At 45.4% G+C, this 288,358-nt stretch overlaps 1 protein-coding gene across 5 annotated transcripts; it reads left to right on the top strand.

The window, feature by feature from the left end:
• The first annotated feature begins 46,805 nt into the window (after nt 1-46,805).
• Nucleotides 46,806-209,557, top strand: LOC146798587 (phospholipase A and acyltransferase 3-like). Of its 5 annotated transcripts, none has more exons than XM_085625893.1 (6): nt 46,806-46,993; nt 47,767-47,871; nt 139,663-139,773; nt 155,413-155,515; nt 189,558-189,826; nt 209,316-209,557. In XM_085625893.1, the coding sequence occupies exons 3-6, from the start codon at nt 139,759-139,761 to the stop codon at nt 209,415-209,417; spliced, it is 489 nt and encodes a 162-aa protein (XP_085482019.1). In that variant the 5' UTR covers nt 46,806-46,993; nt 47,767-47,871; nt 139,663-139,758; the 3' UTR covers nt 209,418-209,557. The 5 variants fall into 5 exon arrangements, with proteins under 5 accessions (XP_085482019.1, XP_085482022.1, XP_085482020.1 ...); XM_085625895.1 differs by having other exon boundaries at nt 46,887-46,993; nt 47,767-47,904; XM_085625896.1 differs by lacking the exon at nt 139,663-139,773 and having other exon boundaries at nt 46,859-46,993.
• Nucleotides 209,558-288,358: the final 78,801 nt, after the last annotated feature.

Genomic DNA, 288,358 nt, shown 5'->3' on the forward strand with positions numbered 1-288,358 from the left:
GGTGCCTTCAATCTTGTGATTTTAAGTCCAGCTGTTAAGTGCATTATTTTATAGGTAGAATGCAAAATAATTGGCTACACATTGTTGCTATACTTGCTTTGCCGGTGCAGATTCTCTATCGCTCTTTTCAAGTTCAGTTGCAGCTATACTCAAAAACTTTATTGCTTTGCATGCCAGTTGTGTTGTTGAACCTCCTAAGCATTTTATTACGGCAGATCTACAAGTCTTTATTTGTCCTCTTTTCAATATTGGCCGCAACTGTTCTTATCGTTTGAGTAATAATACTGGACAGATGCAAAGTAAGTGGAGTAACGTTTCATCTCCTTGCCCACAGAGACGACAGACCATTGAGGGCCAAGTCCGTTTCCATTTTGGGATTAGGTCTTTAGTTGGATAAACTCCCATTCTCAATAAAATCAGCTGCTGCTTCATGGGATTTGCGAAATGGTCGAACAGGTATGGTTGAGGCTTTAACGTTTTGTATGTTGGCAACACGATCCATGCGTTGGTTTTTGTAGTCCATGACGCTTTATCCATTTCCTGAGATGTCAGATTGATCTTTTTGTTGACTGTGCATTTAAACTCCTGGCAGGATAGGATTGTGTGCCAAGCTTCCTCTAACTTTAAAGCTTCGATCGATTGCCTAAGAGATGGATAAACAGAGTTGTTCAATCTAGATTGCCTTTCAACCTCCAGCCAGCAGTAGTGTGCCAAAGACTCTTTCTCTGCTGCCCGCATTCTCCAGTAGTATTTTACCAGCCCTCCATGTCTTGACGGGATCTGGTTTTTTAACCCAAATTCTAGTCTAATCCGTGCTTGAGAGATGTGGCACAGAATTTTAAATAGTTTGTTGAAGAGACTAGTTTGGGCGATGTTCAGTTTTGTTGCATCCTTTGTATTTAGGAGTTCTGAGCCGTATGCGATTGAGGGTAAAAATGTTGCCGCCATGACCTTTAATAGATGGGACGTCGAGCAGTCACTGAGTTTATTTTGCAAGGTTTTAAATGCAAATATTAGCTGTTTAGCTTTTGTTTTCCGCTGTTCTAAATGTTGCTTGTAATTAAGGTGGCGATCCAAAGTTATTCCCAAGTATTTATATGTTCCCTCCTGGTCCAGGCAATTGTTTTTAATCGTCCATTTGAATTTTGGTATGTTTTTTTGTGAGTTCGCAAAACACATGACTTTTGTTTTTTTAGATTTATGTCCAATTGATTTGAGACTATGTATACTGCTAGTTGGTTTATCAAACGTTGGAGGCCGCGGGGCGTTTGGGATAACAGCACAATGTCATCGGCATATTGCAGACTTACTATTCTCACGTCCCCCAGTTTTGGTGGGTCCCCTAGTGTCGAGCGTAAATTGTTATCTAAATCAGCTGTATATATGTTAAATAAACAGGGGGCAAGAACGCAACCCTGTTTTAGGCCATTGATAGTGGTAATTTTGTTTGTTGAGGTTCGGCCGTCTCCCATTTTTATTAGAACCCATGTTTTGGAGTAAAGGTTAATGATTGCGTTCAATAGGTTTGTCGGAACTCCCCAAGATTTCATTTTTGCCCACAGCGCTTGTCTGGGGACCTTGTCGAAAGCTGCATTGAGGTCCACAAAACATGCATACAGAACTTTGGAGTTGGAAATGGCTTGATTGGCCAATAACGTGACAGCAGATAAATTTGTTAAAGTGCCCATTCCAGCTCGAAAGCCTGTTTGTGTATTGGGGATTAATTTGATACTGTCAACCCAATCCTCCAGGTTTTTCAGCAAATTTGCGGCGTAAATTTTTGCCTCAACGTCGATGAGGGCTATTAGCCTATAATTGGAAGGATTTGAGCGGGCCCCTGATTTAAATATTGGGTGTAATATGCTTCCTCGCCAAGAGTCTGGGACTGAGTGGGATTCCAAGATATTTGCGAACAGTAATGATAGGTGATGTGACCAAAATGCTGGATCTTTTTTAAATAAGGCGTTGGGCAAGCCATTTGGTCCCGGTGCGCCGTCAGAGCTTTGTTATTTTATGATGTACAGTACTTGTTTTTGTGTAATCTGTAAATCAGGACTTGTTTGATCTAGCCCTAGTATTTCAGGTAGTTCACGCTGAGGTTTACCTTCTGGTTGTTTCACTTGGGGGTTACTATGATCGTTCGAGTTTAATTTGCAAGTGATGGAATCTAGGGCCTGGGAAATTGGTTTTGGTGTCTCAGCCATCCGATGTTCTCTAATAAAATTATCACTAGAGATACTGGTGCTGGCCCTTCTCGCCTCCAGTGTGTCATTTTTTACAGTGGTCCCAAGGGCTTTCAGAGTGTTAAACGTAGCCTCAATATGGGCTCTCCATGCATGCTCGGTTATATCGGAGTTATGATGTCGATTTTTTCCATTTAATAAAACATTGATTTGGGCCCAAAACTCTTTTGAGTTTTTTTGTCGGCTGACGTAAAGCATTTTTGTCCAATGTTGTTCATTATGTGTGCGTTTCGCTGCACGAATCTCTTTTTTTTAAGTCGCTTCTCATTTGTTTGATTGTAATCAGAGCCTGCCGGGAAGGTTGTTGACCATGAGTTCGCGTTTGTCTAAGAACTTTATTTAGTTGTCTTTTTTTTTATCCTTTGGTCGTGAGTATAGCATGCTGACCCACTGGTCCCGGACGAATTTTTGTTTCTAGCACTTTGTGAGAACTTTCTGTTCAGGCTGATAATAAGTAACTCCCAGGCCTCAATCCTTAGTGGATTTGTATCAGTGGCGGCCAATGAGGCCGAGCAGTGCTCCATAATTGCTACTACGGTGTTGTTATTCCATGTTAATCGGTTTAAATTGTGCAATTTGGTAAATTGTGTGAGACCAGTAATTGACTGGGGCTTTTCACGAATATTGATTAATGTAAAAGATTGAGGATAGTGATCGCTGTCTGCTCTTTCTATTATTTGAAAGTTCGTGATGAGTGGAAATAGGTCTGGGTCTGCTAGAGTGAAGTCGATGGTTGCTCCTGTTTTTGCCGTCACTCTAGTAAATGCTGCCGGACTGTCTTAGGGGCCTCGACCGTTTAGTGAATACAGTTATTGGTTGTTTAGTAATGCGGCACATTTCTTACCCAAAGTGTCGTGCCTAGTTGTGTTTGCATTCTTAGCCTTTATATTAGGGGGTAGGTATTTCTCTTGGACTTGCATCAGATTCATGTTGAAATTCCCAGACAATATTATGTTGGCGTGTGGGTAAATTAGTTTTAAGGATTTAATGGCTGCAACCAATAGCTGGCTATCACTCCCCTTTTGCTTGTGATCTGGGTGCATGTAAATATTCAGAATTAGCAGGGTGCAGGTAATTGAAACTGTAAGTTTGAGACATTGCATCCAGCTAGAGTCTAAATCGATGTTTTCTTCTTCCCATAACATTTCTGTTGAGATATAAATTGATAGGCCACCTTTGGCTCTTCCATATATTGACTCCTTTTTAGCTGGGATGAGATGTTCTTTATAACCTACAATTGGTGTGTGTATTATCTGCCAAGTTTCTTGCAGTAAAAGTATATCAAACTGTAGGATGAAGTTAGCGAAGTTGATATTATATATTTTAGAGGCTAGGCCGTTCACATTCCAGGAGCAGATTTTGCATGCTGCTCCTTGATGTGTGTTTGGAGATCTCCAAAGCTGAATGTCCTTTTTACTAGCTGTTTCTGAGTGTGAAATTGTAATCGTGAGTTTTCTTATAGATTGAGCATCATCCTGCGTTTGGTCCGAATTCTCAGGGCCTTTTGCTCCTTTTAGTACGCCCTCTGTTCTGCGGGGATGTTGTAGGGGGCTAGGATAACGGGGAGGTTCCACCTTTTTTAATTCTATTCCCCATGATGCAAATATCTCCTTGTGTCTCAAGGTCTGATCGATGACGGAGTAATTTATCCAAGTAGCTATTGTTATTTCGGGCCCTGTTTGGTTAGGGTTAGGTTTAGGTTTAAATTCAATTCTTTCCAAGTCCCTAGATGTGATATGTCTCAGGGCAGGAAGTGATTTGAGTAACCTTATTATAGCAGTTCGGTTCAGTATGTCGTGGGCTCCCCTTGATTTATAGTGTGGGACCAGTTCTAGCTGGCCTTGAGCGGTAAACAGTTGTGTGGTTATGTAGTCATTCGGGGTCCCTTTTGATGCTTCTGTTGGATCTAAATGATGTGTTTCGTCGTGGTGGGTGTGTTTGACTTGATCTTGTTGTGTACTTTCAATGAGCTCTCTCGACCTCTGGGTCTGTGGGTTAATTTTGAATTTGTTATTAACCGTTCCCACCTGTATAGATCCTTTCCCACTTGATGCTACATCCGATCTACTTGTCTTTATCTTTGAATCCTGTGATGTTTGGATTGTGTCTATTTTTACAGTTTCTTTACCTATAACAATATTTTGTTCCTTCTTGATCAAGGGTTTAAATATGTCATATAGTTTGCTTATTGATGAGTTTTCCTTTTTTTGGACATCGTGGTTTGTTGAAGTGGCAGCCTCGTTTATTGCCGGGTTGTAATGGTCCAGTGTGCTAACTATGTCGCTGATGCTTTCATCATCTTTGTCTTGTCTTATCTGAATGGATATCAGCGATGCGTGTGGAATGGCTTTGTTTAATTTACTTTTCCTTGCTTTCCTCAGGCGTTTCCGTTCCCGCTTGGTAAGGGATGTTTTCAAGCTTATTTGTTCCTTAGTTTCTACAACTTCCTTTGATAAGTTGCTTAAGTTAAGAGTTGATGGTGAACTTGCTAAGTGTGGCTGTTCTTCTAGTTGTTCAGGCTGTAAAGCGATGAGTAAATTACTGCATTCACCTTCTTGATTATTTGTTTCTTCTTTTTTTGATAATTTATTATTTATATTGGGTATGTCCCCACTAATTCTGTCTATTTCCTGGGGATCTCTTTCTACTGGTGTTGTGAAGTTGGGTTGTGTTCCCCTTACTGCCCCCAGTAGCTCTGTCATTATATTTGGGACAGTTGCAAGCTTATCAATTATTTGATGACAGTGGCACGTGTGGTATGTGATGTTCTCTGCATGTTGTACCTTTGTTATCATGGCATTTAGATCATGCAGTTTTTGTTCTATCCCCTGAACATATAATGCTAAGATGTTTAATAGCTCGACTTGAGTGTCCAGCTTATTGGCATAATAAGTCATAGCTGATCCGGTCGTTTTCATAATGCCTAATAACTGATTCCAAAATGGTCCTATTGGTGTCCCTTCTTGATGTTCCGTTCGGTGTTGTCCGCCTTGGTTGTTAGTGCTTTGGTGTTGCGCAGGTGAATTTTGTGTTTCTGGGTGGTTAACTAGGTTGAATTATTCGGCCTCATAGGAGTCATAGGGCAGTGGCTTCTTTTCCTTTTGTTGAGATAGTGCCTACTCCGACTGAAGCGCGATTTGAATTTGGTTAATTGGTGGTTTCAGGTTGATGGAGGGTTGATCTTGCCCATGCACTGTTTGTCCCACGGACTGGTCAGAAGGTTCAGGGTCTGCCGATAAATGTGGTGATGTGATGGGGCTTTCGATGCTGTTCTGCCAGAGTGCCAAGTAATCCTCCGGGCTCATCACTTCAGGGCACTGCTGGGCGTTTTATGGTTGCTGATGGCAGTGTCCTTTGTTTCAAGATGGACTCCTGGATTAATCCTGTATCGTTGTGGACTTCTACCTGAGGGTTGATGAGGTCCTTGATGGACGGTGAGTATGCTCCGACAGTCCTGTGTGGGACTGGCACAGCTTAGGTCTTCTAGTAAGGTAAAATTGAGGTCCGTATACTCTTTGCCTTCCTTGTTTGCTGTTTTACTGATGCTTTCTTTGTGTGTCTCGTTGCCTGAAATGTCTGGACTGCGCCCCTTGGTCTTCTTAGCATCTGTTCCTTCCATGAGTGCTTTATGAGCCTTTTGCTTCCCCAGGGATAATCTCCGACATACTATTAAGAAGTCTGTTATAAGAGCCCGCTTCTTAGTTTTATTACTTGGTTTGGAGGGGGAGCAGGTGGGAATAATAGGGGTGCGGTTGTTTCCTTGGGTGTTATCGGTTTTGTTCTCCCTGTCTTTTTCTTGATTCTGATGGTTGAATGGTCTGGTCTGGTTTTTACTGTCACAACCAGAGCACCAAAAGGAGCTGCAGAGGAATAAAGGAGTAGGAAAGGTGGAACAAGATCGAGGCCAAGCGAGGCACACAGCAGGGGCTCACAGAGCGCACACAGCAAACTTGCTGGTAGTACCACAAACTGGTAGTGCTAAACACGCCACCTCTGCCTCACTCTCGCTGCGGCCACCTTGCCACTTACCGCAGATTTCCACACGGTTCTATTCTGTCCTCACCAACTGTGCTGCCGCTGTCGCTGTTTCGACCACTGCCGCCGCTATTCTCTGCCTGCCCACCGCAAAACCGCCGAAACCGCAGAGTCCCAGAGCCGCGTCTAGAAACGCTAGGAACGCTGAGGCGTGGTGCTCGCAACCCGCGGCCGCGGCTCTCCACAACAACAGGACCGCGGACTGCGGAGCAGGTGGGACGGCTCTTCCGAGCGTGATGGGGGGGTGATGGCGCTGTTTTCTTAAAGCCGGCTTCTTTTCACCCGCCCCGGCTGTATCGTGTCACGATCGCGCAAGCTAAGGGCTGGGAGCTGGGGCTCACTGCCGTGCTCACTGCCGTGCAGTGTCCGAGTCTTGCGCATGCGTCTTCCTACCATTCAATACCAGTGTCCCTCTGTCTGAAATAGCATATCCATCTCCGCTCCTCTCTAACACAGGGTACAATAGTGCCGCCAAAACAAAAACAGCTTCAATACTCAAGGGAGCCTGGGCCAAATCTCCTATGAGGAATCCTGTAAGAGATGGCTGCTACAGCCATGGCCAGCATCCCCCATGACAATTACCCATGCATCAAGCACCAGAGCTAATCACCAGAATAGGTTATTGGACCGGGGTCCCCAATGACAAATCAAGCAAGACCAAGTCTCAACTAGGAGGAGCAATGAAACCATCAGTCTTTGCTCATGGAACGTAAATGGGCAAAAAGGCATAACAGCGGATTCTGATTTCATTCACTAACTCAGTACCCATGATATAATCCTACTCCAGGAAACATGGACAACTGAACCGTCTCAAATGCAAGGCTATATTTGCTTTCACATGCCAGCAATCAGGACTTCACAATGTGGCCACCTATCAGGTGGTTTGGCAACCTACGCATCAATCACTATTTCGAAAGCAATAAAACAAGTCCTGGTTCCCCTGTCAAATGTCAGTGCGATCATGATGAATCTCAACTCCAAAAGGAAAAGGAAGGAGGCGCTAATTTTCAACATATACCTCAATCTGAGAAAGAAATCTAAAGAAGCAAAGCTCCTGGTGGACTGTTTATTGTCGCACATCACAAAATTCGAAACCCCGAATATAGTTCTTTCAGGGGATTTCAATCTCCACCTCTTAGGTTCCTCTGAGGATGGAGAGATCTTGGTCTAGTCCGCGGCATGGAGCATCCCAGAACAAAACTACAAACCTCATTGCAGAGTGAGCACTACTGCAAAGCGGCTTCTGTATGACCTGGAGAATATTAACTTCAGGGCCCTCAATGGCAGATTCTCTGATGATTTGCCAGCTGCTGCCTCCTTCTATTCTAAAAAGGCAGCCTCAACTCTGGAATATACTTGTTTTTCCCTTCCATTCTTTCAAAGTGTGGTCACTTTCCGGCTGGGGACAAGATGGACAGTGACCACCGCCCCCAGGAAATCAATCTCCGGGCAGCATCACTAATTTTCGAGCCCCTGCTAGGGGGACCTCTCTCCAACTTCACAATTAATCTCAGTAGAATCAAATCCTCCCTAGTAAACACCGGAGAGGTACTTCAGGTTCTAAAAGATTTTTTACTGAAAGCAAAAGAGAATATAAAATGCCCAATTGTAAATTGGGAACAATTCACAGCCTGTTTATCAAACACTTTTCTCAACGTTAGCCAAATACCGGCCTCAAAATGATCCTGTGGAAACCGGCGGGTTCTCTGGAGCCCAGAACAAGCAACTAAAGAAAATAAAAAACAATCTAAACAAATGCTTAGACTTCTGAGGGTTAAACAGGAAGATCTTGACCTCAAAACATCGCTACAACAATATAGGAAAAACCTTAAGAATCTGAAAAGGGAACTAAGAAGATCCGGGGAAGAGGCGCTATGGGCGAAACTATTACATGATTGCAAAACTCATACCAACGCTCGTTTCTGGCGCACAGTAAATAAAGTAATGCGCCCCCGCACAGCGGTCAAACCTCATATATCACAGAAGAGGCATGGTCAGAGTTCCTAACATCTCACTTTAACCATCGGAATGAGACGAGATGGCGCAAGGTAAATGGGCTTTAAAGGTGAATGTAGCCTCTGAATTTAAGGACAAAACTAAAATGGACACGCTATGTAAGGGCATGGAAGAACAAACTGACATCACAACAATTAATCGCCAGATCGCAAAAGGCAGTAGAGAAGGAGCACCAGGACCCAACGGGATCCACCCGCTCTTTTTAAGCAGGATGCTGACTATTAAGCAGGGGTCTTGGCTCCTTTATTCCAGTAAGTTAGATATTTGGAATCTCTACCGGCCTCTTGGAAGGGCTCCATTATTGTCCCTATCTATAAAAGTGGTGAGAAATCTGCTCCCAGAAACTACCGTCTAGTTGCCTTAATTGACAACAAAGCTAAATACTACACGAGCACCATACTAGAGGATCATGAGTAATGGGCAGCGAACAAGGAGTTATACCACTCAACCGAACCGGCTTCGCTAAAAACACAGGAACTTTAACCAATATCTTAACATTGTCATTACTTATGGACAAAGCAGCAGCACTTCATCTGTATTTTGTTGACTATAAGGCCGCCTTTGATAATATTGTGAGAGCCAAAATTTGGGAAAAACTGGTAAACTGAAAGATTCCGCAAGCACTGCTGGGCACAATAATATCCCTACACACAGACACTTGGGCACAGGTCAAACTGGACGACAGCACAAGCCTGTCTAGGCGAATTCCAACAACCAAAGGACTCAAACAGGGCTGTATGCTTGCGCCGACTCTGTTTAACCTTTATGTGGCCGACCTGACGCAGACCTTGGACCAATGCAATGCACATGCTTCAAGGTTAGAAGGTAAGGCTCTAACTAGCATCCTGTAAGCTGATGATGTAGTATTAATCAATCACACACATGTGGGTATGCAACATCTTTTAAACGCTCTCCAAAAATATTCCAATGAAAACTCACTGGAAGAAAATCTGGATAAAACGAAAACAATGTCCATTAAAAGACGAGGGGAAAAACCCCACCACTAGCACTTAGGGAATAACAAGCTACAAAACACAACAAATTACAAATATCTAGGGGGAATATTTGACAATAGCGGCCAGTTTAAAAGCCAGCTAGAGTCAATCAGAAGGAAAGGTGCGGCCCTGGTGATGACGCTGAGGCAAATAAAAACTCTGCTCATGGGGCCGAGGCTCTCTCCACTTCTTCAGATTGCGCAAGCCAAAATCCTGCCCACGATTACATACGGCAGTGAAGCGTTAAAAGGAAGAGACGCACACACCCTCAACAGCACCTTAACCAGGGCGCTTATAGAATCATGTTCAATATCCCTTTCTACGCATCCGCCGCCCAGATTCGTCTTGAATCTTGCCTCATCAAACAACAGTTAGCAACACAGGGGTCGTACATAACTTGCTGGCACAAGATCAAGAACGCCACCGTAAACAGTCTAAGCCATCTACTGTGGCAGGAGCTTCAACATAAAACAGCGGCTCCGGCAAGCAAACACTTATATCAGTGCCTAAAGAACACTGGCCTCAGTCAGGTCTGGGAAATTCCGACCACACATGCGGTCTTGAAGAAATTGTGGGGAACACGATATGGAGTATGTCGTTTGTAAACAGCAAAGTTACCTTCGTGCAGAGAAAACACCCTTGGATGACAATAAACGGCTATGTATCAATAAGGCCAAAACCATATTTCAGTGCAGGGTACTCCAGGGCCATCAAGGAGAATTTCCTGAAACATCTATTGGGAAAATTGCCAGCTGCTCAGCATTTACCACCATGGTTGTGGGGTCAAAAGTCTCCAAATTGCAGCTTGTGTAGTAACAGTGTCGAGGACATGGCTCACTTGATATGAACCTGCCCCAGCCTAAGAAGAGAAAGATTGTGTCTGCTGAAGTTTCATTTGAATCTGCGAGGGATCCGAAGCAAGGAGGCAAGCTGTGATAACCTGCTTTAACTCAGACGATCCACAGATGAATTATAAGCTAGTAAAATTCTTAGCACGGATAGACGAGAAGCTGGGAAACGGTGGTTACACCACTTGCAAATGTTAGAACTTGTGATCAGTGGGAAAATCGCATACGATTAACGAACTGTTACAAACCTTTGTGCAAACCGGCTGAAGAACAAATCAAGCAAAGGCGCAAGAGGGTCACACCCAAGGACTCATGAACTTTGCCTAAACTGGGCCTGGCAATTTGCACAATAATTTTTTTAATCATCAAATGTTTTTTTATCTGGTTTTAATTCCTTGTCTTAGTCACACACAAGCATCATTTTTACGCTCTTTTTTTAATTGTAAATTTTGTATCCGTTTTAATTAACTATATACAATAAACTTACTAACATGTCATGATTGACTGTATCTACACTGCAAAACTCTCTCAAGTCCTTATTAAATGTAGATATGTTAAATGTACTTGTTTTCGCTGTTTTTGTAAACAAAAGTTTGGAATGATAATTCCCACAGATTTATATAATTAGGTGCAGCCATCACATGTGTGCTCAGTTCCTTGGTGCAAGTACACCTATCTGCAGCGCACAGAGATTTCATACTTAAACAGAGGAAAAATGTTAGAGGGAACATTGCCCCGAAGTATCATTTATTGTTTCACAGTCTCTACATATTTTCATTTCCCAATTGCTCCATTTGCCCTGCATTTCTTCTCTGCCTCCTTTGGCCACAGTTCCTGTATCTGTATTGAATCAGTTCCGGTGCTACGGCGGGAGGTTCACATGGTAAGCTTCTGCCAGGGTCCCCCTTCCGATGCCATCCTGCAGGCGATAAGGGCCTGTGGAGCACCGATGAGCTCTGATGGAACCCCTCTGGACCCCTCAGTGCTGAGTGCAGTGTCCAGAGCAACAAACAGTGCTAATTTTGGCACTCAGCGGCTGATGGCCACGGAGACGCAGGCGGCCCTCCGGATGGCAGTGGAGGGCTGTGACTAGCGGCTGAGCGAGACCCATCGGCACCAGAGGCCTGCTGCCCAGAGAGGCCCAGAGCCTGAGACAAGCGGCATAGTGCCAATATCGGCAACTGTTGTCACATAACACATAGTAAGTACATAAATAAACCACACGACACTTTTGTAAGTGGAGAAATATTGCTGCAGGTTTATTAGCATAACCAATATGCAAACATGGTGGGTTATCTTACGGGCGATCCGATCCCAGGGCAGGCCAACCCCTATGCAGCCTGCCCATCTGATAAGCCTAAATTACACCGTGGCAGTCGCCGATTGGTGCATACCAAATCTTGGGAGGGGCCACCCCTCCCATCCGTGGACCACCAGTCCACGTGCTTACTCACGCCCCCCCGAAAGAGGTGGGCGGAGCGTATGCTGGCAGCCCCCGGTTGCTCAGACCCACAACCGCCCATAGGACTAACGGGGCGCCGTAGTTCTTCCAGGGGACAACTCTAGACATCCCTGGGTATCCAGGCTTAGCACCACGCTGTGCTGCTGCATGAAGTACCCCTTGGTATCTGCAGACTCTGGATCGCCCTGTAAATCCTCCTGCAACACAAAGTAACATGTTAGAAAGCCTAACCCCCCCCTTGTACCTCCACTGCTGGGTAAGCGGAGGGGCGGGCAAGGCGAGACGAGAGGGACAAGAGGGCGAGGAAGGGGCGGGGACAGCCTAAATACCCCCTCCGCCGGAAGTAACCATTTGCCTGACGTCTTCCCTGACTGAGCCCAGGGACTAGACCGGGTGCCCCCAGTGCCTTCATGCGGCACTAAGGCGGCCGCCCTGGTAGGGGGGCTGCTGCGCAACCCCCCCGGGCAGCCTTGCATAGTGCCAATATCGGCAACTGTTGTCACATAACACATTGTAAGTACATAAATAAACCACACGACACTTTTGTAAGTGGAGAAATATTGCTGCAGGTTTATTAGCATAACCAATATGCAAACATGGTGGGTTATCTTACGGGCGATCCGATCCCAGGGCAGGCCAACCCCTATGCAGCCTGCCTGTCTGATAAGCCTAAATTACACCATGGCAGTCGCCGATTGGTGCATACCAAATCTTGGGAGGGGCCACCCCTCCCATCCGTGGACCACCAGTCCACGTGCTTACTCACGCCCCCCCCCCCCGAAAGAGGGGGGCAGAGTGTATGCTGGCAGCCCCCGGTTGCTCAGACCCACAACCGCCCGTAGGACTAACGGGGCGCAGTAGTTCTTCCAGGGGACAACTCTAGACATCCCTGGATATCCTGGCTTAGCACCACGCTGTGCTGCTGCATGAAGTACCCCTTGGTATCTGCAAACTCTGGATCGCCCTGTAACTCCTCCACAGCCTTGGGAGTGGCCACCGTCACTACCAGGGCCCCCCACCAAGGTAGACCTATTTACTTACAACCTGCTGCAGCCAAAGCTTCCCCTAGGTCCAGTAGGAAAAGATCCATGCCTAAACTAGAGAGGTGCACCCCATCTCCCTCCAGGCACCCTGTGGACTTGGCGTGTATAAGACCATGCCTGATGAAGCCAAAACCTCTTTGCTCTGCAAAACTGTGCATGGCTCGATTAACTTTCCTCCTAGACACCTCAATAGCTTCCCCTGAACGTGCTCCCCTCCAAACAGTACGTGGTGTCATCTCTGACCACCACAGTTCGCATGACCCCATTATGGACCGGCGGCCAGCATGCACCATCAGGACAGGTGCCCCCATCCTTTCTAAACTCCCCGTGGATTTTTGACTGAAATGACCTGAAACCTATAACTAGGCATTGGTCCAATGTTACCTTTGCATGGCTGAAGAACAATACCTTTGACAAGACACTCCTGCCAGGCAGTGTCAATGCGGGAGGAGGTAAGAGATGACAAGCCCGCCTTACTTCCTCTTTCACTCAGTTGTCTGAGTCTGGCACTAGTAGGAGTATGTCCATAGCATTCCGTTAGTCACCACCCAATGTGAAGCCTTGCCCTCCCAAAATTCTGCTAGTATACCAGGGAGAGACAGGACAGAGTGACCTCAGAGGAGAACCAACGTGTAAAATTCTTCTCTAATTTGCATACTGGGAGAGCCAATTGTTCTCCTGCTATTTTGTAACCCAAAAGTGTTACCCAGGGGTTTCCCTTAATCATATGGACCATATCGCCCTCGTTGGATGACCACTTCCACAACCTGGTACTAAGTGAATCTACCAGGATCTGCACCTGAACCAGAGGTCGGACCCAAGCCCCTCTAAGTTCTGCCGCTCGACCTGCCTGTTAACATGAATCCCAGGGCAAACCACAGGCATCTAACTCATGCTTGCCATGCCTGAGCTAAAACACCTCTGGGAGGCAAAACACCGGCTAACCACCTAAATGCATTCTGAATGTTCGCTGACAACTGCCAAGGGAAACGCGCATAACTGAAGCAACTGGTGCTATGCCATCAAATCTCAATTCCCCCTACTCTGACTGCAAAATGTGCTCTTGTGGTTGACCGGATTAGTGCTCCCTCCCATCCCTATGATTGTGGAGCCGCTGCAGCAGATGCTAATGATGGGATAACGAGCACCGCAAAACAGACATGGAGTGATCCTGAGAAAGAAAAGGTTGGACCACAACCACCACCATACCCCGCCTGTAATCAGTAAGGTTTACTTTGCCATCTGCAGTAGTGCAGCCACAATTTGCCGCCATCCAACCTGTGCAGTATCCTGTTCTGGGCAGCCCCCACATTCTTCCACTGGGCATCTCTGCCTGATGTAAGTGACCTAGGTAAAATGTCTCCCTGCCAGGCAGCCTGCCAATGAAAAATACATCACCTACACCGTGAGTACCCTACCTGCCTTTGCGATTTCGCTCAAATCTTGCCTGTCCTTCCTACCTTCCCAGATGATCCAGCAAACTTTGCTGTACTCAGTCGATTGGCCTGACCAAACATCAAACCCACCAGTTTGGGCCACATAACCTGCCCCCCAGACTCTGCTGCAACAACCAATGAGCAGGACATGACAGAAGGTAAGGGGCTCCCGGTAGTACTTAAAAGTTTCCTACTGCCCAACCAGCTGTGCCCCTCGGAAGCTGACCAACAGTGGTGGGACCACTCCTGTCTATTCTAGTACTAGTCGTCCCTGTTAACCTGTCACTGCCTGATGTGTGCCTAGGTACATTGTCCCCTTGCATGGTGGCCTGCCAGCGAGACAAATATCCAATACACGACGAGTACCACTCCCTGCCTTCGCTAGAATCCTGCCTGGCATTCCTGCATGCCCAGATATACCAAGCGATGACGGCTCTCCTCATTCAATTGACCCGACCACAGGAGCTTGTAGACACCCCCTGCATAAAACCAAGGTGACAAACAGGGAGATAACAGTCAGGCTAACCCCAATCTGCCGAAGAAGGACCCACCACACGGCTATGCCCCAATAACAACCATCCCGCAGCAAACCGACACTATGGATGACAACAGGAGTCTCACACTCAACGCCCGCAGAAAACACCGCAAGTAACGGCTCGTCTACTATCGAATAAGTAACAACGGACATCCTTTCTGCATCTGACGCGAATGCCGTTTCAGAAGCGAACTGGGACCCCAAGGCCTCTAGCATCGGTGCAGACCTTGGCCCTTATGGTGTGTGTGATCTTTGCCCACTTTAGTGTGAGCCAGGCCCCACGATGCATACTTTCTTCAAGACGAAAGCACACGTAAACCTCCCTAGCTGCACCGTGCCGCTGGGTCATCCTACCCTATGAAACCCTTCTAAACGACCCGGGAACATTGACTCACCCACAACACCCAAGCTTAAATCTTTTGCTTAGCCTAGGTGCTGCAGGCGATGAGTACACCGTCCCCCTGTTCCCGGACACAGCGGTGAAGAGACCCCGGAGAACCTGGCTAGTAAGAAAGACACCAACAAAGCAGAGGAAGCCCTGCACAAGCTGCAAGTATCGATTAAGAGTTAAAACTGGTCTGCCGGGCTCTCCAGCTAGCTCAGGCAATGACTATGGCATGCAGCCCGGCCACCAGCACACCGTACATTTGCTAGGTGTCCCGCTTGATGAAAGGCCTGACTGATCGCCATCCATGGCGTTAATCTTACACGCATTGAGAATTACATCTCAGTTATACAAATGTAAATGTGTGTGAACAAAAAGGTGTAGAACGTTAAACATGAGCGCCAGATGCATGCCATACTGAGCACATGTCGCTGCATCCCTATATTAACTACAATTAGCACCACCTACCACACGGCCAACTATTGACTAACCAGCTGAGACCAGCAAAAGCGCATAAAGCACAGGGTCACAGTGCACGTGCCCGACTTGGAAAGCAGCAGCCATAATGTAGCCGGACAGGCGATGTGCACCTAGCGCTGGTGATGCCGCCGACCACCTTCTAGCCGGCTGCCGCTAAGAGCCCCTTCCTTGCCTGGGGGACCCTGAAGCACCGCTTACTTACACCACAAAGATCCAGGCGGGCTGTGCGTTACTGCACACCGGAAAGAACGTACACTGCGGCTTCGTTGCCGGGTTGAAACTGTTACCAGCCCCTCCCCCTGGAGTCCATAATTAAAGCAGGATAACCGTAGCAGGCTGGAGATGAGCAAAGACAAGGAGTCTGGGCGACGCGACAGCAACGTATTCGTGCATGTTCGATTCTGTCACGCGGACACGGGCACCAAGCTCATAACGACAGATACAACCAATTAAACGAAGAGCCCACCTCTTCGCTGACACTAATTTTTGTCAAAATTCCCCTAAGGCGGGTGCTGACCCAAGCAGATTAAACCTCCCGCCTCACCTGTGAGGACCGCACAGCCAATCCACTCCCACTGTGCTGACCAGAGTACGCGGATGACAATCTCAGCAAGGCACCCTGACCATTTATGTACGCACATCCCATCACATTAATCTGGGATTGGCCGTAAATGACAGAACAACACCAACACCAATATTCTAGTTGGATTCCCCGCCGACTGTGACGAAAAACGCACGCGGCTTGCCAATGGACAAAGCACGCTTCAAGAAATTCCAAAACCGTGAAGCATAACCGGCTGCAGGGGAGGAACGTTATGCCCCCGCTGCTCATGCACAATATCTGTGAAGGGAACACAACAATAAGTACCATGTTCCAAGCGGGTAGGTAACTGCACAGCCAGTCTAATACCGCTGTGCTGCCCAGAGGACACGGTTGACGATCTCAGCACTGGCACCCTGCCCAATATGGAACACACACCCCATCGCATTAATTTGGGATTGGCAACCAAAAGACAGGCATAACCTCAACACCCTAAAATATAATCAAATTAATCGCAGACTGAGAAGAGAAATGCATACGGCTTCCCGAGGGACCAGGCACCCTTAGTCATTTCAACCGCAACAAAAACATCCCCAGGGTGCATGGTAGGAGCATATCGTTCTAGGGGAATCGGGAACGCCAGAATGATGACCAGTGTTCCCCCAGTGGGTAACTGTGCCAAAAGCACCCAGGCCTCCCCTGGACAAAGCTGATCCTCTTACCGGGAAACTTGCCTTGCTTTGCAGTCCGAGACACCTTGTGTGTGAATGCACGCCGTGCCACACATGAACACGCCCCGTTCAATGCAGAAAGTAGGTGCTATGTGGCAGCAAATAAACCAACTCAAAATTGCGCATGCATGCCTAACTCACCCTTCCGACAAGAAACTAGGCAACCCATGAATGCGCAGGAGTAGGTGGTATCCACATCACCTAGGTTGGGCGGCCCTGGCATCTAGAACACCACCCGATTTCAACTAGTCCGCTGGCCCTGACATGCGTTACCCTGGCCACAATAACCCGGGAGACCCGATATGCGCCTACATGTCTGGCTGCAGGCTGCTGAACATCGTGTCTGGCCAAAAACGCTCTTACAATGAGATTGATGAACACCAATACGGCTGCAGTTCAAACCAGAGCCAGCCGAATTCAAAAGGAAATCCTGGTCCCTTATTTCTAGCCAGACGTATTCTACACTGTTTAATACTTCTTAACCAAATCTCCCTACCTCTCCAATCGCAAGTAATCATAACAACAAGAGAGCACGTTCACCCGTAGGTAACTTGGCGCAAATAATAGATGGTTCTTGTTACCCAACTCGATGGAACTCATTTGTCGCCTCAGGAGGATGAAAGGCTGAGCAATAAGGTAACTTGGCACTAAATAACAGATTGTTCCTGTTGCCCAACTCAATGGTACTCATTTATCGACCTCAGATGGATGCAAGTCTGAGCCATTAGGTAACTTGGCACTAAGTAACAGATGCCACTTGTTACCCAACTCCAAGGTACTCATTTTATCGACCTCATATGGATGAAAGGCTGAGCAATTGGGTGACTTGGCACTAAATAGCAGATGGTTCTAGTAACCCAACTCAGTGGTACTCAATTAATCAACCTCAGCTGGATGAAAGGCTGAGCAATTGAAACTGTGACCCAGAGGTCGGACACCGGTCCCTGTAGGGGGGGTATTAGTTCACTGAGCCACCGGACCCGGTCCTATTACCACACTAAAGACCACTTTCTAGAAGAAACAGATATTGCTTCATACAGTACTATGTTGAATATCCTATATGAATAATAGAATTTTTAAATGCTGGAACATTAATTTTCCCTCTGTCACTCAAGAATATTTCAACTAGAACTAGTGAAAGTCCTTCAGCCTTATGAGTTTCGGACTCCTGCGAAAATACATTCGGTGACTACGGCAGTCTGCGCATGTTTTTCTTTTCCCTTTACTGTAGCCTGTCTCGAGTCAGCCGCGCTCGATATGGGGCGCAATCCTACCATGGATTCAACCCAGCTCTATTGACTGGGGGTGAGTGTCTGACGGTTTCAGCACTCCGTCCATCATCTCCCTGCGTTTGCCCAAAGCCTTATCTTCGCCATTACCAGACACATCCTGCTTTTCAGCTGATCCTGTCTGCTGGGACAATCTTCCGAACCATTTCTCCTTCTCTCTGACCAAAGCACGACACAGCAGACCTGCACCGGAGATCCTGCACTCCGAACAATACCAGGTGAGGCAGGCTGAGTGGGCCGCGCCCGCCGGGGCAGCGCACCAGACCCCTCGATAGAGAAGCCGAGCGAGGAACAGAGTGCCCGGCGACTGGCGCACTGTAGCGGAGCTGGGCAACCAGCGTGAAAAGGAGCCTCGCTGCCATGGAGCTTACCGTTCTACATGTGCATTTTAAAAACCCTTGGGGGGAGGCATTCCTCAGGCCAGGCAGAAGCATTTATTTTTTGTGTGCATCTTTTAAATAGCGCGGCTCGACCCGACGGCACTGGAGCACTGAACACGAGCACCGTAATTACATACACATTCAGGTACGGGGAGATGACGTGATTAGCCCAGAAGCCCAGAAAGTGGACGCGACCTCGAGGCTCGAACCCTGGTTGCCTGCACCAAGGTCGGCAACGCAGCTGACGGACCCCATCTCCTCCCCAGGTTGCAATCAAGTGATTTGGCCAGAATCACACCATGCTGTGCCGAAGCCGAGACTAGAACGATGTGCTCCTGCGCCACAGTCCGCAGCTCTACCCATAAGGCCACCTCGTCTCTATAAAAGCGCAAACTCGACCCGAAGGAGATGGGCGCTTTCCAAGCAACCAAGCCCTGCTTCTCTGCAGGAGATGCGCGTTGAATTGCTTTGCGACAAGTTACCCTCCCAAAGGAGGCTCCTGGAAATACGGGCAGGCAGCTCCCAGTTTCTGGCCGCCCCCCTTTGCCGCCGTCTCAGTCCAGCCTGGGAGCTGTTCACCGAGTCAGGGCTCAGCAAGATTGCATGAACTCAGGCACAACCCTGTCTAAAGGAGTGTGCGGTGTCGCAGGCAGCCAAGCCAACAAGCCACTCACCCGACAAAATCAACAGCTCATAGCCGTATCTACATACACATACAAGCACGGGGAGATAGTGAATGGCACTGCCGATGCCCAACCGAAAGCACCAAGGCACCCGTTATCTCACATGTATTAAAAACTGATGTCCAATAACTCCCAGACCCCCTTCCCTCCCTGGTACAAAGACCTCAGTCCACGCAGCGCCAAACGAGCCGTCCATATGACCAAGGTCACACACGGCACTCGCGTGTGGAAAGGTGCATCATGGATTTACTGTGCCGACCATTACTAGAGAAGTGTGCACGCGGGGTGCAAGGGAGGGGATGAACAAGCTCTCCTCTAGACCGGAACAGAAACAATCGAAATGAACCTGTAGCCTTGAACGTAAGAGTCTCAGGCCTTAACCATTAGGCCACGGTGACTCTTCAAAAGCGCGAACTCGACCCGAAGGTACCAGAGCGCCTACCATGGCACTGATCTACATTACACATTCAGGCACGGGGAGACTAAGTAGATGGCACTGCCGATGCCCGACCGACAAAAACACACGCGCGCCTCTCCCCCCGCCGCATGGCCAACCTCCCTGCCGGTGAACTCGGCCTGGCATTGTGCCCGCAACCCCCCCCGCCCATGGCACTCCGACCACAGGGCCCCGTCACCTGGTGCTGCCCAGGGACAGGGCCGGGGCGGGGAGAGGAGGCAGGCAAGCTCACCGCTAGCGACGAGGCTCTGAGGCTGCTGGGCGCGCGGACGACCGAGCTTCCAAGGTGAGACGAGAGGGACAAGATGGCGAGGAAGGGGCGGGGACAGCCTAAATACCCCTGCCCCCTCCGCCGGAAGTAACCATTTGCCTGACGTCTTCCCTGGCTGAGCCCAGGGACTAGACCGGGTGCCCCCAGTGCCTTCATGCGGCACTAAGGCGGCCGCCCTGTTAGGGGGGCTGCTGCGCAACCCCCCCGGGCAGCCTTGCAGAAGTGATGGAGTAGCGAGAGTGCCCCCAAGGGGGGCCTTGAGGACAGACCCTGTGGCGTGTAGATTGGGACCCTGTGGCGCTGTGGGTGTTTGAGGCAGTCAGGACACCTGACTTCGTGGCATGGATCCGCCTGCCCTAAGCATCCTCCCCCTTCCCACAGCTAGAGCCCAGCACAAGCTTAAAATCAGCCCCGGGATCCTGCATGCCGCCTCCTCCCACCACCGCCCAGCCTTCTACCCCTACGGCTATCACCCGCTTGGCGATTACTGAAGACCCAAGATCTCCACCCGTGAGTGCAACAGGACCCTGAAGGCCTGGCTGAACGACTGCGGGAATATCATGCTCTGTAAATATGTCATCTATAATTGTCCAACCCTAATCGCTTCTTAAAATGTAATCTTGAGTGAAATTGTAACTTGTACATGTTTAACTCTAACCACTATTATCTGTAGTACATGTTTGTACATGCTACCATTCTTATTTTGAGTTTAGAGTTTATTTGTTTGTATCTTTTATGTTATTCATGTACTCTGAAGTCCTTATGTAATGTAACTGGTTCAATTGTAAAGCGCTCCAACACCTTCGGGTAAAGTTGGCGCTATATAAAAATGCATAACTAAATAAATAATTATCTCTTCACTTCCACAGCTCTCTACAGACCAGCAAATTTTAACTTTTTTTTGTTGCAGTTTTATATAGCCTAAACACGATCGGAAGTGATTGTAACTGGTGCTCATGCAAAGCGCTCCAATAGGACCAATACCTTCGGGTCGAGTTTGTGCTGCATAAAACTGAAAAAAATGGAGCGCTTTACATGAGGGCTAGTCAGGGCACAAGTCCTATCAAAAGCAGTGGGGGGACTGACCAAGATAGACACTATGCAAGTGAAAGCATGATGCATGCCATCACAGCATGTCACGACGTAGCGCTATAAAAGGAATAAAATAGTGGTATTTAAATTATTTGTGTAACTACTGGGACAGACCACCCCATCTGAGTCTTCCAGTGTCTGCACTTATATACAGGGACAGAACAAAGTCAAAAGCATGCATCTCTTAAGTATCTGTGAAGAGATGGGAAGCTGTGTGCCTTAGTTTCCCTCTGTGGCATTTACATCTGTGTGAGGTTCCAGGCCTCCTCCAGTCAAGATATTCAAACAAAAGGAGGCCTGATGGCCCCTTAACTGCGGCCTGGCTGGAGGAAAAAAAAAACAAGCATTGGCATAGCCCATAGGTCTCGCCTTTGGAACCTTATAAGTATTTAGTTATGCAGCACACTATCCCTGGTTCAACAACATCAACTTGCATGTCTAAACACTTCTACGGTCCCAAAGGCTGGACCTATTGGCTATGCCAATGCTTGTTGAAAGTGGTATGGGGTACTATTGTATGACCTGCTTGCTATTGTGGATGCTGTTAAAGGATGAGAAGAGAAAATAAAGGTAATTAGAGGGGTGGAAGTGATAAACCCATGGGAGAAAGAGACGTCTTTGTAGACTGGTTCCACATACTTAGTACTTGAACCACGTAGTGGAGGCACTGGTAACCTGGTACTTTATGGATGTTGCCTGTTGTGTCTCTGTGTTTTTATTAGGAGAATGAACAGGATCCGGATCCACGTGCTGCCCCCAAACCGGGCTCGACCGTCCACAGCAGCAAGACTTCAGGAGCCCCTGGCCTGTGCCTTTGTCCACCGCTCCTGCACCACCTCCCCCCCCCCCCCCACCCCTCTGGAAGGCTTCGACTTCTGTCCCAAGCATATCCTTGAAGACCGTAACACGCCCTTTAAGCAGTGCAGTTACATCTGGTCGAAGAATGTGCGCCGATGCCCATACGCTGCGCCCAAGACGTGAGTCCTGGGCTCACTGTGTCACTGGAATCAAGCTATCCTGGCTGAAGAGGGGTGAAACCCCGAAACCGGACCTAGGATGTTTGTTTCCGGTCCAGGGAGGACCTGGCTTGGCAGTTCGGGCTGGACTGTTCCCATGAGGCACAGGGTCATGACTGATTTGCATACAGCCAGGTCTAAACTGGGGTGGCATGGTGAGCAAAAGAATGATGGATTTAACCCAGATCTCTTGACTGGGGGAGAATGTTTTGATTTGTTCTGCATTCCGTCCATCAATTGTGTGTCTTTTGCTTTCTCACTGTTGGAAGGTGGGTTATTGGTAGGGACAAATGTAGGTCTGCCACTGGCAATAAGGCCACTAACACATGATAGGACCCAGCATAGGTCTTAGAAAATTATTCCTATGCTCAACCCTTGGTAACGTGGCTGCGAGCAGACAGGCTTAAAACTTCTAAGACAGGTATGTAAAGCATTCAAAAACACCATTTCAGTAAATAATTAAGACACAACACAAAATAAAAATCCAACACCAATTTATAAAAATATGTAATATTTTTATCTTTTAAATGACACCAAAACGAAAAAAATCCACTGTAGGGAACCAGAGATATGAATTTTTAAAGATTAGTCACTTTCTAGTGCTTAGAAACCAACAGTGCCCCTTTTAGTCATTTCGTTTTCTCTGACAGGGACACACCTTTAGAAACGGTTCTGGAGAATGTCTCACCACTGTGCAGCCTTCTCCAGCAGGCTAAGTCCAGTTAGAACTCCTTCCTGAAGTTCTGCTTGCGGGTCCCAAAGTATCCAACACACAGTCCAAGGTTCTGGAATCTCCAAGAGGGTCCTTGAAAGTGTGAAACTTAAATTCCGCAATCCACTTGAACAAAACCTTTTCAAATCCACCGGTTCTCCAGGCTGGGGATTCTTTGTGGGGATGTCCAGGTGAGCTCTGTTAACCTGTAGCTTGCAGGGAGTCTACTTCTTAGTCCTTTTGTAGCAAGGTAATCCACAGGGCTGCAGATTTCAGATGGCGCAGTTTTCAGAGGTCAGGCCTTAGAAGTCTTTGCACAGCAGAACTTCGCAGCAGGACACGTCTTGTTTCAGTAACTTTCAAGCAGCAGATCTGGAGGGCTCTGCCCCTCTCAGATACTTATTCAAAATGCTCTGGGTCAAGCCACAGGTAACTTCTGACCAATGAAAGCAGGGTAACTCCTCATAGTTATGACCACATCCGGTGGAGTGTGGCATTATGTTGTCCCAGAGTACATCATTCTTCCAAATCCATAATGGCTGAATTTCCAGCAAGGAGGTAAGAGCTGGCTAAACACACCCCCTGGGATGTCTTATTTCCATGGACTCTCCCCCTACCATCTGCACATACCTTCCTTAAGCCTAGCCCTCACTCTGGGTCAAGAGTGTCAAAGTGAAACTGAAACCCAGGCCTCCCCACTGCCTTTGAAGAGCATAGTTTACGACTTCACCTCCTGGCCTGGCATACCTATAGACCAGCACACTGCCCTCCCAGCAGAGTGGTTCTTTATCACCTCTTCAAAGCAGCCTGGCTAATCCACTTAACTCTGACCAATCAGGGCAGACCACTGGAAGGCTGAATTTGGACTACAAACAAGAAAGTCTTATAACTTCTTGTATGTACACGTTAGGAGAAATTCAACAATATAATATTGTTGGATTTACTACTACCATTCTGGGAAGTCTTTGAATGGTCCGGCTAGTCCTCTCCTATCAATATTTATTAATCATTAACTTCCTACCATGTTAACCTATGGGCCATGGGGTTTGCAATGGGGAAAATGACTTGGGCCAGTCTTCTAGCACCAGGGCTTATGAAAACATATCTTATAAGTATTGCCCTAATTTCTACAGGACCCCCACCCTCTGTGCAACTAGGGGAGACTTTAGGGGTTCTGAATCTGTAGAAATATTGCAGATTCTCCTTTTACTGTGTTTCTAGTATCAAAATCGAATTTGGCCAGCAATTTACTATTTCAAAGCAGTCCTGGCACCCAGTGCTGCTTTTAAACTGACCTCAGGCTTCAGCACTGCACACATGCTAGTGCAGAAAAAGCTGCTGGCCTCTAAACTGCCATACCCCAGGGTACTGGGGACTTCTAGGTAGTTTCAATCCCCTGCCCTATTATATATTGGGTGTTTTAACTGTATTCTAATGTGTTCCTTTCAGCTTGGCACTGGCTCTGGGCCTGGTTAGGCAGAGCCCAGGGTCAGTCAGAGTGAGTTACCACCAGTTCCAGTCAGCAAAAAGTTGGGGGGTGCCCAGGGCACAGGATGACTTTGCAACACTCACCCTAAGTGCGCCAGGTATTCTCAGACGTGAGTTCTGGGCTCACTGTGCCACTGGAATCAAGCTATCCTGGCTGAAGAGGGGTGAAACCCCGAAACCGGTCCTAGGATGCTTGTTTCTGGGCCAGGGAGGACCTGGCTTGGCAGTTCGGGCTGGACTGTTCCCATGAGGCACAGGGTCAAGACTGATTTGCATACAGCCAGGTCTAAACTGGGGTGGCATGGTGAGCAAAAGAATGATGGATTTAACCCAGATCTCTTGACTGGGGGAGAATGTTTTGATTTGTTCTGGATTCCGTCCATCAATTGTGTGTCTTTTGCTTTCTCGCCCTAAGTGCGCCAGGTATTCTCAGACGTGAGTCCTGGGCTCACTGTGCCACTGGAATCAAGCTATCCTGCCTGAAGATGTGTGAAACCCCGAAACCGGTCCTAGAATATTTGTTTCCGGTCCAGGGAGGACCTGGCTTGGCAGTTCGGGCTGGACTGTTCCCATGAGGCACACGGTCAAGACTGATTTGCATACAGCCAGGTCTAAACTGGGGTGGCATGGTGAGCAAAAGAATGATGGATTTAACCCATATCTCTTGACTGGGGGTGAATGTTTTGATTTGTTCTGCATTCCGTCCATCAATTGTGTGTCTTTTGCATACGCTGCGCCCAAGCCTGAGAAAAAGGATGGGTGTGTTTATGCATTGTGTAAGAAAGCTGGTGGGGAGCCTCGGCAGAGGGGGTACCAACAGACTGCTCATTTTACCACTGTTTCTGATGCCCCGCCGTCCGTTTGATAATTAAAAGTCATAGATAAAGACATTGTTTGCAAGCAGCGGACAGAGGGTTGCACCAGAGTGCTTACTATAGTCATGTTTGCTTTTTTGAGAACTCAGAATCTTCACACACATTGAGTTGAACTGTGACATTCCTTTAACTTCATCATTTTTCTCTCTGAACCAGAACATCTGGTGTATTGGTTGTAATTAACTATCCACATTGGGGCAGTGGGTTTTGGATAAGGAATCTAAATCTGACGTCTGCAGTGCCTGTGAATGGACATGTCATGCTTGGCTTTAAGTTAGCCCTGGTATCATCAAAGACAGTTGGGTGGCCAGAGTTTGCCACAAGCTGCTCCCGTTTTCTATGCGAGCGCAATTCTGATTGGTTGTTAGATGTCGGTAAACATTCGAATCGGTCGAAACCAGGAAGTGTCGGCCGCCATTTTGTCTCTCGCAGTCTGAGGGGGTGAAAAACAAAGGTGGAGAACGTGAAATGGGGGCAGGGTGGACAGTTCCTGACCCCCTAGCCTTTGTCAGGGGGTCCCAGAAGGACCCCCAAGGGCCAAAAAAAGATTTTTTTTTTTTCTTCAAAAAATCGCGGAGTGCGCACACCCTGCGCGCACGGCAGAAACAGAAAATAATCCGCGAAGTTCGCGCAACGTGCGCGCACGGTGCGCGCAAGCTAAAAATTACATTAAAAAAAATACATACATAAATTAGCATTTAAAAAACCTTTGAAATTCACTGAAAAAACCATAGGTTTCAGGCACGTTATAGTTAGGAATTAGCATTTAAAAAACCTTGCAAATTCACTTAAAAAACCATAGGTTTCACACGTTATAGTTAGCTGGACATTTCACTCATAAAAAACCATTGAAATTCCCCCGTTATAGTTAGTGCAGGCAACTGTAACTCACGCGACCGCAATCCTCTGCTGATGACGTCAGATATTACATCACTGATGACATATGTGTCTTTCTGAAAAATAAATTATAGGAATATATGTATAGCTAAAGATTAATGGAAGAAGACATGGGTAAATAGGTGTCTAAATACAGCATTTTTATATTGTGAAGAAAGAGGGTCCTACAAAGCAGTGGGTCTCAAAATTTACAAAGGTAAACTTCCATCCCTCTTAGAACAGAAGAAAAGGCAGCACTGTATTAGCAACACAATGGTTTGTGGGCGACCACCTGACCAGGTGTTAATGTATGTAAATCAATGCCTTTTTTTCCATTCGTTTCCAAGGCAGGAAACGGTGGTCAAAGTCAAAAGCTGAGGCCTTAACTGTGTGAATGAAAGGAACACTTCGCCCTTCCCTCACCACATGGTTTTGTCAGCAACTTCAAAACTTGTAAAAGGCACTGCAGAGACCTGAGTGTACTGTAAATTGTAAAGCCTGCAGTGTAGTACTGATTAACGTTCTAGTGTGCTTACAACAAAGGGGCAATGCCTATTATCACTGCAAAACCAATGAAGTAAAATGGTGTCAAACCTCGTGCTCTGGCGTCCTTTGTACTGTAATTTTCCCAACACTCCATACACCTGGACGTCGCATTGAAAAAAAAAGTAACATAAAAATAGAATAAACGGCAAAAAGATTTTTTTTTAAAAGCAAGTCTTTTGTCACAGAAACAGTAGGTGATAGAACCCATCTGAAATCTGCAGACTACGGACGTGTTTAATCAGCAACATAGCTGCCAAGGTTTCAGATTGCTATGTGTGACATTTCCATAATTTGAGTGTAATTATGAGTGACATTTCAACGACTGAGAGACACTTTCTCGTGAGCAAAATCAAGTAATGATGACGAGGGAAATAATATAAATGTCAGAAATGTACACCCATTGTAACAACGAGAAACTCTAAGAAGATCTTGAAACTGCTGCAAAGCACCAGAAATGGAAGGGCACTCACTGGGGACAGGCTGCATGCCTGCAGTTCTTAGTAACAGAGGGTAGGCAGGCACTGCAGCTGCTCAGAAGACGAAACATTGATCTGATCATTCATGACCTGCGCTAGCCTAAATAGACAAAGTTGATAGCATAGCAGGAGCAACTAGGAGATTATACCGTCACTCAGGCAATTTTTGTGAGTCTGGCGAGCTAGAGCTGTGGCAACAGGCAGGCCCGGTTCTGGCGGGTGGGCCGGGTGGGCCAGGAAGACCCAAACATGAGCCTGGCCCACCCAAACATGAGCCTTGGCCCTCGCAGTGAATCTGCCGCCCATGTACAACAACAATTAAAAAAAAAAACAGATAACTGGTAATTTATGATCCTGCTGCAGAGCACCCATTTGTCTGTTGGTAGTTTTTAGATGCTGGTAAACTGAATTTTATGGGATTAGCTCAGTGGGTTACTGCCTTTGTCACAGAGATCCTTGTGTTACTTGCAGTTCAGAAGTTACTATCCTAACATAGGACAGTGACCTATGAACTGTCATCAAAGAGCTGCATACAAAATTCGCTTTTTTGTGTTGTGATATAGTTAGAACTTCTCCTTTCATTATTCTAATGTTGCTAAAAAAGAGTTTCTTTGGGCAGTTATACATTTTTATCAGTAAAGCCAACCCCGAACCACTGGAGTACTCTTTAAATCCTGAGTTTGTGCTTCTCCAGACCAAACCCTCGTAAAATATATTGCCCACTAGTATGGATGACATGTGATTTCTACACCTTGTAATCCTCATTGGCTATTGTGACATTCCCCGTAGATTGATTTATTGTCTCTGTATAACGTGTGTGACACCCTACACTGATATGAGTAGTGCTATACAACAAATGAAATGGATATGAGAGAGGGGCAACAGAGAGATGAGGGGCACTGGTGGAGGGTGGCAGTGAGGGAATCCGAGGAGGAGGTCACAGGGTGGGGGTGGAGCTACGCAGAGATGAGGGCACTAGTAGAGGATGGTAGTGAGGGATTCAGAGGAGGAGGTCACGGGATGGGGGAACTACAGAGAGATAAGGGGCACTAGTGGAGGGTGGCAGTGAGGGAAGATGAGGAGGAGGTCACAGGGTGGGGGAACTACTGAAAGAAGAGGGGTACTAGTGGAGGGTGGCAGTGAGGGAATCTGAGGAAGAGGTCACGGGGTGGGGGAGTAACTACAGAGGGATGAGGGGCCCTGTTGGAGGGTGGCAGGGAGGGAATCCGAGGAGGAGGTCACAGGGTGGGCGGAACTACAGAGAGATGAGGGGCACTAGTGGGGGATGGCAGTGAGGGAAGTCGAGGAGGAGGTCATGGGGTCGGGGGAACTACAGAGAGATTGGGGCACTAATGGAGGGTGGCAGTGAGGGAATTCAAGAAGGAGGTCATGGGGTGGGGGGTAACTACAGAGAGATGAGGGGTACTAGTGGAGGGTGGCAGTGAGGGAAGCCGAGGAGGATGTCATGGGGCAGGGGGAAACTACAGAGAGATGAGAGCACTAGTGGAGGGTGCCAGTGAGGGAATCCGAGCAGGAGGTCATGGGGTGGGGGTACTACAGAGAGATGAGGGGCACTGGTGGAGGGTGGCAGTGAGGGAATCTGAGGAGGAGGTCATAGCGTGGGGGGAACTACAGAGAGATGAGGGACACTAGTGGAGGGAGGTAGTGAGGGAATCTGATGAGGGGGTCATGGGGTGGGGGAACTACAGAGAGATGAGGGGCTCTAGTGGAGGGAGGTAGTGAGGGAATCCGATGAGGGGGTCATGGGGTGGGGGGGGAACTACAGAGAGATGAGGGGCACTGGTGGGAGGTGGCAGTGAGGGAATCCAAGGAGGAGGTCATGGGGTGGGGGGAACTACGGAGAGATGAGGGGCGCTAGTGGAGGGTGGCAGTGAGGAAATCTGAGGAGGAGGACATGAGGGGGAAGGGCTACGGAGAGATGAAGGGCAATGTTGGAGGGTGGTAGTTAAGTTATCTACAGAGAAAGAGGTAATTGGTGGGGCGCCAAAAAACACTTCCACACCAGCACTAAAGCCGGCCCTGTCATGGCCTCTCTGTTTTCGTTTATTTAATTAACAGTCAGGTGATTAGGACAACTGTGGAGCATACTTTAAAGTGCGTTCTAATTACATTCACTGCTAGATTCAATGTTTTAAGTTTGAAGGTGATTTTACTATTGTTTTCTACTGGGAATAATGAAAGTGGAATGGAATGGTGGCTGATATGGGGCTGGGGCCCAAGGTCAGCTGTGAGATAAGGTGCAGTGGAGAGGGGGGGATAGAAAAGTGGATAATCAAGCCTGTAAGGGAGCGCGCTGCAGAATCGGGGGTCAGGTGGAGGTAGTAATGAAGAGGGTTTCTCCCTGAAGGCTCGCACAGAGGGGGCCCGAGTAGTGTCACTTGCCTGATACTCCCACCTTAGAAACCTCCTCTTCCCATCAAAGGGACATTACATGGATAAAAACACTTTTTGAGAGTGATAACATTTAGAAAGAGACTTGGAAAAGAGTGCGTTTTACTGGGCCTTGTAAGACTTAGGAGAGATAAAAGAGGGCCCAGAAGCAGGCCTGGCTAGATATATAAGTGATAAATCGGGCCAGCAGTGGCCCACCCGAATGCACCCTTGGCCCACCCAAATAAAAATTCCTAGAGCCGCGCCTGCTTTACAGCCTGGCTGCCGGTCTCCATGGCAGCATAAACTTCATGAGACAGTGTAGGAACTACTTAAATGAATGCAGGATTTAACAGAAAATATATACTTCCTTAAACAATAACACAGGTAGCCATTGGACAGAAAGTATCCACCTGGCTTAAAAGGCAACAACTGACACTACTCTTGGGATATACAACGAAAACATAAAAAAATACCAGATAGCCTCAGATATATAAGGGTTAGCAGTATACTTTAGGGAAAATGTTTGTATACTTCAAATTAGGCAGTATTCTTACGTGGAATGTGTTGAAAGTCATGCCCCATTTCACCAGATTTATGCAGAAACTACAGTGTCTTTGGTGCTCCCGAAAACATGTTTTACACCTTGAATACTTTACCGTGGCAAAGACACTAGTACGTCAACCACAGTTTGAAACTATGGTCCTCAAAGCAGCATGTAGTGCCCTGAAGTGAGCCAACTGAGCTATGTGTCAGGGCTTATTCTGAAGCCCACAAGTGCAGCACTGCTACACAAACCTTCTCACTGTACTGCGGCGCTGTGGCAGGGGCACTGTTTCAGCCTGTTACTTGGTGGTGCTGCTACAAATAAAAAGACCATGAGGTGACAGTTCACTCTCGCTAATTCATAGTGATGTGCAAGTAAGAATTCTTCTCTTACAGCCACGAGAGAAGTGTTTCTCATCAAATTACACTGACAGGCAGGGCCTGAGAGTGCATCTGCGGGTCAGATGCACATTTTGCTGGTGTTTAAACCTAATCTCGCATGACACCCGCAAATTGTAATTGGACAGGTGTGCATTGTTTAAAATGTTGATTTGTTGCTAAACTGAAGTGATTATTTTGTTGTCTTTTACGCTGGGTTTTTCAGTAGGGAAAGACACAGCTGATCTACATTGTCTCCTTCCTTTTAGCAGTGAGGTGGTGTCCTGTACTGCCTATCTATGCTCTTGCACTGATGTTATGTTATGTTAAAATGAATTTTTAGAGCGCACGTACACCGGGGAGGTTTCATGGCGCTGTTTTGGTTGAAATCCAGATCATAAAAAGGGTTTAGAAAGCCTGTTGGATGAGCCAAGTCTTTAAAAGACTCCTGAAACCAAGAAGATTGGTACAGGAGCGAATATCAAGGGGAAGAGAATTCCAAAATATAGGGGCCAAGGTAGAGAACCTGGCACCACCAGTGCGCTTTAATCTAAAATGAGGAATGAGTAATACATTTTTATGGGCTGAGCGAACATTTTGTGTAGGAGCATATTTGTTAATCATGTTGTCAACAAATTTAGGGCTCTTTCCATAGAGTGATTTAAAAATAAGACATCCCTAATGCGCAGCGCTGAACAACCGGAAGCCAATGTAATTGCTTCAGAAGGGGAGAGATATGATGATGCCTAGGGTGATGGGCAGTCAGACGAGTGGCCTGATTTTGAACAATCTGTAAACGTCTGGAAAGGTAAAGGGGATTACCAAAATAAAATGAGTTTGCATAATCCACATGGGACATGACCAAAGCGAGAATCACCTGAATCCGGGCATCATGAGTAAGGTATCTGCAAATCTTTTTTATTCTGCGGAGTTGAAAAAACAAAACTGAGATCACTGAGCTAATTTGAGCCTTCAGAGTAAGATCCTGACTGATGATCACCCCTAAGCTTCTTGCCGAGCTAAAAGGAACAGGGGGCTGGCCCAACTCTGTAGGCCAAAAATGGTGTCCCCTTGGATTTTTACGAGTGCCACCTGTTAAAACAAGCTCCGTCTTGTCCGGATTAAGTTTTAAGTGGTTCTTGGTCATCCATTGACTGATGAACAGCATGGTCGATTGAAAAGCATGAACCGACTCTGAGGAGCTATTGGTGGAAAAAATAAGCTGAAAATCGTCTGCATAGTTGAAAGTGCAGACTTTACGCTCCTTCAGAGTTCGGACAAGAGGGAGAAGATAGAGGTTGAACAGCAAGGGAGAAAGAGAAGAGCCCTGAGGGACTCCACAGGAGATTTTGACTCTAGGAGCGGTAAACTGAGCTGTGCAAACTGCCTGGGAGCGATTTTCCAAAAAGGAACTAATCCAGCTAAGGGCAGGGCCCTCAATGCCTGCATCCCTCACACGGTCGACCAAAAGAGAATGGTCGACCATGTCAAAAGCAGCGGAGAGATCAAGCAGGACGAGAGCCTGCGAAGAGCCACTATCAACCTCGCCCCATAGGGTGTCTAAAACTGTGAGAATAACCGCCTCGGTGGAATGCGCTGGACGAAAGCCAGCTTGATGGGAATCCAAAAATTCGGATTCCTCCAAAAATTCAGTAAGACACCCTGTAACATAAGTTTCCAGAATCTTAGCTAGATAGGGAAGAAGGGAGATAGGGCGGTAATTAGTCAGGATAGATGGATCTGATCCCACCTTTTTTAAAAGGGGGACAACAATTGCCTCTTTAAAAGTAGCGGCGACAGTTCCTTGAGACAAAGACTCATTTAAGAGGTTAAGAGCAGGACTAGGGAGAATGGTGAAGATTTCCTTCAAGATATTGGGAGGGCAACAATCATTAGGAGAGCCCGATTTGACTTTAGAAAGAAGGTTAATAAAAGTATGCTCACTTATAGAAGGAAAGTGCTTGAAAGAACTATGATTTAAAATGGAATGAGAACTAAAATCCAAATTTTGGCAAACTGGGATACTGGACTTAATTTTGTTAATTTTATCAATAAAGAAGAAGTTCAAAGCGTTACAAAATGCTTGTGAAGGAGATGATTTGTGAAGTATTCTATCGGGATTGGACAGCTCATTGACAATATGAAAGATCTCCTTCGAACGGTTATTTGCCGATAGGATTTTAGATGAGAAATGCACCACTTTAGCAGTTGAAACGGATTTCTTATAGAAATTCAGAGAGTTCAGATAAGACACTTTATCTTCAGGTTTGTAGTTACTTCGCCATTTCCTTTCCAGTTGTCTTAGAGCTAATTTTTGTTGTTTCAGTTCAATTGAAAACCATTTATGAGCCTCGTGGCGGCGAGGGACAAGGATGCTCCTGAGAGGAGCAAACTTGTTGCTAGCGGCTAGCAACCAGCTTGTTAACTGTATATCCGCCTGGTCAATTAAACGATTGCCCGGGGGAGACGAGTTGGCAAGTGAGTCAATGAATAAAGATTTCTCAATCTTATTCCAACTCCGGCGAAGGCTACCAGTACGACTGGGGATTTTATTTGCAAAATTATCTTGAATAGAAAATGTAAGCATGGGATGGTCAGACCATGTGCAGGGTAAAACTGAAACAGAAGACATGGTAATATTAGTGGTCCAAACCTGGTCAAGAATATGTCCCTTAGTGTGTGTGGCCGTGGATACCTGTTGAGTAAGATTTAAACCTAGAAGTAACTCGGTCAGTTCAACCGAATGAGGGCCACCAAGGATATCATTGGCCCAATAATTGAAGTCCCCAATCAGCAAAACCTTCCCATAGTTAGTCACCAGGTGAGCTATCTGTTCACCCAAAGAATGGGGAAAGAGAGGCATCCTAAAGGGAGGTCTATAGAGCAGAACACATACCAAGGGAGCAGCATCTGGTTCAAAATCGAATTTGATCACCAGATTGTCCACCGACAGTAGATTTAGCGACGTCAAGACTGTATAGTTAAAGTTGTGGCGTATTATAGCCGCTACTCCTCCGCCCACTTTCCCCTGGGGGCAATTGGCCTGGATGATGTGATAATCGGAGGGTAATGCCGCAAGGATATCAGGAGATGACTCCTGGGATAACCAGGTTTCAGTGAGCAGGAGAAGAGCAGCAGAAAAATATCTGTCTGATGTTTGACCAATGAGCGAGTGTTCAAGTATGCAACAGAGAGCTTACGTGTCTTATGTCCAGAGCTATGTTGGATCAAAGATGGGCCAGTGACATGCACACTACCGATTTCGGGGAAGGTAGTTCTAACTGCCAATATTCCGAGTTCTTTTACACAAGAGTATACAAGGGGATTAAGATTGAATTTAATAGACGCTGCATGAAATGCCATCAACTCACTGACGGTATAATCAATTTCCTGAGCATGATGGCAGGTCCCAGGTCCTGGATGGACGCGGATGGGCACACCACCTTATCCCTGTAGCACCAGCTTCCCTCAGCATACAGTTCTATAGTAGATGTGTCCTTCATATGCACAGGATGTTCAGATCTGTGCCGGATTTTCAGGACAATCACATCAGATAAGTGCACATTCAATGGATCAAATGGAGCTTATTCACGTAGCCAGCATTTATCCTGAAAGTGGTGAGCCTTCAGTCCTTCTTCACCTTTGATGGACAACTGTGTTGGGAACGCACTGTCTTGTAATATCATCTATACTGTTCTGATCTAGTGAAGAGTCACTGATACATACAGACAGGCAAACTGCCTACCATGCTGTACGCCTAAAGTACAGAGAAGTGTAGGGAAAAGCTGCTGCCTTAGAGGAATGGCCTGAGCAGCTGCACTGTGCCACTCTAGGGTGGCAAACGTGTCCAGAACATTGATTGTAATTCTGATGGCAGCTGCGTGATACCACAGCCAGCACTGATGGCGGTAAGCGTCCGCATATTGTGCACAGGTAGGCTCGGAAACGTGAACCATGCGAACACTGCATGGTGTTTTAAAAATGGGATTTTGTCACAATTTTTCCTCATGCACAATCGGAACCATGGACTGAGCGGATATGAGAGATAAATACGTGGCACGTCACACCGAGTTTGAATGCGTGTGTGAATGTGTGCAAAGGCGCCAAGCCGGGCAGGCCAGAGAAGGGGAAGGGTAAAGAGAAGGGTAGAGTATTTAGGTTTCAAGTAAATAAAAAATAAATAAAAACCTGGAATTTTTCTCTTTTTAAAATAGAAAACGAAAGTAACAAATAAATACAAAATAAAAATGCATGTAATGCTAGAACTGTCTAAACTATTCTTAAATTGTTTTGAAAGCAAATCAAGGATGTGATGTGACAGCCTAAGCTACAATAGGGATCTTTTGGGGTTGCAGTCCCAGCGGCCTTGAGAAGCTACTTCCCCCACCAACCCGTACTATGAGTATTTCTCAATCGGGAGAGAGAACACTACTAACTTCCACTGCCAAACGAGAGCAATTAAAACATTTAAAGAGGAGGAGCCTAGCGCGCAACCAAGATGGCCGCGTAGGTGCGAGGCTCCCGAGGACCTCCGTGACCTCCTACATAAATCCTGAAAATATCCTGTCCTAGATGAGGGGACTGTGTTGGTGAGCCCGAGCTGAGGTGTCACCCGTTTTCCGCTTCCAAATTGGACCTCGGACACCGGCGGGAGCACCGATTGAGGTTTGCGGCCTTCTCCACGCCGGCCCCCCGGATTGGAGTTGCGGGGCGACCCGGAGACAAAGTGATCAACAGCGGCGGGCAGGGCTGGGTGACTCGCGTACCCCGCACTTTCACTTTCGCTTTTGCACCCTCCTTGCTGCGTAGGCGAGGTTGGGTTGCGGGGCGTTGTGCGGTGGTGTGGCCTCGTTGGGGTGCCCTGCTGGCCCGCCGGCTGTGATCCGTCCTGCGGACCTGTGGTTGCCCCCCCCGGAGCCCGTGAACTGGTTTGTCGGCCCTTTCCGAGGTGATTGGCACGACTTGGGGACTGAAACCATGTCCACAAAACAAGATGGCGACCGGGCAAAGGTGAAATCGACCCGCCGTGGCGCAGCCCAACAGTCCAACAACATGGACCGCTACACCCTCCAGAAGGGATCTCCCGAGGTGCCGCGTAGGTCCCCTGAGGGCCCGACTGATTCTCCTGCTCTGCCCGCGGATCTGACCCTGCGAGATGTCATGGGCGCTATCGCCGAGATGAAGGCCTCGGTGGACCAGCGCTTTGACACACTGGCGCAGAAGATTGACTCGGTCCACGTGGATGTTGGCCTGGTGAGGGCCGATTTATCCAAGACCAATGACCGGGTCGATTCTTTGGCCCACACCACCTCGGGCCTCACAGCGGACGTGGCGGCCCTCCAAAAGGAGGTGCGCCGGCTTGGCCAGGCGAGCGCCCTGATGGATCGTCGACTGGAGGATTCCGAGGGTCGGGCCCGGAGGAACAATGTCCGCATTGTAGGGGTGCCGGAGGGACGTGAGGAGGCGGCGGCGGACCTGTTTGTGGAGGACCTGATTCTCACCCATCTCCAGCCCCGGGGGCTGAGTAAATTCTTTGCGGTGGAACGTGCCCACAGGGTTCCTGGAGGAAGACCTAAGGCCGGAGCCCCTCCGAGGCCTCTCATTGCCCGGATTTTCAACTTTCGGGACAGAGACGCTATCCTGCAGACTTCTAGGCAACAAGGACCGGTCAGACTTGACAATATGGACGTAAACTTCTATCCTGATTTCACCCCAGCGGTCCAGAAGCAGAGACTGAGCTTTATCGGAGTCAAACGTCGTCTACGGGACCTGAACCTCAAGTATGCGATGCTTTTTCCAGCTAAGTTGCGGGTGGAGGTGGATGGCCGCACGCACTTTTTTGATCGTCCCGAAGCGGCCGGGGACTGGTTGGACTCCTTGCCCGGGGACCGGGGCCGGGGGGGTGGGGGGGGCGCGGTTGGAGGGGAGGGCTCGCCGGATCAGGACTGAGGGACTAATAGCAGGCCTCGCTCTGGACAACATTATCGTCACTTTTGACTGTTCGTCAAGTTCCCCTCCTGTGGAGGTGGTACGGGGTCTCTTGGGGGCTTTCCCTCCTCCTCTGGGGGACTAGTTAGTTTAATCATTCATGGGGCGACAGGCACACTGCACTTTGGGGGGGCTGTTTGGGCTCATGCAGGGGTGCAGGGAGGGGGGAGTTCTGTTGGGATGGGTGGGTTGGGGTGGGGTGTTGTTCGTTTTTACCGCAAGGCAAACCCTTTATTGTATTGGTGTTTTTAAGGTGCTCTCGGGGGGACGAATGATGGCTTCTGTAGGTGATGGGGGGTAGGGACCTGACTTTATTGTCCTGGAACGTTAATGGACTGGGGGATAGGATCAAGCGAGGTGTGGTCCTGCAGTATTTGAAACGACTTTCGCCAGATGTGGTCTTCCTGCAGGAGACACACCTTATTGGTAATTCCTTTTGTGCCATGAATCGGCGTGGCTATCGCTTGGTGGCCCACTCGGGCTTCACGTCGGGCTCACGGGGGGTGGGCATCATGGTGAAGAACTCGCTCCCGTTGGAAATAGACGAGGTGCGCCATGATGAGAGGGGACGCTACACTGTCTTAGTGGGGAGAATGGAGGGCAAAGTAGTTGTCTTTGTATCAGTATACGTCCCACCGGGGTTACAGTCTACCACTTTTGCAGACCTAGGGCGCCTCCTCCTTGACCTTCCGGGGGGGCTTCTGGTGGTTGGGGGGGACTTCAATGCGGTGGTTTCTGGGACCGTGGATCGTCACCCCCCTAGGGACCTCCCCCGGGCGCAGGCGTGGCTGTCCGGCTTCTTAGATACACTGGGATTGGTGGACTGCTGGCGATTAAAACATCCCACGCAGCTGCAGTACACTTTCCACTCGGGTGCCCATGGTAGCCTCTCACGGCTTGATTATGTCCTTGTCCCTGCGGCCTATGTTGGGAGGGTAGGAGAGGTGCGCCATTTGGCGCGGGGTATTTCAGATCATTCCCCGCTCCTGTTGCACGTTGATGTCTTCCCGAGGGGGGAGGGCAGGGTGGCTCCAATCAGTGCCTGGTACCTGCGCGACCCCACCATTCGCGCTGATTTGATTAAATCCTTGCAGCGGTATTTCGATGAGAATGTGGGGTCCGTCCCTTCGGCTATCTCCCTGTGGGAAGCCTTCAATACAGTTCTTAGAGGGGAAGCCCTCTCCTTTATCTCCCATGCCCGGAGGCGCGAGCAGGAGGAGGTGACCCGGGTGGAGGCCGAAATCGCTGAATTGGAGGGTGCTCTAGAGGGTGGGGTGACGGATGCTGCACTACATGTCCTACAACTTAAGCAGGCGGCCTACAGGGCCCTCGTCACGGAGGTGGCCAGGGGCCTCTGTAGAGAGCAACAGGGGCGACTGTGTGATGTGGGTGATAAGGCTGGTAAACTGCTTGCATGGTTGGATAAAAAGGAGAGAGTGAGTCATGTGGTCCCGCTGATTGAGAGGATGGATGGTGTGCGTGTCACCGAGCCGGAAGACATTGTCTCTTGTTTCGCGGATTATTTCCGCGAGGTGTATTCCCCGGTTTCTCCTTGCTCGGAGGAGGATTCCCATGCCCTGCTTAGGGATATCGCGCTGCCGTCCCTTTCGGTGGAGGACAGGGTGTCGTTAGATGCCGCTCCTACCTCCGACGAAATTGCCCTCGCCATACGCTCGGTCGCATCCGGCAAGGCCATGGGCCCGAACGGCATTCCTATCGAGTTGTATAAGCTGCGACCGGATGTACTGGCACCCCACCTCCGCGCGATGTTCCTGGCGGCCCACTCGCTGGGCTCCCTCCCGCCGGACCAGCGTCTGGCTACAATCGTGGTGATTCACAAGGAAGGGAGACCCCGAGACCGGGTTACATCCTATCGGCCTATCTCGCTCTTGAATGCGGAGCCCAAAATCCTCGCCAAGGTGCTAGCCAACCGGCTGGTCGGCGTGGTGGGCGATCTGGTCCACCAAGACCAGTCCGGCTTTATTCCCCATCGCAACACGGCCCTCAATCTGCGGCGCTTGCACGGGGTGCTCGCGCGTGTCCCGTTTGTGCGGGAGCCGGCCATATTGGCGTCCTTAGACGCCACCATGGCGTTTGACACGCTCGAGTGGCCATACATCTGGGCGATGCTGGCGAAGTTTGGATTTGGCCCGGGGTTCATCAGCTGGGTCAAATTGTTGTATTCGGGCCCATTGGCGCAGGTGGTGGTGAATGGAAGAGTATCGGTCCCATTCGAGCTGGGACGGGGCACGCGACAGGGCTGCCCCTTGTCGCCGCTCCTGTTCGCGCTGGCCTTGGAACCCCTGGCGGAGTGGCTGCGGTGGCACCCTTCCATCCGTGGTCTCCGTTGGACCCCCGAGTATGAGGACCGCGTGTCCCTATACGCCGACGATATCCTTTTGTACCTAGCCTCCCCGCGTAAATCACTGATTGTCCTGGTTGATGTTTTGCGCTCATTCGGCCGCAACTCAGGCCTTGTCACCAACTGGGCTAAATCATGTGTGTATGTGCTTTCCGGGGAGGCTCCCGTCCTCCCGCGGGGCTGCCCGATCCAGATTGCCTCTCAGGGGTTTCGGTACCTGGGTGTTTATATTACTCTGGACCCGGAGGCCCGCTACGAGCGGAATTTGCTTCCCCCCCTCCAGCGCTTGAAGGAGGACGTTGCGCGCTGGCGACGCCTGCCGCTTTCGCCGCTCGGCCGGGCGGCATTGTTTAAGATGGTGTCGTTGCCACGCTTCCTGTACGCTCTCCAGAACACTATGGATTTAGTCCCGGCGCGCTATTTTCGTGAGGTGGAGAGTCTACAGCGCTGCCTGTTCTGGGACGGGAGGCCGCGTATTGCCCTGGCGAAGTTGACGCTCCCATGGTATGACGGGGGGATTGCCCTCCCGGATATTAAACGGTATTACTGGGCCTCCCAGCTAGCTGCAATTAATCATGGCCTTTACGGGCCCGCCTTAAACCCGGCATTTGAAATGGACAAGATGCTCCTGCCTGGTGGCGACTATAATCGAGCGCTCTACTCTGGCGCGCCCGACCCCCGCCTGACGGGACCTACGCGTGTCATGGTGCGAGTATGGCACGCGGCTAATGCAGCTATGGGGTGGAAGGACCGTTTGACCCGGGCATCACCGTTGTACGCGTCTGAGCGGTTGGGCTCCCTGTGGACCTCGAAGGGCTTCGAGAAGTGGGACACGATAGGCATCAGTAAAGTGGGGGATCTCTGGACGAGGGGGGGCTTTAAAACATTCGAGACGCTGCAGACGGAGTTTCAGCTGCAGGGCAGTGAATACTTTCGGTACTTGCAGGTCCGTCACGCACTGGGCTCCGTCTTCTCAGACGTCGCCTCCATCCCGGAGTCTTCCCCCCTGGAGGATAGAGTGCTGGATTGCCACGTTCCGGACAGCACGATCTCCCTTATTTACAAAAAATTGATTAATGACCGCTCGGGCTTGCTGACTGGCCTCCGCGAGGCTTGGGTTGCCGATGGGCTGGAGTTGGACGACGAGGACTGGATTTCCGCGGTGGCCTCTCCGAAGGAGGTGGCCATACCGGCTCGCCTTCGCTTCGTCCAGCTTAAGGTACTCCACCGGGTTTACATGACGGGGCCAAGGCTTCTGCGTATGGGCTATGCTGAGGATGGGTTGTGTAAGCGTGGGTGTGGTGCTTTGGCGACTTTTTTGCATATTTTGTGGGAATGCCCGAAGGTGGAGCGATTCTGGCGTGGTGTGCATGAGGTCCTGCGAGTGGTTACGCATGTCGCGCTGCTGCCTGAAGCGAGGAGATGCCTGCTGAATGTGTGGGAACCAACTGACTACTCGGTTCCGCAGACGCGATGGGTGACTCTGGGATATATGATAGCTAAGCGTGACATTGCTCAATTGTGGGGATCCCAGAGGCCCCCGGCGGTGCCGGCCTGGAAAGAACACATGGATTGGTGCATGTTCCGAGAAAAGGTGGTGTATGTGGCGAGGGGTAAGCCTGGGGCATGGGTGAAAGTATGGGGCCCCTGGAACGCCTACTGCGGGGGTATCTGCGCGCCACCACTGCTGCCTGCTGCCTCACCAGCCCCGTCCCCTTAGTTGACTCCTTTCCCTAGCCCCGGGCACAGAGTTCCCCCAGTCCTCGATCCGTTCCCCTTCCCCTCTTTAGACTCCTGTGGATGGCGGGGGTCCCCCATTCGGGGAGCACGTGCTGTTACTTTCGATTGCGGGTTGCCTTGCGGGTGTGGTTTTTTTTTTTTTTCGTGTTGTTTGAATAAAATGAAACCGTATTGTGGGGTCAGAGCGATGTGGCCCACGACGTTGATACCTCCTGATTTTGCTTCTCTGCAACGCCAAGTGTTTTTTGAACGTATGTCATATGCTCCTGCCATTCTAGCGGCCGGCCGGAAGGTTGTAGGCCCATACTTGTATATTCTTGAGATTGCAATAAACGGTTTCAAAAAAAAAAAAAAAAAAAAAATAAAACATTTAAAATTCGGATTATTGCCTGTAAGAGGAATGGAAAACCAAAACGAGTTGTTGAAGCTAAATGTATGCCTCGGGCCGGGGTGTTAACGCCTCGGTTTGTGACTTGAACTATATATTTTTTTTAGCACTGAGTGGTCTGGGCGACGCTTACCTTTTTGAGCCTTTCGGGGCCTGGCTGTATTTGAATGTAGACAGGGCACAAGTCCTATACAGTGGCGTAACGAAAGTTTAAGGGGCCCCCCTGCAATGTACACAGAGGGGCCCCCACTCCACATTTTATCTGGAGGCCTCAGACCGTAGTTCTGTTCTGAGGGGGCCCCCTGCAGCTGGGGGCCCCCCGCACCGCGGGGGATGTGGGGCCTGTGTTACGCCCCTGGTCCTATAAAAAGAAGTGGGGGGACTGACCAAGTTAGACACTATGCAAGTGAAATCATGATGCATGCCATCACAGCACGTCACGACGTAGCGCTATAAAAGAAATAAAATAGTGCTATTTACATTATTTGTGTAACTACTGGGACAGACCACCCCATCTGAGTCTTCCAGTGTCTGCACTTATATACAGGGACAGAACAAAGGCAAAAGCATGCATCTCTTACGTATCTGTGAAGAGATGGGAAGCTGTGTGCCTTAGTTTCCCTCTGTGGCATTTACATTTGTGTGAGGTTCCAGGCCTCCTCCAGTCAAGATATTCAAACAAAAGGAGGCCTGATGGACCCTTAACTGTGGCCTGGCTGGAGGAAAAAAAAAAAACTGCAAAAAAACGACCGCTCGCTGCCTGCACACTGCTGCTGGAAATGGAAAGCAGACAACGTGCAGGCGCTGCTGAATGTGTCCCACCAGGTGTCTTACACCAGGACAAGTTCAGCATAGTTCTGTGGGGTCAAACTTCTTGGCAGGGGTGTCGGCGTCCACCCTGTGAAAAGAGTGGGTGGACGCTGTGTACCTGCGAGAACCCCCGACTCGTGCCCTAGGACTAGTTACATTGCACAAAGACTCATACCTTTCAAACTGCCTCTTTCCTTCACAGTTTACGCTAATGGCGAAAGTGTACCAAAGTTAAAGTGGGCCATGGATCCTTGTTGAGGTCTGGGTGATACATATACACTTCAGTAGTGCTAATCAGGTCTGGTCCTAGGATTTTCAGGGCCCTGGGAAAAAGGGAATGTGTGAGGCCCCTGAAATTTACATAAGTCGCACCTGATCTCGGGGAAGCTGCTTTGTGCAGACTCCAACTGGGCCGCAGCTCCTCCTCTCAGCCACCCCAAGCACCTCTTGTGCAGCCCATTTCGGACTGAAGGTGTGAGAATTGCTTGGGGGCTGAGTTAAACCTGTGTGGGCTAAAGTGCTGACAATGGGTGCACTGAGGAGTCTCTGAATGCCCAACCCAAGAGGTGTCCCCCTCCTCTAGGCCTTCCCACACTATCCCTTGGAGGCCCCAGGAGGGGGTGGAGGGGGCTCCCATGAGCCCATTGTAAAGAGACGCATCTCCTTCTCTTTGATCGGCAGGGGTAGACGAGGACTGGTGGGTGTAGTGTCCTAGCATGGACACGTTCTAGTGTTCACATGTGTGTATTACTCTTTACACCCACCCACCACCTACGTCACTGGGTCAGGTGACTAGGATAATAAAAGGGCCGAGCGCACGTGGTCGTGGCCAGTTAACCCACTACCCAACTAAGTGTGTCAGCGTCCGTTATTGCCACTGAGCATGAGGGCCTAGGGCCCAACATAACATTGGCGACGAGAGTGGTACTACACCCCGTGTGTGCAGCCTTCGTTCGGCGAGAAGGAGGGGGAGAGAGAGCGAGCTGCCCGCAGTGAGGGCACACTCCCCCCCTTGGAGAAGGCGCGACGCGCCGAGAAGCCGGCGGGGCGAGGCAGCGCCCGCAGCGTGTCCAGTGGCGACTGGGAGCCCACCCGCATCCGCTGTGAGGCTGTGACCCTGCCTGAGGAAGTCGGGTGCCTACCCCGACGACACTGCCGCTGTGGTACCCGGTGAAGGGAAGTGCCCCGGAACAGCGCGCACCGATTGAAGCCCACCCGCATCGGCCGCAACCAGGCAAGTGGCGGCGACCACGCGGAGCCCACCCGCGTGGAGGACGGTGAGGAGCAGCGCGGTAAACAAAGAGTGTAGCCAAGCGGGTGCCCACCCCGCAGCAGCGGAGCCCACCCGCGACAAGGACGGGCCGTGCCCGTTGTACCCGCACCCACGAAGTACTGAGAGCTGGTGCGGTGTGAGGTAACGCAGCGGAGCCCACCCGCAGCTGGACGCGGCCGAGCGGCACCTGCACCCCCCTCCCGCGCAGCCCGTGTGGTGAGGAGACCGGCTGCGGGAAGGGGGCGGACCTAAAGTAATAGTAAAAGCGGAGCCCACCCGCAGCACAACACACCAGGTTCTACGCTCTTTCCCCCCGCTTGCCTGCGCAGCAGGAGAAGTGAGAGCGGGTGGGAGGGGAGCGGCGAGACCGTGCCGGAGGTGAGGTCCGTCACCCCCCCAGCAGCCCGTGAAGGGCAGAGTGCCTCGAGAAGGCGAATAGGACAGGAATAAATGTGGCACTCACCGGCGGGAGACATCGGGTGGCGTCTGGCCGTTTCTGCGTGTCCGGGGAAGCAGCGGTGAACACCGAGGACGCTGCTGGAGCGGCAGCGGCAAGCCCCCCCCCCCGCGATGGGCCCATAAAGAGTGAAGGTCCGTTGCAGGGGGCGGGAAGGGTTCGAAATCAAAGGTGGCACCGGCAATGTTGTGAGTGCTCCAGCCCCGCAGCCAGCGACGCGAGTAAGTCTGCTGCGAGGGGCGGGGCACGTAAGGAGACTGCAGGTGACGAGATAAAGGGGCATGGAACGGCGCACTTGAAGGGAAATAAAGTAAACAAGCGCGATGGCAATGACTGCCACCATGCCCATAGAGTGATGCCTCATCCTCCAGCCAGCTCACTGGAAATGCCTGTGCCCGCCTGCCTCCACATAAACTAAAGTAAAAAAAAAAAAGACTTACCTGCTGGCCTGCACTCCACTGCTCTGCTGGTAGCGCCAGCCCTTCTGTGCTCGACCGGAGCCTGCAACAAGGAAGACAACTCAGCAAAAAGTTCTGGCAGCCAAGAAGGGTGCTGCTGCATGGAGGAAAGCAACACTGCCATCTAGTGGCCACTGGTGGTACTGCAGCAACAGAGAAACAAACAAGCCTGCAGCAAGCCAAGGAAGTCCAGCAGCCACAGGAGACCGACGGATCGCAGCGCAAGGAGGAAGAGGCAGCAAGGCACGTACCGCAAGGTCCGACGGGTGCGCGATGGTGAGCGCACGGGAACGTGACGGAGGCGCACAGGAATGCGCCAGAAGCGCAGGAACGCGACAGAAGCGCAAGGAGGAAGAGACAGTGTGCCAGAGGGATGCAGCGCCATCCCGCAGCGACAAGGAGGAAGAAAAGGAAATGGTGTCAAGCCACATCCACCCCAGCAAGGACTGCGCTGTCGCCGAATCAAGTGGAGCGAACCCTCGAGCGAACTAAAGGACTCAGCGCAGTTGTACCCCGGACGCGGAAGGTACACTGCAGCGCCTACTGGAGAGGAACCCACTGAAGAGGATGGGCGCAGCAAGTATCCAACACTGGCGGGCAAGGATGTCGAGCCACACCCAGTGGCGCCAAGAAGCCACCACATCAAGAGATCATGGTACAAGGAGCAACGCTACACTGAAGATGTACCACGACGGTACGAAGAGTAGCACGCACCAGCGCCTGACAAGGCAGCGGACACAGGTAGTCACACGATGTGATGCACCTCGTGAAGCCGACCAGCCAAATGGTCGCACCACAAAGGCCAAGCCGACCTGCCAAACGGTCGCACCACAAAGGTCAAGCCGACCAGCCAAATGGTCGCACCACAAAGGCCAAGCCGACCTGCCAAACGGTCGCACCACAAAGGTCAAGCCGACCAGCCAAACGGTCGCACCACAAAGGTCAAGCCGACCAGCCAAATGGTCGCACCACAGAAGCCGACTCGCCAGGAGTCGCACAAGGAGGTGACCGACGCACGGGTCAGTGAAGCTACAAAGCAAGAGGTCTGACGACAAGACCGAAGATATCCTGCCAGTGATCGGCAGCGCGGACCGTCAAGTGGTCCAAGAAGCTCAAGAAGAACCAAAGTAACTGGTGAAAAGGAGAAGAACGAAGCGGACCAAGAGTATGGCCCCACGAACTTCAACCAAAGTAACTGGTGAAAAGGAGAAGATGAAGAGAAGGTCACGACCCTAACTCGGAATGCTGAGGAAGATGGAGAGAGTGTTCTCGGACGAGGACAAGACCAGGGGGACACGTGCAGAGTGCGCGCGCTGCATGGAGAAGCCTGGCCAGACCAAGAGGAGAACAGAAATGGTCCAGAGTAGGTCGTGAAGAGAAGAGAAGAAGATATTGGAGTGGCACGTTTGCCACTACAAGAAGAGAAGGAAGATGACATCGGAGTGGCACGTCTGCCACTAAAAGAAAAGGGGAAAGAAAGAGATCTGAGTGGCACGGTTGCCACTGCAACAAAAGAAGAAGTCAGAGTGACATGACACCCTCACGGAGAAAGAAATAGAGGAAAGAGAGAAGAGTGTGGCAAGACTACTCACACCTCAAAGACAAGGAAGGTGACAAGCGTCAGAACACAGTGCGCAAGTCCTGAAGAACACCCGTGGCACGGAGAAAAGACCATCTGTTTGACGATGCTTTCAGCACACCCGGAATCTGCAGAGGCGAGCAGGCTGGACCATTCGGAACACCCACCTTTGGGGTTACACGGACACTGGTCAATGCCAGCCGTGGTGACTCAGGGGCAAAGGCCTCAGGGATGCCAGTGAGAGAGAGTATCCCCGCGACGAGAGATGGTCGTCAGCCGCCCTTCAGCAAAGGTCCCAGGAGGATGACGACATCGCGCGCTAAAGACAGGAGCCAACAGCTACCCTCCAGGTCTGACTGCGGAATCTGAGGTGAGACCTGTCGTCTCCTCCGCACCCGCACTCATCGGCATGGGAGTAACACGATACAGGACACTTAACCCAGGCCAGATCTGATGAAGAGGGCCTCAAGGATATCCCGTGGCAGGGGAACACCTGTGAGAGGGGCACCCTGGTGAGAGGGGTGTCTTGCGAATGACCCGTCTTTCTGCAAAACAGAACACACGCCACAGATAAAGAAAAGGACTGGACTAAAAGATGAACGGCAACATCTAGCGGTGAACCACAAGAACTCAACTGCGTTTGTCGCCAAGAAAGTAAAGCGAAGAAAAGACTGTGAGAACAACTTCAAGGCAGAGCCGTCAAACAGACTGGATCCATCGAGCGCCCAGGCTGGTGCCACAGTGAACTGGTAATCGTCCGCGACAGGAAGAACATCGTCCGCGACAGGAAGAACATCGTCTGTGACTCCAAGCAGCTGAAGCGTGAGCGATTCTGCAGAAGTGTGGTCACTGTATTACAACTGTGTATATCTTTCTTTCTCCCCTAGGTTGAACATTGACTCTGGGTTTTTGTTATTAAAAATTGGGAGGAATGTAGTGTCCTAGCATGGACACGTTCTAGTGTTCACATGTGTGTATTACTCTTTACACCCACCCACCACCTACGTCACTGGGTCAGGTGACTAGGATAATAAAAGGGCCGAGCGCACGTGCTCGTGGCCAGTTAACCCACTACCCAACTAAGTGTGTCAGCGTCCGTTATTGCCACCGAGCATGAGGGCCTAGGGCCCAACATAACAGGTGGGGTGTTGCTATTGTTTTATTTATGTTATTTTATTTTATTTTAATTTAGCCGTTTTTATATAGCGCGGACTTTACCCGAAGGTGTCAGAGCGCTTCACAATAGGAACAGTAATGATACATGAGGAGAAAATTACAAGTGAGCATGTTACAAAAGCAAACGTTACGTTACATGAGGCAATAGTGCGGGGCCCCATCCTGGTAGGCAGAGTGAGAGGCCCTGGGTTGCCCACACTGCCCATGCCCAGCGCCGGCCCTGGTGCTAATGATAGATCGGCCTGCTTTTAGGTCTGCTCATCCGCGTGACCTCTCTCCCTACGCTCCAGATGACTGGCTGTGCCAGCTGCCACTCTCTCTGTCCGCCCTCGCTCGCCTGATCCCGCCGGGATCAAGCGCTTGCATCAGTGACGCTGACTTCTGCTCTGTAGCCTGCCGCTGCCAGTTCGGGAGGGGCCAGTCCTCAGTGGTGTTTGTTTTCCTTACGTTTGACGGCGACGTGGCATCCTCAGAGAGCAGACGCCCTCCCTCCAGAGCTTCACCTTGAAGATAGCGCATAGAGTGTAGATTTTCAGGTTGGTGTCGAATTAACTAACCTAACAGCAGTCAGAGGGGCCACTTCCTTGCTCGAACCAAGGGGGCCCATGGCATCTCTGCTACTCTACTGGCCAAAAGCGCCCCTAACACTTACCCATGCACCAGCGAGGCTGGCGCACAAGTGCAAGTCTCTACAAAGAGTTTGTTGGCATCTTTCCGAAAGACAGCCTTTTTTAATAGGGCCCAGTATTCTGCAATGTCAAAACATATCTGTGCCTTTAAATTGTATAAAAATTTCTGCTAGTCCAGCTATAGACACCCTCGTCATCGTCGCTCCCATAAAAAATACTTTTCTTCGTTCTTCAGTTGAAAATTATAATATACACCAAAATGAAAAGAGGGGAGGTGTTCTGGGAGGAAGAGATAGGAGTCCAGAGGGTACCGGTGCACCCCTTACATGCAGTACTGCAGCAATGGCTCCATGGGCCCTCATGCAAAAAAAGAGAATAACCCCCGACCCATAGCCACAGTTTAGTAGGAAAATACAGCCACATTAGGGGCTGCCTCTGGGCCCGGTGCCACTACACCTGCTGCGCTATTGATAGCTACGCCCCGTCACACGAGCTGTGTAATGCGCTATAAAAAGCTACATAAGCAATGCGCCCTGCTGACTCGGATATTGAGCGATCGACACAAAGCATAATTGGGAGAGTAAACAAACTTTTCAAGCCTGTAGAGTGCGTGCAGAACAACGGGTGTTTGTTTAAAAGAGGAAGAGCTGACTCTGACTTGAACTCTGCTCGGTTGACAGGAGGAAAACCACAAGGAGGAAAGTGAAACCCGAGATACGCCGCGTGAAGAAGAGTTACGCAGTTCAGGGCACGTCAACGGAGTCGGGTCGATGCCTCGTTTACAAGTATGTGGATCTGGCGTTCGTCACGTCGTTTAGGTGGGGGCGGCGAGCTTATATTGCACATTTCATTAAACGAACCATTGCCAGGAACCAGGGCACAAGTCCTAAAAATAAGAAGTGGGGGCTAACCAAGTTTAGGTAGTAGGCAAGTGACATCACGGGGCTTGACATCACAGTGCGTAACATTGCATGTGGCATCACAGGAAATGACATCACAATCCATGACCTCACAGGAAGTGACCTCACAAGAAGTGACATCAGATCATAACACCTCAGGCATGTGTTTAGCAGTTCTATCATGCGTACATTTGAGCGCATTACAAGATTTAACAAGTGAGGTTTGCATCAGGGTTGTGCCAAAAAGGTGGGTCAACTCCAACACAAAATCTGTGCATCAACTTATACATTTTTTTAAATTCTGCCACAAACAATTTGACAGCAAGGAGAAATGTGGCTGTAAATCTGTTATGCTTAACTGGTTGCAAAGTCTGCATTTTAAAATACCTTATGAGGTTAAGACACCTTCTGCAGAGATGGGTGTACCCAGTAAATCTCACGGAATAATAATAATGGTAAGATAACTCTGGAGGTTCATGCATTTGTATGCTATGAAGGAGATGTGACTCCTACAACTTGTAACCATCACTGTCTTATGTACCACATCCTGTATTTGATTTACACACATGATTTATTGTCAATGTATATTGTTTGCGTGTGATGTAAAGCGCTCTGACATTGGGATGAGTAGCACTATAAAAGAAATAAACCAAAACAGTGATATTTAAATTGTTATTTCTCTAAATAGTGGGACATGCCAACACTTCTGACATTCTTACAGTGCATGCAAATCACTTATAAGCAGGGTCTGAACAAAGTCAAAAGCATGCCTCTCGTAAGTACCTGTGAACTGTTAAACTGTGTGCCTTTGTTTGCCCTCCATTGCATTTACTTGTGAGGCTCCAGATTGCTCCCAGCAAGGATACTCGAACAAAAGGAGGCCTTTATTTTAGGCCAGCTGGTATTTAAAATAAGAAAGCCGCCTCTCCACCTGCATGCTGCTGCTTGGAATGAAAGTTGACAACGTGCAGGTGCTGCTGAAAGGGAATTCAGCTTACTTTAGTGGGGCTCAACGTCTTGGCAGGGTGGACAGTGTCAAGCGCGTAAAAATAGTGTGTGGACGTCACTTACCCATGTGTACCCCCGACTTGTGCCTTGACAGGAACTGAATAAAACTCTACTTACCTTTTCCCCTCGGCGACCCAGGGTCAAATTGGCCTAAAAGACCAATCTGGCAGTGCCCGAAGGGCTGATCTGACTGTTCAGTGTGACAGACTTTTTTTTGTTTGTGTGACTATTTATAGTCTGCTGGGCTGGTTTTTTACTGTTGATTTCTCTAATATTAAAAGAGTCATCGCCTCCAGCAAGGACAAATGCATGCAGTGTCCCATACCTTGCAAAAAACTTATACATTGAGGGCCCGATTAACAAAGGGCCTTGGCACTCATGGCGACGGCCCAGTAGTCATGGCAGGGACCCCACACTCGTGGTGGACCTCCGCAATCAGAAACTGCAGTGCAGAGTCCCAACACGAGTGCTGGGCCCGTGACACGAGTGCCGACCCCCACCACGACTGCGGCGCCTCCTCCATCAGTGTGGAGGTCCTTTGTGAATCTGACCCAGTGTCTTTACAAGTTTAAAATTGCCTCATTTTCCAATGTGGACCTTTTTAGGTCGCGCTGAGCCCAGCGCATGCGTTGGCTCAGAGAGACATTTTGTATGTGAGTTTTCAAAGTGCTGCTGGCTGGCCTAGCGCTTGCGCTCATGCGACCGTGCACGCACTAACCGCTAGCCTTCAGCAGCACTTTGAAAACTCGTGCGTCATCGCGATCACTTTCGCTTTCAGAGCGATCGCGATGACGCACGCTTTCAATGCTTGTTTTCTTTGCGCGCGCGCGCACACAACTCCCGCTTCTTCCCCTCCCTCACCACATATCACGTCTCGCGGCCGCTCGCGCGCGGTCAACGCTTGTTTCATATGTCTTTATTTTCAGCAGTACAATGGCGACGTGTTTTACAGAGCACCTACAGCATTTTGTTCATTTAGTGGTGAAAATATTTATTCATAATCAGAACCTACATAGAGCACTTTGCAAACTGACTTGCTCCTAGGTGCTGATAATAATGGGTGGTAATTTGCAAGTCAATGGCACTAATTTGATAATCTTTGAATGCTGTGCTGAGTTGGACGCACCAGTATTCGAACCTGTGACTTTCGCGGTTCGTACATACATATAAAATGGAGTCCTCACTCAAAGCAGCAAAAGGCATGCTTTTGCGCCTGCCCCACAAACTTCTCTCATAAAAACACATGTACATCAGTTGGCGTATTAAAAGCAGCACATTCGCCTTGCAGTCTTCCATCGTAGGCAGTATGCCGCGAACTATTACTCAAAGACAAGACACAATAGATGTCAGTAATCGTAACTGTCAGGTCGAATGGCCATTGCTAACAGATATGACCTCGCAAGGGCATTCTTTAGTGAGCCTTTGAGGATTATAGATGTTATTCTTCATAGTCAATCTTCGTTCCTCTGCAGCTCCAGCGCCTTCTGCGAAAAAAACAATTCGGCAGGAGACACTGTGACCTGATTTACATAAGGTCATTAATTTAATACTTGAAAAGCGATGGCATGTCATTGCTTGAGTAAAATGTTATTAATGCCACAGAGTTCTTTGAAAAAGTAATTACCTATGCCATTCCACTAATTTCCACAATTGGAGTCTGTTCCGAAGGAATCACCACTTCCATACCGTGAAGTTTAACAACGGACTTCTCTGACGAAAACACTTCCTGACGGTAGGCCTGCCCTAGGGAACATCTTGCAACTCACCACTGCTAGCAATGAAAGTATAAAAATAGTGAGGGATGGAACGCTTGAATGATTGCAGTGTAAGTATAAACAAGCATGTGCAATGCAATAGGTCTCGCGTTACGGAAAGTTTGACCTATTGGCGTTGCAAATTTTCTACATGGCACCACTGTTTTGCATTAAACTGAATTAATTCTATTATCCCTTGCTACCTATACAATGCAAAAAGAAGGGAATTTTATATCTCATGTACGGATTATAGGTAATCGCCTATCACTTTTTTGTGTTAAAGACCTGAAAAGAAATGTGCCATATGTATATGCCATTCGTTGTGTTATTTCAAATGAAGTTGACTGACCTTAGATGTGTAAATTACACGAGACAGGTGATCACTGTACAGGGTACAATGTATGTTAATGAAGTAGCTGCATGAAGGGAAAAAGAGTGTTTTATAGAAATTGTGTTGTAATATTTCTCCTTACTAGAAGGGAATCATTTCCCCTTCCATTGCATAGGATGTAATTATAATCATTTTATCATTATTAGATTCTCAGTTATGGCCTTATACAGTATATTAATTGGAGAATGCGAAATCAATTTTTAATTAAGTAGGAAGTTTAGCTTTCAAAGTTATGAAAACAAGCTGTGCTGTTCCATCTTGTCTGATTTAAAGTACAACAACTATCAATCAGATCATGTTTTGTGTAAGTGACAACTTGCGTGCAGGCCTTCCTCCTCATTTCCTTTTAGTCCATATTTAGAGGGGTCAAAGGTAAGTCTGATAAAGATATTACATAGATATACATAGATCATGCTTTATCTCCACAGACCTACTGCAGCCTTCTGAGAGATATCGTAATTGCAGAACAGAATCTGGTCGAAACTGCTCTCCTCTGCAATTAGAGGCAAATTAAGAACTTTGAGAGTGGAAACAAACACAGCTGCTCCGTGGAGTATTCTGAACAAATGGAATTAACAATAGGATGATTTTTCTGGCATTGCACTTTGCAGGCGTGAGTTTTTTTCACTCAATTCACCTCAAAGTTTCAAGTACAAAGAGTTTCCTATAAATATTTTTATGGGGTTGAGGGGGGGGGTCTTTGTATGACTATGACCGCCATTTAATAAATAATTATCGCTGTGTGCACTTACTGCGATGTTTACTTAGCAGACACAACCCCTCAAATTTCCAACATCTGCCCGCGATGAATAATACAAATAAGGCTCGGCTGAGAAAAGTTTAAATCCACTAGCAGCTCTCAGCAGTTTGAACTGGTTGCAGTGCTGATGTGAGAGACATGCAGTGTGGGCGCGCATGTAGCCTTTTCAAAATAAGCATCACACAGCCAACAACACACTGTTTACCTGGACGTTTCCGGTGGTGAAGTCTGTGATGTGTGCTACTGATCAGGGTATAGACGGAGGACCATGCCTACTACTGTCCTGCTATGTTCTACTCATGCTTTTTTGGGGCGGGGGGGAGCAGGTGGTGGAAGCTTGACCGGGCTCACCCTGCATTTGCTGGTAAGAGGGAGACAATTTACTCTAGGAGCGCAACATATCAAGCAGAACATTCTCACCTAGCATTAGTGACATGGAGGACTCCGAGAACAACACTTTAGCGGTCTGCCATGGTAATCGAAACAAGCATTGGCAAAGCCAATAGGTGTCGCCTTTCGGACCTTATAAGTGCTTAGCCATGCAACAGTTGATGTTGTTGCACCAAGGATATTGTGCTGCATAACTAAATACTTATAAGGTCCCAAAAGCGAGACCTATTGGCTTTGCCAATGCTTGTTTCTTTAGCTATCTGTTAGCTAATTTAGGTCATTTTTCATTTGATGTCAGGGCCTATTTACTGTCCTTGTCTGGCCTTGTGGAGACCTATTGAACAGCTTCTGGTTCTCAAGGAGAAGAGTATTAAAATCTAACAAACATGTTTTCTTGAAAAAAACAAAGTAAAAAGACAATATTTCGAGGGCGTGGCCAGGCAAGTACCAAGAAGGCATGTCTTTCTTGAGCTCTGCCTGTTGAGCTGCCGCAGCACCATTCCATTCCTGCATAGCAGGTGAGGGTGCAATGCACCAGAGAGCAGAACCCGCATATAGTACGGCTGCGAAAATCAGCCGACTGTCCGTAACAGGATGGCGGTATCTGACAAACTCACACTGCAGACAGAACCTGAGCCGCCATCCAAGATGGCGCCCGTGCTACAAGCCTGATCACGCCGCAAGAAACTTTGGGCTGGGCCGCCTAGACTCTTATAGAGACTCGGCCCCTACAGCACTATGACCCGGGCACCAGGAGACAAAGGTGGTGCTTTGCGGGGTTCCTCTTGGCCTGAGAAAAGTTTCGGATCGGGCAGTCTGGGGTTATGAGGGAACCGAACTCCAGTGCATCTTATCGGCTGTCGCCACAAGAAATAAGTAGGCTTACGGGGCGCTCTGCTGCATCAGAGACAGGGCGAGGCTGGAGTTCAGCCAACCGGACTGGCCGCCGCACACCTGGGGGCCAGACCCCACTCTGCAGATGAGGTGCCCCTCTCCTTCCGACCTGGATATCCTCAGGAGCCTTACTTTCTCGTTGTCCCAGAGTCTTCCTGGGGCCTGAACCACAGCTCCCTGCTGCACCACAGCCTCTTTGATGGGCGAAATTCACTGATACCAGGGTGCACAGCTTCAAGCGTCAGCATAAGCGGATAGGGTAACACCTTCAGTCAGTTCACCCGATGCAAAGGCAACTCTAGACTCCTTGCCACACTCCGGCTGATAGGTGGCTGGCAGTTGTTGGGGTTTTCTGGGCCTGCCATCTTGCGATCATGGCCAGTCCCACTTCCAAGCACAAGTCTTTTAGAACCTCTTCTATGCAAAACAAAGTGCAGACTCAGAAGCCAGAGAGGGGGCAGACCTAGGAGACTGAGACAGAGGCCCTGTGAATGGCGTTCTGACCTCCCAAGATGGCAACTTGCAGGCACCAGCGACCAAGGTGGACATCCAGACTTTAAGGTCGAAAACCACATGGACATGATAGAAAACTGCATAGTAACCACTGCCCATGACCAGGAGAACTTATCGCTGAAGCTCTCCATGGTGGAGGCCCACCATTAAGAATTGACATATTAGATGGAGGACTTATAATATGGATCCAGGAGAAACATCTGTGTAAGGTACATCCCAAAGGAAATAGAAGCCGCAGACTTGGAGGATTACATACAGTCCCTCTTCCTGCAGATACTTCCAACTCCTCCCCCAACTCCAATCTGAGTGGATTGCACACACAGGGTACTCTCTGCATTTCAACAGAGGAATAGCCTAAACCCTGACGTACTCACAAGGATCCACTTCTTTAAAGATAAAGAGGCAATCTCACGGGCAGCGCGCAAACAGGAATGAATTGTCTTTTGAGACACCAGTTTGATGTATTTTCAAGATGTGTCACTGGTCCCTTAGCCCATCGCAAGGGCTTTGCCTAATTCACCACTCAATTCCATTGTGAAAACATTTCATACAGATGGTGTTCCCCTCACGCCTGGTTTTCTTCTACAATGGCAGTCAGCATGGAGTGCAGCTGGTGGCCCATGCCATAGAGATCTTGGGCCTGAGAGACACAACGGAGACCGCGGTTGAGGGATGAACCGGAGGCGAGGGACCCGGGAGGGTCATGGCAGAAGCTTAACACCAACAGGGCACGCAGAGAACTGGAGCAGAAGTGACAATTGCGTAAAAGGGAGGAACAAGCAGCTATGTCCTCTGAGGATTGAATGCACTCTCCTAGGACATTTGTTGGAGTGCACTTTGCGTCCGGGACTTGAATGGGTCTCCCGCACGTGACGAAGGCCCAAATTCCACGTTTTCATAGACGTGTCAACCTATAAACTGATTCACTCTGATGGTTGTGGAACTCTCCCTCTTGACACCAAGTTTTACCCAAAGGCTTTTATAAGTGGGGTAGGGTGTCGGCCATTGTGGTCAGGAGCCGGCCTGAGCTGGCCCTAGCAGAAGTTCTGAGCCTCATAAAACTGTAAGGATCCTATCAGTGACTGTAAGAGGTCAATTTTGTTTCCTAGTTATGTGAGAATGTTTATTTATATTTTGTTCAAGTTTCTTTACAATCGTTGCTTCAACACATGCTGTAATCAGCCAGTCAGATACACGCTCATCCCATACAGCCCACTCACAGGTTGGTAATATGTCGGGAGGGAGTGGGACAGCAATGTAAACCTGACTTTGGCCAATGCCCGACTCCTCAGTGGACACACTACAAACATTTATGTCCGCTATATCAATAGTCACATTACATATCCAGGAGCTCAACTCTCCAATTAAATGGAGAGCGTTGGTAAAATGGTTGAAAATCAAGGCGATAGATATAGCACGCCTCCCAAGAAATTCATTTGGTCAACAGCAATATTCCCAGGTTGCGCTTTTTTAGTTTCCTTCTCAATTTCATGCCACCAGCACCACAAAAACCAATGATACTCCTAAGGAGAGGACTGGCCTTCATCCTAGATACCAGACACCCAAACAAAGAGGGGAGATGGATGGGTATTCAGGGCAGGCCAGAGAGGCTACCAAATTTTCTCTCTATGTCTCAAATGAGGGAAAATAACTTTTCTATGCCGATATCCCACCTAAGTTGGCACGTTCAGCTAGCAGTCATATTGTAGTGGGTGGTGACCTTAAGTGCATCAACACTGACTTAGGTCCAGATGTACGTAGCTTTTGTTCGGCCGCAAATGGCCCGATTTGCATTAGATTCGGGCCATTTGCTACCGAAAAAAAGATTTTCCCTATGTACTAAACCCTATTTTGTGAATTGCAAAATGGGTTAATGATTCGGTATTACAAAGTGGCGTGTTAAGGGCGTTTCTTCCTAATAGCGACTCACAGTGGTATGTGTGATTGTTTTGCGACCAGAAAGCGGTCGCAAAACATTTACATTTTACTGCCAACTCTGAGTTCGAGGTAACTCATTTGTAAATGGCAAGGGGTCCCAAAGCGATAACAGACCTGGTTGTCTGCTGACCCCATCAAGCCACCATCCCTGTGATTTTAGAGATTCTCAATCGGTCAGAAATTGCTATCTACCTCATGAATATTAATGAGGTAGGTCAATTTGTGACCTTCTGGGATTCGCAAACAGTGTAAAACACACTGTAATACATAGCTGTTTGCTATTTCCTAATAGCGAATTGCAAAAAATTGCTATTAGGTAATCACAAATGGATACCTATGTACATCTGGTCCTTAGATAGGTCCTCTGCCCATCTGCTGAGCCCAGGCCCCACCCCATCCCTCCTCCCCAATCTGGAAGACCTGGACCAGGAGGCTATGTGGCTGAAGCAGCATCAAAGTGACACGGACTACATCTTCTAATCCAGCATCCACAGGTAATACACCCAAATTGGTTACTTTCTCACCACCAGAGATTTGAAGCCACATAATCTACACAGATGTTTATCTTCAAGTTTCTCTCTGACCACGCATTGGTTTGGCTCTTCCTGGATGCGCCTACCCCCACACTCAGCCTCGAAGCCCATGGACCAGGAGTGAAATAGCATTGAGGGATCTGATAGTAAAAGACTTCATAAAAGATGCCTTGACCACTTGCGTCTAAGAAAATTATAATGGTGAGGTATGCTGCAGCACCCTAAGAGATGCTGCAAAGGCTGTCATCAGAGGAGAACTCATATGTTATACCACAGCTCCAGAGAGGATGAGGAAGCAGAAAAAGCAGGAGGCAGTTATGTGCTCTAGAAACACAACACAAACGGGACAACTCCCTCCGCACTCATAGGGCCTTGCACAAAACTAGACGGGAGCTGGAACAATTGCTGATGAGCAAAGCAGCCAAGAAATTACTTTACATAAAGCAAACTTACTAGGATAGGGAGATAAGGTGGACAGGTTCCTTTGCTATAAACGTAGGCAGGCTCAAACCCAAAACCACATCCATAAAATCCTGAAGACACACAGCATCTTTCAGACTAATACCAAAATCAGCCTGAAATGCTTTAGCATGTATTATCAGTCTCTCTATACAGCTGACCAACTATCCCCTGATGCACAGGAAGCCTATTTAGTGGACTTTCATGCCGCACTGATTGAGGCGGATTGTCCTGCTTGAGGAAGGAATCACAGTGGAGGAGGTCCAAGCAGCCATTATCTCTATGTCCCAGTCATTTATTTGTGAGGTGAACTCGCCTCATTGACAGGAACAAAACCAAGAAGTAGGAATGGACTTGAGTATATCCCACCCATATTAGGTGGCATAAGATGTGGCCAATCCAAATCCTCTTCTTGATTTTGTCCCTATCTTGAGGACCGAGACAGGGCAGGGAGGAGAGACGGGTCTCTCCTATGGCCCTCTGGAGCGATAGACGAGGCTTTGGTGCAGCGCCTCTATCTGACATGGGAGTAGCAGGGGAGTATAGCGGAGGAGGACACTCCACCCAGACTCCTCTAATGGTGGATGCCCTGACTTTTCTCCTGGTTGTGGAGAGTGAGGAGAGCAGTGGGGTTCAGATACAGCTCTCACCTGTGGCTTCATCTCCGTTACACCTGTGTTGTTCCGGTCATACTCTATGAGTGCAACCAATGAGTTGCCTGTTTATATTACTTTCTCCTCTCCACTGGTCGCCGCATGTATGAGGGGAGTGTTGTTGACTGACTAGGCATAAACTTTGTATTTTTGTGAGCAGTGCTTGCTCAAGCTTTCGGTATTTCACTGCTCCATTCTCTCTGCTTGAAGGAGTACTGGAAGCAGCTAAGGTGTCATTTGACTCGGGTGTTGGATAGATGGATACATATTAAATTTGCACAATTAATTAAACTCATTGCAATTAGGAATCCTCAAACAGGCTAAGAATACACAATTAAATAAAATGTTAAAGATATAAAAACGATTATAAGAGACATTGAAAGATCACAAGTAATAGGCGGCCCTTTTCTCGTCAATCTTAAAGACTCCCCTTTATCCACCTTCGGCCGTTATTCACAATCCAGATAAGGGGCGGATTGGTTGACAGGATTACCCAACCCTGGCAAGTCAATTATTATAGGAGTGAACGATTCAGCATGAAGGAGGTTCCCTGGCCTGGGGGACCCGAGCAGTGTGGCTGAAGATTGCATGCATATCAGGAAGTTCACAGCTAACTGGGCTGAATCTCCTCTCAAGCAGGCTTCTATGGTCTCTTGATAGGTCCTGAGATTTAAAATGCACCATAACAGCTGAAGCCAGAACTTTTTTAATGGGAGAATTTGTCACGGATGCAAAGTACGTGTCAATGACTCCTCTTCCTTTGCACAAAGGTGACATTGACTGTCAGAGTCATCCAAGTCCCTCCATCCATACCAGTAGGATTTCAAAAGGATTAATTTAAAGCACAAGTTCAGAGGCAAGGAGAGATAGAACAAAATGGTTCCTGGCTCTTACAACGTTGAGGCCATCCCTCCGTGTGCCAATTTCCTCTCTGTCTGTATATCATTTTCTGATGATATTAGCTTTGCTTGTTTGATCAATAGTTTGGCAGACAAGGGTGTCAGCAAGCTGCTTGACCAGATATCACTTGCCTACAATGCCTCTAGGGCGCAGGTTAAATACTTGTGCCAATTTGTTGCTGGATTACTTATCACTTCCCAAATAATATTCTTGAACGTGTGATTCTTCGCCTTCTTCACTTTAGGCTAAAAACTTCGCTTTGAGTGTCCAGTGTTGTGAAACTAGCTCAAACTCTTGCAAATTTGAGCATGTGATGTGCAATTTGGGAGAGAAAAGACTCTTCAATACTAGGAAGACTGAGCCTTAGCCAACCAATTGCCCATTTTGTCTTTGAATGCCATAGCCCCGTAAGCAATGGTGGGGAGGAATTTGCACCCCATTACCTTCAAGAGAGGGGATAGATCAATGATTTTTTAAACATGCAAAAAGCCCATTATGGGAAATTTGCTATCCGCTGTTGGGCATTAATGTGTGGTGTTGAATGGCCTCTGTGGTCCACCATACCCCCAGATACTTATCAGCATCCACAACTTCATTGGCCTTACCCTCAATGGACCATGAGCCCCTTTTTTCAGTTTGCATGAGATTTTCATTAATTTTGTTTTCATTACATGTATTTTCGAGTTATTGTGCCTGAAGTAGCTGGCACGCGAATCAAAGACCCTCTGAAGGCCAACTGGCGTATGGTCTAAAAGGACCATATTGTATGTATAATGAAACAGTTAAACTTTAAAGGCCAGTCATTTTTTAAGGAAAGGCCGTCGCCAGGCAACCTGATAAGTCAGCTAGGTACAGATTGAATATTAACAGCACCAGTATGCATCCTTGCTTCAGGCCTTTATCTGTCCAGATTTTTTACGTGGTGGTCCATCTGGTGCTGACTCATATATTAACCCATGTATCGGTGTATAGGGCAAGTTTTAAGGAATGTCCCAGATATTCAGTTTGGACTAGAGTTTCGATCTAGATACACTGTTGAATGCTGTTCAAAGTCGATAAACCCTTCATAGAGAGACTTGCCTTTTGCTGCCTGGGTAGTTTCACTCCAGTGAGAAATACAGATAAGGTTATCTTCAATGTGCAGCCCTTTTGAAAGCCGGTCTGAGTCAGGCAGATTAACTTTTTTTCCTCCACCCAGGCTTGTAGCTCCCTGTTTAAAATGCTGGTGAAGCACTTCCACTCCGTAACGAGAAGTGAATGCCGCAATCAAGAGGTAGTTCCCAGGGCATGATTGAGAGACTTTCTTGTGAACAGAGACCAAGAGTGAACCCCTCCGTGATTCCCGTATGGATGCCCGCAGTAGGTATCCCTGGAATAAGGGAGCCATTACTGAGGCCCAATGAGCCGGGGTGCACTTATATACTGCAGGGGGCATGCCACTTGGAGCAGGGACGCCACCCGCTTGCATCAAGTTGATGGCAGTTATTACTTGGGCCAGACTTATTGATACCATATCTGAAGGGGCCGGGCTTAATAATGCCGATTGCCCATTGTGTGCCATTTCAGGTGCCTTAAGATTGTTACAGTCAGCCAGATGGTCTGCAAACAGGCCTTTGAAGTGAGATTCTCATTCCACTGGGGCGCTATTGGCAACAGATACCTGGTTATTAGAGCATTTATTGATCCACAGCCAGAATTTCCTTTGGTCCTTGGAATTTATAATCTCATGCAATTCATTCCATCTATGGGCCTGCTCTTCATTCCGTTGGACGAAGAGAGCTTTCCTGTATTCTAATCGTATCGTAGCCATTCATTTGCCCACTTGTAACAGCTACGTCTTTTCAAGACTTTATTTACTCTACTTTTAAGGACCACTAATTGGTGTTTGTTATTTTCTGCCGTTTTTGCGTGACCAATAACTTCGCCTTTTCAAAACCTTCCTAAATGTAAGCTTCCAAGATGTTTCCTTAGGTGGTCATCCTTGAAACCCCAGCTATTTGGATTGGTGGTTTCACAGTTTGCTCACTGAGTCTTGTCCAGGAATTGGTCTACAATTACCCCTTGCTCATCAACATTTGTCGCAGACCACTTTATTTTGTTAACAGGCTCAAGGTTTTCTTGATTCCCTAAAAGTATTGTTCTAGGGTGAATAGGGCATGGGACTAGTGCTTCATATGTAAGGATTGCGTGATCGGTGGCCAGGGTTGAAGTGACTTTAGACTTGCTTATTAATTTAAAGTGAGCCAAAACACCCAAATATAATCAAGAGTGGCCATCCTAAAGTAGGACCTGGGCTTATAGGCCTCAGGTGAGTCTGTCATGAATCTACTATTTAATATTGTCAGGCCGAGCAGGTTTAAGAAGTAGGTGAGGCCATCTTCTCATGTCTTTGGAACTGCCTTTCAATCCGCGGTATGGCCCATGTTTGGTCGTCAAGGTCCACAAATGTGCTATTCGACTCTATGCACATAAGTTTAGCATTGAAGTCTCGCATCATGACTCACATGTCATCTGGATACAAAGCTGCTTTATGTTTCATAATTGGGAACAGTGAGGCCAGTGTTACCTCCCTTTTTGTTTCTGCGAGTATGAGAGTATGAGAGTGAACCAAGGCCTTGTTTTCCTGGACTTAGCCAAGGAAAACCTGAGAAAGATGTAGTCATCATCACCTGTGTGAAGCACCATGGCAGCTGCTGCAAGTTCATTTTTACATAAATTGATACACAGAGATGTCGTTGCAGGGGATTCGTAGACTATGAAGTCAGACCAAGGAGCCAAGAGAAGTGCCCATGTTTCCTGCAGGTCAATGATGTTGTATTTTTTCAGCTCGTTGATTGCTTCAGTATCAATTAAACCTCTTATGTTCCATGAACTAATTTTCAAGTGAGACCTTTTTGCATGGTTGATGTTTTCAGGTGGCTTCTCATTAGGACATTTTGGAGCCAGGCCCAGTACGTGGGTTTTAACTGCCGTGTAACACAGTGGCGGCCATTCCCTTTGTTTGCTGTTATTATGTGCCATCCCCTTTGTTTGCTTCCATTATAAATTCCCCATCTGCAATTGTTGTAGGGCGAATTCCCTCTCTGACACCCCTTAAAACAGAGGTGGTGGTGTGGCTTGACTTGTTGATGTTTTCCATCCCTTGGCCTGATGCTTTGCTGGTGACGAAATTCTTCTCTATGAGGAAGGCGGGCCGTTTCGGCACTGTGGGGACCATTACTTTTATTGCCCATTTTTCCAGCAGCATGCTATTCCTCCTCAGTACATTTACTGGCCTTATTTATGTGTTAAGAACTGGATTTGGAGGGTCTATTACAATGACTTCCACATCATCTTTGGTGGGTTCTTTGTGACAGCTGTCAGGAATCCTGTTTGATTCAGTTATAAGTGGGTCAACTCTATGCTTAAGGTGTTGGTTGTCTTGCTGGAGCCAATGCAGAAGGGTCAAGCTTCTGCTTTTTTTAAACTCTTGTTCAGTTTTTTTAGTCTCTTCCTATTTTTCATTGACTTACGGGCACCCATGGTGGTCCGTGCATTGGAATCATTACCAGGGTGGTTGGAGCCCTTAGTAGAACATTTGTTCTCTTGCTGAGAGCCCTGCTGGTGCTCTTGCTGGGCATCACAAATAGCGTTAAAATCACAGGGGACACTGTTCCATATGGAGGGTGCAAGGTGTCACCCTGTCAAAAAAGGGAAATATGGAGAGTAGGAAAGATAGAGGAGGATGAAAAAGAGAGAGGCATAGAGGTTCATCTCCAGTATCAAGGATCCAATCCCGAAGGGGAGGGCCAAATCTTGCCTCTTAGTTGCCCTCACACACCCCGAAGGATGTCATGCTTCATCATCGGGCTCTTGCTCCTCGTCGGGCCGGCGCTGCAATGCCCGACGGGCCCCCGAAGGGTCAATTTAACGGAGGTCTTTTAAGAGAAAAGCTGTTTGGTGCATGCGGGTGTGTGGGGTGGATCTGGTGAAATAGGTGGTGAGGTGCGTGCAGGAATAAATAAATAAAATTACCTAAGGGTATCCACTAGTAAACTTTTTAATATTGTGGCGCCCCTGGTAGGTTCAAAAACCCAGAGGTTGGTGAGTTACTATGAGGCCCAATGTGCCCGTGTAACTAAACAAAAGGTCAACATGTTTCATGCCTTGGGAGTCTGAATGATCAGTGGCGTTTCTTCAGGACCTAACTACTGTGGTGAGTGTGCACGTCAGAAAAGAGGGGTTCCAGACTAGAGATGGTAACCCGAATGGGTGAGAGGTAGCTTGGGGGTGACCGCAGGGTTAATGGCCCTATTGTGTGGCCTGAAGTCTCGATATGTAGATGTGTCCAAGCGAAGACGGTACCTAGAGGGGATGAAAAAATAAATGGAGACAAAAGAGAAAAGGGAAAAGAGAAATGATGGCTCATGCGTCAGGCGCCTTCTAGGAAAAGTATGAAACAAGCCTTTCAACATACTGTTAGTACACGTCCAAGACAGCATAACCAGACCAGTAGACAAACAGACATTAAGAAAATAAGAAAAAAACTGAGGAAAAAGGACTAAGTCACAGTCAGAGCCAAGTGGTGAAGGCGGGGGGATCCGGTGGCGCCGCGTCACGGTGAGAAGTCCCAGATCATGAGCATGGCTCCCCAGGTACACCACTCGCCCACCTGTGGCGGCAGTTGTGGATGGTGATTTGCACATCTAATTTATCAGCAAGCAGCAGAGCTGCATTGACCATGGTGCTTAGTGTTTTATTGATGCTTATTAGTGCTTCAGTTTGTGGAATAATAGTGGGGCACCCGTCCCCCTGACCTGGGTTTAGGCCTGAAAGGAATATGAGACTGTGAGCTCCCTGGAACGATCTTCCCTGCAGCTGGTCGCACTCAAGATGGTGGCTTTCACACTCAAGATGGTGGCTTTATGGGCCTGGCCCGGGTTGGCTTCAAGGAGCGGGCTCTGCACTGCGGTGGATCAGGGCGGGGGGGCCCAGGGGTCCAGCATGAACAAAACAGATCCCATCACTCATCACCCCCACCCCTACCTCCTCCCACCCTCACTCTTTCTTCCTCCCTTATTCCTTTCCTCTCTACCCTGAATTTAATCCTGAGTGAACTTAATATTTGTTTATATAGAACTCTAACCACTAGTTATGTTATGTTATGTTATGTTACTGTTTGTTTTGTAGAGCGCTCAGCTGCTCCAAAGAGCGTCCCGGCGCTAAAGATCATCACACCAAATACCAGCAGCAAACAAACAGCCATAACAGAAAACATAACCAGAGTTAACCATAACAGCATTACAAAGCAAACAGATAGGTTTTAAGTCCTTTCCTAAAAACCGAGAGATTGGTGCACACCCGCAACGTCAAGGGCAATGTGTTCCAGAGGCGGGGTGCAAGGTAACTAAAGGAGCGACCTCCACAGCGAGCACGCTTCACTGTTGGAACGATAGCCTTGGCCTGGGCAGCAGATCTCAGAGGTCTAGATGGAAGATAGAAATTGACCCTTCTCTGCAGATATTCAGCGCCGAAATTGTGAAGCGCCCTAAAAGCTGTAGTTAGGGTCTTGAAGAAGATACGCTTACGAATCGGCAACCAATGCAGAGAGACAAGGAGATTGCTGGCCCTAGATCTTCTAGTTAAACCGAAGATTGCCCTGGCTGCAGAATTTTGAACTATCTGCAGACGAGTCAGCAGATACTCAGGAAGACCTAAGTAAAGGATGTTGGCGTAGTCTAGGCGCGAGCCAATTAATGCTTGCACCGTAATTTTCTTATGCTCCAAAGATAAATAGGGCAGAAACTTGCGCAACATCCTTAAGATGGCAAAGCACTTCCCAGTCAAGCCAGCAACCTGAGTTTTAAAGGAAAGAGTGTTATCGACCATTATACCCAGGTTCTTCGCTGTGACCGAATCGCTGGCAGGGGGAGACATGGCCGAAGGCCACCATAGCTTCCAACGTGGGTCTGCAGGACAGCCAAAGAACAATATCTCGGATTTGTCGGAGTTGCATTTGAGGCCATTTTTCCCAAACCAGTCAAACACAAACTCCAAACACTTCCGAATGGCTGCTCCATCGAAGTCACAGCCCCTGTCACAAGTGAACAGGAGCTGTGTGTCATCCGCATAGGATATGATCTGGGCCCCTAGCTCCTCCACCCGTGCCGCAAGAGGTGTAAGGAAGATATTAAAGAGGGAAGGACTCAGTATGGAGCCCTGCGGGACCCCTACCTTAAGCTGCGGCATCCGGGCGGAGAAAGGGGGAGCCCAGATCGTTTGTGTCCGATCGGCCAAAAAAGACTGAAACCATGCGAACACCGTACCCCGCAGCCCAATCTCCCAGAGTCTAATTAGGAGGAGGTCGTGGGGGACGGTATCGAAGGCCGCCGACAAATCAAGCATGATAAGCAAGGCCTTTCCACCCCTATCGAGGGTCTCCTTCACAATCTCAGTAACCTCAAGAAGAGCGGTCTCAGTGCTCAGGTTAGATCTAAATCCAGACTGTGACTGATGTAAAAGGGAGTTGCCCTCTACAAAGTTGGTAAGGGTGGTATGAACACACTTTTCAGTGATCTTGGCCAGGGCAGGAAGCAGCGAGATTGGCCTATAATTAGAATGCAGTTTAGCATCTGCATTTGGTTTTTTAATAAGGGGAAGAACTAAGGCCTGTTTCCAGGAGGAGGGGACTTTGCCCGACTTCAAAGATGCATTAATGAGAGGGTTGATGATCGGATTAAGGGCAGGTGCCAGGGTCGCAAGACACTTGGCGGGACAAGGGTCCTGAGGAGAGCCAGATTTCAGGCTAGACAAAAGGTCAAGCGAGGCCTGAGGCTCTAAAGAGGGAAAACAGTGCAGGGTAGGGCCCACAGAATCCATATGCATAGCTGGTGGGCATAACCAGGGGTTGGAAAGGCCATCGACCTCTGAACCTGTGCTCAAGATGATCTGGGTTCCTTGCAACTCTGACTGGATAGTGCGTATTTTATTAGTGAAAAATACTGCAAGCTCCATGATCCAAGGTTCCGAGAAAGCAGATGCAGAAGTGCAGCAGGAGGGAGAGGTGAATTCTTTAACAATCTTAAAGATCTCTTTGCAGGAGCTATCTGCTTCCTCGATCCTTCTGGCCAAAAAGGATTTTTTCTCTGCAACGAGCTCCCTGTGATATTCTTTCACTGCTGCTCTGTAAGACTGCTTAGCCAATGTATCATAGTGCCTCCTCCAAATTCTCTCCAGCCTCTTGCAGTGCCTTCTCTTGGCCGCCAAGGCAGCAGAGAACCACGGGGCTGATGCTCGTGCCAGTTCAGATCTAACCTGGCAAGATGGTGCCAAGGCTTCCAAACGTGCAGTGAGCCAATTCTGAAAGCACACCACATCATCCTCCAGACTGCCCGTAAGAACACAAGGATGGGTATCTAAAGCCTGGGTGATCATGGCCGGGGTGACTTTGTGGAAGGCTCTAGAACTACGAGCAGCGAGCCGCTTTGTACCTACTAACATTCCTATGTGATTTTAGAGTTTTCTGTTTGTATCTCTTCCTTGAGTGACTTTACAACTTGTACATTTGCAATTTGTTCTCTGTTTTGTATCTCATATGTAACTCATGTAATCCAAAGTGCTTATGTAACCAACTGGTTCTTCCCAGGCCCCTGCCCCCCCTTCCCTCTCCTGGGGACTTGTTTCTTTATTGGACTTTTACAACTCTAACTTCTGTAACCATGTGCCCTTTACCAAAGCACTCCTTCTCCCCTTGTTGAGGAGGGATCCAGCATTTATACCCTGGAGTCTCAGAGACCCCTCTGAGAGAGTCCACAGCGTAAAGTGAGCCACACAAAACGGAGGTAAGGGAATGACACCATTTCAACTGGGATCACAGCACACCGGATGTTGGACACTTTCACCCTCCCCCATCCCTTTCCCTCTTTCATTCTTGTCTACCTCCCCTGCTCCTATCCCCTCTTCCCTGAATCTCTCACCTTACCTGCTTTTTCCCTTACGTATATGTTTTTAACGCTTGTAACTACACTCCAGCAACTTGTAACTATGCTCTGAAACTGTGTAACTATGTAACTTGTAACTATGCTCTGAAACAATGCTCGTCCTCATGTAAAGCGCTCTGATACCTCCGGGTCTAGCCAGCGCTATATAAAACTTTTCAAATAAAAATAAAATAAAAATAAATATTGAAGCAGGGCCCCAGGAGGCCTGAGGTGAAGGGTCCACATGTTTGCTCTTTCTGTAATGATTCCCCTTTATTCAAAAACACAAATTTACTGGAATTTTCCTTTTTTTTTTACGCATTTTTTTTTTTTTTTTTTTGCAGAGTTTTATATAGCGCGAACTAGACCCGAATCCAATCAGGTATCAGAGCGCTTTACATAGCACAAGTTACGTTACATGAGGACACAAATTCATTTTTTGTTAGGCACGGGGAGATTAAGTGATTTGCCCAGAATCACAGGATGTTCAGCGTCATTGCCGAGACTCGAACCCAGTTCCCCCAGGTCCGAGGTCGAGCGCCCTAGCCGTTAGGCCAACTCCTCTCCCCCATTTGTGTTTTTGAATAATGGGGAAGCATTACCGAAAGAGCAAACACGTGGACCCTTCCCATCCTGCTCTGGCTCTGCATCCAGATCAAGATATCCTCCTAGGAAGAGATCTAGGAAATCTTGGGGTTCTCATGACGATGTTTCCTTTGAGGAAAGGGTCAAGAAGGTCTTGCTTTAAACTTTGTGGGAGCTTAAAGAAGTACCAGACAAGGTGGAGAAGAGGAGATTAGGTTCCTCATCCTCTTGTTATCAAGGAGAAGATGAAAAGGATACTTCTCTTCCATCAGAGCTTAAAGGCAAATATATAGACAAGAATATGCTACCTGAGATACTGTCTAGAGTCTGTTTGAATATGGGCTTTCCGCCTTTGGAGTTGATCATTACTTTGACTGAACCAGTTTTGAGACTTTTTATTACCTCTAAATTGCCTTCATTGCCTATTCATCAACATGTGGCTAATGTGTTTTTTAAAGAATGATAAGACCCTGACAGAATTGTTCTTGTTTATACCAAAACTCTACAATTTAGAAGATGTTGATAAGAAATATATGGAATCTGTGTCAGAGGATTCTTTGGTTGCCAGCCTAGTGGGTCATACTTCAATGACTGCAAATATGATTAAAGATTCAGTTGATGAGAAAATTGATTTGGCCCTGACGATATCTTATTCATGGGGGGCCGCGCTGGACTTCATTCCATCTTTCCTGCTGCTAGGAGAAAACTTTCCTGACTCTCAGTAACGGTGGTCACTCAGCTTGGCATCCAGGTCATCGGTATTGGTTGGAGGGTTGGTCTGCCGGGGACTACGGCCGCTGGGTACTACATGTTCCATAATCGCTCCAAGAACCTGCAGCTGCTGGAGATTAGCGCTATGCAAAGCGTGTTGTTGTCCCTTGGTGCAGGGGCCACGCTGAACTTCATTCCATCTTTCCTTTTGCTGGGGAGCTTTGTGCAGCAAACTTTCCTGTCTACCAGTAAGAGGGGGTCACTTCAGCTTGGCATCCAGGTCATCGAGGTTGGTTGGAGGAGTGAGCCACCGGGGACCACGGTTGCTGGGGACTACTCGTCCCATAATCCCTTCCTGGACCTGTAGCAGCTGGAGATTAGTGCTATATAAAGTGCAGCGCTGTCCCGCTGTGTGGGACGCACCCTGGCAAAGCTCGGGCCAAGGTCTGGCCTGACCTCCGCCTGTCAGAAGCAGGAAGAGGCAGGGCAGGGCCACCCCCTTGGCTCTGCTTTTGGACATTGTCAGGGACATTTATGCAAAAGGTACTTTTTAGGTCGAGCTTGGGCAATGCATGTGCTGCTCTACGAGGTATGCTGTCTTCAGGTAGGGACTTAAAGCTGCCCCCATATTTTCCATGGGCTTGTGTCACTATCCACTGTAAACTGTGGCTGTTCATTGGTCAATAAGCTTAGTAGTCCCTCCTTAGTACCCTTTTGTCTCATTTTGTAACCTCCCATGGCGACACTCCCTGTTACATGTGTTGTTACTTGGTAGGCTTTAATTACAGCGTCCGAGCACTATTTTCTCAAATACCTTTGTCCTACCTGCTGTGGCAGGCAGGGCACCCTCTCTCCTAAAGCTTTAAAAAAAATTATAGCACGGACGCCGAACGCATTTGCAATGTAATAGGTCTCACATTCGCGAGAGTTTAAGCTATTGGCATTGTAAATGACAATTCCTTTTATTTATCTGTTTTAAAAACAACACATAAATAAAAGGCATTGTCATTTACAAAGCCAATAGCTCAAACTCTCGTAAATGTGAGACCTATTGCATGGCAAATGCTTGTTATAATATTCCCCCCTACTTTGTTTAAAGGATTTCATCTGATAATTTGCTCCTCGACTATGTGCCCATTCATACTTCATAAAGCCCTCCTGGTTGCTGGATGCTGCTGGGTGGGGGCCTACGATCCTTGTGTGGAACTGTGTTATCACATCCTTTGTACTGTTCATGAAAGCTTGTTTTTTTTTGTCTGTGGAAATGTTGTTCCTTCCCACCTGGTGTTTTGAAGGCTTTTGCTTTATGTATAACAGTTTCTGTTTTATCAGCCTGAGGTCCTGTGTGTGGGCAACTCTCAATCTTTTAAGGGTGGTGGAGCCTAGAATACCACGCTTTGTTATAAGCAGGCAATCAGGCAGATCTGGATGTAGGGTGGGGCTTTGCTGGGAGGGAATTTTACTCCATGATTTTTAGTCCTGTAATTAGATCTTATAGTTCATCCCCTGGCACTCACGAATCAGTAGTGTTAGATGCCCAATATAACCTACCACGCTTCAGTTCATAAGGGTGAGCCTCCTATTTTAAATTATACCATTGATATCCTTTACTGCCACTCACTAACTTACTGGCCCCCTGCTGGATACATCACTTCAATAAGTCCTTTTTGCTGAGAGCCTAGTGGCCTTAGCCACCTTTTTTGTGACAGATGGGAAAGAGGAAAGCTCTGAAACTTTGCCTGCTGCTACTCCCCCTGCAAAGCGTACCTCGATAGACAAGATCCTCCATAGGGCCTTGGGAGTCATCCGTACGGAGATAGAGCTTACCGAACGCCGCCTGTCCTTACAGTCTGGGGAATCCCCAGGACAGGGCCGATTATCAGTTCCTTTATCACAGAACATCATAGAACCATTGCCCTGTCCCTAGTGACCATGTTGCAGATTCTGCATCCGTAAACAGGGTCATCCACTAAGGCAGCTGCTAAAGTTGCGGGGAGAGCTCAGCGACTAGACAGCCAGCAAAGCATTCAAGTCAGGCCTTTAGTGGCATCCACCCTAGTCCCTTGTACTCTACTAAGGCTCTGTTCAGTACACCCCATCAGGATCTTATGGGAGCAGGCTCCACTCCTAAGCCCGAATGGGTAGAGCAGTTCTTTGAGAATTGCATGCATAAAGTCAGAAATCATTCAGAGTGAATTTTCCCCTTTCTGTGCCTGTTTGGTAGCCATTGAGAGTAAGTTGGTCTTATTAAGACAGGCCAAGGTGCCATCTGTAACAGTAAATTCTCTGAAAGCGGTAACTCTATGGTAGCCATGGCTCCAATGGTTCAGGAGTGCAATAGTGTTAATAGATCTGGGCCTTCCAAAGGCATGTTATCCCTTGAGCCAAGACCAGTAGACAATCTTCCTTACCAGGCATATGATCAGTCTGGCACTGACCGCTTCCCCTAGCCTCTTCCTATGCAATCAGGTAAATCGCCTTATAGCAAAGTAGGGAACAAAACAGGGAGAAGTCCCTCTTGTCAGGTACTGGTTCTACTGGTCCCAAGGGGAGTTCAAACTTATCAACAGTAAATCTTCCCTCAGATTCCTGCCCAATGCATAGCAATCTTAACTAAAGTCCCACTATTGCGTGTAGGCCAGATTGAATCATATTATATGATGACCCTTTAATAAAACTGAACTCGCTCACGCAGCATAGAGACTTTCCCTTGCCACAGGCCAATAACATATTATTCATGCAAAGAGTTGCTTGGATTGGGTCTAGTAGGGTGGATCGGGAGGGAGACTGTGTTATTGTCAATTTTAGATTTTCCTCCCTGGCCCAAAAAGTGTTTTTTGGGTATAAAGACAACAATGCATTAGCAAGGAGTCTTATTGAGCCAATGCCTCTGGGCTACTTTTGCAGGCCAGCTGCTTGGTGGGGTCCTCTATCACACCGTTAGTTACAGTGATGTGGCGAAACCTCAGCCACCGCACGTCCAATAGAGACAACTTTTATAGTGAAATCCCCTCAATGTCAACCTCCAACCACTACGAATCCCTAGCAAATATAGATTGACATATTATCAACACTGTCAACATTACTGAGGGGGATATTATGAGTACTTCTTTTTTTGACTCCCAAGGGGGCATATCAGCTCAAAGAGCTATCAATAAGCATCTGATGCCATTGCAAATAGATGAAACAGTCGTGTCCCCCTGCCCTGACTCTCCAATCTTCACTGAGGAAGCGACTAGGGCAGTCTCAAAAGTAGTCCCCCAATTCAGTCTTATTTCTTGGAATGTAGCGAGTGTGGTGCTTCAAACAGCCTGCCCATAGTAGTGAAAATTTTTTGAACAATATGATCTCTGTCTCTTTTAAGAGACTTGGTCCCGCCTGTAGCGCAGCGGGGCCATGGGGAATTAGGCCGCTGCTGCGCTTAAATAAAGGTATGACACCAGTGCTTTTACTTTTGTGGCCGGAAAACCCCGAGCGGTCTTCCGCCGTTTATTTATCCCCTCGGGACGAGCCCGCCCTGAGGGGTGTAGGCATTTGTGAAAAGTGGTTACATTTTAGAGGAGAGCCCGGGTGGCTCTCTACATCCCTTCTTTCTTTTAGTAACAGACCGTAGGGTTACACCAGTTCATGGAGACGTATATACAAAGTCTTTCAGTCTTTGACTTGGCGCAGGGTTCGGCCTGAGACCATACTTCTTGCTCCGGGAGCTGGAACTGACCACTGCGCTGGACGAAACATCCGGGGACGACTCAAGCGCTTCACCAGAACAGGCTGACCCAGCCACGGGGACGCTGCCTTCGCTCACACTTCTGGATTCCCACGGTGACGGACTCAATGTACCTGGCGAGGCAGGTGGGGAGAGACTTGGGGTTCTTTCCGGATGATTGAGTTCTTCGTGGCCAGACTCTTTCTTGCCCGTCTTCTTGAAGCTAGACACATTTCTCATGACAGAGTGCTGTCCTCTCCGAGCAGTGACCATGGTCCATTGAATGCCCACGACGGTCCACACCACCGGCTCGTAGGGCGTTCGGAACTTCCAACCGGGTGTCGGTCTTTGATCACCCTCGGTCTCCCACTTTTAGCTGGGGCTCTTGTGCCCGACTGGCCTCGCTGGCCTTGCGGTTCGTCATCTCCCTTCTGGCCTGAACCGCTTTGTTGTCTCGCTCCAAGGGCCCCCACATCGGGTCTGACGGGATGCTGTCTCGTGGGGGCCGCTTGAACAGCAGATGAGACGGGGCACACTTGGTGGTGCTGTGAGACGTCTGGCGATAGGCGCCAAGGATTTGGTCCAGAGCTGTCTCGGCGTCTTCACTTTGGTCTACGGCGATGCGCAGCGCTCGGTTCAGTGTTCGCATCAGACGTTCCACCTCCCCATTGGCTTGAGGCCATAGCGGGGTGATCTTCCGATGATGAATCGTCTTGCTCTCAAGGTACTCCTGGAATTCCCGGCCCTGGAACGGCGGGCCGTTGTCTGACTTGACTTCCTCGGGCAACCCCATCATTGCGAATGTCTTGTCAAGAACTCGCTTCACGTGAGTGAACGCGGTGGATGCTACCATATCCACAATAGGGAATTTCGAAAACGAGTCAACCATGACCAGCATGTGACGTCCATCGGGGAAGCTCCCGAAGTCCAGGCTGACTTTTGCCCAGGGGGTCTCAATAGGCTCTTCAGTAATCACCGGCCCCGGATCTCCTCCTGTGATTGTGCAGGCATGGCACTGTCTCACCATCTCTTCCACCATGGAGTCCATTGCGGGGAACCAGACCTTGTTTCGCAGCCTTGCCTTCGTCTTGGCCATCCCCTGGTGGCCGACATGTGCCAGTGTGAGAATCCGCTTCTGTAGCCTTTCTGGAATTACGATCAGGTGTCCTCTCAGAACAACTCCCTGATCCCCCACACTGAGTTTATGGCGTACTTGCCAGAGCTGTTGTCGGGCGTGGCTGATCTCCGTTCGAAGAGGGCGGGCTCCATCCATAAAGTGTGCCCATCCGTTAGTGTCCAGTGCGGCCTTCACCCGTGACAGTGTCTCATCTTCTTTCGTAGCACAGCCGATCTCCTCGAGTGTCATGGCTGTGGGTCACGCACCCTGCGACACCATCTTCACGAATGCCTAAGCGTTGCATGTGTCCGTTGACGGGTCTGGAGGTGACGTGCACTCTGGGTGGCGGCATAAGTAATCAGCTGGGTTGTGGACCCCGGGACGGAGCACGATCTTGAAGTTGTAAGACTGCAGCGGTACTGCCCATCACTCGATTCTCGGGGGCGCCAGTCTGGATGAGCCTGCGAAGAGCGAGAGTAAAGGCTTATAGTCGGTCACTACCTGGAATTCTTGGCCGCAGAGGTAGAGGTGAAAGTGTTGACACGCCCACTTGATGGCCAGGGCCTCCCTCTCAATTTGGGCGTACCTTGTCTCTGTGTCGGTAAGGGCCTTGCTGGCGGAGGCTACTGGCCTCCAGACCTCAGGGCCGTGTTCCTGAAGGAGGACCGCTCCCAGACCCACTGGGCTGGCATCAACGATCAGTTCAGTGCGCCGCCCCGGATGGAAGTAGGCCATTACTGTCTTGTCGAGCAGTCCTCCCTTTATGTCATTGAATGCCTTGTGGGCGATCCCAGTCCACTCCCACTTGTGATCATAGCGTGTGAGGGCCAGGAGCGGCTCCGACATGGCAGCAAGGTTTGGAATGAAGTGCCCACAATAGGTGGCCATGCCGAGAAAACTCCTTACTTTTGTGGGGTTCTTCGGAGTGCTGGCTGTTCGGATGGCTGCAGCCTTCTTGGGATCTACTAGCAGTCCCTCTCGGGTAAAGGTATATCCAAAGAAATCGAAGGATTCTTGGTAGAACGAGCACTTGGACTTGTGAAGGGTCAATCCGCAGTCTTCTAGTCTCTTCAGGGTGGCACGGAGAGGATTGTGATGATCCTCTAACATGTCTGAGAATACCAAGATATCATAACTGAGGTTAATCACACCCTGCAGCTCTGACAGTGTCTCTCTGATGGTATTTTGGAAGACTGGCTGCCGACGACACCCCGAAGCTGAGCCTCTTGTACCTTCGGAGTCCAATGTGCGTCGAGAAGGTGGTAATATACCTGCTTTCAGGTGCAAGTTCCAGCTGATGATACCCGGCGTTCAAGTCCAGATTGGAGAACCATTTGGCCCTGTTTAGGTCAGCCACTATATCATCCATGGTGGCGTTCTCTTTTAACGGCCGTGTTTGGTAGCCTCATGTCCACACAGAGCCGGATGGCTCTGAGCTGCTTGGGTTTGGGAGCCACGACCAGCGAGGACACCCAGGGGGTGGGGCCAGAGACCTTCTCTATCACGTCGAGATCTTCAAGTTTTCTCAGCTCTTCTTCCACCAGCGGGCGAAGATTGAACGGCACTCTCCGGTGCCTGAGGGTGACTGGTCTCACAGAGGGGTCAATATGGAGTTTGCCCTTGAGTTTTCCTAGTCCTGTGAATAGAGCCGGGAACTCCTTCAGAATGGCTTTGGCGTGCGAATCATGGACCTGGTTGGCAAAAAAGACGAGTCCCAGGTCTTCCGCTGTGTGGCAGCTGAGCAGGGTCCGTTTTCTTCCCTCGGTTATGTGGAATTTGGCATCGGTGGTGTATTTTCCACTGGGGACCGTGGCCTGGATGACTCCTCGGAGAGGAAGTGGATCAGTCCCTCCGTAGGTGTAGATCCGGGCCCTAGAGGGTGCAAGTGGGGGCCGTGGTGACAGCTGGTCGTATTGCTCAGAGTCCATCACGTTGATAGAGGCGCCGGTGTCGATGAGGGCCTGAACAGCCGTGCCCCCCACTGAGACGGAGCACATTGGAGGTGGTCTTCGGCGATGGTCCGTCCTGCTGACGTATGACACCACAAACACCTCATCGTCATCGTCTTCAAACACAGGGTATCGTTCCTGCTTCTGAGCCTCCGATGTCGACAGCGGATCATCAAGGGAGATCTGGCGAACACGTTGCGACATACCCCTTGGCTTCGATCGAGTCTGTCTGAACCGTCTGCCGCGGCACACTTTGGCATAGTGATTGAGCCTCCCGCAGCGGGAGCATGTCTTCCCCTTCGCCCCACAGACGGCTGTTGCCGAGTGGACTTCCCCACAGTATCCACACTGCCCTCCTGGTGGCGGTCTTGGAGCTTGACGAGCTGTGTTGGGGCGCCTTTGGATTGCCTCGACCCTCTCTTCTTTGATTGGGGGGTGTCTGGTTCCATGTGAGGTGGCAACTGGCGTGTGTAAGGCAGCCTCCATTTCCTCAGCTCGGACGTCCGACAACTTGTGGGAGCGGGCCAGGACAAGGATCTCATCCAGCGAGATCCCAGGTTGACGAAGGATCAGTTTCCGCAGGAGTTTGGAGCGGCATCCCAGGATGATTTGGTCCCGTATCTCCTCCCGGTGATCCGTGAAGGTGCACGTGCTGGCCAGCTGGCGCAGCCGTGAGTAAAACATATCGACGGACTCTGAGTCCATCTGCGACGCCCTCCGAAACTTGAACTTCTTGAAGTCGGTGTTGAGTTGGGGTCAAAGTGCCTGTTGAGCGTGGCGACCGCCACCTCATAGTCGTCGTCGTTGCCAGTGTTGGGGAGCATTTCGAAGAGGTCATAGATTACCAAGCCTCCGTAGTAGATGAGAAGCGATTGTTTCACGGTGCCATCGGTCTCCCTTGTCCCTTTGAAGTAGTGGTTGAGCCGTCCAACCCACGCTTTCCATCGTGGCGCAGCCTTGGCAGGGTCTGAGGCTTCACTGAATGGTGGCAGAGGTGCCACTGCCGTGTGGCTATGTCCAGCGGGCGGTGCATTGGCACCCCTGTCTGGATTGCTTCCCCCTGCCTGTTGGCTGGCAGTGCCAGACGTGGGTGGGTTGCTCATGGTGACCGTGCGTCAGCACACTGGTGTGAGGGTGTGATTTTGGCACCGAGGATCTGTGGGTGGGCGTGCGCACCAGTGCTTGGCCTTGCGCGACGGACTGTCTTTTGGCCCTGATGGCGCAGAAGCAGCGGTTTTGCTCTTGGGCGCTGACTGTGGCGATGATATCTCCTCAGCGCGCATGCAGGGGATCAAACCGGGTGCCAACACCTTTGTGCGTGCTGGTGAGCCTTGCTGGGATCCCAGTATGTCCTCCTTTCTATTTCCTTTGCCAATGTTTTTTTTTTTCTTCTTTTTGTGTGTGATGAAGGCCGTGGAGTCCTGCCCTCTCTCACACCCTTGTCCCTCGTCTTCTTGGCGGGTGCAGGCAGCAAGCTGGGCAGCCTCAGATTTGGGGCCTTGCTGCAGGAAGGTGTTGGGGCCTAGCACTCGGCCCAGACGCAGACAGACGTTGGTGGGGGCTGAAGGCAGGCAGGAAAGGCCATGCGCTGGTGTAGTCAGTGCAGGGAGCAGGAGTGGCTGATCACGCCACCGCGGGGCACACAGCGGGTAGAACCTCGTGCGGCGGGCACTCACCCCAGGTAACGGCCACAGCACGCGCCGCCGGCTGAACGTGCTCCCGCTGGACAGGGAGACACGTGGGCGGGCATGAGCACAGCGGTACTCCTCTCACAGGCAGGCAGCTTTTCACAGGCAGACGGAGCAGGAGGATGCGGGTGGGCTCCGCGAGCTCCCAGCAGGTTGCCAATTGAGTGGCAAGACACGCGTGGGGTGCGACCGGCCTCGTCGCCAATGTAGCGCAGCTGGGCCACGGGGAACTAGGCCGCTGCTGCGCTTAAATAAAGGTATGACACCAGTGCTTTTACTTTTGTGGCCGGAAAACCCCGAGCGGTCTTCCGCCGTTTATTTATCCCCTCTGGACGAGCTCGCCCCAAGGGGGTAGGCCTGCGTGAAAAGTGGTTACATTTTAGAGGAGAGCCCAGGTGGCTTTCTACACCGCCAACCAATACATCACACAGGATATGTTAATTTAATAAACGCAGGTTTGCGTAAGGCCCCTCTGGGGGCCTTACGACCTGGGTTAAAAGTTAAAAATGTAATCACTATGCCGGGTCTAACTGGAGAGGTCAAGGTAGAGTCACCCGACATTTTATGACTAAGCTTGGCTGTTACTCCCGATGTAACTAATTATATATATAAAACATTTATAGTAGACCTATTGGTAATAAGATGGAATCCACCGTTATAGATTGTTTGAGTGAACACCAAGCCGCACTCCCAGCCACTGCAAGAAAAATAGTGGGGGGGGGTTGATTTTAACTACCAATTTGAACCTTGTGCATTGATAACCAAGCACTTATTGCAGAGGAGGATGCAGTCTGGTTAATCCCAGAATTAGAGATCTCCCTTATTAACAAATGGTCTCACCTAGCTGTCCAACTTTATGCCCTCACAGGGGCTACGTGCCTGCAATGGTAGATCCTGCTCTGATAAGACAGGCAAACATACATACTATAGGCCAAACCATACCAGTCTAATTGACCACATAATGCTGGACTTCAAAATATGCCCATGTCTGATCAATATGATTGTTCTTCCCAGTTCTGATACAAAATGCCCTGATTCTTAAGTTGAGACTGCCCACTAGAGAAGCATTTTTCACCCCAGGTGAGCCGTTTGAGCTAAGACTGAGACTTATAAGTAACAGGTGAAGAATCGAATGGAGTAGAATGAAACATTCCCAAGAGTTTATCTGCAAGATCTATAGACTGGTCGTCAATGGCCTGGAGGGACTGGTTTCCCTGGATATGTTTGGGGACGTATGCAAAGCCATGGGGGTGATCTTAGAGGCACAAAATAAGATGTTCCATCATTTGAAGAACCTCTTCTTCACTGAAACCAGGCGTACAGCGGAGAGGAAGTGCCCCTCTCTTGGTATAATAAGTCATGTAGAGACACCAAGACTAAGTTAATTTTAGTGGTTAAGAAGCAAGATATGCCCTTGGTACAGACCTCCAGGCAGTCCTACAAAAAGCGATATCCGATGCCAAAAGAGAGTGGGAACGGGGAACCTGGGAGGGTCTCATAGATGCTGCCAGATCTTAGGATCATCGCTCCTTGTGGAAACTGGTATCGTCAGTCAGTAGGGTAGGAGTCTGCGCGATAGAAAAAAACATTGTAGCCCGTGACTGGGTTATAAGGTTTTCCAATTTATATACGCAGAAGGACGATAATCAGGCCCCCCAAGGCAACAAACTGGTCTCTAAGGTGTTTAGCCAGTCTTACGGAGCTGTAGGGGCGGTGGCTTTAAGTCTAAAGGCAGTATCCCCGAGGTCTGTAGTGTTACCAGAATAGTAACACTTTAATTGCAGGAAATATGCCAGGCCATGAGGGGAATTGTTTCAAACAAAACCCCTGGGTTAGATAAAATCCCTGGCGACCTGTTCTTGAGTGAGATAGACATGTGGAGCACATACTTCTCAATAATATTTACGGCCCTCATGAAAGGGGCAGCAATTCCGCTTTTAAAAAGTGGATCATGCGAATTGCACGCAAATTACAGACCTATATGTCTGATTGATCTCACAAACGTTGTTTTTTAGAGTAATCTTGGGTAGCTTCAAGGACTGGGTTTTGGCCAAGGAAATTTTGCCCCTTTTTCAATCCGGATTCAGAGAGTGCACCAGCACCATCAACCAAGTGTTCCGTTTACAGGTGGTCTACTGGAAGACAGTCATCCTGGCTGGGGGTCGACTTTATGTTGTTTTTGTAGACCTGCTTTAAGCCTTTGATTTGGTACCCAGAACGGCGCTTTGGCGGGTGCTTACTAAGTTAGGGGTGCCCTACTACCTGATTGACTTCATAGTGAGACTACACCTCAGAAATTATGCACAGGTAAGGTGTGGTAATGCAGGCAACCTGACTGAACCCTTTCCTGTTACTAGAGGAGTTAGGCAGGGGTTCGTACTTGCATTATATATCAATGGACTAGTTAATTTCTTAGAACAACATGACAATGATGCACCTAGATTAGCAAACATAATGGTTCCGGCCCTCATGCTTACAGATGACACTCTTCTTCTCTCAAAATCCCCCAATGGGACATAAAAAATTGCTGGAAGGATTTGAGAGCTTCTGTTAGATGAGTGGCCTAGAGATTAATGTGAGCAAAACAAAGTATATTGTCCTGAATCCAGGGCACACAACTAGGGCCAACACACCGCTATCAGGGTTGCAAGCTCACATCACACAGCGTAGGCTAAAGATGGAACAATTTACAGGTGGAATTATTAAGATGTCACTAGGTTCTTAGTTCCACTCTATACAACTCACTCTGCAGATTTACAGACATCAGACCCTAGAGGTGGCTCTGTATGGTGCAGAACTGTGTGGCCATTTGGGTGTGGCTACGCTAACTGTGGTAGAAAACAGGTTTATGCGACAGCTGGTTGGTGTTCCCATAAGTACTCCGTTGCTTCCCCTTAAGTCGGACTTTGGGTTAAGAACTCTATCTGATAGTGTGGGACTGCGCCCCTTTGCACAGCTGGAGGAGGATTGGGGCGATTCCAGAACTTGAATCCTACCGGCAAGGATCAAAGGAAATTCTCTCCTATGCTGGCTGTAGTAGCATGCCATGGATAAAATATGTGAAGGCCATCTTACAGTAGATTGGGTTAACTGGCTTAGAGAGCACACTTGGTGTTTCTATGTCCCACATCAAAATAGCCTATTGGAATTATTGGGACTCTCTCGTAAATGCACAGGCGAGCGATGGTTCTTTAGCTGATGCCTTTCTTTTGGTCAAGGACTTCTATATGAAGGAGGATTTCCTGGATGAGATAGAGCCACCCTAGCTAGGTGGCTATATTTGCGCTTCCGCTTTGGAACCCTGCCTCTCCATGCTTTCACTGCCAAGTGGTCTCATGCTTTGAGGGGTCCCAATAAGCGGAGCCCGGCATGAGGTGCTACCAACAAAACCACTAAGCATGTCCTGTTTTTTTGACCCGCCTATAAGCTTAGCAGGAGGTGTTAGAAAAATTCCACTGTGTCAGAATTTTGGCACCAGGGAACATAAAGAGGCCTCAGGATACTGAGATTTGATACTAGCACAATGTCAGTTTATGCATTTACTCAGTACGTTATGGGAATGTGGAGAACAACGCAAAAAGTGTATGTCGCCCCTGTCAGTGTGGTTCGTGGTGACCCAACCAGTGACTGATGTTATCCCTCATAGAGTATAACTGATTAAAGCTGTGTTACATCTATTTATCTGTTTTATAGCTCTACCCAGTAAGTCATACAAATTAAGTTCTCCTGCCCCCATCCAGGACAATTTATGTCTGTGGATTGTACTTTGCTCATTGCCTACTGAACGCTGGAGGAAATAGCTAATGAATGGTCATGTCTATTGAGTGGTTGATTAGTTTATAAATATATCGTTTATATGTTTTAATTTTTTTAATCTTATGATTTTTATTGTTTTATGTGCTTTTATGGCCTAGTGACGAAATAATGATTTTTTGAACTCGAACTTATTTAGGATAGTTTGGCAATGCGTGCAGGAATTTATGTTGCATACACAGCTCTATGTTGACTGATTTTAAGGAACTTTTTAGAGCTACTCAGGGGTGAAATTTTTTTCTAGTTTGACTGAGAACCATGAGAAACAAACCAATTTTTTGTTAGACATATCATTTGAAGGGAACATATGATGTTACATCGTCCGCGTTACCACGCATGGCATTACATTTCTACGACTTGCGCTAAATGGCGCGCTGGACTTAGGAATAGTATAAATTACTATTCCTACTCCAGTTAGCGCAACAGGAGGGAATGTGTTGGATTTAAAATCCAACACATTCCCTGGTGTTGCACGCCATCTAGCGCAAGTCGTTGAAACAACTTGCAATGTAATGCCATGCGTGGTAACAACACGGACGATGTAACGTCCGCATTGTAACCTACCCGCGTGGTATTACCAGCGCTGTAAACGCTGTTTCCCATTTGAAGGGGTGAGGGCAACATCATTATCAGAGGGTGCTACTGTAGCTGCATGTGGGAATGTTTTCTCAGAGACTGGCATACTGATTATGCTCGAAAGAATGCAGCACTTCATATGCCTTTTGAAGGTGATAAGCTCTTTGTACCTGAGTTGGATGAGAAGCTGCTCAGAGTGTTCAAGGAGAAGAAGCACTCATCTTCATTTCGGCAATCTTAGTCATCGTCTCTTATTCTAAATCTTTCAAATCCTTTTGCCTTCCTTCAAGGCGTCAATATGTTTAAGGTCAAAGAGCACAGAAAGGTAAACCTTTCAGACATCAGAATGATGGGAAAGGCAAATTTCCATAAGAAACCTCCAAGCAGATGTACTGCCTATGCAAGAAATGGCCTAGATTGGCCAGATCGAGGACAGATTTCTCCGTTCATATTCGAGAACATTGAGACAAAGAGAAATTGAGGGCTCTGAGATTATTCATTAAAATGCTTCTTCGGAAGAATGCTGTGACGAAAATGGGCCCACTCCAGAATTTTCCTGTTTCAAAAGTAACAGGAGGGTTTTACCTGGTAATTGACCTCAAGGAGGTGAACAAATAGATATGACACATAGTTTTCAAAATGGAAATGCTGCAGAAGATTATTTCTTTGATCTGTCCTATGACATTACTGTAGACATGATAGATGCATATTCTCACATTCCTATGGCTCTGGAACATCAGAAGTTTCTGAGATTCAGTGTTTTTGGTACCCACTATCAGTTCCAGGTACTGCCCTTTGCCATCAAATGTGCCCCAAGGATCTTCACAAACAATATGGCTTCTCTGGATTCTACCTTTCACCTGCAAGATCTAAAATATTTTCGTATCTAGATGACTGGCTCCTGGTGGCGTTCTCAAAGTAGGAAGCTGTGGAGGGTTTGGAACTGAAGGAGAATGCCTATGCACTCATGGTCTTCTCAAATATGTGAAATGTCAGTTGGTTCCATCCCAAGAAAGGACCTTTATTAGCGCTCTCTTCAAAACTCAGGAGAGCATGGTCTATCTCCCCGAAGACAGAGCTGTGAGGTTGAGACAGATTTTGACACAGCTGTTATCAAGAGTGAAAGGGCACATGGCATTGTATGTTTTCCTGGTGTCTTGGGCTAGGTTGCATATGAGACCATTGTTATCCTTTCTCATCAAGTTTTGGAATACTGCAGCCATGAAATAGAAGACAGAAGTTTTAGTGACATCTCAGATTTTGTCTCAACTTCAATAGTGGTTAAAAGACGCATCACTTCTCAGGGGGATTCCACTGAATCCAAGTCCTCGTCTTGTTCTAACAACAGATGTCCTTCTATTGGGGTGGTATGCTACTCAGGAGGAACTCTCTGCACAAGATCTGTGATCATGGACTCAGAAGAGGGAATCACCCAACTGGAGGGCGCTATTAGCAATCCGGGAAGATCTGTGGTTTTTCAAACATCATCTACTAAATCATCATGTGTTGGTGAGGTTAGACACCTGTGTAGCGATGACCTACATCCACAGAAAGGGGAGTGAAAGTCTCTTCACTGAATCTGATTGCTGCGAACATAGGGTATTTGGCAAACAATTTCTACTATCTCTGGCAGCCACGTACAACAAAGGAGACTATACAGGAGAATACTCGCTCAGCAGAAAGTATGTGACATTAAGATATCTGTCTCAAAAATGCAATATTCCAGGAGATAGCTCACAGGTTCGGGGATCCTTACATGGACCAGTTTGAATCCCTAAAAAACACAAAGCTGAGAAGATTTTGTTAATTCTCAGAAACCAGCAACAGGAGCATAGGGGGTTGGATGTGTTGCCCATTCTGTGGCCTCAGAAGCTCCTTTACGCCTTTCTCCTTTTCCTCTAATCCCTAAATTATTGTTAAGAATTCATAGGGTGGGAGCAGAAGTAATAGTTCTGGTATCTTTCTGGGCCATGAGATCTTGGTTCCCTCTACATCTATCAATCTCTCTTCTGCCTCACTGGAGAATACCTTTTTCCTCCTCTTTTCATATCTCCGGAGTCTCTCCCTCTGATTGATCTATCTCCTTCAGCCTGGAATTTGAAAGGGTAGGGTCGAGGAAGGAAGTCTTCCTGAGCACTTGGAGTTGGTCATTCAGCAATCTTAGTGTCCCTCCCCTCTTTCATGTTATTTAAGGCATTGGAAGAATTTTCAAAAAAGGTGTGATATTAAATACCACCCTTCCTCTGCTTGTGAAATTGGAATGGTTTTACAATTCCTCCTTGATGGTTTTTATAAAGGTCTTTCAGTGGCTACATTAAGAGCTTCATTGGCTATTATTCGGGCCTTTCATAGTCCGCATGGGGTTGTAAAGTGGTCTTTTTGGATGGTTATCCCCTACTTTTTACTGCTAGATGCTGTGGTAATTGATCTGAAAGTGTCCCTTAAACTATGAATGTGAATTGGTTCAACCAATTGCAAGTACTTTTACACCCCCGTAAGGTCCGAGTATATGGTACCAGTGGTACCCAGGACAGGGATATAAAAGGAGTACCAGAGCTGCGGCACTTATTGTGCCAACCTGAGTGACCCGAATAAAACCAAAGTTTGCAGATCTGCCATGTCAGCCCTGCACGAGTAGCTTGCCTGCTCGAGTTCAACCCTGCACACACCATGTGTGACAGGGTCTCATCACTGCATTTAATATATGTCAGTCACCCATTAGGCAGGCCTCCTATAGCCCAGGAGGCTGGGTGCATTATTTTATATGTGGAAGTATATGGGCAAGCATATATTGTCCTGTAGTAGCATTCTAAACTTAATTCTACTGTAAGTGACCAGCAGTCCATCAGATAACATGGGCTGGCATATGGGCACTATCGCTAGATCATAAGGGACACTGTTCCTGGTGTAGGGTGTGGTTTGGACTCACTGAAGGAGGATGGGACCATCATCATAAAACCGGCGGACAAAGGGGGCGCCACTGTCCTCTTGGACATTGACGACTATGAAGCAGAGTGTGCTAGACAACTGAATAACACCAGATACTACAGGAGAATGAGTGATGACCCAACGGAACGAATATTGAAACAGATCCGTATCATGGTGAATGAAGCCAACACAGAGGGCTGGATCTCCTCACAAGAAGCTGCCTTTTTGGTGAATGACAACCCAAAGATGCCATACTTCTACGTCCTCCCGAAGATACACAAAGGGGTCCTCCCTCCCCCTGGACGACCTATTGTCTCCGGGATCAACTCTCTCCTGGAACCCCTCAGCCAGTTCACTGACCACTTTCTGAGCCCTTTGGTACAGGCCACCACAGCGTACCTTAAGGACACACGGGATGTACTCAACCTCATAGAAATGATCAATGGGGAGAACATCAAACCCATTGACCTTCTGCTCACCTTGGACGTGGAGGCACTGTACACGAACATTCCCCAGGATGCCACCATTGAGGTGGTAGGACAGCTCCTCAAGGACACAGATCTACAATCAGACACCCCAGTGGACTTTATTATGGACCTCATCACCATAATCCTCAGGAACAACTTATTCATGTACAAAACATCAATCTTTCACCAGGTACAGGGCACCAGCATGGGCAGCACCTTTGCGCCGAGCCTGGCAGGGCTGTACATGTCATCATTTGAGACCAGGAATATCTTCTCCGACGACAACCCATACAAAGACAACCTCATAACATGGAAAAGGTATATAGACAATGTGCTGATCCTATGGAAAGGACCCAGGACCACATGTGACAGCTTTCTAGAATGGATCAATGAACTTGACCAACACCTCCGGTTCACCTGCACCATAAGTTAGTCCACTATTTCGTTCTTGGACCTCAAAATCATCCTTGAAGAGGGCACACTCAAGACTACTCTGCACAAGAAAAACACTGACTGCAACAGTCTGCTGGACTTCCGGAGCCACCACCCTAAGGCCTTACGTGAGAACCTTCCATATGGCCAGTTCTTGAGGATACGACGAAACTGCACCACCACCAGGGACTATGAGGCGGAGGCTGACTATCTGGAACAGAACCTTCTGGATAGACACTACCCAGCCAAGGTGGTAAAGAAGGCGAGGAAGCGTGCCAAAAATAATAACAGGCAAGCCCTCCTAGAAGCCAGAGAGAAAGACTCTAACAAATCCCTCACGTGCGTGACCACCTTTACACCCCTGTCCAACAAAGTGAAGAACATCATCAGACGTAACTGGAAAACCCTGAATAGCGATACACTGGAATTGGCACAACCACATTTTGCGTTCAAAAGGATGTCCAACCTTAGGGATACCCTGGTCCACACACGCCCTCTGAATAAGAGGAGGAACACTCAGGACACCACACCCTGGAACTTGCCGCCAGTTTCGGGACACCACCCATGCGGTAATTGTCATGCCTGCCCAACCACCACACAGACAAAAACTCTAACTTTGGGCCATTTCACATGGGAACAATGGGGCCATACCAACTGCAACACCAAGAATTGTATATACCTTATCACATGCCCATGTGGGCTGAGATATGTTGGCATGACATCACGTCCAGTGAGGACTCGCATTAGCGAGCACAAGAGCACCATACGACGTGGAAGGGCAGCAACTAAACTGACTAACCACTATCTCGAGCACAATCACAAATGTGATGAGATGACTTGGACTGTCCTTGAAACGAAACCCGGCTGGGACACACAGGCCCTCCTACGTCAGGAACAGCGCTGGGTGTTCCGCCTCCAAACACAGATCCATGGACTGAACGACGAAATACCTTGGGTGGAACTCTAGACTGTGGCAAAACACTGATAACACCACGACATGGTAAAAACGACGTGGTTATTTCCATTGACATCCAGAGAAATACACACACACACCATCCTCCTACAGGGTGTCACCCTACAGCATCCACCATGGGTGCTCCACCGGTTGGGGTACATGGTGCACCATCTACCATGGGTACCTGGGCTGCATTTGTATACATAGTGATTGACCATTGTCTTTACCTTTCAGAGTGGATTACATGAACGTCTTCACCATTGTGGAGAGGTGTGGCTCACTGGTTAGAGGAAGCAGACCCAGAAGCAGAGGACGGCCCGAGACCATGGTTCAATCCCCGACGCGGCAGGGTCGTGGACCAGGGCCAGCGGACTCGATAATTCTCGCTTCGGTGCCTACTCTAACCAGGGATCACACTCGGCGACTCTGGGCATTGGCTTGCCTCATCTCCACAACGGCCCCCCACATTCGCCAGGGATGCCTGGTTTCACCTTGGAGATACCCTGGAGGGACCATCTCACAGGGATAGCCAGGACGGGTTCCCCAGCGGTCTACAGCGCCAGGACGCCTCAGGGCAGCAGTGCGCTTTACAAGACACATACATTTACATACATTTACATTGTGCACATTTTTTTCCCTCTAGAGTTATTGTCAGTCTGCAGGTTATCACCTAGTACTGAACTCTACTGCCCCTTATAGAGTGCCACTAATGTGTGCAAACCACAATGACAGCAGCAGCCGCATAGCGTGTTTCACCTATCCCTGTGCACGACTGTTTAATCTTTTCCATTAGATCACATGCGAGTAAAGAGTTAATATCAAATGCCCCCTCTTCCCCCGGGGCACCACGGGCTGCCATTATCCCAGACACTGGCCGACCCTCTTCCCCCGGGGGCCTCACGGACTGCCATTATCCCTCACACTGGTCAATCCACCGCGCATGCGCCGAGCAGTTCAGAGACACTCTCTCTGGCACATGCGCAGATAACTCTCACGCATGACTAGGCACAACACTTGTTGAGAACCGGAAACAGGAGACACCTCCGACCCTGATTCCAGCCTCCTATTTAGAGCAGACGGAGGCCCCCAGTCTCCTCTACACTCAGGCAGCCGCTGGCGAGGGTAGGTGCACAGGACCAGGCACCCGTCATAACCGTGAGTAAACCTACAACCTGTTGGTTGGGATAGGTGCACCGCCTGTTGCACACCTAAAACCTTGCTTATTACGACCCCCGCATTTCCAGGGCCAGCCTGTACTTTAATATTGCCTGCATTGTTTTTTACCCCAATCTTCAGTCCAAATGATACAGGCATAACCAGCGTCGCTTAGCTGTGGGACACATCTCCTGTGTAGTGAGAGGGTAAGCAGTAACACGCCCCAATCTACGAGCGGAGCTTTTTAAATTTTTTAACTTTAAATATGTTCTGGTGAACGTCTAGCCAGTTGACCACCTGGGCAGTAAGGGGTGTATACTGGACTTGGTGGCGCAGCCGCCGGTCAGGCTTTGACTGCACCGCATTGTGGCATCAACAGTGACCATTCTGCTGAGGCAGGGGGCACGCAAGGCGCCATGCGCCCTCGATCACTCTGCGCCCCTTACTGCAAAGGTGATTAGGCAAATTGACAACATTTACAGGTGCACAGGCGGTGGATCAGGGTTGCTACTGTCATTTCTTTACCACGCCATACTATGACAGTACGTGACCTGATCGCCCGCCATTTGAGCACTTGTTTTTGCCTGCCACGCTGTAACTATTGTTATGTACGTGTTTATGTTCAAATATATTTTGGTCTGGTCATGCTGTCGGGTCCGCCCTCCAGTGTTCTTTTCTGCAGCATCACTGGGCCAACAGGCACCTGATGCAAGAGTTTCCTTTTCTCTTCCCTTTGTTTCATCCCCTTTTTAGGTACCGCTTGGACACATCTACTTACAGAGATTGTGGACCCCTCTAGGTATAACTTCCTAGGGGCCACCCCGAGTTACCTCACACAGCTACGGGGTTACCACTATGGAACCCCTTTTCTTTCTGACGTGCACTTTCAATTTCCTTTTTAGGTCCTGAAGAAACGCTACCTATTCACTAGGACATACATAGCGTGTTTCACCTATCCCTGTGCACGACTGTTTAATCTTTTCCATTAGATCACATGCGAGTAAAGAGTTAATATCAAATGCCCCCTCTTCCCCCGGGGCACCACGGGCTGCCATTATCCCAGACACTGGCCGACCCTCTTCCCCCGGGGGCCTCACGGACTGCCATTATCCCTCACACTGGTCAATCCACCGCGCATGCGCCGAGCAGTTCAGAGACACTCTCTCTGGCACATGCGCAGATAACTCTCACGCATGACTAGGCACAACACTTGTTGAGAACCGGAAACAGGAGACACCTCCGACCCTGATTCCAGCCTCCTATTTAGAGCAGACGGAGGCCCCCAGTCTCCTCTACACTCAGGCAGCCGCTGGCGAGGGTAGGTGCACAGGACCAGGCACCCGTCATAACCGTGAGTAAACCTACAACCTGTTGGTTGGGATAGGTGCACCGCCTGTTGCACACCTAAAACCTTGCTTATTACGACCCCCGCATTTCCAGGGCCAGCCTGTACTTTAATATTGCCTGCATTGTTTTTTACCCCAATCTTCAGTCCAAATGATACAGGCATAACCAGCGTCGCTTAGCTGTGGGACACATCTCCTGTGTAGTGAGAGGGTAAGCAGTAACACGCCCCAATCTACGAGCGGAGCTTTTTAAATTTTTTAACTTTAAATATGTTCTGGTGAACGTCTAGCCAGTTGACCACCTGGGCAGTAAGGGGTGTATACTGGACTTGGTGGCGCAGCCGCCGGTCAGGCTTTGACTGCACCGCATTGTGGCATCAACAGTGACCATTCTGCTGAGGCAGGGGGCACGCAAGGCGCCATGCGCCCTCGATCACTCTGCGCCCCTTACTGCAAAGGTGATTAGGCAAATTGACAACATTTACAGGTGCACAGGCGGTGGATCAGGGTTGCTACTGTCATTTCTTTACCACGCCATACTATGACAGTACGTGACCTGATCGCCCGCCATTTGAGCACTTGTTTTTGCCTGCCACGCTGTAACTATTGTTATGTACGTGTTTATGTTCAAATATATTTTGGTCTGGTCATGCTGTCGGGTCCGCCCTCCAGTGTTCTTTTCTGCAGCATCACTGGGCCAACAGGCACCTGATGCAAGAGTTTCCTTTTCTCTTCCCTTTGTTTCATCCCCTTTTTAGGTACCGCTTGGACACATCTACTTACAGAGATTGTGGACCCCTCTAGGTATAACTTCCTAGGGGCCACCCCGAGTTACCTCACACAGCTACGGGGTTACCACTATGGAACCCCTTTTCTTTCTGACGTGCACTTTCAATTTCCTTTTTAGGTCCTGAAGAAACGCTACCTATTCACTAGGACATACATAGCGTGAAACATGTCGACCTTGTGTTTAGTTACACTGGCACATTATGCCTTATTGTGACTCACTAACCCTTTGGTTTTTTAACATACCAGGGGTACCACACAAATAAATAACCCACTAGTGGAAACCCCTAGGTAATTTTATCTACCTCTGCACGCACCTCACCACCACTTCTCACTGGATCCCTTCCCCCCACACACCCACACTCACCAAACGGCATTTCTCTTTATAAGATCTCCTTAAAAGAGACCCTTCGGGGGCCCGTCGGGCATTGCAGCGCCAGCCCGACGAGGAGCAACAAAAAGCCCAATGATGAAGCATGACATCCTTTGGGGTGTGTGAGGGCAACTAAGAGGCAAGACTTGGCCCTCCCCTTCGGGATTGGATCCTTGATACTGGGGATGAACCTCTGCCTCTCTCCCTTTTTCACCCCCTTTTTTCTACCTCTCCCCTATTCCATTCTTTACCTCCTCTTTCAGATTGGGTGACATACCGCATCCTACAGCAGGAACAGTGTCCCTTATGATCTAGCTAACATTTGAGGAGCACGGACACTGGACCACAACGAGCTCCCGGTCCCCCCTTACTTTTGTTTGACTCAATATGGGCACTACCTACATCTTTTGTGTTCTGGTGTCAAACACCTTACTTTTTAACACCCAACATGATGGTGGTGTTTTGGTTTAACTAGCATGTACCTAGGTGGCACTTTAGACAGTGGCCACCAGGCTAACCCAGTGTTATTGTGCCCTGGTGGGCTTATTTGAAGATTTGCAGCCAAGACAGGAATCTGACCTCATGCTGGGGAGTGTGTGCCACTCCCAGAGGCCAGAGACAAAAGACCTGTGTGAGCAGGAAGTGACACCTCTGCCCACAAAGGATGACTAGCGATTAGACCGGCGCTGTAGTGAGCATCATAGGCTTCACATCGTGGGGTCCCTCAGGGATCATCTCTTAGTCCAACTCTTTTTAACGTTTATGTCAGGGTGCTGGCCCCTGTCATAAATGCATTTGGATTTGGCCTTACCTCCTATGCGGATGATACGCAAATTGTGGTATCTCTGACACCTGGGAAAGAGGCTGGTATTGAAGGACGCTTTCGGGAGTGTATGTTAGCAGTGGGCAGCTGGATGGCTAAGAATTGCCTCAAGCTTAACTCGGATAAAACCGAGGTGATATTGTTTGGTAACACCATTAACTTCTGGACACCCAACTGGTGGCCGGACTCGATGGGCACTCTCCCTGTTCCCACTAGAAAGGTAAAAAACCTGAGCATAATACTTGATGAAAGACTCACTTTAGAGCCTCAAGTGAATGCTGTGGTATCGAAAAGTATGTACGTTGTCAGAATGCTGAGGAAAGTGCTGCCTTCTTTTATTTGGGAAAGCAGACAAACTGTGGTTACGGCCCTTGTAATGGCAAGACTGGACTACTGCAACGGGCTCTATTTAAATGTTCAACAAAGATCTCTGAATAAATTGCAGATGTTACAGAACGCTGCAGTTAGACTGCTTTCAGGAACATCGAGATTTTCCTCGGTTACCAATGATTATTAAAAATTACATTGGCTTCCAGTCAAAAGCCGAGTACGTTTTAAGGCTCTTTGCATGGTTTTTAAGGCCCTCCATGGCATAGGTCCAGACTACCAAAAGTACAGACTTCAATGGTATATTCCTGAAAGAACACTGTGGTCAAAAGGAGCCAAGCTGGTTTTGGTGCTGCGCATAAACAAAGCCCGATGGGGTGGCAAAAGCTACATTTATGGTGCAGCAAAAGCCTGGAACGACTTGCCATTCCATTTAAGAAATACGATGGATCTCTTGTCCTTTCGGAAAGGACTAAAAACGTGGCTTTCCTCACAATGAGCAGGTCTTTTATTTTTCGTCTTTTCCGTCAGCAGTCTCAGAGGATCTAGATAGCGCCAGGACACCTCCGGGTATTTGTTGCGCTTTACAAATGTCATTATCATTCACTGGCACCACTGGATAAAGGAACTTGTCATCTACTCAAGGACAAAGCCACTCCCTGCTGCAGGCACTGTTTTTCGAGGGCAGGTGGGACATTAGCTATTTAGGAGACGTCCACCTCCATTAGGCTGACCACAACTCTAGGGTGTAACTAACTGTAACTTTCCCTAAAACCTATGTTTTTTTTCAGTGAATATATATATATATATATATATATATATATTCACTGAAAAAACCATAGGTTTTAGGGGCGTTATAGTTGGCTGGACTTTTCACTCGTACAAAACCATTGAAAGTCCCCCGTTATAGTTAGTTCAGCTAACTATAACTCGTGCGCCCGCAATGCACTGCTGATGACGTCACATATTACATCACTCATGACATGGTCAGTGACATCACTCATGACATCACTGATGACATCTCAAATGACATCACTGATGACATCATCCAGTGAATGTGTGTTTTTCTGAAAATTACATATGTTTTATATATGTATATCTCAAGGTCGATGGAAGAATAAATGGGTATATAAGTGTCTAAATGGATGATTTGCTTTTGAAAAATTGATTGTATAACTGACTGATTAAGTGTATCTTAGTGAATACATGGCTTAGTGAGTAATGTTTAAATATGTAAATATCTGTATCAGTCTCTCACTTTGTGTATAAGTGGCTGCATGGGTTGGTGAGTAGCTACATGAGTGTCTATATAGGTTATTAGTTGGTTTTTTGAGTATCAGTATGAGTGTCTGAGTGTCTGTATGGTTCGGTGGGGGGTATTACGTAGTGCATAGGTGCATGAATGAGTGACTCACTGTTTGTGTTGAAGACAGCATGTGTGCAGGACTGTATGGGTGGATGAGTATGTGCATGGGTGTGTTAGTGAGTGAATGAATGTCTCAATAGTGTCTTTATGAGTAACTACATATGTTTTAAACTAGTATATGGGACTATTGGTGTATATAAGTGAGTATATGTGAGACTGAGAGATTGAAAGAGTTCCTGTATGAATAAGTAGATGTTTCTATAAGTGATTGTTTAAAAGACTAAGTATGTGTAAGTTTCTGTAGAAGTAAGTGTGGTGGTGTGTGTATAACTGTATATGCAAGTAAATGGATGTTTGATTCTTTATTAGCATGAGTGACTATGTGTGTGAGTAACTCTATGGATGAGTGGCATTGTGTAACAGGATGTATAGGTGTATGAGTACATATGATGAGTGAGTACATGTATGAGTGACTGTATAGGACTGTTGGTGAATGCGTGGATGTGGATCTTAGAATTACTGAATAGGTTGTTGTAACTGATATTGGTATGTCCATTGTTTTGAAAATTTTAGTTTCTATTTTTTAATGTGTGTATCAAAGGTTATATTAGGGGGAGAGGAGGTCTGCCACTCTATCACAAGGATGATGTCATCAGTGATGTCATTTGAGATGTCATCAGTGATGTCATGAGTGATGTCACTGACCATGTCATGAGTGATGTAATATGCGACGTCATCAGCAGTGCATTGCGGGCGCGCAAGTTATAGTTAGCTGAACTAACTATAACGGGGGAATTTCAATGGTTTTGTACGAGTGAAAAGTCCAGCTAACTATAACGCCCCTGAAACCTATGGTTTTTTCAGTGAATTTCTAAGGTTTTTTAAATGCTAATTCCTAACTATAACGTGCCTGAAACCTATGGTTTTTTCAGTGAATTTCAAAGGTTTTTTAAATGCTAATTTCTAACTATGCCTACAGAGATAGGACATGTGAAGAAAGAAGAATGCCCCTGCACCCTCCTTCTTGCCCATCATAGCCATTGTGCTGCCACCAACCCTCCCGCTTGCCATGCATGGTCTTCTGTGCTGCCATGGCCCCTCCCACCTTCCCTGTGTGGTCAGCTAGCTGCCCCTGACCCCCTCCCACCTTCCCTCCATGGTCTGTGTGTATGCCACCATAGTCTCATTGTTGCTCTCCATGGTGTGTCTTGTTTCTAGTGCCCATCCTGCCTGACCTCCATGGTCATCTTGCTGCTCCTGCCCTGCCCCCTTGCCCCCAGCCCTCTGTTTCCATGTGCATTCCCTCCCTCCTGGCTTGTCTGTTCCATTTTAATGCCCCTGATCCGTCCCTCCTGCCCTTTATGGTCTGTTATGCTGCAGCTTTCTCTCCTGTCTGTCCATTGTGGTCAGCTAGCTACCATTGCCTCTTTCCCCTCTGTTCTCTCTTGTCCATGTGCATGATCCTGTCCCCTCCCTATTGCTTTCTATGGATTGTTGTGCTGCACTCCCGTCCTGCATGCGCTGTGTGGTGTATTGTGCTGCTGCAAACCCTGATGCCTGCCCTGTAGGGTCAGTTTGGTGCACCTCTCCATGTCCCTCCTGTCCTCTGTTATCCGAGTCCATGTCCCTACCCCAATTCCTCCTGCCTACCATGATCCAATGTACCATACTTTCGAACATGTTGAACTTGGTAAGAGGGAGATTTTGAAAAAAAACTGGGGTATTGATTTTCCCCTTTGAGTTACATTGAAAAAGAGGAGATTGTAGACAGGAGACAGATCAAATAAAGCCCATTTGAGCTTAAAAACATTGGACGTTTCCTGGCTGAAACGGGTCTGTTGGCATGTATGGTTGTACTACCACTGCCTCTTCCTTCTGGCCACAATGGTCTATTATATTGCCACAGCCTCTCTTGCCAGTCCCGTATTGTTGGTTTGTTGCCCCTGCCCCCCTTTCCACTGCCCTCCATAGTCTGTTGTGCTGCCACTGCCCTTCCTGCCTGCCAAGTGTGGTCAAATTGTTGCCTCTGCACTCTCCTACCTGCCTTCAATTTTCAGAGTCTGTGCCCCTGGCCTCTGCCTCTCAACAGTATCCCAATGAACAACTAGATTGCCAACATTCTATATTTATTACAAAAGTGTGGAACGCCTGACGTCATCTTGATGTAATCAAAACTGTAATACCTAGAGTATTTCCTTTAGAAATTACATATATGAGAGGGTCTTATTTGCATCAAAATTATGGTTAGTGCTCTAAAAAACTAAAATGAGGACATATTTTCTGAGTTTTCAAATAGCGACAAAGAACTTTTACATTATTTGTAATCTTTATGTTTTTTTATCCAGTTGACCACTTGATTAAATGTTGCACCTAGGGGAGAGGATGTGGTGTTACTTCCTCCCCTCTTTCCATTTGCCTTCCGCTCTTGGTACCCACCTCTCTTCTTTCATTGATTTCCTTCCATGGACAGCATTAAGTCTTTTGGTTTTTCAGACGAGGATTTTGCTCGCCTTCTAGGACAGACCTCAGAAGGGGATCGACCCTTCACTCTCCCTAGAGGCCCCAATGAAGAATGGACCAAACTCTTCAACTTAAAGAAAAAAAGCAAGCGCACAGAATCGCATGCTAAGTTCATGCTCGAATATCTAAAGGCCGGCGCGATCCCGATCGGCCTAAGAGTCAGAAACATCCCGGGCCTTTTTGTCGAAATCAGACAGTTCCTGGAAAAGTGGTCTCTTATCTCCAACCGATGTTCCAGGGACTGGATGATTTTGATAATAGAAACGGCAAGAGAGGTTATTGATCTACTGAATAAAGAGATCTGCGAATTGGAGGAGAAACTCAAACTATCACATAGCGTAGAAGAAGGCAAAAAGAAATTAGAAGAAATCCAACTTGAACTTGATTCTTTTACCGAATACTTACTCAAGAGAAAAACTGAAAAACTGAGAAAGGATATTAGGAATTTCTCGCAGGAGCGCGTTTATCCATTCTTAACTGAGAATTTCTATTCCAATAACACAGACTACTCTGCTAATAATACATATTCCTCCTGGGGCCATAAGAGGGTTATCACTTTTTCTGATACAACTGATTCTGACAGCGAAGGCCCATTGTTCAGTAACCCACAATCCAGACAGGCAACGGACAGACCAACATCAGATAACCGTTTTTTAGGCAACCGCCGGGGCAACTTCCGCCCCAGATTTCAGAACCGTTTTCAAAACCCACATCAGAACTCCCCACACAGAGGACAATACCAAGACTCATCTCTGAACTCACAATACAGGAATCAATACCAGGAACAAGCTCCTCCTCAAAGATACATTCAGACTCGCCAACGCCAGTATTGGAGGACATAAACAGAATCCCTGTCTTCAACCTTTCATCTCTACCCATGGGCTGCTCTACTGTGTCTCTGCTCTCTAAGGGCCTTTCTTTCGTACCATCAGTTGGCATCAATAAATTTGAACTCCTTAGAGATTTGCACACTTTCTTCCGCAAAGTCAGATTGAAAAAATACTTTGCAGATAGGAACCTGACTTTGGATACTGTCAACCATTCAGGACTTAAACCACCTTCCTCCTTCACGCCAGGACTTGATATGGTCGGCATGGAGGTTAGTCTTTTTGAGAAAGCTGTCCTGAACAAAGTACAGAAGGCGATCAAATTTGTCCCTACCCCTACATTTAATATCACTAGGGAAGAGAATATTGCCCTTAAATCCCTCAGAACCAATAAGGACCTTATTGTCAAACCCTGCGATAAGGGAGGGGGCATTGTAATTTTTGACAGCAGAAACTATAAAGACAAAATGTTGGATCTCCTAGGATCTCAGAGACATTACTGTAGAATTATGTCCAACCCAGAACCTAGGGTGAAACGCAGGATCTTACATGAAGTTGAACTAGCAGTCGAGAGAGACGAAATATGTACGCAAGAGGCACAATTTCTCACTCCCACACATACTCGTATCCCTATTATCTATGGAATCCCCAAGACACACAAAGACCAGACAAATCCCCCACTGAGACCCATAGTTTCTACTATTGGCTCGGCCACCGAACCACTATCAAAATACATCGATAAATTCCTACAACCCATGGTGGAATCTTTGAACTCGTATGTCAAGGACACAGGACATTTCATCTCAAAGCTAGAAGGTCTTCAGTATAACCCCCAACAGGAAATTTTGGTTACACTGGATGTAGAATCCCTATACTCGAACATCCCCCAGGCAGAGGCCTGTAGATTTGTGACCAACATTATCCAGGCAGACCCCACCTTACATAACGGCAGATTCCTTGCCCGGTGTCTGAGCATAGTACTAGAGGAAAATTTCTTCGAGTACGATGGAGACTTTTATCAACAGGTTAAGGGAGTCAGCATGGGGGCGGCCTGTGCCCCAAGCGTCGCCTGCCTGTACATGGGACACTTTGAGCAATGCAATATTTATAATGCAGTTGCCCCCTTCTTTGAGAATGTGCGTCTATGGTCCCGGTAGATTGACGATATTTTCTTCATTTGGACCGGTGACCAAATGTCCCTTGATGAGTACATCGAATGGATTAATGCGGCAGACGTTAATCTTAGATTTACGGCACACACTAGCACCTCTAAACTAGAATTTCTCGATGTTTGGGTTGAACATCGGCAATCCAAACTCAGTTTCTCTCTATACACGAAACCTACCGCCAGGAACACACTCCTCCATTTCGATAGTTTTCACCCAAGAAGCCAGAAGGACGGAATACCTTTTAGTCAGTTCCTACGCTTGCGTAGAAATTGCACTTCCATCAATGACTACCTTTCTTATGCGGAAACTATGAAAGATAAATTTATCCAAAGAGGATACCCCCGCAGAATGGTGAAGAACGCCCTCAAGAGAGCGCGATACTATAATCGCGACTCTATGTTTCAACCCAGAGCGCAAAACCAACCAGACAAGTTAGTCTGTGTCACCAAACACTCTGCGATGAACAACAAAATCAGGCAAATTGTCAACTCGCAATGGCATTTACTTAACTTGGACTCGGAAACTACCAATATCCCTAAACCTCTTTTTGCATTTCGCAGAAACAAAAACTTGCGAAACTGGATTGTCAAAGCGAAACTACCTGAACCTAAGGGCTGTACACAAAAGTCTATTGAGGGATCGATCCCCATTAAAGGCAACCATAAATGCGGTACCTGCCATGCATGTCCCCATGCCTTAGTAGGCGATTACATCTGCATAAACGAGTATACGGTCAACATGAAGGACATGACCAATTGTAGGACCTTCAACTGCATCTATGCCATCCAATGCCCCTGCTCTCTCACCTATGTAGGCGAAACTGCTAGAGAAATAAGGATACGAATAGGTGAGCACAAATCCAACATCAGACGATCCAAACACGGAGCCCCCTTAGTAGACCATTGGGTTCAAAATGGCCATTCTGAAGCCGACTTACGCTGGACTATTCTGGAAAAGATCCGCACACAAAGAGGAACAGACAGCAATAATGTGCGCAAGAAACGGGAAGTTTTTTGGATATTTGTTCTTAAATCTAAGGACAAGGGCCTAAACGAATTCCTGCCTTGGGAAAATGCAATTGTTTAGGTTTCTTTTCAGATTGTCCCATTATGAGAAACTTCATTAAGGTGTCATGTGAAGTGCAGCCTTATCCATCATAGTGCTGTCATTACGATCTCCTTTATTATGTGGCCTTGTCTAACAGACTCAATTGTCATTACTTTGTTTTTGACCCTTGCAGTCACTGATGTCTATCAATATAATTCCCTCATTCCATAGGCATTTTTGTTCTAGAATCGCTAATTTCTGTCTACACGATCCTACTCACTCCTGCAGGCACATATCCTGAACGTCTATTGCATGCATAATCACCCCTGCTTTGTAATATCATCTGCTCGCTCGTCTCGTTTCTGTCTACTTGGTCCTTTTCATTCTGCAACCGTTCAAACTGAAGCAACTTTATCCTCCCACGGCTACGTAAGCTTTTAAAAAAATTGTTTTTCATCTAATCGCTGATCCTGGACACACCCTTTTTCTTTATCGGCGAAGACGCGTTTTGTTTTTTCGCTCCGCGTCAAATTCGTGACGCGCAAGCCTATCGGCCTATTTAAACGGCCCTCGAACATCACGTGTCCCTCCGGGCCCGATTCGTTTCACCTGAGGACTCTCGCTTTGTTTGGAGCACCGCGTTGACTCGCACCGCATCAGGTACTCGGATTAGACGCCTCTGTTCTGCTTTCTTCGTTTACCGCTTTATCTTACTACCTGGAATTTCCTTTTCCTTGTTCTTACCCATTTACGCGTTTGTATTCTTCCAGTCTTGATTTAATCTGATCTCAAGCAATAATTCCGAAGATTTCGTTTAGAAGCTCTTAACTCATCCCTTCAAGCCTCGCCATTTAAGGTAATGTTCATCCCTTTTCAGCCGTTTGTTTTTCTCTTAGCCTACAGGAATTAAGTCGTGTTATTCAGTCGGTTATTTTTATGCCTTTGTCATCTATTCCTGTAGAATCGGCCATCTAATTATCCCGCACCCGGAGTTCTCTTAGCAAGAGATCTGTAACCGACCCTGAGAGCGTGTATTTTCCCTTCAGGTGCGTTCGTCTACTGGCACTTTGCATACATATGCATACCTATTCTGCCCAATGTATTTCTTTGTATTGTTTAACCTCTTCACGTTGATTCATATATATCTATGTGTGTCTTACAAATTTATACGTTCTGCACTCTGCTTTTGCGTTTATCCATTTTTATTTATTTTTAACATGTACTTGCCCTCATAAACATGTCTGCGCGCACGAGCCTAACCTATGCTTCACGCATTCAGTACTATACTTCCCACTGTATTAATAGAAACTTAAGCAAAGCCAAGCGGCTCGTCGTTTCCGACACGATTCTACATCATATTACTTACCTATTTCCCTTCATAAAGGCACAAACACTCTACTTAATGCGCAGGAGAGCTTTTAATCTCTGTCCAAATTATCGTTTGCGAATACACTTATGCCTCTACGATCTATGCAATCATTTTGAGCGGTATTTCCCTCATGACCAGCTCATTTTCTGTATGTTTGCTTTTCCCAGTAGAACTATTTCAAGCTATTGGCTTGAGTGACTGCCTCTAACCTGTGTTATTCGCTCCACGTGACTTCACAGGTGAGCGCCCTCTTTTTCCTCCCCGTTGTTCCTTTTTTCTCCTTCCCCTCCCTTCCCCCCCCTCCCCTCCTCCTTCCTTGCCCTCCCCACCCCTCCTCCCCTCCCGCCCCCCTGTCTTTATCATCTGGGGGGATAAACTAGATAAAAAAGATAAAAAAGAATTCTCACTGTATGCATATATTCTACTATGATCCTCTTGACACATATTTTTCTTTCCCTTTCCCTTTTAACCTTCGGTAATTTCCTGGAATCCCTAGTGTATCCGCATTTTAACCGAATTTTATAAATAATTATATATTTCTATCACAAACTCACTGTTGCCCACTCTTGTTACTTATGATGCGAGTATGACATTTTCTTGACTTAGATAAATGATGTCTTCTAGATTTGCTATTTTAATGTATTATCATTACTGTCTTTGATAGGTCCCAGCCCTAAACCATACTATGACTCTTGGTTTCTGCTCGCCCTGAGGAAGGTGGCACCTATAGTTCGGTGCATTCACCGAAACGCGCGTCGGCGCATACATGAGGCCCACCTAAACCCTGTTTTGCCTTAAATTGTGAACATTTGTTAGCCAACATAATGTTGAACATTCATTGAATTATGTTAACACTTTGAATTTTTTGCAAGGTTTATCCTCTACATGTGATTGTGCGAATTCAGCATTTATGTCTTAGAATGAATCTGGTCTGAGTGTGTTTGTTAGTGTGTGTTTGAATTTGTCTGGGACCCCGAAAAGCATGCTCTCTGATATTTGAAAATTCTTTATGCACTGAATTTATTTCTCCGTAAATCAATTTAATTTGATAATAAAATTACTAAAATTTACTTTTGTTTATTGTTTTGAATCATACTGCCCTAGTCCAAGTGTGGGTATATTAAAGAAGACGATACATTGTACGTGCTGAAATCTATAGGTAGAGATATTTGTGTTTGAATTTATTGTGTTACTTCCAGAGGTGCAGACTTTGCAACTGGGGAACCAGGTTGGAGTTTCTGCTTCAGCTCAACATTCTGTGATTCTGGTCAAATCACTTAATCTCCCCATGTCTACAACCAAAATGAATTTGATCTTGTGTGATGTAACCAATGCTCATGTAAAGCACTCCAATACCTGACAAGTCTGCACTATATAAATCTGAAATACACAAAAAATACGTGTTTTGCACACTTCTGTCCTTGGGCTACATGTGGGCTACATCTGGGTGATATTTGTGCTGCATTTGGGCTCTTTTGTCTCTGGTGGCCATCTTGGGAGATTTATTTGTTATGAAGTTTCCTAATTTCCTCATTTACTGCAGTCTCCTCAGTAGGAAATGCTTTCAGTTTTTTACTTTGATTCCATCAAGAAGGTATTCAGATATGTCACACATTTGCCATAAATTCTGAATGTTAGCACTCTAGTTGCTCATTAGATCACTGTAGTAAAGCTATTGCTCACCACGGAAGTCTGCTGCTGGTATTAAAAGTGCATGTTTCAGTCTGCATGTCAGAATTTGTTTATGAAATAGAAGAGGATTTGAGAAGTCAAAATGTGCCCTAATTTTTCTTTCTGCAGAACTAATCATAATTTCTATGGCAAAATGAACCCCCTCATTTTGTTCCTTTGTAAATTAAATGTTTTAAGTGTTACCACTTTATTCCAATCAAGATGGCTTCAGGTGTGCCATACTTTTGTCATAAGTAAGACTGTTAGCGCTCTAGTTGTTCGTTAGAACACTCTGGGACATTCTGTCATTAGGCTATACTTGGGCTACATCTGAGTGATATTTGGACTACATTTGGGCTCTTTTGTCTCTGGTGGCCATTTTGGGAGATTTATTTGTTATGAAGTTTCCTAATTTCCTCATTTACTGCAGTCTCCTCAGTAGGAAATACTTTCAGTTTTTTACTTTGGTTCCATCAAGAAGGCATTCAGATGTGTCACACATTTGCCATAAATTCTGAATGTTAGCACTCTAGTTGCTTATTAGATCACTGTAGTAAAGCTACTGCTCACCAGGGAAGTCTGCTGCTGGTATTGAAAGTGCATGTGTCAGTCTGCATGTCAGAATTTTTTAATGAAATAGAAGAGGATTTGAGAAGTCACTCAAAATGTGCCCTAATTTTTCTTTCTGCAGCACTAATCATACTTTTTATGGAAAAATGAACCCCCTCATTTTGTTCCTTTTTAAATTAAATGCTTTAAGAGTTACCACTTTATTCCAATCAAGGTGGCTTCAGGTGTGCCATACGTTTATCATAAGTAGGAGTGTTAGTGCTCTAGTTGTTCTTTGGAACACTCTGGGAAGCTGCAGTAGAACACAAAGGAATCAACTGACAGTCTGTGCCCTTGTTGGATGTACATGTTTTACTGAGAATGTCAGACTTCATTCTCACATGACTAAGAAAGATAATGTGAATTTACAGAAAATATGCTCTCAGTTTAGCTTAAAGATCACCTTCCAAACCTCTGTGGGAAAAAGCATGTGAAAATAGTTTTCTCTCATGATTCATGATATCCCAGCAGATGGCTTTTTCACATGGTAAAATCACCTTAGAACATACCACAATTCCTAAAATGAGTATGGTACCATCAACAAATGATTTATAATGTAACTGAAGTCTTAAAACCTTCTATTAACTGCAATGCTTTTTAATGAGGTGCTATCATGTATATTGGTCCCAAGATGGCTGCCAACACTTCTTGGATGAAGTGCTGACAGCCAATCAGATCTCACGATGAGATGTGTGGTTAGGCTCCGCCCAGATATATATGTGATTTTACTTTTGATTTTCTCAGGAACTACTGAACCGATTTACACCATTTAAGCAAAAGGCACGAGTCTGAACTGAGGACTACCTCTTTGCCAAATTTGGTGTAATTCCGTTCAGCACTTCGGGCTGTAGCTGCGCCAACAGGTCCTATGGGAAAATGCATGGGGAAAACGCGTTTTGGGACCCCCCTTTTTCTCAGCCCCGCTTGACGAATCACCGTGAAATTTTCAGGATAGGAGCGGACCGGAGCTGGCCAAAAGTTTGGTAAATTTCGCGAAGATTCATCAATCGACGCCAGCGTTATTCCAAATAGAATGTTGCGGATTTCCTATGGAAAATAGGTCCTAACTATAACTACCTACTGGCGATTGCCAGTAGGTAATATATATATATATATATTATCTACTGGCAGTCGCCAGTAGATAGTTATAGTTAGGACCGTGTTTCCATAGGAAATCTGAAAATTCTATTTTGAATAACTTTGGCGCCAGTTGATGAATCCTCGCGGAATTTTCAAAACTAATGGGGCGCTCCGTTCAGCTCCTACCCTGAAAGTCTCGGGGTGATTCGTCAAGCGGGGGCCGAGAAAAAAGGGGGGTCCCAAAACGTGTTTTCCCCTTGCATTTTCCCATAGGACCTTTAGTCGAAGGTACAGCCCGAACAGCTGAACAGAATTACTTGAAATTTGGCAGAGAGGTAGTCCTCAGGTCAGGGAAGTGCCTTTTGCAGGTCTGGTGTCAAACTGTTCAGTAGTTCCTGAGAAAATTGAATTTAAAAGCATATAAATATCTATAAGCGCGTACCGTGCGCGCACCGTAAGCGTACGGTGCGTGCACCCAAACGTGCACGAGCAAAATTCTGATTGGTTGTTACATGTCTGTAAACATTCGAATCGGTCGAAATCAGGAAGTGTCGGCCGCCATTTTGTCTGCCACACTGAAAAGGAAAGGTGGAGAACGTGAACAGTGGGCAGGGTAGGGAGTTCCTGACCTCCTAGCGTTTGTCAGGGGGTCACAGTGGGACCCTGAAGGGCCCAAAAAAAGATTTTAATTTTTTTAAAAAATTTGCGAGGTGCGCTCACGGCAAAAAAAGTTTTTAAAAAAAGATTAAAAACTAAGATTAAGTGTTTGGATGTTGGTTGGCTTTAAAAAGAGCCATTGTGTTTATTGAGTGTTTTTTTGTACCTGCAAATAAGTACCGATTCAGATTCTAAAGTTCAAGAGTTCTGTTCCCTTCATCATTGAAATGTACACCGTCTCCTCTATAAATGCCTTGCATGTTGTAACGCAAGTTGTTGTGGTATATAGAACCCATACCATAGTCTCTGAGGAAAGCAGAAACAGACTTATTGACGTGCTTTCTTGCTTTGTCAATCTGCGGACAATGTTGGTTGGACCAGTTCCACTTTTGCCTTTGGCATATATTAGAATATACAAAGGCAGTTTGTGGAAAAAGTGACATCAATTGCACAAAGGTGTCCTTAATAAGCATTTCCAGACCTACCCCAGTTAAAGTGCCTAGGTCATTTCCACCACAGTGCACAATAATAAGGTTAGGCTGTGGGAGATGTAGAAAGGTTTTCACCAAAGGCATTAATTGATGCCACTTTAACCCTCTCTGACCAATCCATTTAATGTCTACATTTGGCAAAGCAAGATCTTTCACAATACCTCTTTTTCTGCAAACTTTTCACTCCAGAAGACATAGCTGTGACCTATAATCCACACTGTGAACATCTTCCAAGGAGATCTGGATGCACTCAGAAGGTGTCTTTCAGTAGAATGGCAATATGAAAAGAAAGATAGTTGTAAAATGGAGACTTACATACTTTTTTTTAAAATAAAAAGAAATCATTGGCTGTTTCAGACCATTCAACAGTAAAAACTAGGCTGTATGTTTAAATTATTAAAAGCATGTTTTGTATTGGTTCAGAAATATGTGTTCCCACATAACATTAGTTTGGATTTGCTGTTAGGTTTGAAAAGTCAAGCACTCTTGCTATTTGGATTTGAAACATTGTGTGCTGAACTTCTGACCTCTCTGCTCACACCAGTGTTCCATGACCTGTTGCTATGGTAGCAGGCAGAAGTCATGTTGGGGGAAGGGATCATTTGGAAAGGGTTGAAATATGCAACCAATAGAAATGTGTGATTCCATTTGAAAAAATGTGGAAAACACTGTGATTTGAAGTTAACATGTATATGTGTGAAAAAAGAGAGGGAAACATTGCCATTTACTGGTTCTGCTGAGAGGTGTACAGTTCAGAGATTCTGGCTCTGATAATCTGCTGTGTGAGTGGCACATTTCTTTCTCAACTAACTACTTTTAAAAGGTGAGTTATGAATTTGAGAGAGGATGTATGTGGTGTATTTGGATATAAATAATAGAAATGTGATTCTTCTTTTAAAGTTGTGTTTTACATTTTATGTTAAGGAAGATATTTAACTGCCTTGAACATGTCAGATATTATGGAGTATGTCTTCACCATAAGTTAAGGTGTACTGGTATCACCCAGAAATACTGTTTTGTGCCTAGAATCACACCATGAGTCTGTGTGCGCACAGGAATTCTTATCAGAGATTTAATCCATGTTGCTCTTGCTCTGTTAGACTTGCACTCGCAGGAAAGGGGCAGCTTGTTTTCAAGAACTGTGATGGTTAGCATTTAGCAGAAATCACTTTCTCACAAATGAGAGGCAAATGCTAACACATTTGAAATTAGCATGGTACATTTTCCTTCTACTTTTAAAATTGTGTTTTACATTTTATGTTAAGGAAGATATTTCAGTGCCTTGAACTTGAAAGATATTATGGAGTATGTCTTCACCATAAGTTAAGGTGTACTGGTATCACCCAGGAATACTGTTTAGTGCCTAGAATCACACCATGAGTCTGTCTGCACACAGGAATTCTTCTCAGAGATTTAATTTGTGTTGCTCTTGCTCTGTTAGCCTTGCACTCGCAGGAAAGGGGCAGCTTGTTTTCTTGAACTGTGATGGTTAGCATTTAGCAGAAATCACTTTCTCACAAATGAGAGGCAAATTCTAACACATTTGAAATTAGCATGGTACATTTTCCTTCCACTTTTAAAATTGTGTTTTACATTTTATGTTAAGGAAGATATTTAAGTGCCTTGAACTTGAAAGATATTATGGAGTATGTCTTCACCATACGTTAAGGTGTACTGGTATCACCCAGGGATTCTGTTTTGTGCCTAGAATCACACCATGAGTCTGTGTGCACACAGGAATTCTTCTCAGAGATTTAATCCATGTTGCTCTTGCTCTGTTAGACTTGCACTCGCAGGAAAGGGGCAGCTTGTTTTCAAGAACTGTGATGGTTAGCATTCAGCAGAAATCACTTTCTCACAAATGAGAGGCAAATGCTAACACATTTGAAATTAGCATGGTACATTTTCCTACCACTTTAAAAGTTGTGTTTTACATTTTATGTTAAGGAAGATATTTAACTGCCTTGAACATGTCAGATATTATGGAGTATGTCTTCACCATAAGTTAAGGTGTACCGGTATCACCCAGGGATACTGTTTTGTGTCTAGAATCACACCATGAGTCTGTCTGCACACAGGAATTCTTCCCAGAGATTTAATCCGTGTTGCTCTTGCTCTGTTAGCCTTGCACTCGCAGGAAAGGGGCAGCTTGTTTTCAAGAACTGTGATGGTTAGCATTCAGCAGAAATCACTTTCTCACAAATGAGAGGCAAATGCAAACACATTTGAAAATAGCATGGTACATTTTCCTTCCACTCCCGCAATGGGTGAGGTAGTTTTTACATGTTCAAAAGTCCAATTAACCTTTACCACACATGTAGTCTTATATACATGTCTGCAGTCTTCATGCAGTTGTGCAAGCGGACATGCAGATCTGTGTTTCACCTGACAATACACGGTCTCCAGAAGCACTCTCTTAGCACACAGACAGGTGCTTCTCCTGCACTCTCATGCTTACTATTCAGCTCTGTGTGGTATTTCAGATAGCAGTGTGTAATGCTAACACATTCAACGTCACCAAGGCTCATTTCCTTTGCTCTACTCTAATCACTCACCCTGTAACACATGCTGATGGTCTCAAGTAGCTGTTAGGACATGTACTCTTTTCTGCCTCTCTAAAATATAAGGAAAATGTGTCAGGCTGCCATAGTAATTATCACTTACTCTTCCACAGTAGTAAATGTGCTTTGAAATTGCCAAACCAAAATCGTTTTTTTGCGTAGAATCACACCATGAGTCTGTGTGCACACAGGAATTGATGTTAGAGATTTAATACGTGTTGCTCTTGTTCTGTCAGACTTGCAGTTGTAGGAAAGGGACAGGTCATATGATAGGATTTGAAAAGCTCAAAAAAAAAATCGTAATGTATTAAAATTACATAAAGGTATTTTTTTTTTTTTAGTTTCTTTCAGGTGTTGCTGAACAACAGTGAAATTAATTAAAGATGCCTATAAAGTCAAGAAAGAGAAAAGAACAGCAACAACATCTATATTTGAAGAAAACTGGACCAAAAAAATAGTTGAAGAACCTCATGTTGGAAAAAAGAAAAAGTCTTCTGGTAAGCAGACTAAGGATTTTTTTTAAAATATCTTCAAACAAAGAAAAAATGTTAAGAATATATCCACTGCAAATAGTGTTTCAAGTACAAAACAACAACAGAGTCGACCGAAAATCCGAAAAGCCAATGTTGAATCAGAAGTAAGAAAGAGTGATTTAACACGAAAAATAGATTTTAAAAACATTCGTAGAAAAATGTTTCAGAGAAGAGTGATGTTAAATTTGCTAAAGGATGTGAAAAAATATAAGAAGAAAACCAAATTTTATAAAAAAAAGAAATATATTGAAACAATTGTTGCTAAGGCTTTGGAAATAAAACGAAAACTATTCATTTTAATTTTGAACAGGATGCGTAGATTAGAAAAATTAGTCAAAGCAATGAAGTCACAAAGCAAAAGGAAAAGAGTAGTGAAAAAAAATAACTTTTGTAAAGTGTTCTTAGGAGAATGGAAGCATAGTTCAAGTACTGAGCCATTTTTTAATGAAGAGAGTTATCTTCAAAATAATAGTTTGTTGCATGCAGTTGACACCAATGGTCGAGCTTATGAAGTTAAAGATGGTTGTGTAATGGAAAAGGAGAAAATGGTTCCAAGAAATGAGGAAGAAGTGTTAGCTGATGAGGTTATGGGGAGACGTCCTAAAGCCCCAATGTACACTTGGAATTGTAGTAGTATTTGCACTGTGCGACAGGAATCTATTGATAAATTATGTGACTTCCTAAGAGAATATAGTAAAAAGAGTGTTAAACAGAAGATTAAGGTGCTTCAAAGACTAGACCCATGCAGAGTGAGAGAGAATACTGGTTTGCAAGGACATTCTCTTGCTTGTCTATCTAGGAAAGTTTGCCAAAGTGTTTTTCACCATTTTAGGATGCTGGCTGTTCATCATACTGAAATGAGAAAGTTTGTGAGAACATTGTATTTTGCTAAAAGTTCAGCACTAAAGTTAAATGAGTTGAATAGTGCTCTGTTCCGTGGATCTGTATCAGATGTAGTGAAGGTTACTGATGATATTCAGTTTTGTTACTTTGGTCCAGTGCAAGAAAGTGCAGGAAATGACACAGTTATTGAGGAAAATGTGGAAGAGAATGTAGAACTCACTGTTAGTAAAAATTTTGAAGATGAAATGACAAAATTTGCTATCATCTCTAATGAAAGACCAAATATTACTTGTATTTGTTGCCGGAGAAGCCATTACAAAATTCAAACAAGGAATGTTGATCTCTATAAAAAAAGTGAAAATGAAGATAATTATAAGTGGAAGGATTTTGCAACATATATATTTCTGGAAAATAGTTTTGATTTGGGTGAAGATCAGCGTATTTGTAAATCCTGTTATAACAAGTTAGAAGAAAATAGAATGCCAGCCAGAGCTGTACATAACAATTTAGAATTGGTTGATATTCCTGCAGAACTTTCTGATTTAAATACGTATGAGTCTATACTCATTCAATGTGTCCATCCGTTTCAGACCATAGTGCGTATGGAGCCAAAAACAGGTAAATTACCTCCTTCGGATTTACAAAGAGGTTTAAAAGGAAGAGTTGTCTATTTGCCATTGGATTTGAAAAAAAATATGGAATTGATGCAGATAGATTGGAAACTGAACCATTAGTTATTTTGGTTAATTGAGTACCAACAAAGAATAAGAAAATTTGGCAGGAGCTCGTAGATGTACGAAAAGTACAAAGAGCAAATTTATATTTGAAAAGAAATAATAAATGGTATGAAACAATTTATATGGATGAAGATGAAGAAGTTTTACTAGCAGACTCAGGAATACCAGCTGGGCAAATTGAAAAAGTGGATAAGTCAAAAGAAGAAGAAATTTATGAACATTTCAGCATACATCCTCTTCATTCTAAAGAAGTTATGGGAGGAGAGCTTGGAAGCTCGTTGTTTTCCCCAGCTGTTTCCTACAGGAAAAAAGGTGGACGATATGATGAACGTCCAGTACAGATTCCTGCTTCTGAGTATCGGACTACAAGGTTATATGCAGAAGATCCAAGATTTCGTCAAAGTATTCCATATTTGTTCCATCTTTTATTTGAAAGTGACTTGTCTGCACTATCTTATGCAGTAAATCACATTTTAAAAACTGGAGTACATCTACATAATGTGTCTGCAAAGGATTTTATGAACAAAGTGCAACAGCGAGATGATCATTTGGAATCTCAATTGATAAATTTGATGGCTTGTCAGCGAGGAACTAATAAATATTGGTACCGACGCCATGGAGAATTGAAATGTATGTTACGGAATTTAGGAACTCCTACATGGTTCCTTACCCTAAGCTGTGCTGAGTACGCTTGGGATGATTTACTGGATTTTCTTCGAGAGGCAAATTCAAATATTGAAAACATCCAATACAAGACAGCAGGAGAATTGTGCTCATTGGATCCGGTTAATGTTTGCAGATATTTCAATCATAGATTTGAGGCTATGATGTCCTTCATCTGCAATAAAAAAATCCACCTCTTGGAGAAGTTGTGGATTTCTTTTGGAGAAAAGAGTACCAAGCAAGAGGTGCTCCTCATATTCATATGCTGTTGTGGATTAAGGATGCCCCAAAATTTGGAACAGATTCTGATGATGCAGTTTTATCTTTCATTGAAGAAAATGCAACATGTGCTATACCTAAAAGCACAGAAGAAAAAAACTTAAAAGAGCAAGTTTTACGTTTCCAAAGACATCGGTGTGGAAAATACTGTCGACGAAAGTACAAGAGTAAAGATAAATTCTATACAAAATGTCGATTTGGATTTCCACGACCTGCTCTTTCAAAAGGAAGAGTAAATAGTTTTATGTCAGCTGTGCGACATACTATTACAAGAAAATCGCCTAAGAATACCTACAACCTAAGAAGAAAAGAAGAGTCAAAATATATAAATGACTACAGCCCAGTCATTTTATCCATGTGGAATGCTAACATGGATATACAGTATGTAGCTGACAATTCTATTGCTGTTGCTTGGTATGTCACATCTTACATCACTAAAACTGAGAAAACAGAATTGAAAGAAATGTGGGAAGAGATTTCTCACGAGAAGACTGTCAGTAAAATGCTATACAGTTTCAGTTTAAAGATGTTATCGCATCGAGAAATTGGATCCTACGAATGCTCAGATAGGTTATCATCTGCAAGTCTGTACTCCAAATCCAGAAGAATAATTTGGGTAAGTTTAGGCCTTGCAGGAATGAGAAATCGGGTACTGAAATCTGTTCGAGAAATTGAATATTTAGCAGAGTACGAACCTGAAAGTACAGACATTTTAAGAACAAACATGTTGGACACATATTACCCACAAAGAAGTCATCATCTTGAGAACATGTGTCTATATGAAGTGCTGCAGAACTACATTTATAAACGGAATACCACAGAAGACATCAACAATGTTTAACATGTTATAGTTTTTGGGGATTTTCTGCACCTTACTCCAGTTAAAGGGCAACCAGTATTTCAAACCCTTACACATGAAGACACGAAAAAGTCATTAGGAAGTATAGGTAATGTGAATATTTGGACATACTTTGAGTATAAAGAACTCATTACCAATATGCGGCAAGCCAATGATGAGGATTATGCAAGTATTCTCAAAGATATCAGAATTGGACTACTCACAGAACATGGCAGAAAAGCTTTACAGAGTTGATTGCTATGTAATGTGTTTCCAACAGAACAAATAGTTCCAGAGAAAATATACAAGAACATTGCTGGAAAAAATACTGTAATCTGCTTAATGCCAACACTACATGAATGCTCTATATTCAATCAAGAACTTTTGAAATTGGAAAATGAAGATATTGTCAAACTGGAAGCTGTGGATAAAATACAACATGAAGGAATAACTATTATATTGACAAACAAATTGACAAGTAAATTGGATTCTCTAGAGAAAAACATCTCGAAAACAGCCGGTTTAGAAAAGAATATTTATGTATGTATGAACTGTCGAGTAATTTTAAGACATAATTTGGATGTAGAGAAAGGTTTAGTGAACGGAGCTATGGGTAAAGTTGTGGGTTTTGTTAATTACCAGAAAAAAGTTGGAATTGAATTTTTAAAAATAAAATTTGATCAGATTGAAGAGGTTAAAGACATTTGTCGTTGTTCAGTTCGTTTCTTGCTTGTGAAAGACTTATATGTACGTAGGAAGCAGTTTCCGTTTTCTCTAGCATATGCAGTAACTATTCACAAATCTCAAGGATTAACTGTAGATAGTGCATTTGTAAACATTGGATCTACTGTGTTTAAAGAAGGTATGGCATATGTTGCTTTGTCACGCGTGAAAAAAATATCTGGTTTATTCATGATAGACCTTGATGACTCAAAAGTTAGTGCTGATGCAAACTGTGTAAAGGAGTATAATAGATTAAGAAGAAGCTATGCTCCTCATTTAGGTCAGTATCCTGTGTTTGAAAAACGTGTTGTTTGTCGGAAAAGGAGATTTGAGAATATCTGTAATGAGGATGTACAGAAGAGAAAACAAAAAGAGAGTGATGTGACTGCAAGCAAAAAGAAAAAGGACAGTGTTGAAGAGGTTGTTGGTTGTCATTTTGAAAATAGCTCTGGTGTCAACTGCTACACAAATGTAGTGCTCAATGTTGTATTTTATCTTCAAATTTTGCAAGAGCAGATAATACTAAATCATGAAAAAAGATTCTGTTCTCTGCTGAGTCTCCTTTATGAGGAGCTGAGTAATGATAAAACTAAAATAGAAAGTGCTTCTGATGTTAGAAATCTTTTAGATGAATGTTCTGGATGTACACAGTTTACACAAGATGTCCAGCAAGATGCACAGGAATTCTTGATGTATATGCTTATGGTACTGGAAGATGAAGGGGTAGAAATAGAAAATATATTAGGTGTCTCATATAAATGGGAACATTGTTGTGAAAACTGTATGAACACATGCAGCAGTAATGTTGATTCTGAAAGGTTCATATATTTAACATTACCAGAGAGTAAAACAGTGACTTTTAGTAAATTAGTTAAAGATGCAAATCACAACATGGAATGTTCTCAATGTAAATCAGACATGTTATCAACATTATTTTTACATAAATATGGACAGTATGTAATTATAATGATGCAACGTTGTAGAGCAGATGGAACTAAAATGGAAACTTTACTAAAGAAGTTTGTAGGAAATCAATTATCAATATCAGGTAAAACTTTTGTTGCAGTTGCAATTATTTTTCATGATGGACCTTCTATAACTTCTTGTCATTACACAGTTTATCTTAAATGTGAAAAAGGATGGACACTGTGTAATGATTCTCAATTGATTTTCAAGCAACGTTTGCCTTATGATTTACCAAATTGTTACTTAATTTTTCTAAAACCAAAATTTTAGATACAAATTCCAGCATCTGAAGAAACCATTATTTCAATTTGATAGGATTAACATTGGATATTTCACTTACAAAGGATTTTAAAATTACCATTTGGCCTCAAGGAAAGGTAAAGGTAACAATTGTGGACTTGTTTGACAGATATTATTTTGGTGTACGTGCTTAAGCAGCAAGATTTACAGACGTTATTTATTGCAAATAGTTATTGTTCTTAGAAGGTATTTTTAATATATTTGTGACATTTCAGGTCTGTTTTAGTGAGAAGAGATTCAGGGCTTTTTTTAAACAATCTTTCAGATTGTTTTTTTTTTGCCCGCTGTTAAATGATGAAAACAATTGATATCACTATTTTCAGTGAAATTCAATACATTCTGAAAACAGCAAAAAAAGGGCAAAAAATTGCTTTGTTAAATGTGAAAAAACATGTACTGCTTAAGAAAATGTATTGTTGAATATTAATACTTTTTTCCTTTTTTTCAGATCTTGAAAGAAAATGTAGGAAATGTAATCCGTTTTACTTGCAATTAAAAAAACCCATTTAAAAATGTGTTAAAATTTAAAACAAAGGTGGAGAACATGGAAAAGGGGCATGGTACAGACTTCCTGACCCCTAGTCTTTGTCAGGGAGTCCCTGAAGGATCACAAAGGGTGAAAAAAACGATGATTTAAAAAGAAAAAATCATAGGTTGCGCGCACCGTGCGCGCACCCTAAAAAAAAAAACGACAAATAGATTTAAAAAACAAGTTTTTGTGTTTAGATTTTAGGTGGCTCTAAAAAGAGCCCTTGTGTTAATGTAGGGACAGAGGAAGAGAAAAACGAAAAAATGAAAAAAACTATGGCCTGGTGCATAAGTGCTGCTCTAATTTTCTCTCAGTGAGATCAATACTGGTCTCACCCAGAGAAATGAGAGCATGACAGTCCATGCACCGTGTATACAGCCTCCGAAAAGAAGGGCGTATATCCAGAGGTGTAGAAGTAGGAGAAGGCACCACCGCAAAAGAAGTGCTCGGCTGAGCTGCCAATGGTGTGCTCGGCTGAGCTGTTGCGGATGTGCTCGGCTGAGCTGCTGGTGGGTTTTCACTAACTGCTCGAGCAAAAGTCGCAGGATGCACTTTTTCAACGTGCCTTAACATTGTGTGAATACTAAAAGAGTATTTCTTATTAGCATTTCCACGTGATAAGGTCCGGTGACAAAGAATGCAGGTGACTTTTAGTGCATTCACCTTCTTTTGGCCTTCTGGAAAAGTGAAAAACTGCCATATGAAGGAGTCTTTCTGCTTCCTCTGACTCTGTCTCACAAGAGTATCCTGTTCACTCTCAGAAGATGGCTGCAGCTCTGCCATTGTATCTCAAAAACAGATTAGCTCCTTCTCCTAGTGAATCAGAAGTAATAATGAGGGGAGTGGGTGTGGTGTTGGAAGAATCTGGAACTGAAACTACTTTGAACCAATGAAAAGTGTTGTTTCTTGATCACATGACTTGCCATGAGGGGAGTGGGTGTGCTGTTGGAAGAATCCAAAACTGAAACTAGTATGAACCAATGAAAAGTGTTGTTTTTTAATCACATGACTTGAGGTGCAAGCACGCATGCGCGAACGAGTACGCGCGCATTTGCGTAGTATTATGCGCGTACGAAGCACGCGCGCATGCGCGTATGTATTACGCGCGTACGTAGCGCGCATACAAAGCACGCGCGCATGCACGAACGTACTACGCATGCATGCGCGTACGAATTACGCGTGTACGTTGCGCGCGTACAAAGCAAGCGCGCATGCGCAAACATACTACGCGCGCATCCGCGAACTCAGCGCGCGTAGTACGCGCGCATCCGCGAACGTACCGCGCAGAGCACGCACACCGTACGCATGCGTACGTGAAGAACGTACGCATGCGCACATGGAGTACGTACGCATGCGTACTTGGTGCACGCACCGAGCGCGCACTATGACGTACGCATGCGTACGTAGATAACGTACGCATGCGTACACGAAAAACGGACGCATGCGTACTGGGTGCGCGCACCGAGCGCGCACGGTAAAAAAACCCTATAAAAGAAAATGAATGAATTAAAATGTATATAATTAACTATGCTGTTCAACTTTATCCAAATAAAAAAAAAAAAAGCTGAGCCATTCCAAATTAAAGGATACAGATAATCTATAAATATATACATAGGTAACTTGTTGTAAAAGAAATATATAAAAAATATAATAAAAATTCAAAAATTAGCATTTAAAAAACCTTTGAAATTCACTGAAAAAAACATAGGTTTCACACACGTTATAGTTAGGAATTAGCATTTAAAAAACCTTTCAAATTCACTGAAAAAAACATAGATTTCACACACGTTATAGTTAGGAATTAGCATTTAAAAAACCTTGCAAATTCACTGAAAAAACCATAGGTTTCACACATGTTATAGTTAGCTGGACATTTCACTCGTACAAAACCAATGAAATTCCCCCGTTATAGTTAGTTCAGCTAACTATAACTCGCGCGCCCGCAATCCACTGCTGATGACGTCACATATTACATCACTCATGACATGGTCAGTGACACCATTCATGACATCACTGATGACATCTCAAATGACATCACTGATGACATCACTGATGACGTCATCCATGTGATAAGTTACCACATCTTCTCACACCCTAATATAACCTTTGATACACCGACTCAAAATTTAAGAGTTCCATTCTCAAAACCATACATACTGCAATACCAATAACTACATACCCACTTATTAACTCTTAGGTCTACATACACCTCCACTCATTCACCTGTACAGTCACTCATACTTACAGTCACTCCACACAAAACTATCATATGCATTTATACACCTATATAGACACTCACACACTACCAATCATCCATAGAGGTACTCTCACACCTACTCAGTCATGCAAAAAATCACACTCCCATTTACTCACCTATGCGGTTATACACACTCAAGTTCACTTACTCATAAAAATAGTATCACATTCTTACGCTCTTATAGAATCATTGATACAAGCACACACTCATCCATAGAGTCACTCTCATAATCACACACTCTCACATCTACCCACTTATATACTCTTACACGCATATATACTGCCTTTCACATATGTAGTTAGTCACAAATGTACCACTGAGATATACATTCAATCCCTAACACACCCATACATACACTCACTCAACCATACAGTCCATCACAGATGCACTCTTAAAACCATGCACCCATAGAATCACCCACTCACACATCTATGCATAGAGTCACACACACCGTACCCACACAAACACTCAGGAACCCATACAGATACTGAGACAAGCAATCAATAACTCAAATAGACACTTATATAGGTATTCACAAAACCATGCCGCCACTTATACACTAACATACAGACACATACAAACATTTACACAGTTTAGTCACTAGTCTGCAGTAAGATACATTTAATGACTCACTTATAGAGTCAGTTACGCACCAAAGAAAATCATCCATTTACACACTTTTACACCCACTCATTCTTCAACAGGCCTTTCCCTATATATATTAAACATATTAAAATTGTTCAGAAACATATACTCAATGGATGATGTCATCAGTGAAGTTATTTGAGATGTCATCAGTGATGTCATGAGTGATGTCACTGACCATGTCATGAGTGATGTAATATGTGACATCATCAGCAGTGGATTGCGGGCGCGTGAGTTATAGTTAGCTGAACTAACTATAACGGGGGAATTTCAATGGTTTTGTACGAGTGAAATGTCCAGCTAACTATAACATGTGTGAAACCTATGGTTTTATTAGTGAATTTGCAAGGTTTTTTAAATGCTAATTCCTAACTATAACGTGTGTGAAACCTATGGTTTTTTCAGTGAATTTGCAAGGTTTTTTAAATGCTAATTCCTAACTATAACGTGTGTGAAACCTATGGTTTTTTCAGTGAATATATATATATATATATATATACTTTCTTCCAATTGTTGTCAGAATTCCATATCATGAAAATTGGCATGAACCAGACCCCAGGCATCGAAATGATGTTGAAGGAAGTAAAAACACATTTTCACAGATAAAAAGCTTTGCTCCTTGTTTGAAGAGTAAGATCATTGTACCCACAAGACCACAAGTCCTAAAAATTGCGAATGTTCTAGTAAGTTAGCAGAAACAGTTTATAGTGATAGCATTTATGATGACATTACAGGAAGTGGCCAGTCACCTCTGATATCCCTCATGTAAAAAGGAAGGAGTTTGTATTATCGTAAAACTGAGATAACTCTTGCTACACATGTACACATGTAAAATGTATGCATATAAAATATTCATATCTAAACTAAGCATGCAATATATTTGTCTTTGAGTATACGCAGTAAATGTTTAGGACAATAACCTGGTCTACCTTTAAAGCATAATTTAGTTACTATACTTAAAAATCGGGCATGGTGCATGAAATATGTGATCACGTGATATGTTTTAGCAGCACTCTGAAGTGGCCGCCTAACTGCATTTTCACTTTACTAACAGTAAATCAATATAATCACCCAGAAATGTGGAAAAAATGGTATATCCTACTTGTTATAATTCACTTTCCACATATCAATACGTAATTGAGATTAGAAATGGCTCAATGTATGAACATTTTCATATAGGAATGAGATGATGCATTTACATATTCTTACTGATTTTGCATGGTAAATACAAATAGTAGGTGTTTTTGAAAGAGTTAGTTCCTTGTTATTACTGATTTTGTTTCCTGCATTCGCACCTCGTTCAGGATGTAAGAGTTAAAGACATCCAAAGTTCATTCAGAAGTTGGTCATTCTCACAAATGAAAAAGATACTGCGAGGGGGTGGAGAGTTATATCAAATTTATTTCATGCGAAGTTAAAAAAAAAAAGATGCATGTAGAAGTATACGAAAATGAAAATCGGCGTATTACTAATTTATAGCAGACAACATTTTAAGTTTCTTAAAAATACACTGAGCTAGTTTACACTGCACCATCCAATTTCTTTCCCATTAAGCGCAGAAATTTCGCAAGAGGTATATTCAAGCTGCCATTGTTCGCTTTTAAAGATTTGATCAAGCTTGCTTAATAGGGTAGGGCAGATGCAAACCACATGAGTAATAGTCTCGTCAGCTAGATTACAGAGCTTACAGTGTTATTGGACCTTGACTTAGACCATGTTGGAATAAATGATCTAAGGTGTCTTCTTCAGAAGATGTTGATATGAAGCACATTCTCATCCCTGGCTATCGATTGTTTTGTTATTCCAAATTTTAATTGAATTTAAGCCTGGGAGGCATTTTAAGGCAACCAAAATATCTGTCTGTATGCCTTTGGCTGCTCTTTCATGAAGAGCTTCACAGCTATAGGAGATACTAGGGAGCAATTTGGTACTAATTATTTTTAACATGGGCATCACTGTCAGGCCCCCCCATATGTTCTTGCAGGGCGCAAGGAAGGCTGTGTACAAGGTTGCAGCTTTTGCTTTGATAAGCTCTTTACGAGGCTGGAAAATGCCATGATTATCTATGAGGATTCTCAAATAATTATATTTGCTTACATTCTCAACTTGATGACCATTTATGTGCCAAGAAAAATCTTTCTGGATTTTTTTCTGCCCAAAATGATTATTATTTTTTTTTTTTTAATTTATCGCCAATTTGTTTATTGAGGCATAGTCGCTAAATGTAGTAATTAATCTCTGCAAACTGATCCTAGCTTTACTGATCAGCAGGACATCGTCTGCATGCAAAAGGCATGAGATTTTTTCCTTCCAAGTTTAGATGCATGTGCGTTGACTTTGTCTAATATTGCCAGTAGGTCCACTAAGTACATAATAGTTGTGGTAGAAGTGCACAACCCTGCTTTAGGTCAATTGTGATGAAGATTTTATGGGACACAGTTCCCTGGGCAGCCTGGTGTTGGAGTGGTGGGCCCCCAGAGTTGCGGACAAGGAGCAGATGGCAGGGGCTCACCTCTCAAGGATGCAGATGGGTTACACCTGCGTGGTTCTCCTTTGGGGCGGGGGCGGGTGCAGGCCGGAAAGCCCCTTAGTGCTGGATAGATAGATAAACATGCGAGAAGCTCATGGACTTGACTTCTGTATATAAAATTGATTCTGCCATTTTGCTGCTATTCTTATGCGGAGAAGATCATACGTGTAAATATGATTTTTGAAACTTGTGTTTCTAATGTTGACTCATGTTTGAATCTTTAGATCATGCTAGAAAGATCTATTGTCATGTTTAATTGGGATGGTTTTAATAAACATGGCCTCTTTCACCCACAATGCTTGATAGTAAGTCATTGATTCATGGGGTTGACGGGAGTGGGGCCGGGAACAACCGTAGGGGTCCGGGTCCTATTGACCACAGATAATTTTTTGGGAGGTGATCGAACGCAGCTCTAAAGTCCACAAAACCTCAAGTATAGTAACGAATGAGTTGAGGTTAGGTTTATCCGTAATTAGTAAAAGGGCCAATAGGATGGACATAGTTCCTATCCATTACCAAAACAGTGGTTGATTCATGGGGTTAACTTTTGATCGGTTGCCCAGATGTTCAAGTACTGAATTAGGAGGCCTGCAAAGTATTTAGCCTCATTATCTAAGAGGGAGACGAGTTGATAGTTGGCAGGTTTCGACATGTCACCCCCGTATCTGGTTCTACTTCCCTTTGCAAGATATATTTGAAGTTTAGAGCCAGTTTATTTGCCCAGAACCCTAGCTTTGATTTAAATAGGGCTTCAGGAAGACCATTATGTCCAGGCGCTCTGTCTAGTCAGCTTTTTGAGGTAATATTTTTTCAGTGGTATGTAGTTGTAAACCATTGGAGTGGTGTTGTGCAATTTCATTAAATCCTTCACTGGTTCTCGTGATTTTGTCCCAAGATTGATCACACTGAACAGGTAGACTATGGGGTAAGCTTTCTTCTCTCTTCTGCCCATCATTAATCATGGTGGTACTATCACAGTACCGCTTGTGTAAAAAGCAGGCCGACGTTGATTCGTGATATTAACATCAGACTGCCTGATTCCAATTGATTTACTGTTAATTCTTTAGAATTCCTGTCTTGGCTAGCGTGCACTAATCTGGACCAGAATTGGTCATGATATTTTTTCTTATCAACCCATATTGCTTTTTTATATGTTTGTCTTAGCTCCTTTACTTTCTTTACTTGGAGTAAATAACCCAGGTTCTTCTTCAGTTTTCTCAGTTTGCGATATACTTCTTTTTTGCTCATAATAAAAGTGCTTGTGAACCAGTTTATCCTGTTTCTTGGCGGGCCTACAGTGTGGGCTTTGTTTTTTTTTCACTGAGTTTTATAAAGCACAAACTTGACTCGAAGGTATCAGGTATCAGAGCGGTTTACACGAGCACCAGTTGCGCTACATGAGGACACATTCATTTTTGTTATGCACAGGGAGATTAAGTGATTTGCCCAGAGTCACAGGATGTTGCGCGTCCTTGCCGAGACTCGAACCCGGTTCCCCAGATTTGTCGTCGACCGCTCTAGCCGTTAGGCCAACTCCTCTTGTTGGAAGCTGTTTGTCTTGTTGGGAGTTTACCGATGAATTGCTCCCTTGACTGTGTGGGACTGTTGTTGTATTGGATCCCATCTTCGGGTGAATGTGTACATTGAGCCTCAATGTCTTGTGGCAGTGCCTCATTCCATTTCTTCTGGCTCTCAGAGTGAGATGGGCCAATAGAATGTTTTCATTTTTGGGGTGAGGGGCTAGAAGCTGCCTGTATTATGCCATACATTGCATGCAAATGCAAACAAAGGCACTGACGGGTATTAAAGTGCCACCACCAACACCGCCCAGTTACTGTCGGCCTCAGGCAGAGGGGAATATACTTTCCCTTTTAAAAAAACGTGGGTCCACCCCATACATTCACATCCACCAAACAGTTTGTGCCCTGATCCCCACATCCATGTTCACCATGGTTAATGCTACCTAGGATCTATTATAAAAAGGTTTAAAAATCTTAACTTTACCTTCGCAATTTGGATTGTGTACTGTGTATTTGTGCTTATGTAGTACATGTAGGGAATACATACTGTCCTCTTTGAGGATACGATTATTGCAGCACAACCTGGAGGTTCTCAATCAGGCTGCCTTTATCCTTTTGAGTATGACACACGGTACATAGCTGACACTGAGAAGGGTGGGACAATGCACATCAACCTCCTGCTTGTTCTGTGCCCTGCAGCAGCACCTGACTAAAACCAGTCAGGCTGCCGGGAAACCCAAGCTCCAGATCTTCTCAGCAAATCCGTTTAAGACGTATGGGCTGTGACATCCCTGATGGTCTGCAATTTATAATCCACATCCCTTTGGCCATTTGTTACTTCCTGTCCTTTCAGTGCATCAAGATGTGCCTTTTGCTCACTGGTGCAATTATGCAATTTGAAAGAAGACTATCTTCTGGTAGGACCTTGGCTTCTAGCCTGTATCATCTGTATTTGACAAGTACTGAGCCTTTGAAGGCAATACCTTATATTCATCTTGACTTCAGACTGAGACTCAAGAACCAGGTGAGTGAAGAACAATATATTAGGATCAATCTACCTCTTGTTGCCCCATGAATGGGAAGAAGCCTAGAACTTGATTGCAATCCTCCTGCTCTGCCCTTCCAGGAAGGAAGTTAGCCGAATTGACTTTGAGGACAAGCCCCTCCTGACTCAATTGAGGATCATTCAACAGAACCTGTCATTTCTGAACCTAAATGGGACTATAGAAATTGCTTCTTTCACCATAGGCCAAACGTGTGTGCTCCGTTTGCGAGTTCTGATCCCTCTGAGCTTGGAACCAGTTATTGGAACCATCTATGTAAGACTAACAGTGCCTGTGTTAACATTATTTGAAATGTGAGTGACTACTAAATACTAAAGAAGAAGGTGTCCTGTTCCCAATAGGTGCCCCCAAATAAATGCCCCCAGACCTCAAGAAAATCATGTTTTCCAACTATTTCTAGCCTAAAGATTTCTGAAATTGTGACTTCCTTGGGTGCTCATTGTGGTGGTCTTATGAGGTTTTTTGAGACCAGTGTGGCAAGCTAATTTTGTGGGGCCATATGGACCCATACCTGATCCCTTATCTGTGCCATTTACGACTCCTGTTAGCACTAAAGCTTTGCGGTCGTGTATATCTGACACCCCAAACACTAGAGATGCTGTGCAGTTTCTGTTAGTAAACTAGTTTGGGTTAGGAACCCAGTTCATAGACTCAGCACCACAAAGGTATTTTGAATAGCCATACAGGATGGGTTTATCTATCCTATCACAGATGCCTGGGGGCAGAGTGGACAAGAACTCATTGCAAATTTGGATGAGCAGGCGTCACCCACATTATGTGGCATGCTTCATCATTGGCCACCTCATCCCACCCTGGTAAGATGGTACTACCATGGCAGACTCAACCTCTTTTATGAGGGAGATTTTAAGATAAGCTAATGCCTGAATAATACAGGGATCCAGATAGAGTCTAAATACCTTAAGGTATACAACAGAAGTTCCCTTTATTAGCTGGTACCTTAGGTATGATGATTAAAAATATAAAATACATTTTATGTGGATGCTCAAGGGTGCAATGACCCTATCATCCTTTAATGTGTCAACACATTTCTGCCATCCTGTGTGCCATGCATTGTAATTGCATTATATATCCCCAATGAGGCGTTGAAGCACGTTTCAGCGGGTAGCATGCTACTCCAGGACCCAAACAGGATTAGTGGGGAATTAATATAGGGAAATATTAAATTAATTTGAGCAGTGGACATAATCTGTGAGTTGGATTGAAAAGGATAGTGGAGGGATAGAAGAGGGAAGGGTGTAGAAAGTGTTTTTTTTGGAGCTCATAGCAGTAGGAGTAGGTTGGGGATGAGTAAAGGGGAGGTGGAGGGGAAGAGTCAGAGGGAAAGGTTTAGAAAGGCTTGTTTGGGAGATCTGAATAGTAAAAGAGGTATGAGATGATACAAGGAGGGGAAGAGTCTAGAAAGGGTATTTTGGGGATCATAGTAGTAGAATTGGGTTTGGGATGTCATAGAGTGGAGTCAGAGGATATATTGAGAGAGGTATAGGGTGAGATATAGGGTAGTGCATTGGAGATGCTTAATTAAAGTAATAAATATAAAGATACATAAGTACATGGAAGGGTTATATGAATAACGAAGGTAATATATGTAGATTTAACTTGTATTTAATAAACTCAGACTTTCAAGTGTTGCTGCACATAAGTTAATTTATTTGGTTTTAGATGGTCCAGGGCATTCTTCAGGGCTATATAGGGATCCCTACTTCTTGATATGTGCATACAAGTCACATCAGGTGAGACAGAAATGTCCTATCTTCACAATGCTATGCGCCAACCCTCAGGGTTGTAATTCACTTCATAGTCTGGTACAAGGTGACGACTCCTGTAGTCACAGAGTCATCAAGGAGGTGCACCAAATCCTACACCTATATTATCCCCATCGGCCAGCCGAACTTCACATGGGCACTGTAGTCCTAGCTCAGGTACACTGATTTACGTTCCTTTAACCCTGAGCAGCAGAGAAAGTATGATATAGGGCAGATGCATCATGGCCCTTGATGGTACTTTGTAGTATACAGACGCATTTCTGTAATGACAAGCAAGAGAGAACCAGGTAGTGTTAACAACAAAATCAAACCTGAGAAAATCCAAAGTCTGTGAGGCATTGCAGCCTTTAACCATAGGATAACATTGACTGGAGACCTCCATGTTTACACAATTATAGCTCTAAATATCATTTAGAGACAGATGTACTAATATACCGGGCGCAAAAAGTGATTGCAAATTATACGTTGACTTTTTGTGACTAGAATCTTATTTTGCAAACTAACCTATGTACGATTAGTGTGATTCGCAACATCACCATTCAAATGGGGTTGCAGAATGATCTGCTTATTGAATATTAATTAGACAGGTCCCAATGTGTGACCCCTGTGATTGGCTACAAACACAGGCATGGTAGCCCGCAAGGAACACCAGACCAACATCCCTGTGTTTGCATTTCAAAATGTAATTTTTGTTTAACCAGCCCATGTTCCTTAAAGGAAGTAGTGCTGTTTGATAAAATCTAAGATTTCTATTTGGAAAAATACTACAGAAAACAGGCAGTGGTCCCTGCCTCTGGCTACTCCCACTGAGGCTGTGATTTGTAAAGAGGATGGGGCCCCAATAGGGTACCACCTACTTTGAGCTGTCCTTAACTCTACAAGCCTACTCAGGTTGTCTGTGAGTGCTTAGGAAATTAAATCATAATAATAACAGATTAATAAAGTCTATATAAATAAAGAAGCAAAATGTAAAATTGCAAATTTAAAAATGTTCTGTAAATTTAAAGGACTTTGGAATCAAAGGCTAAATATTAAGTTAGTATCCTTAAATTGATTCATGGGAGCAGTGCGAGTGCATCAAACGGAATATAATATGGATGAAGAGTGGCCTCAATTGAATTTACAAAAGCCCCATCCTTCCTATTAAAATTACAAATTCGTTTTTTTTATTTGTTTGTAAATCAAATTAAATATTTGGAAATTGCTTATTTCTATTTTCTGTATTTCTTTGTGGTGCAAATCATCAAAAATGCTTAGGCTGGGGCTTCCGGCATCTAGTAATGACTCAGTGTGGGATCCCCATATTCCAATAATGATTCAGTAGGGGTCCCTATGTTCCAGTAATGATTAAGTGAGGGTCTACAGAAGTCAACAGGTTAAGAACCACTGTACCAGAGTAAGCTCGTCCAGGTTACTCTCGAGAATCAGGAAAATTAACAGAGTCTTTAATCTCCAACTGGAGTGTATTGGTACTCGAGGTGTTGGGATCTCAGTAGTAGATGACAATATAAGCCATAGCTACTGCCCAGTACACCCTTCCTAGTTCAGCATCAAGAGTTAAATTTCTTACTGTGTGACGTGTTAAGAGAGAGCATGAATCGGCTATTCCTCTAGAAGGTTATATCACTTGCTGATGAGGTGGGCCTTGAAGTAGTGAATCTTTAGCATCTGTCTTGGCTGCAAGTGTCAGTGTGAGATCTTTAAAAAGAGCCCCTATGTTTCCAGGTCCATCTATGAGTAGCTCAGTGTAGGAAAGTGCCTCTTCTTGCCTGGTTGCCCCCCACTTTTTGCCTAATGTTGATGTACTTTGACTGAGTGTGCCCTGGGTTTCTGCCATCCAGATACCCAGGGCCTATGTTCTTTCCCTAATCTGTATTGTTGCAAAGCCCAATTGGCAAGGGACTGGCCACATGTAAGTCCCTTGTAAAACGTACCTTAGGCAACAAGGGTACTGTGACCAGGGAAGACCTCTAATGGCTGCATCCCTTATTGTGCCAACCTTAGAGGCCCTGTACCTTTATGTACATACACTGCCATTGCAGGCTGCGAGTTTTGGTGCAGAACAAAATGAAGAGTTGACATGGCACACATCTCTGTGTGCCATGCCTACAACCCACTGCCCTGGCATAGGTAGTCCACCCCTCTAGCTGGGTGCACTATACCAGTGGTGAGGGTACAGGTACATGGGCCCTGTACCCCTACAGTGTCTAAGTCAATTATTAGACATTGTAAGAGGAAGAATGCCGTGAAGAGTATATGGTATGGGAGTTTTGTCATTATAAACTACACAGCCCCATAATAGCTTTACTTAAAACTGGGAAGTTTGGTATCAAACTTCTCAGCACATTAACCCCACACTGATGCCAGTGTAACATTTAATGAAAAATGCACTCTGAGGGCATCTTAGAGATGCCCCCTGAAAAATGACTTAACTCTAGTGTCTTGGCTGATGGGCTGCTCAGCAGCTGCCACCACCAGACATGTTTCTGGACCCCTGAGTCGAGAGCCTGCCGCTCTCTGGGGATCCTGAAACAAAGCACATCCTGGGATGAGGTGCCAAGCCTCCTCCCCCAGGATGGGGAGGGTCCACGAAGGGGAAGCTTCAAAGGCTTGCTGCCTTTGTGAGCTACCCCAGCCATTTGCTTCTCCCAGTAACTGGCTCCACCGGTTCTGAACCCTACTTTAGGTGGGAAAATTAGCGGGAAAACCATCTTGGGAGGAGAGGTGTGCCCACCTTTGCCAACCCCACCCATCAGGTGGGGGAGTCGAGGTAAAGTACAACTCTTAGTCCGTGCCATCTTGCAGATGGGGGACTCAGCCAACCAGAGTGAGGCTTATGCCACCCTCCCACTGGAGGGTGGCATAATAGGAGGTGCACCCACCCCAAGGGAGGGACCTACTGGTCCCGACCTGTACCTACCTGTAACACCACAAAATTTTCTATTTAGGGGCAACCCTGAACCTTGCCTCCTCGGACAAGAAGAAACAAGAAGAAGAAGGACCGAAGAGCCGTGCTGAAGAAGAACAGCAGGACACCAACTGACTTGGTCCCAGTCCTACCGGCTTGTCCCGACCTTGATCTGCTAGAGCAAAATCCCGGTGTGTCCTACAGCCAACAGCCCCCAAGAACCCGGAGGACCTGCCTTGCCTTCCCATACCAGACATTGTTTCCCGTGAGCACCCAATTTGCTCACCCACAGACTCTGGCCAAATCCACGAGTCTGCACCACTCTGCACCCGACGCCCACAGCCCGAGTTTGAGTGGCCCAACACCACGAGGAGGTCTCCCCGGCGATCCTGACCTGGGATCTGGTGATCCCTGACCTACCTCAAGTCTCCAACCGATGCCTGCAGCCCCTGACCGCGACCGGAGCCGTGAAGAGAAACCAGACACCAAAAGACACCCCTTCACCCGACGTCCCATGACCTTGGGTGGTCCAACCGACGGTGTCCCAGCATCCCCAGGCATCCCAACTTACTTCTCCAACCAGTGGTGGCCTCCAAAAGATCTTCGTCCCTGAGCCTGCAGTGTTTGTTGCATCCAGAGAATCCCCATTGAAACCTACAGGGCACCCGATGCCAAAATAGCACCCTGCAACCGGCTGCCCGAGTGCCTCTGTGGGTGCACCTTGTGTGCTAAATTGGATTCCCCTTTGCCTTGAACCTAACACCAGGAGCTTTGCTCCCACAATCTTGTGACCTGCTCGTAAGCAGCCACCAACCGGAGGCCCCCTATCCTCCATTGGATAACATTGGGAGTCAGCACTCTACACCCGGTCGCCCTAGTGCGGCTGAGGGTGCTTTGAGAGTGCATCCTTGTACCTGGGGGAACCCTGGTTCTAACCCAAGGATACCAACTCCAAAACCTAAGTAGTCACAGATAAACCGATAACAATGTTTTCTCCTATAGGACTCCATTGACTGCTTTTCTGTGAAAAATCCTCTAAGTGTGTAGTTGGTTGGTATGAAACTGCAAATGTACAAAAACTGATTTACTTACCTTTTCTCTAGGACAAGTCCCAGTGTGATATCTAGGCATATCACACTGAGTAGAAAAAGTAGCTTAAAAAGTAATCTAAAAAGTAATTGAAAAGTCATGCCAGTTCTTTTACAAACTGACTAATCTGTAACCAATCCAAATGCATCCATCTGCATTCAAACTGTATTTAACTGCATCATTCTTGTAAGGTGTTATTATACTTACCTGCACCAGGCCTGGCATGGTTCTAGAAAATAAAATGCTACTAAATAATATTTTTATACAAACAAATTGGTCTGAGTTCAGTCATTGAGTGTGTGACATAATTTCTTGCCTTAGTGTGTACAATAAATGCTCAACACTATCCTCTGATAAAGCCTTACTGCTTGCCAACACTACCACAAATAGAAAGTAAGGTATTATCTACTTTTACCTCTGCCTACCTTTAGGGTTCCACTGGATTCTGTGCACACTATACCTTACTTTGGTATACTATATACAGAGGCAGCTTAAAAAACTCATCCATTCAAGGGTTTCCTTTGCAATCTATGATGCTTAGGCATGATTTTATTATGGGATAAACAAGACTACTAGTCCCGGAAGGTAAGAACAAAAACCTGGACTGGATAAGCTACCAATGGTATCTTGTAAGCTCTGTTTTGGTGCATTGAAGAGCCATGCAGCAGCTTGTAGGACACTCTTCAGATGGGACAGTGTGGAAATCGTGACCAAAGGAATATTGGCTGGCTGTGGATGTTTTATTATGGGATAAACAAGATTACAAATCCCTGAATGTTGAAGCAAAAACCTGAACTGGATAACCTACTAAACCATGGTCCCGGCGAACTTGCGAACTCTGTTTCAATGCTTTGAAGAACCATGCACTCTTCAGAGAGGCCAGTGTGGGGACAGAGGCCAGAGCAGTAATGGATGAATTTGAAAGTTGAGTCAGATCTTGCTACGCAAACATGCTTTTTTGTTTTTTACAGGAATCGGAATTGTGTGAAAATTAATGTTGCAGGATCTCTTTTGTGTTTTAGTAGCACTGGTGTACCATTGCCATCCTTCCAAGATAATTTTAATCCCATATCCTTAATGTGAAACTGCTTTTCGGTCTGGGGAGACTTGGATCTCATAGAATTCACCCCAAGAACATTGCCAGACAACTTCATGTCACTAAGGACACACAACTATAACCGTGGGCTTGTATTTGACAACAAAATGCATTCTGATAGCTTTCATTTTGATTTCAGTGAATGACATCAGTTAGGCTAAATTACCACATGACAGTGGTTTATAAAAGGGTATCGAATGCCTGGCTCATTCTAAAACCCTAGCAAGTTTCTCAGTTCATTTGGTAACAGCTGCGCCTGTCCAGTTTTTAGGTCGAGCGTCAGTGCACTTGCGCTGTATGCAAGACCTGCTGTAATCACTCTACAGAGTGTAATTACAGCTGCTACTTGCCGTTTTTTCATAGCTCCACTCATTTTGTTTCCTGGCTCCTTATTGCCCTCCAGATACATCCCTTCCAATAGTAAGCCAAGAGCACCGGCCAATTACAGTTTCCTTACATTGTAAGTCTTTATGTAGTTATTTATGGACTGCTGTTTTTTTTTTAACAAGCGCCCCATTCCGTGCTTTCACTTTAATGGTGGCCCTGCTGATGGAGCGGGTTCCCAGCTCAGGTTACACACACATACCACATACTCACCTGGGCCCATAACATTCATACAGATAAGCTAGTAAAAACCCGCTGCCATAAATTTTGAGATTTACCTGTAATTTGATATTCACCTTTTCCGAATCTTACCAACTCGATTTCCTTGTTAATAATTTTCTTTGCTCAATGAATCAGGTTTCTGAGTTAGTTTAAGGTAGAAATGACATTAACGTTTCCTTTGAAATAACCACAAACTCAAAAAGTTTTAAAATATTTCTCTAATCAATAATTTTCTGAGTCAAAATCAATTCCAGTGAACACCTTCTTCCTTCAAGAAGATTTTAAAACTCAAATGAAACTAAGTCACAATAAAAGATCAATGATGACAGTCCCTGTAAAGGGAGTGAAAAGAGAGCAGGTACAAAGACAGGTTTCACAGAATTATATTTACCTAAGGTGATAGATGAACCCAACTCCTTGAAGATGGGCCAGATGGAGTCCACCGGGACAGGTGGCAGACTGAGGATCAGGGCAGGTTCAGATCTGGGAAGGTGACCTCTTCTAAGTGCAACGCCAGCGTCACACCCCTCTCTGGCACTACTCTCAACTTTCGAAACTTTCACAAACCTTTCAACCTGCCTATACCATTCCACTGGTTTTTCTCTCAATTTTGGGAAACCATTTGTGAATGATAAAATATCCTGTCTTGTCCACGGGACATGTACATAACCCCCTCCTGGAACTTCTCTCATTGGGTACAACCTTTCTGCCTTCTCTGTTTCTTTCATTAAATATTCAGATGTTGCTCGATTTTTCTGTGCTTCCTCCTTTTTCTTTGTCCACCGAACTTTCCATCTGTCTAAATCTCCCCATTTCTGCAATATTATCATTCTTTATCCTGCAATTTTCTTCCTGACATGTTCATGTTCTCCAAATCTTTATCAGAAAATTCAGCTCTATAAGGTTTTTGCAGTACTTTGGATCGACCTATCTCTATTCCCATTTCAAAGGCTAAATTTACCAATTTCTCATGAAATATTTTTGTATTTCGGGTTATGCTTCTGCAAATGAACAGCAAGCAATTCTTCCTCACTATAGGTGTTTAACCTATCCAGTCCTACATTTCCAGCTATCATTTCTTCTAATTCAACTCTTAATTTGAAAGTATCTAATAATTTCGGTGGTTGGTTTGGTTTCTCTATTTCTTGTGCCCTTCTTTCTATTTCTTCTGGGGTTACTATTGTGGCACTTTTTGATCCTGTGGATGTCTCTATTTGTACCTCTTTTGAGCAACCTGGTGTGACTCTTCTGGGTGTGTCATTTATTTGCCCTCTTATTGGCAAGTCCATTAATGAAATTACAGACTCGCAGTCACTAGCTTGGTCGTCAACTATTATCTTTTCTTTTTTTGGCTCAATAATGGATGTGGTCATGACAGGTGTTTTAGAACAATTTAATGTATCCCCGTACAATGGGACAACAGGACCTTTAGTCACTGGTATAGTTAGTGCTTCAGGATGCGTGTTTAACTGAGTAATGTTCTGCATTAATTCACTTCTTCAGGGGTTCTCTGAACAAACGCTTGCTCTTTTGCGCTGTTATTTGCCGATTTTGCACAAACTCTTAGCTGCTCTCTTTTTAACTTTACACTCTGTTATTTTAATGTACGCCGCTTTTTAACTGATTGTTGAAACCATTGTGTGTTGTTATACTGTGGGGAATTGATTCTTTTACGAGGGGTGCTTTCCTCACTTCCTGCTTTGCCGGTCAGCCACTGAGATACACCTTTTTTAGGCAGTGCGCTCTCTAGTTTTCCCTGGCTGCCGGCCCATAAATATGCACGCTACGCGGATGCGCTCAGCGGGCGCGCCGTTGGCGCGCCAAAGGCACGCCTAGGGCAAGCCCGTCTGCACCCGTCAGCGTCCCAGAGGGGGCCAGAGCCAGTTACCCTGCCTGTTGGCCTACCGGCAACCTGGAAAGGGTGTACTATTCTAGGAAAGCATTATGGGCTCTTCGCTTACCAGCATGTCACTCTCATTCTCAGTTTGACTTGTGGTCTACCCAGGGCAATATCGGTGCTGTATGTGACTTCAGTTTACGTTTAGACTCTCTTCTATCTTTGCAATCCCCTGCTTCTTTGGCTTGGCCCTCCAGACCGCAGTCTATCTTAGCGTCTCTGATTAATCTGCGCTCCTTAAAAAAGCACCATTCTGATGTGTTCGAGCTCCTCTCTGACAGACCAGTTGACTTACTGTTTATTACAGAAACGTGGCTGGATTACACATCTGACCCGTTTGTTGCTCTGGCCACCCCTAAGGGCTTTAAAATCGCCAGGGCAGATCGCCTGGGGGAGGGGGGTGGAGTGGCGATCATGTATAGGGACAATTGGGACCTTATTAGGGGACACATTCATGCCTGGAATGACTGCGAAGCTCTGGATTTCAGCATCAGGTTTTCCCCCCACTCTTTGCTGGGAGGCTCTCTGATCTATCGTTCCCCCGGGCCCTGCTAGGTCCTTTTTGCGATCATGGGGTGATGCAGTGACCTCCAGGGCTCTTCGATTTCCACAATATTTGGTATTGGGGGATTTGAATATTCACCTCCATCCATCTTGCCCAACTATCTCAATTGGTCACCCGTCCTATACATCAAGGAGGACATATTTTTGACCCTATTTGTTCCAATTTCGCTATCTCGGCTGAAGATCCTCTGCCAGTTGCTTGGTCAGACCCCTCTCTCACCTACTTTTCCTGGGAGCTAGTCTCAGCCTGCCCTTCGGGTCCCTGCTACCGGAAACCAGCCTTCAAAAAAATCGAACCTTCCAAATTTGCCACAGGTTTGGTGGCTTCTAGACCCGCACTTACCCCGGATCTTGATGGGAGTCTTGCGAGCTTCACTAATTGGCTATCCAATTACATGAACATGCTTGCCCCACCGACTTCGTCCAGGATCTCCAGGGAATCGCCTTCTAAACCCTGGTTTACCCCGGACCTGTCCGTGCATAAGCAGGAGTGTAAAAAACTTGAACATGCCTGGCGCCTCAGTGAGTACTGTCCCCTGGTTAAGACCACTCTCAGGGGCAGGCAAAAAATCTACTACACTGCAATAACACAGGCTAAGAAGCAGTACTTTACAGCCCATATTCAGCAGGCACATAACAACTCCAAGAAGATTTCCTCTATAGCTCAGAGTTTTACGTCCCCTGCAGCACAAGAGTGCTCTCTTCCAGCCACAGAGGGCTGGTGTAACACTCTATCCAATTTCTTCATGGATAAAATCTGCGCGATTCAGGCGGCCTTCACGTTCTGTCCCGGTTCTCCTTCTGTCCCTGTGCCTACTGCCATTTTGCCTGGTATCCCCAGGCACGCTCTGTGAGCCTTTTCTCCTGTGGATCTGTTTATCTCTCTTAAAATCCTGAAGGGCTTGAAACCGGGTTCCCGCGCGGACCCCTGTGCGGTGAGATTGCTTGCCGCAGTCGCGGAGATTATTAACCACAAAGTTAATTTAATCATAAACGCCTCCCTTCATGAGGTTCGGGTACCGGAGGCCTGGAAACAGGCAAAAATCCTTGTCCCTTTTGAAGAAGCCCACTCTTGATCCCCTGACCCCAGGGAACTATCGCCCTATTTCCCTCCTGCCCAGTTTAGCTAAAGTCTGTGAGACGGTGGTGACCAGACAACTTACGGAGTTTGTTGAAGGGTTCTGATGTTCTGCACCAAGCTCAGTCTGGGGTTCGCTCCTCCTACAGCACCGAGACAGCGCTGGTGGAGATTTCCGAAGCCATTTGCAAGTGTTTAGATGCCGGTGGGAGCGCAGCATTGGTAATGCTCGACCTGTCGGCAGCATTCAATACGGTCCCGCACTCCCTGCTGCTCGCCCGACTCAATGAGATAGGTGTCTCTGGCGCTGCCTGGGACTGGCTGAGGTCCTTCCTTGAAGGGCGGGTTCAACAGGTTTGGCCGCCACTGGCCGCTTCAACTCCGCAGCCGGTCACCACTGGTGTCCCACAGGGGTCTTCCCTTAGCCCCCTTCTTTTTAGTATATACGTTACTCCTCTGGTCTATTTAGCCGAGGACTTGGGGGCTAAGGTGATAGCCTACGTTGACGACACCCAGCTTCTCTTTACCTGGGAAATGGATGAGGACTCTGTATCCTTTGTTCGGCACTGCTTGTCTTCGGTTTTTGAGTGGCTTGCGGTGGCCAACTCAAACGTAACAAAGACAAGTCAGAGATCCTACTCTATGGAAATTTCCCTCCAGGCTTCAGAGACACGATCTGGCCTCCTGGGTTCCCTCTACCAGCCTCTAATTTAAAATCCGCTAAAAACCTAGGAGTGTGGTTCGAGGATAACCTCTCCTTTTCTGCTCAGGTGAAAAAGCTCTCAGGCAGCTGCTTTGGCCTTCTTAAAACACTAAATAGTTTTTTACCTCTCCTCCCTAGGCCTGCCAAAGAGACACTAATCCGTGCCTTGATCCTTTCTCAATTGGACTATGCTAATGCGTTGTACATAGGCATTCCTAAGATACTCTCTGGATAGACTCCAGATCATACAGAATGCGGCCGCTAGGCTGCTCCTGCGAATTGCTAAGAGGAGCAGCGTGCGTGAACATCTCCGCGTACTCCACTGGCTTCCCGTAGCGGATCGGCTCGAATTTAAATCCCTGGTCATGGCTTATCGAGGCCTCTACGGTCGTGGTCCCACCTATTTACAGAAGCGGTTCTCCTTTTATGTCCCGTTGAGACGACTGCGCTCTTCAGCTCTCCTTCTAGCTAGGGTGCCCCGCTTCATCCACCACAAGCTGGGCTGCTGCTCCCTGGCTGTTAAGGCTGCCCAGGCATGGAATGCCCTTCCGTTTCCATTTTGCAATACTCAAGACCCCTTAGCCTTCAAAAAACTTTTTAAAAATCACCTGTTCCCGTAAATGTCAGTGGTATAGTTCAGTGACCTCTTTGATCCGCGCTGAGACACTCTTCGGAGTAGCTGTTGCGCGTTATAAGAGTACTTAACATAAGATAACATAACATATTTATCGTTTCCCTTTCTTTTTCCTGAAGAACCCTTTCCATTGTTCTCTCATGTACTATTTGTGGCACCAAGGGTGTGTCTAGAATCGGAGCACTCGGGGTAGTTCTATTAGGTCTTTCTTGATAAGGCGGAGGATTTTTCATTAAAATATCTTCTAAATAATCATCTTCTGAGTCTCTGCAACCTGTCAATGTTAAATGCTTTTTCTTTTCTGAGCACTTTCCTCCTGTCTGTTACTCAGCCATCAATACAGGATATAACCCTTTGGTTAACATGGCCTGCGTCCACTGTTTCATCTGCTTATCTCGGGTTTCACGTGGAAATTTTGGATAAAATCTGCACAAATTCCTGTCACTCCTTGGTCTATCTTGCTCAAATGCCTCAGTCTCCTATTCTTCTAGTGCTTCATACTGAGTTAATCTGGGTCTTGGTTCTAATTCATTCATTCTAGTGCGTATATTATGTAAAATTCTTCCATTAAATGTTCCGTACTCTGGGAAAGCCAGTATTCCATCATCTTTTTTATATTCTATCCAATTTTCTAACCATACGCAAATATGATAACCACTTTCTACCATCATGTAGGATGCAGGAGTTTTCGGAGGAGGGATGAGAATTCCTTCTCTAGTTTTAATGGGTTTATCCTTTTTAAAATAATTCTTAATTTTCTGCATAAATGACATTTTTCTTTTCTCTCCATACATTTTGTGCGATCTTTCTTTTATGTACTGTTCGTGGGCAAAGCCTAAATATCTTCTGTCTGGGCGAGTCCCTATTAATGTTGGATCGTACATACAATATCCACTATCTACTATTATTCTTGGGATTTCTATGTTTACAACTAATCAAATATTTGCTTTTCCTTAAACACTTCTCCAATGCTAGGGCGTCTTCTAGGCTTGCAAACAATCAGGGTTTGTTTTTCACTGTGCGTTTAGCCAATACTAACGCGGCTCTCAGTGACGTCAGTATCACTCCTCACTACTGACCCCTCCTGTACAATATTTTGCGTCAGTCACACGCCCGCTGTTCCAACCAATCCAAGCATAGCTCTTTGTGACGTCAGTGCAGCATTCGCAACTGACCCCTCCTTTACAAGGTAATGCGAAAACTTATTTTCTCACAATTTTATGTACAATTTTCATTAATCAACAACAAAGAAACATTCACTACCTTTGTCTGATCCTCTAAATTCAAAGAACAGTCAACTTCTTTTTATTGCGAGTAAAACTTTCCGCTTACTCTTCACACACTACGAGTAAAACCCTTTCTGCTTACTCTTCACACAAGCATCAGAGAACCTGCTACTCTTTCAGTATTACCCTTTCTAGGTGATATAAGATCAAAGTTTCACAAGTGAAGTCTTTTGCTATCAATTACTCTAACTTTCATACAGAAAAAAATAATCCCTAAATCAGTGCTTCTAGTCCTGCATAATTTTCAGCACTTTCCTGATCCGGGACAAGTAACCTCACTGCAGTGTGGCTTCCAATCGCCAACCGCTATTCAATATTCCCGGGAATTTCCAGACAACATAGAACAAAATACAAACGAATAACGGGTGTTAATGCATAAATCAATAATACAATCCACAATATTCTCTACCTAACTAACTAGAACCTAACCATGCCTTTGCTACCAAGAAAATCTGATGGAGCGGGTTACCAGCTCGGGTTACACACACACATACCAAATACTCACCTGGGTCCATAACATTCATACAGATAAGCTAGTAAAAACCCACTGCCATCAATTTTGAGATTTACCTGTAATTTTATATTCACCTTTTCCGAACCTTACCAACTCGATCTCCTTGTTAATAATTTTCTTTGCTCAATGAATCAGGTTGCTGAGTTAGCTTAAGGTAGAAGTGACATTAACTTTTCCTTCAAAATAACCACAAACTCAAAAAGTTTTAAAATCTTCATCTAATCAATAATTTTGTGAGTCAAAATCAATTACAGTCAACACCTTCTTCCTTCACGAAGAATTTAAAACTCAAATAAAACTCAAAGTCACAATAAAAGATCAATGATGACAGTGCCTGTAAAGGGAGGGAAAAGAGAGCAGGTACAAAGACAGTTTTCACAGAATTATATTTACCTAAGGTGATAGATGAAGCCAACTCCTTGAAGATGGGCCAGATGGAGTCCACCGGGACAGGTGGCAGACTGAGTATCAGGGCAGGTTCAGATCTGGGAAGGTGACCTCTTCTAAGTGCAACGCCAGCGTCACACCCCTCTCTGGCACTACTCTCCTTGAATTTCTCTTCCGCAATTCCCCTTCTTAATGATTGGATTATCGATCAGTATCTCGGTCTCTCGAGCAGGGTCTCTGGCATCTGTAGGGTCTGAGACAGCGTCTCGGACAGCGTTAGTAGCAGCATACGCGTCGGGTCTGTGACGAGTCGGAATTACAGGTCTGACACTGGTCTCTAGCTAACTTACCTCAAATATACTATTCTGTGTTCGTGTACCACACCCAAAAGTTTCAATATTCGTGTTTTCCCCTATTCTGATTGGACAGGGCAAGGAGGTGAGTTCATCACACCATACTAAAAGTAATATTTTTCTTAGGACCATTTTTCTATGTTTCCGCCCCTTAATTCACTTTCCCAAAGCTTTATTCCCACCCGCATTTCACGTTATGATCAATACATTTTGAAACATTATTCAAGTTCCTTCCTTTGTCTGGGTCAATAGGTTGAATTCTCAGGCGTCTCTGTCCAGTGTGGCCTTGGGTGTGTTTCAAATTGTGCCATCATGGTTTCCGGCAAGTTTCTGTGCGCCTGCACGCTGGTTAGGTGGGTAGGGATTTCAGTCACCCTCCGCGGCCCAAATATGAACTAATAATAAAGTCAGAAAAAGACACTTTAGAATCCGCAAATAAATTATTTCACTGTATACCACTTATCTCTTCTCTATCCCCATTTACTTATTTTAATCTTTTGCATTTGTTTTTAGTAGAACGTATAATGTTTAGTTTAAGCAACAGCATGTGCATTATCATGTGAGTTTCAAGTGGCCATATTAAAAGCTGATGTGAAGCTGCAAAGTTTCCCCCCAAGCATAGAAGGCGTCATACAACGTAGATGCAGTAGACGCATGCACAATGAAGTTCCCGCGTTTTTGGCGGCTATTTTAAGACACTCAGGTTACTTGTTAGTAATGCACATAGAAAAGCTTCCCCTAGATACAGTATGTCGTGTATAATGCAATATTAGTATTTACAAAACATATTGGTTACGTGATTACATGTTATTTGAGAGGATTGCATACAAGCAAGTTTCTTTAATACCAAACCTTGCTCCATCAACGCCCCTTTCTTTAGACTGGGATCTTCTAAACAAAGGTGCGTGGCCGCTAGTAAAGTGAAATCGCAGAATGGGGCGCTTTTACAAAAAAGCATTTGTTTTTCAACTTAAGAAACAAATGCTTTTTTTCTCAAAAGCACCCCATTCCACGCTTTCACTTTAATGGCAGTTGTGCCCCTTTCTTTAAACAAGGGGCGCTTTTTTCATTTTCGTTTCTTTTTGCAAGTCCTGGTTAAACACTTCTTGATAAGTATTTCTCGTTTATTGCCCTTAGCCAAGATGAACTGCATATGTAAAATGTTCAAGGTTTCTTTTTCTTATCACCAATGTGCGAGTCGACAGCCAAGATAAAAGGGTTTCATTTGAAACCTCTTGTGCGAGGCTTGGAGTTCCTTCAGCTGCAGCTAATGGAGGTTTTGATGTCTGTAAAATTTCCAATACTCGGAGATAAGCAATGTCTTGTGTGTTTTTTGCCCGCGCGTGCTATCTTTATTGACATTTGTCCTCCCTACCAAAAGCTTTTACTAATCAACCTTGAAAGGTCTGCTATGAATGGTTTCTTGCCATGGGTATTAAATCAAATTTACTTGTGTCGGATTCCTATTAAATATTCATTTCTTTTTGTCACTGCACTTCTAAATACAAAACTTTATTAAACGGGGGCAAGCGGCTTTTGGTAAAAGTAGCCATTGCCCTATTAACTTCGCAAGAAAGAGGAAGATGGGGTGTTGGTAATTCTTTATTTTTCTTCTAATGTACACGTAAAAAGCCAGTTTCTGTTCTGCTCTCGACCTACGAACGGTCTGTGGTACGAAAGCACCGCTCTTTCAGAATGAAATAGTTACTCGCCACTACTTCAGATCCTCTTCTAGGAGGATCCCTGTTGTCTGTTGACAGGCTCTAGGATACATGTCTGCATATACCCATTCACCAGAGGTTGTCTTTCTGCGGTTAGACATGTTGCACAGCAAAGTGTAGGTGCACTCCTAATGAATATTATTTTTTGGCACTAAACAAGAGATTCTGCATGAAGCACCCACTTAACAGACACACACACGGGCATATCAGCAAGGAACGGCGATGAATAACGTTATCAACAACGCGTTACTCCAGGGCGATAACAATTCCAGAGATGGCAGGGGAAATCGCCGTTTTGCAGGGAACATCGCTGGTTTTCCAGCGATGTTACCTGCAAAAGGGCGATAACCTTGCTGATAGGACCCTGTGGTCGTAGCAGCATAATCCACCCCCTATGTTAGGGATGGGTAAGTCAGGATTTTAGCAGACGTTAGTTTTTGGAGAAAACAACAGTTTTCACCAAAAACTAACGTCTGCTAAAATGCTGGAGCAGCCTTGTAAATATCGCGATGTGCACATCAGCGATATTTGCAAGGCTGTACTGCCCATTGACGCCCACTTTGCATCTCATTAGAGATGCAAAGGGAGGCGTCGGGAAAAAGGGTGCTAACATGCGATTATGCATGTTAGCACCCTCTTGTAAATGGGGCAATAGTTTTATCTCCGCTTTTTGGGCTTTTAAATCTAAAAAAGTGGAGATAAAGCCGTTGTTAATATGCCCCTGAGTTCTTTGCGCTTAAGCTTTTCTTCTAATCTTGGGAAAGGTACTTTATTTTTTCAAAAGGACGAGGTGAATTCGCTCTCACTTCTGAGTTTTTTTCAGTGGATCACTGTGCCACATGTCAAGCCCCATTATCTTACTTACTTGAGGATCTCTAGATCTCAAAAGTGTTTCCAGGTACAAAGGATAGTGGCAACATACACAGAAATGATACCTTGGAACAAGCTGCAGTAGGTCCCGCATTTGCAAGAGTTTCAGCTATTGGCATTGTAAATAACAATGCCTTTTATTTATGTGTTTTGAAAACCTGCAAGCGGTGCCTTAACACTCAGGGGCTTATTTACAAGCCCCTTGCGCCACTTTTGCGTCACTTTTCCCATGTTAAAAATTACGCAAAAGTGGCGCAAGGGACTTGTAAATAAGCCCCTCACTTTGTACTTATAGTTGTTGCTTACCAGAAACAAGGCTGGCAGTAATTGTGTCTCTTTTACTGCCAACCTTGCTTCTCGTAAGTAAGGACTATAAGTACAAAGTGCATGTTTATGCACCGCTTGCCAGCTTTAAAACACATAAATAAAAGGCATTGTAATTTAAATTGCCTATAGCTTAAACTCTCGCAAGTGGGAGACCTATTGCATTGCAAATGCTTGTTTTCTATGCACTCTGCCACCATTAGTCTTGTTTAGGGCTTTAGGCCATTATAAAAAAATAGGACAACGAGTTCCAGAAGGCAATGAAAAAGTGGTGGCGGAGCAGTTAGCCCCACTTGGACCTGGGATGCTATAAGTTATCTAATTTTCAAAGCACGCTTTGCCTTGCCTCTCCTGTGCGGCCTCATAACGTGCCCTGTTACAGCATGTTCCTTTTCGGGGCTTACCCACTCATCTTAACAGGCTCTCTGCCCCAGGGGCAGGGCACAAGTTGAATGTACACGCAGGTACACGGCGTCCACTCACTCTTTTCACAGGTTGGACACTGTCCCCCCTGCCAAGAAGTTGGGCCCACAGTAATATGCTGAACTTGTCCCAGTGTCATTTTCAGACATCTGGACACGTTCGGCAGTGCCTGTACGTTGTCTGCTTTCCAGTGCAGGCAGCGAGGGAGCTCTTTTTTCACCTCCAGCTGGGCTGAAGGTAAGGGGCCTTCATGCCTCCTTTTGTTTGAATATCCTGACTGGAGGCGGCCTGGAACCTCACACTTAAATGTAAATGCAGTGGAGGGGAAACAAAGGCACACAGCTTGTTATCTCTTCACAGGTACTTAAGAGAGGCAGCTTTTGCCTTTGTTCAGTCCCTGTACATAAGAGATGCATGCACAGTAAGAATGTTAGGTGTGTTGGTCTGTCCCAGTATTTACACAAAGAACAGTTTCAATTGCACTACTTTATTTCTTTTATAGTTCTATTCAACCCAATGCAGGGGTTCAGAGCTCTTTACATAACATACACATTATACATTGACAATAAATCATGTATATGTGTAAATCAATGTACAAGATGAGTTTCATGAGACAGGGTTACAAGGTGTAGGAGCCACATGTCCTTCATACCTCACTGTGCTATATTAGAAGGATTACAATTTAGGAACTGCAGGAAACAAAATGATCTCTGTGTTGAAAGCAGTAATACACTTTACTATCTTCATAAAATAAAACTCTCTTGTCTGCGCGTTACATGATGTGTTTGCAGGAGACACATTAACCTTGTACTGCTTTGATTCAAATTTGGGACTTCACAATACACAGATCTCTCCAACAAATGTGTTCCCCTCCAGAGTTATCTCACCATTATTTATACTCCCTGAGATTTACTGGGCACCTTTACAGCAGATGCCTTAACCCAATAAAATATTTTTAAATGCAGACTCTTCAGACCAGCTCTACGGTCATGCTTCTCCTTGTTGCCAATTTCTTTGTGACAGGGTTTAAAAAAATAAATGTATTAGTTGAAGCCCAGATTTTGCGTCAGGATTGCGCTACTTTTTTGGCACAACACCGACGCCTAATGTAATTTGTTAAATCTCATAATGCGCTAAAATGTACTCATGATATACCCGATAAACATATGTGTGAGGGCTTAATATCTGATGTCCCTCCTTGTGATGTCACTTCCTGTGAGGTCCTTTCCTGTACCGTGGCCCCGGGGCCGAGAGATGTTAGGAGCCCACTGCATCCATAGTCTTTCCTCTTTTATTATCCAAAATGGATGGCAGGCCCTTTTGCCTTGCACCAAGGTCCATGATACCCAGGGCATAAGACCTGCGTCCTGACATCATTACGTTGTGATGGCACGCGTCATGATTTCACTTGCATACTGCCTCATCTGGTTAGTCCCCCCACTTCTTTTTTTAGAACTTGTGCCCTGCCCAGGGGCGTAACTACTGTTGGGGCAGCAGGTTCAGTTGCACTGGGCCCTGAGCCCTACTGTGGGTCCTCCTGTTGAACCCTGATCATTGTAATAATTTACTCTCCCAACAGTAGTCAAATGGGTCATGTTCCTTGCTTGCACCAGGGTCCATGGCATCCTGGCTACGCTGCTGCCCTGCCGTAGCCCTATATAAACGCACTCCTCGACTTTGGTTTACTCGGGAGCACTGGGTGTCACCAAGTGGGAGGAACAGAAGAGGTTAACGCTGACTCGCTCTCTCTCTTCGCAGGAAACGAAGATAAAAGTGAAACCTGAATGACATATGTATATATAAGGAGCGGAGCAGAATCTACAAAGTCTGTTACACGTCGACAGAGCCAGGGAGATGCCGCCGTGCCAAGTGAGTTGAGCTGTCTTTACTGATTCGGGGGGTTATTTATATGGCAGGTATCATACGTGAACTGTATCGCCTTGAGAGCAGGGCTGGCCTCACAGATCAGTGTGTTTGGCCTAATTTACGGTTTTGCTGGGCCGTTTTTTTCTTCATCTTCTAATTCAGTAGTGAGTGTGTGTGTGTGTGTGGGGGGGGGGGGGGGTTGGGTGTCAGTGTAAATTTGGTGCTCAGACCTATTGTCTCTTCCAGTCCGACCCTGCCCAAAGGGCATAGAGTTAGGGGCTGAGGAAGCAGGTTATGTTTGCAAAAACATATCAAGTGCTATTTTCTGAAAGTGAGCTGCCCCCTGACGTTTGTAGGAAGGAGCTGACGAGGGAGTGTGGAGTGATATCCCAAGGCTTTCCTATTAAGGTGTGTTTAGGGAGGGACACAAGTAGTGAGCGCCAATTAGTGGTGCATTAAGGGATGCTTTGGTGTGCATTTGTGGACAGATTTACGTACGTAGAAGGAATACCTTGTTTTCTTGTTCTTGAAAATACCATAGCTATCTTGAGTTTTCATATCGGTTAGATTATATACCTTGTTGGATTTGAGGACATATTTGTCTGGGCAGGTCAGACAGAAACCGTCATTACACCATCATGAGAGCGGAAGATGAATCTTCACTTGCCTGAGACCAGGGGGAGCTTCCTTGGGCCCTCACTACCAGTTTTGATGTGGCCGCTATCTGTAGAAGCAGCCGCTGACTTCTACAGATAGCGGGCACATCAAAACTAAGACATTGGTCGGGGAGGGGGGGGGGGCTGCAGCCGATCTGTTTACTTCACCAGGAGGCAACTGAAAGTGTCGAGTGAAAGTTTGGGAGAAAAGGAGGAATTTATCTTGGGCACCGGATTCGAGTTAACTATGCCGGTCTTCATTCGTGAGTCCTTGTAAAGGCACAAGTCCAAAAAAAGAAGTGGGAGACTGACCTAGTTTGACAGTATGCAAGTGACATCATGGCGCGCGACATCACAGCGCATGACATCACTGCGCACGACATCACACATGGCATCACAGGAATTGACATCATAGAGCGTGGCATCACAAGCCACAACTTTATAGAAAGTGACATCACAAGAAGTGACATCAGATCTAAAGCCCTCACATATATGTTTAGCAGGTGTATCATGTGTAAGTTTGAGCGCATTGTGAGGATAATAGCACAGTGAGCTATTGAAGATGATATGTGACTTCTACATCTTGCCCTCAGTTTTATGTAACACATCCTATACATTCATGTACAAACTTATATAATTTATTGTACATGCAATATGCACGTGTTGATGTAAAGTGCTCTGATACCCTGCATTGGAATGAGTAGGGCTATAAAAGAAAAAAAAAGTGGTACTTACATTATTTCAATGCCTCCTCTATATAAATGCAATTTGCTTTGTGTAAATACTGGGAAAGACCAACATATCTGATGTTCTTACAGTGCATGCATATCTCCTGAATAGGGACTGACCAAAGTCAAAAGCTGCCTCTTTTAAGTATGTGTGAAGTGCTAACAAGGTGTGAGCCTTTGTTTCCCCTCTGCTTCATTTGCATCAGGTGTGAGGCTCCTGACTGCTCCCAGCCAGGAGACTCCCAACAAAAGGAGGCCTGGTGATCCCACAAATTTGGCCTTTGTTATGGGCCCAGCAGGACGTGCAGGCGCTGCTTAAAGTGTCCCGGTGTTTTTAAATTACATCAGGACGAGTTCAGCACATTATTCAGAGGGGCCCAAATTCTTGGCAGGGTGGAAGGCGTACACCCTGTGAAAAAAGTGGGTGGACACCGTGCACCCACGTGTACCCCCGACTCGTGCCCTGAAACTACCTGATTTTTCACCCTTTTAGAGTTCGGGGTGCCCCGATATTGCTCACTACAAGGTGATGGGCCCATTGGCTCGGGCCTGGTGCTTCACCAGAATCTTGAAGCAGTTTTGTTTGTATCATTGTTTTCTATTTTGTATGCCTCAAAAGTGTTTCTTTTTCTCGTTAATCCTAGGAGGCATGAGCTGGGTGTGGTGTGTGAAACATGCCTCACTTCGATAATAGAAAATATGACGCCTCTGTCTGCAACAGGTTGCCTAGGTGCTGACTGTGTGTGTTTTTAACACTACATACCTTGGTGATTGCTCCCTGTTGCAAATGAACAGCGCTCTGTTGTCCCTGTGGCTAGGTATATACTATAAAAATGCATTCAATAAATAAATGCAAAAAAATTAAATTGCCAGCAACCATCTGACCCAGTGATGGGCAATGCTAAGGTTGGTATGTCTTGGGCAGAGGTGGACAGGAGGCAGTGGCAGAGGATGTCATAGCTGCCAAAATTTCAGATTGCTATGTGTGACATTTTCATAGTTACAGAGTAAATATCAGTGACATTTCAACAACTATGAGTGACACTTTTTTGCGAGCAAAATCAAGCAATGAAGATGATGGAAACATATAAATATCAGAAATTTCACCTGTTTGAGCAACGAGAAACTCTAAGAAGAGCTTAAAACTGCTGCAAAGCACCAGTAATAAAAGGGCGCTAACCGTTAACAGACTGCGTGACTGCAGTTCTCAGTAACAGAGGGCAGGCAGGCACTACAGCCGCTCAGAAGATAATCTCATTTATCTGTTCATTCATGACCACGCCTTACCCTAGAAATAAACTTTTATAGCTTAGTAAGTGCAGCTAGGAGATTATACCGCCATTCAGTCTCAGGCATAATCGGTTGCTAATGCAATAAGGTAAAAAAATAATACTGGGAAGTCCAGCGCAAACCCCAGAGGTGTTCTGCTGTAAACACGCGGTAGTGCAAATACATACAAATTGCACTAGCACGAAGGTGTAAAACAAGGTCCTAAAAACAGTTGGACATTATATTATACTTGTTTTGCACATATATATATATTTTTTTGCAGAGTTGTATATAGCGTGAACTTGACCCGAATCCAATCAGGTATCAGAGCACTTTACATAGCACCACTTACGTTACATGAGGACACACATATTTGAAGAAAGTATGCTTTGATTTATGACACGTTGTCGTCACCTAAGTTCTGAGCCCTCTCAAAACAATGGGAAACTATATATGATTTTCTATAAACAGGAAACTTTGGTCAAATATAGCCACCAAGCTTTCAGAATGCTAATATGTGACATTTTTATGATTTCAGTGTACTTATAAGTGAAATTAAACTGCCAAATGTGTGACACTTTTTCGCAGGTAAAACAAAGCAATGCCACCCTATCAAAGAGATGAAATAAAAAATTGCATACTTTTGAGCAATAAAAAGCTATAAAAGAATATTGATATCGTTGGAAAACCCCCTAAAATGTATTGTCCCTAACCTACTTGACATAAAAGAGTAAGGGCCATATGTAGGAAGCCTAATACCGGTCGGTAACGGCCGATTTTCGGTAAATATACCGTTACCGACCGGTATTTAGGCTTTTGCTATGTAGGGGGATCATTTCAGGATTCGGTAATTTACAGAATCGGTAAAATTACCGAATCAGTAATTTTACCGATTCGGTAAATACCGAATCCTGAAATGAGATGTAGGGGGAGTGTGTCGTGGGTGTGGGGATTCGTTATTTACCACCAACTAAAAGTTGGTGGTAAATGACGAATAGGTGTGAAAAAGCATTTTTGTGCACTGTGAAGTGTGCAATGTGGCAGACATACATGCCCTTAGGGCATGTATGTCCGCCACATGTGCACACATGGACGAATCAGGGGTGCAACAGGGTGTCAATGTGACACCCTGCCACCCATGATGATGCCTCCCCCATTACCGAATCGGTATTTACCGATTCGGTAATGGCAACTGGCTTCCCATTCATTCCTATGGGCCTCCAGGCCCATAGGAATGGATGGGAAGCCAGTTGCCATTACCGAATCGGTAAATACCGATTCTAAAATACCAACACTTACCGATTCGGTATTTTTTTACCTACATTACATTTTCCGATTCATAAATACCGAATCGGTAAAATTCGGTATTTAAGAATCGGTAAATGTATTTTACCTACATATGGCCCTAAATCTATTTGACATTCTGTGTCAGCCTGTCATATACTGTGTTTAATGCGGTTTTAAAATTATGGCTTTCACTATCACTGTGCTTTCGGTCACAGGCTGGCACCTCGTAGTCCTATAAATGCACAAGCCAGATAACACTCCCTGTGCCAACAAGGATACAGTTTCATTTTTCTCCCAGTTACACAATCACATATGCAGTGATTACCTTATCCAATCCGGTTTCTCTAATGTAAAACTTTCTTTCACGCTTGACGTGTCTCTAAAAGTAAAAAACGCTCCCACTAACTTGCACAATCCCCTCACATCCTACATGATTTTACACTTGTTTTGAACACTGCAGCTGAGCTGCTTGAAGTAATATGGACAAATTATGACATTCATCACTGTCTCTGAAGGGTCAGTGCAAAATTGCCAGGCCTTGTAACTTGGCTGTGTAAACACCTCTTATCACAACTTAGAAATCCAACTCCTTTCTGCTTTGTATATAGTACCACATTAGTTTGATATCAATCTCTCCAAACAGCACAGTGACAGACATCACCGAACCCACTAATTAAAAGTGTGGACACCAGACTCCGACAGTAGGCCACTCTATTACAAAATGGACACTATAACTGAACAGCAGGCCATATCGGCCAGGGCTCGAGTCGGGGTACCACGCGGGTGGACGGCGTCCCCCCACTTATTTTACCGGGAGCTCGATAACTGGAGCAAATGGAGCCACACATTCACTCTTTGGCCTCTCCGGGGCAAGATCGGAGCTCAATCAGAACGCTGCTCACGCGCTGGCTTCTCTGATGCAATCGCATCTAAGGGGTGAGCGAGGGGAGGCAATGAGTCTGATGGTGCAAGCCACCTTTCATGACGTCACTTCCTTCTTTCTTTAGGACTTGTGCCCTGATATCGGCACTGCAGTTCAAAATATTCCTCCATGAGTCCCGTTTATTCTCTGCACAAGGCACTTTCTGCCTCCTGGCAGCAAAAGAAAGGCTGTGGAGAGATTGAGGGAAGTCAAGATGCCAAGCCTGCAATGCGATCACAGTCACAGTGTGTCTAATATCAATTCCATTGTCCCTGGCATCTGTGTGAATGAGAGTCCATGCCACATCTTCAGATGTCTGCTGAAACAGCAAGGTCATGAATCTGTGTTGAAACGTTATTTTCTTGCACACAAAAAAACCTCACGGTTGCACAAGGGGCTGAACTAGGACCATGATCAGAACTTTGAGTTAAGCCTGGTTCACATTCAAAGTTATAAGGGCATGGATGGCAAAGCTTGCAGGGCACTGAGCTCAAAACAGTCTCCAAGATGTAAATCTACCCCAAAGGGGCAAAAGGACAAAGTGCGGGCACCTTTTGATTAAATGTGTGCACAGATTTCTTTGAAGAGCTGGCCATTATTCGAAGGAGTGTGTAAATCGTGGATTAAGTACGCACAGCAGACACTTTTCATATCCAGTCTCCATTCTGTTATTGGCTTGGCCTGGTGGTACCCCACCTCTCCACCAGACCATGAGGGGCACAGTGGACTTGTGCACGGACGAAGTGCGGAACATGGTTCGAAGTAAATAATAATTACAATTCAAAGACTGCTCATGACTGAAGTTTTATGCGTCATTTTTTTTTTTTTGCTGCAGTTTTATTTAGCGGAAACTTGACCCGAAGGTATTGGAGTGCTTTACATGAGCACCAGTTACAACAAGGACACACACATCCCGGAACGGTGCTCACGTCTGAAGCAACACAAGCAAATTGTGACTGGCAGCGCGTGTTGCCGAACACTGTCATGAAGCTTTCAGCAGAAACTGCTGTGTCAGCAGTCAGAGATGAGCTAAAGAGAGGTCGCCTCTGACTGTTGACACAGCCGTTAGTCCCATTATTGGCAACACACCCAACCCACACCACAACAGAGTATGCATGCATAAATAAATACACAAAACAACTTTTGTTTGGGAAAAATATTGCTGCAGGTTTATTCCATACAAAAGTATGCAATATGGTGGGTTATCTTACGGGTGATCCAAGGGCAGGCAGCTGTACCTGCCCGCCTGATGAGCCAAGCACTGTGGAGAATCCAATCAGCGCTACCCTTATGGGGGTGATCCCCTTACTGGATCACTTGACACATTAGTCCCTTATTACTCACACCCCTTTCAGGGCGCAGCGTAGCAAGGCAAGCCCCCGGTTGTTCAGGCCAACAACCGCCCGAAGGGCTAATGGGGCGTCGACGTAATTGTTTCAGGACTCTTCCCTGAGGCTCCTGGGATTTGGCTCTGGCACCCCTATTGTACTCTTGCAGAGGTACCTTTCTGTACCGATATGCTTCCAGATCGCCCTGTAACTCCGCCAAAGCTCTGGAGGCGGTCACTGTCGCCTAGAAAGCCCCCCCACCAACACAGCTAATTTCTCACCTGCAACCTGCAATTTCCCGGGCTTCATTCATGTCCAGTAGAAACAGATTCAAGCCCACCTGTGCTAAGTGCACCCCAACTTTGTCGAAATAACCTTTGGTGTTTGCCCGGCTTAGCCCATGCCTGATGAAGCCAAAGCTCCTTGCTCTGCGAGCTAGCGCATGGAGTGGGTTATCCTTCTCTGGGAAATAAACCCTGGCAAACAGGACCATTCGCATTGCGCACACAATTGCAGTCAAAGCAACCTTTTTTTTTTTTGTCCGGCACAAAGAGGACACAAAGTTGACCGGGGGAAAATTTAAACTTTAATGGGAAGGTTGGAGCTTTTCGAAATTCAATTGAAGCTATCCATCATCTGTTTCATGCACTTGCAATGCTCCCTCTAATCAATCGGAGGATACCAAGTTACAATTTTAGTCTCCAATTTCAAATTTCTTTACATTTACAAAACGTTTTAAAAATTTAACTTTTATGTTTTGCTCCTAAATTTATGTGCCCTTTAATGATCTGTTAATGTTAATATTTTCAAAGCTGTCGTGGACCCCCTGACTAGGCGTTGCGGAACCCTAGGTTTTCCCAGACCACAGGTTAAGGACCACTGATCTAAGCGGCGTATGAAGCTGTCAGTGGTGCTCATGAACTTAAAAGATAGCTGTGTCTGAAAAGTATAAGTGACACAGAGAGCTCTGGTATTGTCTTGATTTGGTCTCATGATGGTGTATTTGCAAATCAATCATCGTGTCGCACTGAGGGAAGCTGTGCATATCACAATAGCTTCCAGAGAGAAGAAGGGGTTATGTTCCTTGTTCTTTCACTCAATAATGCCTGTAATAGAAAGCAAAGCAAACACAAGGAGATGATAGACAGAGCGCTGAAACTTTTCAGATACTCACCCCCAGTCATAGATCTGGGTTGAATCCATCATCGTTCTTTAGCTCACTTTCCACCCCAGTTCAGACCCAGCCATAGGCAAATCAGTCTTAACCTTGAGCCTCATGGGAATAGTCCAGATCAAACTGCCAAGCCTGGTCTTACCTGGACCGGAAACAAACGGCCTGGCACCGGTTTCGGGGTAACACTCCTCATCAGCCAGGCTAGCTTGAATCCAGTGGCAAAGTGAGCAAGGGACCCACGTCTGGGCATACCCTGCCAACTTAGGGTGAACAAAGCAAACACAAGGCGATGATAGACGGTGCGCTAAAACTTTTCAGACCCTCACCCCTAGTCACAGATCTGGGTTGAATCCATCATCATTCTTTAGCTCACTTTGCCACCCCAGTTCAGACCCAGCCATATGCAAATCAGTCTTGACCTTGTGCCTCATGGGAACAGTCCAGATCGAACTGTCAAGCTAGGTCTTTCCTGAACCGGAAACAAGCATCCTGGGACCAGTTTAGGGGTAACACTGCTCATCAGCCAGGCTAGCTTGAATCCAGTGGCAAAGAGAGCAAGGAACCCACGTATGGGCATACCCTGCTAATGTAGGGTGAACAAAGCAAACACATGGAGATGATAGACAGAGCTCTGAAACTATTCAGACACTCGCCCCTAGTCACAGATCTGGTTTGAATCCATCATCGTTCTTTAGCTCACTTCACCACCCCAGTTCAGACCCAGCCATATGCAATTCAGTCTTGGCCCTGTGCCTCATGGGAACAGTCCAGATCAAACTGCCAAGCCAGGTCTTCCCTGCACCAGAAACAAGCATCCTGGGACCGGTTTCGGGGTAACACCCCTCATCAGCCAGGCTAGCTTGAATCCAGTGGCAAAGTGAGCAAAGGACCCACGTCTGGGTATACCCTGCCGACTCTGACACAAACAAAGAAGGATACAAAGGTTTTCTATTCCAGCCCTCTGGTGTATGTCATGTCTTATTTGACGCAGCTGACCCCCATGGTCCTGGAATAATCCAAGCCAAATTTTAGCAGTATAGTGCTTGACTTATCTATGTTTAAAATTGCAGTATCACCTAACCCTAAATATCAGTCCAAATGTTAACTTTTGCTCTGGTGGATAAAGTTGCACCTCATTCTGTAGGAGCCATCAATGGCCAAATGTACTCTTAGTGATGCAGTTTACCAGTTTATTGATACAAGTCTTTTATGCTGTGGTTCCCACTGAGAACAATCTTTGACTGTTAGCCCATCATCAGTTCAATTATCATGTATTCATTTTGACTTTGGGACCAGTTTCACTGTCTAACTGGTCCCCTGAATCACAGAAGAAAACTCTTTTGTTGAACACACTTTGCACTCGCCATGTAATTCTGCTTGTGGTGCAAACTTGAGGTTGTCACATGAATGATTACTGACCCACTCTGCAATATACTTTTGGATGTGTTTTAGTAGTCACTGGGTGGTGAGTGGGACCATTGTCCTTGCCTGCACTACGGCCAATCACACCCTTGCTACACCACTGGAGTCAGAGTCACTGGACTATCACTGGAAGCTCTACAACATGACTGTGTTATGAGAGAAAGCACTGTAGTGTGAATGGGCTATCTATGGAAGCGCTAGGCGTGTCCAGTTGCCAATGGAACTACTTCTAGGTCACTGGACTGTCAATTAAAACAATTCAGTGCTACACGACTATCAGAAGCACAGCATAATTGCAAGGTTCTCATGCTGTGTTGTGGAGTTGTTCTGATCTGTGAGGTACCAGTTAACCAGGAGGATTGAATGATGATCTTCGTTTCCTTGAGTAGAATAGCCGAGGCCTACTGTTTCCACAACAGACCCACAGCAGCATTAGATGGCCCTCACCATTTATTCCCAGTTACATAATTGTTGACTTTCCCAAATCCCGTCCCATTTATATCTCTATACTATTCAGCCTCCTTGCATATAGAATAGGCTAATCTACTCTCCACCTTGTTGAGGACTGGCTCTTGCAGTCCATGGGCAAAGAAACTCGCTACGACCTTGATTCTCTGCCCTCATTCGCACTTATCGAGGGAGTGCAGAGCTGTGTGCAGTATCTGAATTACCTATGTAGTGCAGATTTTTGTTGACATTGCTGACGCTGTTGCAATGGCACGTGGCGTTGGACGGGGTGCTGTGACCCTTGGGCAGCATGCATTCTCTATATACCCTCAGTTTTGGTACAGAAGATTACATTGAGGTGCAGTGTGTATTGACTCAGAATAAACCTGGCCACAGATTGTATGAACACTAAGACTGGTCTTGGCCTAGCTTTATAGGATCAGACAAAGGGTTGTATGGGCAAGAAGAAGCCCACCTTCTATTCTTTATGGCACAAGGTTCAGCATTCACAGGTGCTGGAGTGGGGATCCCTCGTACCCTGTCGATCTAGCCATACTGTTGCATTCCTGCCAGGAGATTCCAAAGCCCCAATTGCAAAGTATGGGCTTTACATAGGAAAGGAAATCTGGTAGATGTTTCCGATGCCTCCTAAAGTGTAATACTGATTTGGATAGTAGTGTTAGGAGTCAGACAAACCTGTCAGATCTCTCGCCTACAGGTGATTTCTGTAGAGCTCTACCTGAACTTCAAAATCATTGCAATTATTAATTACTCCTCAAATAATAATTATCTTAAATTGAAAATGGTATATACTCCTTATTTCATCAAATATCCTTACCTAAGCAGTCTAAAACAGTGGTTCTTAACCTTTTGGCTTTTATTGACCCCTATTGCATCACTACTGAAATTTGGGGACCAAAGCCTAAGCTACTTCTATGATGTGCACCTCTAAACATTAAACAAACTCCAGAAACAAGTCTACATCAAACAAATAGACTAAATAATAACTATTTTATTTCATTCACAAACAAAAATTGTAATTTCAATGGGAAGTTTGGAGCTTTTCAGCGTTTGGTTTTACTTCTAACAGATGAAGCTACACTCTAGCATATCACTTTGTCTTTTTTGCTCCCGTTGCATGCTGTCTTTTTGTCAGTGCATTCCATTGCTTAAATTTAGGTCATCGGTTGTCCACACTAGATTTTGTTTACTCCACATGTGCTGCTTCAACGATCAAGCTAAGAATATCAACTAATTTTTTAGCCACCAATTTTAAATTCCTTCACATTTATGGAGCATTTTATTTAATTAATTTTTTTAACAGTGTTGAAACGGCTGAGTATGCATTGTCGACCCCAGGTTAAGAAATGGTGGTCTAACATTCCACCAAACTACCAATAGCTGATCGCAGCAATTTATCTGTAAAGTTATATGCCGAGTAATGAACAGTCCACGGTATATCTTCTGGAATTAAGCCGAAAGGTAGAGAATTGACTGTAGCAAGCTTCAAGGAACCTGTCCATCTGCATTGCCCCAGATCAAACACGGATTTATTTAAAACATGGTGGTCTCGATAGTGAGAAAGGTCTCCATGCTCAGGCCTCATACTCATTACACAGGATGATTTTACCAGTGCCTCCACTTGAGTTTCAGGAAGCAAACGGAAGCTGCTGCTTGTTGTATCTTCTGTGGTTCTGTATCAGATGAACCACAGAGAATGAAAAAATCTCTTCTACGGCCTGTTATTAAGATCACCTCAAAAATATAGAAATTTATCACATTTAATACTGCAGTTCTGCATGTCTAGCAATCTCACCTTGGTGCAGCCTGGATTTTTAGCAAGCTGGCTTTAGTGCAACACAAAACAGGATTATGTTGGCATACGGCAATGTTTGTGTTTTCTATGCAACATTACTAAAACATATAAAAGGTATGATAATACATAAGTCCTTTCTTTTTAAACCCTTTCTTGACCTGGCCATGCCACAGTGTGTGGGGTTGAAAGCCCTGTATCACTTCCTATCCTGCCTCGGGGATGGGGACCACACCCCGCCCACTTACGCCTAATGTAGCAGCGGGTTTCTCGATTATGTATTCTAGTGAGTGCCACATTGTGATTGCCTACAATCCATCTGAAAGATTGCAGGCAATCACTTACGATATTTCTCCAAACTTTACCCCTTTGTAGCAAGTGGGCATTGAGGAAGCTCAGGGTTTAAAAAAACTGGCAATGTATGCAAACATTAACAGGTATATACATAAGCTGGTCATCCTTAGTTTGCATTTTCCCTTTGTCAATAACTCAAAAAGGGCTGAATGAAAATACACAAATAGGTGATGGGAGGAATACTTGCAATAAGTGTAACCACTGGCAATCGCTCACAGTAGTATTCCAACGCATCGTACTTTAGCCCACCATGCCATCTCAGTTTGGACACAGCCATATACAAATCAGTCCAGCCCAAACTGCCAGGCCAGGCCTTCCATGAACCGGAACACAAGCAACCCAAGACTGGCTGTACCCTAATTGGGGCTCAACAGTTGGGTGTAGCTTGGCTTCAGTGCCAGTACATACCCTTGCCACTTCGGGCAGTACATAAAACACACAAAAGGTGATGGAAGGAATGGTTGCAATAAATATAACCACTAGCAATCACTTGGTGGGTGCTTTCAAACCCATTGTGCTTTTGCTCATCATGCTCCCTCAGTTTGGGCCCAGCCATATGCAAATCCGTCTTGACCCTCAGCTAAAGGGAACAATCCAGCCCGATCTTCCTGACTTTCTCCTCCCTCAACCAGAACACAAGCAACCCAACACCGGTTTCGCCCTGATGGGGGCTCGTCAATCTAGTGTAGCGTGCTTCTAGTGGCACAGTGCCCAAGGGACCCATATCTGGGCATACCCTTGGCACTTACGGCAGTACATCTGTTAGCGCTTTTTTATGTGCTAATTTCAGGACCATAAATTGATATCGGATGGATGGAGTTCCACACCTGAACCTGGTCAACAAATCAATACATTCAATATTTTGCAAAGCACATTAGTCTCCACAAAAAGGACAGAGAATAATATAGGTTCAAACCATGAACATTTATTGAAAGTTAATAGTTTACAGAAGGCAAAAATCAGGTTAGCATCTGTTAATAATTAAAATACATATGCTACAATTAATATACAGCTCAAATGAAATAAAAGTCATATAATCAGAGGATTAACCACCATGGGGTCGCCTCAAAGGAAAGGACAAAGGAAGTCAGTCCTCTCTCATGCGAGAGTGCTCTAAATACTCCTGTTTTGCTCTGCTCCTTAATAATTGTGCCTCTGACCTACTCAATTCATCTCCAGCATATATAAAAAAGGAACACGCACTAACATTTCACCCCCTTATGTGTAGTTTGCATATGACTGTCCAATTAGGTTACAGCACAATGATACAATCACATACTTGTTAAGTTATCAAGGATTTCTCTGCGTCCTTCAAACTACACTGTCTGTAATAGATTAAGATGCATGGATTAGACTGCACACTTCTTCTTGAATGAGCTATTGATTAAAACATTCCATGATTATCACAAAGAGAAGAAAACATTTCTTTACCCAGGAAAGACAGAAAAAGAACATTGTGTTAAATAATTATAACTCCTGCTCGGCTAGAAATAAAATGTTTGTGAGTAGCAAAGCTAAGATGGCCACCAATGATAGTCATTTTAAAATTCAGGCCTACATTAACTGCAATTAATATAAACAGGATTTAAACATAAGTTATTTCTACAAATAGCGTAGGCGTGTCTACTCGTTAATGTCGTGCTAACACAAATATTTTATATGTGAAAAACAATTCCAACATTAAACACTCAAAAGGTGATGAGATGAATTCTGCAATAAGTCTAATCTCTGGCAATTGCTTCGGCTAGCATTCCAATCTATCGTTTTCTTGCCCACCAGCCACATCAGAATCAATCCACTGATACTCTGATACTCAAATCAGTCATGACCCTGCTCGCAAAGGAACAGTTCGTCTTGATTTGCCAAACCAGGTCCTCCCTGAACTAGAACACAAGCAACCCAGGCTACAGACCTGGAGGTTAGAGAGGAGTCACTGGATCCCGGACCTGCTCATTCTTGTGCAGGTAGTAAGTGGGCAATGCTTTGTGATTCATCACAGACTCTAGAGGAAATGTTTAGGGTTTTGTCTGCACTTTAAATTGAAAGCCAACAAAATAATCAGATCGGGCCTGCCCTAAATGTTGGCCAACATCCTTCTCGAAACATGGCTGTGTGCCAGGTGGGATGGATTGCACACGTGCTCGCATTTCCCCAAGCTGACTAATACGTTATTGTGCTACTGCCCCACTGTAGGTGTAGCACACATTTGGATACCACCAAGCCATAAAGAGCTGCCCCTGACCTTGGTAGTGAGAGAGTTTCAGGAACGTTACCACAACAGTATGACTGTGAGCAACAAGGATTTGTATGTAAAGTTTGGAGGGCCTATGTGGTTCCCAGGGTCGGATTGGTAACACGGGCACTCAGGACATGCCCAAGGGGCCGGTGTCCAGTTCCAGCTGTGGGCTGCTTTTTTGAGCAGTCTGGGGGCCGATTTGGGTGGTTTCTGCATTGTTCTAATACAGCCAGCGGTCCAGTGGGTGCCTGAGTGGCCTTTCTGGAGGCAGATGGGCGTCCATTACCTCCCTTTTATCAAAGGGCAGAGGTGTCACTCTCTTTCTCTTGCTGGGCTGGCCAAATACTGAGCGGGGGCAGGGGGCCTGAGCAGAAGGGGCCTCACTTGTTTTCAGGTGTATTTCACCAGTGTAAACTAATCAGTGCATTTCTTTTTTTAGCCCCCCCCCTCCCCCCCCCCCTTAGCAGTGTTTTGCAAAAGGCAATATGCAAATGTGTGTCACTTTTCTTAGCGTTCCCGGGCTAAATTTTAATCCCAATCCTACCCTGGTGGTTCCCGTTTGTATCAGTTTGTTTGTCCAGCTATTTCGGATGACCGTGTAATGTTTATAAGTTCAGAAGACTTATGCTCTTTTGGAAAAGGAGCAGAGGATGTGTCATCATTTACCAAAATATGTCACTCATCCAATGCTGTAAAAGTTATCTTTGATGGAGCAAGTTTGCTATGTATTTAAAGTCTCCTGAGCCACAACAAGGACTTGGAGGCCCATTGTATATCCTTGAGTGTGAAGATATCATTTCCTTGAACACTGGACCAGGAATGTAAGCAGCTTCTTTACAGGTTAATGACAAACCAATTCAAATTTCATGGGGCGGGGGCGATAGATGGCAAAAATATATTAAAACAAGAGTTAAAATACAGGGAAGAATGTACAAATTTACTCTAAATACTCTAAATTTGAAAAAGCACACAGAACCAACTTGGATTCTGGTTGAATGCCAGACGTGGGGTCATTCTGCGCAATAGTGTTTTTTACTATTTCTTTTTATGTCATCCCAAAACTCCACATACTAGTTAAAATAGAAAAATCATATTTTAAGACCCAAAATAACTTTGCACCTCTTGATAACTCTGGAGGAAGCTTCAAATGACTGAGCAAATGTGATGAAACTTTCTTTGCTATTTTTCATGCAAATTCTTCTATCGGCAGAAAAACGTATTAGCAAAGATCATTTCCTAATGATTTACATATGTGAAAATCGCTGCCTTTTTAAAATAAATATCAGTCTGACAGTTAAGAATATTTAAACAAGCATTTGCAATGCAATCGGTCTCGCCTTTGGGACCTTATATGTATTTAGCTATGCAGCACATTAGTCTGGATGCTGAAACATCTACTGTTCTTTAACATGGAGGGAAAGTAAGCACCAAACTGCGTGACAAGCCAGGTATGGGAACACATGGAGAGAAATATTGCCTTTCAGCGGGAAATGGTATAGTTCAAAGCTCTGTATTTAATATGAAATCCAGGGCCTTTGTTAGCCATATCGCTGAAAATACAAGATTTGAAACAAATATTTACTGTCTACGGGTGCTCGTGGAAGACAATATCTATGGACTGTAATCTAGAGAATGCTAAAGTGACTCTGGTATTTTACTGACCTCTTCTGGTTGTTTTCTATCAAGAAAGTTAAATAGAGGCAGTTGCCAATTTAAAAAAAAAGAAAGTCCCTCAGCAGAAAGCAATTCTGGTATTTTACTGACCTCTGCTGGTCGATTTCTATCAAGACAGTTAAATGGAGGCAGTTGAACAGAAAAGAAAGTCCCTAAGCTGAAGCAGACAAGTACTACACTGATCTCCAGAGCCCACAATGTACATACACATATAAGTATATAATAAGTATATACATGAGGTCTCGAATGCTCGACCTAAAAAAATCTATTTCACGGGAACGCTACATGTTTTATTTTGAAGATATTAACCACATCTTTTGCTTGCTTTTCAGGAAGACCCCAAGCCTGGAGACCTTATTGAGATTTTCCGAATTGGCTACCAACACTGGGCCGTCTATGTGGGTGATGGTTATGTGGTGCACCTGGCACCTCCAAGTAAGACCTAGTCTAATCTGTGCTCTTTTTAACATGGTTCGCCGTAGGTTCCCAAGCAACACAGACAAACGCAGGCCCAGCAATCAGGGCCTAATCACTTGTTATCATTGTGCAAATGCAGTAATTAGCATTTCTCAAAATGGTGCGCCCGCTGTGAAGATAGCTCCTGTTATCCCACATAGACTGACACCTGAAAGTTGATATGCTACGAGAACACTCGGCAACTTTTACTGCAGGGTCCACAGTTCACGACAGCCTGGGGTCAAACAAACCACCTACTATAAGTTATGAACAACTGAGTTCCTGGAGTCACCCACACCTGCACATATGCATGCAAGCAATCACCTATGCACTTACACATACATGCACAAGTTTTAAAGAGTATGAGCAGTGTTTTAAAAAAAAATTTACAATGTAACTTTTTTAGCATTTTGTACTACGGATACAACCCAGCAAAACCTTACAGCATATTTTAGTCTTTATAAAATACATGTTAATTAATAACATCAAAGAAGATTTAACAATATTTGATATGTCAAGACATTGGTTTTTACCCATGACCACTGGAATTATGTAGTAGCAGAGGATTAATTTATGTGGCAGAGTGTAAAGAAGTCCAATGGAGCACGTAGAGAATTTGAAGAGTATTTATTTCAGAGTACATGTAATGTACCCTCAGCCCAAGCAGCAGTAAATCTCCAACTGCCCAGGATGCAGCCTTCAAGAAGCTAGAGAATTCTGTTGCCAAGCTAGGACACATGGAATGCAGGGACGCAGCCCAGCAACACAGGTAAGAAGAAATAGAGGCAGGACACAGGGTAAGAGAAAAAGATGTAGAAAATATAAGTAAAACCACAACACATCTCCCTCCCCAAAATACAATAAAGTTGCATTAAAATGTTAGAAACACAGAGATACAATACAGCAACGTAACTGTTCTAAAACATTTTATAATCCTTGTGCCAGGATGGTCTGAACCTCAAACTCCGCTGATTGCCCCAATCAGGCACGACAGGAACATTACTACAACTTGCAGTCCCAGAGTTGTCACAAGGTCCAGAATATCTAGACTCACTGGAAGGAACACAACCTAGTTCACACCCATGGGTATTAGAACCAGGTTCCCATTTGACTAACCGAGACATACTCCACACTTCACCAGAATCCAAAACAACAACATTCTTCCTGACTTCCTTAATAATGAAGGGTCCCATAAACCGTGAGCAACCTTTTCTTAAGAGACCAGGTTTCTTGATCAATACTTCATCTCCAACACTCCAGTGTTTGCGCAAGGAATAATTCCTCAAATCAAACCTGTTTTTGTATTTATCTTGGTGAAGTCTCCGTTTCAAAACAACTTGTTCATCCATTCGCACGTCATTGACATCCAAATTTAGCCAAGCAGGACTCAACTTGTCATGTGGTTTCCTATCTCTCAAAATTGAAAAGAAGAAACCGATGTCAAACAATTGGGAGTATTACGGTGAGCCCACCATGTTTCCCTTAGCATTTTTTTGAGTGAAGACCTGCTTTGTGTAGCCCTTTGACCACAAGACTTGACCAACTTGTTCATACTTTCAGCTAAGCCATTGGCCTGTGGTGAATATAAGGCTGTCTTAAAATGAGTGATGGATAATTCTTTAAGAAATCTGTTCATCTCATGTGAGACAAACTGAAAACCATTATCAGTAATGTGGTGTTTAGGTATTCCTTCCCTTGAGAACTCTTCACAGAGAAACTCAATAACAGTTCTAGTGTTCACAATAGGGACACATTTTGTTACAACCCATTTGGAGGTGTAATCTACTAGCAACAACACATAACGTTCATCATAAGTAGGGCTCCCGGTTTTATGGTATTTATTTGTTTGCCATTTCCGTCTGTATTTATCCATATTTAATTTTGGCTGATTTTATCTGTATTTATCCATATTTATTTTGGGTTTTGGGGAAAGAGTAAGCTCAAATTAGTATATTTCCACATTTATTTAACCGATAAATATGCACTTATGCTTGAATGTCTGCCAGGTTTCAGTGTTGTGAACACCCACAGAAGCTAAATCAGTGCACATATATGAAAATATGCAAATGTAGTATCTTCCTTGTGCATGTCTACTGCTGTGAAAGCCTCTTTACTAAAATCCCTTTTTATTAACCTCCTTATCTATCAATCCACACATCCATTGGCCTTCCCATCATGTCAGACAGTATATAGAATTACTCAAAAAGCAACCCAATTTCCGTTTTTATACACATTTAAAAATAAATACAGACAAGAAAATAAATGTTTTCTGTCTGTATTTATCTGTAAAAATCAGTAAAAACGGAAAACAGGGAGCCTTAATCATAAGCAAAAGATTCAAAAGGTCCAGCAATATCCAAACCTAACTTGGACCAAGGTTCAGAGGGAATTTCAACTGGTGAAAGCGGCGCAGTACAACATTTCTTACTCTTATCACTGTTAGCACATTCCCAACAATCTTTGACAACATCCTCAATCTGTCTATCCATCGTTGGCCACCAGTACCACTCACAAACTCTGACCTTTGTCAAATTCCTTCCTAGATGTCCCTCCTGGGCCAGATTAATGAGCTTGCACCTAAGATCACGAGGAGGTATCACTCGATTACCCCTCAGCAATTTCTCATCGAAAACACATAAGTTATTCTTAACATTAATAAAACATTTCAGATGTTCAGGAACATCTTTATCTGCTGGCCACCCTTCAACTGAATTTCTTGACCATTTCCAAATCACTGTCACTATGAGAGGCTATAGACCATTCATCTGAGTCAACAGCAGACTCGTGTACCCATCCTACCAGAGAATTTTCCACCTCCACACCAGATTGATCCAAAGGTAACCTTGAAAGACAATCCGCAATGACATTCATTGATCCAGGAACGTACTCTACAACAAAATTAAATTCTGACAACCCTTCCATCCAACGTTTGATTCTAGGGGAAATATTTTCAACATCTCTGCATGTGAAAATTTGACATAAAGGACGATGATCAGTCCTAACAACTACAGGCAAACCCCAAAGGTAAAACTTGAAGTGATGAATAGCCCAGAAAACCACCAACGCCTCTTGCTCAATCACCGAGTAGCGTTCCTCAGCACCCCTGAGTGAGCGAGAGGCGAATGCAACAATCCTGGACTCACCATCCACAACTTGTGATAAAACTGCTCCCAACCCAAGCATACTAGCATCAGTGGACAAGATTGTTTTCTTGCAAGCATCAAAATGCCCCAACGTGGGCATGTGACTGATTACATTTTTAATAGAGTTGAAAGCAGAAGAACATTCATTAGATCATGCAAATTGAACACCCTTTTTGAGTAGCAACCTAAGAGGAGAAGAAACACAAGCAAAATTAGGAATGAATTTTGAGCAGAATTCTGCTAATCCTAAAAATGATCGAACTTGGTCTTTGTTAACAGGTACAGGGGCCTTCACAATACTTTTCGCTATGTCAAGTTTAGGACTGATTCCTTCAGCAGAAATTGTATGTCCTAAATATTTCACAGATGAACACGAAATTTGCACTTTTCTTTTTTGATAACAAGACCAGCATCTTATAGCCGTTGTAAAAACTTCCACAACACATTGTCATGATCCTGTTGGTCCTTCCCATAAACCAGGATGTCATCCTGAAAAATTAGAACTTTGGGTAAACCTTCTAAAACCTTATTCATGACCCTCTGGAAGCAAGCTGCAGCGGATGCTAGACCAAAGGGCATTCAAATGAATCTGAAAGCCCCTAGAGGTGTTATGAATGATGTCAGATGCTTGGAATCCGGATGTAGAAGAACCTGATGGTAGGCAGATGACAAATCTATCACACTGAAGCACCTAGCGTCTTTAATTAGAGCAAGAGTTTGAGAAATATTTGGTAAAGGTTGCCTGTCAACCCAAATATGCCTGTTAAGACCACGCAAGTCTACACACATGCAAATCCCTTTACCACCATCTTTGGGTGCCAAAACTATGGGAGCCAACCACTCAGAGCATTCGATCTCTTCAATGACACCTGCAGATAATAGTCTCTTGAGTTCTTGATCCAAAGGTTCCATCAACAAGTGTGGAACTTTCCTAACTTTGCTGACAATTAATTGAGCACTATGCTTCAAAACAATTTTGTGTTCAAAGTTTTTCAGTAAACCCAGCTGATCACTAAATACCTTGGGAAATTGTGAGCATACATCATCAGATAGCAAACTAGGGGATACAAGTAACACTTTTTCTGGTGAATTGGGATCTAATTTAATCCCCATGTCCCTCTGGTGCCTCCACCCAAGAAGATCATCTCCTCTTTTCGCTGCATACACTTTCCCAAGGGTCTCTCTGTCCTTGAACTGATTTTTTTTATTACAAATCCTAAAACATCAATTTTGACCCCACCATAGCCTACTGGGTTGATGTCCGGAGGGAAAAGCTCAACTTTCTCAAGACCAAAAACAGCATTCCAATTAGCATCACCCACCATAGTGTAGGGTGACCCTGAGTCAGCCAAAACAGAAAATCGTTCACCACCAATGAACACTTCACACTCAGGCATATCAAGTGTATCACCATCGACAACACCATCCTCTCTTATACGGCAAATAAACTTTTTCTCTTGTTCGGCATGTAGTACGGTTTGGTTCCTACCACTACGACACGCACGTGCATAATGGCCCCTTTTTCCACACTTATCACAGACAACAGACCTTGCAAAACAATTGGAACTGTTTGGTAAATGGCTCTCACTCCCACATCTAAAACATTTGAAACTATTCCTGTTGTTTCTGAACCCAGAATGTTCAGTATTAGGAGATCTTTATTTTGATAGAGATTGTTCTGAATTAAGAGGTTTCTTATCTCTCTCATATTGACTTCCTTTTGGATGCCCCTTTGAAATCATCTTTCTTAAATTCATCTCTTTTAATTTCATGAATAGCTCTATCATCTACAGCAACATCACAAGTTTTCTCTACTTTCATCTCACGTACCCACATGTTAGTGTTCTCCATGCTTTCTACAATAGATAGTGTATCCTTGAGGTCAGGATTTTTAGCAAGAAGTTTTGTTGAACTTTTGGGTCATTCGTGCATCTAACGATTTGATCTCTAATAAGGGAATCTGTAAGTTGCTCAAACTCACAGGCACGAGCTAATGTTTTTAAGGTAGCTACATAGCTGCTAATTGTTTCTTGCTTGCCCTGAATCCTAGAGAAGAACTTGTGGCGTTCTAGTACAACATTAATTTTTGAACCAAAATGTTTTTCAAGCATCATAACAGACATATCATAGACATTTTCAGCATCACCCTTACCACGCCCTAAGACAATTTAATCTAAACCTTCATAGACATGTCTTCCTTCAACTCCTAAATTATGCATAAGTGTGGCTTGTTTTCTTACCACTGAAACTTTCTCCCCTCCAATAGCTAATAAATATGAATGAAATAGAGGCTTCCACCTTTTCCAAGGTAAGATGGGATCACCAACATCAGAGAGAAATTGTGGTGGTTGAGACATGCTGGAGAAGGTCATTATGAAGAAAATACCATTAAAAAAAAAGTGAGCAGATGTAAAACAAAATGGTTGCAAAGGAAATATACAATAATTGAACTATGTCATATAATTCAATGAAAATTATTTGTAAAAGTACTAGGAATCATAATGAATCTATTGAAGTAGATATTATGTGTGAGAAAATGGAGTGAAAAATGCACACATCACTCATATACTGCATAAAGGATTGTTCTGAAGCTATAATCAACTGAGAAATTAAAATTATGCACAAAAGTGGAATAATTGTCAATGACCGAAAATTACTCCTCCTTTTTTTTAAATTGACTGCGCAGCCGGGCGCATCGGCCAAGTACCTAGAAACATGTTACAACGGCAAATCAGCACTAAAATTAAGACTCTTCACTGACTGTATCAATAACACGTAGTTTCCAGAAATTAATCTATTGTTAAATCATAAGTGTGCATATCACTGACACGCTGCCCAGGAAAAATTGTTATTATCAGGTACAAATGACTGAAGGTAGAAAGAGTGTGCACATCACTGATGCACAACGTAAGAATTTCAAAATGCAAAATTACACATGTGCGTGGAATCAGTAAACAGATAATCCGACGTGGTTGGCAAGGACGTGGTTGGCAAGATTGCAGAATTAAAGATGGCGGCACGTTGTCCACGTCAGTCCGGATGGCTCACAGCACGCAAATGCAATACAGCGTGATCTGCGTCACACGCATAGATGCAATGCGGTAGATGGAAAATCCGAACAGGAACGTCTTCAATGCACAGACTCCCACGAAGATTCAAATTCTACTGATGGAAGATAAGGAGAGACGGGGGGCAAGTGCGATTCAAATAATGCCAATGCCACTGTCAAAGTCAGTTATGATTCACGATGAAAAACAAGGCGGCCGTGAGTAAAACACAAGAAAATAACGTCACAAACCAGATACATTTCCAGCAAAAGACTTGAAAGTAGTCTTAATTGATCCTCACGACCAGTGAAGAGTCCAAGTCAATTCAATTAAATATAGATCTTGTTAATCCAAGATAGCCTAGGCAGTCTTCAAAGTAAGAAATATTAGGAATATGGAGATAACTTGAAAAAAAAATAGTCGCTCACAATAAAATAGTGCCTGAGACTTGTTCCATCAATTTAAAGTCAAACAATGCTGCAGTGGGTTCGCAGGGGAGGCTGGTGGTCATCAAATCCTGTCCCCTCACAGGTACAACTCGTCGCCAGTGTAAAGAAGTCCAATGGAGCACGTAGAGAATTTGAAGAGTATTTATTTCAGAGTACATGTAATGTACCACCAGCCCAAGCAGCAGTAAATCTCCAACTGCCCAGGTTGCAGCCTTCAAGAAGCTAGAGCATTCTGTTGCTAAGCTAGGACACATGGAATGCAGAGACGCAGCCCAGTAACACAGGTAAGAAGAAATAGAGGCAGGACACAGGGTAAGAGAAAAAGGTGTAGAAAATATTAAGTAAAACCACAACACAGAGTCAACTAAATTATACAGAAAAAAAGGCAACATATGCAGCATGATGCAGCTAATATTTTGATAGTATTATTTAATTATTTTGTAATTTTTTCACATAGCAAAACTGTCTGGGCAAAGACTTCACCTCAATAGTACCAATTTTAGCAAATAAATACAGAAATAAGCAACTGAACGATGACCAGTTAACCTTTGCGAAGGGCTTTCCACTGAGTGCGAACACATGTCACCACGTTTTAGTAACTTCTGATCTGTTTGAGCTAGAAACTATTATTTTTTTTAATCTGTAGATTATACAGCAGATGATGGATTATGTGGCAAATAAGTCCATCCATAATTATGCAATAAAAGCAGCAGCCGTAGAATCCCCTAATTACAGTGGCCCAGGTTTCACCCTTTGGGGGATGTGGCCTCATTATTAAGGTCGTATTGTTCCATCCATCTGCCCCAGATATGTTTGTGTTTTTTGCAGACATCCTTGCAGCTCCAAAACCTCCGTATCCAAAATTTTGAAACAATCGAGCCCCGCTCAGTGGCCTAGTTATCACTGGTGGAGCAGGTGTACTGGCATTGGGGCCCAGAGTCCTGACGGACCCATTGGCCCCTGATTATTTTTGTATTTTATCATTCCAACAGCAGCCATTTCCTTCCTTGCCTGAGGTCCCAGGACACACAGCTATGCTACTGACCCGCTCTCCAATAAGTCCTACTCGGAGATACCTTTGCTTTCCACGATTGTGTCCCGTCTCTTTTTGTAATCACCAAACCCAAACTAGTAAAAACTTTTATGAACCAGTTCATATGTAACTCATCCAGGGTATTTACCAGTGCTGTAGGCGGGGAGAGAACATTGTTGCATTGTGTTATTTTGAGTAAGTATTTGTCACCTAAACATTTGAGCAGTTCTAATGCTTCCTAATACTATTACAGTCATTTAAAAACCTTGTGCCCTTGTTTTAAATGTTTATGTTACGCTGTGTTAACATAGGAAATTATACTGACTCAACAATTTCATTGCAGTATTATATGAGCTAGAAACTTCCTATAACGTACTTTAAAACAAGCATATCCTTTTTCACCAAATATAGTTTATCCTGGAGTCCACCAGTAGGTGTCACAGAAAATACCCTAGAAACCTCATGAGTCAGGGGATATCTTAAAAACAGATGTAACAAAGTTCCATGCTCCTTCATTTTACAGATTTTACATTGTCAACTTATGAGGGGTATGGCAGAGAATGGTTCGTTTTCATGGATCACAATTTTACATCATTCTATCATGGTAAGGTAAATCCTTACCCATTGCTTATTTGAAACTTAACCTAAATCAAAAAGAGGGAGTGAGAAGAATTCAAGCTGATTTATCTTCTCTCCAATTACATGCAACTAATCAACTGAGAGGGGACCCACTAACAGGGGTTCATCTGTCTCTCTTACCCCGGCCTGTAGGGGAAACGTAAGGACCTGATTCACTAAGGACTTCCGCACTCGTGGCGGAGGCCCCACAGTCGTGGGAGAGTCTCCTCACTCGGGGAGGGTTTCGCCACAATGAGAAATATCATTCTGGAGATTCCGCCCTGAGTGCAGAGACTCCCCTACGACTAAGGGCCTCCGCACGTGTGCGAAAGTCCATAGGGAATCAGGCCCTGAGTGTTTTTAAGAGGAATACTAAGGTACCAAGCAATAGAATCACGATGAAGCAGATGAGTAGAGGAGACAAACACTAGTCAGGTGATCTATGAGGTTATAGAATGGATGATGTTAAAAAATGGTTATATCATTCAATGGTACATTATTAATATGTATGCTGGGTAATTAAAACGGAAGGGGGGGATTGGCCAGGGCTGTAGTGTCAAGATCAAAGCATAGGGAGTCCAATAAAGTACAAAGGCATATAGTGGAGATCAGCACTAGAGTTGATAAGAGTCAGACCCTGGTTAGTGGGGTGTAATACCCCGTGGTTAGATTCAAAGTGCTATATATTAGAATGGTATCAACAGTGCTTGGTTAAAGACATGTTTCGTGGAGAGTCTGTGGAAATTGACAAAATGTGAGCTCCAATAAAATGAGGCACAGAAAGAGATAGATAAAATCAAGATCCTCAAATGCGGAAACTAGTCTGAGCACAACCCCTCAGAAACTAGGAGCACCCTGACCCCTACCAGCAGTGTGAGAAATGTTGAGGTGATCATGCGCATTAACCCGTCTTATACCGCATGTAAACAAGGTTACTAAACCACACTCATTCTCCATGATAACCCTGGTCACGTCTTCACATAACTTGGTTGCTCCCTCAGGGTCGAGGCCACCACAATCTTTGTTCTCTTACACTTAGATTACATCAATAAAGTCTGCCTGAGCATCTCAGTTTCCGTCCTGTGCAGACTACACCATAAGATAAAAAAAAAGGGGGGAGGTAGAGGGATATGCTAGGTCCACCCTCCTGTTCAAGTTATAGACATACAAAAAATCCAAAATCTCGGATAGAGAACCTAGCAGTAGAGGTAGATTTTCGCTCAGTGTGAGGTAGAAAATCCGGCACAAAAGGAAAAATGTCCTTTCTTGAGTCCCCTCACTCACCGGGGTTTCCCCACAGTGATGTTGTAATTAGAACAGCAATGTGATTAAGCATTTACTGAAGACATTAATGCTTTCCCTTTAGATCATGTTTTCTCCGTTATGTTGACCGAAGTTTGGACTCCATTTTGTATTGTCATGCTGCCACGTGTTCGCCACGAGGAGAGTCCGACCTTTGTGTTAGTTGCTCTTGTAATCTGCCTAGTAACAGTTTATAAATAGCTCTCTCTTGTCTGTTTGGCGCATGCCCAGACTTGACCACATCTGTTATAATTAGCCTTGCTTGACCATGTGTTTCGCGGACTCAAGAAGTGTGTTGGCTCCGCCTATGTATTGATTCAGTATCGAGAATGACCATAAATGGTAATGTTCTTCGGCCTCATGTTGTATCCACCCACTTATGAGCCCCTCTGGTGTGTATAAAAGGGGACTGTGTACGCAAGTTCTTTGTGCTACTCTATGCAATGCTGAAGGGTATTGTATGGATTGTAGGACCACCCTTAAGGGTTAATAAACCTTGTTTTTGTACTTTGCAGTTTCCGTGCCAACTTCCTTATAGATTCCGTTACAGGAGAGCGAACCCTTGTGCCTTGCGGGCCTAGCTGGGGCCTGTACACATCAATTGGCGCCCGTCACGTGGGGCTCATCGGCGACTCGGATGCTCGAAGGACTGGTCACGACGAAGGTGAGGAGTTTGGCCGGGGACGTGATCACTGCCAGCGGCGTTTTAGCCCTGGCATCCCGAGGTTTTTCTTCCTTCCCTTCCGAGCTGACCGTCTGGGTGGCGCCGGTCATCGACTGAGACCTCTTCTGTCGGTCCTGCCGTGAGAGCCGTTTGGGCGATTGTGGAGCTTGGCAGTTGGAATCTGGACTCTTGATTGGTAAGAACCGTTGTACGGTACTTGCTCCGAGTTTTTGAAGCCTGGGTTGGCTATTTGAGTTTGATTGATGATGACTAGTCATATTTTGGATTTGTCTTTGTGAATATATATGCGTTGCAACACATATAGGCAGGTAATGTGGAGAGATTTCTCCAGAGTTGTGTAACTTTGAACGGCGCAACGATTAAGTGCCATTTTTTATAATATTGTATATTTTGCATTATTTCTGAGCATGCCTGCTTTCAGCGCACTCCGTAAGTGGTGCTGCTGTTTCGGAAACCGGTTGAACCTCGAGGAATCTGCTCCGGCTCCCCCAGAGGGGACGCCTAATAGGGATATGTATGTGAAGCATGGTCTTTCTTCCATAATGTACAGCACAGTGTGGAGGAAATACACAAAGAAGGATCCTGAGTTGCGATGGCCTTTGTATGGATCGTTTGATATACGTAAGATTGAGTATGTGGAACAGTGCATGTGTAAACGACGTGCTCGTCAGGATATGTTTGAGTGTGTGCGATTATTGGTGAAGGAAGTGCGTGAGCGAGAGAAGCGTGAGAAAGCGCTGTATGATAAAGACCAACGAAAGAATGATCATGTGCGAGCACAGGAAGCGAAGCGTCGGGAGGACAAAGAGCAGGCGGACAGACAAGAGAAAGAGCGTAGGCTCCAAGTTTCGGGTCAATATGTTGTTCGCCAGCCACTTTATCCTGTCCTTAATAATCCTGATGATGATTTTTATTTGCTAGATCGCTCTCCGCCCCCTTATGTTGGCGCATCTGCTCCGCGGCCGCAAGATTCTGGCCCGGCCTCGGGTAAGGTAGACACACGGTCCATGTTATCGGCCGAGCATATGGCTGAGCTTCGGAAACTTTCCCTCCGTGCACTTAAGGGCAAGATGTCTAAGGAGGAGTTGTTCCATACTTGGGGGTCGTGGCAAGATAGAGAGAGGGTGTATTTTCTGTCTCATTTCGCGGATGAAGTAATTACTGCTTTCCGAAAATATTCTAGTGTTCTTGAGCCTGACGAAGTGTCTTCGGATGCCGGAGCACTACGTAATGGTGTTTTTCCTCCCCCTAAGGCTCCTGAGGCGGCTCGGCGATTGTTTGCTTTGCGGGACGAGGTGCTGGCCCTTAGAGAGAAAGCACGCCAACAAACGGAGGAGGAGAAGCAGTCGGATTCGTTTGCAGCAGGGGGCCACTCATCCACCTCCCAGTCAGATAAGGATGACGTAGTGCATGCTAAACCAAAGCGAGAGGCAGCGCCTTTGTATGTTCCTCCTAAAGGAGCAGGGACTAGCTCGGACGTTACCTCCGCCGATGCTAGGGGATATTTCGTGTATAATTGGGTTTACACTCCGTGGCATAGGGCTGATGTTATGGCATTGAAGAATGCGCTGCCCGACCCTCGCAAGAATCCAGCGGCCTTCTATGAAGAAGTTGAGGGGGCCTTGAATTCTTGCGTTATGACTTTAGCAGACATAGACCTGTTCTTTGGCCTTATTCTACCACCGGATATGTGGCGATCTGTACGAAAGGTAGATGATATAGTTGCCTTTAAGGCCCGGTGGTCTGAGCTTGAGGATGAAGACAGGGAGAGGAAGCCCGCGCAGAAACCGCCGCAGAGTATTTTAGATCTCCCTGCTGCTATTGTGACTAAGCTGAAGACGATTATCCCCCCCAAAAAGATTGACTGGAATATGTTAGCCGCATGTAAACAGAAAGTTGACGAGTCAGTTGCAGATTTCTTCACGCGCTTTGAGGAAACGTTTCATGATTTTAGTGGCCAGTCGCTTACTGACGACACTGGCCGCCACCTTTTCGCGGACAAATATGTGGCTAATCTGTTACCGGCCGTTTAAAAGCGAGCGAGAGTTCCTGGTCCTCCGCGACGCCGACGGCCCTTCTGACTATCGCTCAGTATTATGAGCGTCAGGAGCACGAGGCGAAGGGCCAGGAGGAAAAGAAATCGAAAGATCTTAAGACTAAGGTAATGTTGGCACAAGTTTATGGCCCGCCCCGACGGGGTAATAATAGAGGAAGGGGAGGATCTTATGGTCCCCCTTCGGGCCGATCTGATTTGAATAGGAACCAGTGTGCGTATTGTAAGCAATTGGGCCATTGGGCCAGGGATTGCCCAGTGTTGTGTGCCTCGCGACAGGGGCATACTCCGGGTGGCCCGAGAGGTAGAGGGGGTTCCTCGAGCTTTAAAGGAAATTCTACCGATCATGTTCGTTTCGATACTGCTGGGCAGCACCGAGATAGCTCAAATGTTTTCGATCGCCAGCACCAGTATCACGTATCGGAGATCGATCGGTCGGGATATCATGATTCGCAGCATGCATAGGAATGCGTTGGATGGGGGTCTGAATCAGTTGAGGTGCCGGTCGATCAGACGGGTCCTTATGTATCGGCTGAGGTTTTAGGTTCTACTGATCAGTTCCTAGTAGATACAGGAGCGACACGTAGTGCATTGTCTAGGTACTTGGTTCCGGGGGCTCCCCCATCCGGCTCAGTGGTTACATCGGTAGGGTTTGACGGTACACTCTCCCGCAGCCCTCTTTCACAGCCCCTTATATTTAAGGTTGATTCTTTTTCTGCGCCCTGTCCGTTTCTGCTTGCTCCGTATACGCCGGATAACATTATGGGCCTTGATATGTTAAAGCACTTTAGGGCTACGATCCGCTGCTCCCCTGAGGGTGTGAGGGTGATCTTAAATGACAACTACCCCCGGTCAGAGCGGATGTGTACGATATCAGAGGATGCGTTGTTGGCCACCCTCCCTCGAGCTTTATGGGCGACTTCGGACACAGATGTGGGACAAATGGTGATTCCTCCGGTCCACATTAGTGTCCAGGAGGGGGCGGTGTTGCCGCGCCTCCCGCAGTATCGTATTTCCCAGGAGGGCGAGGAGGCTCTCATACAGATTGTGCAAGATTTGATCGCAGTGGGAGTAGTGGAAGAAGTTCCCTATAATATCTGTAACAGTCCGATTCTCCCTATTCTGAAAAAGGACACGGATGCAAAGGTCTATCGGTTCATAATTGATTTGAGGGAGGTAAACAAGATCGTGATACCTCAGTACCCGGTGGTTTCCGATATCACGACGTTGCTTACCTTGGTCCCGCCTATGGCGACCACGTTCTCAGTGATTGATTTGAAAAATGCCTTCTTTTCCATTCCCATTCACCCTGATAGCCGATATCTTTTTGGGTTTACATTAAATAATAGATCTTATCGTTTCTGTAGGATTCCCCAGGGCTATACAGAAAGCCCTAGCATTTACAGTCAGGCTTTGAAACGACAGTTGGATTCCTTTGTTTTACTCGAGGGGGTCACCCTCATTCAATATGTCGATGACATCTTGTTGGCGGCTGACACCCTGGAGCTGTGTGAGAAAAGCACGCTATCCTTACTTTCCTTTTTAGCCTCCCACAATCATAAGGTATCTCGGAAGAAATTGCAATTCTGTAGACCAAAGGTGACTTATTTGGGTCACCTTTTGTCTAAGGAGGGACGGGCACTCACACCGGATCGTATCCAAGTAATTTTGGATACACCGAGACCGTCCACACAGAAGGATGTCCGTGCATTTTTGGGCCTCGTTTCTTTTTGTAGACAGTGGATATTGGGGTTTTCACACATAGCTAAGCCATTGTTAGCCCTTTTGACAAAGGATACACCTATCCCAATCCCTTGGTCAGATGAGTGTGATGCTGCTTTTCAGCAACTGCGACAGGCCCTTTGTTCAGCACCAGTGTTAGGGACCCCTGATTATGCAAAACCCTTTTCGTTGTATGTGCATGAGAAAAATGGATGTGCATTGTCAGTTTTAGTACAGATGCACGGCGACAAGCAGCGCCCTTGTGCATATTTCTCGGCTGTACTTGATCCTGTCGCCCGAGCATTGCCTGGTTGTTTTCGCTCGGTTGCGGCGACAGCTGTGTCAATACGCCAAAGCGAGGGAATTGTGTTATCTCACAAGCTGTTGGTATTAGTCCCCCATGCTGTTGATGCCCTGCTTAATCAAACAAAGACGCAGCATTTGACCAGTGCCCGTTTGACGGGATATGAGTTGACGCTTTTGGCTCCTCATATTACGTTGAAAAGGTGCGTAACACTAAACCCGGCAACATTGTTGCCATACCCCGAAACTCAGCCTGAGGCGCGGAAAGCGCATGATTGTATTCTTGTGACTGAGGAACAAACAAAGGGTCGTATTGATCTCCAGGATACGCCCTTTCCAGATGTAGATGGAGAACTGTGGGTGGATGGATCCTGTCTGAAGCTACCAGATGGTACGACTTCAGCAGCATATGCAATTACCACATTACAAACGATAGTGGAGACAGCACGCATACCACAGAAATCAGCTCAAGCAGCGGAACTGATAGCATTAACACGAGCATGTGAGCTCAGTACAGGACTATGTGTGAATGTTTATACAGATAGCCGCTATGCCTTCGGAGTAGCGCATGACTTCGGCCTACTCTGGAAGGAGAGAGGGTTTTTAACGTCACATGGGGCGCAGATAATGCATGGAGAGTTAGTTCACAATCTTTTAACCGCATTGACATACCCAAAGAAAATTGCCATTGTTAAGTGTAGCGCCCATAGGAAAATAGTTGATAAAGTTGGAGAAGGGAATGCGTTAGCAGATCGAGTAGCACGGGAGACTGCGATGCAGCCCGGTGCTACTGCCATGTATGTAGTAAAGTCACAGGTGGAAAGATGGCGTGATGCGAAGGAGGAAGTGCGAGAAATACAAAGGACCGCTTCTGATAAAGAGCGGGAGCAATGGGCTAGCGAGGGAGAGTTGGATGACGAGGGTTGCTGGAGAAATAAGCAAATGGATAGATGGAAATTACCCACGGCCTTTGTACAACCTATGGTTCAGATGGCACATGGGCTAGCACATGTTGGAGCTTCCGCAATAGTGAAATTGCTTACTCAAGTTTGGGAGCATCCAGAGATTGCTAGCACGGCAAAGAGGGTGGTGCAGACTTGTATGATCTGTCTGAAGTATAACCCAGGAAAGGGTACTCGAACTCCAGCAGGAGGATTTGCGACACCTACTGCACCCTTTGAGGTTCTGCAGATGGATTACATCCAGCTCGAGCGCTGTAATAATTTGAAGTATGTTCTAGTAGTGGTCTGCGCTTTCAGCAAATGGGTTGAAGCGTACCCTACGAAAGACAATACTGCAATGACTACTGCGAAGCTGCTGCTGAAGGAGTTTTTCCCCCGATATGGCGTTTGTAGACTTCTGTGGAGTGATAATGGCCCTCACTTTGTAGCGGATGTTATAAAGTATGTCTTGAAGGGTCTAGGCATCACTCAGAAGTTCCACGCCGTGTTTCACCCTCAGTCTGCAGGCCTAGTCGAGAAGTATAATGGTACACTGAAGCTTAAAATAGCCGAAATTCAAGCTTCAACGTCTTTGACTTGGCCAGACGCCCTGCCACTGGCGTTATTGTCAATTAGATCAGTACCGCACTCTCGAACTGGCCTCACGCCGTATGAAGTGGTATTCGGACGCCCAATGAATATTTGGGGTCCACCAAGGCCTAAGGCTGTGTATGATGTACCGTGTGTAATGATGAGTGATTATCTGGCACAGTTAACGGATAACTTGGTTTCTATTCACCAACAGGTCCGAGAGGCGCTCCCTGATCGGTCTACCGGTGAAGGACATGGTCTCCGGCCTGGTGACCATGTGATGGTGAAAGTCTTTGACAGAACGAACAGCTTGGAACCGAGATGGGTGGGCCCTGAGCAAGTCCTCCTTGCAACGAGGACGGCTGTGCGAGTCTCGAACAGGAAGAATTGGATCCATTCCTTGCATTGTCGAAAGGTACCGCCCGGATTGGTGGAGTCTGCCGTGCTGGCCGATCAACGAGAAATCCTGGCAGCAGAGACAGGCCGTGCTGCAGAGCCAAGTGACACTGAGGAGCTCTTTCCGGACCACGCGACTTCTGGAGGAAGGCGATATCATCTTCGACCACGGAAGTGAGTTTTCCAGTACCGGGACACACTGTCAGAACGGCCCTTGGGTTAGTGAAACGGAGAGCCGATGAGGCAAGGGGGGGGGATCAGCCCTGCATTAGTGTAGCGACACCCGTCTTGGCCCGCTGGTGAAGAAATCAACCGCTGCCCAAGGGGAAGAGTTCTGACAGACTTTTTAGTTTCAGGAAGATATCAGGGTATTGTTTCCTTTGACATGGAGAAGAAGAAAATCCTTTGTGCGTTGGGGTTCATGCTAACAGTAGCTATTGTTGGGATAACAACATGGTTTGTAGAGGAGGTAACTCCTGCTCGGAAAACACTTGTGTTGACGACTCCGGTGCCTGCGGAGCACTACTTCTATACATTGCCGTATCAAGAGTTGAAGCATCGACAGTCTTATTTGAATAACACTTTCATTCAGATGCTGCATCATACCCACGTTGCTACAAACGCTACGAACTGTTGGATATGTGGGATGATGCCGGCCCATCAGAAGAAAGGAGGTACGCCATTCATACCACTTCCTTTTTCTCATAATGGCTCTTGTAGAGCATGGTACACCTTACTGTTTGCCACTCGGAAACCGACAGTGGGACGATTGCTTTTTAGACTTAATAAAGAATGCCATCAAGACAAGAATGGGTATCCACAAGCGAATGGGACAATTTGGGAGTGGGAAGAGTACCGACCAGACAATGAATCCATTCCCTACATCTTCACGAACACCAGAGACACTGTGGGGAAGGGCAAATTCGTGATCCAAGTGGCACAGGCTCAAGCGGACCTGTGTGTCCAGAGTGTGGGTTTTATCCCTGTTGGTGTCAGTGATTGCCTAACTGTCTTGAACATTGATGGGTTGAACAACAGTACCTTCCTAGCGTCCCATAATACCTATTTTGTGTGTGGAAATAAAGGTTATTACCGTTTGCCGGCTGGGTGGTCTGGGGTATGTTATGTATCCTTCCTATTACCTCCTGTATTCCTAGCACCAGCATCTTACCATAAGGACTTGAAATTGTTGAATAATGTGACTGTAAATAGGTATAAACGTACTTTATCGATTGATGATGTGGATCAAACTGATACCAGCTTGCAGCAGTATATTGATTTTAACTTAGGACTGTTTTTCTTTGTTGGAGCCGCTTTGAATAGTAGGAAGATCCGAAGATTAACAAGAGTGGTAGAAGCTGTGACAAATCAGACTGCTGCTGCTCTTGGGAATCTTACGGAAGAGTTACAAATAACTAGGATTGTTGCATTGCAGAATCGTATGGTACTAGATGTAATGCTAGCTGATCGAGGTGGAGCCTGTAAAATTATTGGAAGCAGTTGCTGTGTGTTCATCCCTGATCATACGCCATCCGTTTACAACGCCATTAACAAGTTGCATAAAATAGCAGCTGAAATCCACACAGAAAACGGCACTTGGTCCTTTTCTGGATGGTTTTGGGCATTGGTTACTGCCTGGGGATGGAAGGTCTTAACTGGTCTCTGTATTATTATAGCAATTCTGTTCTTTTTCTGTATGTGTGTTCAATGTGGACCATTGTTCTGTTCTGTATGCATTTCATTCTGCATTCCGGATAAGAAAGCTATTGCCGATATTGCTCATCAGAAGCGTCTAGCTAAAGAGGTTAAAGGAATGATGATAATTGACATATATGATGATTTTTGGAAGCCGGATGTCTTCAGTAAATGCTGAAAGGGTCGTCTGTTGTAATTAGAACAGCAATGTGATTAAGCATTTACTGAAGACATTAATGCTTTCCCTTTAGATCATGTTTTCTCCGTTATGTTGACCGAAGTTTGGACTCCATTTTGTATTGTCATGCTGCCACGTGTTCGCCACGAGGAGAGTCCGACCTTTGTGTTAGTTGCTCTTGTAATCTGCCTAGTAACAGTTTATAAATAGCTCTCTCTTGTCTGTTTGGCGCATGCCCAGACTTGACCACATCTGTTATAATTAGCCTTGCTTGACCATGTGTTTCGCGGACTCAAGAAGTGTGTTGGCTCCGCCTATGTATTGATTCAGTATCGAGAATGACCATAAATGGTAATGTTCTTCGGCCTCATGTTGTATCCACCCACTTATGAGCCCCTCTGGTGTGTATAAAAGGGGACTGTGTACGCAAGTTCTTTGTGCTACTCTATGCAATGCTGAAGGGTATTGTATGGATTGTAGGACCACCCTTAAGGGTTAATAAACCTTGTTTTTGTACTTTGCAGTTTCCGTGCCAACTTCCTTATAGATTCCGTTACAGGAGAGCGAACCCTTGTGCCTTGCGGGCCTAGCTGGGGCCTGTACACATCAGTGACATGCTTCATCATTGGGGCCATCTCAACCCGCTGTGGGTTGAGGCATGCTATGACTTGCGAAATACGTAGGAGCACTGTTGTGAGGAACTATGTGTGGTGCAGTGGTGTATGTGGAGCGGAGTGACTTTAAAAATATCTAACTAGTGGGCGAATTAACTTTATTCTTGCTCCTAGTTGATATGTTAAAACGGGGCGTTGGTCTCTAGGGTGCCTGGTTTCCATCAGTCAGGGCTCTTTTTCAGGACAACACAGGGTCCAGCCCTGTGTGTACCACTCCAGAGTGCTGTGAAAAAGTGACTCAAAATGCTAACTATTAAGCATAAGGTAAACAATACATACGACACTAGTAAATCATGTAGTATTTTTTAAAAGGCAGAGCTTTGCCTCATGGTCATGGGAGGGGGCGTGAGAGGGTTCCAACTGGAATTAATAATTTCTCCTCTCCGTCTGTGTACCTGGATGGTTCCCTCGAGACTACACCATATTCAGAATGGCACAACTGGGCAATTTCTACACATTGTAGCCACGATCAGCTCAAGCTACTCACTGGTTACCTGAGTTCATATGTGCATCTTCAGCCCCCTCTGTATCACTCATTGAGCCATCCATGTTGCAGGGCTGATCTTTCTCCACCGCAAACTCTGTACCTTCCAACGAAGAAAGACCCTTAGACAGGCACAACTTCTAACCATTCCTTGGAATGTTAGGTTTTTGGTCTGTGAGACCTCATTGTGGTGTAGATGGCCAAACTCTGGAACTGCAATCACAAGAGGAACTCCACAGAGTGTGGAGGGGGGAACGGGAGGCGCGGGGTTCTAGGAGCTAGCAGCCTCCATTACTGAATAATAACCACAGAAAGCTGCTCCTAGAGTAGTGTGACCCTACTACAGTTGTAGAACTGTTGTGAGTTGGGACATCTCACAAAAAATGACGGACTGGCCTCACACACCACCTGGTGTCATGCTTCATCATCGGCCAGTCCTCGCCCTCCAAAACCTTCGTTTGATGGAGGGCGGGCATACACCTGGAGACAGGGATGCACTTCTAAACTAAAGAGTGGGGGCCCGTGGGGTGGAACGTGAGGTTAAAAATCATTATAGTTACCAGAAAAATGTTTTAATGTGACCAATAACTATATGATGGTAAAAACAAAAGGACGGTGGGTGGGGTATTTAGTGTCCCCTAGCCGTCTTGTGCAAGGTCGACATGTTTCTGCCTAGTTGGCCCGAGCGGGTCCAGGGCATTCATCAGGACCTAGAGTTACAAACTGGGGCTCCGTTCTTACCAACAAGTAGCAAGAAAGTACCACTGCGCGGGTGTGGCGGGGGCCACACTCCACTTCCTAATTGGCTTCCAGCTGTCAAGCCCTAGTTGAAACAACTACTTGCCACATGGGGGGAAGGGAGGAGACACTCCTGTTCAATTGTCTCAGGCAAAGTGTCCTGTGTTCAGCCTATGGTGTTACTCTTCGTCCTCCCGAATTCTCCCTTCCCCCCACTGCAATCAAAAGCAGAGGGCCTCCTAAAAAAGTATGCCCTTAAGAGAGTTCTCTCATCTCATGTCCTCTCTATGTTTTCTCTGGAAGTTGAAAACTCATCACAGTCTACTGCACAAACCTGAACCCTTCTGCATATTCCAACACCAGAACTCATTCTTGGCCATTTTGTTTGGAGCCATTCATACCAGGAATACAGAAAATACCTTTAAATAGAGTAGAAGGTATTCCAAAACTAGGAGTGCTGAAATGTTGCTTAAGATAAGATGTACACACTAAGTACTATGGCCAAGAGCATGTAATGTTCAGTCAACAATAGGCTTAGGAAAAACCAACCATTCTGAGAGCACCTACAGTCAAGATCCTTCACCTGAGATGTAGTGATATGTTAACAGTTGTAGCTAGCCTTAAGGCCTTCTAACTGATGTACAAGGTGAAGGATCTTGACTGTAGGTGCTCTCAGAATGGTTGTTTTTTCCTAAGCATATTATTGACTCTTTCTTCCCCTCTCCCTTTGTCCTCTACACTGTCTCTATCTGTGTTTTTTCCCTCACTTCCATTTGTCTATTTCATCACCTAGAGCTCAGTTCCTTTACTTTTTCTCTCCTGGCATCCTTTTTCTATGCTACTTTTCTTTATTTGTTTCGACTTTCTCTTTATTTACATATGTGCTTCGTTTACTTTCTCTGTTGCTCTCATTCAGATGATTTCTTTTTCTGTCTTGTGTTCTTTCTTGCTCGTTTTCTTTCTTCCCTCCTTTCTTGCCATCACACCTGTCCCATCTCTTTCTCACTACCTTTTATTTCACTTCACTTTCTTCATCCCATCTTTACTATCCTCTCTTTCCCTTACTTCTATTTCCCCCTTCTTTGTTTTTGTTTCCCTCTTCCCTTCTCTTTCTGTTCCTTTTCTTTCACAACTTTCTCATTTACACCCCCTTCCTCTATCAATTTCTCTTTACCTTTTTCTTTCCTTCGCCCTTCTTTCCCACCATAGTCCATTTCTTTGCTTACTTCCTTGTGCATTTCTTCCTCCCTACCTCCTTTATTTACACATGTTCTCCCTCCAGTTTATCTTTCACCCCTTCCCTCCTCCATCTTATCCCAACCCCACTTCTTACCTTGTCCCTCTCATCTCCTTTTTGCTCTCCCCTTCTGTCGTGTCCTCGCTTTCTTCTTTACGTCTAGCTCTCCCCCTCTCACCGTCTCGCTTTGCTTTCCCTCTCTTCAGCAGTTTTAATTTTCCAGGTTTGGGTTGTAATATCCCACGCAGCGCCAATTTCCCATCACTAATGTAAGGCGCATTTGCATATCTAACCATTGCAGTCACTATCCTATCAGCTGCTCTTGAACTTCTGATTCAAGGCACCATTGTTCCGGGTGCCCTTGACAGTGTAGAGGACAAAGGGAGAGGGGAAGAAGGAGTCAACAATAGGCTTAGGAAAAACAAACCATTCTGAGAGCACCTACAGTCAAGATCCTTCACCTTGTACATCAGTTAGAAGGCCTTAAGTGTAGCTACAACTGTCAACATATCACTACATGTTTGGGAACACTTAGTCTCAGGTAAAGGATCTCTCAGAATGGTTGGTTTTTCCTAAGCCTATTGTTGACTGAACATTACGTGCTCTTGGCCATAGTACTTAGTGTGTACATCTTATCTTAAGCAACAGTTCAGCACTCCTTGTTTTGGAATACCTTCTACTCTATTTAAAGGTATTTTCTGTGTTCCTGGTATGAATGGCTCCAAACTAAATGGCCAAGAATGAGTTCTGGTGTTGGAATATGCAGAAGGGTTTAGGGTTTTTCAAACTTTTCTTGGGGGGGGGGACCCCCCGAACTCCCCTTAGGTTGTTCGGGCTCGCTCGCTACGTTCGCTCACTGCGGTGCAGTATGCCAACCATTTTACGCCCACCTCTTTCAAATGTCACCAGCTGCCTCTGGGAGTTTTAAAATAAAAATCCTACCTGACAAGGTCCGCGCCGCCTCGGGTCCGTTCTGGCACCTACAGGAACAGCCGCATCACTTCTGGCAAGTGGCAAACCCCTCTCAGCCAACCTTGGCGCTTCTGGCAGTGCCAGGACTGACTGAGGGCACGGTTACTCTCCGCCCACCTGCCCATTAGGATAGCGATGTTTGAGCCTTTGCTCAACCCTCGCTCTCCTAATGGGCATGCGCCAGCCACAGCAGACACCAGTGCGCATGACTGGGCACGGGCGAAACATTTGCTGACCTTCTCCACTCATGCTCACTTGTGCTGCTGCCCCTGGTTCGACATCATGTCAGTCAACATGACACCGGACCGCCCACCCCCTTCAGACTCTGAAGGGGGTGGGCGGTCCGACGTCATGCTGACTGACATGATTGTCAGTTCTCCATCGGCGCCTCTGAACTTAAGTAAACTGAGAGTTTACTTAAGTTCCGAGACACCGAGGGAGCATCTGTGGGCAACGCCCCAATGCCCCAATGGACCCACCACCCCTGTTATCCAGTCACAAAGATTACATCACACACATACAGTTTACCAACCAAAACACATCAGCCAAGGTATATTTGCTCACAACCTGTCAGCCGGACTATCTTCTGACTCACGAATATGCATACATGCAGCATCACCTCTGCAGAGATACAAATGAAGCACCCATATGGATATCATGCATGAGACCCAACGCTGCCTACATGGGTTAGATTAAAAACATAAACTCTCTCAAACATTATTACGAGAAAGAGATTTGATGGCCCAAAAGGTACTGGACAGTGCTCCACCTCTTGTATGAAAAGGCTACATCAATAATACAGTAGAATACAATACAAATCATGCCCCACAAACACAAAAAACTCTAATTGCATCACCTACAAACACACACACATTGACCCGTAACCACATTCACCCATTGATGGTGAATGAGTAGAGTGACAGGATGTGATGGATTGAGTGAGGTGAGGATAGTCAGTAAGATCAGTGGTTGAGGTGATTGAGGTGAGTGTCTGTGGTGGCACATAGACAAACACACACACACAGAAAAACACACATATATGCAAACACTTTTCAAGTAAAAGTGAGAGCACAATTGAGTGGGGGCATGTGTGAGCCCATTTTTGTTTCTTATCCTTTCCCCAAACATGCTTTGGTAAAAGCATCACTATGTTTTCAAAATAATTTTCTTGACAGATTGCATATCCTTGCTGACTCTCATCAATTCCTGCAGCCACAGATCTTCACGCATACCCAGAAAAAAGAAGGTAATATCTTGGCATATGATGCAATACCAAGAATATGATGGTAGTATTCGGGCATATGAAGGCAGTGCCTGGGCATATGTTAGGTAGATTTGGGCATGCAATATTTAAAGTAACTAGGTATATGATGACATTGTCGGGTCATATGAATTCAGGCATAGGATGGCAGTATCTGGTTATGTATGACTGCACTTTGAAGTATAGATTACGATGTTGGGCGAACTTATGCCTGGTAAACACCGACGCGGAAATGGGACCTACCGACCTCCAATCGGCAGCCCCAACCACCTGATTACAATGCGTCCAAACACTGTTCGGTCAAATACTCCCATTCCTCTATTGGAGCGCATGTTACGGCTGTAAACCGGCAGCAACACAAGCTCCAATAGTGGAATGGGATCCGGTATTCATCCCTTGACCACGGTGCAGGGATGAACAGGGGGGCACCATAGGTGTCCCCTCGACCCCCAACTGAAGGTCGCAGAGGCAAGAGGGCCCTGCTAGGGGCCCCCATACTCACTCTCCGACAGGCTTTTCATGTTGGAAAGTTTGCCGGAGACAGAGTATCGTAATCCCAAGAGCGGAAAGGGCATCCGTTGGAATTACAGGCCAGACTCCGACTGGATGACAGCCTCCTTGAGCCCATTGGAAGCCAGTCGGAATGACCGGACGGTTTAATTTCCGACCGCCAGCATTGTAATTTGGCGGTCGGAAATTGAACCGAGATGCGGCCAGGAAAATCTCTGATCAACGGTCAGAGCCTTTCCAGGCCGCATCATAATAAGGCCCTCAATGTTGTATTTTACATATATATACAGCATCTGAACATATCACGACTGTACCTGGGCATACAATGGTGGCTTGGACATATGAAAGCCTTGTCTGGGTCTATGATAGTTGCAATATGTTTTTTCACTCCACACATAACCTGTGTTCCTGTCTGCTCTCCCACTTCCCACTTCCATACGCCACCTCCACTCATACATTTGCATATGTACATTAAGACAGAAACAAGCACAAATACTCTTGGTTATGCTCTAGCTCTATCACAAGTGAGTGTTGTGAATGTGGGTGTGATGTGACAAATATTAGTTCTCCTGATTAACTGAGATACTCCAGATTTGTCAGACAAACATGTGATATTTCTCAACATATTTTACTTTCTCATGTTAAAAATATCACTTGCCCTTCTACAAAACAATGGTCAGGTGCAGTTCACCCCCTTTCTTCTTTGAAACTGAAATCTCCTTCTACAGTGTCCCTAAATGCTGGTATATTTTCAGAAATCACTCACTTATTCACTTAACAATATTAAGAGGGAATGGAATGGCAAGCATTGTACTTTGAAAATGGAAGCTAATGTGGCATTAACATACCTCGCATGCCAAGAACTAGCACAACACAAGTAAACAGGACATCACCAGACTAGAAGTGAAGAAGTGAAAAAATGGAAAAAAACAGGGCAGGGACTCACGGTGTTCATCTAGAATGTGGAACAACATCCCTCTGCACGTCAGACTCGACCTATAGCTAATTCTAATCATTAAAAAATACTGAAAGCTTAGCTTTTCAATGAACATATCAACCACCTTGAGTAGGTAATTCTCTGCTAACTTCACCAAGCCTTTCCCACTCATAAGAGATTCAGCTCTTTGGATTTAGAATGTTTGTACATTGTGTTGTATTTTCTCTTTTCAGTGTTGTACAGCTATCTGGTCTCTCTAACAAGGTTCACCCTCTATAATGACCAATACATGCATACATTACATAACTCTCTCGTTAGTGAGTGCGCTTACATTACTCACCCACTCAGATTTTCCACATTTTGGTCAGATAATTGCAAAATTGTGATTGTCTTACCAAAATGAGTGCTTGTGGTGTTCTCATTACCCTATCATCCCCAAGTGCTATCGCCCAGGACCTTCTAACCACAGCAAGAAGGAAGGCAGTACCTAGCAATATGATGGCAGAATGTGGTCATAAAGTGATTGACCTTAGGCATATGATGGCAGCACCTTGGAAGACAAAGGCATTACCTGATCATGTTATGGAACCAGTTACTCATAGTATCTAACATATGAAGACTATGTTTGGGAGTATCAAGGCTGTCTTTGGCATGTGAGGATTTCCTTAAGTAAAATTATAGTACTATAAAATCATACTCTGACAGCAGCTGAACCTTTAACGCTTTAAAATGGGCCGAAGGTAGCCGTTCCTAGGTATAAAATATCAATATAGTTTAAATGGTGCTTGCACACCACAATTTCTATCTTATAATAATCTCAAAGTGAAAATAATCTGAAAACTCTGTCAATCAAGTCTTTTGTTCCAAACTTCATTGCTGTGAACAGTTATGAAATGCTTTTAAAGTGTAAGTGAGGTGTTTTAATTGTGCTAGTTTGTCTATGGGTAGCCAATGTAGCTCCTTGAGGCGAGGTGAATTGTGCCTGCAAAGTTGAGCGTGATTATGGCTGACTAGTTCTGAATGGTCTGCAGCCTCCTGGTGAGTTGTTTGTTTATCCTGCGTAGAAGATATTCTCATAGTCCAGCTTGCTGGTGATGAGGGCATGGTTGATGGTTTTCTGGGTGTTGGTTGGAAGCATTTTCGGTGTGCGGAAGCATGAAGCAGTCACAGCGTTGACTTTAGTGGTCATGTCGAGTTTGCAGTCAATGATGATCTTGAGGTTCTTGGGGTGGGTGGTGGGTATCGGTCCTAGCTCTGTTGGCCACCAGGTGAAGGTGAGGAGCTGTTACCGAAGAACACGACTTTGGCCTTGTTAGTGTTCAGCACAGGCAGTTGAACTTCATCCAGTCGGTAATTTTGGTCATGCATGCCATGAATTTGTGTACTGGGTGTCTTGTCTATGGGGAGAGGATAAGCTGTGTGTGTTGTCAGCAAAGGAAAGCACTTTGATTTGTGAGAGTAGATGATGCTGTCCAGAGGGATCATGTAACATTTGAAGAGAACCGGAGTCAGGGAGGAACCTTGGGCGACTTCGCAGATGAGATCATGTGCGTCTGAGGTGAAGGGTGCTAGGCTGACTGTCTGGGCCATGCCAGTCAGGGAGAAGCAGATCCAGCAGAGCACGTTACATTGTATTCCAATGTTGTGCAGGTGATGGATGAGGATGGGTTGGGAGACTGTGTCAAATGCCGCGGAGAGATCCAGTAGGATGGGGCCACTGTGTCTTCTCTGTCCAGATCATATGGATGTTGTATGTGGGGTTGATGAAGGCAGTTTTGGTGCTGTGGTTGGGTCAATATCTGGACTGGGTGTTATTCTGTGAGACGTTTGTTGATGATTTTTTCTAATACCTTGGTCTGGTGTGGAAGCAGGGAGATAGTCTGTATTTAGTGAGAGTAGAGGGGTCTGCTGAGGGTTTCTTCAGCAAGGAGAGGACTGTTGCTTGTTTCCAGGTGTCTGGTAAGGTTTCAGAAGAGATGGAGGTGTTCAGGATGTGTGTGAGCATGGCGCTAAAGGGTAGAAGTCCTCTGGAGTAGGCTTGGTGAGACAAGCGTCTGGTGGCAGCGGACATGGTGATTATTTCGTCTTGGGTGATGTCGGGCCATAAAGCAAGGGTTGGCTCTTTGTATGATGTTGGCAGATGATTAGCGAGGTCTATCAGGTCCAGTTGTGGGTTAAAGTTGCGATTTGGTGATTTTGTTGCTGAAGAATAGTGAGATGTTGTTGCAGAGGTACTGTGAGGGGTGATTGAGTTGGATGTGGCTGCTATTGAGGTGAAAACTTTCACAACTGTGAAAATATCCTTGCTTCTGTTGATACTGGCATCGATGTGGTCCACCAAGGTGGTGCGTTTAGTTGTCCAGATCAATTGGTGGTAGTGGCTATAGGGAGACTTGAATGCTGCTGTGTCTTCATTGTCTTTGCTTAGATTCCATCTTCACTCAACTTGTTTTCATTGGCAGTTCATCAGCCTCAGTTCCTCTTTGTACCATCTGGCTTGAAGTCTGGATCTTGTGTCAGTGGGCTTGGTGGTGGTGTGGGGGGTGTGGGGGGAGGGGAGACAGGGTGTTGTGCAGGAGCTGATCCAATTATTGAAATTCTTGATGACTCTGTGGTGGCAGTTGTTGTGTTCAGGTCGGTGGGTGTTGAGAGCGGTGTTAGAGTCCTTGTCCGGAATGATGTTCCACTTGTGATTACTGTACTGTGTGTTGGAACAGGATGGGAATGCTGAACTTGACGAGGGTATGGTTGGTCCAAGTGACCAGTGTGGGCCCTTCAACTTAGATGAAGGAGGTGATAATGGGTTCCAGACAGTGTCTGGTGGCTTGGGCAGGTCCTTTTACTCGTTGGGGGGAGGCCTGGGTTTCCAAGGTCATTGAGGAGTGTTTTCCAGTTGGGGTCAGGGATGCCTTCCAGGTGCGTTTAAGTCTCTGTGGTGGATAGAATTGCTTGCGTTAAGGACGAGTGGCATAAAAACATTTGCATTGGTGTTGGATAAGTTGGTGTGTGGTCCTGGTGGTCTGAAGATGAGAGTGCTGCTCGGGGGGAAGATGGCAGTGATGTGCAGCTTGAACAACAGGCGTTCCATGTTAGTGGATGGCATGTCTGGGGTCATAGTGTAGCTGATGGCATTCTTGTGGCTGATGGCAATTTTGCCTCTATGCTTGTGCAGTCTGGTTTGCCTGTCGATCTTGTAGCCGGGGGGATGGCTTTGGTGATGTTTTGTGCCGCTCTGGGATTCAGCCAGATTTTTGTGAGAACAGCAGATCCAGGGCATTCTGAATCAGCAGTTTCCAGATCTCTGGGGCATGTTTTGTGAGTGAGTGGGGGTTAAAGAGCATGCATGAGAATATGCAGTGTTGTGTGGCAGGTGGTGGGAATGTGTGAGTGGGAGAAAGTGGGGTTTTGGTTGCTGTGGATGTGGGAACTGTAGTTACGATGCACAAGTGTGTACACAAGATCTTATAGTATGCACAGCAGAACACTCCCTTGGTGTTGTGCGGTGCGGCAGCAGCTTAGAAAGTGTAAGCTAAATTTGAGAGGGCAGAAGGTTGCGGTGGGGTAGCGGTGGGTGGGAGTAGGACCAGGGTTCTGGCATTAGGCACCGACTGGTCATGGACGGATGAAGATGGTTTGCCTTTGGCTTACCAGTGGTGCACCCTCTGCGAGCGTTCGCTGTGCATCTACACTGAAGCCTTCATTACTCGGTCCTAGGAGGAGGGAGAAGCACAGGAGGAGGTGGGCGAAACTCTGAGAGGAGCGGGAAGGGAGAGAACAGGAAGCGGGGCAGCAGGAAAACGGTAAGGAGTGCTTGGGGAGTAGAAAAGAGGAAGTGACAAATGGAAATGTCATACACCTAGGGCACAAACAAAGGGCAATGACAAGAGAAAAAGCACAAAACAAAGAAAAAATGCTATAACAAAGGGCAGTGACAAAGCAAAAAGGCACAAACAAAGAACAATAGCAAAAGAGAAAATAGACAAAAGAAAGAGAAGAGGCACTAACAGAGGGTAATGAGAACGACAAATGGCACAAACAAAGGTCAGTGAGAAAGAGAAAAGGAACAAAGAAAGGACAGTGACAAAGAGAAATGGCATAACACAGAGCAAGATGACAAGTGAGTGGATTAAGAATACAGATGAGGAATGACAAAAAACAAAGGCTGGAGCTAACGTGAGGTGCAGCGAAAGAGAGACAGAAAGCAACCAGGAGAACAGCGAGGTGGGAGCTTTGATGAGCTTGAGCAGGGTCCAAAAGGGCCTTGTATGAATGGAGGTCCGGGCATAGGTAAGTTCTAGGGGAGCTAAGAATGGTACCTGCTTAATGCATATACTATATAGGTGTATCACAGTGACTTCTTTCAACATGAGCACAGAACATCCATTGACTGTAGTAGTACTGTGTTTTATGTTGTGCAGTTTTGAAGATTCCTATTCCATTAACCGATCACTGTCAATGTGGGTCTTAATACCTTAATTAGTGAAGTACATAAATGATTAAGTTGCCTGGCCATCGCACAACACATCATCGTAGAATAAAAAGCTGGCAAAGGTACAATTCATCTATCCCGTCAAAAATTCAAACAAAATAAAACACAGATGTAAAAGAACATAACATTCCAGAGAATTGGAACTAAGAGAAGCTTGTGTTCTAAATTGTAAAGGCAACTCCATTGCATTTTCGCACTGTCCTACCTACCTCCGGTGTGAGCAACTCCTGCTATAATTCTTACTTTGTCAATGCATTTTATGTGCCATCTTTGACTAACTGCCAAACTGTTTTAGAGCATTACCTTTAACGCCTTTCTCTTACAAGGCATCTCTAAATTTGGAAAATCCCTTTTAGGTTGAAGATTACTAGACAATGCATGTGCTGTCTGTTGCAAGACATGTCTAAATTTGGAAAATCCCTTTTAGGTTGAAGATTACTAGACAATGCATGTGCTGTCTGTTGCAAGACATATTATGGCTCTTCAAGAACCTACCTATTGTTTATCATTGGTTGGCTTTCCTTGTCTCTCTCATTTGACTGCTTCTTATTCGTGTCTCAGCTTATCAGATTGTGTACTTACATCTGTTTTGATGGGTTGCCTTTTTGCTTCAACTGCTTGCTTTTCAAGAACTTCTTTGTTATTTTGTGTTAAGCACTCCATGAGAGTGTTTGTATGTTTGAGCTGCCCTCTTTGTGCATTTCTCTCCCCCTGCCCTCTGTGTTCCTCTGTTGCATAACTACTGTTCACCACCTCCTCCAAGTTGCGCTCACACGTGTGCTTCTCCACATTGCTTCCTGCACCCGTGCCCTCCTTCTCTCTCTCCCAATGCTGCTTCCACCACTCGCGCCCTCTGTGTTGCTTTTCCCAAACCCCATGTTGCTGCTGACCCTCCTCCTTCCCCCATGTTTCTTCCATGAACAGTGTTGCTTCCTTCCGCTCCCTATTGCTACTGTTCGCCCACACTTTGGGGCGTTTCGTTTTCTTTTTTATAACCGATCCAACTCTAATCGGTAACTAGAAAGAAAAGCACGTTCATGCCTACAAAATGATGTGGAGGCCCAAGTCAAAGGCTTTTAAAAAACACACTTTAGCCATGCTGCACATCATTGTACCATTGCACATCATTGTATCATTGCTACAAGTAATTGGCAAAGCCAACAGGTCTCAAAGGCAAGACCCACTGCTTTGTTAATGTTTGATTAAAAATCCAGAGGATTACATATACCCAATACCCCCCCCCCAAAAAAAAAAATATTATTTCCCACCTCTCCTTGTTTACTGAAGTGAGAGAGACAGTATAGGCAATGCAGCCTCTTGTAGAGCCCAGAAACACAAAACTTCCAAGACATTTAAAACATCTTTCTTCTGCTAAGCAACAAGAATATGAAACTTGGGGCCTCATGTACTTAACAGTTTAAGCATTTACAAACCCTCTGATAAAGTAAATTAGAGGATATGCAAATGCTAAAACCTTTTTAAAAACGTGTAAGTGTATTTAACTATTTGGAAAAGGTTTTCTGAATTGTTAAATGGGTTTAAGAAACCATTAAAAATCGGTATTTAGAAGGGGCTTGCTAATGGTTTCCCTTCCAAATACTGATTCTTCATGGTATGTATTAATGTTTTGTGACCACAAGGAGGTAGTAACCTACTTGCAAATGGGAAGGGGTCCCCAAGGGATGCCCACCCCCCTTTGTAAATCTTAAAAATAGCATAGAAGGCAGTGGCATTTGGGACCACTGCTCACTTATTAAACTAGTTTGTAAAACATTGAATTTTCCTTTTAAAAACATCAATCAATCAAGGCATTTATAGAGCGCGCTACTCACCCGGAGGGTCTCAAGGCGCTTGGGGGGGGGGGGGTGAGGTGCCGCTACTGCTCGAACAGCCAGGTCTTGAGTTTCTTCCTGAAGGAGAGGTGATCTTGGGTCAGGCGAAGGTCGGTCGGGAGGGTGTTCCAGGTCTTGGCGGCCAGGTAGGAGAAGGACCTTCCTCCTGTTGTCGCTCTTCGGATGCGGGGGACGGCGGCGAAGGCGTGGTTGGTCGATCGAAGGTGGCGTTTGGGAGCGTAGAAGTTGAGGCGGTTGTTGAGGTAGCTCGGGCCTTGGTCGTGTAGGGCTTTGTGTGCGTGGGTGAGGAGACGGAAGGTGATTCTCTTGTTGACGGGGAGCCAGTGCAGGTCTCTCAGATGTCCGGAGATGTGGTTGCGTCGGGGGATGTCGAGGATGAGTCTGGCTGAGGCGTTCTGGATCCGCTGGAGTCTCTTCTGGAGCTTGGCGGTGGTTCCGGCGTAGAGGGCGTTGCCGTAGTCCAGTCGGCTGGTGACGAGGGCCTGGGTGACCGTCTTCCTAGTCTCGGTGGGGATCCACCGGAAGATCTTCCGTAGCATGCGCAGGATGTTAAAGCAGGACGCGGAGACGGCGTTGACTTGTCTGGTCATGGAGAGGGAGGAGTCCAGGATGAAGCCCAGGTTGCGTGCGTGGTCTGTCGGTTTGGGTGCGGTGCCCAGGGCGGGGGGCCACCATGAGTCGTCCCAGGCGGAGGGCGAGGAGCCCAGGATGAGGACTTCCGTCTTGTCTGAGTTCAGTTTCAGGCGGCTGGTCGTCATCCACTCGGCTACGTCTTTCATCCCTTCGTGGAGGTTGGTTCTGGCGGCGGCTGGGTCGTTGGTCAGAGAGAGGATCAGCTGGGTGTCGTCGGCGTAGGAGATGATGTTGAGGTTGTGTTGGCGTGCGATGGCCGCAAGGGGGCTCATGTAGACGTTGAAGAGGGTGGGGCTGAGCGAGGAGCCCTGGGGAACGCCGCAGATGACTTCCGTGGCTGCAGATCTGAACGGTGGTAGGCGAACTCTCTGTGTCCTTCCAGCGAGGAAGGAGATGATCCATTCCAGTGCCTGTTCCCCATTTAGGAAAATGGGCTGCCTTAAAAAAAATTGCTTTATTGAAACGCAGTCAGAGACATTGCGGTCTGCTGGTCCCATCAGGTCACCATTCCTGTGATTGCAGCCAATCGTAGTGAGTAGCCATTGGCGACCTACCTCATTAATATTTATAAGGTAGGCCAAATTCTGACCCACTATGATTCTGTGTGTTGTGAACTGACCTATTGATACACAGGTCAGTTTGAAAAATACAAATAATTTTGGTAAAAGACGTGTGCAAATTGCAACCACTTTGCATGAATAAATTTTTAGGACATGAAGCCCTAACTGCCTTAATAACTCACACTCAAACGTTTCAGACAGACTTTAAAATCAAACTCACATATTTATAACATACTGAGCAAAACAAAGCTCTTAATCTTCTCTTACTCGTAGACCAGGCTGTTACTATACGTATGTTCTCAGCTGCTTGTAAAGTACTTCTCCCTAATGCAGCTCGGTATACAAATACCTTCAATTAACACATTAATAAATAACTAAACATGTTGAACCCTGGATAAAGTTTGGTACAAATATCCAAAAGTAAAGGAACCAGGTTTCTGCTATCATTGGTGCAGATTAGTCGAACTGCTCACATATCATTATTAATACAAATTAAATCTTCATATCCTATAGACACTGGAATTTAACTACAGATGAGCTATTATTCTCTCATTGTATAGTACATAGGTTGAAGTGTAATCAGCTATTTATTACTATTGTTGAGTGCCGAGCGGGACTGTGGTTAATTCAGAATAGGAAATTCTGTGATCAGCCCGTCATTGCGAATCTTGCTTAGGCTTCGCCTACAATAAATTTAGACCAGATGCATGTTTGACATAAAAAAGGGGATTGAGATACAAATAAAATTCTTATATCTACCACTAAGCATAAATAATGTTGAAAAACCAATTGCTTTTCTAAAATTGCTGTTGCCTTTAAAGCTATTGTATCAAAGCATACTGCTTAAGAACTCTTAATTTGTAGTGTTAGTTTGCAGACAATGGAAAATCCTTCAGTTTGGGGGGGAAAATCTAAACCCACAGGAGAAATCTTCTACTAAATTGCTCCTACCATGGGGCCAAGGTAAACTCCACAGGATGTATCATTTTAATGATGAAGTGAAGGACATTTTGTGATAGACAAGTTCTAAACTAAGCCCGTAGACTGTTTTAAGAGGTTATTCACTAGTTTACTAAACCCTGACTGAAATAACCTGCTAAACTCAAAAGAACATGCTAAACTCCAAGATCATTTCAAACTCAACAAGAAAGACTTTGAGGCATTCCGAGATCACAGTTGTCCTTAAAATCATACTGGCTCAAGAGTTGGAACTGTATGGGGTAAAACGTGAGATGTCATACTAGCAAGTAGCCACACATCCTGTGCTCTGAAACACAACCTGCTCTCTGAAGCAGCTAAGGGGTATTATGCAGTACACCATGACAACACTGGTAACACTGACTAGACAGGACAGCCTTGGAAGCCCTCTTTGATTTACAACTACAAATGTAAGAGACAGTGAAGGAGAGTGGATGTGGAACATCTAGGTTCCCAAACCAAGTCATTTGATAGTGAGGTTTGGCCCTCTTTGCACAATAAACATACCTACCTTTTATTCCCCGTTGTTCTATCTGCAGGTGAATATGCTGGGGCTGGCGCCTCAAGCGTCCTGTCAGTCTTTGCCGAAGCAGGCGTGGTGAAGAAGGAACTTCTGAAGGACGTGGTAGTGGGCTGCGTGTACCAAGTTCACAACAAGTATGACAGAGAGTATTTACCCCAGCCCCGCTCAAAAATTGTACGAATGGCCGAAGAATGGGTCGGGAAGACGATTACCTACTCCCTGTTCAGGAACAACTGTGAACATTTTGTTACAGAACTGAGATATGGAGTCAAGAAGAGCAAACAGGTCAGTAATGTCATTCTGTGATGAAAGCAATTTTTACGCTTTCATCCTCTATAAATGAAGCACACTCTGTACTATGTTTAGTCAGTGATCTCACATTCATAAGGACACATTTCCAAATAGAGGTACTCATCTCCCTCTCTATCTTTGCATAAGTTGTAGAAAGATCTATAGTATGAAATAAAAGCTCTGGAATTTCAATCCCACACCTTGGACAAACCTTAAAATGCTCCAAGAACTGGAAATCAGGACTAATACAAAGACAGGAGTGGGCCCTAATATTAATGTTGAGATTTTTTAAAAGCCCACTATCATAGTGCAATTTAGGGGGTTACCTGAACCTCCCTCCGCAGGGGGGCAGGCGCTGAGCGCGGAACGATTGTGGACGGGCGCAGACGGGCTTGCCTTTGGCGCGCCGCCGGCACGTCCGCTGCACGCTCGCCCCATACTGTGTTTAAATATCCTCATGCCCAGAAAGTCTAGCCCGCTAATTGTCTAAAATGGCGGACCCGCGCTCCCACCGCAGGAAGGCCAGTGCCAGAACTCGAGATTGCGGGGAACAGATGGTAAAGTGCAGGTAGGGCCAAAGACTTCTTAAAAATCAATTGAAAGCGTTCTTTTAAAAATTTCATACATCAAGGTGCAAACATCGCAATTCTAGCACTCCCGGCAAAGCCTCAGGCGAAATCACAGCGTACAAATTACTTTCATCACAGAATCATCGACTGATAAAGCATCAGGTCCGGACTTAGTAAAGGCCACGCCTCCTAACTATGTATGCTCTACTTTGAATAGGCTTACTGGAAGAGGAGGCGGATTAGCGGTGATCTACCATTCCTCTCTTGTCTCTACATTTAGCCAGGGAGTGGTGGAAGGCTGCAAGGCTTTGGACTTCTCCTTTCGCCTATCTCCTCATTACATCTTTCAAAGCTCTCTCATCTATAGACCACCTGGCCCTAGAGGTTGTTTTTGCGATCAGGCGGGTCGACTTGTGGAAAGTGGTATCACCGCTAGTTCTTATACTGTTTTAGGCGACTTCAACTTCCATTTGGAAGCCGATTCAGGTACGGACACAGTTAAATTGTTAGATTTAATGAAGGGCAACAACTTAGAGCAACTTGTGACTGGTGCGACCCATCAGGCAAGACATACAGTTGATGGTATTTTCTCTAACAATCCACAATTGCAAGTCACGACTATCCTTCCATTACTTTGGTCTGATCACAAGGTGGTTTATTTAACCTTACTATCCCCGAGCGCCATCCTCAGAAGCCAATAAATACAAAACTGGTGAAAAGAGCGTGGAACAAAGTAACAGCCGAGGATTTCTCTGAAGTCCTCAATAAGACCTTAATTATGCCTCCTGCCAATCTTGAAGAGGCAACACGATCCTACTCCAGCTGGCTAGAAGCAGCAGGACATAAATTAGCTCCCAGTAAAATGTGCCACTTTACAACACGGGTACCCTCCTCCCCTTGGTATTCTCGGGAACTAAGGGATCAAAAATTGACTTGTAAACATTTGGAGAGAAATTGGAGAAAGAAATATAAGGAAGGTGATAAGGAGGAATACAAACGTGGACTTGCTAAGTATAAGCAGTTGATTCATAATGCAAAGCTAATATTCTTCTCCATTAAGATCAACAATGCTAAAAATTCAGCAAGGGAATTATTTAACACAGTCACCAGTCTGGCCAACCCAGTGGTTATTACAACCACGCCGAGTCAGGAACTTTGTGAAAAACTGGCTAAATTCTTCTATGGGAAAGTTAATGCCATCTTCTCCACTTTCTCTAATGCTAAATCTAAGACGACGTTGGGCTATACGGATGACCTAAATTCAGAAAAGAAAGCTCATCTGGATACATTTGCCCAGCTCACAGTTACTGACACTTTTAATCTTCTTATGATAGTTAAATCGGGCTCCCCTTCTGACCCTTGTCCGATATCTATAGTAAAGTTAGCGGCAGAACCAATCTCCCGAGTTTTGACCCCTATTTTTAACACTATGTATTTAGAAGGATACTTCCCGCTAGAATGGAAAAAAACATCTATCCTGCCTCTTTTAAAAAACCCGAAACTAGATGTAAAAGACCCCAACAATTTCAGGCCTATATCTAGACTCCCGTTACCTGCAAAAATTGTTGAGAGGAATTTAAACATGCAACTTAGTTATGTTCTGGAGTGGACCCAGGCATTGGACCCAACCCAGCATGGATTCAGAGGGGGCCATAGCACTGAATCGGCTCTCTTGAAATCTACTGAAGAGATTCTGACTATTTTAGACAAAGGGGGCAAGGCTGCTTTGATCATGTTAGATCTCTCGGCAGCATTTGATACGGTCCATCACGATTTGTTGATGGACCGGCTGCGGGAGATCGGAGTTCAGGGCTCCGCATGGAGACTTCTGAAATCTTTTCTCTCAAACCGGAGTTAGTCAGTGTCTTTGGGGGAATTCTCGTCCAAGCCTTTTTCGCTACCTCACTGAGCCCGACACTATTTAATGTGTATGTGTCCTCTTTGGCACCCCTTATTCAGTCATTTGGGTTTAGCTTGACCTCTTACATGGATGACACACAAATCATGGTCTAACTACAAACAGAGGATAGGCGGAGCACGGCGATTCGATTTAAGGACTGCATAAATGCCGTAGGGATTTGGATGGCCCAAAACTGCCTTAAATTGAACTCCAGTAAGACGGAGGGGGTATGTTTTGGCAACGATCCGAATTTTTGGACCCCTGAATGGTGGCCAGAAACCTTGGGTCCTCTCCACGCATCTAATAAGAAGGTGAAAAACCTAGTAGTGTGGGTGGACCAGAACCTTAGTTTTAGAGACCAAGTGAATTCAGTGTCTTCTGCTACGTCCTTTGCTCTTAGGTCTTGTAAGAAAATTCTGCCGCTCTTACCTATAGAGTGTCGCCAAACAGTCGTCACAGCACTTACCATGTTGAGGCTGGATTACTGCAATGGCCTTTATTTTAATATCCAGGAAGGAATAATGAATACATTGCAACTCCTGCAAAATGCTGCTGCTAGACTGGAGTCAGGTATTCCTAAATACGCATCAATCTCTAATGAGATATGGAGGCTTCATTGGCTGCCAGTTAGGAAGCGTACCCAGTTTAAAGCTTTGTGTCTGGTTCACAAGGCGATTCATGGAACAGGGTCGGCCTTCCTAAGAGAGCGGCTGTATTGGTACACTCCAACTAGACTAGTGCGCTCATCTGATGCCAAGCAGGTCTATGTGCCTTTTGTAAAAAAAGCCTCCTAGGGTGGAAGAAGCTTTGTAGTGAACACAGCCAAAGCTTGGAATGATCTTCCATTACACCTCAGAGGGATGACCAGCATATTAGCTTTTCGTAAAGAGTTAAAAACCTGGCTGTTTACAGATTAATCTGACTTCGGCTTTGAGCCTTGGGTAGATCTCACATAGCGCCAGGACACCTATGGGTAACAGTAGCGCTTAACAAATGTCATAAATAAATAAGTAATACCCTCATCTGGGTCCAGTTATAGAAGTGGCATGGTCTATATACCTCTGCCTAATCCGTAATCCCCGAGTATTAAAAGAATTATGAGATTTTAGGGAATAACCTGCAGAATTTTGTGCTTACCATACCAAAATCTGCATGTTTCAGTAAATAAACTCATACTTGTGAGATGTGATTTAAAAGTAGTTACATTTATTCAACAACAAGAGCACCCATATACGGTCGGCCTGGGACCATGGGAATCATGTAATTATAAACAACAAGGGTCCCTAGGAGCAGGTAAGATAGGGAAGGGGATAAATAAGGACCCGATCAGTGCTTATTTTCATAGACTTGTCCAGCCGGACAGTGGTCATAGGTTTTTACTGATATAGTAATTAAGCGGCAGTATACAGAACAAATTCTCAAAGTTGGACACAAGCCTGTGACCCGTACATTTAAATAGGGAAAAAACATACATAACAAAAAAGGTTCAGGCAAAGAGTTGTTTGTTACAATTGGGCAAGAAATCGCGGATGAACTTTAACAAACAATACAAAAAACAACCTTATGTATAGAACATATTATCATTAGAGACATATAGGGTGTGTACTGGTGTCGACGGCGTTTCGATCCTATTAACGCAGTATAAGGATCATCATCAGGACAACATAAATAATGCCTGTACAATAAACCTGAGTAACTTAGTTGAAAAGGGGAAGAAGAGAGGAGGAGAAGAAAAATGGGGAAACGTGATAAATATACATGATAAATTGCAATAGGAATTTACTATACAAAATTATTTACAAGAAAGTCAAAGGTATTTACAAGAAAGTAGAGACAACAAATCTGACTAAGCATACTGTAATTCTCCTGTGTCAAGGAACAGAGTTAACTTCATAGTGGAGCAAAGGTGAAGGTGAGTGAAAACCATAATGAAGGAATAATTGCGGCTACGACAAATCGGAGGGTGCCGGCGAAGAAATGGCGCTGATTCCATTGTGAAGATCATGAGAGTGAACAAGGTGGGTAAGATTACCTTAGATAAGGGACCTTAGTGAATGTCCGAACAATGCGAGAGAATAGCAAGGCACGTGATAGTGAGCTATGAAGACCGCAGCGACGGGGGTAGCATGCAACGGGAGGCAGTATCGGAATACGGGGGTGGACATACCGGGATAGGGCAAGAAGATGGTGCGGTGAACTTGATCCAAGTCACAGAGAGGTGAGGAGCTGAGGCATCACGGGCGGTTGGAATACATCGCGTGGTGAACAGGGTATTGCGTGGCAAGGCACTGCGGGAGGAAAAGGAGCTAATTAACGGGGGGAAAAATTTTTAGGGGTGAGGGAGCCCGGAGGTTTTAGGCAGACGGAGTTACTCACCGGGAATTTAGATAATTACTCCAGCTCGTAGTGAGGCAATTGACATGAGAGCGGATCCAGAGAGTCCTGGGGCTCACGGTAAACCGCGGCAATGCGCTGCAGGAGGGAACATGGGGGTTAGCGAGGGAAAGCAAGGGAGGGAATTACGTAAGGGAGAGGGGCGCGATAAACTCACCGTGCAAGAGTGAATGTCGAGGTCCGGCAGTGCGTGAAGCAAGTTCCGATAATACGGCTGCTGTCGTTGGGGTGGAACGTGCATGTGATAATTACAAGGAGAGTTGCTGATTGGGTAGCCTCAGCAGGGGAGTGAGAAGAGAAAAGGGACCAAGGACAAGAGGACGGTTGCCATCTTGGAGTGGGTGAATGTGTGACAGAAGGGTGTAATTACAAATATTTGGAGTTTAGAGAATTAAACCACAAACCATGAGACAAGTAGCTTTGGATTATTAATTAAAACTTTTAAGCAAGAGTTTTCAGGGCACTTAGTAGAGACGTGTAAACAGTTCAGATATTTATGGACCAATCCTCATGTCTGTTCAATCCAGAATTAGATGCAGAATCCTGACAGCGCCATTGGTTGAGCATTTCCAGGAGAAAAAACACTCCGAAGATGAAATTCGATGGACCATCATCTCTGCTGTCAAATTGCCCCCACGAGGAGGGGATATGATAAAGACACTTAACAGAGAAGAATTAAAATGGATTTTGAAGACTGACAGTTTCAATTCTGGATTGAACAGACATGAGGATTGGTCCATAAATATCCAAAACTCCAAATATTTGTAATTACACCCTTCTGTCAGTTCTACTGTACTTCCTGGAAGTTTTTAAGGATTTACCCACACGCAGCATGCACCACAGCCATACTGAGAGCACCAAGCACCCTAATCTCTCACACTCACACAGTCCTCCACCACCCACACAACACTCTGCACTTGCATGCATGCTCCTCAACACCCGCTCACTCACCAAACATGCCACAGAGATCTGTGACCTGCTGCACGACAACGTCCCAGACCTACTTTTCCTTATGAAAGCCAGGCAAAACCCCCCAATGACACCTGACATCTCCACAGCCATCCTTCCTGACTGCAAGATCGCCAGACAAGACAGATTCACAAGCCCAGAAGTGGATTCACCATCATCCACAAGAACGCCATCAGCTACACCACCTCCACGGGCATGTCATCCTCCAACATAGAAAACCTCCCGTTCTAGCTCCACTTGGCAGCACTCTTATCTACAGCAGGCTGGGACTAACTTCACCAATATCATCATAAACTTCTAAGGTCTATTTTTTTGGCAGTATGTTCCTTAAGGGTGATGTTGGTGTCCATGGGGAATCCAAGTATCTTGGAACTTGGTGAAAGTTGAGATTTGAAGCCATCACGTTTCATGTCATTAAGCCATCATCCAGAGCTTGATTTCCAAGGCATTGTTAAACTCAATCCAACCAACACTGAATTCCTGTTATTTGCAGAGAACAAAAAACAAGAAGCATTACAAATTTGGCTCAGTGACATGAAAACTGATGGCTTCAAATCCCAAATTTCACCAAGATACTTCCAAGATACAATCCGAGATACTTGGATTTCCCCATGGACACCAACATCACCCTCAAGGAACATACTGCCAGAGGAGACTTTCAAGAAGAATTGTTGATCGCTAGCATATTGGTGAATCTTGATGTTGTTATCTATTAGTAGAGCATCAGGGGACCCCATATAGAGGTTGAAGATGAAAGGAGACCGTATGGAACTCCGAGGGACTGGGTGATAGGAATATTTTTGGACTTGGAGGTACACAGGGGAACAAACTGGTGTTGGGTGGAAAGGTAGGAGGAGAATCAGTGAAAGATACTGCTGGTGAATGCCATTTGAGACTCGCGGTCACGTTTGAGGGTGGACTGCTCCTCAAAAGCATACCATAAATCTTGGACCATTATTGTGAAGCTCTTACGATCTTCTCTGAATCAAAAATAATCCAAACATTAGCTCCACTGCCCTTTTCAATGAATCAGCAATGATAAACTGTCCATGGGAGACACACAAAAAAAACCAAATCGGGATGGCACCAAACTAATTACCTGTGCTGAGAGCATTCCATCCATTATTTTTCTGTATTTTTCATTGTGTCCTTAGAAGTACAACGGTTTTGCCCAGGCGTGGGCTCAATGCTCACTGCACCACTGGAACCAAGCTCCAACCAACTGAACAGGCCCTACTAGGCTGAAACCTGTCTTGGGTTTCTTGTGTTCTGGTTGAAAGAGCACCTGACTTGGCAGTTTGGGCTGGACTGTCCTTGTTGGAGCAAGATGAAGGATAATTTACATATGGCTGGGTCTATTCAGAATAGGCATGTGGGCAAAAAAAGATGGATTGGGGTGCAGCCCGAGTAATTACCATTGGCTGAGATTAATTCAAGCATTCCATCCATCACTTTTTTTGTATTTTCTTTGAGTTTTAAAGTGACATGGACTTCTCTGTGCCAGGGATATTGCGCCTCCTGATGTTGGACTGATATTTTTCTTCATCTGTTGGTGGAAGGGCTGATTCCACTGAAGGAGATATATTCATATGATCACAGTTTTTCATGTGTTGAGTCAGCACTTTCCCTTTCCACTCACACTTTAGTTTTCATGAAACCTAGACCTTCAGGCAAGGTTTCAGCAGCCCTAATCTGAGTGAATTGAACACCCTGGTAATAAACTATGTTTTAGATCCGCGGTACTCATAGTTGCAGGTAAATAGAGAGAGAGAGTGAGAGAGAGAGAGAGAGAGAGAGACTGACTGAGAGACTGAGATACTGACTGACTGGCTGAGAGAGAGACTGATAGAGAGAGAGAGAGACTGACTGACTGACTGAGAGAGAGACTGACTGACTATGAGAGAGAGAGAGAGAGGCTGACTGAGAGAGAGACTGACAGAGAGAGAGAGAGACTGACTTCCTGACTGAGGGAGAGAGAGACTGACTGAGAGACTGACTGACTGACTGACTGACTGACTGAGAGAGCAACTGACTGAGAGAGACTGAGAGAGAGACTGACTTAGAATGAGACTGAGAGAGAGACTGACTGACTGACAGAGAGAGACTAACTGAGAGAGAGACTGACTGACTGGGAGAGACTGACTGACTGAGAAAGACTGACAGAGAGAGACTGGCTGACAGAGAGAGACTGACTGACTGAGAGAGAGAGACTGACTGACTGAGAGAGAGACTGACTGACAGAGAGAGAGAGACTGACTGACTGAGAGAGAGACTGACTGACAGAGAGAGAGAGACTGACTGACAGAGACAGACTGACTGACTGACTGACTTAGACTGACTGAGAGAGAGAGACTGACAGAGAGAGAGACTGGCTTACTGACAGAGAGAGAGAGATTGACAGAGAGAGAGAGGCTGACTGACAGAGACAGACTGACTGACTGAGACTAACTGAGAGAGAGACGCTGACTGACAGAGAGAGACTGACTGACAGAGAGAGAGAGACTGACTGACAGAGAGAGAGACGGACTGACTGACAGTGAGAGAGTGACTGACTTAGAGAGAGAGAGACTGACTGACTGATAGAGACTAAGAGAGAGAGACTAAGAGGGAGAGAGAGACTGACAGAGAGAGAGAGAGACTGACTGAGAGAGACTGACTGGGAGAGACTGACTGAGAGAGACTGACTGAGAGAGACTGACTAAGAGAGAGACTGACTAAGAGAGAGACTGACTGAGAGACTGATTGAGAGGGAGACTGACTGAGAGAGATGGACTGTCTGAGAGAGAGAGATTGACTGACAGACTGGCTAACTGAGAGAGAGACTGACTTAGAGAGAGAGAGACTGACTGACAGAGAGAGAGTCTGACTGAGAGAGACACTGACTGACTGAGACTGACTAGAAGAGACACTGACTGAGAGAGACACTGACTACTGAGAGAGACAGACTGGCTGACTGTCTGACTTAGACTGACTAAGAGAGAGAGAGACTGACAGAGAGAGAGACTGGCTTACAGACAGAGAGAGAGAGTGATTGACAGAGAGAGAGACTGACTGACAGAGACAGACTGACTGACTGAGACTAACTGAGAGAGAGACACTGACAGAGAGCGACTGACTGACAGAGAGAGAGTGACTGACTTAGAGAGAGAGACTGACTGACTGAGAGAGGCTAAGAGAGAGAGACTAAGAGAGAGAGACTAACAGAGAGAGAGAGAGACTGACTGAGAGAGACTAACTGAGAGAGATACTGACTGAGAGAGATACTGACTGAGAGAGAGACTGACTGAGAGAGAGAGACTGACTGAGAGACTGATTGAGAAACAGACTGACTGAGAGAGATGGACTGTCTGAGAGAGAGAGATTGACTGACATTCTGGCTAACTGAGAGAGAGACTGACTGACTGAGACTGACTAGGATAGACACTGACTGAGAGAGACACTGACTACTGAGAGAGACAGACTGACTGACAGAGAGAGAGAGACTGACTGACAGAGAGAGACTGACTTAGGGAGAGAGAGAGACCGACTGACTGAGAGAGAGAGACTGACTGAGAGATAGGCTGACTAACAGAGAGAGAGACCGACTGACAGAGAGAAAGACTGACTGACTGAGAGAGACTTAGAGAGAGAGACTGACAGAGAGAGAGAGAGACTGACTGAGAGAGAGAGACTGACTGCGAGACAGAGAGACTGACTGAGAGAGAGACTGACTGAGAGAGAGACTGACTGAGAGAGAGACTGTCTGAGAGAGAGAGACTGACTGACTGAGAGAGAGAGAGACTGACTGAGAGAGAGAGAGGCTGACTGACTGACTGAGAGAGAGAGAGACTGACTGAGAGAGAGACTGACTGAGAGAGAGACTGACTGACAGAGAGAGAGACCGACTGACAGAGAGAGAGAGACTGACTGACTGAGAGAGAGAGACTGACTGTTCGTCAGACTTTTAACACATTTACAGGAACCGCTGTGACGGTGGTTCCTTCCGTTGACTGGAGATATCTGCAGGACAGCTAACATCTCTAAATGCCTAAGTCAGACACACCATGAAGGTGGCGAAGTATTTTAGTTTGTTGCCCTCATGGATGTAGTATCCCTTGCGAAGGACACACGACAAGGACACGGGCTGTGTAGTTAGAGCTCTTTATTCACAGCTCTTGAATACTTCCTTCCTCTTGCCCACTCTACTCCTAACTGACTCCCCTACATCTAACTCCTCCATTTCTGTTTTCCTCCTCCCAGGTTCCCGTCCCTAGGTCCTAGCGTCTGTGGCTCTCCATCTGCCACGATACTACACCTCCCCTCTCCGTACACAATTTGAACAAACATCAAACAACAATGAAACAAGTCAATCAGAAGAAGAAGAGAGAGAGGAAAAAGAAAAGAACATAGTTACAGTTCTTTAATTAGACGAGTAGGCCTCCAATGGGTACGCTATGGCCGTCCAGCAACATCTTGAGCGGGTTTTTCACTTTTGGCCAAGAGAAATGGAGACACATACTCACTTCCTGTCACCTGAGTGTCCTCTTTTGGTGTGCTTTCTGGTACTTCTAATGTTTCTCTTGTGACAGACTTACATCTCTGAAAATGCGTGACATTTCTTGTTATCCTCTTGTCTTCTGAAGCAGCTTTGATCATAGTCCCTTTTTGTTTCATTACCAGCAGAGGATGAACGCGATATCGACTGTCTGATTTCCTTTGTTGTTCTTGTCGGACAAGCACCCAGTCCCCTTCTTTGATGGTTGATGGTTTGGCTCGCCGACGACTGTCCGCATACTCTTTCATCTTGACTTTTCTCGCTCTGTCTAGTGCTGCTAGCTCCTCGTGCTCTGGATCTTGCCTCCTACCACAGGTGGATTCTTCCCAAGTCGGTATTCTCGTTCAATCTGTGTGTCCCAGCATTAGGGTTGCTGAACATCTGTCTAGTGCTGTGAGGTGTGGTTCGATACGCTCAACACCTCGTTCAGTGCTGTTAAAATGTCTCGCTTGGAAAGTTCCACTTGCTGTATGGCCTTTTTCAGAGCAGCCATGTATCTTTCGACCAAACCATTCGCCTGTGGCCACAGGGGAGTGATCTTCCGATGTCAAAAACTGAGATGGTTTCCGAACGCTGTGAATTCCTGTCTGTTAAACGGAGGGCCATTGTCCGTCTTCACTACTTTGGGAATTCCCCAGGCTGGCTAGATCTCATCCAGCACTGGTATGGTGGTGGCTGCTCTGGTTGATGATATGAGTTGAGCAATGGGGAAGCAAGAGTACTCATCCATTATAATGATAATGTACTTACCAGATTGTATGGGACCAAAGAAGTCTACTGCAACATGTTGCCACACATCCTCCGGTAGTTCCGACATTTGTAGAGGTGCAAGTGGTTCCTCTCTACTGACCAACTGACACTGAGAGCAGTCTTTCAAGGTGAGTTCGACCATCTGATCAAGAGAAGGGAACAAGACCTGTTCCATCAGTGCACACTTCGTGGCTACAATGCCTCGGTGTCGTTCGTGTGCTAAATTGACAATGCCTTGACGCAATAGTTTTGGAATGATGATCCTTTTGTCTCTTAACAAGAGGCCGTCTTTGGTGATAGATAGTTCCTCTTTTACATGTCGGAAAGAAGCTAGCTCATGACCATCAGCTTGAGTCTTATGCCCGAGTTCCTCCAACTATTTGTCTGAATGCGATGTTTCACATCCTGTAACGTGGCTTCAATGATGGCTTCTAGAGGGACTGCAGGCGGTGTTGCTTGAGCCACAACAAAGTGTATGTATTCCTCCGCCAACGACGGATTCGAGCTTGATGGCTTCATGGGATGTCACGACATGTAATCTGCTGGATTGGCTGCTTTGCCGGGTTTGTGGATGATAGTGTATGTATATTCTTGAAGACGAATTCCCCAATGTTCAATTCTTGGTGGCATTTTAGCTCAGGGATTTCCAAATATAGTTATTAGGGCTTGGTGGTCCGTGATGAGTGTGAAGTGTTTTCCATAGATGAAGATGTGAAAGTGCTCACAGGCCCAGACTACTGCAAGGCTTTCTTTCTCCGTCTGGGAATAAGCTCGTTCGGAGTCCGTCAGGCTGCTGCTGGCATACGCCACTATGTGGCGTTGGTCACTTTCTTTGTCATACTGAGCCAGTATGGCTCCCAGTCCCACTGGACTTGCATCCACCGTGATCTCCGTCTTCCGATGAGGATTAAAGTATGCCAAGTTTTTTGCTGCTTCAACGGATGCTTTAATTGCATGTAATGCTTGATCACAGCTGGTGGTCCATTCAAATGGCTGGCCTTGTTTAGTCAGTTTCCTTAGGGGATAGCTGATGGTGGCGTAGTCCTTGATATACCATGCACAGTAGCTGGCCATTCCTAAGAATGACCGCACATCTCCAGCGTCTCGCGAGCGAGGGGCGTCGTTCAGTGCTGCAATTTTTTCAGGATCTGGTCTCATTCCTGTGCCCGAGAAGATGTGGCCATAGAATTTCAAGGTGGATTTGTGAAATTCACATTTGTCTTTGTTAAGGGTTAAATGCGTGACATACTCGATCCAGTGCTTTATTGTGCTCCTGTACAGTTGCTCCGAACACGAGGATATTGTCACTATAATTAAGAGTGTTGGGAATGTGATGTATCACTCTTCTAATTGCTTCCTGAAAGATCTCAGCTGCCGAAGACACCCCAAAACTGAGTCGTTTGTACCTGAATAGACTTTGATGGATCGAAAATGTGGTAATGTATCGTGACCATTCGTGTAATTCAAGCTGGTGATAGCCCTTGTTGAGGTCTAGTTTAGAAAATATCTGTGCCCCATTCAAAGTCGCGATCATATCACTGATATGAGGTCCTGGGTGTCTTTCCCCTTCAATGGCAGTATTGGGCGCTCTCATGTCAACACAGAGGCAGACTTTCCCTTCTGAACCTTTCTTTGGTACGATAACTACTGGAAATACCCAGGGAGTGGGATCAGAGGTTTGTTCAATGAAGTCTGCCTGCAGAAGATCCTGCAGCTCTTCTTCCCCTGACTGTTGACGATGAAATGTTATTCTCCTGTGGTGCTGAGCTATAGGCGTCACCCGTTCATTGATATGCAGACGAACTTGAAAATTGGTAATTTTCCCAAGTCCAGTAAACCATTTCAGAAACTTGTGAACTATGCCAGGTCATTCATCCACCAGTTGAAGCCATTCCGCTGTGGGCAAACTAAGAAGACAGTCAGCTTCAGGTCCCTCAGTGATGTGAATGCGAGCTGGAATGGTTCTATCTTTGTAAGTGAGAGAGGTCTGAAATTGTCTTAGGCATGGAAGGGGTTCCTTCGACATCCATGTGTATACCCGCACCACAACTTTGTGCAGGAGCGGTCGTGGATCCATTTTGTTGTATTCAGCAACTGAGATATAATTGAGAGATGCCCCACTGTCCAGTACAAATTTGGCTAGGTGCTCACCCATTTGGAGGTGCAGTCTTGGATATTTCTTGAGCCTGTCCGGATCTGCGATCATGCAGACATATTCCTCACTGTCTTGCTATATCGGTGTGAGGGACCTTGATTCCCGAAATTTTGATCGTTGCGATCTATGGGAGACATGAGAATAGAGACTTGAACGTGACGAGCTGGAGAACGTATCTCTGCGATCTCGTACTGCTTTGGCGTGGTGATGAGAGCTGTATTGTTTGGAGTTCCTGTGAGTGTCTCTGCAAGTTGTTCTGCATACCATTTCAAAATGGTCTTCTTTGCCACATCGCTGACACTTCTGGCCTAATGCAGGGCAAGTCTCTGTGTGAGGGAAGTCTTGACCGCAGCGATAACATTTGAGCTGTCGCTTCTGTCCCTTGTCAGTCCGGTCCGGGCTGAGACGATGACTTGGCCTGTGAGAATATCCCTTAAGCTTGGATGGTCTTCAAGCTGCAGAGGAGTGACACTCTGTGCGACCAGATTGAATTCAGAGGGCTTGTTCCCGTTTTTCTCCGTCTCCAGCTTCCATTCATTTTGCATGTTCCTCCGCCTGGTCATTGGCTCTCGTCATTTCTTCCATACCATCCAAGTAATAACTCTTCTTTAGAAGGCGTCTGTGTAAGGACTCAGATTGACACTCTTCAATTATGGGGAGGCGGAGAGCATCTTCAGTCGTGAAGGATTCAAACGCACAATAGCGTGCTAGCCGTTTAAGGCGCGATATGAATTCTCCCATTAATTCATCCTTTGCTTGGGAGGCTAGATTCAGAGTATACCGTTCAAAGTCATGTTTAGTTTGTGAATACATTTTCTGTTGAGCACTTCATGCACATCTGGATATGATGATGGAACATCAGCTGGCAACTCCTTGATTATTAAACCAACTTCTTTCCCCACGAGATTGCGCAGTGCAATGAGTTTTTGACCAGGATCCGACACTTGCGATCCTCTCATGATGTCCTCAAAGTCTTCCAGCCATTCCTGTCAGCGAAGACTCATACATCTGCCAGGTACGAGAGGCAACACTTCCGGGGGGCGCAGAAAAGGAACTCCCAGCATGGCAAGCGTGGGACCTGCCACCTGTGACGAGGAGGTGGGTGATTGCGCCATGGCTCCCCTGTTCTGTGGTGCGGTGCGTTGGCTGGTAGTTGTCGAGAGAAACATGGTTGGGTCCGGCCACACGAGGATGAGTGATGGACGTAGACGTCCTCAGAGAAAGGAAGAAGATTAACCTCCCCCCAGGGATACAAGTTTGCGGCAGTAGGCAATGCAATCAACTAGAGAAAGCGGAACACGGTGACGCAGTAAGGGAGGTGAGCATCCGAGCACCAGATAATGCGACAGCGCAAGCTGTAATAACGTCCTCAACTGAAAAGGCAGTAATGCAGAACAGGGCCCAAAGCAGGGGTGTTGGACTTGGCCCTTTTTGCAGGGTCATCCCTAAACTTTTTGCCTTTCTCCTAGCCTTTTTTCCGACATGGTGTTGGTGGTTCTAGGACTCTGGGCACTTTAGCAATGCTGTCCAGTTTAAATTGCTTGTGCTCTCTATGTTAAATATGATAAGGATTGGTCTACACCTGTTTTGGCCTATTTTTACCTGTCAGTCCCTTGTAAAGTGGTATGTCATATACCCAGGGCTGGTAAATGAAATGCTACTGGTGGGCTTGCAGCGCTGATTGCGCCACCCACCAAAGTAGCCTTTCAAACCTATCTCAGGCCTCTGCCATTGCAGGGCCTGTGCGTGCAGTGTTACTGCCGCTGTGACATGGCACCTAAAGTGTGTGCCATGTCCGTGACCCCCCCTTTTACTACATGTCAGGCACCCCTAAGGTAGGCCCTAGCTAGCCCTATGGGCAGGGTGCATTGTAGGTAAAAGATAGGACATGTACTTTAAGTGTGTGGGATGTCCTGGTAGTGGCAGCCATTTTGGTTTCTCACTACTGTGGGGCTGCCCTCCCATAGGAATGCATTGGGGATTCCCTGATAAGTGTTTCAGTGGTAATTCCTGATATGAGAGGCGCAGAGTGGTCAAGTTTGGTATGTTTGGAATAGTGATAATAAATGCTACGCAATGATGTGCGCAGATTTATTATAACTATTTTAGAAATGATACTTTTAGAAGTTGGCATTTCTGTGTGCTATGTGTCTGCCTGCCTGATGTGAATTGAATGAATGAATGAATGAATGAATGAATGAATGAATGAATGAGTATTTATTGCTGGTTACTTAAAACCATACCATAAAATTTTAACATAAAACAGAAAATATCAGCTCATAAAAGAAGACAATAGTTAAAAGTCCATGGGAATCAGGCAGACTTGTAGTTGACTGAGGCTCCAAGTAGTGGAGTCGTCAGCAGGGTTCGAGTCTGTTGGATGAATTTGCCAAACGAGGCCATATCTTTTACTGTGTTCAATGTGTACAATTTATGAATCGCCTCCTTGGCTGTGCGGGTACCCAGTTGTAATAAAATTGGCCGTATATAGAAACTGCGGGCTGTGCGCAAGGCGGGGCAGCAAAATAGGAGGTGAGCCAGTGACTCATGTTTGTACTCGCAGAGCCGGCAGCCCTTGCTCGTCAATGTTCTCAGTTTAGTGTTATATATTTATTGAAGTGGCAGAGGGTGTAGTCTGATGCTAAGATCCTGAGTAAAGCTGCTCTGCCCACGGCCTGCGTAAGGTGAGGTTTAGAGTTGAACCCTTTTTGTGGCAAGGTTTGACTTTCGTGCAGGCCTTTTTTATCCAATAGATCCAGATCTAAGGCGCGAGAGTGAATGCGAACTTGTTTTTTGAGTGTGCACTTGATGGCGGAGTACTTAATGATCTTGGGGTTCCAGGAATCCAGGGCGAGTTTAAGCTGGTCTGCTCCGGCTGCGAGTGCGGTTGACCATGGGTTCCCAGGTACACAGAAAATGTGCCTGATGTGAATTGCATGTCTGGCTTGTGAGTGACAGGGGCTGGTGAGGTGTGTGTGGCTCCAGGAGGGGCAGGGTGAGTCAGCGGTAGGCTGAATGGGACATCTGCATTTGGAGTGGTGGGAGGAGAAATCCTTGGTCCCTGCCCCAGTGAATGCTGGCTCAGCCCCCCTGTGGTGCGTCTGATGATGAGCCCCCACCTAACAATAGGGAAGAGGAGCCTGGTAAACAGAGTGCTCCAGAACCAGTTGGGACTGGTTTCCCCAAGCCCTGTGCTTTGTAGACAAAGGGTAAAAGTGGTATAAAGATAGGGGCTGTGGCCCCATGAAAAATGCTATTCCTGTGCTTGTTCTGACGCTGGGGGTTGCTGCTGCTGGGCTCCAGGAGGAACCGCCACGAGGGACTGCCACCCTGCTGGAGGGCCCTGTGTGCTGGCCTGCCTGAGCCCAGCCTTGTGCCCCCAGGACTTTGCTGACTGGAGCGTCTGGCTTCAAGCGCCTCGTGAGAGCTATACTTTGATTGTCCAAGTGGAGAGGGTTGAGGCTTCGCAGCGAGAAGCTTCATCTCATTTAGGGGAAATCCCGACGTGGGGTTTCCCCTGCATTATCGCCCAACGGAGCGGGAGCCCACCTCTGCTTCTTGCAGATTTTCATAGCGGGTGCCCACCCTGCGTTTTCTGCCGCTTTTGATGGTGGCTGGCGGGTGGCCATCCCGCTTCTGTGCCGGAAAAAAACCGAGCGGGAGCCAACCCCATATCAGTGCCTTTAGAGCGGGTGCCCACACCGCTGTGGTGTTCTATGCAGGTGGGAGCCCACCCCGCACTGCACCGTAAGGAGAAATCACCGCCGCGACCTGGGACAGGCGACCCGGAAGCCATGCGCCTGCTGCCTGGCAGTGGGCGGGGCCAATCACGGAAGCAGAGCTCGCTGGAAGCCTGGAGAAGCCGGGCGGCGTGGAGGAGGGAGCCTACCCCGCCTCCCAGGGCGTCTCGGTGAAGACGGAGAGTATGGCGGGTCAACGGGGCTCCCGTGAGCGTGAGGTAGCCCCACATGCAGCAACGGTGTGGCCACAGATGAGACCCGAGGAGGCACAGAGTCCTGCCAGAGCTGAGGAGGGGAGTTGCCAGCGCGAGTGGGAGGAAACCTGCAGAGCCCGGTGAGTGGGGCTTTAACCTGCACATAAAGAGGAGGCACAAGAAGTGCCCATGAGGGGGGGAATTATCGGGGCATACTGTCGGTGCCCGCCCTCCAGTGAGATGAGCTCAGTGAGCAGGGCCCCAACTCCCGCATCGTCGGTGCCTCCCCCCCTGCCAGAAGAGGCACCAGAAGAGTTCCGGTCTCAGGGGCTGAGTGTGGGGCACTGTTTTTGGGCTCCAGTGCGCATTTCCACGCCACAGCTGCACCGTCGTAGTGGGCAGCTGCAACATTGCCCATAATTTATTCTTAGGGCTCCAGTGGGGGTCCAGAGGCACAGTGGTGCCTGTGTTTGCATTGCTGAGCCCAGCTGCCCTGCGAGCGCGCAGGCAGCTGCAACGTTTGGGCACATTTGCGTTTTAGAGTCCCAGTGAGGGACAGAGGGCACAGTGAGTGCCAGTGGCCATCTTTTTGGCTGCACAGCTGCACCACAATTAGCAGCAGCTGCAACGTTTAGGCCAGTGCATTGCACACTTTTCATTATTGCTGCATTAGCAGCTGAGCCCTGACTTTGCTGGACATAGGACATTGGAGCCCTAGAAAAGGCTGGTTGGCCTGGGGGGTCATGTTAGGGTGTGATTGGGGTATACTGGGTTTATGCTGGTGATGCTTATCCCCTAATGTGATTTATACGCCCTGATTTACGCCTAATGTGATTTCTGCTTATGAGGTGATTGCATAATGGATTTATGGTTATGGGATTGGTTATGGTTATGAGGCCTATTGCGTAATGCTTAGGAGGTGTGAGGCAATAATGCTGAGGTCACTATTTTACCGGTGGTCACTGGTTGTGTTTTACAATTGCTACTTGTGATTTCTAAAGGTTCTGACAGTGGCCTGATTGGCCCTGTCATGTATATAATCCCCTGTGAATATTGCCTAGTGCCAGTTGGCACAGTGTAAATGTGTGATTATGTTTCTAATGTGTTTATGATAATACAAAGGCTTTTTTTATATAACTTTGTGTGGAGTTTCTTTTGTGGTGTGCCTAGTTTGTTGCTGCTGTGTGTGTGTTGCGCAAACGCTTTACACTGTGGCTCTGAGATAAGCCTGATTGCTCGTGCCAAGCTACCAAGGGGGTGAGCAGGGGTTATCTTCAGTCTGTAACTCCCTTGCCCTGACTAGAGTGGTGGTTTCTGCCTGGCTTTGGCGTAAGCCTTAGCCAACCAGAAATCCCTTTCTAACAAGTGGTATCACTGCCTGAGTCCAAAATGGCCGCTCACAGAGTCTGGCAGCTGATTGGTAAGCCTGCCTGACTTTAAGATGGCCGCTGGGCAGGGCTGACCATGCCGAGAATCAGGTTCAGAGCAGGGCATGCAACCGGGAGGCAAAGGTGCAACAGCCACAGGAAGGTGAAGGCTTGGATTGAGGCCAGACCAGAACCCAGCTGGCAGACAGCAGGCAAGCGGGACGAACACACGCTCAGGAGTCCACCTGAGCGTGTGTTCGTCCTGCTTGCCTGCTGTCTGCCAGCTGGGTTCTGGACTGGCCTCAATACAAGCCTTCACCTTCCTGTGGCTGTTGCACCTTTGCCTCCCGGCTCTTTATTAACAGCTCTTGAATACTTCCTGCCTCTTGCCCACTCTACTCCTAACTGACTCCCCTCCATCTAACTCCTCCCTTTCCGTTTTCCTCATCCCAGGTTCCAGTCCCCAGGTCCTAGCGTGCATGACTCTCCATCTGCCACGATACTACACCGGAGTACAAACCATGCTCCACACTCTAAATCAGGCTCTTAGACTTAAAGGATACATCTAATGTCTAGCTGTGGGGGCATCTTTCTTCCTCAAATTATGAGTGTGCGGAGTACTGGAGCATTCATGTTAGAGTTGGCTCTGTGAGCTGCAAGGTGAGGGCCTTGCGTGGTGTCAGGCTGAGGTGACCTGTGCTAGGAAACATTGAGAGCCTGATTTTGCAGCCAGAATGGACTCCATGATTGTAGCAACGTGGGGTCAAAAGCTTAGTGTCAAGGGGAATGGATACAGAGATGTGATGACAGCAAGGGAAACTAAATGAATCCAGTGGTCGCTTATTTTATGCCTGGGTTAGAACATGGCTGTGATGTGTTTTCAAGTCGCTGAAAATACTTTTTCTTTTCAGGTGGAAGATGCAGTTACTATTGGTGGCTTGGCCGTGGCTGGCCTCGCAGTCGTGGGATTGGCAGCCTTCGTGGGGCATAGAAACAGACGCCAGAACCAGTAGCAAATCCTTCTCGAAGCTGAACATCTGAAGAGAAAATGACGTTGTCTGCATGCACCCTGTCAACACTCCTAAATACTTTCTTCCGCTGGCAGGACGTTGTTCCCACCTGGTCCACCCTTAAATAAATGTGCACAACTTCACACCTACAGTGTCTTTACAGTCTGTGGCCCCATATCGGTGGAAGATTCACTGGCAATCGTGTTATGTTCAGACTCCCTGCCCATTCATCTGTTTACCCCTTTCTACTGTGGCTGGGAGTTCAGGTTCCATTCACGTTCAGTTCTTATCCTCTTTCTCTCAGAGAGGAGCTGAACGTGGGCTAAAAATCACCACATGGTGTGTCAGTTAGCTAATATAATGATTACGTTTTTTACAAGTTATTGTATGGTACCACTATTTGTACAGCATTAATCATCTACTGAAATGACGCCTCTTCACTGTTGTGGACTGCCCTGGTTTGCACAATAGCAGTCAATTTGAATTTTCTGCAGCTTGCATCTCCGTACACATCTGGGCTGTGTGATTGTGCGCGTGCTTTGACGCTTCCATGCGGCTTCGGGGTCAGCCAGAAGCAAAAGGTGCTACTCAGTTGGTGCGTGCGAATATGAATGTATAAAACATGCTCTCAATATTAAGGTAGTGAGGTGTAGAAAGCTTGTTTTAATAGTGGCGCAGTGCCTTTTGTCCTGTGGTGGTTGTGTGCATACAGCAGGGCATAGCGATGAGCATACTCTAACTTACAGAGCCCCCACATACCACGAGCACCTGTTTCGAATTCAAATTAAACAAGCATTGGCATAGCCAATAGGTCTCGCCTTTGAGACCTTATAAGTATTTAGTTATGCAGCACAATATCATTGGTACAACAGCATCAACTGTTGCATGGGTAAACACTTATAAGGTCCCAAAGGCGAGACCTATTGGCTATGCCAATGCTGTTTTTTTTCTTTAGTTACCGATCTGAGTTGGGTATGTAACTAAAATGAAAAAAAACAGACTTAAGCGTTCTGGTTTTTGAAAGCGTTTGGTGGATGCAACATTGGGGTGTGGGTGAGGGAACCTATGTGGAGCACGTGAGGAGAATCAAACTGACGAAAGAACAATGTGAAGAATGTGAGGAGAGAGCATGTGGAGGGGAAAGGCCATTGGGGAGATGGGAGAAGCACACAGGCGGGCAGGAGGAACACAGTATGGTGGAGAGGGAGAAGAACAGAAAGGAGACAGTGGAAAAACACACTCACTCTTATAGAGTGTTTAAACAAAAAGAAAGTAGCGCCTGAAAAACCGAGCAGTGGAAGGACATAGTAATGAGTCCATGCACCAGGGGCAGGGCAAACACAAGAAAAAGGAAAGCACCATAGCTAACAAATAAGAAGCAAGCAAATGAGTGAGAGGGAAGCCAGCCAGTAGTATGCCGTGGGCAGACTCTAAGCCAGCTATGATAAAAGTGTCTTGCAACAACTAGCACATGCACTCTCTTAGTTAAGACCTAAAGGCAATCAAAATTCTGAAAATGTGGTATATCAATTCTATGTGACAAATTTGCTTTACACTAGTCAAAACTTATCCTGATGCAGTTCGTTCCTAGATAACTTTGCAGAGAGGCTGAAGTTACAATTAAAGCTGTGTAGGTACATTACTGACAAATGACAGCCTCGTAGTAGGAAGAGTGGGAAAGGTAGTGCAGGGCAACGATTAGGATGCTCTAGACAGGATGAACAGATGCATAGTCGTATAATGGGTAAATGTGTACATACTCCCATTCCAAAATAGATGGGAAATAGTGATGCACAAGACAGATTCTGCAGAAAAGAATGGGTTGTAGTGTGAGAGGTAGCTTGGTGTACTTCTGTTACCAAAAAAAGTTAAAAGCGTCAGTTAAAAACAATTTAAAAGCTTCGTTAATGTCTTCTAAAATTTATCTTTGTCTATGTGGCCATCGTGATTATTGCATTCATTATTTTATTTTCAACATTTCAAATTCCCCCATTCTTAGATTTCAAAATTATGACCCAGGACTATGTACACGTGGAGTGAGTTGGGGGAATCCTTTCCTTCCGTCTGGGTTTGTGAGAAAAAAAATCCTCTTTTGAGGGGGAAGGTATAAAGTTAAATTCAGACCAGCTGCAGCTTTCATGTAACTGCCGGATTGGCTGTGCGGGCAATTGGCAAAAGCCTAAGGGCTCATTTTCCAGTCCATGGCTGAGGTTTTTTCCGCATCCACACTTGTATATCGTCAATGTGTGTATTTTATTTTTCTTCAAGGGTGCGTCTCTGGCCTGGGTTTCTCCATATCGAAGAGACAGCCAATGCAGACTCATATGCAGAGCGGGCCCAATGGGCTACTCAGTGCCAGGCAGATAATGACAATGTGCCACTCAGTATGGCTCTGCTGTAGGCGGCCATGCTCACCTTTGCTGCATTCTCCAGCATGGACCAGATTGACATTTCTGCCTCCAATGTGGTGGCCCACCTTTTTGGTAGGTCAGACCCTTTAATGCCCAAAGCAGTTGGTAGAATTGTGTGAAAACGTGATTAAAGCTAGATCCCTCAGACACAATGACGTTTCTGTTCCTATTTCTCGTGTTAACATCACCACCACCATCCGGTATAGCAGGGCAGAAGGATCAGTGACTGGCGAGAGAGATGATCTGTAGCCCTTTTTGCAGTTCATAATGCAATGACAGGTGCTAAGTCCTCTTGTCAGTTTTATTTTGCGCCAGTAAGGTCTCCGGCTGGACCTGTGACAGTCCAGAGGTACGTCATCATCTCCCACCAGTGGAGTATCGCAGTCCACAAAGTCTGCTCATAGTTGAACAGAAATCAGAAGCTTCTATTTTCATAACCTGTGATGTCACGGAAGCAGTTTTCCTCACAGAAGTTAACAAAATGTATGTAGAATAACTGAAACCAGCACACATGGCTGAAGCCTGCTTTTATTGAATGCTCTGAAGACCGAATATTGCATGCCTCCTGAATGCACAATATGTGTTTTGTATTTCTGGCCTGCAACCATATCCCAAACCTACAAAGCTCTCCTCCCAGAATCCAAAGCTGTGGCTTGCAGAGTGCTGATGCAGTGCTTTGCCGCTGGCCATTTAGAGTAATTTAACTGATTTAAAAATGGAGAAAGCTTAATATGGCAGGGTGTCACTTCAGATTTCAGGTTCATGGCCATATGGATATGATATTTCCCATTGCTAGTACTGTGCTGCATATTTGTGCATTCTCATGGCTTATTCCCACAACATCTTGCGAAATTAGTGCTGCCTGTTCATACATTTTTCACATTAACACTATATCATAGCATATCAGCGGAACCGCGGGATGGATGCACATTGAGCTAGTAGCAGTACAAGGGCACCATTAAGGCTCCTTGATTTCTCCACCCGTTCTCAAGGTTCATGAGGCGAAACCTCACATACACATAAAACATACATGTATGCTATTAGGTATCGTATATTTATGCATGACTAGTTGCATCTCCACTTATGTCTATAGTATTTTCATAAGTACACGCTTTCCATATAGGAGGGATCTTAGCCCTGTCCTGATGAAGATGCTTCTGCATCGAAACATGTTGACGTATTAGGAGTAACCACACATTGAGTAGGGAATCTCCGCACCACCTTTTTACTAGTACCAGCCCCCCCCTTGACATATTAACCTCTTCTATGCCCATGACGAGATAGTCTCGTCATGGAACGCGGTTGCGCTGTGCCCATGACGAGACTATCTCGTCATGAACCCCGCCCGCTAATGTAACGCCCGGCACAGGGCGGGGAAAGGGCGGGGCACTCAAGGGGTTAAAGTTTCTTTGTCTTAAGGGGCCAGGTCCTTTTTAATCTCACATTAACACTTACCCCAGACCCTCCCTTTGCATTACACATAGCACTTTATCGTCAGTGCTCCCGCGTAGTCGCAGGTCGTAGCACGCCCCGTCCCGCAGCGGGGCGGGAAGACCCCTATGATGAAGCATGACACCATGGGTCATTCTTGGTGTGTGAGGGGTATTTAAACAACTCAGTGTGTGTTCAACCATTGTGGGACACGCACACTCATCTACCCCAGTTTTTTTAACCCAGGTTTTTTGTTTTCCTCCATGAGGTGGATCTCTATGTTTGTTAACTAATTCTGAGTGGAGGACATATCCACCTCCAGTGCCCGTGTAGGGCTCTTTTCCTCTACACTCCCTAATCTTGTTATTATTAGTAGTTTTGTATTTCTGGCCTGCAACCATATCTCAAACCTACAAAGCTCTCCTCCCAGAATCCAAAGCTGTGGCTTGCAGAGTGCTGATGCAGTGCTTTGCCGCTGGCCATTTAGAGTAATTTAACTGATTTAAAAATGGAGAAAGCTTAATATGGCAGGGTGTCACTTCAGATTTCAGGTTCATGGCCATATGGATATGATATTTCCCATTGCTAGTACTGTGCTGCATATTTGTGCATTCTCATGGCTTATTCCCACAACATCTTGCGAAATTAGTACTGCCTGTTCATACATTTTTCTTTTTTTACATTAACACTGTATAAAAAGCCCACGTTTTCGCTAATAGCGGGGAGAATTGCTCTACTGGGTTACATTCCGAAGATTTAGGTGCCCATTGATTGAGCAAAAGTGGTGGCTGGCTCATGGAATGCAGTGCACTAAAAGGTTTTTGATGCTCTGTACATTCTCATGCAGTGGCACAAAATAAGAGGAATTCTGTTAAATTGTTATTAGATGTCAGTTCTTTTCTTTGCATTCTCTTTTTTATGCGTAGGTTACTAAATTGTCTTGTTTCTTGACTTATCAGAAACCAGGTTGGTGTGGGCGCCTAGAAGAAACCTGCTAGTTTGCAGCGTTATTGCTTCTCATCCACTAGCTTGTGGCTGGCGCATCCACTCCTGGTATCTGTTTGATCTCATGGTCACAGATCTGGTCCCTTCAGCCTCTTATCCTTCAGTGGTCGATAAAACGAGTGTCATTGAATTGGTTCACACTTAACATCTGTTATAATGCTCCACAATGCCATGTGTGGTGAACATAGGTTCTGTGTGTCTGAATAATGAATCTTCCTGCGTAATAGTGCACGGGTGAGTCAGGGGAGCCACCATGCATCACCCTCATCGCATATGTTTTTTCCTCTCACAGACTATCCGGAAGCCAAACGAGATCTTTGGAGAGGGCCAATATGTTAGACTTGATCCAGCCTTAATGCCTTACAGCTGATAGACTCGACCAACGGATATTGCAGTTAGGAAGCTCAGTCAGTAGGGTTATATTCCATCTGTAGAAATCTGTGTTAAGTTAGGAGACCACCTATTAAACATATTTAGCCTAAATGAGGAATGCGGGGTTGTGTAATGGTACCCGTTTGCAGTCCTACAATTGCAAGGCAGGTAAAAAAGCGCCACTTGAAAAAAAAAAAACCAGGGCCACGCTCTGCCTTCTAAGTGGGTGCTGACTAAATAATACATCTTTCTGAAGGTGCTTGTTTTTTGTGAACTGATTTTGTGAGCTGGGTGCCTGGAGGCCAGACTACCTTAATGACGGAGCTATTTAAACAAGCACGGCAGACTGCTGGCAGCAGGGGGAGGCGCGCGCGCACCTCGCGCGGCAGCAGGGGGGAGGAGGGGGGCTGCGCAATTCCCTTGCGAGAGCGATATTTGCTACCATATGGCGGCGCTCACTCCTGCAAGGAAATCGCCACACGTGCACGCGTTGCCATTGAAGGCAATGGAACGTGTGCACGTTTTAGCCTGAAAAAGGCACTCAATGGCTACAGGTCTCTTTCCTATGCAGCACATGCGCACTGCGTAGGCGAGACCTAAAAAACTCCAGGGATTGTGCAAACATGGCAACTCCAGCATCTGATGCCATCTAGTGGTATAGCTATGTTAGCTACCTCATCATTAATAAACAGGACAGCCTTGCTACAAAATCTATAAATACATTTTGCCGCATGAGCACAGGCCTTGAAAAAGTTTGTCCTGAGGAACAATAAACTAATTGCTCCATTCCTCCACCCCCGCACTTTTCTCCTTCGCATGTCACTGCTTGGTGAGACATGTCTGTTTTCGGGCAGGAAATGTGCAACGTTGGTGGAAATGGGAGGGTAGGGTACTGTCAGTGTTCTATTAAACTGCCACATTGTCAGTGGGGTGATCTTTGGTTCTGGGATGGCTGCTTAGGAAGCAAGATGAATTACATGTTTCGGTAGCATCTGCAGTAGTCTGGTGCACAGAACCGTCTGTACAATGGAAGGGTAGGCTGGTTGAATTTACTGCTGTTACAGAACAACATCTTGCCATCTAATTCACTCTTGATGCTTGGCTAGTTGCATGAGAGTGTGGTGTGGACTTGTCTACGACATTGTTGGTTGAGACATGATAATGATTAGTTTAAGTGCATTAAAGCTTAGCCGGTTGGTAAATTAAAACCATTGTTATTCAAGTGACAGTGGAAGTTTTCTCCTCAAGTTCTTAACACAGCAAAGACCCTACACCAAAGCAAATGGCTAAATGTAGGCAATCCTTTCAAATGGGACCAGTGTTGCAAGTGGACAAATGTGCTCTTAAATGTCATCAGGGGTTGATGGGATTGATGTAGACAGGTTTAATGGATAACGGTGCCAGGCAGATATTAGACTGCAAGTGTGGCCTATACTTAAATAACTCCTCATATCGGGGGCGTGACAAGCGGCTGAAGGAAATGGTCGCTTGCTAAGGCGGCTCCGCAGCCCTCATCAGACAGTCCGATAATTTATCAGTTTATCGACTGGGAGACTTCCCCAAAACACCGGGGAACTCTCCCCAAGCCAATCTGACTCGGAGGCGCTACTCTGGAAAAACAACTGCTTGCCCTGGAGCTGTTGAGAAAGTCCGACTCGGAGCCTCCCGGACGACCCAAAATGGTGGCCGGAGACTAGCAGTATAGACGGCCCAGATCGTGAACCGCAGAGAACGACCGCATTGCCCTGAGTGTCGAAAGGGGCCCTGCAAGCACCCGCTACAACCCCTGAAGATCTTCTTTAATAGGCGCATGGCAAGAACACACCGGAAAGAAAAGAAGACGCGCAGAGCGGACGGGAATGAACGCGGCGGAAGACTGCCGAACACCACTCCCGCATCGAGGAACCAGCCTAATTGAGGTCCCTGGCTCTGGGGCCTTCCTGGGAGATTGCTGGAATGCATCGGACTCTGCCGAACCCTCCAGAGATCCGAGGTGAGAGGGTGCTGGTTTAGAGCAGCAGCAGGAAAGAAAACGTGCAACACTATCCCCGCTGATCTAGCAGAGCGGAGAGCAGACGGGGTAACTGAGGGAAAATCGAGGCCCCGGACGTGTGGCCTACCTTCAAAGAGACTATTTGGGCAGCCGCTCCCCATGCTCTGACTCCCGGAGGGGCCATTAAAGTTACGTCCTCACCCACAACCGCAGCTGACGCAGGACCTGCTTCATCCCTGGTGTCCCAGACCGCACAGTGCGTAGCACCGGACCCGGGTGGGGTACGAGCGGCCCAGCAACTGCGCAGCTTAGACGACATACCCTACCATTATCACACACGTATTTGAGCGCCATATATTTTACTCCACTGCGGAGGCTGTGAGAGACGTCGGACCCATGGACACACCGAAGGGCGCTGCTCACTGGGCTGATCCCGGATATCCTGTGGCCTTCTGGGGGTCTCTGGGTGGACGGCTGCTCCCACTGTCGTAAAACAAGTCCAGGCCATGACCGGCCCTTTGGGGGCCTTGGTACTAGTGAAGTTAGAGTTCCAAACTACACTGGCTGTAGATGGATGTCAGACACTGACCGCTTTTGCCCGACAATACAAAGGCCTCCATTGTCTCCTGGCCCTAAGGATCCACCTGGAACACCGACAGGCCGGCGAAGAGTAGTCCTTCCTCCACGCAGGCGGCGGCAATTACAGGTGCGTTCTCCCAAGCGGCCTTTTTCCCCGATACCTTGCTCATGGCTAACAATAAAGGTCTTAAATCGCAAGCCCAAAAGCAACTGGCAAAGTTTCCCTGGACAAAGCAGGGAGAGGACACCGAGATGGCATCGGGCGGTGACTCCAAAACCTCGCAACCTCGCCCCCCGGCTAACACTCCCACCCTGGAGGACGTTATGGAGTCCATAGCGGGGGTACGGACATCCTTTGAAACACGCATAGACTCAGTTAATATCGAAGTAACCCTCCTACAAGCAGATTTGAAGAAAATGGACTCTAGAGTTAGGGAAGTTGAAACTACCATGACAGCCCTTATATCCGACACCGCAGACAGGCCTTATATCCGACACCGCTACCCTTCAAGACCAGGTTGCTCATCTGCAAAACCAGCAGAAAAGAATGGATGAGCTCCTTGACGATTATGAAGGGCGGGCTAGAAGAAACAACATCCGTATTCTTGGACTGCCCGAACGAATGGAGGGGTCAGCGGTGGACCTCTTTGTGGAGGACCTAATGCTCAACAAACTCCAACCTAAACGTCTCTCAAGCTACTTTTCCATAGAGCGGGCCCACAGGGTTCCCGGGGGGTGCCCTAAACCCGGAGCTCCTCCGAGACCCATGGTTGCACGGGTCTTTAATTTTCGAGATAGAGATGTTATCTTACAGACTGCAAGGGCCGGACCTCCAATGAAAATTGACAATGCAAACATCACATTCTTCCCAGACTTCACTGTCAAAGTTCAAGCACAACGACGCAGCGTTACAGCTGTTAAAAGAGCCCTCCGTGATAAAAACATCAAATACTCCATGCTGTTTCCGGCCAAACTACGGGTGGAGTCCGAAGGTAAAACCTGGTATTTCCTGTCCGCGGAGGAGGCATGGGACTGGATAGAGGGATGGCGCCGAGCAGGGAATCATTCAAATGGGAGAAACAATGGCGACCTTGGCAATAGCCAGCGGGCTCTTCCCGCAACGAGAGAGAGACAATCGGAGGAGGATTCTGATGACACACATTGACCCAAGTCATATACTCCAACTGTTTTATTCCATGTTTACTAGTCGGATCTACAATTACCAGGTCAGGGACTTCCAGCTCCCTTGCATTGACTCCCTATACAAGAGCGGATTACATATTTGATATGGGACTGACGGAACCGAGCATAAGCCTTACTGTCTTGGAATATCAGGGAACATTATCAGAGAATTGGACAGCATTGAATATCGCTTAAATACACAATAATAATACTATGTTGAATGCCGAGGGATGGAGGTGGTTAGCCAGGCACCTCGCACATAGGAGGGTGGGTGATAGGCACTCTGCCTAGTTGGGGAGTTGATAGTTCAGATTCCACTGGCAGGGGGGCTGGGAGGGGGACTCAGGTAAGGGGTGGGAGGGTTGGTAGGGGTTTCGATTCTTTTGTTTTCTTTGCACAGCATACACCAATAAATGGGGAATCACCAATTCATAAAGCCAGACAACAGTGTTTATTGGCAGACTGTGGAGATGGAACAGAGGGGCTCCCGTTAACATCGTGGTCACATACCACTCTTTATCATCTAACCCAATGCCAAAGCCGCCGCTGTTGGCACGGGGCTTTACACACGCTTTCTCTAACTACTAAACATGGCGGATTCTAAAGATATAAAACTATCCATATTGACGTGGAATGTCACTGGGCTAGGCAGCAAAATAAAGAGGGGGGTAGTCCTGCAATACCTTAAACAACACTCGCCAGATCTGATATTACTGCAGGAAACTCATTTGGTGGGTAACAGTTGTAAGGCTCTCCACAGATGGGGATAAAGGCTTATGGCCCATGCCGGATTTACGTCAGGCTCTAGAGGTACGGGTATCCAAAGATGCAAAAACCTAGCCCTCACACCTATCCGCGTTTGGGCTGACCCCCAGGGATGATTCGCTGTCCTGGAGGCGACCTGGGAAGGAAAGCACTTGAATATAATCTCAGCCTATCTCCCGTTAGCTCTGGGCAAGACGACACTACAAGATCTAGGCAAACTATTCATTGATCACCCCCCGGGCACTCTCATTCTAGGCGGAGACTTTAACATGACTATGAATGATACGCTCGACAGACACCCCCAAAGACCATCTTCCAGATGTAGCACTTCCTTGGCAGACTTTGCCCAAGCATTGGGACTCACTGATATGTGGCAAACGTTACATCCAGATAAAACTCATTTCACACACTACTCTAATGCACACAATAGTATGTCCCGCACAGACTATTTTTTTTTACTTTCCTCCCAGACATAGGGCATTTCCAACAACCCCAGGGGCTCACAAGAGGTATATCCGACCACTCTCCCCTCAGGGTCGAGCTCATCTTTTACCGATGCTTTGCCCGAGGCCCCATAATCATCAATCCTTGGCTACTCACCAGCCCAGATATTAACGAAGACCTTGCTGAACACGCAGATCATTATTTCACTGAAAACATAGGTTCTGTAGACTCAGCAAACACTATATGGGAAGCCTATAAGGCAGTAATCAAAGGTCGTGCCCTAGCTTTAAAAATTGGATACCTCCGGAACCACAGCGAACAGCTGACTCGGTTGGTGGGTGACCTGCTCCTTCTTGAGACGGAGCACAACCCCTCCCCCCCTGAAGCCAGAGCCCACAAACTCTGAAATAAACAATTGGAATACAAAGCGTTAGCAAGAGAAAAAGCCCAAGCCAGACTTCTTCAAACATGCCATAGAGTCTGTGAACTGGGGGAAAGGGCCGGCAAAATGCTGGCATGGCTAGAAAAACGGGATCAGGAGGAGCGATGGGTTCCTGAAATCCTACTGGAAGATGGAAGGCGGGTAACAGACCCCCAGGATGTAGCGGAGACATTTGCAGACCACCTGGAGGCAGTCTATACCTCCAGGACCATGTCCTCCTCCGAAGACTCTTGTCAGCTTCTGGAGGAAATGATTCTACCAACACTATCAGATACTGACAGGGAAACCCTGGACTCCGCAATTACTGCAGACAAAATTTGCAAGGCTATCTTTGCGATTAACTCTGGAAAAGCGATGGGGTCCAACGGGATCCCAATTGAATTCCTCAAGGGGATGGCTCTCAGGGTAGCCCCACACCTTAAAAATATGTATAAGGAGAGCCGGGAGAGGGGCATTCTTCCCTTAGACCAACAACTGGCCTCTATAGTCGTCATTCGCAAACCGGGTAAACCAGAAGCGAATTGTGGCTCCTATAGACCCATCTCTTTGATTAGTTCAGAGGCCAAGGTGTTGGCCAAACTTCTGGCATCCCGGCTCATAGCTGTACTCCCATCTCTGGTCCATGAAGACCAATCAGGATTTATACCAGGTCGAAATACCGCCCTTAATATTCGACGTGCCCACAATGTCCTGGGTAGGCAGCCCTATCTGCGTGAAGATGCGGTTATACTGTCCTTAGACGCCACTATGGCGTTCGACTTGATAGAGTGGCCCTACCTTTTTGAGGTCTAGGCGCGGTTGGGCTTCGGCCCACGTTTCCAAAAACGGGTGGCATTGCCATACAAGGACCTGTTGGGTCAGGTCAGGGTGAGCAATCACACTTCACGCACATCTGCCTTGTGGAGAGGCACCAGACAAGGTTGTCCTCTGACCCCCTTACTATTTGCATTGAACCTCGAACCGTTAGCCCACTGGATAAGATGGGACGTCTCTATAAGGGGACTAAAGTGGAGCGAGGATACAGAGGACAAAATATCACTTCATGCGGATGACATCCTCATATACCTTGCATCCCCCCGGGCCTCCATCAACAGTTTATTTAACGTCATCACCAACTTTGCCAAATACGCGGGATACACTATTAACTGGTCCAAATCAGTATTATATGTGCTACACGGCCCCCCGCCTCGCCTACCTCATGAATACAGGATTGAACAGACCCCCTGCAGGTTTCAAATATTTGGACATCTTTATCACACCTGGCCCCAAATTGTTCTATGAACATAATCTTCTAGGCCTCCTGAAGCGACTACAGGACGATGTGAGGCATTGGAGGTCGCTGCCCCTGTCCCTCCTAGGCAGGGCAGCTCTATTTAAAAGGCTAGCACTGCCCCGATTTCTATATGTGCTTCAAAACTGCCCATTCCCTATAGCTGACAATTACTTCACAACCATAGAAGGGGAACTCCGGACCTTACTATGGGACGGGAAATCACCACGTATTGCCTTCCAGTGGCTCACCAAGGGGTGGTATGACGGAGGAATTGCCCTTCAGGATTTGCGCCTCTATTATTGGGCCTCTCAATTGGTAGCCATTAACCACTGGATCTAGGGATCCCCTACGAACCCAGCCTTCCACTTAGAAAAATACCAAACTGGTCGAGAGGGATATATGGGTGCCCTTTACAGTAAAGCTGGAAAAAGCAGATACCTGTGGCCTATGTCACACACAGTGGCCATTTGGCTCAAAGCCAATTAATGCCTGGGTTGGGCGGATAGGTTCACGAAAACTACGCCGCTGTGGTCATCGCAGAGACTGGGTTCACTTTGCTTCCACACGGGATTTGATAGGTGGGACACTGTCGGAATCACTAACTTAGGAGACTTGGTCACCAAAGGGAAAAATCTCACATTCAAAGAATTACAAACCAAACATGCTCTCGCACAAGGAGATATTTTTCGATATCTACAAATCCAACACGCCATTCTTGCCAACGTCCCTGACCTCCCTTCCTTGCCAGGCGCCTCCCCCTTTGAGGATCGCTTACTTACTGAACCGCTTTTGACTAAAGCCATCTCCTGCACCTACCGTAAACTCTGCAATAACTTACCAGACACTTTTCAAACTCTTCAAGACCGCTGGCAGGCAGGCATAGGGGTATTGGAAGATGAGGACTGGCAGCCTGCACTAATGTCCCCCAGGGAGACGGCTATAAACCACCGCTTCCGCCTCATACAACTAAAAATACTCCATCAGTCCTACTTTTCAGGCGTCCTCCTGGTCAAAATAGGTAGCCGGAGTGATGCGTTGTGCCTTAGGGGATGTGGCCAAGAGGGTACCTTTTATCACATCCTGTGGGACTGTCCCCATGTACGCCATTTTTGAGGCAGAACAACCAAAAAGATGAAAGACACACCTGGCAAACACCTCCAACTATCACCAAAATTGGGATTCTGAATATATGGAAGCCCAAGGACTTCACAGAAGTTGAGCAGCACTGGATAGCACTGGGATACGTATTGGTGAAACGAGCAATGGCGATGCTCTGGGGTTCCAACAGATTGCCACTGACGACTACAAAGAGGTTGCCCTAAGAAATGGGACAAAAAATGGGGAGGTTGGAATGCCTTTAGAGGTGAAATTTGTACTTTTCCCACAGAAGATATGACAATGAGAAGGACTAGACTTGGAGACCTCTTAAATCCCTAATGTCTGTAGTAACAAATGCTGAAACACTATACTGTATAAATGGCGTACCCCACTGTGATAATGTAATGATGATACTGTGCTTTATTTCTAATTAAAAAAAGTTATAATAAAATAAAATAACTCCTCATATCAGCTCTGCCAGATACTTACACAGAGCTGATATGTGTATAATAGTACCACTTTTTGCCTTCACCCCTCTTGTTATCTGAACCTGTTTTTGTTTGCTTTTAGGACTCGGTGCACTTTACCACTGCTAACCAGTGCTAAAGTGCTTGTGCTCTCCTCAAAACAAGGTCTAATTGGCCTGCACCAACCTGGCACATTTAATTTACGTGTAAGTCACTAGTAAAGGGGTACTACATGTACCAGGAGGCGCATAAAGGGAGTCCAGGGCTCCCGCAGCGTGGGACCTCACTTACCTACTGTTTCTGTGCCGTGGGGGGAGCAAGACTACACCTCCCAGCCTGCATAGTGGCCCGTGCCCCCAACGATGCACCACACGCACCAGGAGGCTGTCCCCCCTCTAACATCTAGAACTTTGGAGGCCCCTCACCTTTGGTGAGTCTTTCTACTCCCCTTTGCGCTATCATTTCTATTGGCCAGCCTTTGCCCCTGTCGCTTTCACTGGTTGATCATAGGCCTGGGACTATCTTTTACTCTTCTCTTGCCCTCAGAAGCAGGAAGTGGAGTTACATTTGTAGCAGTCTTTGCCAGGCCCATGGAGGTGCTGGGTCGAGTCGCTCTTTGACATTTTGTTTTCCCTACACCTTCCCTAAACTAGAGCTATTTTCAGGCTGAGCATTAGGTATCTGACATTATGTTGTGGCTGGACTTTTCATGTCATCGTTTCCCCTTTACTGACAGCGATTCAAAGATAACTAGAGACTTTGACATTAACGCTTGTACCTAAGCATTTATTTTGTTCTTTCTGAGCTGCTTAAATTGTAGCAACTTGATCCATTTGTGAGGCTTTGTAGCTTACTGCTGACTGTCATCCTTTTTGCTGATAAATTTGCTAACTTTATTTCTCCTGTAACTGCTTACACAAAGAGCGCTCGTCATGGGGCAGGTCGGATGGGTCCCGTTCTAAGCCGACCAGAAGCAAGCTGACTCGCAAGGCTGCACCTAAGAACTGCATCCTTGATCGCATTGATGATCTAATAGTAGTGATCCAGCGCAAACTAGGGGGGCAAATTTACATATACCCTCAGACGCGTCATCACATTAACTCACTCATACACGCATTCATTGGTGGGGCCCATAACACCAACTCTCATACGTTCCCTCACGAGTGTGCACACAGGAGGGATGATGCGCTGGACATGTGGGGGAGTACCTTATTACCTATAGGAAAGAGAAATTATATTACAAAATATACATTTGCATCACCACCTATAGGATCCTAACCTTAACATCAAGACACTCCACCACTTGGTCGACGGACCAATTAGTTGGACTGGTTGATGGTGATTTAGAACCAGCTAAAACACATTTAAGCTTCAGAAGACTGTAATCTTCTATTTGAAAAATCACAAACTCGAAAATTTCTGTTAATCAAATATTTTGTTTATCTAAATCTTGTTTGCAATTATAAAATTAGCATTTTGGTCAATCAAGTTGAAATTTAGTCAAACAGCACAAATCACATGACATTTTATATTTACCTATTCTTGCTATCGGGGCTTTTCTAATTCAATTGGCTCTGCATAGACCGAATTTCTCTGCTCAACGCAAAAATCACAAAAGCGACATAAATCATGCAATATCCTATTACCACACGTACTATTATTAATAGGCGTCCCACAGTTAGTTATTAGAGTTATTCTGCCATGCAAATAGCAATGAGTGCCGCGTGTAATTGGTGTTTATTAAAAGTGCAAATGGTTGATTAATATAACACTGCAAACAGTTAATTCAAATTATAATATAAGTTGGTTAAGTGATTAGTATTTTCATGCAAAATAGAGGCGGTATACAAAATGTTGCTTTACCTGCTCCATCAGTAGAATGTCAGGGTATTTGAACTTCTGATAACAGTAAGGCCCCTATTGAAAATTCTCCTCTCTCTGCTGAGCCTCCTCCCTCCCCCTGTCCCAAATCCAATCCCATAAAGCATATTCCCACAATGTTCACCAAACATAATACGCGGAGTAATAAATCTCTGCTCCCATGTTCCGCTGTCACCATACATTCAACTGAAAGCATTGGTAACATGGAGGCAGGCACACTACCACTTCCCGCCACAGTTGAAGCAAAGTTTGTAGTAGGCACTGACACCGACTCTATTACTAAAATTGTGTTGTCTAATAGGTTTTTACCGCTCCAAGATCTGACAAGCACTCAGCAGGGGGCAGTGCAGGAACTGGAGGCAGATTCTATCTCGTCACGGGCTGATAATGAGCCCTTAGAGAAAGATCAAAATAGACTAATGTTAGGGTGCTCTCCTGGGGAGCCTACCTCACTGTGTGCGGACACAGATAGGATAATTTTGGAGCTGAGGGCGGAAGTATGCTCCTTAAAATCACTTCTTCTAGCACTCAACGACCAAGTTAGTCTTATGTTAAATAGAGGCTCTCCAGAAGAGCACCGCCCGGAACCAACTAAGAGGCAAATACAGGAACCACCCCTTCCTTTGACTAACATGGTCCCTCTAATGTCTATTCCCACCATCCCCCTATTACTTTGACCAATACGAGCAGACCCTTTGAGATGCAAAGTGGTGTCCGTACGCAAAGAGGCTATGATTGCCAAATAAGTAAGAGGATTGATCAGACCCAAAGCTTTGTAAGGTCCATTTATTTGACAAATGTGCCCAAAATTGTTTCACAGATGATGCATAAGGGCAAAGATTCTTTGACAAATAAAGCCATTCATTGGACTCGTAAGGTGAGGGGTTGCAGATTGGTCATTAGGGAGGACATCCTATGGTCTAAGAGGCTATCACACTACACCGCTCCAACTGACACCATAGCAATATCCTATTACCACACGTACTATTATTAATAGGCGTACCACAGTTAGTTATTAGGGTTATTCTGACATGCAAATAGCAATGAGTCCCGCGTGTAATTGGTGTTTACTAAAAGTGCAAATGGTTGATTAATGTAACACTGCAAACAGTTAATTCAAATTATAATATAAGTCGGTTAAGTGATTAGTATTTTCATGCAAAATAGAGGAGGTATACAAAATGTTGCTTTACCTGCTCCATCAATCCCCCCTTTGGTGATTTTTAATATCCCCACAAATTCCATTAAATTTTGATGAAATTTGCAATAGAAATGAATTCAGTTCTCTTTAAGTTTTGTTATATCACATAATTGTTTCCCCTGTCTCTTCCTTGTTTTCTTATACACATTCTCTTTCCATTCTTCTAATTCTACCTCTTCCATTTCTCTTTCTTTTCTTTCTTTCTCTCTTTTCTTTGCAGCTTCTCTTTTTATATGATTTTGTAATTTTTTTCTTTTGCTACATAAACATCCTAGTCTCAGAATTAATACTAAAATTATCACACGTTACTGGAATTAAAATCTTACCAATAAATGTACTACCTAATTTTAGTAAAAAGTCCTTAATTGTAGAAAACCCTTTTCCAATCTTTTACCAAACACCTTCAATCTCCAGTGGAACAATCTCCTTGTGCAAATCAGTTATATTTTGTATGTATGTCTTCAAATCCTGACTTTCGTCAGGAATATAAGTACAGCAATGTTGAACCTTCAGCATTCCACAGACTCCACCCTCTTTGGCCAAAATTATATCAAGGGCAAGTCGATTTTGCATCACCATGGCTCGCATGGCAACCATTTCTGTGTTTACCAATAAAAATCCTCCAGCAGTGCTTGTTGACAAGCGATCCACTACTGTTGATCATTTTCTAATTTTATGTGCATTCAGAGATATTCCAACTGTTGGTATCAATGCTCCAAAATATCCCCTTCAATTTCTGCCCAAGATTCTCTTCTTCTACGTGTTAGTTGTCTTCCTATCTCATGTGCACCATCTTTTCCTCTTCCCACATGAAATATCTTTGGGAAAACCAGGCCTAGGTAACATGTGCCATACCAATGGTCAGGTAATCGATAATAAGCTTTGTTTATGCAGATAAAATATAATCCAAGGAATACCAGATCATTTCCTCCTTTAAATCTCCATCCACCCATGATTCTATAAGTATCATGGCAGTCACTTGCACCTATGAAGTAGTTATCATACACAGTTTTATTTCTTCTAATACACAATTTCCCTCTCTGTGGCCAATCTAAAGCCATAGCTGGACTAGTTTTTCCTTTCAAATGTTTTTCTCTTTCAACGTTCCAGACTGTCTTTTCTTATTTTCTCTCAGGTATCTTCTTTTTAATTTTTATTCTCCTTTCTTCTACCATATCTAGAAAAGTCTCTTCTTCCTTCTTCAAACTACAAGTGAGATTATTTCTAAATACTGATTCTAAAGTTAATTATCTGGTTTCTAGGAAAAATTCACCTAATACTTTTCCAGGTTTTACTCAATTTAGTTCAGGAACTACAGGTACTTGTGAAAAAATGTTATCTACATCAGAAAAATAATATTCTAGTTTCCCCGTTTTATAAAACAAACTTGCTAATACACTACATGTTATTCCATATGTTACTGGAAGGTGATGGTACGTCACTCCCTCAGACACTGATGCAAGTAACTGCATGCATACATAGCAGTATCTCACATCCATTGTTTTTACGTATTAATATAATAATTTTGCGAAAACATTGTTAGAAAAATCTGTTATGGACCTATCTTTATGTAAATAAGTTCTATCTATTCCTCTAGTTGGATTAATATCATGAATCTTCTCTACACCAGTTTTATTTTCAATATGATCTTCTATTGTCTCAAATGTTACTTTAAACAATACCATTAAAGCTAACGCACTCCACAGAAGCATTAGTAATCCTGTACAACAGCAACACACCTTGCACCATCTTCGAAGGAACACACATGTAGATTTTCTACTTTCTGTGTTTGCCATTTCGGAAAATGATCAGTGTCTTTTGACTTGGCCTCGTCCACTTCACAGCTAGTTTTGTCTAACCCAAGGCTCTAAGCACCTACCTGGTTCTTTTCGGTTATGTCTTTTTATTCGGTAATTTTTCAAAAATTTTTCTTCTGGAGCACTTTTGTCTCCTCAATTTGGCATTTGATCGTCTTTCACTTTAATCTCACAATCTTGATTCAGAATTTCCTGAACATCCGTCTCTTCTCCGATGTTGGACAAGATAACTCTCAGGATTTCCGATTCTTCGTCTTCCTCAACCCCTTCTGGTATGATCACCCCTAGATCTCCTTGGCTGTCTGCTTCCTCTGGTACTTCAGGAACTGCCACATATGACCATTCTGGTGACTGATACTTCTGGTTAGGCTTTCTAGTCCGTTTGCTTTCCTCTGATGGTGTCTCTTCAACGTCTTTTGATTTCTCTTGGCTAGACACCTCATTCACTTGTTCAGCTCTGGATGATTTTACTCGTGTTAATCTGTATCTCAATCTCTTAATCTTGTTTGGCCAAACTTCTTCCTTTGCTGGCCTTTTCAACTTACTTCCTTTTTCACTTCTTTCCATTCTCCATGCTCTTTTTCTTCGAACTCGACCTTCTGGTACTTCGTCATCACTGTCCTCAGATTCAGTTCCACCTTGACTCTTACTTTCGGTAGTCTTTCTTTCCACCACTTCCTTTTTCTTATCTACTTCTGTCCTTCCTCGTGTTTCTTCCACACAATCTTTCTGCTGACTAACTGTCCCTTCTTCTACCTGGATGTATGGTTTCCCTACACCTCCTCGGGGATCTTCCGCAACAATCTTTCCCTCTCTCTCTGTATCTGGTACCTCACCATCTACCTCTGTGATTTCAGGTGGAATTTCTCTTGTTCTTTCATGCAGAGCTTCTTTATCAAGAATTTCTTTGACAGTCTCTTCACTGTTTTTGTTTATACTCTTATGTACTTGTACTGGTTCGGTGTCTGACTCTGAGCTAGTGTCAGAAATGTGTAATCTCCTTCTTAATGGTAGATTCTCTGATGCTATAACTGGACTTGGTTCTGACTCCCCCCTCTCAGGAGTTGGTCTTGCTCTCGTTTCTTCTGTATCTGACTCAGAACTGGTTTCAGATTCTTCAAAGTATTCTTCTTCTCTGTTATCCACTGGATTTGGAATTCGCAAGGTATGGATAGCATGAATCCAGTTCTTCACTCCTGCACATTTCACAGCTGTCGTCGTGGTCAGGATCACCTGACGTGGTTTACCCCACCTTGGGACCAGACAATTTCTTCTTCTGTGCACTTTTATTCTTACCCAGTCACCTGGGCTTAGATCATGAGCTGGCTTCTTTTCAAGAGTGGTTGCATCCGATCCAACCTGATGAAACACAGAATGAACGGAATCAGCCAACCCCTTGCAATAATCCAACACCAAGTCATCAGATATAGGCAATAGCTTGTTGACAGGAATGAAAACATGTCTCATTGCCCTCCCCATCACTATCTCATGGGGACTCAAGCCTGTATTCCTATCAAGAATGAATCTAATAGTCATGAGTACTAGAGGCAAGACATCAGGCCATTTCAAACCTGTGGCTAAACACATTTTTCCCAAACTGTTTTTAATGGTTCCATTTACTTGTTCCACCACACCAGAAGCCTCTGGGCGATAAGCACAATGCAGTTTCTGTTGTACATTGAATGTTTCGCAAATTAGTTTCATGATTTCATTATGAAAATGCTTTCCTCTATCTGATTCAATTGTGACTGGAAAGCCAAATCTGGAAATGAACTCTCTCTACTGCTACTGTAATTCTATCACTTCTTCTAGTTGGGTATGCTTCCACCCATCGAGAAAACAAACAAACTACCACTAGAACATACCTCAACCTATTGCAGGGGGGCATTTCAATGAAGTAAATCTGCATTCTTGTGAAAGGCCCTCCTTCTCGTCCTATCGTTCCTAGACTTACCACTGTTTTTCTTCCGGAATTGTATTGCTAACATATAAGGCATCTTTGACAAAGGCTCTCAGCTATAAGTCTAAATTTTGCATTATACCATGTCTGTTTGAAAAGTTGGATCATAGCATCTCTTCCTACATGTGCTTGACCATGATACATCCGTACCATGGTAGAAACCATGCTATCAGGCATGACTGGTCTTCTATCCCGATAAACCCACACATGATCTGTCTCCCATGGTGCACATCCTGCTTTTACCCACTGTCTCCTTTCCACATCTCCTGCTTCTTCTTGTAACTGCCTCACTTCTTCCCATGTATTCACAGTGTTAGTAAACAGAAAGGGACATGAATTCATCTCTTTCTCCCTTCCTCTATTCACTGAATTCTTGTTTCGTGCACAATACTGTGCCATGTCATTAGCAAACTCATTACACGCTGAAATGTAATCAGCAGACTTCGAGTGTGCAGCACATTTTACTACTGCTAATTGCTTAGGCAGCTGTATCGCCTCAAGCAACTTCCCAACCACTTCAGCATTCCTTATTGGAGTTCCACTCAATGTCAAAAACCCTCTTTGGGACCAAATTTGCCCCAAGTCATGCACCACACCAAAGCCATACTGACTATCGGTAATCACAGTCACTCTCAGATTCTTTCCCAACTTGCATGCTCTTGTCATTGCAAAAAGCTCAGCAACCTGGGCCGATTTCACTCCTTTCAGACAAGATGCTTCCAGTACAGCTGCTACAGTACATACTGCGTACGCTGCACTCAAAATTCCCTCGTCCGTTCTCAGGCATGATCCATCCACAAACATCACATAGTCACTTTCTGTCAAAGGTACATCTTTTATATCAGGGCGTGGCTTGGTACAAAAATCAAGCACTTCCAAACAGTCATGATCCACATCATCCCTGACTTCCACATTCTCAGCATCAGGTAACAGTGTTGAAGGGTTCACATTCAGACATCTCACAAGGCTCGCATTTGTTGCACCTAATATGACTTTCTCATATTTAGTTAGACGACTATGTGTCATAAACTGAGTGCGGCTCCTAGTTAAATGGATCGCCACATCATGAGGCACAAACACTCTCACAGGATATCCCATCACAATTCCTTCACTCTGTTCCAGACTCTTACAAGTTGCTGTTTCTGTATTAGTACAGAAAGGGCACGTCCATTTCTTTCGCTGCAATAGAGTTCAAATTCTTTTTCATAGTCAGGCATGCCAAGAGCTGGTGCTTCACACAAACCATCTCTCAATTGTTTAAAAGCCTTCAACTCTTCTTTGTTTAATTCAATAGGATCTTTTACATCACTCTTTGTCAATCGTACAAGAGGTTTTGCAATCAATGAGAAATTACTAATCCACTGACGGCAATATCCAACCATTCCAAGAAACATTCTCACCTCTCTCTGAGTCCTTGGGGCTCTCATTCCTTTTATTATCCTGATTCTATCTGCAGTCACTTTTCTTAGCCCTTTTTCAATTTTATGGCCTAAATATTGTACTTCCTTTTGACAAAATTGTAATTTTGATGGGGATACTTTAAGTCCTCCATCTGCCAAATGGTTCAGCAATGCAACAGTATCCACTACACAAGATTCTCTAGTCCTCGATGCCACCAATAGGTCATCGATATACTGGACTTGTACCGAGCTTTCGGGCTTTTTTAAATCTTCTAGGGATTTCTTCAATATCTGATTAAATATAGATGGACTTTCTGTATATCCCTTTTGGATTCGGCACCCTGCCAAAGTACGTTCGCCAAACCGGAACGCAAAAACCTGTTGGCTGTCAGGGTGCAAAGGAATGGAAAAGAAAGCATGACACAAATCAATCACTGTGTACCATTCTGCATCATGAGGAATCTGATATAAAATCACGGAAGGATTTGGGACAATGGGACATCATGATACAACAATTTTATTCACTTTCCTTAGGTCTTGTACTATCCTAAAAGTTCCGTTAGGCTTTTTCAGACCCATAATTGGCGAGTTACATGGACTGCTCATTATTTCCCTCAAAATACCTTGTTCAATCATTCTGTCCTGCAATTATCTCGGGTGTCAATTTGTATTGTGGGATATTTGGGTAACTTACTCCTTCTTTTACAGAAATCTTTACGGGATCTACATTTTTCATTAATCCCACGTCTTCTCCCGTGAAATCCCATACCTCCGTTTTCACTGTTTTCTTCAATTCTTGAGGCAATTCCTCGGGGTCAAATACAGCAAATGCCTCAGTAATTTCAGGTTCCATATTAGATATAGTCATTTTGTACAGCTACATCCTCATCAGGAGTCTCAAAAGCTATACCATCAGGAGTACAAAAAATTGTGTAGTTCATTTTGCACAGCAAGTCCCTCCCTAACAAATTTACAGGGCTTGAAATCGCACACGACAAAACGGTGCATTTCGGAACATTTCCCTATTTTGACCTTAACTGGTTCAGTAAGATACGTTTTTAGCTGTCTATTGGATACTCCAGCAACTTGGATTGTCTCATCCGAGAGAGGAAGATTTATGACATCAGTTTATCTAACAGTTGAACGAGTAGCACCAGTATCTATTAGGAAAGTAATGTTCTCATCATTTATCTTTCCATCCACAAAAGGGCCTGTCTGGTCTACCTCTAGAGTTGCGCCAAGTACGCACTCTTCTTCCTCTCCTCGGCACCATCAATAACTTTCTTCTGACTCACTCTCATCGCGTTGTAGCCAATACTGTGAAACAGCACTAGCGCGCGGCAGCTTAGTTACCTGTTCCTCGTTGTAGAATCCTGTCTCATTACTGTATTTCTGAGGATTTACGCTCTGTGGAAAAGGCAGTTGTGGCACCTGACACTGTTGGGCAACAATAATTTAATCACACACAACAGAGACATAATATAACAGAAAAAAGGCAAGTATAGCAGTCTAGGATGCTTGAAAGTGGGAAAATCAATAGATTTTATAATACTGCCCTCACACACCCGAGAGTGTCATGCTTCATCATTGGGCCGCATCATACACCAAGGCGCAGACCAACACCTCTGGTGGAGCGCAATTTTTTAGAATGAATGATGAAAGTCGGTGGTGAGGGTAAAGTATAAAGACAGAACAGTCAGAGTAAACACAAAAATTGTGCTTCTAAGAGAAAAAGACAACAGATAGTCTCTCAAAGTGAAGGGACCAAAAGAAAAGCAGAAAGAAATCTAAAACTGTCTAGGAGTTGACCCTCACACTTTTATTCTTGTCAACCTCTGGCAGGGTTAAAATAAAGGAAATGGGGTATCCAGGGCAGGTAACGACCCTATAATCCCCCTGCTGACTGTTGGGCAACAACTTGCTGCTGTCGCTGCGGTTGACAACTCACCTCATTCTGCACCTGTGGATTCAATGATGCATTATCGCCATTAGCACTTGGGGGAAATTTACACTCGGTCTTCCAATGCCCTATCCTTCCGCAATTATGACATGGCCATTTCTTTTTAGCTTCTTCTATATTAATCTGTCCTTTTCCTTTCCCAATATTGGGTTTTTGTTTCATATTCATGCCATTTGCCTGTTTAATCATTTCACTTACTTCAGGACACAACCCATACACAAATCGATATACAAAATGACTCAAATCTTTCTCTCTCAAATTTTCATCACCACTGTTTTGTTTAAAAGCCAATAATAATCTTTCATAATAGGCATGTACAGATTATTTTACTTCTTGGTGAGTCCTATCAATTTTTACCCAATCAGCTTCTTTTGGAGGCACTTTATTTTTCAGGAAGGTAACTACCTGTTTGTATTTTCTCATTACTTCTGGATCAGAAGCACATGTTTTTGGATCCCTAGGGTATTCTTGAGTAGGCCAACCTATTGTAATTTTACATTCTGCCCATAGATCTGCTGGCAAAATTAAATCAAATAGACTGTTCAAATCAATCCATAGTACTTTTGATAATTTTACAAACCTGTCTACCTGCCTGTACCACTCGACTGGCTTCTCGCGCAAGTGAGGAAAGTTGTTGGTGAATGATAAAATGTCCTGTCTAGTCCAGGGGACATGCACATAGCCTCTTCCTGGAATCTCCCTCATAGGACACTCAGTTACCACCTTTTCTTTTTCTCTTACTGGGAAAGCTGCAAACGTTTTGTTTGTTGCATCGTCCCGTTTTCGAAACCACCTACTTTTCCATTTATCTACGTCGCCCCATTTTCTCTGAAAAACAATTAGCTCTTTAATTTGAGTTATTCTTCCTGCTGTATTCAAATTCTCAATGTCCTTTTCAGCAAAGTCTACTCTGTATGGTTTTTGTAATGATTTTATTTTTTCAAAATCGATACCCTTTTCACATGCTACTTCTTCCAATTTTTCATGTACATTTCTTGCTCTCCATGTTATACTTTTGCATAGAAACGTTAGTTCTTCATCCTGATATGCTTTTAATTTTTCTGTGGGAATAGTCCTTACTATTAATTCTTCTAGGACTATTTTTAATTTTGCCACATCTAGAGGTCGAGGTTCAGCATCTTTTTGCTGTAAGCTCCTTAACCATTCACTTAGTTCTTCTGAAGTAGGACCTACGGGATTTGGTTAATTTCTTGTTTGTTCTAAACTCTTTGGTGTCTCTGGTACTGATTCTGTCGTCATTATTGCTTTATTCGCTAGGCTCTGATTCACTGTCAAATTTTTAGGAGTACTTAATCCAGAAGTTCCTGCCACTTGTCCCCACGGATTTTCTCTTGAATCCCTCTTTTCCATTTCGATTTGTTTATTACTATTCTAAGGGATCGTTAGACAGTGTTCACTATCCTGCTGCTTATCAAAAATAGGCATTACGGGTCCTATTGTTACAGGAACAGTTACAGCTTCCATATTTTTGGTCAATACCCTAGTCTTTTCAGTTAACTCCAAAGTAGTTATGGCTAATTCAGCTGAGTTTTCATTTGTCTTTTTACCAGGTTGTGTATTTTTTATTTTCTGATTCTCTAAAGGGATTATTTCTCCCTACCTCAGGTGGCATTGACTCAAATTTTATATTTTGTGGTGTCTCTTTTATTGGGGCACTTGGTGTCAATAATGTGGAATTTGGTTGATACGGGGGAGGATTTTTATAAAACATGTCCTCAAGTACATCATCCTCCGACTCATGCACACCATACTTGTAACCTTCTGATCCTGTATTATTTTTCTTCTCTATACATTTTCTACTACTAGTCTCTTCAGTATTTCTCGTAGGTATCATCCCATCAGCCATATTTGCACTTCGCCATCTCCTCATTCTGTCATAATGATTCTCTTGTCCACACGGTCTACCAAACATGTATTTATACCTTCTGCCACTCCGCTGTTGTTCTCTTTCATACATCGCATCTTCCCATTCAGTCAATGCTTCAAACTGAGTAGGTCTCGGTTCTAATCTCATCATTCTTTCTCTTAAATTCCTTAATACCGCTAAATTGAATGAACCATGTTCTGGAAATGCTAAAACTCCATCGTCTTTTGTATACTTTGCCCAATTGTCTAGCCAAATACATGTATGATACCCATATTTCGCAACCATGAAGGATGCGGGTGATTTCGGTGGAGGAAGCAACTGTCCCTCTCTAGTCACAATCGGTTTATCAATTTTGAATAAGTTCTTAATTTTTCAAAACCAGGATATTTTCTCCTTTTCCGGTGGATCGTAATACATCATTTTCTCTTCTTTGTATCGGTAGATTTCTTCTACGACTATTCTGTTGTCTTATCCAATCGTAGCGCGACTCATACTAACGCACCAAATCCGGGGCGTCTATGTCACTTTTGCAATTCTCCAATCCCAGCGCAACTAACACCAACGCACCAATCCGGAGCGTCTTCGTCACCCTGTTACTTCTCCACTCCGAGCGCGGCGTACACTAACGCACCAATCCTGTGCGTCTACGTCACTCTACAGCTGGCCAATCCCAGCGCGGTCTTTCTGACGTCAGCTGTTCTCGCTACTCCTGCTTCTGCTAACCCCTCCTTTACAAAATTTATCGGCAAAATTTCTCTTACGCTCTCTTTTACTCAAAATCTGTTAGTAACGACATAAAAACACCACCATTGTCCGTTTCGCTAACAAAGAGATAGTTTTTGACCTTTTTCACAAGAATTCCGTATTTCTCGAGAACAGAGCTTACCTCTGCCCTACCACGGAATTATTTCACTTGCTGATAAAGTAGCACTTCCCTCTACCTTACCCTTCTAATAAGCATTAGCTAACCGTTTCTCTGGAGATAAAACACCTGTTGGAGACTACACTGCTCCTGAGAATTAAGACCAGAGTTTCACAAATAAGCTGAATGCTATTTCACTTACACACATTCATACGGAAAATGTAGTCCATTTACACAAGAATCCTGTATTTCTAGAGAGCAGCGCTTACCTCTACCCTTCCACAGAATAATTTCATTCGTTGATAAAGTAGCACTTCCCTCTACTTTACCCTTCTTACAAGCTTAGGGAACACTTATTACCTTTCCAGTGATAAGCGTAATCGGAGCTCACAATGGACTCCTGTTATTTAAGACCAAAATTTCACAGGTGGCCTTCGCTACCCATACATCTCTTTCACATAGAAATGTCCCTAACGATAACACACGACGATGTTACCAAATCGAACCCAGACAATGCGTCGTGCAACTCCAATCGTCACACGTTTTCCCTGTGTACCTACAGGTCAACAAACAATTCACCATGTGACTTCACTTTCTACAGGCCATCCGACTTCCTACATCCCAGAAGTCTTCAAAACAACATAGAACGCAACATGACTCAACATAGAATGTTAGTACATAAATCAATACTCATCCAAACATCCACAATCAATAATCAACAATCAAAATCCATAAGCAGTAATCACCAAACCAATGCAATAAAACCATAACTCTGCTACCAGAAAAACGGACCCAGCGCGAACTAGGGGGGTAAATTTACATATATCCTCCCTGCGTCGCAGACGCGTCGTCACATTAACTCACTCATACATGCATTCATTGGTGGGGCCCATAACACCAACACTCATACGTTCTCTACAAACCAAAAGGAAACGGCTCAACTTCACTGGACCCACAAGGGTTCAGGTCGCACCTCTCTCAACACTTTTCTTGCCGACCCTCCTACATTTTAAATCAAAATGAAAAAGCTGTTTAGCTAGCGTGGTATGCAACTCCACTACCCCCGCCGTTTCCAGGGGGTGATCAACTAGACCCAAAACTTAAACCTACTGCAGGTCGCACCACTCCTTTCAGTCTACAAACTCAGTAATTGAAAAATGTCCATCCAATACTGTATATTGTTCCAATAAGTTCCTCTTTATTCTTCTTTGAATTTTCACAATTCTTAGGCAGCCAACGCGTTTCGTTCTTTTACAAAGAACTTCGTCAGGGCTGTAAAAATTATTTACTATATTATTCTTTTAGGAACATTATCCTTACCTAAGTCAAGGCTTTGCTGGTCCCATTGTGCTCTCACCGTAATCCTATTAAAGGCTATTGTGCCTGTAATAGAGTAACACTCAATATGTAACTCGCTGCATTGTATCGTCATATATATAGCATATTCCAAACAGTTTCATGTGTACCCCTAGGGCCACTGCAAGTATTATCCTATTGAGAATATCTAATAATAAAAGATCGCAATAGATTCGAACATATCGTACTGCCTGCTTCCTTGACATGTGGCATGCTGGATTCGACTCGGCGTCAAATGTTAGCCCATATCCATGCTGACCGATCACTCAATTAGCAAGCCAAATACGACCCTGGCAATGATCCAACGGGCCTTATACAGCATCTGTAAAGGCCCTATAGTACATGCACATCAAGTTCTACTATAAACCGAAAACAGCCCAGCCAATAATCCCACATGCATTATATAGCAGCTAAAAAGACCTTACAATACAAGCGCGTCATGTTCTATTGTACTCGAAATAAGCTGTACATGGAACAACATACAAATATACACGCTAAATTACTACTCCCAATATGACCCCACTAGTAGGCCTAGATGGATTAAATTTCTTTTATATCTGGATCTTATCGACAATTATCGCAAAATTCGAGAGGCCGGTTTTCCAATGTCAACGAAGCCTCTACGTTTTATAGCTAGACAAACCAATTCTCAAACAAAATAGGGGCCATGTCTACAAAATATACAACTTCACCCCCAAAATTTCCCGACCTTCATCGATTGTGCTGTACTATTTAACTCTAGGCAAATATAACCGTGCTTACCCGCAACCCGATATGTTGAGACGGCCAGTAAAGTTTACGCCCAGGTGCCACCGAGAGAGCTGCGCAGGCGTCTTCCCGTCTTTTATTCTTTCATCGACGTCAGTCACATGACCTTGCGTCTTTGTGAGTTTGCTAGGGATAATCTCCAAATCGCTAATTGCGTGAGTTAACGTAACTAACTCATTTTGAATAATAGTTCTTTATACACACATCGATTTTCTTTAATTACGAACGATTGCTGCAGACAAGCTTTTAATTCTATATTTACGCACCCGTTTAAGCAACACAATAATATCGTTTTGTCCACTAAGATCCATAACGTTTAATTATATTATATCTGTATTTTACAGAAATTACCAAAACACTTTTCAAATTAAGACTATCAGTTGTCCACGTTGTCCATGATAACCTAATTACTGTGAAGTACAATTCAAAACCCGCATATAAAGACCAAAATTAGTGACCAAGACCCTATATGTATCTCCAAATAAAAGGGATATACCCTACCAAAATTAATAGCTGTAAGCATTAAAAATAGCTATCCTTTGATATTATGAATTATAATGCCATAGTATTTAAGTAGAATGTAGACAGCCGTCCACACGTCTCCTTAAAGTAACTTATACAATCACAAGATGGATATATATGTTAACCCCATCCTTGGTGAGATTACATTCAAACTCGACTATTTTATGTTCCTGCGTACCAGGAGAGAAAGATGTTATAAAAACACAAATTATGAGCTTATATCCACAAAATTTAGGTATTACCAAACAGGCATCCTGTATATCTTACCCACATAACAGATCTTATTCATCTAAAGTTGTTAGTTCGAAGTGTCTTTGATATGCCACATCCAAATGTCTGATGTGATATTTTTAACCTCAAGAAAGATAACCCAAACCTGAATCAGAGACCACAGTGTCAACCTGTCCATATTTACTGAAGGGACCTCCAGGTTTATTGATACATTAATAAAACCAAGGTTAATTTTCAGAGGAAATAGTGTAGTTCATCTTCACAATTATGTCCCTTGCTAGTACTCCGCAATCTGCAAACCCATCCCGCCTCATTACGTCTAAGGTCCAATTCTCTGTCCCCACCTCTGGATCTCATTGGGACATGATCTATACCATGAAACCAAATTTCAGGTTTCCCTCCATATTGCTCATTCATATGTAACGTCATGGGGTATCTTGTATCTCTGTTACGAATGGCCCGTACATGCTCTTGGATTCTAGTTTTGAGGGGCCTAATAGTGCTCCCTACATAAAAAATATCACAACTGCGACCTATTACATATGTTACATATGTTGTTCTGCAAGTGATAGTATGCCTTATAGTATAAATCCGTTGTGTATTATAACTAAACTCCTTTTGTTTATTCTTTCCAAATTGACAGATATTACAATCAGTACATGTAAAGAAACCATTTAATGGTCTGGGTAACCAAGTTGCCCCCGTTTTCCCCTTAAAGGATACATAACTGGGAGATAGCATTCCCCTCAAAGTTCTCCCACGTCGATAGATGATTTTAGGTTTTGGGGGAATCACCTCCTTAACCCCTGGTACTTCATAAAGCAGTGACCAATGTCTATGAAAAATTCTGTATACATCTTGGCTCTGTTTATTGAACCTAGTGACAAAATTAATGGAAGCTAATCGTTTTTTGTTTTTATCGCCGCCAGTGGAGTTGTTAGTTAGCAGGGTATTCTCCCGTGATTTTGCTAAAATCTTTCTTTCCGCATCATCCAAATTTTTTTGTTTGTATCCCCTCTGTTTAAACCTTGTTTTGGTCTCCTTAAGATAGTCTAGAAATGAGGTCCTGTCACTACAATTTCTGCGTATCCTGATCATTTCCCCAAATGGGATACTATTAATGGTGGCCTTGGGATGCGCACTTGTGGCATGTAGAGTACTATTACTCTCAGTTGGTTTACGATATAAAGTACTTTGGATCTTATTTCCACATGCCACAAATGTTACGTCCAAAAAGTCAGTCTTATCAGTGGAGTGTGACATAGTTAGGGTCACATTACATGAATTATCATTTAGAAAAGAGAAATAGTTGTCCAATCGGGCCTCTGTACCATTCCAAATTACAATGATATCATCGATATAATTCCCCCGGAATATGATGTTTTCTATCCAGGGGGAGGCATATCTGCCCCAAGCATGTTCTCGTTCCCAAAGTCCCATAAATAATCCCGCATATTGAGGAGAAAATTTGGCTCCCATCGCGGTACCTTGCAGCTGATGATACCATTGCTTGTCATGTAAAAAGACATTTTTTGAAAGTATCAATTCCGTCATTTCTAGTATCATGTCATTATGTTCAAACCATTCAGCTGACCTTGTATTGAGATAGTATTTCTTTGCACGTAAGCCTGTTTCTTTTTTAATGCATGTATATAGGCTGACTACATCAAAAGTTACAAAGGAGAGTCCCTCAGTCCACAAGACATCCTCAAACTTATTGAGGATGTCCTTACTGTCCTGTATATATGCTGGTAGATTTTTTACCAGCGGTTGCAAAAAGGAGTCCACATATTCTGAAAATCGTTCTGTGGGGGAGTCTATACCTGCAATAATCGGTCGACCTGGAGGAAAAGTCCCCCCTTATGTACTTTAGGGAGAATGTACAGACAAGGAAAATTGGGTTTAGTAACCATCAAGTACCTGATCTCTTCCTCTGTCAACAAACCCTTTCTCTTTCCAATCTCCCAATTTAGCATTGGTAAAGAAAGTTAGATCAGTAATGGAATTTGTTCATAGCAAGAGGTATCTGACTAATTTCTCCCATGTAGTCTATCTTTCTCATAATTACCACATTTCCGCCCTTATCAGCTTCGTGTATGACTATATCATCATTGTTGCTCAGGGCTTGAAGGGCTAGCTGTTCCCCCCTTGTCAGATTGTAGGGGCCCATGTCTCTACGTGGGCTCTCATTCAACAATTTATGTAAATCCTTAGTCACACATGTTTTAAAAAGCTCAATATTGGGATGTGAAATCTGTGGTACAAATTTAGATCTCATTCTTAAACCACTGTCTATATCCTCCTTTGGTAAAACTCCCAATTCTTTGTTTAGATCTTCTAGAGTGATATTATTTTCCTCATTAAGTGACATAATTAGATGAATTCCTTCCACATCCCCCACCGTATACCCAACAGGTACCTCTCTCATAATATTGGACTCCTTAGTTCCAGGATTGCAATGAAAAAAATGTTTTAATTTCAAAATACGTACAAATTTGTACAAATCAACTATAACATCAATGATTTTATAAGACTGTGTCGGGCAGAAACCTAAACCCTTTTGTAAGACTGTACTTTCCTCAAGTGTAAGGCTGTGGTCTGATAGATTTATAATTGACAAGTTACTTGTATTTGGCATCACTGTGTTTGAAAAAGTTATATCCGTTACAGCTTCATTACCAACATCTGCTTGCTCTTCGATGATCGCAAGTCTACCACCAGTATTGTAATTTTTTTTTGTTTTTTAGCCCAGCTCCTACCTCCCCTCCTTGTCTGATGTTTCTTTCGGGCTGCTTGCTGTTGATGCGCAACCTCTCCATTTCTAATAAAAAAGAACTTTTTTTCTCCTGTGGTAACAAGACATTAGTGTTCTCACTTCCTGATTGTATACTCTCTGTAAATGCGAAATAACTCTCACTGGCTCTTCTAGAATCAGATGTCTCATCCCTACTTATCTTGGCTGTTTCAGAAATTTGAGTATTGTCAAATCGTTTTGCAAATATGTATATTCTTCCCTCTCAATAGTCTTGTTCATCCCACCTGATTTTCTTGGCCTTTTTGTCTCTCTGGTATACTTGATATTCTTCCATCATTTCATCCAGAATCTCATAGTTCTTTTTTACAACCTCTGTAAGTGGACTTGCCCCTATTTCCTTTTCTAGTTTATCTATTTCCTCTAAGTGCAATGCCGCCTTTTTCTCGGCATGTACAATAAGTATTTTCATCATGGTGATTGAAGAGTGGGATAAATTCTCCTCCCATTCCTTCAGTAGTTGTTCATCCAAATTTTTGAATGTTGGGAAAATCAAAATTCTTAATCCTCGCAGAACTCTGTTATTATCCAAGTACTGCTACAAGGTGATGCTATCCCACCACCTTGCAAGTTCCTGTTTCTTTAATCGTTCCAATTTTTGGAATTGTGCTTTCAGACCCCCCCATCAGGCATGTCTCAACCGGTTTATCACCTACTATTTTTTCTGTTGAGAATAGATTGGATGCAAATTCTTCCCTTCTGTCTCTAAATTTGGCCATGCTGGATACTAGTAACTTGGCTATAAAGAGTGCAAGAGAGTGCAACAGGTTGATTATAAAGACTACAAACCTTTGTTCTTTCTGAGCTGCTTAAATTGTAGCAACTTGATCCATTTGTGAGGCTTTGTAGCTTACTGCTTACTGTCATCCTTTTTGCCTATAAATTTGCTAACTTTATTTCTCCTGTAACTGCTTACACACAGAGCGCTCGTCATGGGGCGGGTCGGATGGGCCCCGTTCTAAGCCGACCAGAAGCAAGCTGACTCGCAAGACCGCACCTAAGAACTGCATCCTTGATCGCATTGATGATCTAATAGTAGTGATCCCGTGCGAACTAGGGGGGCAAATTTACATATATCCTCCCTGCTTTGCAGACGCGTCGTCACATTAACTCACTCATACACGCATTCATTGATGGGGCCCATAACACCAACACTCATACGTTCTCTCACGAGTCTGTACACAGGAGGGATGATGCGCTAGACATGTGGGGGAGTACCTTATTACCTATAGGAAAGAGAAATTATATTACAAAATATACATTTGCATCACCACCTATAGGATCCTAACCTTAACATCAAGACACTCCACCACTTGGTCGACGGACCAATTAGTTGGACTGGTTGATAGTGATTTAGAACCAGCTAAAACACATTTAAGCTTCAGAATCCTGTAATCTTCTAATTGTAAAATCACAAACTCGAAAATTTCTGTTAATCAAATATTTTGTTTATCTAAATTTTGTTTGCAATTATAAAATTAGCATTTTGGTCAATCAAGTTGAGATTTAGTCAAACAGCACAAATCACATGACATTTTATATTTACCTATTCCTGCTATCGGGGCTTTTCTAATTCAATTGGCTCTGCATAGACCGAATTTCTCTGCTCAATTGTCCCAATAAGCAGGCCAAGACTCAAAGTCCAGAAAAGTTCTCTGCTCAGCACGTCACAGTCCCAAAGATCTCCAAAGGACTAAGAATCGTGCAAGCATCTAGCTCGTCTATCATCGCCTGTGGGATCGGTAGGGGTGTGCAGGGGAAAAAGATAACTCCTCCCTATTCTACTATCCTTTTTATAATAAATTTCGGGATAACATGAAACATTCTTTTACCAATACTACAATCTGATTGGTCAATTTGAAGGAAATTTTAACATCGTCGAAGTTTCTCAGACTTTTGGTTCCCAAATTTTTTTCTTTTTTTTTCTTTTGGTTCCCAAAGAAATGTTAAGTCACTTCTTCGGTCCTGGACATGTCCATGAAACAATGTATTCTCTTCTGGTTGTGGATATTCATTGTTCTTGTATTGTTTTTTTTTTTACTAACTGAAGTTTGGCAGTCCTCCATGTTCCTATCCTTGACCAGGAACACTGTGCTCTGACTTGAGGTTGCCTGGAGGTCTACGGAGCCATCCGAGTCTGCGCAGTAGACATCGCGCTCACGAGACGGTGGCCACTTCTGAACTCCATTTTGGATGTCATGGTTTGGTAGGCCCAAATGCCAACTTAAGCAAAACAAACACAAAGGAGTAATTAATACACAGAAATGTAGATTCTAATGTTAAACCCTCACTAATCCCTTTATGTATTAGTATTTTCCTAGCTTTTAGCGACATTTAAAGCAATAAAACTCACCATTCGGTCCAAACGGGAACGCAAACATCACAAAAGCGACATAAATCATGCAATATCCTATTACCACACGTACTATTATTAATAGGCGTACCACAGTTAGTTATTAGGGTTATTCTGCCATGCAAATAGCAATGAGTCCCGCGTGTAATTGGTGTTTACTAAAAGTGCAAATGGTTGATTAATATAACACTGCAAACAGTTAATTCAAATTATAATATAAGTCGGTTAAGTGATTAGTATTTTCATGCAAAATAGAGGAGGTATACAAAATGTTGCTTTACCTGCTCCATCAGTAGAATGTCAGGGTATTTGAACTTCTGATAACAGTAAGGCCCCTATTGAAAATTCTCATCTCTCTGCTGAGCCTCCTCCCTCCCCCTGTCCCAAATCCAATACCATAAAGCATATTCTCACAATGTTCACCAAACATAATACGCGGAGTAATAAATCTCTGCTCCCATGTTCCGCTGTCACCATACATTCAACTGAAAGCATTGGTAACATGGAGGCAGGCACACATCCACTTCCCGCCACAGTTGAAGCAAAGTTTTTAGTAGGCACTGACACCAACTCTATCACTAAAATTGTGTTGTCTAATAGGTTTTTACCGCTCCAAGATCTGACAAGCACTCAGCAGGGGGCAGTGCAGGAACTGGAGGCAGATTCTATCCCGTCACGGGCTGATAATGAGCCCTTAGAGAAAGATCAAAATAGACTAATGTTAGGGTGCTCTCCTGGGGAGCCTACCTCACTGTGTGCGGACACAGATAGGATAATTTTGGAGCTGAGGGCGGAAGTATGCTCCTTAAAATCACTTGTTCTAGCACTCAACGCCAAGTTAGTCTTATGTTAAATAGAGGCTCTCCAGAAGAACACCGGCCGGAGCCAACTAAGAGGCAAATACAGGAACTACCCCTTCCTTTCACTAACATGGTCCCTCTAATGTCTATTCCCACCTTCCCCCTATTACTTTGACCGATACGAGCAGACCCTTTGAGATGCAAAGTGGTGTCCGTACGCAAAGAGGCTATGATTGCCAAATAAGTAAGAGGATTGATCAGACCCAAAGCTTTGTAAGGTCCATTTATTTGACAAATGTGCCCAAAATTGTTTCACAGATGATGCATAAGGGCAAAGATTCTTTGACAAATAAAGCCATTCATTGGACTCGTAAGGTGAGGGGTTGCAGATTGGTCATTAGGAAGGACATCCTATGGTCTAAGAGGCTATCACACTACACCGCTCCAACTGAGACCACAGAAATTCATCTTAGGGACGAGAACTTAGTTCACATTCTTATAGCCCTGGAAGCAAGATCATGCCCATCCACCCAAATGGGCATTAGATTAAAATACAACCCTTTTAGTACCTCACAGTCATCAGCAACCAATAAACAAGGCCTTCTCTTGGGCTCCGACTTTTCTCTAGTTACCAATGTCTGACTGGTAAGCCGAGCTGGCTCAGCCTACCCGCTCTGCCCCCCACAAGAAAGGCTCTGCATTAAGGATCCACATTGAGGCAACATGCTGGTCCTCCACTCTCGGCTCCAAAGCCCACTAATCACAGGCCCCCTGAAACACAACAGTCCATTAGCATCACAAGCAGTAAGGGGGCTTTAATTGGGAAAGAGTGTCTAGTTGATATAGAAACAGAACAATTATCGAACAAGATTCAACCCACTCCCTCAGCCCCGGGAGGAACACCTCCCAATCTGCGTATACTATCGTGGAATGTTGCTGGAGTGAGGTCCAAGTTGGTGTTTCCGCACTGGATCCATTACATAGAGCAATTTGATATTTATCTCCTGCAGGAAACATGGTCTCTTACTCCTGTCTTCATCCCTGGATATGTTAGATATTGCTGTCCTGCTGTAGCCAGCAGGTCCGCACGGCCCTGTGGGAGGCTACTTATTTGGATCAAAATCAATTCTCCAATGCGACGTCAGAGAATTTAATATCAAAAGCCCTGACATTTTAGCTATAAGCATCAGGGGCAGGAATGCAAAGGATTTGATCTTTTCAATGTCTATGCCCGGGGTTCTGGGGCAGGGAGTAGCTCTTCTACTATTCTTGAATTGGAAAATTGTTTAGAAGAGAGGGACCCTCAGTCGCCTGCTATGGTGGCTGGGGACTTTAACACCACCTTCGAGCCTCTGGACTCTCAAGACATCACTGACCGTGACAGGGTGGGTGAGATGTGGCTTGTCCCCCCTTACAATTGCCACCTATTAAAAAAATGGTCGCGCACAGCAATACAGCTTAATGCACTAACTTTTGAGTTTGGTCTCAGGGCAGCCAATGGCCGGACTATGCCCTGATATGAAAGGGGAAACACATACAATTGAACCTCGAATCTGAGTTGTATTGATTACATCTTATTGGATCTCAGATTATGGCACAGGGTGCTGGACATGAAAGTCGGATCGACCGAAGATAGTGATCACAACCGCCTCGAGCTCGACATGTCTCCTATGTGGGACACCAATTATGGTGGCACACACACAAGTCTTACAACAAAGGAGGTGTTCCCCACTAATAATAACAGGATACTCAAGTGGGCACGTATAGCCACTGATACCATAAAACTAGAAGCAATAAAGGGCAAACTATTAGAAAGCATACATGAGCTTTTCAGCCTGCTTGAGCAGCATGACGGGCTCTCCAAGATTACCATTTTTTTTAACCAGTTAGCACAACTATTCAGCACACCCTCTAGGCCTCAGAGAAATCTAAAAAAAACACCAGACTGCATTCCTCATGGTTTAACCGAGAATGCAGGAATGCAAGACTTCAATTGGCTGCAGCCATTAGAGCATACAATGTGATAGACTTAAAGAAGCAAGATCATACAAGAAAGCTCAGGCTAAAGCTAAAAAGGATTGGGAGGAGAATAGATGGCTCCAGATTAAGGATGCTTGCCAAAACAGGGATACTCAACAATTCTGGCTTCTGGTGACCAGAGAAGACACTGACAGACCTATTCCTCCTACCAATAACATTGCAATTTCCTCTTGGCATGACCCTTTTTCTGCAGTATATACTGACACAGGGGCCCTGGCTACCGAAAGGCCAGTCAGTTATTTCCATCAGTTTCCAGAATCCTACAGTTTTTACTTTAGAAGAAGTCTTACAAAGTATAAACTCTGTGGTTATGAATAAGGCCTCAGGGCCTGATGGCATCTCTGGCGATGTCTTCCTTTCTGACAAAACTTATTGGGCCAAATATATCTGGGCACTTGCTAATGGCATTGCCGCGGGGCTGCAATACCACCCTCATGGAAGAAAGCTGAGGGTATCCTGGTTTTTAAAAAGGGCAATCGATCGCAACCATTCAACTATAGGCCGATTAGCATGATTGATGGTGCACAAAAGGTCTTCTCCTGTGCCCTTCTCATGAAGATCACAGATTGGATGGAGGAGGCCAACATCCTATCCCCCTTTCAAGCAGGGTTTAGGAAAAAAATCAGCACCATCGACCAGTTTTCTGATTCTCATTACTGGTCTGGAAAACAGTCACCTTAGAAAGGGGTAGCCTCAATATAGCATTCATCGACCTAAAGTCGGCCTTAGATCTCATCCCTAGATTCAAACTTTGGCGAGTGCTCCATGAGCTGGGCCTTCCATCATCGCTACTTGAGCTGATCATTCGCCTCCAGGATGATAATTTTGCAAGAGTCCGTTGGGGAGATCAAGGGCAGTTGACAGACCCTATTGACAGAGGGGTCAGACAGGGCTGCGTGCTGGCCCCTACATTGTTTACACTTTTCATCAATGGGGTGGTAAATTATTTAGCTGAAGTTCCAGCAGATGCACCCTCTCTGGGGAGTGACAAAGTAACTACTTTATTATTTGCAGACAATACGTTGCTGGTCTCCAAGAACCCCAGTGGTCTCTGACTGCTGTTAGACTGCTTCAATACTTTTTGTTGGCTGAGAGGCCTGGAGGTTAATACATCTAAAACAAAACTCCTACTGATGAACCCCCATAAATCCTTTAAGGGACAGCTATCACTTGGAGGGCTCCCTCTTGAAGGAGTTAGAGTATTTGACTATCTGAGTGTAACTCTCTCTGATGAAATGGTCTGGATGCACCACAAAACAAAGCAGATTCTCCAGCAGAAGCAGTCAACTGGGGCTCTGCTGAAGGAGCACAGACGCTCCCAGTCAAGACCTATAGCAATGCCACTGCAGATGTATGAACATAAAGTAGGGAGTTCTGCTTTGTATGGAGCTGAACTCTGGGGGTTTCACGACATGGAGAGTCTACTCTCCATGGAGAATACATTTTAGAGATCTCTTTGTTCTGTTTCTCCACAGTACACTGCTCCTCCCCTTGAGATTTGATATGGGCAGACAATCCATTGTTGGCAAAGCAAGACTTGCCCCTTGCTCTTTTGGCTACATTTGAAACTTACCCCAGAGCTTTCCCATTATGCTGCCGCAGCTGATGATGTTTGCAAACTTGATCATTTAAAAAAAAAATTGGATGGTTTACCAAAGTCAAATCTCTACTCACACTAATAGGTCTAGGTAGTTCCTGGGATGTTAAAGATCCCTGCTTGCTACCTAGTAAGGGCCTTATTAAGTCAAAATAGTGGAACTGGGTTGCCCAGTCCAATATTGTAACAGCCCCACTAGGTGGCTGCCTCACATTAGAATTCCTCGATTTAAAATTAAAAGCGCACACGAGCAATATATGGAGGTTATTATGATCCCTCAGGATAGAAAGCGCAATATCCAATTCAGATTTGGATCTTTTCCTGTTAACTCCTTCATATCTGTGTGGCAACGGCATACAACTGAGCAACTGCATTGCAACGGCTGCCCAGCTCCACCGAGTCCATTGCACACATCTTTTTTGCTTGCCCGTTGTACAACTCTCCGAGCCGCAAATAGATGGCACCAGTTTGCAGGATGCTGTGTACACGTTGTCTCCAAGAACGCTGTGCATCTTAAGATCGGATTCAAGACCATTAATTGCGTGAGCAGTAGCCAAGTTCCTTGGGAAAATGTGGTTAATCAGAAGGCACACACTAAAGATGCGAATTGATGCCCCTTTGGTTTCCACTCAGTCTTCGCAAACACCCTAAAGAGAACTAGGCAGTATTATTAATTATCTGCTCTTACTGCTTCTGGCCATAGAAGTCTGTCTGTCTCAGTCTGCTAAAGCAATAAAGCAGCGTTACAAAACGGCAGATAGGTTCATCTTTTCAGTTATAAACACTTTTATAAAGCTGGCATTTTCGTGTCCTAATCATTTGGTGCCTGCAGCCTGTTTTCTGGGTCACATGATTAGGTGTATATGGCAGTTGCCCTGTGTGTATTCCTCCTAGACAGTTAAACAAAAGGGGGGGCTGGCTGTTGGCAGGATGGGTCATTCTGACAGGATGGAGAATGCAGAGCTGCACACAGCCCCACTTACACTTCAAAGAAGCTGTGTCAGCCCACACACAAAGAACTTTGCACAAGCCTTTTGTGCCCCCAAATATCCTGGGACCACTTTAGAAGTTCCTTCCACTTCAAAGCTGGCACCAGGTATAAAACTAGGACCCTCAGACCCACTCTTCATTTCACTTTTGCACCTGTGGAGAACTCTCAGCGGACTGCCCTGCTGACTGTGGCCTGTGGAGGACTCTAAAGGCTAGTTGGTTGGCCTCATATTCAGAGCCTCTGGGACAGAAAAGTCTTCAACCATCTTGAACCTATACCTGGACGCAGCCTGAGTGAGTCTTGGCCATCCAAGTGGTGGATGCCTGCAAGCTACCAGAGGGTTAAGCACAGGTTAACTTAGTAACTTTTTGTGGTTTACCCTGACCAGATTTGCTTCTGTTGCTTGAAAAGGGCTCGCACTCCACTCAACCAAATATCCAATTTCTCACAAACTGTTTCTCTTTATTTGACACTATTGGTACGTCTCATCAGGAATGTCATACCTTTATTGGTACAGCCAGGCACTCCTAACAGATAGATATACATGTACATTGAAATTAAATGCACATTTCTTCAGGGCTAATATTCTTGTTGATGATAATCAGGCCACTGGAATTACGTAATTGTGCGGCCGCTGCGACTTTTGCATAAGTATAGATTTGCCACACAATCCATCATCTGCTGCATAATCTGCTGATTTTCACACAAAAAATCTTCGTTTCTGGCTCAAACGGTTCAGAAGTGGCTAGAAATGCAGCAACACGTTGCTGAGCAGTGGAAGGGCCTTTGCAAAGCTGGACTAGTCACCTTTCTGTTGCTTATTGCTATATTTGGGTCTTAAAGTGGTAATAATAAGGTGCATCCAATGCCTATACAGTGATTCCAAGTTTAAAAATTACTAAATCATGAAGTAATACTATTACAAAATGTGCCAGATTATGAAGCATAATTTGGCTTTTCTTGCTGCATAATTTACTCAACACTGCCACATAATTTGTCCCTCTCCTTCGGCATAATTCCAGTGGCCCTGATGATAATATAGAAGCTTCTGACCAGAATTATCTCCAGCCATCACAAATTAACTAGGGCCTTTAATGATAGTTCCCTTTCCTTCTCTGGAATCCCTCCTGCCGTGAGGTTCCTTGACCAGGCATCTTTGGTACGTAAATTTAATGAGCCACCTCTTATCCTTCCACACTGCCTCTTGTACTGTGGAGCACGCAATTCTAATAGGCCTAGTACACATTTTTATAATCAATGGTACTGGGTTGTTTTCTAGGCCGCCCTTCATGCCACAATGCCTCACTTAAAAACACTGTACATAGTAGGTGTTTCTACTAACCAATGGTGCTCATTTTATTGAGTTTGAGAAGATTGATGGCTGTGTTGGCCCTGTTGAAATTTCTTTTTCATGATCTGCATATCACAGCAGATGTCAGCAGATGTCAGCAGTGAGCTTTAAACTGACAGAGAGTAGTCAGTCAGTCAGTCAAGAAATCTTTATTCGGCTTAATGACAGCCATAAAAGAACAAATAAAACATTGTTTTAACAATAATACGCATATTAAGATTTTAACAAATGTGAGTGATACCCAAGAGGTCATTTTCCGACAACATTACGAAGTCGAACTGCAGCGGAGATATACTTATAGACCATAAGACAGGTGAATTCATTATTTAAAAGAAGTAGATGACATAGTGCGGGTTGACCCTTTCTAATATTTAAAAATCTTAATAATGGTTTTAAAAAAGTGCGTCTAGGGTTAAGATACAATTTACAAAAAAACATAAAGTGCAAGGTGCTTTGTGCAGAAATTGAATTACATGGACACAATTCTAATTTGGCATCACTGACAGAGAGTAATAAACCGTATCATCACTTCTCCGCAGACCTGCTATAAGTTTAAGTGGGAAGAGTGATGCAAGGGACATTTTTAATTAGTCACTTTCCCATGAGAAACTCTTCTCTAAAATTATAGGACCGAGTCTGCTGCGAGGGTTTAGCCCTAGGGAAATTGAGTGATTGATCAAAACACATACAAATATAAGTGCCTTCATTTTCGGTTTGATGGAGATGGGGGAACGCCATAAAGCAGTGGTCCATCTGCCCCACCAAAGCTGCAACTCCCTTAGTATATATACAGTCCGGAGGAAACCTCTGAAGTCCCATCGCAGGAGCCTCAGCTTGCTCTTGCTGACTGTAATCTCTGACCCTGTCACAAGACTACTGAGTCATTATGGCTGTCACCTTGCAATGTTAAGGGGATAATAACAACCACTGATATTTAAGTATGTGGGAAAGAGGCAGGAAAAATGTAAAATGGCCCTATTACACGGGGAAAAAATCCCTGTGCATTGAGGCCGCTTGTTTTTTGTTCAGAGGAAACAAACTCTGACATTGGGATTTTGTTTTCCATGGAAATAGTGTGCAGACTTGGTACTTTATACATAGCAAAAACCAAAGGAAATGATGGACGGAGTGTTGAACATTGCAAGCACTGTTTGTTTGATTGGTTCTGATGCTCCGTCCATCACCCCCCCCTTTTGTACCGCTTTGTTGACCATAAGTTGGCAGGGTATGCTCAGACGGGAGTCCCTTGCTCACTTTGCCACTGGATTCAAGCAAACCTGGCTGAAGACGGCTGAAATGCCAGAAACCGGTCCTAGGAAGCTTGTTTCCGGTCCAGGGAAGACATGGCTTGGCAGTTCGGGCCGGACTGTTCCCATGAGGCACAGGGTCAGACTGATTTGCATATGGCCATGTCTGAACTAGGGTGGCAGAGTGGGCTAAAGAACGGTGATGGATCAAACCCAGATTTGTTGACTGGGTGTGAGTGTTTGATTGGTTCTGATGCTCCGTCCATCACCACCCCCTTTTGTACCACTTAATACATAGCGACTGCTTTGCAAACCTCCAGTGCTATCAAAGCAGCTCTCTTTACAGCACAGAGATCCCCTCCAGCAGGCAGGAATCTCTAAGGTAGGGCACAGACCTCGGCCAGGGTGGCGAGTTCCTTACCCAGCACCATAGTAGACTTGCTAAATAGTGGGAACCTGTTTTTTTAAAAACAAAAATAGACTCAATATTAACACATTCATAAATAAATATACAACCAAAGGCAATCTCCTTGCTCAGGGCTCCTAAATGAGCTCACAGATAGAGGCTACTGTGACTTATGAAGTATTCCTTATTGCAATGCACAACAGTTTCCATTTCATATATGTGAGAGCTCACTATTTTCGAACACAGCACAACATATTTTAGGAAAATTGAGTCTTCAACCAATCTACCATCTGTCAGCCACAGAAGTATCAGCCTGACCTGCTCCCCACTCCAATCTAAGAACATCTCTTAGACAGGCCTCCCCACCTCCTCTGGGAGCTCACCTGAAGGGTAGGGTCCCTGAACAGCCATCACTATGACCCTTGTGCCAGAGTCATGCTAAGCACTTTGGTGTGGGCTTGGCGAGTGGCCTCTCGCCCTTCTCAAACATTTCTGGGACTGGTGCACAAGGCAGATGATGATGGGCAATCTACTCCCTTTTTCACTTCAACCTCTCCCACCCCGATGGAAAAATAGGATTGGTAGGTCCAAGCCTCACTACAACTCATTTTGAAGAAGGAGTTATCAAAAAGCACTGAAGTGGGTCCTTGCGCAACTCCCCATGGTAGTGAGAGGGAGGTTATTGATTCTAGTTTAGCTAGTCAAACATATTTCACCCACTCTCAAATGTAGTTAAGAATGATTGACTTTGTGGGGTGGATCACACAATTTCAGTATCCCTTAAAAGTGATATCTTGGTATAGGAGGTGGGAGACCCAAGAACCATTGACTTACCCATTTTCGAACTCCTAGCTTACCTGAATCAGACAGAGAGTAATTATACATTACAGGACACAGCATATTATGTTAGATTGATGATTTTAAAGGATAACCATTGTTTGTACCTTAGTACTAGCTCACTGGCAGGGGCGTAACACAGGCCCCCGCATCCCCCTCAGTGCCGGGGGGCCCCAAGCTCCAGGGGGCCCCCTCAGCACTGCACTTCGGCCGGGGAGCTCCTGATAGAGTCCGTAAGGGAGCCCTCCAAGTACCTTGTAGGGGTGCCCCCTCAATTATCGTTACGCCACTGCTCACTGGTAATAACAATGATTTTGGGAAAGTTGAGAATTCTTTGAAAACCCACCCTCTGAAAAACAGCCCAGGACCGGATGGGATACCGGTTGACATTTATGGGTATAATGTAACATTATGGGCCCCTTTGGTGACTAATCTGTTAAATGCTGTGATACGGATCCAATATAATCTCTGAGTCCTGAGGTTTGTTGATTATTATACTTTATTTTTAAACAAGCCTTAGTCTCAAAGCCAATAGCCCTTGCCTTTGAGACCTCATGGCCTTGCCAATGATTTTAGCCATGCTGTACAGCATGGCTAAAAAAGAGGAATAGTTTTTAAAAAAAGCCTGTGATGTGACTGCACACGTCATTTTCTTAGGCGTATGCATTACGCTTGTGTGGTCCTTCAAAATCACACGGGTATTTTTTCCTTTTAATTTATTGATCAGGGTTTGATCTGTAAATAAAAGGAAAAACACACAAAAGCTTTTTTGTGTGAAAGAGGGCATGGAGTGGAAGCAACAAATGGGTCAGAGGACAGGTGGAAGCAACACAGTGGGCACAGGTGAGGGAAAGCAACAGTGAAAGCATAGGTGAAGCAACACGGGGCTGAGAAAAGGAAACAAGCGAGACAGCAATGTGGAGCATGCGGGAGAAAAGTAAATGGATGAGAAAGAGAGCATCGTGGAGCTGAGGGGATAAGCACAGACTCAATACCACTTGCAACGTTACCATCTCCCTCGGAGTCTATACCTGCGTCTTGTGTAGCTTCACCCCCCTCAGCTCGACTTGGTAGGTATCCAGCCCCTTCAAGAATCCCCACAGCTTGGCTTGTCCTCGCCAGTAGTCTTGCAACCACGGCTGGAGTCACTTCTGTTAGAGGAGCTGTTTCTTCTGCGGGTCCTGGGACTCTATGGGTGTGCGAGGCATGGATCGAGTTCGGCAGTCCTCCACAATTCACAGCAGTGTTTGTCACTAAAATCACCCGGTACGGACCACGATACCGTGAGTGAAGACAGTTCTTTCTTACATGCTTTCGGACCAGGACCCAATCTCACAGGCCCAAGCCATGGCAGAGGTCTTTCAAGGTCGGTGTAGTCGCAGCTTCAGCCTGCTGAGACACAGAACGAACCACATCAGCTAATCCCTTGCAGTAATCAAGAATCAAATCATCAGTGATGTTAATTAGCACTGTGGATGGCACTGCAGGTAAGGGCATCGCTCTCCCCATGAGGATCTCGTGCGGGGATTTCCCAGTCCTGTCTGGAATGCTTTGCAAGCTCATCAAGATCAAAGGCAATGCATCAGGCCACTTCAGAGATGTCAAGGCATCCCATCTTTGCTATACTCATCTTTAAAGTGCCATTAATCTGCTCCACCATTCCTGACGCCTCTGGCTTGTAACTACAATGCAATCTCTGATCAACGTTTAAGGCAGTGCACAACAGCTTCATGATCCCATTATGGAAATGCGTCCTTCTATCCGACTCCAGTATAGTTGGAAACCCGAAGCGTGGGATAAGCTCCCTCAGCAATAACTTTGCTGCTGTGAGGCTATCACACCTTCTAGTAGGATAAGCTTCCACCCACCGTGAAAAGATGCACACAACAACCAAAGTGTATCTCAATCCATTACACACAGGCATTTCGACAAAGTCCAGCTGTATTTGGTTGAAAGGTTCCCCCGACATTCCAATATGACTCAATGCAACCACAGTTTTCTTTCCAGCATTCACTTGACACATCGATGACACATTGCATCCACACAGAATCTCCGGATAAACCACGTTTGCCTGCACAATCTCACCATTGCACCTCTTCCTATGTGAGCTGCTCCATGAATGTAAATGTTGTAGACTTGTAAAGCGCACAGCTGCCCCAGCAACGGGGCGTCCCGGCTCTGTAGACCGCTGGGGAACCCGTCCTGGCTATCCCTGTGAGATGGTCCCTTACTGGGTATCTCCAAGGTGAAACCAGGCATCCCCGGCGTCTGTGGGGGGCCGTTGTAGAGATGAGGCAAGCTTAATGCCCAGAGTTGCCGAGTGTGTTCCTGGTTAGAGTAGGTACCGAGGCGAGAATTATCGAGTCTGTTTTTGACCCTGGTCCACGACCCTGCCGCGTCGGGAATTGAACCCTGGTCCCTGGCTGATTCTCTGCTTACGGGTCTGCCGCCTCTAACTAGTGAGCCACACCTCTCCATAGAACTCGGCAAACAATCGGTAACACTGCTCTACCATCAGTTGAAACCCAAATGTCCTCTTCACTCTTTTTGCATCCTGCTTTTATCCAGCCAGCCTGTTCCTAATCTGATGCTTCTCCCTGCAGACGTCTGACCTCCTCCCAGGTATCTGCAATGGCAAGCATCATGCTGAGCTCGGTCCTCTCTGTACTCTCACCAGAATATTCCCCAGTAAAAATACATACAAGGGTGGCACAAAAGTGGGCGACTTCATCCGCGTATCAATTACCCACAGTCACAAAGTCTTCCCCTTTCCCATGTGCAGTGCATTTTACAACAGCCACTTCCTTCGGTTGCTGCAATGCTTCCAGCAGCTGTCTCACATGCTCCCCGTTTCTTTTGGGAGATCCTGATGACACTAAGGACCCTCCATGTGACCATAGCTGTCCAAAGTCATGAACCACCCCAAATCGGTCTAGCTCTTGGTATAGATAGTGACTTGGATCTGCTCAGAAACAACACAATCATGGGTCAAGGCAGTGATTTCAGCTACTTGTGTGGAGTATACTCACTGTAAGCAAGCAGCTTCCACAATTCCAGAAATGGTATAGACAGCAAAAGCTGCTCTCAGGTAACCCTCATTGTCCCTTAAGCATGAACCATCAACAAAAAGAATTTGGTCAGAGTCAGGCAATGGTTCATTGACAATGTCGGGTCGCGGTTTGATACAAAGTTCAGTTACATTCAGACAGTCATGGTCCTCACAATCTTCCCCATCCGCATTTGGAATAGGCAACAAGGTAGCAGGATTTAACACAGAACAACGTTTCAGGGTGACATTTTCAGCTGCCAACAAGATCTGCTCCTACCTTGTAAGCCTAGTATTCGTCAAAGGCTGTGTTTTGGTTCTCATCATCAGACGCTCAACTGAGTGTGGAACATATCCAGTAAGTGGATGACCCATCACAATGCTTTCACATCTTTCAATGCGGACACCTGTTGCAGCTACAGATCTGAGACATCCAGGCAATGCTGAAGCTACAGTATCTAATGTAGCTGAGAAATAGGCTATTGGTATACGGGCACCCCCATGTGTCTGGGTGAGTATAGAAAAGGCACACCCCTCCCTCTTGCAACAGACTAGCGAAACCGCTTTGTTGTAATCAGGCATTCCTAAAGCTGGAGCGCGACAAAGGCACTCTCTCAGTTCCAGGAAGGAAACCAAGCAATCGTTCTCCCAGGGTACCGGATCACTCACATCTTTGTGCATCAGCCTCTGTAAGGGCTTCGCCTTTAAAGAGAAAGACTGGATCCATTGTCAGTAGAACCCAACCATTCCCAAAAACATCCTGACTTCCTTTTGGGTGGTAGGCATGTGAGAAGGTGGCCTGATATATGCTGTCCACTAGTTCTAGTGGGCACCTTGTATCAGTCCAAACAACCCCTTATGGTGAATGGTTAAAGACAACTTTTATTGAAAGCTTTCCAAGTGGTAGCTATGGAGAGCAGCCTTCAGGGTAAGTCTTGAAGGAATGTAAAGCAGCTTGTTTTACCAGCCTATAATCTCTTGAATGATCAAATGAAAGGACAACCACACCAGGTATATATTAAAAATATATGCATTTAGGTTAAAACACACCCCTCTAGTCTCTTTATGAGACTGGAGTTCGAAGTACTTAGTTTACAAGTTAGCAATCATCAGTAATAGCACAAATACACGTTTGGGCCCTAGGGGTGTACCAAACCATATACCAAAAAAGTGGTATAAGAACCACGACTGGGAAAGGCACATGGCCTAGAGCCTGTAGAATCGCTGGAACCCCAAGGAACAACCCAAGGTATTGACACAGGGGACCCACGGGGACTGTATGCAGTGTGCAAACACAACCGCGGGTTCCCATTAGCTTCTATGGGCAATGTCGCAGTTGGAAATTGAAAGATTAGGGACACTTAGAATCGCGACAGGACCAAACCCTTTTGGACTTAAGAAGTTCTAGGGCTAGCACCCACGGGAGCACCAGAGTACTCGAGGTACCTCACCCAGGGAAGCCGGGTGCATAGGTGTCTTTTTGGTGTCGGGTCGCGTCGTCGATTTCAGTGGGAGCCTGCAAAGAACTGCTGCTGCCGTGAAGAGGAGAAGTGTCCAAAGAGATCCAAGCCTGGATCTAGGATGGAAGGAACCTGAAAGCAGAGGGGACAGAGTCTGGGTCACTAGCCAGTGACCGAGGGCAGGATGGACCAATGCCCACAGACGTCGGGTGCTTCAGGTGAGTGGATGGGTGTCTTGACTCTTCAGCCACGAGGTCCAGGAGGCATCGGCAAAGTCCATGAGCCGGATTCGAGCTGTCCCACGAAGTCTGTCGAGTGCTGCGGTGTCGGCGACCAGAATGGATCCAACAAGCCTTGGCAACGGCAAGTCACAGGAATTCAGAGAAAGGGCTGCGGTGCAGACCAACAAGGTCTGAGGGACTGACCCAGCGAAGGTAAGTCAGGGCACATCTGAAGCAATCAGGTAAGCTCAAGTAGAAGAGTAGTTGCTTTTGTGGGGACCTGCTAGCCAACGGGCTAGTGATCGCGAAGGAGCCTTGAGTGGTCACACTTGAAGCTGGCCCACGGGTCACTCGTGGAGGGGAGTCCAACAATCTTCGGTGCAGGAGGTGCTCAAGGCTGGGGCTACTCGGAGCCCAAAGCACAACTTTGAGGAGGACCAAAAAGATAGTGTTGCTGCAAAAGTTCACGGTGTCCAGGGATCACGGTTCCACGTCACCCACGATAGCCACGGGCCTCAGTTTTGCTGTGGACTCAGGGTAGCCTCAGGGAAGTCTGGAAATTCACCTCTAGTGATGCAAAGACTTTGGCATCCGGCGGGAGCTTCAGCGATGCAGACCGGTCAGTTGCTTCTTTGGTGGCTGCCAAGTAGGGGAGTCACTCCTTGACCCCAAGGGAGATTTCTTCAGTCTTCTAGTCAGGATAGAATGTCGACGGTCCAGGATATATGTTGCAGAGTTTCGTCCAGGGTAATCTAAAGTCTCAAGGACTGGGTTCCCATACTTATACTAAGTTTGGGGGTTGGACATACTCTATGAACCCACCTATGGGAGGGTTTGGAAAGAGGGGTGGTTACACCCATTTCCTTTGTCCAGTTTCATGCCAGAGCAGGGGCAGGTAGCCCCTGCAACCGGTTTGAACTGGACTATGCACAGGGACAGCAAACGTGCCCCCAGTGCAGGACTTCAAAGCACCAGAGAGTGCTCCCGCCCAGCCCCAATACACATCTGCTTGTCTGGAGAGGTGGTTACACCTCCCTTCGACAGGAAACCTATTGTCCAGGCCTCCCCTGCCAGAGTTTCGGTCAGCAGCAGGAGGCCAGACCCGTGTCTGTGGCAGAGGCATCCATTTTGTGATGCCAGGGCTCAGGAAAGTCCTACCGGGTTAGACCAGTGTGAACATGTCTCTCCTTCTAGAAGGGTGGAATGCTACCCCCGCTGCCAGAACTGGCGGAGGGGGGGGTAGTATTCCAAAGCGTTTGACACCAAACACAACTTGTTTTGATGCAGCCATTCCAAAGTTAGCATTTACCGCGAGGTTATAATGCACTTAAGAGTATATGGTATGGCTGTATCTCAGAACAGCCATAAGGAAGTATTTCCGAAAGCTGCAGAGGGGCTCAGCTCATTCTTGGGCACCCTCTCACATAAAACCAAGCACTCTGCCTTCAGGATTGTCAAGGCCTGCCATAGGAGTGGCTTATAGGTTTATATGTGTCTGTATATATATATGTGGATATAGGTAGCCTATACCACTGTAAGGGGTGCAAGCACACCCTTACCCAGTCTGCAGTAGCAGACCTGTGGTGCCATTTTGGAGTGCTTCCTAGGGGTGGCATAATACATGCTTCAGCCCCTGGTAGGCCTCTGAGGTACCTATGCCCTAGGTACATAGTATACCATATACTAGGGGCTTATAAGGCACTCCAGAATCCAATTAGATATGTACCTAATGTACATGCAAACCATTTTAGAGAGGAAGCAGCTAGGCTGTGGTCCTGATTAGCAGAGCCACAGTCAAAAAAAATTAGTGAAACACCATCAAAAAGTGGGGGTACCCATGTGAAGCAGATCCTACTCTCCTACAAGGCGCATTCATTCTCATGATCGCCTCGTTCCGGTCTGGTGACACCTTCCTCTTACCCTTCTCAATGCGATGACCCAAGTACTGAACTTCAGTTAGGCACTACTGAAGCTTGTTCAGCGACACCTTGTGTCCATTTTCAGCTAAATGGTTCAGTAAGGCAATGGTATCATCACTGCAAGCCTCTTCTCTCTCTGATGCAATTATGAGATCATCTTTGTACTGCACGAGCATTGAATTCTGGGGCAATATCAAGCTCTTAAGGTTCTTTTTCACAATTTGATTAACAATAGATGGACTTTTCAGGGATATGACACCATGTTAAGACACGATACTCTAGACGGAAAGCGAATAAAAATTGGCTTTCCTCATGCAATGGAATAGAGAAAAATGCTTGGCACAGATCAGTCACAGTAAACGAAACAGCTTTGCAGAGGATCTGATTATTTAGGTTCCTGGGTGTTCGGTCTATATTAACCCAATCAATATCTTGTGAGGCTATTTTGGACTACAACCATGTAATCACTTGTTCAAACATTTTCATAACCAAGGGTGAAGGACCATGAGTTATAGGATCCCTCTTTGGTTTATCAGAAGGCCAATCATTGCAATTTTACAAGCAGACCATAAATCACTGGGTACCACAGTGTCAAACAGCATGTTCACAACACCTTTGAGATGTTAACAAAGCGATCGACATGCTTGTATCATTAAACTGGCTTCTCCCTCAATCTAGGAAAATCATTTGTGAATGTGGTTAGATCACCCCTACACCAAGGAACATGCACATCCCCTCCACTGGGCACCTCTCACAGTGGATAAGCCTCAACTCCTGCTGTTATCCCTCCTGGAGGTGGCATTTCTCCCATCACATTCTTAATGCTCTTTTTCTTCGACCACTTTTCCTCCCATTTGTCAAGCATATTCCAAGCAAGTATCCCTATAAACAGCTCTCGATTGTGTGTTTTTAAGCCTGTTAATCCTTTCTCTTCCAATTCCTGGTCACTGTAGTACAACCTATTGTTTCCCTGCAGCATATTCATTTTAGATAGATCCACATCATACTTCTGAACCAATTCCGATGATTTCTCATGTTCTCGTCTCACCTTGCGGGTAACATTCTTTGCCTCAATCAACAACTCATCTGGCTCATAGGTCTCTATCCTTTTCAAAGGCAAGTTCCCACTAACGACTTCATCCACCTCAGGCTTCAACCTTACCACATCCAATGACTTTGCCTTTACGGTAGCCTTGATTATGCCCTGACTTGATGTGCTACTTTGTCCTTCCCTATCATTATTTCGATTTCTCAGCAAATTCTCTAAATTTGTGGTTTCAAGGACATGCTGGTTTTCAGAGGTTCCCTGACTGCACTTGCTTCTGACGTTATCCCCATTGGTCCTCTAACTGGAGTTTCCCACACCCTCAAATCTGAATTTGAGTTAGCTAAAGATACATATCGTATAGTTCTAGACCCAATGCATATTCTTGAAGAATATGCAGTCACTGGCAAAGGGTTACTAGATTTTACAGGCACCAGAGAAGCACTATTTCTGTTTGTGGCCCCCTTTCCTCCTAAACCAATTCTCCCATCCAACCCTGACTGTTGCTGATTAGGGTTTTCCACTGAGTTCCGGTGATGCACAGAGACTACTGGTCCGATGGTGACTGGTACCATAAGGGCTTCTGGTAACCGCAAAGCAGCGTTAACTCTGCTTGACTCTGCGCCTCCTAAAGCAGATATGCCGGTTTCACCTACTCCTGTTGAGATCCTTCCCACTATCCCTGCATTAGAGCCTGTCTGGGATGTTGACACTCTTTCCAAATTCCCTGCATTCACCAGTTCTCGCCTTCCCTCCTCTGAATGTGGGTTGTAAGGTGAAGGACGCTCTGATAATAACCTGTCCAGCAAGCTGCCATCCGTATCACTCCCATCATTTCTATTTTCTCCTCCATGCCTATCCTGAGAATTTCCCTCTTTCACCATCATCGGGTACACAATGTAGGCATAAAAAGTATACTACATTTAAAAAGAAACATTTCACAGCATTACAGTAAAGTTAAAATATACGAGATGTTAAAAAATTATTGCATTAAAAATACAAATTCATAGTTATTTACACAATACAGTAAAATCTTTTCATTTTTCGGGATATAATTTTAGCAGATTTTACATCTCTTTTTTAATGCAGATAGCAAAAAGGACACCAAAGAAAAGCAGATAAAAGGAACAGGTAATAAATGCAGGTAATAAAGGGCTACACGACACTGTTTGAAGTTCATTTTACCCATGATGGGGATAATAAATTGCTTCCTTTCATCACAATAAAATTTACGGAAGAACAAGAAGTGTTTATCATTCTGTACAGATCGCTCATCACAGGAACAAAATGGGAGGTCAGAAGCAACATAAACGTTACGGGGGAGCACAACATAAGAGGAATATAATTTAAACGAAATCTCACCAGGATGTACCTGTGTTGTAAACTAGTGACGAAGGATAGATATATTGTGTTTATGTCCATTTGCATTATACTAGGGGAAGCCAGGTATGTTTTTACTGTCAACAAATTGATATTTTTAGTCTCCCTTCTTATCTGCCGATTAGAAAGCAATTGCGCTTTTAAGTCAATTTTAGAAATAGAACAACAAGTAGTAGGTTCCAAAAAAAAGGTGATATAGCCCAACTGCTTTCAATGTTGATTCAACATAAGTTAACCAGGTGATGTTACCTACCCCATCTAATTTCAAAACATTCTTTATAATGTCTCTTGTCAAAGCAAGGGTCTCCTTTCGCCATACTGAGTGCCACATTGGAATCAGCGCCATTGCAATTTTATCGGTAATGTAAGGTGCTCTCAGTTCCATGTGGCACTTGTAGTTGGCAAATGACTTTGGTAGAGAAAGGACCCTTTTAAAAAGTTATCTTCGATAATCTGCAGTTTTGCACAATCTCTCGTTCCCCAAACAGATGCTCAATAGGTGGCAGCAGATACAGTCTTAGCTTGATACACTGTTTTTATTAAATATATTGGTTTTAAGAATTTAGTTAGAGACCCAATATTCTTTTCCATCTGAATCCCTCTATTAAAATTCATCTTTTGCCAATTAGTTTGGGAGTCAAACATAATCCCTAGATAGTTAAAATAATCAAAAACTCCCAATTTTCCCCCTTCAGTAGTAATTTGCGGATAATTTAGCTGTTTTGTGCCTGCTACTAGAATAAAAGACTTTGAATAATTAACTTTCATATCTAGATTATTCATAAACTGCGTGTATTCCAGGACTAGATGACGTAGTGCGTTACTAGTACAAGCTAAAAGCACTGCGTCATCTGCATACAGTGGAATTGGCACCTGTGCTGAATTAATATAAGAGACATCTGGAGTAGAACCCAACAGTGCAGATTCTACACCGTTGGTGTAGAGTGCAAATAAGAAGGGGGCAAGAACGCACCCCTGCCTCACACCTCTTGCAATTTTAAAAGACCTGGTGCACTCACCATCCCTTCCATAGCGGACACGGGTTGAAGCACCTGAGTACAGGTCGCGGATGATATGAATAATATTCAAGTCAATCCCCATTGCCTCCATGATCTGCCACAGCGTAGGCTGTGCCATGCAGTCAAAGGCTGTGGACAGATCCATGAAGGCTAAATAGAGATGACCTTTTTTTGCAGCCGTGTATTTCGCTATAATTAGGCTCAGGTTCAGACACTGATCCATATTGCCTTTCCCTTTTCTAAAGCCGTACTGACATGGAATGATAATATTTTTTTCTAGGGCCCAATCCTCTAGTCTGTTTAAAATCAGTTGACCCATTAATTTTGCTGTAGAATCTATCAATGAGGTAAGTCTATAGTTTTTCAGAATCAACCTATTTCTCTTTTTAGGTCTCGCCTGACCCAGCGCATGCGCTGGTCTGGCAAGACATTTTGTGAGGGCTCCAAAAAGTGCTACCAGGCCAGCCTAGAGCGACAGTGCATGTGCGCGGGCGCGCGCGTCGCGCTTTACCGCGATTACTTTCACTTTCGCGGCGCTTTGATGTTTTCCATGAGGCTTCAAAAGATTACAGCAGTTAAAACAAGCATTGGCAAAGCCAATAGGTCTCGCTTTTAGGACCTTATAAGTGTTTAGTTATGCAACTGTTGCATGGCTAAACACTTATAAGGTCCCAAAGGCGAGACCTATTGGCTATGTCAATGCTTGTTGTATATGGGAACGATTACAGTTGTCTTCCTCGATGGCGGTGCACCTGTTTGAGCAATTTTATTAAAAACATTTGTTAAAAGTTGAGCCCAAAGATCTTGATTATCTAGGAACAAGTCAATAGGGACTCCGTCTGGTCCCGGAACCTTTGCCTGTTTGCATTGGTTTAAAGCATGCTTTGTTTCAGCAAGTGTAAAACTAGCATCAGCCTTATCTCTTTCTAAAATTTGGGGAGTAGATTGGGGAGTTGTCATGTCGCCTGCTCCAAAAAGACCTTCAAAGTGGGTCACCCATTCCTCCTGGTCAACATTGGTATCTGTGGTCATAGCCTGCTCATCTTTTAAGAACGGAGCATTAATCAGAGACCAAAATGCTTGCGAGCTTTTTAATATTGCAGCCTTCTGCAAGAATTCCCACCATTCTTCCTTTAAGGTCTTAAGCCTAGTGATTCTTGCTTTTTTATAAGTGTTGCGCAAACATTTGACTAATACTAGATTGCGAGGTTTGGACTTCATGGCTATATGTAGACTCTTTAGTGTTTTATCACGGTCGTCATCAAACCAACTATATTTTTTACGCCGGCCATTATGGATAACACAGGTTAAGTTATTTTTAACATCAGATAAAATTAACTCAAAATCCGAAAGCATGCTGTCACGTAAAACTGAATCTAAGCAGAGCATTATCTCCCCAAGACGGCTGGACACTAAATTGGCAAAAAATCTCCCAGTGTCCACCTTTTCCCACTTTAAAACAATGCCATTTTCTTTTGCAATCACAGGGTTTATAGGGAGTTTAAAGGCACAATCGATTTTCTTTACGAATGGAATAAAAAAGGTTATTGCAGCGTTATCACTGAATGGGTAGAAGACAATCTCAAAATGAGAAAAAAGACCTTTTATTGAGTCAGAGACCAAAACATAGTCAAGGGTAGAAGAGGAAAAATGATTTTAAAAAGTAAATTCTAACTGACCTGTTAAATCTTCGGAAGTTTTCAAAAGTACAAGGTCATTTATTGTTAGTAATCTCTTTAGGGTGTTACCATACTCCATGTGACAGAAATGAGGGACACTCTCCCCATCATCATCCTGTATTCCACAAGCTAACACATTAATCTTATCACATGGATGAATGTTGAAATCCCCAAGCCAAATTATATTGCAGGGTTTGGTGCATTTGTCTTGTAAGTCATTAATATCTTTTTCCAGAGGGGCCAACACCTCTGCTTGATTACTTCCAAAGATATTGTTGTAAAAGTTAATAAGGAACCAACAATAATCCACACAATATTCAATGAAAATGATATGGTAATAAGGTGACATATTCAAGAATGACTTCACTTTAAAGGGAAAAGCATTAGAAAGTAGCATCAGCAAACCACCCTTAGCCCGACCAGCAGGTAACGGTACAGCAGGAGTTTGAAAGGAACGGTACCCATTCAAATGTATTGAATCTATTTCCCAAGTCTCTTGAAGGCACACTATGTCAGTAGATGTCAACAAAGACAGCCAGTCGATATTAGACCTTTTTTGATTGTAACCAGAAATGTTCCACGACATAGCCGCTATAGATCCTGAGAGATTCTCTCGAGGTAGCGGACACTTGGACAAATAGGCTGACTTGGTGGCTGGCTAATGTCACTTCGGGGATTATAGAGGGAGCAGTGTGCGAGGGAGACCCCTTTGGTAGATCTAAAACACCATCCCCACTAGATAATATAATCTGAGAATCCAGTCAGTCACAGGCGGACAGGCCTTCTAGAGCAGCAAATCTATTCCTTTAAGGAAACGGTGAGACTAAGGGGGGGAGAGGTTGGTTAAACGCTTGACGGGATGGCCTCCAAGTAACATGTGATCTAGCAGTAGACAGCTGTGGTGAAGGATAGGGTTTATAGAAGAAACCAAAAGGTAGAACAAAAATTTCAGAATGATAATGATGGCATATTTGGTAAAACAGATAATAGTTCACCCACTATATGGTAGTTATCAAAGTTCACTATAATACAGTCACCTTTGATACTTTTGGGAGCTCTTTCTACCCAAGAAACCCTCCTAGCCATAATAATATTATGGTGGGCATTAAAGTTTTCACCTAGACAATTAGATAGCCAATGCTGGGATTTATTTATTAGCTGCTCCGTATTTTCTATCATATTTGGTTTCAGTTCTGGGATATTAACTAGAACTATAACATATGAACCAGCAGCTGGAGGGAGATCTAATCTTGACTTGGGCTTCCCACTTTCATCTTGATGCTGAGAAGCTCCCCTTTCCAAGCACGATGATTGTGACCTTTCTTCCAAACAAATTTTAGGTATGGATGGGGTAGTATGTGGGCGTGGGACAATAGGGCTAGTGGATATTTGTGGATCACCATGTAACCTTGAACAACCAATATTCTCACGGTTGCCTTGTGCCTGTGTCTGTGTCCTACTGTGATATTTGTGTACGTTGGCTCTCAGCTTTTTAGCAGAATCACGGACAGAGCCAGGAAAAACAGTAGGAAGCCCCATTGTTTGTTGTAAGGCGTGACTTCCCATGCTATCAATAGGTACATTTGGCCTATCAGACAACGTAAGGGGGACCATACCTAGTTGGGGATTGGATCTAGCTACATCAGTTAGCACAGTAGTATTAGAGGGGGGCTGACTTAAGAGATGAGAGGCCTCAAGAGAAGATAATTGTTCCTCTATTTGGGACAATTTATACAATATAGGGTTTAATAATGCAGACATCATAGTCGCTAATCTTTTCATTAGGTCAGAGTCACAAGGATGATCAGTCCCCAAAGCTGGATGACTGGTAATTTCATTTTGTCTGGTAGATCTAATAGATCTTAGTTGTAATGATAGTCCTGTGTCCAATCTCTTGCAACCAGTATCTGTCGCCTTACAAACCCGCTTTAGTGTTTTTTGTTTTAAGGGGCCACCTTCCTTTCTTTTTTTAGATTTCGCATCTGGATAGTTATTTTCCACTTGATTGGTCGTTAATTGCTCCTGAGTTGTATTGCAGTCTTCATCTATAATGTTGGTAGGTGGAGATAGATTCACTGCTGGAGCTGTAGCAGAACTCAATTCATCTACTAATTGGCCAGGATTCAATTGGTCAGTGGCTAAAGTCCCTCCACCCAAAGAAGAACGTTTTTGCATGATCAGTGTATCCAAAGAAAGCCTTCTCTCAGTTAGTTAGATTTCATGAGCCAGGACAGATTAGAAAGGCATCCAGGGTCCCAACATGTCCAGACCTTTGTTTTTCCTTAGATATCTTTCTTTTATTCATTTTGCACTCAGTAATGCCAGTCACTCCACTCAGCATGCAACTTCCCCAGCAGTACAATGGGTTGTATTAAAATGTGCAGACTTTAAGGCCAAATGAGGTCCAACTCCTCTCTAACTTTGACTTCGGGGTAGCAGCGCTCAATTCCTAGTGCAACAACGATCTTCAGCAACGAGCCAAGAGGGTAGGCCCAGCCCAGCCTCTTCCGGCCCCTGACGGGCACGGACGGGCCCGCCCTTGGCCCACGCGCGTCCCACCTGGCGCAGACTACTCGCATTGGCGCACCCCCGGCGCAAGGGATGATGGGAACTGTAGTTCAGGGCCGCCGGTAAAGTGATGGCATGCTTCAAAGTGCTGGTGCCTCCTCCGGACTTCCAAAGTGACGATGTGCTGCTGGGCCACCTTTTCCTTTGCTCCTCATTTTTTAATGATTCCTTCACTTTTTGTCACTGTCTGTTGAACATCGGCTGCATCATTAGTGATCAGTGCTGGAACCCAATTGGATGTCCAGTGTTAAGGCTTTTTATCTTGCTTGCGACTCTTTGGTATTTAATGTAATCGGTTCTCAAGTGCTGGAGAGACTTCAGTCACCCCCGTGTTCTCAATCTTTAGTGCAGCATTGTTGCAAACCTTTGAATGAAGCTCAACTGTTCCTTCCTTCTTTACTGGCTGCAGATTGCAAATGACTCAGAACTGGATCAAATGTTCTCCTTGGTAGACAAACTTTCTCAGTCACAACTTCCTAATGACTACAAACCAATCCCAGTCGGTGTTACACCAACCAACCTATTGCAGTGTGGCATGCTTTGACGTCACCTTCACTTCTCACAGCGGTTCACCCTTCTTCACAATTTCTCCATCCACGTTCACTCACACAATCACAACTCCGTAATTGGCTGTCTTCTACAAGATCGATAGAATTCAATCATTTAAGATCATTCCCACACAGCGGCCCTCGACCTGGGCTGGTCACCCAAATATGTTTAGTCCACCCCTGTACACAATGTATAGCACAGGATTCCCCCATGTCCCATTCACACAAAGTTCCCTGTCTTAGGTGGAACTGTCGTACTGTCTCACAACTCCTCAAATCTCCGGTCAGACAATCACAGTAACTCAGTGTCTTCTACACCATTCAATATATCCCAGGAACCTAGGCCACTTCAGGACCTGAAACTCAAATCTCAATCCTTGGACCACGTCTGGCTCTAAACCACATTCACTCGACTCTCACATAAACTCCGCCAGACATCATAGAATCACATCACTCCCCAATCTACCACACAATGCATCCCATTGATACTCACTCCTCTGTTCGCCTCTGTTCTCGCCACACTGTCAAACTCCGTTGGTCTCTGCCAAAGTCCGTCGCTCTCCGTTCTCGATCATTGAACTCTATTTTGGGGCTCTAGGGTTGTAGGTCTTTTTCTAGATTTTTCTGGATTCTCCCCCCGCTTCATGTGAGAACCATCCTACTCTGCTACCAACTAAAGGAGCCGAGTTCCATGTTCTAGATTCGCTATTGAACCACGAGTCGACGGGACTTTTTCTCAGCATGAAAGCGTTGCGGGGAGAGAAATCATTAGTAGATCAATCATTTAAAATCCAATTTACTAGGACTCTTAAGGATTATAGACTACCGAATAAGATTAGTTGGTTTATTACAAAGCCAAAAATAAATGGAAGAACAGACTCCTCAAAGGGAGGGTGTAGAAATATATTGGAACTAATACAAAGCCATATCTACGGATGAAATTAAGGAGGTGCAACATGCACAAGATAATTTGTTCGAGGATCAGAACACAAAAGATTATGAAACAGACGTCCAGGTTCCCCTTCATCGAATGTTTGGGGGTATAAAGCATTAAACTATCCCTACACTAGCATTAACGTGGACATCCCTACAAAGTATTTCCCCAGGGCAAGATCAGTTAAGGTGTCAGCATGTGAAGCCTTCCTAAGAAGCCTCCCCACATTAGTTGAGTCAAGCAGCATAAAGCTACTAAGAAAGAGCTTGCTCTAAGATGCTCTCTCCCTCGAGGCAAGGCAGAAGTCCCCGGACACTTTCCCTAGTTACGATACATCAATAGTACAGGTACTATCCCAGGATCCTCTGCGGATCACTCTACCCAGTCAGGCCACCCCATCATAGGTAATTTTCCAGTGGGCATCGATGATCCCGAGCTTGGTGAGAGGACCTTGATACCCAGGCTCCCTCCGATGAGAAAGTACAACAATTCTCCACTATCAGTATCAACACTCAACGTATCCTCTTTATTCTAGCTAACAAGGATTATTCTTCCACCTGCAACAGAAACGTGAGATAGAACAAATCCAAATTGCACATGAAATCCGACTATTAAATCTAATGCAACAGCTTCCAGGGAAAATGCATTTCAGGCCTACATAATTCGTCCAACATAAGAAAATGGCACAGAGACATTATGAAATTAATTATAAATGAACACTCTTTACTGAGCACTTCCAAATTAGCACGTTACACAAACACATGAATACATGAATAATTGTCAGCGGTATACACGAATTCTGTACGTTAATGATTTTGGCTAGTTGTCTCTAGTTTCTACATTGATTTCTTCACGTTTACATTGCAATGTCCCTAATTCACCACGATTCACATTATTACAGTCCACGTTCTACTGTCTCATGATACCACAACAAAAGAAAATATGCAGGTGCGGACTACTTGTGATTATGAAGCACCCCTACAAACGAAAACATTTATTTTGAGCTACATCAAGAATCTTTGTGGATATGAGGCATTTCTGCTCTCTCCCTATGATGCAGCACAGCAGCCTCCCTTGCTGCATTGTGTTGAATCAAAGTTTAGTAAATCTGCCTCATGATTTACATCACAGGAAAAAGGAAAACATTGAGAGGTGTAGGAATGCCAATAAGGTAAGAAAGGGTTACCATGCAAAAGAAACTGGGAATTTTAGTAATCGGTATAGCCACAAAAAAAATCTGGGACCACAGCTAACATACCCAGTTCCAAATCCCTACATGTAACATGGGTTTAGTGGGCTGCAACCCAGGCAGATGGTCACTTGAGATGTGATCCAACAATAAGAACACAAATAAGTGAGAAACACCTGTCAAGAAAGTTTCAATACTCTGTTGTTTATGCAGAAACTGCAAAATGAATTTATTAAAAACAACTGTGATCACAGAAAAAGATGGATAGAAGTCTTACTCACATTAGCTCTTGACAAGACCTCCCCAAGGGGAGGGGGGAAAGTTACTACATATGGAAAACAGCCTTTACTCTGAAGTTTTTACTTTGTAGTAGATTTTCCACGCATTTTTTAGATCGTAAAGTCTATTGGCACTCAAGTCTTTACATCGTAAGACAAAACCACGCATTTGAGGATATTTTAAAAAAAAGGGGGTTCGGGGGTCTCCCCCCACAAATATAACATGTTCAATTACTAATAAATGTGTAAACGACAAATGGAAATAAAAGAAATGTTTTAAGAGTTAATGTATACATTTTCAACAGTAGGTGGCAGTGTTACACTGTGATAGATTTTTTCAAAGGCAGTAAGCATGGTAAAAGTATGCGTGCTAGTGGAATGCGTGGTGAATGTGTTTGTAATGTGAATGAATGCAAATGAAGGGTAGTAGTATGCGTTGTGAAATGTGCGATGTAAAGACGTGCATGGCGAAGGAAGGCGTGGTAATGTCATACAACCCTACATATAACCTGCAGTTTCAAGACTAGAGTATAATCACATAAGTTTCACTCTACTTGGTCTAGAAAGCAGCTGCAAGTATCAAAGCATCTCTGCAGGAATGAGGCTCTCACAAACACAATAGTTATAACACATTTATGTCACAGGTACCAGGATATGAAAACATTCTTGCTGTGAGGCTTCTGGTTGATTGACTAAAGGTGACAACTGCAAAGTGTTACACTTAATAGCTTAGTAGGATCGCAGTTGGTCACACCTTTTGTTTGTATCTGTTCCGCACTCAGTGCATTTCTTTGTTTCTTAAGAAGTTGTTCTTTATATATTTATATTTAACCAAACTGCCAATTACTATATTGCATATCGTAACAATCCTAATTCGAGGAAGTTGTCCCTTCTGTTCTCAAGGTTCTCGGTTGGACTCCAGTGTTGTAACCTTCTGAAAAAATCAATCTAGCACTGTTTTTATTGTAAGATTTTTTAAATAGTCCATTTCTTTTAATTAATCTTTTTTGTTTCAAGTCGAACACATAATTTCTTTTCTTCATCATATAATCCTCTTCTGGATTAATATTACACATTTACCAGTGCATTTTTGAATTTATCCTTCCTTAGAGATATGCCTTATTGATTATATATTTTATATATTTTAATTCCCCCACTGTTCTGCTAAGAAACATTAATACTAATTCATCTTATTCAATTATCAATATTTCAAACTCAGAAATACATCAGCAGTTTGGTACTATTTGCCTCTTTTGTCTACTACTACACATCTCAATTCAGTTGTCAGTTCATTAATAATTTCCTGTAAAATTAAATTGTAAGGAAATGCCTCTTTTTGCATGATCACCCCCAAGTGTTTGGACTGTTGCTGTTGGTTTTTCGACTCAGAAGATGGATAGTGTCCTGCCAAACAGGCCTCAGTGCCATTTCTCTGACCCTTAAAAGATATGTCTGGCTGGCTCCCCCACAATTGACATACGTTAACTTACTTGTAAGTCCCTAGTATATGGTACCAGGGACCTGGAAGCTAAAGTGTGCCTCGTGGACTGCAGCATTTATTGTGCAGACTGGTGGAACAGTTTCTACACCGACAACTCAACTTTGCCAATCAAAGTAATTGCAAAGCCTAACCCTTCCTTTTTAAGTTTGAGTTTATTGAGACCAGAAAGAGAATGCAATATACAATCAAAATCCGTTGAGAAAACATAAGTAACTATGATATATACAATAAATGATAATAAGAATACTGGTGACAATAAACACTGTATCCTAGAACAAAAAAAGGGAAAAGAGGAAAAATGGGGGGGGGGGAGGGAAGCAATATAAATATAACCCTTCCTTTTTAATATATGTAAGTCACTTCCAAGGTAGGCGTACTCGGACCTAAGTCAGGGTGTTCTGTATTAAAAAGTAAGGTGTGTACCCTTACCTAAAAGGAGGCGGCAAGCAAAACACATTGAGACAGACAAGGGCCCCAAAGGTCCCTCTTGTTCACAAATGAATCAGAATAGCCCTGCTAACCCAGAGTCAACAAGTGCTGTAAATATGGATTGACCCATGGTGCTTGACAAAATCAAAGACATCATTACACAAAGTATTGCCCCTCTGATCGAAAGATTGTCTGCATTGGAGTCAGTTGTTACAGAGCTGACGAAAGGGATTGAGCCTATCAAGGAAACAATTAACTCCCTTTATTCTACGGGACCTAAGTTTCTGGGTGCGAATGCTCCAATTGGTAGAGAGACTTTGTCTCAACGCCTAGTCCTCGAAGCCTCGGATATTTGTGTTACTAAGCCACCCCAGCTGCTCTCCCAATCTCTGGTGCCTCCGCTATTGCTGCCTCCAAGGAATGTAACCGGAGGGGAAAGTAGTTCTAGTAGAGGTCCAGTTAGAATGGAGATAAGGGCAGTGGGGGGAGGAGGGTCTCCTTGTCTAAATCTACCGCCTGATTGCTGTCCCTATGTAGCAATTTTGTCAGGGGTAACATGTATTAGTGCTAATACTACAGGATCTACTGTTCAACTAAGTATACACATTTTAACTGCAAGGACTATGATGACATTTTATTTGTTAGGAGGGTTGGGTGGATCGGACCCATGTCCAAAACCCTAGAAGGGGGATTGTTTTGTAATCAAATGTAGGTCTCCCGTTTTGGCTAAGCGATTAATTCAAAGATCCGACACATAGCCTATTAAGGATACAGGAATAAACATTCTCCCGCTTGTGTTTTTTTATCAATGCCTACAGCCTAATTTCTCAACAAGGGACAGCATAAAACTACCCTCCTTGACAACAGCCTGACTTGAACCAAAATGATTGACTCCAGGGCACTCCCCCTTGCTGTCTCAACTATAGGCCCCCCAGCTTGGCAGAATGTCGTACTTACCCATTGAGACTACACACTTTAGCGTGTTGGTACCATCACTGAGAGTACTTCGCTGGAATATCGCTGGTATAAGAGATAATATGTTGGACCCAGAATGGCTTAATTTTGTAATTGAATTTAACATTATTAAGCTCCAGGAAACTTGGGCCCAAGAGCCGGTTGGCTGGGATGGTTATGAAAGCTTCAATGTGGCAGCAAGCCCCTCCCCTGGTAAGAGATCGTGAGGTTGGCTAACCAACCTGGTTCGTCTTTCCAAGCAATTAAGGGTTTTTCCAGTCTCCCTGAGACACAATGGGATACAGATCTTATGGGTGATTGTCTATAAAGATTTCCCTTTTTTCTGGTAAATTTCTACAATTCTATCCGTGATCCTGGGTGTCAGCTTGAGGCTCTTTTTGAAGCAGTAACTATTCTAGTGGCTAGATCATATGCTTATTTTAAATCTTTTAACATCATTATAGGTGGGTATTTTGAGGCTAAGTTAATCCAAATGATTGTAACCCCTTTGTAGCTGATGATTCTTTAATTAGTGATTTAGGCTCTGACCAAAGGGGTTGCAAGCTACTGGTTGCACTTGGTCAGGCTGGTTTAACCCCTTCCCCGCTCATGACGGAACCACTCCGTCATGAGCCACGGTTGCGCTGTGCTCATGACGGAGTGGTTCTGTCATGCTGCGGCTGTTGGCGGCCGCTCCTCCCACGCGGCGCTAATTCCCCGCCTGTGCGGGCGATTAGCGCAGTGGGTGGAGTCATGACGGAACCACGCCGTCATGAGCACAGCTCACCCGTGACTCATGACGGCGTGGCTCCGTCATGAGAACAGCGGTGCCGTCAACCCCCCCAAATCCCCCCAGCGCTGCGGCGGAATTTGCGCTGCAGCGAAGGGGTTAAGAAATGTTATGTCTAGGGGACCCGCTCGTCCAAGGAATTTCCCACTTTTGTGGGACAAGGGAAAGGGACATTATTGACTATGTTCTAATATCAAGGTCGCTTAACGACTATGTCAGCCCAGGGATGGTACTTGAAACATGTTTCCGTGACCATAATCCAATAGAAATTAGGCTAGGAGTAAATGCCATTTTGGGCGCAAACCCCGATCCAGGTCTGACTGGTTTAACTGTGAAAGATAGCGGACTTAGGGTGCTCAGTGGCGCAACCTCCCAATCCCAACCCAAACTAAGTCTGTATTTAGTTCCAATTTAGGTATTATCATGGAGCCCCAATTAGCTCTTGAAACATCCCCTGCCACAATTTTGGAAGCTTTTGACCAATTAAATAGCTCTACTAATATCATTATGAGAGTTATGTTGAGCAAACATAGGGGGGCAAATTTGGGCTGGTTTGATAAAGCATGAAGCAGGCCAGCAAGTACCTGCGTGAAGCTCTGAATCTTAAACCTTGCAATTAGGATACTATTAAGGAAGCAAGCAGGGCATGCAATTTAGCTATAAGGAAGCGGAAAGCTGAGTTTAAATAGACTTCTTGGGAATGGTTGGTATCTAATTGTACCACTAGGGACTCTAGGGGTTTTTGAGCAGTGATCAATGGAAGGCAGCCCAATGTGGCTGTTCAGGATGACATTGGTTCTTCCATCCCCCCAGCTCTATGGGTGGCTCACTATCATAGGATCTATGCTCTGGATACGGTTGTGCCCATAGCCATGGATAACGATCGTGGCTTTTACCCACTTGAGATCAGGTTTGATCCCGAGCAGGTTTATGCAGCTATTATCGGCAGTCCCTCCAACAAAGCCCCTGGCCAAGATGGGATACATATGGACTTATATATGGCAGAACCTCATCTATGGGACTCTGTTTTGACCAATGTTCTTAATGCTACGGCCCAAATAGGCTTACCCCCATCTTGGAAATCTGCCATCATAGTTCCAGTCTTCAAAAAGGGGAATAGGCAGGATCCCACCTGTTACAGACCAATATCCCTGTTATACTCAGTTGTGAAGGTCATATGGTCTTAAAGCATGTAGAAGCCTGGACCCAAGCCAATGACATTATTTGCCCTGTCCAATATGGATTTAGGGAAGGGATGGGCACGCTGGAACAATGTATGAACCTCAACCTTTTGATAGGTAAATATGTAGTGGCAAAACAGGGGTCCATTTTTCTTGCTTTCATGGACCTCAGCAGCGCCTTTGACCAGGTAAACAGGTCAAAGCTCTGGGACACTCTGGGTTTATTGGGACTACATTCCCACCTGATCAACTTTCCTAGAGCCCTGCATATGGACGTAAATGCCTGTTTCAGATATGGTATGGAGGGGGAGTGTAACCAAGCATTTAGTCTCCCGTGGGGGGTAAGGCAGGGTTGTGTGATAGCGCCAATTTTATTTTTGTTATACATAGTTTGAATACCTGTCTGATAGACAAAGGGGTTGACCTGCCCAAGATAAAGTCTGTTAGTGTGCACTCCCTGCTCCATGCTGATGACGCAGTGTTGATGACTAGAACGGCAAATGGGCTGAAGCTATTGGTTGATCTCTTTGTTGATTTTATGGATGACTTGGATCTGGACACAAACATCTCCAAGACTCACTTCATGGTTTGTGGGAGGAAGACCGCAAAAACTAGACCCAGTGACATTAAGGGGCAAACACCTACTTTTCCATATCTGAGAGTGTTTTTTGACTATCAGAACAATTGGCTTTCTTGCATTTCTAACCGAGGCACTAAATTTAGTCAAATGTAGTGCTCTGTTTAGATTTTCCTCATCGCTAGGCAACAAACCCATTCTGGTAGCACTAGATCCTGGTAGTTTATTTTAAATTGAAACAGGTGTAGGGAAAATTCACAGCTCGGTCAGCCACAAATTATTTGCACCTACTAGCGATAGGTAGCGTACATACTTCTCTCAGATCAAGGGCAGACCCTTCCTTCTACGGTATTGTTGTGCCCCCCTGTAATTGCACCCCGTTCCTGCACGATGTGGCAGGCATGCCACACCGTGGAGAAATGTGCTGCAGACGGTATCAGGGCGGTGGGCTGGATGTTAGGCTCCCCAATGAGCCTAAAAAGCCCACTCCATGAGACTACCGCAGCACCGCCTGCCCACCATGGATTACACTTGTAATCTGCCCGGCGGACACACAACGGGCTTGGTGGTGCTCCTGTTGATGTGACGGTGATGGGGCGACAGGAGGACCTCCAAACTCGTAATAAGGCCCCTACTGTCATGGATACCAATTACATTAATGCAAAAATCGTCCAATTCGACAAGAGAAGCAGCAAGGAGCATTCAAAAGATAGATGCCGAAAATGTTAGGGTCATACTCCAATAATAGATAGGAACCTTAGACTGCTGACGAAAGATACAATTCAGTTTCAGAATTAACCTCATCAGCCATTTAGATTGCGAAGTATATGTTGGAGAACTATAAGCAAGAGCAATATAAAACTTCCTTACAGTTGCAGAAATTGCACAGAGCACAGAGTGCCATGGAACCTTATCAACAGCTTCGTGATATTTGAATCTTGTGGCCTGAATGATCACCAAAAACAAAAAACAAACAGGAGGTCTGAAGGCAAAATGTTATGGGGAAAACTACGGCAATGATGCCAGGTCTAACAAATAAACACTAGAATCAGCCTCACAAACTCTAGGGCACTTCACATTTTGCTTTTATTTGGATTGGCTGCACTACTACTAGTGGCAAGAGTAATTCTACTCATGACATTAGTAGTAAAGTCATTCATGCACTTAGTGGATGAAAGGGCCCTTTAAAGTGTAGATCAAAGGATAAAGATGCACGGTTTGGGAGGAGGAGCCTAGCGCGCAACCAAGATGGCCGCGTAGGTGCGAGGCTCCCGAGGACCTCCGCGACCTCCTGAATTAATCCTGCCGATATCCTGTCCTTGTTGAGGGGACTGTGTCGGTGAACCCGAGCTGAGGCGCCACCCGTTTCTTGGGCTCGAATCGGACCCCGAACACCGGTGGGAGCATCGATTGAAGGTTGCGGCCTTCTCCTCGCCGGCCCCCCGGATTGGAGTAGTGGGGCGATCCGGGGACGCAGTGAATAACAGCGGCGAGCGGGGCTGGGCGACTCGCGTACCCCGCACTTTCACTTTCGCTTTTGCGCCCTCCTTGCCTCAGGCGGGGTCGGGCTGCGGAGCGGGGTGCGGTGGTGCTGCCTTGTCCAGGTGCCCGGCTGACCCGCCGGCGGTGGGTTGACCCGCGGCCCGGTGGTCGCCCCCGCCCCCCCCCCTGACACCCGTGATTTGGTGTGGCGGCCCGTTTGGAGATCTCGGCACGACGGTGGAAGGGCCAGCATGTCCACCAAACAAGATGGCGACCGGGCGAAGATGAAGACAACCCGCCGTGGCACGGCGCACCAGGCCAATAGTATGGATCGCTATACGCTCCAGAAGGGTTCTCCGGAGACATCGCGGTCATCCCTGGTGGGCCCGACGGAGGCGCCTGCCCAACCGGTGGATCTGACCCTCCGGGACGTCATGGGCGCCATCGCAGAGATGAAGGCCTCAGTGGACCAGCGTTTCGATACCTTGGCGCAAAAAATTGACTCGGTCCTGGTGGATGTGGGCCTTGTGAGGGCAGACTTGTCAAAAACGAACGACCGAGTTGACTCCCTGGCCCACACCACAACGAGCCTCACTACGGACGTGGTGGCCCTCCAGAGGGAGGTGCGCCGGCTTGGCCAGGCGAGCGCCCTGATGGACCGGCGACTGGAGGATTCCGAGGGTCGGGCCCGGAGGAACAATGTTCGCATTATTGGTGTGCCGGAGGGCCGGGAGGCGGAGGCGGCAGATCTCTTCGTGGAAGAACTGATCCTGACCCATCTCCAGCCCCGGGGGCTGAGTAAGCTTTTTGCGGTGGAGCGTGCCCACCGGGTCCCTGGGGGCCGCCCTAAGACCGGTGCCCCGCCGCGGCCTATTATTGCCCGGATTTTTAATTTCCGGGACAGAGACGCCATCCTCCAGACCTCCAGGCAACAGGGACCGGTCAGGCTGGACAACATGGATGTACACTTCTACCCAGACTTTACTCCGGCGGTCCAGAAGCAGCGACAGAGCTTTCTTGGTATTAAACGTCGCCTAAGGGACCTAAACCTCAAGTACTCAATGCTCTTTCCGGCTAAGCTGAGGGTGGAGGTGGATGGCCGTACGCACTTCTTCGACCGGCCCGAGGTGGCTGGGGACTGGTTAGATACTTTGCCTGGAGATCGGGGTGGGGGGGGCGCGGCTGACGGGGAGGGCCCGCCGGATCAGAATTGAGGGGTGACTGTATAGGCCTTGCTCTGGATATTGTTCCTTTACCATATATTGCTTTCGTATGTTCCCCTCCCATGGAGGTCGGGTGGGGTCTGCTGGGGGCTTCCCTCCTCCTCGGGGGGACTAGTTAGTACTTAGCTATGGGGCGACAGGCACACTGCACTTTGGGGGGGCTGTCTGGGCTCATGCAGGGGTGCAGGGAGGGGGGAGTTCTGTTGGGACCGGGGGGTGGGGGGGGTGTGTTGTTTGTTAGCACCGCAAGGCAAACCCGCAACTGTTTTGTTGTTTTTAAGATGCTCGGTGGGGGGCGACCGATTGTTTTGACGTATGATGGGGGGTAGGGATTTGATTGTGTTGTCATGGAATGTTAACGGCCTGGGGGATAGGATTAAGCGTGGTGTGGTCCTGCAGTATTTAAAACGTATTTCTCCAGATGTTGTCTTCCTGCAGGAGACACACCTTATAGGTAACACCTTTCATGCAATGAATCGGCGGGGATATCGTTTGGCGGCCCACTCCGGCTTCACTTCGGGCTCGCGGGGGGTGGGTATTATGGTCAAGAACTCGCTCCCGTTGGAGATTGACGAGGTGCGCCATGATGAGAGGGGACGTTACACTGTTCTGGTGGGACGAATGGAGGGTAGAGTGTTCATCTTTATATCAGTGTACGTCCCGCCTGGGTTACAAGCCACTACATTTGCGGACCTGGGGCGCCTCCTTCTGGACCTTCCGGGTGGCCTGTTGGTGGTTGGAGGGGACTTTAACGCGGTTGCCTCTGGGTCTATGGATCGCCATCCCCCTAGGGACCTCCCCCGGGCACAGGCGTGGCTGCCCGGCCTTTTAGACACGCTGGGCCTGGTGGACTGCTGGCGCTTGAAGCATCCCGTATTGCAACAGTACACCTTCCACTCGGGGGCCCATGGTAGCCTCTCGCGGCTTGATTACATCCTTGTCCCGGCGGCCCAGGCAGGGAGGGTGGGGGAGGTGCGCCATTTGGCACGGGGTATCTCAGACCACTCCCCATTGTTGTTGCATTTCGATGTCTTCCCGAGGGGGGATGGCAGGGTGGCCCCGATCAATGCATGGTATTTGCGCGACCCCACCATTCGTGCCGACTTGATTAAATCCTTACAGCGCTATTTCGATGAGAATGTGGGGTCGGTCCCGTCTGCCATCTCCCTGTGGGAGGCTTTCAAGGTGGTTCTTAGAGGGGAGGCCCTCTCCTTTATTTCCAATGCCCGGCGGCGCGAGCGGGAGGAGGTGACCCGGGTTGAGGCCGAGATTGCAGAACTGGAGGGTGACCTGGGGAGCGGGGTAACAGACGCCAAGTTGCATGTTTTGCACTTAAAGCAGGCGGCCTATCGGGCCCTCGTCACGGAGGCGGCCAGGGGCCTCAGTAGAGAGCAGCAGGGGCGATTGTATGATGTGGGTGACAAGGCTGGCAAATTGATTGCGTGGTTGGACAAGAGGGAAAGAGCGAGCCGCGTGGTGCCTTTGATTGAGAGCGTGGATGGTGTGTGCGTCACTGAGCCGGAAGCCATTGTCTCCTGCTTCGCGGATTATTTCCGCGAAGTCTACTCCCCGGTTTCTCCCTGCTCGGAGGAAGATTCCCATGCCTTGCTTCGGGACATCGCACTGCCCTCCCTTACGGTGGAAGACAGGGATTCGCTGGATGCCCCGCCCACCTCGGACGAAATTGCCTCGGCTATTCGCTCGGTTGCATCCGGCAAGGCCATGGGCCCCAATGGTATTCCCATTGAGCTATACAAGCTACGCCCGGATGTGTTGGCGCCCCACCTGCGCGCGATGTTCCTTGCGGCCCACTCGCAGGGCTCCCTCCCGCCGGACCAGCGTCTGGCTACAATTGTGGTGATCCATAAGGAGGGGAAGCCCCGTGAGCGGGTCACATCTTATAGGCCGATTTCGCTTCTGAACGCGGAGCCCAAAATCCTCGCCAAGGTGTTGGCCAACCGGTTGGTTGGCGTGGTGGGCGATTTGGTCCACCAAGACCAATCGGGCTTTATACCACACCGCAACACGGCGCTTAATCTGCGGCGCTTACACGGGGTGCTCGCGCGTGTCCCATTTGTGCGGGAGCCGGCCATCTTGGCGTCCTTGGACGCCACCATGGCGTTTGATACGCTCGAATGGCCATATGTTTGGGCGATGCTGGCGAAGTTTGGGTTCGGCCCGGGTTTCGTCAGCTGGGTCAAATTGCTATATTCGGGCCCGTTGGCGCAGGTGGTGGTGAATGGGCGAGTATCTGCCCCATTCGCGCTGGGACGGGGCACGCGACAGGGTTGTCCCCTGTCGCCTCTCCTGTTCGCCCTGGCCATGGAGCCCCTGGCGGAGTGGTTGCGGTGGCACCCTTCTATCCGTGGTCTCCGCTGGACCCCCGAGCATGAGGACCGCGTGTCCCTCTATGCTGACGATATCCTTTTGTATCTCGCCTCCCCGCGCAAGTCACTGATCGTCCTGGTTGATGTTTTGCGCTCCTTCGGTCGCAACTCAGGCCTGGTCATCAACTGGGCGAAATCCTGTGTCTATGTGCTCTCCGGGGAGGCCCCGGTCTTGCCACGGGACTGTCCGATCCAGGTTGCCTCCCAGGGTTTCCGGTACCTGGGTATATATATCACTCTTGACCCGGAGGCCCGCTATGAGCGGAACTTGCTGCCCCCCCTCCAGCGTCTGAGGGAGGACGTGGTGCGCTGGCGGCGTCTGCCGCTCTCGCCGCTCGGCCGAGCGGCCTTATTTAAAATGATGTCCCTGCCGCGCTTCCTCTACGCCCTCCAGAATACCATGGACCTGGTCCCGGCACGCTACTTTCGCGAGGTGGAGGGCCTCCAGCGGCGCCTGTTCTGGGACGGGAGGCCGCGTATTGCTCTGGCTAAATTGACGCTCCCGTGGTTCGATGGAGGGGTCGCCCTCCCGGACATCAAACGGTATTACTGGGCCTCCCAACTAGCTGCAATTAATCATGGCCTTTACGGGCCCGCCTTGAACCCGGCATTTGAGATGGACAGGACGCTTCTGCCCGGTGCCGATTATAATCGAGCGCTCTACTCTGGCGCGCCCGACTCCCGTTTGACGGGACCGACGCGTGTCATGGTGCGTGTCTGGCACGCGGCTAATGCAGCTATGGGGTGGAAGGACCGTTTGACCCGAGCGTCTCCGCTGTATGCATCTGAGAGGTTGGGCTCCCTGTGGACGTCGAAGGGCTTCGAGAAGTGGGACACGATCGGAATCAGCACGGTGGGAGATCTCTGGACGAGGGGGGGATTCAAAACTTTTGAGACGCTGCAGGCGGAGTTTCAGCTGCAGGGCAGTGAGTACTTTCGGTACCTACAGGTCCGCCATGCGCTGGGCTCCGTCTTCCCGGATGTTGCATCCATTCCGGAGTCTTCCCCCCTGGAGGACAGAGTGCTAGATGGCCATGTCCCGGACAGCACGATCTCCCTCATATACAAAAAATTGATTAACGATAGATCGTGTCTGCTGACTAGTCTCCGCGAGGCTTGGGTTGCCGACGGGCTGGAGCTGGACGACGAGGATTGGATCTCCGCGGTGGCTTCTCCGAAAGAGGTGGCCATCCCGGCTCGCCTTCGTTTCGTCCAGCTCAAGATCCTTCACCGGGTCTACGTGACGGGGCCAAGGCTTTTACGTATGGGTTTTGCCGGTGATGGAATGTGTAAGCGTGGCTGTGGTGCGTTGGCGACTTTCATGCATATACTGTGGGAGTGCCCGAAGGTGGAGCGATTCTGGCGTGGTGTGCATGAGGTTCTACGAATGGTTACGCGTGTCGCGCTGCTGCCTGAAGCGAGGAGATGCTTGCTGAATGTCTGGGAACCAAATGACTACTCGGTCCCGCAGGCGCGGTGGGTGACTCTGGGATACATGATAGCCAAGCGTGATATTGCCCAATTGTGGGGATCCCAGAGGCCCCCGGCGGTGTCGGCCTGGAAAGAGCATATGGATTGGTGTATGTTTCATGAAAAGGTGGTGTATGTGGCGAGGGGTAAGCCTGGGGCGTGGATGAAACTCTGGGGCCCCTGGAACGCCTACCGCGGGGGTATTTGTGAGCCGCCGCTGCTACCGGCGGCCTCGCCGGCTCCGTCTCCCTAGATGGCGCCCCTCCCTTGGCCGCGGGCGCGCGGTCCCCCAGTCCCTGATCTACTCCCGTCCCCCTCTCCAGAATTTTGCTGCTGGTTTGGATCCCCCACTTGTGGAGCACGTGTTGTCACTTTGGATCGAGGGTTGCCTTGCGGTTGTGGTTTGTTTACGTTGTTTTGCTTTAAGAAAATGGAACCGTACTGTGGGCATGGAGCTGTGCGGCCTGCACCATTGATCACTCCTGTCTTCCTACTGTGCACCGCTGAGAAAGTTTTTTGCTGTATGTATGTAATATGCTTTTGATGCTCTAGCGGCCGGCCGTGTGGTTGTAGGCCCATACCTGTAACTTCTATAAACTGCAATAAACGGTTTCAAAAAAAAAAAAAAAAAAAAAAAGATGCACGGTTTGAAATGAGCTATACCAAAACATACTACAAAGAAAATGTCAAGCACTGAGCACTTCTGGCCTGAGAATTGTTCGTCGTGGAGAAAATAGAAAACAAGCATTGGCATAGCCAATAGGTCTCGCCTTTGGAACCTTATAAGTGTTTAGCCATGCAACAGTTGCATAACTAAATTCTTATAAGGTCCCAAAAGCGAGACCTATTGGCTATGCCGAACGGCCGTGCGGCCGCGAAAGTGATCGCGATCAAACATAAAAGCGGCCGTGCGGCCGCGAAAGTGAAAGTAAGCTCGGTCAGCGCGGCGCGCGCGCCCGCGCACATGCACTGTAGCTCTAGGCTGGCCTGGTAGCACTTTTTGGAGCCCTCACAAAAGGTCTCGCCAGGCCAGCGCATGCGCTGGGTCAGGCGAGACCTAAAAAACGAGAACATGATTTGGCATCAAACGATTCAAGGAAGAAAACACCAAGAAGAAGTGATGGCCTAGAGCACTGAGAAACAGAAAGCTGAAAGTCCAGTTGAGCAATGTTCTTATGTGCTTTAGGAGATGTATCCTTACGCAGAGCACATAGAGGTGTAGTATGGAAAACAAGCTGCTTATTAAGAAAATGAAATTAGTTGTTAAGGTACTAGTATGCATGCAAGATGGGCCATTGATAGTCAACCATGATGATCCTCACAAAAGACACTGTTGTTTTATATGTCAGTAATTTTACATTTTTGTGGAGTTGCATGCATCTTAAATTGACATGGGAAAGCTTCCGCTGGTGCAGCAGGTGCAGTGGTACCAGTGCCCAAAATCCTGAGAGGCCCACTGAATCCTGATTATTGCTTTATTTCACATTCGTGCAGCGATCAGGGGCACATTTCCTTCCTTGCATGAGGGCCTTGACGCACTGGATACACCATTGAAATTAACATTGCTTTTTGCATTCAGATGCAGTGCATGAGAGGAAGAAGTGAAATGCCTAGAAGCAAAGAGCAGGACAATTTGTTTTTGCTATGGCAATCAATTATTTTCTAGATTGTCATGTTTTTTCTAACTCACGCTAACATGACCAAGAAGGAACATTTCCTGGCTCAGGTGCAGTGGCGTAGCTAGACTTTTTGTCTTGCCTGTGTTTGCTACCCCGCGACCGCCACAGGTAAGGGGGAGGGGGGTTGCTGCCGATTCCGGCGTTTGCCGCCATCCGACGGGCGCGGGTAAGAGACGCCCCTAAAACTCGTGGCGGCCGCCACACACCACCGCTTGCTACATCACTCTTCGGGTGCAAGCATTGTTTGTAAGCAATGCAGCTGAGACAGCTGCGAGGGAGGGACAAGACGTACTTTTCTGTTCTGTATGTTATGTTATGTTATGTTAGAAGTTTTTATAAAGCGCTCGTACACCAAACGGTTTCATGGCGCTAGTGGGAGAGATGCGGCAGAAATGTGATGTATGGCTTGGTCCTGTAGAAAGAAGGAACCAAAGTAACAGTAAGCTTCCATGTACACATTTGAACCACATTCTTTTCCAAATGTCTTATATAGTGATACACAGGTGAAGCATGATCTGATCCCACCTTGCTCCTTTTAACACCATACCTAGGAAAGATATATAATGTATTGGTATAGCGGGTGGGTTTACACACAGACTGGTTGCAGTGGGGGATGGGGTGAACAAAGGAGTTACGATTTGAGTCTGAAAGCACCAAATGGCTTGTAGAATGCTCTGCATTACTTAGCATATTAGGAGATGAACACATAAATTAAAATTACCAAACTATGGCATTGGAAAGCTGGTTACAAACTGATACATTATAAGTGTGTACACAGGGACTGTGTCACACCAGGCTAGCTGCACAGACTAGACTGCTCTAAACTGTCCTAAATGCAAGGTAGCAACAGGTACTTATATACACATGAAATGGGGGGGGGTGGGGGGCGGGGTGAGGGGATTCTGGGAGGCAGTAATTCAGACATTAGGGGACTTGCCCAAGTTACCACTACAGCCGAAGATCCAACTCTGATTGCTAGGTATGGTGTCTCAGACCAAACATACTAAACATGTGGAGGAAAAGATTGCTGAGTTACAATTAACTGTAGCAAAGAAGTGCATAGCTCTATGATGGACAACAAAACAATTGCCCACTCATGAACAGTGGCTGTGGGAGTACGAGATGGGTACATGCTGAATGTGGGGTACAGATCAGTGCACATTGAGATGGGCAGTGGGGGCAAGATGGAATGGGATATGACAGAGGTACGATTGAGACAGAGAATAGAGGATCCTGAAGAAGGGCGGATCGGTGAGCACGCAGAAGGGTAATCATGTGCCACTGAAATGGAACTCTTGAAGTGAAGGCTCTTTGTATACAGAACTTTTAAATATATCTGTTCTGTCTGGACACTACATATTACCGGATAATGATATGTGATTGCTGTGGCAGACTCCATCTCATGCTTGAGGGGGAGGAGAATGGAATTGTTGGGAAATCCTGCCATTGCACTATTTCTAAAAAGTCAATAAAATAAATATTTAAAAAATAAAAAGAAAGCTGGTTACACCCAATGTATGTACAATAATATTGATGATCAAATCTAGATTGTATGATCAAATATCAGTGGGGCTTATTTGACCCTAGCCCTAGAATGCATAAGTATTTCTGAGCTATTCGTAATATTTATAATCATTCTAGTGTACTTGTTTTATAGACAAATAGTGTATAACAAATGATTTTAAAGTGAAATACCAACTATTGTGTAAGCCTACTGATTTCAGGAGGCATTGGGAAGGTCTTCATCTAAACGACTTGTGGATGAGAGGACCACTGAGTTCAACACTCCCTCTGCTCAAGCTTAACCCAATAGTGATGGAGTGAGAGACAATTACCAGATTGATTTCTCTCTAAAAAGACTGTTTCACCCTTTTAGGGCTTTGGGGATGTACTGGGTGTGACCCCCCATATGGTGGGGGAAATTGGACAACTGTCCAAGCTCACAGTATCTAGAACACAACTAGATCAGTTCCTGCAAAACCTGGCCATTACACTGGGTCTGGACTTCGCTTATAAAATGCATGCAGCGTTTCAAGAAAACAGTTGCAGCTTGACCACTCCAAGGAGGTCAGACCACAAGAATGCTAGGGCTATGGAAGTGACACTGCACACCTTTCTTTATTTCAGAACATGTTTTTTTCCAACAAAAGGACCAGCATGGGCCATATACACATACAGGACTCCGTAGGATGAAACCGTTGTAAACACAAAAAACACAAACACATGTACAATGTACCCCTAGCAAACCCCCGCCCCCCCCCACCAGAGGTATTTACAATATGTCTGGTTTGCTGCAGTCCCAGTCCCCTGTATATCATATTCATATTGCCTGATCGGAGCACACACCACACATGTTAACTTATAATGACATCACAGGGTTAGTCTACTGTTCCATCCTCCACAGTCTACTTCTGATAGGCAGCTAGGAGAAGGACAAAATTCTATTCTATTCACCAGTTTTATAAAGCGCATGGCTACCCAAGAATCAGGCTTCCCAGTGATAGAAATTGGTTTGGAGTGAAGGCATAAGGATTAACAATTAAGGGAGAAGATGTGTGTTAAGTTTTTTCCTAAAAATCATGACACTTTTTAACCCCTTCGCTGCGGGGGTAATTCCCCCGCGGTGCGGGGGGGAGGGGGGGCGGCGCCACGGTGCTCGTGACAAGCCCAGCTCGTCATGAGTCACAGTGGAGCTGTGCTCATGACGAGCTGGGCTCGTCACGACTCCGCCCATTGATTAATTCGCCCGCACAGGCGGGAAATCAATCTCGCGTGGGCAGACCGCGGCCGTTATGACGAGCCCAGCTCGTCATGAGCACAGCTCCACCGTGACTCATGACGAGCTGAGCTCGTCATGAGCATGGAAGAGGTTAAACTACAGATGGTATACAGGACTATTAGACCACTGTTCACATTCTGAAGTTAGGATTACCAAAGATATTGCCCAGGTACCAAAGGGTAACAGGGGTATGGGTAACTGTCCCTGGCTACCTATAATTTACTCCAATGTTCCACGACTTTAGCAACCCTGAAAAGGGAGTTTAGAGATGGCATTTCAGTAATCATGACAATGCCTGTGCTCCAGGGATGAAGCTAAGTTGCTTTTAAAGTAACTGCCATTGATATGACCTTTGCAGTCAAATGAATGCAAAGGTGTTCTTTATTATAGTGAAAGGTAGAAGTTGGGTTAGCACTAATGCGCCTTATGCAGTAGGAGCTGGCATCATCTTTCTACCCACAGCTGTCAATTACTATCAGCTGCTGAACAAATATAAAAATAATTTATGTCACAGTCTACAGCCTTATAGCATATTCACACCAAATCAGGATATAACACATCTCTCTCCCTCAAGGAAAAAGTCAGTAAATTAATATACCCCCTACAGTGAATGAAGCTTTAATGACACAGTGAGCAAAGCCAGTAAGCTCGACCTTTCCTAAAATAGTTCCCATGACCATTATATACGTCCATCCGTTTATTCACTTACCTTCCTATCCTTTTTTGCCCCCTACCCAGTTATCCACCCTTTCAGCTTTCAATTCTACCATTCTTTCACCTTTCCATCATTCTATCCACCCACTGACTATTCCATTTATCCATCCATCCATTGACATATAATTCTATCTATCCATCCATTTTACCTTTCTTCCATCCATCCACATTTTGATTCTTCCATCTTTTCATCATCCATCTAGCATTAATCCATTAATTTACCATTTTGTTCACACATTGATCCATCCATCTTCTCATCCATTCTTCCACTCCTCCATGCAGTTACCCTTTCACCCTTCTATGCATTATTTAACCCATTATTTCACCATTTCTCAATCAATCCTTTTACAGCTTGAACCTTTCAACCATGCATCTATCTTTGGATTCATCCACCCCCAATAAAGCCTTTTACCCTTCCATGCATTCACATCCATCTTTTCACCCTTTTATCTCATCTATCCATTGTTGAACTGTTTCTTTATTTGTTCTTTTCGTCCTTCCTTCTTTCTTTCTTTTCATGCTTCATCCCTTCCTCCTTTCCTTCATACCTTGCATTCATTTCCACTTACTCCTTTCCCATTTCTAATTGGCCATCTTTCTGTATAGTCTCACCCTATTCTTTTCCTTTCTTACTTTTCTCCACCAGCTCAATTTGTTACTCTCTCTCTCCTCTCTCTTAACTTACATGGCTATGACCTGCTAGTCCAGCATCAACACTTCAGATTCTGTTATCACCCTATGCTCCATCCA

The sequence above is a fragment of the Triturus cristatus genome, chromosome 9, assembly GCF_964204655.1.
Source record: "Triturus cristatus chromosome 9, aTriCri1.1, whole genome shotgun sequence".
NCBI lineage: Eukaryota > Metazoa > Chordata > Amphibia > Caudata > Salamandridae > Triturus > Triturus cristatus.

What these genes read in the sequence shown, in the direction of transcription:
- LOC146798587 (XM_085625893.1), top strand. An exon ending in GGTGCACCTGGCACCTCCAA is followed by an intron (nt 155,516 to 189,557) that starts GTAAGACCTAGT and finishes TTCTATCTGCAG; the next exon opens with GTGAATATGCTGGGGCTGGC. An exon ending in GAGTCAAGAAGAGCAAACAG is followed by an intron (nt 189,827 to 209,315) that starts GTCAGTAATGTC and finishes TTTTCTTTTCAG; the next exon opens with GTGGAAGATGCAGTTACTAT.